General features: G+C 35.1%; 8 protein-coding genes across 18 annotated transcripts; 1 reads left to right on the top strand and 7 right to left on the bottom strand.

Moving 5' to 3' along the window:
• Positions 1-2,395: 2,395 nt before the first annotated feature.
• Positions 2,396-78,733, bottom strand: LOC128995055 (uncharacterized). Of its 4 annotated transcripts, none has more exons than XM_054419933.1 (7): positions 78,577-78,733; positions 13,039-13,202; positions 11,220-11,433; positions 9,860-10,014; positions 8,173-8,374; positions 6,257-7,422; positions 2,396-3,242 (listed from the first exon to the last, which is right to left on the bottom strand). In XM_054419933.1, exons 2-7 carry the CDS (start codon positions 13,192-13,194, stop codon positions 3,180-3,182), a joined length of 1,956 nt encoding a protein of 651 aa, XP_054275908.1. In that variant the 5' UTR covers positions 13,195-13,202; positions 78,577-78,733; the 3' UTR covers positions 2,396-3,179. The 4 variants fall into 4 exon arrangements, with proteins under 4 accessions (XP_054275908.1, XP_054275907.1, XP_054275906.1 ...); XM_054419932.1 differs by lacking the exon at positions 78,577-78,733 and adding an exon at positions 63,725-63,815; XM_054419931.1 differs by lacking the exon at positions 78,577-78,733 and adding an exon at positions 57,925-58,035.
• Positions 78,734-81,047: 2,314 nt separating this feature from the next.
• On the bottom strand, positions 81,048-108,196 carry LOC128994920 (hippocampus abundant transcript 1 protein-like). Of its 3 annotated transcripts, XM_054419754.1 has the most exons (15): positions 108,006-108,196; positions 102,264-102,359; positions 100,455-100,517; positions 98,885-99,012; positions 97,548-97,662; positions 96,169-96,239; positions 95,440-95,587; positions 94,482-94,595; positions 93,291-93,472; positions 91,580-91,677; positions 89,648-89,820; positions 88,807-88,833; positions 86,888-87,014; positions 86,331-86,430; positions 81,048-85,072 (listed from the first exon to the last, which is right to left on the bottom strand). In XM_054419754.1, the coding sequence occupies exons 1-14, from the start codon at positions 108,084-108,086 to the stop codon at positions 86,369-86,371; spliced, it is 1,485 nt and encodes a 494-aa protein (XP_054275729.1). In that variant the 5' UTR covers positions 108,087-108,196; the 3' UTR covers positions 81,048-85,072; positions 86,331-86,368. The 3 variants fall into 3 exon arrangements, with proteins under 3 accessions (XP_054275729.1, XP_054275727.1, XP_054275728.1); XM_054419752.1 differs by lacking the exon at positions 86,331-86,430; XM_054419753.1 differs by lacking the exons at positions 86,331-86,430; positions 88,807-88,833.
• Positions 108,197-114,258: 6,062 nt separating this feature from the next.
• Positions 114,259-127,191, top strand: LOC128993921 (negative elongation factor E-like). The gene is made up of 6 exons (XM_054418041.1): positions 114,259-114,516; positions 118,935-119,228; positions 120,752-120,954; positions 122,822-122,876; positions 126,469-126,580; positions 127,022-127,191. The coding sequence occupies exons 1-6, from the start codon at positions 114,436-114,438 to the stop codon at positions 127,093-127,095; spliced, it is 819 nt and encodes a 272-aa protein (XP_054274016.1). The 5' UTR covers positions 114,259-114,435; the 3' UTR covers positions 127,096-127,191.
• Positions 127,185-153,367, bottom strand: LOC128993919 (titin-like). 5 transcript variants are annotated; one of them, XM_054418038.1, is made up of 4 exons: positions 153,340-153,367; positions 145,331-145,463; positions 131,491-133,423; positions 127,185-129,500 (listed from the first exon to the last, which is right to left on the bottom strand). In XM_054418038.1, the coding sequence occupies exons 1-4, from the start codon at positions 153,350-153,352 to the stop codon at positions 127,314-127,316; spliced, it is 4,266 nt and encodes a 1,421-aa protein (XP_054274013.1). In that variant the 5' UTR covers positions 153,353-153,367; the 3' UTR covers positions 127,185-127,313. The 5 variants fall into 5 exon arrangements, with proteins under 5 accessions (XP_054274013.1, XP_054274010.1, XP_054274011.1 ...); XM_054418035.1 differs by lacking the exon at positions 153,340-153,367 and adding an exon at positions 151,313-151,431; XM_054418036.1 differs by lacking the exon at positions 153,340-153,367 and adding an exon at positions 151,313-151,431 and having other exon boundaries at positions 127,185-129,497.
• Positions 153,368-155,360: 1,993 nt separating this feature from the next.
• Positions 155,361-227,287, bottom strand: LOC128994846 (protein SCAI-like). 2 transcript variants are annotated; one of them, XM_054419659.1, is made up of 16 exons: positions 227,024-227,287; positions 209,175-209,270; positions 195,434-195,520; positions 193,898-194,017; positions 188,523-188,619; positions 186,978-187,135; positions 185,048-185,141; positions 184,137-184,256; positions 182,444-182,603; positions 179,749-179,835; positions 178,890-178,980; positions 178,256-178,410; positions 177,336-177,506; positions 170,324-170,424; positions 169,170-169,274; positions 155,361-159,586 (listed from the first exon to the last, which is right to left on the bottom strand). In XM_054419659.1, the coding sequence occupies exons 1-16, from the start codon at positions 227,122-227,124 to the stop codon at positions 159,548-159,550; spliced, it is 1,782 nt and encodes a 593-aa protein (XP_054275634.1). In that variant the 5' UTR covers positions 227,125-227,287; the 3' UTR covers positions 155,361-159,547. The 2 variants fall into 2 exon arrangements, with proteins under 2 accessions (XP_054275634.1, XP_054275635.1); XM_054419660.1 differs by having other exon boundaries at positions 193,919-194,017.
• A 929-nt stretch (positions 227,288-228,216) lies between these two features.
• LOC128995400 (uncharacterized) lies at positions 228,217-233,703 on the bottom strand. Its single transcript, XM_054420408.1, has 2 exons — positions 233,627-233,703; positions 228,217-228,924 (listed from the first exon to the last, which is right to left on the bottom strand). Exons 1-2 carry the CDS (start codon positions 233,642-233,644, stop codon positions 228,259-228,261), a joined length of 684 nt encoding a protein of 227 aa, XP_054276383.1. The 5' UTR covers positions 233,645-233,703; the 3' UTR covers positions 228,217-228,258.
• Positions 233,704-237,451: 3,748 nt separating this feature from the next.
• Positions 237,452-239,023, bottom strand: LOC128995600 (uncharacterized protein K02A2.6-like). Its single transcript, XM_054420617.1, has one exon. The coding sequence runs from the start codon at positions 239,021-239,023 to the stop codon at positions 237,452-237,454; it is 1,572 nt and encodes a 523-aa protein (XP_054276592.1).
• A 1,332-nt stretch (positions 239,024-240,355) lies between these two features.
• LOC128995599 (uncharacterized protein K02A2.6-like) lies at positions 240,356-243,160 on the bottom strand. The gene has a single exon (XM_054420616.1). It carries the CDS (start codon positions 243,158-243,160, stop codon positions 240,356-240,358), a length of 2,805 nt encoding a protein of 934 aa, XP_054276591.1.
• Between the last annotated feature and the right edge of the window lie 17,283 nt (positions 243,161-260,443).

Genomic DNA, 260,443 nt, shown 5'->3' with positions numbered 1-260,443 from the left:
ATATATTAATCTAATTGCCACAAACAGTTCCCACACTCTGCAATGCTAGTCTTTACTACTTCCTTCACCATTTCCTACGCCGTGGATCTGTTTCCTCTCTTTCCATAACATTTTTTTGTATTTTAGATACATTAATCTAATTTCCACAAACAATCCCCACACTCCGCACTGCTTGCTTTTTACTACTTCCTTCACCATTTCCTATGTCGTGGGCCTGTTTCCTTCCTTCTCATAGCATTTAAGTATTTCAGATACATTAATCTAACTGCCACAAACAGTTCCCACACTCTGCACTGCTAGCCTTTATTACTTCCTTCACCATTTCCTACGTCATGGACCTGTTTCCCTCCCTTCCCATAGTATTTTAGGATTGCAGATACATCAATCTAATTGCCACAAACAGTTCCCACACTCTGCACTGCTAGCCTTTACTACTTCCTTCACCATTTCCTACGCCATGGACCTGTTTCCCTCCCTTCCCATAGCATTTTAGGATTGTAGATACATTAATCTAAATAAATGCCACAAACAGTTCCCACACCCTGCACTGCAAGCCTTCCTTCACCATTTCCTACGTCGTGGATCTTAGCATTTAAGTATTGCAGATACATTTCTCTGAGTGCTACAAACGGTACTCTGAACTGCCAGCCTTTACTACTACTTCCTTCACCACTCCCTACGTGGACCTGTTACTCTCCCTTCCCATAGCATTTTAGTATTTTAGATACATTAATCCAACTGCCACAGACGCTTCCCCAACTCCGCACTGCTAGCCTTTACTACAATGTATCGAGTAATCTTAATCTTCAGTGTAATCTTTGCTCAATAGTTACAACTGATGTTTTTCCCTTTGTACTGTATTTTGTGATTTACTATTATACTGTGGATGGCTTATTATACTACACATGTTACAAGTCTTTTGTTTACCTTGTCCTTGTTATTTTGTTCAACCAACATGGTTACTTAGCACATGAGGCCAATGTTAAAAAATTTAGACTTTGTTTATTTCAGCGTAATTAGATTTTTGTTGGCAGTTCTAACTGCAGTTTTTAGGCCAGAAATAAACTATTTACAACATTTGAAGAAAACCGTCGAAGCCGAAGATCTTTGTGCAAGCAAGTATACAAGCAAACTCTGCTCATATTAGAGTATAGGATTTGTAATATTTATTTGTTAAAAACTCACTTTATTTTGCGTTAATAAACTCTAGATTACAATATGGTTTAATTTATTGGGTGGAACTTATAAATATTTGATAAACTGAGAACCACCCAAAACCTTTTACTTACAATGTTAAAAAAATTCAACAAAGAAAGTTCTTTCCTTCTTTATAAGCAATTATAGTTATTTGTGCAACTAGTGAGAAAAGTGAGCAATTGACTCACTCGAGAGAAATCCTTACTCACGAGCCGTAGGCGAGTGAGGAATGGTTTCTCGAGTGAGGCAATTGTACTTTGAACTCGAGTTGCACATTATACTTTTCCTACAGTTACCATAAAACAAATAAATTGGCGAAGAAACATAACCTATTTTTACACAGAAGTGAACTTTTAATATAACATTTAATGTGAAGTGATAAATACAACAGTACAACAGCTGACCAGCTGATTTACAGCCAGTGCTGCCAAAGTATTTCGCGCGCATACGACGTTGCCTGCATGTTACGCGCTCACTATTTCGTGCCTTCACGTTGCAAATCTGGAGTGAGACAAAGTAATTAGAGTGAGACAATGTTAACATTGTCTCACTGATGAGCGAATTGGCCACTTTGCTTTCTCAAATCAGTGAGAGAACATGTGCATTGTTAGGTAACTGTAGGAAAAATATTAAACCTATTCAACATCTTTTTGTTTTTAAGGTCCAGAGATTAATTTTTATAAGCAGTGTTTTCAATTCTGCTAATGTAGGCCTATATAAGCAGCTGTTTAGTAAGTGATTCATTAATTTTGTCTATTAAGATTGTGTTAAAGTACATTATACCATCGATATGTCGAGCGATCTACAAAAATAGGTTAAAACCTTACCTAGTATAAATCAATCGATAAATAATTTCAATCGATACAAAATAGCCACAATCAAAATTTACAACTGATTACAACAGCCGATTTTTACTCCCTAGGGACTAAAAATTATTTTTTACTATTAGAGAGTAACAATTATACTTTAGACCTGCAACACATGCATTAAAAATGGCTGTTTTTGAATATGAACAAAAATATTTTATTTACCTAATAAATGTCTCAAACAAACATAATCTTTTCGAGAAATAACAGGATTTTGATTGCATTATTCGTTTTGCTTCGGAATTGAACCTGCAATGTGCACACAGGTCCCTTTGTTAGTTCAATTTAAGATAAGGGTTAAGGAAGGAAAAATCGAGTACAAAATTATGGCTTTAATGTAACACTTTGGCATCCAACTTAATTGTATAAATATATGGATATGTACAGTAATAAACTTTCAAAAGCATGCATAACACATGTATAAAAATACTTGTAGAATTTCAAGTTTCAATGAATAAACTACAATGTTATTAACAAAGTTGTCTCAATTGAAATGATGTAGTAACTTGAGTCACTAAGAATGTCAAGGAATTAACAAGTAATTTACATTTTTTGGATAAAAACCCTTGTCATGTTAATTATCGGTTGAAAAACCACCAGATTAACGATGTTTCAAAGAACGGTAAAAGTGTATTTCAATACAAACTTTAGTTTTTTTAACAAAAGCGTATGGCAATTTGAAATATCTAGAATACAGAAATAACGAAAGACATCAATTAATAAACAAAACATATGAAAAATGAAACCCTTGGGTTTTGTAAATAGTTTTACTTTCAAATTTTTTTCAAATATAGATATTGACACACATTTGCTTACACAACCATAACAATTATTCAACAAGTCTAAATTATCACAACTTTATACTTAACTTTGGTTACTCTTAACTGTATTACATAAAGATCCAATCAAAATGTCCATTTTGAATTAACTATCATTACACGGCTTTCTAAAGAACTTTTTGACATTTGGTCATATTGTGATGTTCAAGATACTCTTAATGACTCGTTAAAATTCAAATTACATACAAATAAATAACAAGTAAGATCTATCGTAGTGGAGGCGGTGTGACGCGCGTCTGCCGCTGGTAACTAACGTAATGTTACGTCTGTCATGGACTCAGCAAGAAGAGTCGGTCAGAGAATTTCCAGTGATCTTCTGCCAAGCTTTCTCTTCAATTTGCTGGACAAAATGGAAAAAGATTTTAACAAATATTCGAAAGAGAAAACAAAATTAGACTGCATTGTTTGTACTAAAGTTGTATATTTTGAATATGTTTCGAATTTGTTATTAAATTGGAGTTGGATTGGAACATAATCTTGTACCATACCGTACTGAATTTAATTTTAATTCCACACTTTAGTGTGTTTGTCGTAAACACACAAAAGTGTGGAATTAAAATTAAATTCATTTGCAGAACACTCGATACAACAATGAAAACATGTTAGTTAGTTTATCTGTGTTTACTATAATCTAATTTAAATTAAAATTTTTTGTTTTATGTTAAATTTGTAGTTGTAATAATTGTACACCCACCACATGGGGCTTCTAAAAGGATACAGGGGGGGGGGGGGCGATACAGAATATTGGATCAAGCAGCTCTCTTGAGGTTAAGGATAAAGAAATATTAATTGTCGTTAAAGGGCTCTTTACCGAAATCCAGTCAGTTTACTTTGAGATTGTACAGTCATTAACTTGTGATTAAATTATAATTGACTATTTAGATAACATAATAACCAATAAGTGATCAACAATCAGGAATTGGTATAAATTAAAATAGGAGAACATCACTATTAAATGTATGACAACAGTTAACTCTGTTAAAAAAAAAACAACCTTCTACCCCGCTATCTCAACATAAACTTGACACTGAAAAAACACACTAACAACCTACACCCACAAATTAACTGTTAAAATAACCATAATTTATAACCACGCTGATAAAAGTATTGGAAAATTGTATCATTTAGAAAATAATTTTGCTGCAAAACACAACACCAAATAACTACTAAAAAAACCTACATGTAAAAGAAGGCAAGTTTCATATTCAACAAGATGTTTAGGGAGCCTATTTAAATTTTTTATGTCCCAACAATTTATAGGGTTTCACATTAGATAACACCAAAAACCCTGATTTACCTTATAATAGGAGATACATATGTTTTATAATACAATTACAAACATTACATCATGCAAGTTAGAAGGAAAGATTTCCGGTTTTCACAATTGTTTAAAGGGCAATTAAGTTATGTTCTGGTCATCATTATTATTTTTGGAAGTGGAATATTATCGTTACCTCAAAAGTAGAAGTTTGATAAGTGGGGTAAACGATAACTTGATCAATAAAGACAATGTCTTTAGAGGCTGCGTCTATTTTAGGTACTGTATTTAAAATATTAACTTTTTGATCTTTCTTAACTACTTGTAAAATTATAGACCCAATCAAAAATGACGCTTTTTGAAAAAAAAAATCAAATGTGAAGTTACCTTTTGAAAATAAGTAGAGAAGAGCTCAGACACTGCCAGGTGGATTTTAAATTAACATCCATAGAACTTAAATGGTGAGGTTGATGTCTTGCTTGAACGTAAACTATAAATTATTTTCTCACCCTCATAACTTTCTTGTAATTCTTTTTTTATGGCTGAATTGGAAAAAGTGAGTAGCTGTACGTATCACATGAGTACATATATAGAATTGAACACTAATAACACCTTTACATTAATCATCACAGTTATTGTGATTTTGGTCGGGGCTTTAAAAGTTCTTAGAGTAGTGTAAGCTATGAAAAGCCTACAATAATTTCATGAGTGCTGGGTGAGTTGTTATACTACTCAATTGCAATCGGTTCTATATGTCAATCTAATTCATTACACATCTATAGTGATCTGAAAGCGATATAAATTAAATTGTGTAAGAGAATAAGAAAATGCATCAAGTATAAAATGCCTGTGCTAAGTTCTATTGTGGGTAACTAATTCAGTTAATGTTTGAAATCATAAAAGAATCCTACTGTTATTTAAGAGAACACTAAAACTTAAATTTTGGAATGAAAAACATGTTGAAGCAAAAAAAGCAATAATGTACGAAACAAATCATTAATTTTTTAAATCTTAGGGGCTTATTATATTAGAGATTTATAACCTTTTGAAGCTAAAGATGAATATAGTTAGTATTTTACTTTAAAATTTGCAATATATAGGATGGGAAAGTAGAACATTTTTACATTCAGCTTTAGTTGCAACCCAGCCAGATGATGGTGGAGATCCTTAAGACGGTCTTTGATAGGTAAAATCAGACTTAAGGACAAAATTCAAGAATGAGGTCTCATCTTCCTATAAAAGTGTTAACTATATTCAAACCATGTGACAACAGGTAACAATTCAATTATACTTCTCAAGAATTTTGCTTGATTAAGAGTGTAAGTATTTTAATACTGTATCTGTCCTGTTGTAAATTTTCCTCGATTTAAGGCACAGATTGATGTCTTTGTTAAACCACCTCTAGAGGTTTTACATTCAATTTCTTTTTTAATAATGATTCTTTTTTCATTAATGTGTAGGGGTAGTAACTATTAAAACTCAACCTCTGTAAGAATCGATGAAGCAACATCAAAAGTCAAAAGTTATCCCAAAAAGATGATTTGTGATTTCACAGAACTTGTCAAATTTATATTTTACTAACAATGAAACGTATTCAATCAATAAAATAAATGTTATAACTCTACTTTGCTGAAGTTAAAATGCCATGAAAATGTCATGCACTGCTAGAAACTCAACTGCCACTAGACCGTTTATCTCCAAACACCAACAGCATTCGCAGATTTGGTTGTAATTCAGAACAGTTTAAAAAATTTAAATTCTATATGTAACTGATCGTTTCACAAAATCATTGTTTTGAAAAGATATACCAATAGCAAAAAGTGATCGCATAGAGTAATTGTTTTGCCATATTCACAATAAATGTCTAATGTAATTTTGGTAAAGAGTGTGAGAACTTATGAATAATCATGAGTGATTTTAAGTGTAAGTAATGATTTATGTGATGAGACAAAACATTTATTGATAGCAAGATCACAAGGGACACAAATGACTGAGAGACACTGAGACAATCATTGTTAAATCACGAGGGTTAGTGACAATCGAATACAACCATCACCAAAAGCAGCCACCACCTTTCACCACAACTAGCTTCTTACCCGTTCCACCAACTTTCTCTGGTTGTAGCGAGCTATCAACTCTAACTCAGTGAGGTGAGCTAGGCTCTCTTGTTTAAAAATGGCACTTTCCAATTCCGGAGTCAGTTTCAATTGAGAAGGTTTTCTCTTGAGCAGGGTCTTGAGGGACCTCAGCCGGTTGGGGATGAGGCTGTTGGTGTCTTTCTCCGTTAGACTGACAGATCGTGCTACAACATTCCTAGAATCTCGGTAAATATCATTATTGTTAAACTCTACTTGCGAGTAATCCTTGAAGGATTTGTGCTTGATCAACCGAGATGCCCTCCCGTTTGTCGGAGGAAGAGAATTCATATCGGCTAGACTGCTACACCTCTTACTAGGGATTATTATTCTAGAATCTATTGTACTGTGACCTAAACCGTTGTTGAGAACGACCGTTCTATCTACATCTTTGGTTTTTTGTGCACTTCTGTATGTGTCGCTATTCGATTCTTTGGTAGTGTCTCGGACACGTGGTTCATTATTTTCAGGAGGTAAGATAGTAACGATGGAAGTGTACTTCTTTTGCGGGGAGAGAGAGATTATGGTTTTATTCCCTTCGTTATGAATTACACATTGCTTACCAACCGAGACGGATTCGTTCGGCTCGTTATCACAGAACGCCCTCAACTCGCTGGGCGTATCTGGCGCGTTGACACTCGTGTTTGGCGACTCGAGGTCTTGGATCAGCTGGAGCGCCGCTTCTAGCTCTTTCGAAAATTCCGCGTCACTCGTTGAGTTCTTGTGTTGAGATGCTTCATCCCTCGAGGAAGCTCTGCGACTGTGGCGTTGTGACGGAGGGAACTTGGTCTCAATAGTCTTGTTGAGCTCCATCATGAGGCTCGCGTACTGAACCTGCTCAGACATGACGGTGGAATGTGGTCGAGGGGAGACGGAGGGGGATGTGCGGTCTACGTTGGTGCCGATGGCAGTGTTGAGTCGTGCTCTGTACACAGACGGCTCTGTCAGTCGCTCCAGACACTCATATATCGCAGGGTTGGAACTGTGAGAGGAGGTGTCACCGTTGTCTCCGGGCACAGGCGAGGGTGTGCGGGAGAAGCTGGTCATGAACGGCAGCTGTCGTTTTGTGTCACTGGTTGTGTCCTCCACCAGCACTACAGGCTGCACCGCGACCTCCGGCGCGACACCTGCAACCGTTTCTAGGTTAAAGTATACTAACATACAACTAAACATTCCTCTCCACTAGCAAACAAAGAAAATTAAGGTAGAAAGCTTTCCCTGTTCCAGATCCATAATTAAGGTGCTTGGGACATCAGGCCTCTGAAGACATCAAAACAAAAAGTAAAAGTAAATCGGTCGCGGGTCCAGGTCTTACCAAGAGACCTACGGTAATAACTTATTCCCTATATGGGAAATTCACTAAAAGAACATAGTTGAATTCAACATCTGACAGCATATGGTGCTTGACTTCTGTCGTATACATATACTTTTAACCCAAGCCAAAATGGGAAGAGAACGTATTGTGAATTATAGAATTTTTTATATCAGTTTCAAAATTAACAAAGAAAGTATACATTTTACAGTACAGCATTCATTCTGTATTCACTCTACTCTGTGACAGGTTTCTTTTTTATTTTTTTTTCAACGCCAGTGGCATTTTACAAGAGAGGTCACAAGAGATTAAAATGTTCTGTGGATATGCCGGTAATTGAACCCGTCCCTCCTGCACCAAAGTCTGAGACGCTAACCACTAGGCTAGCCAACACACCCGCATTCAACCGCAGCTAACTTTACTTGAAGAAATAGCACGACTATAAAGTTCCAAAACTAATAATTTAATAATAGATTGATGACAAAAAGTGCATAAAGCTATATTTTTAAAAATTATGTTTCACTCTAAATTACGCCAAGAAATAATGAATTCAACGGATAATCACCGTCACACATGTTGGTGGAGGGGCGCGCCTTCCGCTTGAGTACAACTGTCTTGCTTCCGGTGAACTGCGGAGCCGAGGGCAGCTTGTTGTACGGAGAGTCGGACTGCGATGAGCCGACCGTGTCCGTGTCGAACACCCACATATGTGCGTACTGATTCAACATGTTGTGCGCATTGTTCTTACCCATCGACCCAGAATTCACCTGTGAGTGGAAAACATACAGGTGGTCATACAATTATATAATGATCCAAAGACTAATGAGGCTAAGGTAAGATGTGACTGTAGACTAATGAGTTTATCTTTATCTTTACTTTGATACAGAAACACATATATCTATTCGAATTACATTAATTGCTAAATACAGATTATCGGTATTCAATAAGAATGGTGCAAATCTAAACGTAAACGGTAGGTACGTCTGTTTCAGTGATTTCGAACATCTGATTGTTACAACAATGGAATGGGCGTGTTTACAAGTTTGTTTTGACACGCGGTTGGTTTGCTCAGCTGCTTAGTTAGTGCTTAGTTGAGTACCATGAAGCCTGTCAACTAATGGCTACTACAAAACGAGAAAAAAATGTTTTGTGTTTTAGAGTTTGCTTGTACTAATGCAAACTAGTTAGTTAGTTAGTGTCCAGCAGAACTTTCAGACCAAATTTAGGAAGCAGGCACCTCATCGAAACTGCAATGCTCGTTGGGTGAGGCAATTCAAGACAACTGGATATTTGTGTGCCGGGGAGAGTTTGGCAGTCCTCAGAATCCGTCAGACGCTGTTGAGAGAATCTAAGCTAAATTTCGTCGTAGCCTCAACTGAGACAAAATATAACTTTAATCAAAACAAACTTATAAACACACCCTTTATTGTTGTAACAATAAGCTTTTTGAAATCACGGAAACAATTGTACCGACCATTTAGTTTTGCACCATTCTTATTGAATAACCGTGTATTCAATAACCCTGCAAGGTGAATGTAGAACCTTTGACAATAGGTAGGACTAGACATTCCATTCCCATATTAAATTTGTTACTATTTTTAGAACAAATCTGGAAATAGTTTGAGCCACCGACAGATAACGCTGATCTAGCAGTGCACTGAACCAAGCCAAATTGAAGAACAACTTATGGTAGATAGAGCATCTTTTATGTCACATCAAATATCAGTAACAAAAACTAAATGAGGAAATAGAGTGTTAAACCATAGCACATTCTGTGAGTGGCTCAGACAACTATTTTCTTATAGAATAAGAAAATTATTGGCAATTGAACAAAACCCTTATTTGAACTATAAAGAAAGTCCAAACTATCCGAAGTTACTTCACAAATATTCGGATACGCCTTAAAACCACAAATAATTGTAACGAATTTGTAAACCAGATTACAAATTTTTATAAGATAATGCAAAAATAATAGCATTCCAAACAATGTGAATTGAATAAAATGTTGAGTGATTGAATAAAATGTTGAGTGATTGAATAAAATGTTGAGTGAGTGAATAAAATGTTGAGGCCACCTTAAAGTATGTTCAAAACAAACAAATTCAAAAGCAGAGAGAGAATCTACTAAATTAATATTTTTGTGTGAATTCGATTAACACAACATTTTCTACCCTCAATCAATACACACTTCTATTGTAAAATCGACAAATTAAAATTTCAAATAAGTAACTGAAGCCTAATGCACTTGTTACCCTTGGGATGATGTACTCGATGTCTGTGACTGTGTCGTCGTGTTGCTGTAACGGCTGCGCCGGACGACATCTCTCCAGCCACCAGAACATGAGTTGTGCGTCGATAAAGGACGTCACTGCGGCAATCACAGTGCTGATGCTGGTAGTGGTGCGCGCTGTTACAGAACAAACAGCATGATTTGACATCTCGGCATAAAAAGATCCTCTCTGCCTCTAGATATACAGGGTGGTAAAAAAGTCCCTGGACAGTTGAATATTTTAAAAAATAATGCAGATAGAGCTATAATACTTGGTACAAAGTTACAGGGCATAAAACTCTATTTTAACACATATTCAGTGATCCAATAACCCTTCAGGGGGACGGCCCACAAGGAGTCAGAAGAAAATCTTAAAAGGAAGCATAGGTCAATATGCACATCAAATTAAAGGTCTTTTTTTGTAGAATACAATGCCGCAAACCGCACTTCAAAAGGTTGATCCTGCGCAAAATGACAGTTGTTCAAAGATTCATTTAATTTACATTGCTATTATACGCTTACTCCTCAGGGGCACAGCCCTAAGAATCGGAAGAAAATTGTTAACGTAAGCATAGGTCGATATGCACATCAAATTAAAGGTCTTCACTAGTAGATTACGATGCCGTAAATTCAAGCTCAAAAGAATGCCTGAGTAAAAAATGGCAGTCGTTCAAAGATTCAAAATGGCGGATTCAAGAAATCTTTGAACATCTGCCATTTTGCGCAGGATCAACCTTTTGAAGTGCGGTTTGCGGCATTGTATTCTACAAAAAAAGACCTTTAATTTGATGTACATATTGACCTATGCTTCCGTTTAAGATTTTCTTCTGACTCCTTGTGGGCCGTCCCCCTGAAGGGTTATTGGATCACTGAATATGTGTTAAAATAGAGTTTTATGCCCTGTAACTTTGTACCAAGTATTATAGCTCTATCTGCATTATTTTTTAAAATATTCAACTGTCCAGGGACTTTTTTACCACCCTGTATAATTAACATCTAACGTCTAAATTGTTGCAATCTCCCAAATAAAAAAGCTGGCTGAGGATTTTTCAACTTTGCCACAAAGTACATAAAAACTGGCTTGAAGTTCTAAAAATAGTTTTAATTCAGTTTCTTATCAACATCAAAAAACTTCAAGGAAGCAAACAAAACTTGTTTATTGATTGATTTAGTAAGGTATCAAACACATTATTAATCAGAAATTCTGTCAGTGGTGATACAAAATGACAACTTTAGTGGTATGACCCATATGGGATTGTAGAAAAAGATAAATTTACAACAACCTGTTGTATGTCCTTTGAAATTACAGCTAAATTAAATTAGTTTCAAATCAGAACGGTTACCATAAAAGACTAAAGTCTTGAGGTGTTGCTGCTGGATTAGCTTCTTGACAGAGTCTGGCATGAGCAGTCGCCACTCCCCGAGCTCCAGCACTAACAAGTTGACAATGTTGACGACAGTGACCGAGATGGTGAGGTACAGTAGCACATGGTGCTTGGTGGGGGTGATATCTCCTACACAGGAGAACACAGCCCCGCCAACACCCACCAGTACATTCTGTACAACACAGAGAACAAGAGTTATTGTGAGGTATTGTGGCACTTGGTGGTGGAGAAGACAACCTCGCCCATACCAACTTATACTGATACCATAAAACAGATAATTGCATTAAATAATCCTAGAAGCTGCTTATAACTTTTCTCATTAGTTATCATTAGTTGCTTTTACAGCTTGCTCTAGAATTAGACCTGCACCTGAGTTGACAATATTTCTTAATGATCATGTGTTGGAAGAGGTGGATAATTCTAGATTCTTGGGCCTAATAATTGACAAAAACTTAAATTGGAATAATCATGTTTTATCAATTTCTAAAAAGTTAGCTTCTGGTTTATTTGCATTAAGGAAGGTTTCTAAATTTAGCACTTTGGTTACAATGAAAACCCTTTATCATGCCCTTGTACAGTCTCATATCGCTTTTGGTATTGTTTTATATGGTAATACCTCAAATGAAAATTTAGATGAACTTCTTATCCTTCAAAAACAAGCAATAAGAATAATTTTAAAGCTAAATTGGGATGATTCTGTTAAACACCTATTTACTGAATTGGAATTTTTGACTGTATATAGTCTATACATTTTTGAACTTATTTTGTTTATAAAAAAGAATTCTCATAGAATAGAAACGTTAGGACAAAACCATAGTTATAATACTAGAAACAATAGAGTATTTGCTTATACAAGCCACAATCTTAAATTATATGAAAATAAACCTTCCTATGCATAGGTATTAGATTCTATAATGCTCTTCCGGTGGATTTAAAATCCACAGAAGATTTTAATGTTTTTAAGAAAAAACTGAAAAATGTAATGCTATCCAAACCGTTGTACTCTCTAGATGAGTTTTTTTTATTAATGTAATGATATAAACTCATCTCTAGGTCTATTTCATGTATATTGCAGTGAAATCATTAACATCTAATATTTTTGTATAATGTAGTAAGTTAGAAAAATGTTTAAATTGACGCTATTCTATGTACACATGTATGAAAAATGAATAAAGTTATTTTGAATCTTGAATCTTGAATCTTGAATCATTACCCGTTAACTTTTTTTTATTTGAAAATAATGAACTACGTACCTACGTTTTATTTAATCATTATAGTATATTCAGCTGAATAGTATAACAAAGATAAAACGTCATAGTAGCAATTTGGTGTTGTGTTAATGTAAGATCTGAATTAGACAAAGCTCTAGGGATGTCTTGTTGTTCCATGCAGACTGTACACACATCCTCACTTAGACTAACAACAGATAATTTAGGTTACCTTCTCAGTAAAGGCAAAACATGCTCTTGAATAATTGGTCCTATATTTATAAGAGTTATTAGCTAAAAAAAATAGCATTTGTTCCATAAGCACTATTAGCAATCAGTATTGAACTTGTAAAAACAATCAAAATCAAAATATATTTTATTGAATAAGATACTATGTACAAGCAAAGCACAAAAAAAGGCATAGTACAAGTTTTCAATTAATTACTGTATATTTTAATAGATTTGAATAAATTATCACTAAGTAAGTGTAATACAATAAATAAACTGGAGTGTTTGTTCATACTTTTGAATACCACTTCTATGATAATTTAATAATGTATACTTCTTACCCATCCTCCTGTCCATAAGTTAGACCCGATTTTGAAAACCGGAAGAGAAATCAGGAAAAAAATCCCTGCGATGAGTTGTACAGCTCCGGCACAAATGTACAGCACACTGCAGACGACATGACTAGCCACGCACAGTCTGGGCCAACACCCACACATCAGTCCTCCTGTAACATCATACATCATTTATATTATAGATCGGGAAATATACTTGAAGCCCAGCAACACTGCATCTACTCTCCACCTATGGTCGTGGAGGAGACCATATGGAGAGGATATTCAAGTCTCTTTACGTTACTCATCACTGCATCTATTGCGGCAGTTTGGAAAGGTGGACAAAGTCCCTTTCTTCAGTCACGAGGAGTTGGTAACTACGGTCATTTGAAGAACAACAAGGCTCCTGGACTGTTTATCCTTATGTTTATTAAATTAAAAATTGTTACTGATATTATTAACCTTTATGTTTTAGAACTTGAATGAAGATGTCCATCCCAACAATACTCGTGGTAGAGATCAAAAGCTATCAGCACCTCCTTTGAGTAAAACTTTAAACAGTCATGTTGTTATGTGTAAGAAAGTATATACAGTATAATAAGGTAGTAAAATGTAAATATAAAAAAATCAATGACTGACTTTCTTTAATACAAATGGCTCTTAAGAAATCCTTTTTACAGTACTGAAGAGTTTCTGGAACAACCTGTGATAAGTGTGTAACTGAACATCTAAATCTGTTAATCTATAAGTATAAAAGAGGATGTTTTGTATATATATATTTGTTTGTTTGTTTGGCAGTGATAAACTCAGACACCGCTGAACCGATTGCCACGAAACTTGGTACATACGTGTAGAATGTCATGGAATAGGTTTATACACCATCAATTTCGTGATCCGTCCAATCGGCTCCGCCCCAGTGGCTCTGGAGTTTCCCATGTTAACCTTATGAGAAATGGAATTAATGAATCTTAACAGCTGTTTCAATTAAACAAGTTGGTTCTGTTCTATGATGATCAATAGCGTTAAAGTTACAAGGATTACCAACAGGGTGCAGCACTATTATTTCTTTTACATTTATGACAACAGCTAATTTGCAGCCAAAAGGTGATTGAGCGTAGCGAACGAACTTCAACCTGGAGGCGAGTTAGCGTAGCGAACGAGCTAACCTGAAGGCAAGTGAGCGCAGCGAACGAGCTCCAACCTAAAGGTGAGTGAGCGTAGCGAAAGAACTTCAACCAGGACGTGATTGAGCCATGCGAACGAGATCATCTTGAAAATTAAGAAGTTAAACGGGGCAAAGCTCGCGGGATTATAAATAGTCAAAGGCAAGACAACGTCTGCCGGGTTCAGCTAGTTACTTTCTAAATAGGTATTCTATTTTTGTTTTTTTCAATATTGTTAAAATTACTCATTTGTTAGTTGTTTATAGTCTACTAGCTGTGTGCCCGTTCTACGCACGGGGATCTTATAGTAGTCAGTTGAAACCTTCTTATATTAAGATTAAGAACAGCAATTAGTTTGCATATTTGCAGATATGCTGGCAAAACTATTATATATAAACCTTCGCAAATACAGTATCTGACAGTTCAAGCCAAAATAAATGCTTCGCAATTAAATGTCACCAGGATCGTGTTGGCCCATATGTCCAATGATTAAACTTAAAAATATTTTATAGATCCATGAAGCGTAGCCCTAAAGTAGGCCTATAATTGAAAGTTACTTTCCACATCGGTTAACTTAAACGTATTTAAAGTACTACCTCAACCTCACCATTTAACACTTTATTCCGGTTGACATTTTCAGTATCAAAGGTGCTCTTGTCCATTCCGCGAAACACTGAGAAATAAGGACATTAATGCGTTACCAACATACAACAAAACAACACAATACAACAATCCAACAAAGGCCACGAACTATTGATACATAAACAATATAAAGGCGTAAACAATTCATGATGGTTTGCCCAACAAATGTTTTACTCAAATAGGTTATCATTTTCTTAGCATACCGGGTAAGCTAAGATTTGGAATCCAGGCAGAAAAAGCAAAACTTATACAGAGTTAAGACATCACTTAAATTGAATACGGACGGCTCTAATAAATAAGGTGCAACACCAACGATATCTAATTTGTAAACTACCGGTTCTAAGGAAAAGAACCAGTACCTACGTAAGAACCTACCTAAGAATTACAGTAAATCGGACCAATTAAATACATTAATATCTAGTCCCGAGGTTATTGATCTCTTGCTTTTGGATTTTCTCGTAAAAAGTTATAGCGTAAACTTATCGGTGTCAGTTTGAAAAAGAAGCAACCTTACTCAAACAACTTTTTGTTATTTAATAGATTACGCATTCTCTAAACAATGATTAGTATATCTATTAACATTAGAAGGAAATGTGACGAAAATCACACAATGTTGGGGGTTTGGTCATTTGTAATTTTATTTTTTAAGTAGGTAGGCCATGTATTCTATGGAAAAGTACCGGTATCAAGGATCGTCGTCAAAAAGGTTGTTATGAATAAATATGTAGGCTTACGTACCCAAGATATGAGCTATGGGCCTATTGGCTGTATGGTCCAGCGATTGCATCACACGGTGAGTAGAAACAGAAAGTGACACTGGAAAAGCGAGTTTTAGCACTACCTCTGTTACAATCACCCACTGCAGTTGTGATTTTTTACTTTACACTTTACACAATCGCCATTGAAGCGCCGTCAATGAGTGGAAACCTTTTTTGTAAGCTATTGGCGACGATCATTTCAGTGTCACAGCCCTATACAACACTGATTCAAGGTCTTCTTCTTTCTGGTTGTCAAAACTCAAGAAACATTTTATACTCAAAGAATTTCTGGTTCCGATTTGGACGATGTCTAGTTATTTAATTTCATTTACGGTTACACTATTAGACTATATTATTGCACTTGCGATTAATTAAATCCGTTCTGTAAGAAAAACGTTTTTAATCTCACTTGGTTGGGATTTGCTTTCAAAACGTGATTCGAAATAGTTGCGGTATTTGTAAACAACATTTGTAAACATGTCATTGACAGCTAGAAAAAATAATCTTGATCCGAACAGCTGTTCGTTATTTCATAGACGATTATGTGATAAAAATTGAACGAAAATTTGACAAAAATCGCACAAAACTGCAATTTTGAACGTCCATAATTTTATTTACAAAGTAGTGAGGCTATATTTAAATCACTAAAGACACTCTCGCCAATCCAGTGAATACATTAAAATGACTTGGATCTTGATAGGTACTCTGGTTTTCACGGAGAAGATTGCGTAAAATGCCATCTTGAGTGTTACAGACAAAGGGACAGACAGACAGACAGACAGAAATTGAGATAAGACTCGTTTCTGCTTCTTTAATGGATAAAACGTAAAAATAACCTAAAAGTATATAATTCTGAGCAATGTACAGACAAAACTCTAATTTTATTTATATAGATTGTGATTGTTAACCCTGTAGTTGAAAGGAATTTGTACAACAGATTCATAAGCTAACTCTGAATACAAGACAAGGAACATTTAGACAAGGAACATTGAAATTTTATGTTCTGATCCACTGACAATGTCAATGCATGTAAATGTCCATCATAATAAATGATTTGATTTGATTTGATTATCGATCTCCTCAGTACTCAATTTGTAAACAAACGAGGTGCCGGCACTGTAGCCTATTTAATGTAATTAGTACCAATTTATGCCAATATTTTATCTTTCCGAAAAAGAGGTACCGGAACTCCGTTCCACTGTGTTCCCCCGCAAATCAGGCACTGGATCTCCTGATCCTGTTGAGCAAATAATACCTCACATTGTGTCACATTTTGACCAGGGTATTATCGGAGTCAAGACCTTGACCTGGATGCAATATAGGTCATAAAATAACTAAATGTCAGAAACTGTGAGAGTCCTGTGGGCTTAGGTCCCATGACCTGAAGAAATGTGACAAACAATCCCAGGTCTGTGTCGTCCAAACATAATAGAGGGGTTTTATTAATGAGTTTGTCTGATCAATTTAGGAGTCTCACACTACACTACAGGCTGGCCTACACTGGCCAACTGAAAGCATTTCTTTTTTCTCTCTGGAAAAAATTCATTTATATTACAATAAGAGTAATCATCAAAAAATAAGAAGAAAAAACTATTAAAAATATCTTATTTAAATAACTTCTGAATCGTTTATACTGGGTATTATTTGCTGAGCTCTTGACTTTCTTTCACAAGCAAACAATTCTTGAAAAGTACCGGTACCTATGAAAAAGGTTGAGAAAAAGGATGGTATACAGTAATGTCAATATAGTGACATGTCAAAGGATGGTCTTTGACCTATCTCCACCCTCCCTCTAACCTACCACACCCTTGTGGCGAGGTTAGTGTTAATGACAACAGGAGCCCTTAAACATAAGCTTCACCATTAACAACTCCTTTCTAGTCAGTATTTGCTAGTTTCAGATATTCAGACCCCAGAACTGTGTCAGCCTATAACTTCCTGTATTTTGTTAAAATTTACGCAACTGTGTATACGCTTTTACACACGGTACTTATAAGGTATAGAAAGTCAGAAAAGCTCAAAGAGAGAAAATAAAAGAAGAAAATGAAACAGATTTTAAATCTACTAATAGGTATATTACTAGACAGCTAGCAAATAAGTATTTCTATTAGTTTGTTTTCATTAAATTACTAAATTATTTTAAAAACGCTTTATAAATTTGTATTGTATTGTCTGATTGAGGCCAAAATCAAAGTCAGGTACAGTCACGTCAACATTCTTGTAGACTGAGGAAAGGAAACTAGGGAACAGCTCACATTTTTCACTTGGAGTTGAAGAAATCTTCTGATTAAAGAACATTCTATCAGGAGCCGATGAACTTGATTTTCTTGAATTAACATGTTACCAAAAAGCCTTGATATTGTGAGGGATGTTCAACTCAACATTCCCAATGTAATCAGAGTAGCAGATGCTCGTAACAGCCTTGCATTCTCGTCTCAGATTCTTAAATACTTCATAAGCAGTGACTCCTCGAGTACGTTTATAACGGACATGTTGTTGTTTTTTGGTGATGGTGAGCGCTTTGAGTTCAGTTGAAAACCACGAAGGAAAGTTGGAGCCACCAATTGTCTCAGTAGGTGTATAACATTTGACTAGTTGCATTAGCCATTCGTGGAACTCCTCAAAGTCTTTCAGTGGGTTTACGACATCATTGGGGATAGGTGTGTTAAGATTTTTTTTTATTATTAAACCAGAATAGCTTTGCTAAATGTTGTCGCCTAAATGAGCAATTAAAACATATAAACATGCTTCGATGCTCTCCTTCTCTACTAAGTCATAAAGTTATAATAAAACTCGCAGACGGATTGATGTCCTAGCGGGCGAACATAGACTCAACACTATAGTCACTATAGCCTTTGGGGAGTGAGCTGGTCTAGTGTTTAGAGCGCGGGACTCCGGTTCCTGGGGTCCCGGGTTCAAATCCCGTCAAATCACCAATGGATTTTATCTAAGTGATATTGTCGTAACCCCTAGGTCTAGCCTGAAGTAATGTGAAAAACATTTCCGGGCTCGTGCCTAGCGTCCTAGGACAAAAAAAGAAAAACTGCGACGTGTGACTTGGCGTGGGTTTTACTACACTAACTTTGCCTTGTTATGACCATCGATATCGATTTTTGCGACATTGTGGATGTACTCTCACTACACATGCATATTGTGGTTTTGATTGTTGATTTAATTTATCAATCCATTTGTATCGATTCTTTATTTTTTAAGAGTTTCACCACCATACCAAACATACATTAAGCTTATTTACACATTTTATTCATTTTTCAAAAACCGGTACGGTACATAAATACCCCCGCCGCAGCAAACCTGCCGTCTAAGCGAATTTCCATTTGGCCGAATTGATTTTCAATTGATCTATTTAAATAACATTAGGTTTAACGAGTACCTAGGTTTGCTGCTACAAGGAAACTAATAAAGTAGTGTGTTTTTAGTAAAATATTGATAGCTTACTATAAAATAAATAAATTTGCCAAGTTTGATCAAAATATATCCATAAACAAGCAAACTACAACATTTTACAATATTCTCCATAAGAATAACATGGGAATTTTAAATTTACCATTTTTTTAGTTTTCTCCGTAACCAATAGCCGTAAAAAACACTTTGATATACTGAATTGTTTGTTTTTTTAAGCTCTTTAAGAAGGTTTAGAGAAAATTTGGGAAATTTTGTGTTTTGAGGGTAAAAAGTGAGAAAAACCAATTTTTACCCCATAAAACCCCCCATAAAACCCTGTTCCCATGGTCCGATCATGCTGGATCGCGAACTCATTCAAGTTTATCCCGCCTTACACCTTCAAACCAAATTTCATCAAAATCGGATAAAAATTACTCAAGTTATCGTGTTCACGGACACATATATATATATATAAATCTATATATATATATATATATCTAAATATATATATATAATATATAGATATATATATACATATATAAAAATTTGAACGAATGGTGTTTTTGGCCTCTGGGGACATTAAAATGAAAAAGTAAATCGGTCCCGGGCCTAAGTCTTACCATGAGACCTACGGTAAAACTACGTCAACATTTATATAATAACATTTACTTATTTCGAATTTATCTAATCTTTGCTACTATTTCAGGTACACTTTTCGAAGGAATGTATAAAACCGCCTTGAGAACCAATCACCTTATACAGAGGTCGGGACGGAAATAATCACGTGGGGGTTTTCATTCCAGGGGATAAAGCAAACCCGTATACCAATTTGGTAATTAGCTAGTATTTTAAAATTAAAATCTGTTCTATGTATCATCTAAAATGTGTTCAAATTGATTACCGTACATAATAAAAATCTTTTATGTAGCTAATTAACTTGTTTAATGTTTAATTCGTTCCGAGCAAAGCTCAGTCTCGTGGTACTCAACTTTAAATTGAAGTCGTAACAAAAGTCGGTAGGTACTTATGAAAGAAATGTACAATAATTGTTTATTATTACAAAGAAAGTCTATATTCACTTGCATATATAAGATGTGCGCCTGCAAAACAAGCCCGCAACTTGACTTCTGTGATGTAGTGGTAAAACTGCATTCCCAAAATTGAAGGCGCAATCGGCTGAGCTCAAATCTTTTTGTTGTCGTTGGTAATGTTTTCAGAGTTACTTTAATTTTTTTTTCTAAACAAATTACTTCCGCTAGAGCAAACATGCAAATTGAATTTTTTTTTAATTGGATTTTAACTTAAATTTGTCCGTAAACATGTCAGATTTATTAGTTAAGATTTAATTTAAGTAAATAATTTCAATAATTGGTATTATTTATCAATTGAGATGGGGACGTATTTGCTAGGGGCGCATTTCAACTCAAATATGAGTGAAGAATGAAGTGTTATGATCTTTCGTAGCTTTGTTACTGACTAAGATCAGCTGTTTCATTAGCCAGGATCATTTATTTAAAGCCCAAGGATCAGGAACAGCTGGGTCCAGTTTCTAACCATCAAAAAATAATAATTTTTCTCAGGATCGAACCGGTGGCCTTTTGATTAGTAGGCGAGCTCTATAACCACTGAGCTACCAAGCCCGTATTTACATTAAATTTACATTAAAATTGTAAATTAATACATCTAAGATATTTCATATTCTGTTTTTGATGTGGTATGTAATTGACTCACAACATCATAGAAGTAATATCATTGCCTTTTTAAAACCTAGTGTTTATATAGTCAATGGTAATATCTAGCTGTGGTGACTCAGGTATGTGTCACAATTTTATTTTATTTTGTTTTTTGCCATAACTGCATGGTTTGCTGCTTTGTTTGCTGTGTGAGATTAACCAATTTCAGCATGGATTGTAATGGTGAACAATGAACATTTCATTTATTTATATAAATTGGTTTGATTTATTTTTAGCATAGTTTTGACGTTATTGTATTTATTACTGAATCTTACTATCTTATCTTACTAATATTATAAATGTGAAAGTTTGTGTGTTTGTTTGTTTGTTTGTTTGAAGTTCAATCACGCATAAACCACACGACGGATTGGGCTGAAATTTGGCATGAAGATAGCTCACATTCCCGATTAACATATAGGCATATTCTTATCTCAAAAATCCTTTCGGGCTCCGCCCCAGTGGCTCTGTAGTTCCCCATGTTAACCTTATGAGTATTCATATTTAAAGGGAATTAAAGAATTTAGTCAGCTGTTTCAACTAAAAGCTGGTTCTATGATATGCAAAATCATTAAAAAGTTATAAGATTTACCAACAGGGTGCAGCACTATAATTTCCTTTACATTTATGTAAAAAGCTAATTTGAACTAAGCAGCAACTAAAAACTGTGATATGCAATGAAAACTGTCAAAGTAGGATTGTTTCCAGTTATGTTTATGTTTTAATTTCATGAATAATTTGTGATATTTTGGGAATTTTTAATAATTTATTTTTCTTTATTATTTAGGTGAAGTGGTAGAACATTATGGCTATGGTAGACGTGTAATACCATAGTATACCGTAAATTTAAAGAAGCAAATTTATCAAACTATGTCCTCCCCCATTGCAAACGTAAAGCTTGAGTATAACTGCAATAAGCATTTTCAACTTATATGCCAACCCCGTACGAAGGACGGGTACTCTGCTAGTGGTATAATAAATATCTTGAATCTCTCTCTCTTGGACATGACCTGCCTACAGAACAGATGTTGAGGCAGAACAAACAGCTGTTTTGCGACAATCACGCCTGTTATACCACCAATGAAAGGCAGTTGTGATATCTTAATGGCGAATAAATGCGGCGTTACCGGACCAAATGGCGTTTGGATGACTTGAATGAATCGTGTTGAAATCGTATGATTAATGGCCTAAAGTGAGTTTTCGACACGGGCTCAAGATTCAGAAACTTAGGTAAAAATTTATACAAAATATCATGCTTCTAGGTACTTTGGTTAGGAATTTCGCATAAAGATTGAATTCAAGTGATTGATTTAGTAAAAATTATAAAATAATTTAATTTAATTTTTAACGGAGAAAGAATTCCGTGTTCAATTTTTAGGGTATGCAATATTGAGATTAAACCTTGAAATTAACTCCTCGGCGGGACCGACAATTTCCGCCCCAATATAATCCATTTACAGAGCACTTATAATGATCAACCAGGCACAACCATTAAACCTTTCATCCCCTAGGAATACCCATAGTAATGGCTATGACATTCAGTTCAACAGTTGCTATGTTTTATGTACAGTAGATTAATATACTTCTTATGGACTTTGAAGCTGAAGACAACTTTAGGCAAATACCACCACCATTTTGGTAGTTTTAGCTGGTCTTGAAACACCACAACTTTATTAAGGTTAGGGTTGGTTCTTTTCTGTTTATTTAGAAGGTGTTTTTTATATTTAGTATTTCTTATTATTAAAGAAATTTCAAGCAAACGAATCTGTATCTATGTATACACTAGTATTGATAGTCTTGTGGTATTGGAACCAAAAAAAGCAATGAATACCTCGTAAAATACACCATATAACAAACAAAACGGTTAGTCACCAAAACCGCACTCAAAAGTTTTTTTTTAATTTCCAAAATTCTTTCCTCCTGAGAACAATGGTTTTGTTATTTAGCGTATTGTGCAAAGATTGTACAGATGGATCACCAACCACATTCAAATGCATGTCCAGGAGGACTTAATTTCATGTTATTTCATTTTAATAAAGCGAAACGAAACGATTGACAAAAACATCGGCACTATACAGAGCTAAATAACATTATCTAGTCCAAGCTTCAATAATAGAACCGACAAGTTAATCAAAATGGGTTTTAAAACTCGTAAAAGTATACTACCAAAAGATTACAAATTGGTTTCGTTTTATTAGTTCACTTTTAAAAAAAAATGCATGGCATAAAAGGTTTAGATTTTTTTAAATAAAATTATTTTATTAGGCCTACTTATACTTTAAAATTTCATTATCCTTCCATTTACCGTCAAACTTGTACAATAATTGTTTTATAATATTTGATAATTTTTTGTAAAACCTTATAAAATCATCACGACGTCACAAATATGTCTCTAACTTATTAAAAACTACTTTTAAGAAAACTACTATTTAGTGTAGATAAGACTCAGTATGGAAATGAATCACTAAATAAAACCACTTGAAACAGCAGCAATGTGAAATGCACCTGGCGGGTCTAAAGTGCACGGTTCTTCATAAAGGAAATGTAAAATGCATAAAGCTTGAGTCAAGTGTGCAGTGCAATACGACTCCAGCTTTGTGTGTGTTTTCTTGCATGAACACTTTGCTGCTTTGGTAAAGAATAAGAATAAGAGCTGGCCCCATTTGTGCATGTTTGCAATCATCCAAACATACTTTTTTCTAGTATATAAACATAGTTCAAATGTGAGCAGCTATCTCTCCTGTATTTATGTGATTTTTACCAAAATATTGAATTTTTGCTCCGTACAACTAACAATATCGTAAAATTATACAGATAACAACGTTACTTTCTGAAAATGTGTTTATTGTAAAAGATGTACCTGGGATTGTAAATAAATATGAAACAATAAAGATTTTCTGATTTCTGATTTCTGATTCAAGAAAAAAATTTCACAACAGAAAAAAAGTAGTTTTGGAACAACCTGTACATTGAAACGTAAACCAAATCAATTTAGGACGAAAATGCATTGCAATCACTAACATTTCATCAAAATTCTTTTCTACCGTTGTAGCGTAACTAGTAACTGCTAGTGCCTAACTGCATTGTTTCAGTTTCCGAGGGAACGGTCCAAACCCTCGGCTAGTCCACGGCGTTGGAAGGTCGTCTGCTAGCGTCTGTCTGGGGTCGAAGGTATAATTGCAGGGTAGTGAAGCACGTATACTTTCTTTGAAGAAGAACCAAATTTTTTAATAGACGCGCCTCCTAGACGCGCAGGAATTTGATATTGCGTAATAACTAACTAGCAGGTGTCGAACTAGGAGACGCTGGGAAACAACTCTTCGAAGAGAATCAGTGAAACATTGTCTTTTATTGAACGTCTCTTGATAATCCGATACGTTAGTTTGTCACACTCGGTTAAATCAGGTTAAATCCAACGCCGCGATGAATGAGTCACATCGACCGATTCTGTACAATGTACAATACAGTACTGGAATTTGATTCGTAGGAATCTTGCGTATTTCCAATCGCGGCGGCAAATCCGATTCCACAGTCTTTACAGTAAATATTTCATAGTAACATTGACTATTAACATACACCATAATAGTTTATGACAACAGTGATTTGATTATTGTCAAGTTTCTCTCTTTTGTTTGATTATTTGTCATTTTTAGAACCTGAATGGTTTAGCATTAAAACTTCTATAATACAGGTAGGTCTGCTATACTTTTAGATTATAAGTATAGACTATATGTTTTTGTAAAAATGTACCAGTTAATTTGAAAGACCGATATTTGAGAAGTTTATTTTAAGTCACACGTTTCATTTTAATTGATTATAGGTTAAAATATAGCTTTATTAATTGGTAATAACGGATTATTAATTTTTATTTGGCCGATTAAGTTATATATTATTTATAAATACCAAACAAAATTGTTCGTCGAGTCGAGACTTAAACTCATTCTCCTGATTATACGATAACCATGTTTCTTCACATCAGAAAGTTGTTGACAAAATACCAACGGACAATAGGATGAAAATAACGATAATTGTTGTTGTGTAGAGGTACAATGATCGTGTAAATTACCTAAACGTCAAATCACTCAGAAGGAAGTGAGTTACCTCATGTGTAGGCAGCGGCCTTCGCAAGGCTACAAATCCAGCATTAATTAAGCAATTCCCACCTCGGCGATGCAAAACACCAAACAATTGCAAAGAATACTAAATCACAACAACCAATTAAAGAGTAAAGTGAAAATTGGCGATGCAAAACGACATTGAACTACGATATTCGCCTTCCTGTTGGCGCCTCGTGAGTGAAAACACGTGATGTTTGTGGATGTGGAAATATTATACATGAAGAATTCACGCGTTGTTTAAACACAATACAAACGTAAATATGAAGATTTTGACAGATCCTGTAAGATGAACTTGTAAAGTTAGTACATATTTGAGATTGGGAAGTTAGTTGACACATAACCCATTTGAAATATTATTGGGGAATGGGTGGTGCTTGTGTACATAGGTTTGATAATAATTTAATCACCTTTGAAGGCAAAGAGGTACTTTGAATACGTACGTATTTAAAGTTGAATACAAAAATGCAATTCATTGTAGAAAGGAGTGACTATATAGTGAGATTAAATGTGTAGCTCTGTTTGTTACCGACCATCAGCTGTTTGCCAGAACCATTTTAATAACATATCAATAACCAACGATAGCTGGAATCAGTTTAAATATCCCCGCCGCAGCAAACCTGTAGACTAAGCGAATTTCCAATTGCCTGATTGGATTTACACTAAATTGTCTCCTTAAAAATGTCGCATTTATTCCCTATTTAAATAGAATATAAGTTTAACACATAATTAGGTTTGCTGCAACAGGGGGGTAAAAGTGTTTTTTATGTAAAATGTCAATAGTTAGTAAGAAATAAAAACATTTTCCAAATTTGGGCAAAATATGTTAATAAACAAGCAAACTACAACAGTTTACTTATTCTCCATAAGAATAACATGGGAATTTTAAATTTACAATTTTTTGGAATTTTCTCCGTAACCATTAGGCGCATTATAACGCTTCAATATACTAAATTATTTGTTTTTTTAAGCTCTACAAAATGGTTTAGAAAGAATTTGCAAAATTCTATGTTTTTTGGGTCAAAAATGGGAAAAACCCATTTTTACCCCATAAAAGCCCCCATAAACCCCCGTTCCCATGGTCCGATCATGCTGGTTCGCGAACTCGTTCGAATAAACGTAGGTTTACACGTTTGTACCAAATTTCATCGAAATCGGACCATTTTTGCTCGAGTTATCGCGCTAACGGACACACACACACACATATATATATATATATATATATATATATATATATATATATATATATGAATTTGAACGGATGGTATTTTTGGCCTCTAGGGACCTCAAAACAAAAAAAAATTGGTCCCGGGTCCAGGTCTTACCATGAGTACTACGGTAATAGCTTATTCCCTATATGGGAAATTCGCTAATAAAAACCATCAACAATCGACTTGCTTTTCTCAGGATCGTAACGACAACCTTCTGACTTACTATGGCGGTTCCTTTAGCCAGGCATCATAACTCTAAATCCATGACTTTCATGAACGGATTTTTCTGTCTTGCCTTTGAGCGAAAGTACTAAACTAGAACTTTCAGTGAAACCCCCTTTAAAGGTGACAATATTGAAGAAAACTGCGGAATCACTTTTAGCATGATATTTCACCTTCCGTATCCTATTTCACCTCCTCACCCTTGTCACATTCCGGGTGTGATGGTCCGTGGAACACCCGACCCACCCGTGGCTTCAAGGACGCGAAGCGCCGTTTTCCATATTTGATCAAGAACAAGTTAGTGTTAATTATAGACATCCGGCGTGTGGTGCAAGGTTACATGTAACACGAGCCTCTGGACCGGACTGGACTCAGGTGTGGCGTGGAGGGAGTCGCCGGCAGTGCAATCTTGGACGATGAACTTTTGATAACGGGATCATTTAAAATGTTGGCAATAGAGGAATAAAAATTTTCAAAAACCTAATTGTTGGAATCCTGATAGCAAACAGTGCAGTGGAAATATTGAAAATTAACCAACTTGACATTGAAGACCGCCTAAACAGAGTTTCAATGTGTCCTGGTTTTCGGAATGTTCACTGATTAAGCTAGCTGCTGTCTAAAAAGGACTCTTCATGACTCTTCTTACGAACATTTCCCAGGGTTCGGAAGAAATTTATGAAATCTTTTTATAAATACATTTTTCCGAAGATCGAAAGAATTAAATTCTAAATTTAAGTTTGTCAAACTGTATGCACCTACAGAAATGTGACCTTTGTTCCCAAAAAGTGGTTTTGTATTGCCTATTACAAATTCTCAGTAGATAGAATAACTTCAGTCACTTCAGTCGAGAAGTAGAAACTTTTAATGTAGGCCTAACTATTAGACCAAAATACGAGTCAATTGAGCACATTCTTCTGAATGCTGAAAGAGTCAAAAGACCAAATTTAAAGGGACATTCAAACAAGATAGCCAAATGCAGATAGCCAATGTGATGAACGCCAAATGCAGGCTTATATTGCCCGTTACGAACGCCTTGATAATCTATTAAGGCCAGCAGAGTGGTGTAGAACGCATAGTCCCATAGTCGGCAGCTGGTGTACATTCAGTGCTCTACCGAGGACCATAGCAATGCAACACCAGATCTGGTCTCACCTTATGCGGACTATCGCAGTCATTGAACCCGTCAACCTGTCAACCCGTCAACCGACCTGTCATCTGTCAACCCTTCAATTCTGTGGGAAAACTTATAACCACAAGGGATTGCAAAGGAACTTCTTGCAATGGTTGTACAGCTGGGTTGTGTGGCTGTAGTGCTGGCTCGCTAATGAAAAGGTCGCCAGTTCGAATCTGAGATATGTCGGTAGCTTTTGGATGGTTCCAAACTGACCCCAGCTGTCTTAGGTAATTGGGCGTGTATTGAATTATCCTATCCTGGCTAAAGAACCAGCTGAAAAGCTATACAGATAATCTTACCACTTTCTTCACTAATTTAGGCACTCACCAATGGTAGGTAACATAGATATTACCCTGGTAACTGGGTCAAGGGTGGATAACAACATTCATTGTACACGTTGAACAACGCGGAATTTCACTGGACACTGGAGCTAGTATTGTATTCTTCTATAGAATCAAACAATACTGGTAAAGAGGGTCGTTCATATCAAATGCAATACATAGGATTTTAGACAGTTAATTAAGAGTATTTACGACAGAAGTGTTAGACAGTAAATATTTACACTTGATATTCAATACGATTTTCCTATTTTGAAATAACAAAATCTTTGATGAAACCACAAGTTGCTTTATTATGGTTGGTGAGTCGGTGGCCCAGTCGACGGTCTACGAACCCAAGGCTAGCTCACTTAGATGTCGTAGGTTCTCATCCCAGTTCCGACACTAAAATATATCAGTATTTAATTTTGCACTGAACCGGCGGCGCACCCTTTGTTCCCGTCGATTGATACTTTCACGCACGGGTTTTTGTGACCCACGTAGACGGGCAAATGCAATTAAAGGAGATTTCCAGCTTTTTAAAATCAAAACAGCATTGATTAAGAAACCAGCCGTCGTCGTATTTTTATTTGTTTGCTCCTATAACCTGGAGAAGAGGTGAAAGTTGTACAAGCAGATAAATTTAACTAAATCAGTCAAAACCTTGCTGTTCGAATTATAAAATCCTCCCAAAGAGAAAAATAAGACGTCGAGATCAGAAGACAAGACAGAATACATCATCACTCCGGGAGGGAAGAGCCAGATTCCCGCTAATTATGTTGGACGCGAAAACGGCGGGAAGTACAAGAAAAAATGGTAAGATTTACGACCTTATCTTTTAGGCGAGAAGACAAGCTTTCCAACCGCGGTCGTGAAAGATAAAAAGAGGACGACTCACGCCCATGATGCCGATGGTGATTCTGATCTATGAAGAAGCACGAGCCCGGCTGGCGGCGAAGAGGCGAATCAAACTTGACAAATGCTGATATTATACAGTAGCCTACAAGGATCTGGCCGATACATCATCAAGTTTCCACAGGCCGATACATGGAGATTACATGCAAAATAAAAGATCCAAGGATTAGAGCAATCTATTTGTAAAGCTTCTTTTTGCCAGGTTATAAAACGTGGTTTGGCTCGTAAAACAGAGTTGCATGGAAAAATTGTGTAGATTCAGGATTATGTAAATGAGATAATATTTGTAAACGTTACAATTGCGGAGTGGTTAAAGTGTTCTCGTAAAACCTGAAAGTTGCTGGTTCGGTCATAGACTAAGCAGGATTGATTTTGGACTCAAATAAATGTAATTTATCCGGGCTAGTAATGGCATTATCCAACAAAAAGTCTAAGTAAGATGAGGGCGATTGTATAGGGTGTAAATAATGCCTATACGATCCACTAATAAAAGTACAAAAGCCAACGCCATAAAAAATAAAAAAGAAAAATAAGATCAGTAGGCAAACATGAACAAATTACATGAGTTCACGTTAAAAATATACGATTGGAACATCAATAGACCAAGATGTCTGCTGAATTTGTATTTGAATTGTTTGTCTCAAACTGATGTTCTACAACGATGCTACAAAGTATCCAAAGAAAATAGGAGAAAAATATAAATATATATTTTTATGTGTTAGAATTTTCGATCATAATACATGACATGTTATGAAACGCCCAAATTTACTTAAAGAAACAAAAAAAGTAAAAGAAGAATAACCTTAGGACAGGCATAATCCTATGGGTTTTGAAATTCATTTTATTCCCGCGCATGACTTTCGACTGTTACTTAACTTACGTAGTCAAGAGTGCGTCAGAAAATGACCTTAATGAAGCAAATTAATGCGCTCCCACGAGTAGCCTTCAAACTATAAGAACATACAAAACATCGAAACCTGCTGATGAGGCTGAGGTTGTAAAAGCTAGTGGACTACCAACTTATGTGTGTTTAGCGGAGCGAAGCGAAGCTCATTGGGATCTGCTTCAATTCAAACACTCTTAATACTTTTTTTCAATAGCGGATGAACACATTTCAGCCAAACTTACCAAGGTTGTTTCGACAAAATGTTTAGAAAACTTAGGACGAAACAATTTCAATTTTTTATAATGCCCATTTAAAGTAACTCAGCTTTTAAATTTTAACATTGGACTTATGGGTTGCCATGATGGTTACGAAATAACGACGTAAATGTCAACAAAACAATGAATAATAGCATATGTTTAAAAGCCCATTACGACCAAAACACAGTACAAAGGATTAACTTTTGGATGATAGCCACTGATCATACAATACAAGTATGGCACGCCATTTGGAAACTACCACTGATCTAATAGGTACAGTATTTTACAGATTTTATTTATGTAATCTAAATAAGGTTATAACAAATAATATTAATCTTATGTGATTGGGAACTATGCATTCTCAAAAACTGCCTGTTATTTGTAAAAAATGAAGACTAGTAATAAACGCCCGAAATGCATGAACAGTTACTTGTGGCAGTTTTGAGAACACTTGCTTGAAAACAATGCTTTTCATATGTTAAATGTACAAAATAATAAAACAGACCGAACATGTTATGGTGAAAACTATTGGTGAAATTCTGTCAAAGCAGGCGAGTCTTTAAACAATTACATGTGATAATCATATGGATACATGAAAGATCATTTCTGCCTGAATTGCCAAATCTCCAAGATTGAGAAAATGTCGAATGGTCGGTTTCAACCAGAACTGTTGGTTCACCAGATGATATTACCAAGCAAACATAGAAAAAATACCGATACAGAAGATAATATTGTGTATATAATGTCCATATCTTTGTTTATGAAACTTTTTATATATGTTGATAATTCTGAGACAATACGATAAGTTATACAGGGTGTTGAAAATGTCTGGAACCAACATTATATCTGGTGAGTGGTTAAAGAAAAACAACTGATATTTTGTGTACGGATATACTATGGTTTTACCTATCTTTTGGTGCCTTATGCAATTTGTTACCACTTATAGGGAACGTCCTGTGGAGGATGCAGTAAAAAGTTTTAATGGAAGCCTATGGTAAATGATACATCATTTTAAAGGCCGTTTTTTTCTGAGTAAGGAGCCACAAGTTTCATCTCAAAAGGACCACCATAGCAAAAATGGCGACTGTTTAAAATTTAAACCATTGCTATTTAATTATAGCAACTTCTTTCAATTATTTTCAAAAACTTCAAACAGTCGCCATTTTTGCTTGGGGGGTCCTTTTGAGATGAAACTTGTGGCTCCTTACTCAGAAAAAAATGGCCTTTAAAATGATGTATCATTTACCATAGGCTTCCATTAAAACCTTTTACTGCATCCTCCAAAGGACGTTCCCTATAAGTGGGTTTTTTAAATTTCAAACGGTCGCCATTTTTGCTAGGGTGGTCCTTTTGAAATGAAACTTGTGGCTCCTTACTCAGAAAAAAATGGCCTTTAAAATGATGTATCATTTACCATAGGCTTCCATTAAAACTTTTTACTGCATCCTCCACAGGACGTTCCCTATAAGTGGTAAAAAATTGCATAAGGCACCAAAAGATAGGTAAAACTATAGTATATCCGTACACAAAATATCAGTTGTTTTTCTTTAACCACTCACCAGATATAATGTTGGTTCCAGACATTTTCAACACCCTGTATTGATGAAATGGATTTACTACCTGTAAACATTGCAATCATTTATTGCATTATTAAAAACCTTATTAACCATTATTAAACCATTATTAAAAACCTGAAATGAAACATGATCGCTCCGCTCAACTAGCTTTCGCAGCTATGAAAGCAATCCTAGTGTATGTAAACACCGAGCGTTTCGATGAGTATCAACGATGTAAAGAGCGATGCCGCAACTGTTGTTAAGCGGTTATACGTGTCAATAATAGTGAAATAATTATAATAAGCAAATGACTTATGAACAACAGTCTCTTATTCGTTGTTTACATAGCATTATTGGATCTTGCCCATTGTTGACTTTTTGTATCAAAGTCACTTGTTAGTTATTGTCGATTTGAAGTGAAACAGCTGATATCACATAATCTGTCAATGACTCATTTATACCAATTTTGTCTAGGCCTACATATGTTGTTCATATAAGGCAACAACGATTAACCTGTAGCCGTGAGTTTGACTGACGCGGTCGTGAATGACCTTGACGTTATCAGAGGCCAAAGAATGACCACTTATCCTACTGATAAGATGACTAACCTATTGTTGTGCGAGGACTATGTTAACTAAATGGTTGCTAGTATTATCGACAAAAGTCAGACTTCCATTGTGTGATTTTTGTATTGACTGAAAAAAAAACGATGCGTCTTGTAGGACCGTTGACAATCATCTCTAAAGAAGTTACAATAAACCATATTCCATTTTCGGAGAAAGAATTGGACGAACACTTTAAATACAAAAAATATCCAAAATTAAATTTCGTCAATAAGCCTACATTATTTTCAAATCGCTCAAGTTAGTTTATTCAAATAATCAATCATAATTAATAATTAATTAATTGAGTCATAATTAATTGAGATAGGTACGCCGCCTAGGTGCGTAAAAAACAGGCCATGCTGCAGGATTCATGACGTCACACTAGTGGATGGATTTCATTGATAAATTCATTGCCATCACCATTCCCATATGTTTTTAGTAAATAAACAAGCTGACTGTTTGTAAGATTTTAATGGCAAGAGTTTAGTACAACCTCAGAGTAATAAAACAAAAGTACAACTATCCACCACTGTGACGTAGTGTTGCGCTGCCCGTGCTGCAGCATGGCCTGTTTTTTCTAGTGGGGCCTTGTTCTAACCCAAATTATGAGTGAAGGATGAGAGTAGAATTTTGTCTGTGTGTATCTTTGTTACCGACTAAGACCAGCTGTTTGATTAGTCAGGACAATTTATTTAAAGCCCAATGGTCAATGACTGCAAGGTGGTCGTGGTTGTCTTTGGTAAACGAATTTAAGCAAACTTCTTAAATAATTAAATATATTTTTAGCTTATATTTGAAAGTTCTTAGAACACACATTTGAAGCGCTTTACCGTATAATTAATATAAGGAGACGCCATCAAATGTTATAGTTTGTATGCCAACAATTAGACACTTTTTACAAATTTAATCTTCTCCAAAAAGCCATGATTAATTATAAAAAAATATATTTACTTAGGATTGACCAAGTGAGCTCATAATAATTAATCCTCATAATAGTATTCTATTACAAATTGATTACTAAGTATTATTGACATTGATTACCGGTACTCATCTCTTAACAGAATACAGAACGTTGATTCATTTGCATTCCTCACTTGAGGATCATCTGTACTCCGTAATTAAATAGCTAACTGATATCTATGATCTAGATCTAAGTTAAAACAGTGAATGATATAAGACGCGCTTGTCCAGTTTCCCAGAAAACACATGAATGAGATCGTAGGGTTGAGTCATTCAATGAGTGTGTGAGAGTGAGGTTAGGTTCAGGGGTCAAGCGGCAAGGTCGCCATCTTGCCACGGCCTCGCGATATCGTCGATGATCACACTTTTACACTGCCTGCTAATATTGCGTCACTCAAGATTACCTATACTATAAAACATGATCATGACTCGTGACTCAAACTCGTTACAGGTAGAAGCCACCAGGCGACCTCGAAAAGATGTCTGTTTTAATTTAGCCATATTATTGAGCATCCGCGTCCGTGTGGAGTCTTGAAGGTTAATTAAGAAGGACATGGAAATATTAAAAATAAATACGTGTTATTAAACCATTAAATGTAAACGATAGGCTATAAATAAATAAGAAATTGTGATTTGAGTAAAAATGTTAATAACGTAAGACACGAACTTATTTCAACGAAGATTTATCTTTGAACGGTACATATAGAATGTGCAACATTGTTTAAATGAAGCAAAAATATTTTGAAATAAACAACATTGATTGACAACTCATTATACTAGATTAGTGAAGCCGCACAGTAGTAAATGACTGTTGCAAATTATAGTCAATGGCAGTGTCACATAGTTTAATCAAATTGATAAAAATCGTATTACGTACAGTCTCTTAGGATTTCTACAATGACCTACTTGGAGCTAAGGGCTGCTCAATAAATCAAATCGTAATGTTGTGCGGTGGTAATCGGACGAATTCTTCCTAATTACATTACAAGTATCGGTTAAAATGGTTATTCCTTTACCACGTAGGTAGCTTATAGGCAGTATATCGGTCCCGGGCTCAAGTCTTACCATGAGACCTACGGTAATAGCTACTTCCCTATAGGGAAATTCGCTATAATCAATGTGGATAGTAATGATAAACAATATAAACAAACTAAGACAAAAAGTGTTACATATTTTGGATTCTGGGGACAACACGATGCGATGGTTCGATAGAAAGTGGATCCTGTCAATACATCACTGTCTACCTCAACACAGACACAAAAGACTCAATGACTGATGTTTATCCAAACTGCTCAAGGAAGAGGAAGCATTTATTGCTAACCTCACGAGGCACGATCTTGGACCATGAGAACATCGGAGTGTTGGTTATTTTCAGCTTTATTTCAAGGTATAATATTTTGTTTTTATTTATCGTAGCAGCTTTTATTCAATAGCCACATACACATGATAATATTGCGGGACTAAAGCGGATTTTTACCACCAGTGTAAAAATAATCAGCTGGAAGTTTAGGAAATTGGTACATTTTTCTGACTTTACGATTTGTCAGCTGATTTTGCCGATAAAAAAGCCACAACTCACAAACAATATCATCGTGTCGTTATTCATTCGTGTTTGTGTTATTGCCATAATAACAACAACAAAACGGGAAGCAAAAAATAGGAAGACGTTTTGGAAGTTATTTTATAAAGGAAAACCAAGTACGAAATTTACGTTTCGTAAATTATTTAGCTTTAATAATCGTGCAGTATTGCATGACGAAGATATAGTTCATCACACGGACCGAAAGTATATTATATTGTTTATTTCTTTCTCTCTCAATGGTGACACCATTTTGCAATAATATACATGGGTATAAAGGCATGTTTAATATCTAATGCTTCACAACAGTGCTAATGTAACAATAAATATAGCAATTAATAAAACAATAGATATAACAGCAATAGGAGTATAAAGAGATTTGAACGTAATAACAGTAATAAAAAGCAACAATTTTGACTAGATACAAATAAATTGCGAGTTTTTATAACCACATAGTAATGGTTTACTTTATAGTCTGTGGTTTAAAGTTACTATCTCAGATAATATTAACAATGGAGAACTGAGACAATCTGAATATTGTAGACCCTCGCTGATTATCCGCATGATCGTGTTGCATTGAGTCACATTAGGGCCCAGTCATGAAGTAAAATGTTATAAAAATATTATTCGGGCGAGCATTTTAGCGATGACACGTTTATAATGTATCTAAAAAAGATTATGTTGTTTATACTGATGTAAGGGAAATGTTAATTAAATTTAAATTATTTTAATTCACAGAATATATAATGTACATATAATATCATGATCAATGGCTAACTAGTTTGACTGTTATTACACTTCACCTTGTTGGCAGAACTGGAGAACAGCTGCTAATTAACTAAAGTCATTTTTGTAATGAGCTGTTTCTTCAAATCTTTCTTAGTTGGCTGATTCCCTTAAAAATTGTACAAACTCGTGAAAATGTAAGTAGAAAACATTTTAAAAATAAGAAAATTGATTTATGTGGTATTGTATTGTTAATAATCTTGTTTACCATGTTTTTACCTATGATTATATATATTCTTTTGATTGTCTGTCAGTTAATAACTTTATAAATGTCAAATATTAAATACTCAACTTTCATGTTACATTTGGATTGAAAAAGCACATGTTCTGAGAATATTTTATAAATTGTAAAATCACCTTAAATTAATTATGTTTGCCTCAATTATGTGAAACTAGTATTACTTTAGTTTACCTGTTATTATTTCTTTTGAAATTGTTACAGACGAGTTCAAGCATTAGGCCTACTGTACTCGAAACAGTCATAGTCCGTAGGAACTGGGAATCACAGCCTATTTAAGCCAGTCAAATCGTAGGAATTTTACCAAGTAAGACTGTTGCCATTTAATTACTGATATAGTAATATTAGATATCATTTATAAGGAAGATTATAAAGGATTTTTGTTTATTTAGAAGAATTAAATTATAATTTGTTATTACCATGCATTGAAGTAATTTGTGCAGCATCCTAACATCTGAGGGGAATCACCTAATGATAGGTTATCACAGCAAACCTCATCTTAGCTGTTAGCTTGGTGTTGAAGAATAATAAGTCCAAATTAAATCTAGCCTACCTACTCTCCGGTGATTGGCCATACAGGGGTACTGGGTAGCATATGTTGAATAAAATTTAATTGTATCACCTGAGTTGCAGAAAGTGCCAAGTCGAGTTCTGACTCGGATATGGGCATTGATTTAACATTTAGTTTGATCCTATGGGTTTCAATAGCTTTGACCTGTTTTTCAATTGGTTTGAGCACTTTTCTGAACATTTAGAACGGATTCATTACAACTTTAATGAGTATTGAAAAGTAATGAACGGATAATAAATCTAGAAAAAACATATTTGTGGATGTATTTTTAAGTAAAACTAATTAACTATAAAAACTGAACGTCTACACTGAAGTTATAAAGTCAAGATTCAATTATGAATGTTATTCCATTAAAGATCATAGTTTGTAGTAATCAACGAAAACTCACTTTTGATTTATTAAAGACTTATTTATTAAATATATTCCCATGTACAAAAGGGGTTCAGATTTTAAAATAGTATGAGAAGTCTACTTGCACAATTCAATGTCAACGATGCCATCAAATAACTTGCAGCTTAAACTAAAGACCGCTGCATTGATTGGTTGATTTGTAGGCCTACTCTATAACATCAATATTGCTTTCCAAAGATTGCAGCTTATTTTTCAAATACAGCTGCATTGATGGTTGATTTTTACTCGATAACGTCATTATTGCTTTCCACAGCTTGCAACATATTTTCCGAAGACAGCTACATTGATGGTTGATTTTTACTCTATAACATCATTATTGCTTTTCACAGTTTGCAACTTATTTTCCAAAGACAGCTGCATTGGTTTTTCAGCAATGTTGAAGTAGTTTTTACTCTACATGAACATTGCTTTCCACAACTTGCAACTTATTTTCCAAAGACATCTGCATTGATGGTTGATTTTTACTCTATTACATCAATATTGCTTCCCACGACCTGACGGCCCTCACCTCTCACCATCTCCGTCACGATCATGTGACTGGAATGATAAGACGAAGGAGAAGATAAACCAAGCAGATAGAATAAGACAAATGAACACAACTGGTTGACAAGTATAGTGTAAAGCGGCTGTCATGGCATAGATCAAGTGGAGAGTTAAATTCCAAGAAAGTTCTTGCTTAAAGGAACGTATCTTTTTCTTTTCTAAATAGTTGGATTCACAGCTGGGCTCTGAACCACCTGGATAGGGGAAGGAGACCATTACATATAGCTGAAGCTAAACACCATTGGTGATTGGTCTAATGGTTGTATCGTGGGACTTCGGTTCAGGAGGACCACCAGACCAGCATAAGTGAATCTAAAAATAATTAGATGAAACCCGTTCAAGCTTTTATGCATTGGGATGCAATGTTAATGGATTATGTTGTTATGTCAATTTATTTCAATTCATTTAACAGTGGTAGAATAAACTGTTAACTTCAATAATTTAATTTGTGAAAGGGGAAAATTGATCATTTCCCGTTAATTCACTACCATTACTTTTTATTGCAGTTCCGTTTATTCACTACCAGAGGTTTTTCGTTATCAGCAAGTTTGGTAGGTTAGGTTGGTTTAGAATAGTTCCATTTTATAATTGCATACTCATAGACTAGGCTAACTGTTTAAAATATCGGCATTGTGATAAAAAAAGTAGTAATAGTGAACTGGAAAGAATCGAAAAATTACGTTGACCATGTTCGCGTTATAGAATAGCTTGAATATTTTCCTTCTCGTGTTCGCTATTATATAAGAACAGCTGTTGCCGTTAATTACATGCGACAGGTTTTGCAGCCTACTCCGCAAATTCAATAATGAATTCAAATTCAAGGCAATGATAGTTTACAAGTCAAATGAGTATAAATGTTGATAATTGGTTATTTATTGCAGATTAATAGGCTATATAGAATGCAACATGATGATAAATAGAACAATGTAAAGTGTATTTATTAAGAAAAGCTAAATAAACGGACGAATTGTAAAACCGTATTGATTTAAGTGATGCATTCAACTTCAGCTGATTCATTTTCAATGGATGATGAATTACTTTAGTCACTAACTCTAACGAATGTATTTAAAACTAACCTTTCGCTTTAGGATGACGTTAGAAAGTATCCTTACAAGACCACGGTTGGACCCCCTTATAACAAACGTCAACAAACAATGATAATGGGGTTTAACTTTACATGTAGCTCACTATAGATAGGATTCGATTACAAACTAGACTAACGAATTGTTGACAAAGTCGTTGAAACTGGGTAATGTTTGTTATTGGGTAAGAGGAATAACAACGGACCCATCGATCGCCTTGGTACGTCCGTGTCTCTGTCTCATCTGGTGTTTACTTCAGGGGAACATTCACCTCGGTATTTTATGCACTTGGTATCCAGACTAAAAATATCCATGATGTATGAGTTGAAACACGGTAATGAAATTTACAAATTAACTAAACTCAGCAGTTTTGGAAAGGTCAATGCTTTGAAACAAATCCTTGTCATTTATATGATATCGCAATTGAACCAAGCCACTTAAAACACAAACAAAAGAAAATATTGCAAACAGCTAAACAGGAACATCAATAAATAATTAGGTGACACTGTTAAAAAGGTGTCAAACAATCTCGATAAAGATGTTAGAGACAGGGACAAGTCAAGTATGCGTTTTTAACGGGGGGTTTAGGTTTTGGACAACCTGAAAATGTGTTTAAAGGCGTTACGTTTTGTATTCAAATTGTTTGCGAAGAAGGACATTTCCCTTCACCCCTGGAACAACATACAATGGTTTCCTCACAGAAGAAATTCTTGCGGACCCCTTAATTCTTCACACCGACTTTTATTCCTCAAGATGTGTCAAATGATTTATTTATAAAACTATATCCCCCTATCCCCCTTAAAGTGCTCGCCTAGTAATAAAAAAAGACAAGTATACAAATTAACTATTACTTGTTTAAAAAAAACACAACATAAAAGTTAGGCTATTGCTTAATCCACTCCACCCATGTAGGTTTTAGTGGGCAATATGTATGCATGCTCTTCTAATTTAACACCCCACGCAATGAAGGGTGAGTTGCCGCAGGTAGACTGTCTAAACTACCGAGTGTCAAGTTTAAGAATGAACGAGTAACAAAACTGCGGAGGCGTGCGAACCGTGGGTGAGAGCAAATTGATTCGCAATATCAAGGTCCAAGGTCTTCCCCCGCAGCTTCTGAGTGTAGTGGCCCGAGCGTAGCACCACAGAATAAATAGGTATACCTGTAAGTTCGCTTGGGATGTTATACAATGAATAATAGCTCCCGTTATTCTGCGGATTTATACTTTTTTTGAAAGTAGAGAGACCCATACGTCCTCTTTAGAGAGGTAAACATAATAGAGTAAACTCTTTATTCTCTTTGGAGGTTATGAAACAAAGGGATAAACCTCTTTTAATTTATTTAGAGAGTTCATAGCATGAAAATACAATTAATAAAGTGAGAGTTACCTCTTTATTAAAGGTGGTAATAAAACAAAGGACTATAAAGACTGCATTAGACTGCAAGAGAGATGCCCCTTCAATATCTCTAGAGAGATTAAATTGTAGAGAGACTCAGAGACATCTTTATTTTCCCTAGCGAAGTTATACAAGAGAGGTTATAAAATAAACAGAGCTTAGTCCATTAGTCTCAGGTAATGGAATTAATGGTCATAGAATATAGAGATAGACCACTTTCCCTGTTTCAATGTGAAACTTACAGGAACAGTGAAACATTAATGAAAAACGCTCCAAGAAAATTATGAATACAACTGTTTGCATAATCAAGTGTTTTTCGTCACATTCCAGCTAAAAGTTGCCCGGTTAATTTACATCATGTGGGACATTACAATGTTTTGGATTGCGTTAATAGAAAACAAACTATGAGGTTGAGTGAACGGCTGAGTAGTTCATCAGGAAGTCAGTGCAATATTAATTTAGTTTACTGGGTCAACAGGCCATGCATGACTCTACCAATATTAACTATGCATAATGTTCTGGGCAATTATTTCAATTTATGCACGAAACAATGTTTCAAACAAAGTGTGGGGACGTTTTTATAAGCAAAGTCAAAAATACCACTTATATTTTATATTTTATTTTTTATATTTTATATTTTGTTGTCATGAGAGCCGAAGCCCCCTGACTGCTTACCCGGTACCTATCCTTCAGGACATACCCGGGCCCCATGATGTAGGCCGAAGCTTACGCATCAACCTTTATCACATCATGGGCGGATGACTTAAGGTCATCAGGCTCGCCGGCTGCCGAAGCAGACCCTTCGGAAAGAGGGTTGCCCCTCAATCCTAACCAGGGCAAAAATACCACTGATAGAATGTGATATTTTCACCACACTATGATGTTTTTAGCTGTTTTACAGACGTTAATTGGTGGCTGAAAGTTACGTTTTGCTGGCCATGTGTACGTTACCTTGTCTGGTTGTAATAAAAATGATTTACATTATTTTTGTGTTTTAAGTATTAAATAAATAAAATAAATAAATAAGGTCTTTATTCATGAGCGAATTTCAGTTACAAAACTGTTTTACAAATTGACTCAAGTCAGGACTTAAACTAAATAAAACCTCTTATAACTACGAAACAAAATCAGATTAAATCTTAATACAGCAAAGTAAATGAGTGCTGGAATCACCTATAAATTGGTTCAAATTTTTTTTATTGTAAAGTAGTTTATTTTTATCATGGAAGACAATAGAAGCAAATGTTTGTACATTCTTGCACGGTCAAACATGTGGAGGCGGACATGCTACGGACCCATTGTTGACCAAAGCAAACCGATTATTGGCGGAAAAGGTGGAAACCCGCGGCAAAAACCTCGGCCAACACCTTGACTGGCACATGAGGAACCCGGGACTGGGAAACACGGCAAAAAACATGATTTGGGGTCAAAGAGCAAGGATCTTTGATAATAGTTTGCCCTAGGAATCTTCTCGTCTCAATGCAAAACAGAGGAAGGTCCCATAACCATTACGTTTCAGTGTTTACCTTTGTCGCAATATGTATTTATAGGGTTTGAGATTTATCTTATAATCATACGTAGTCAGAACTCCCACAATTAGTCCATAGTATTGAAACGTTCGTATGTAGAAAATGGCGATAGGCCTATTTATATTGACGATAAGCATTATTGAATGTAATCAGCTGTTTCGCCAGTAGTTAAGACAAATTAATTTACAATGCTTATCTTATTTACAAGCTTAAACCATTCTTAAACTCAGCGTGGGAACAGGGCAGGCTTCCTGTTAGCATAGAATAGCCATATTCCCTACTGACAGATACTTCTTGTAGACTTACCATACTTTTGGATCAACCAACGGATCAACCGATCACGTTTTTATGAAGTTTTCTTGTCTGAATACGTAGAGTGCGTTCTGATGCTTATTATTAATCATTTCTTATAGATTTACCAACTTTTAAAGTTATATCTTGACTACTTCCTTGTTTAATATTACTCTCCTTAAAAGCTGTTGACAAAATACACCCACTTTATATAGTTGCTGCATGTTCTCTAATTTTGTATCCAAGGTTTAAAGCAAATGGAAAAATTACATGGATTAAAAGAACAATAATTCCAAATGACGCTGTCGAGTGCGCCTATGTGTGATCTTCCAACAAACATAACCGAACATGAAAAATATGCAAAAGCAAGCTTGAAATGTTACACTAGGATGAACATTCTACTTTCAGAATCCAAAGTCAATGCTGTTAGAATGGGATTTGTCAGATGTGTGCATCTACTTCACATTTAGTCAGTGCATTGCACAGTTACCATTACACACGGCGGGTGTAACCAACTAGTTTTCACGTTTACACGACATCGCCTGGAATTAACAAGCCTATTTTGCACTTTTATGTAGCAAATCTGGAGTGTTGCAAAGCATAAGTGCGGGAAAGAAAAACCTCGAGTTAAAAAGTAAATGATTTATGAATCCGCTTTTATGGATTGTATTAGTGCTAAACTATCTGTGCTTTAGGCAAAGCTACTTTTAGAAAACCACTATTGCGTTAAATAAGTAGAGAAACATTGTATTGCAATGTATTTTTGATTTTCCTCCTGTTACTGTCGTCTCAGTTACATAGACTCTAATTAGCTTGTTTGGGAAACCAGCTTTAATAAATTAACCAAACAAAATTAAATGTTGTGTCGGGGAGCTGATAAGAAAGATAACCTGATACTGCTGAGTCAAGGCGAGGTAGTGTCAACCTTGGTTATAGTTCCCAGGCTACTTATGTAACTTTCAGTATGCGACACATATGAGAAAGCGCACAGTTTTGTGTTGTTTGGTTGGAAAACTGTAGTGCGGCAAAGTAAAATTAGTGCGAAAAAGTAAGTAAATGCAGGAATTAGCTAATTCCGTTCTATAATCAGTGCAAGCAAGTCCGCTTTGTCAGGTAACTGCAGGAAAAAATGTTATATGTATATATTCAAACAAATCATTGGCAACGTAATTCTGAGGGAATTCATGCACACTTGTAAATACAGCAAAATGACGAATGACACCATTACAGCACGCGCCAGGGGACGCTGGTTCACACCTAGCTGGAGGCTAGATTTATCATCTGATTATGCACGGAGCGGGTCTCCATACTTCCGCTCGGGTACACAGACTGATTGTAGCTGGACTATGGACAGCCGTGCAATAAATTATAATTTGCATGAGCGACACGGGTATTCGCCACAGCCAGTTGCAGCAGACCTGGGTGCTCTCGTTTGTAAATGTCAACTGAGGTGGAAGAAATTTCTTTGTATAGTGTATTATCTTCTCCTAGATTGAGGTTGAAGAACGGCGGTTTCCTATTGAGGAAAGTGAGGTAGTTTGTTTAAAATCGATGAAAATTTCGATCGGTGTTTTATGATAGCAGTTTAGGTAACTGTCAATAAAACTGCGTTTGTTTTTTTTAGATCATCGTCATTATTTTGTCAGGATGTTTTTATAGTGAATTTTATAATTGCCTGCGTTTCTTGTTAGTTTACTCTAAATAACTTTAAAATGCCATTGGCGTAAAAAGTGCACAAGTTATTCTAATTAAATAGCAAAATATTCATGGTGTTTCGATCCTTAATCAACCCGTTAAACCCCAAACCACATATCTTCAGAAAACAGTAAGAAACAGAAAACAACAATGAAGCCCGACACAAACATGGATGGACAAAGCATCCCTGTTGCGAAACCGCTCAAAGGTCATTTCGTGATGGTGGATTCTTGAGGTAAAAAGGAGAAATCCCGTGATTGTGACGATTGTGTCACGGTGCGGACACTTAACACTAGTCCTAGTGTTGCGGTAACACTTACACTAGTAATTACACTTACAATAGTAGTCCATTACTATAGCTGGACTGGTGCTCCATAAACGGCGGTGGTGTTCGTGTTGGACCATCTCATCCATAACAGGATAAAGAGACATTCTTGTCTCCGATATTGATCCGATTTGTTTGGTAATTACGTTTGAGGGAACAGGCTTAACCCTTGACAATGATTCTGTCTCCTGTGGGCCTTTTGTTAGGTATGATCATTAATTAATAGGCCAATGAGAATTGTCATATGGGTCCAGAAGAAAATTCACACGAAATGAAAGCAGCAACCCTACAGAAGCTTTATAGTTGGATGGCTGAGTGGTTAGATCGCTCGCCCAATTCTGAGAAGTCAGTAGCTTTTTTGATTGTTAGAAAAATAACCCAGCTCCCCTTCATAACTGGGCTTTTTAATATTTGTCCTAAAAACTAGCCGTAGCCCTTACAACCTCAGTCAGTAATAAAGCTAAACACATATTCTAACTCCAATTTGCACTCGCCTTGTAATCATGTTCAACTTAAAATACATTATAATACTCTATGCACCTTCGTTCTTGGTTTGCGTTACTGTGTAATAAACGAAAAGAATGCATGCATAAATGAGGCGTATATCAAATAATACATTTAAATGCAACATGACTTAAAACTTGCATCCAGATATTCAGAACAAACTGATTATCTCATGTGCACCAATGCTTATTCATATCCATGCGTCATATTCACTATTATCGGTTAGTCTGTGGTTCTATTCAGGAGAATTAACAGTGGTCTAAGCTCATGTGGGAGCCTCAGATCTCGAGGTGCAGCAGCGCAGGAGCAGTATCACAGGATCACAGGACACAAGGCCTTTCCTTTCCTGGAGGACGCGTGTCCTGCATGCCGCATCCTCATCAGGACATCTAGACTTCCGTCGGGCGTGTCCTGCCGGCGGGGTGGCGGAATTGTACCCCCCTGGAATTGTACCCCCTGCAGGTTAGTGACGTCACGATGACGTCTCATTTTCTCGACCAAAACGGCATGTACGGGCTGGAATTGTACTCCCCTCATAACACTTTGATATTGTTATGCACGAGTGGTTTGATTAAATCCACTGGCATCTAAAAAACTGTACGGACCGGAATTGTACCCCCCTGGAATTGTACCCCCTCAGTTAGAACTCACTTTTATTTGGCCAGTGTACGGGGTGGAATTGTACCCCCCTGGAATTGTACCCCCCGGCAGTCTAGCTCTTCTTCTAGGACCGGAATTGTACCCCCCTGGAATTGTACCCCCTGGTGACCGCAGAAGAAGATGTACGGCCCGGAATTGTACCCCCTGGAATTGTACCCCCCCCCCCATTTCACCCAGGAGCTTGTCTATTATGATTACCAAGTAAAATCAAAACAATAGTTATGTTGGATATTAGAGGTGAATCACACGAAAGTGAACTGAACCAAGTTACCCGACACCTAATGAATTGCTTGTTGTGAAAGGATATTCTAAGAAACTGCAAATTAAGGCCATTCCAAGTGCGAGAGGCCTAACAGACTTCTTTGTACGTTATTCATTAATATTGTTTAACCTTCCCAAGTAGGCTACTAACTGTTCATGGGTTAGCTTAAATTCACAAAGGTTAAAACTTTGACAAACCGTGAAATACTTTGTACCAGTGATACCTACAACTAAATTTTACAACAGGTATTTTGTCCACCATAGCCAGTAATAGCTGTTCATAATTTGTTACCGAATGAACAATAATGCATATTATGTTTGAATGAACAAAAATGAAATACATTAACTTATTTTCATGGTCATATTAAATTACGTTGAAAAGAGTGACGTGAATAAATAACCATTCCATTCTTATAGCATAGTTATTGTATACAAACTAGTTTAGCTTAGTTATTAGGCCTATGTGCAGTAATTAAAAGGTAAGTATTTCAAATTTATAAAACTAAGCCGAAATTCGCTGCTTGCGACTCCTCTTGAAAACAAAGTTTGTTAGGATTAACAGTAACAGCTGTTTTGTTTGGAAGCAGCTAATGGTATTTTTGTTTTTACGAAATATTGATTACTGGACTATGACAATATTGACTCTGCTTAAAATGTACAAATATGAATTTTTTATTCATATTGTTTCGGTTATCAATTCTATATGTTTTATTTTCAATATTTTGATAACTGTATGTTCTTAAATTTAAATCTATAAATCGCGAATTAATGAGCTTGATGTTACCTGTTTGCCATGTTATCTTATGGGACGTCTGTCACTAAACAACACCACTTGCGACGTTGCCAATTCTACCAATTCTTGCCTGTAGTTAATGGTGGCCGTGGTACGTGCCGGGCCCTGTTTCTTTTTACTCAAGTTTTTTTTTGGCTTTGCTGGGTGCAATTTTTCAGTGAAAACTATGTCTGTATAATAGCAAAGCCATTAAAAAAACGTATATGACCATATTGTTTAAAACACAGTCTTGAAAGAGGCTCTGTAAACATGTAAAAACGTAGCTTAACATTATATTTTGAATAAGTTAATTATCCAAAATGTAAACCCACGCGTCTATTCCTGAAGTAAGGACGCTGCGTTTACTACCTAGTATTAACTGTAAGATGTGTACTTGGACGAAAGCCAGGATAATAAATCAAAAACTCCTAACTTGAAGAAGACATTCTGTACAATAACGGCTACGTTAAAACTATATTATTCAGAGATAATTATTTCTTAAGTATTTCTGTAGTTCACTTGAGAAACAACCTATAACTCCAAGATTACATACTATATGAAAGTATCTAAAGACAGGGGTTGGTGTAGTAGTCATTACAGAAAATTTGGTAAAATAGAAATGATCAGTATTAAGAATCTATTTTTCAGGTGTCTGTACAGAGATTCAAATAATTTGTGTACATCGAAATATCACTATTTCTAAGAAGTTATTGATAAATTGCAGGTTTAAGCATTAGTTTTTAATTTTCGGATGATTTAATCAGTAATATATAAAAATTGAATACTTGTGTCAGGCAATATTACAATAATCATAAATGTTGTTTCTTTAACTGAGAAAGCTCTTTCCGAGGACTAAAATAGCGAGCTGTGTTAGCACTAAAACAGCAATGCGAGAGTTGGTGCAGAACACATTGGAAATTTTAGTTTGAAAAGTACGAACTGAACTACCGGTACTGGATTTTTTTACTCATGAATTACTCCAGATTTTTTTTTGTTGGCCTGGTGGACACCCTGTCTGGATATAACGGCTTTCTCGGTATGGTGATAGATTCACTTTTCCTTTATGGCAGTAGGATCAAAATCCTTCGCCTCGTCCTCTTTTTTCTTCTTTCAAATATAGCGCACCACATTTCTGACATTTTAATGCCATCTCGCCAAGTGAATGCTGCTGAATTCTTGTATTAGTCAGTGCAATTTTGTAAGTACACGTTGCCACTAACTGTTCCAGCTCCTCGTCTGGGGCCCTATTTTTGAAATGGTTGACAGTTGACTCTACAGTCAACACTCAACTCAACCAACAACAGGATTTGGTATTTTTGAAATCCAACAGTTTGGAAGTGAGTTGGAAATCACTAGTTGAGTGACTCGTTTTGGAAATTTAGAGCATACGACCGCCCGCAATTCAGATGACGTCATTTTAAACCAATCACAATGCAGAGTTTTTGTGATCTTCGATTTTACCTCTTCTTACTCTAAAATCTGGATCAGCTAATCTCAATCTACCATATTTCGAGATACTGAGGTAAACTGTCAACTCCGTTCTTGAGAAATTGAGGTTATGTCTTGCTTAATCTTAGTGATTGCAAAAGTACCTTATATAAACTTATAAGTATTAACAATAAAATTTACTATGGATGTTTGTTTGTTTTACGGTGTAGCTCATTATAAGTTTAGGCATATCCTAAATACATTATTATTTGCTTTCTTCGTATCTATTTCAGAACACATCACCTTATTTTAGTTTTCTTCATCGTTTTGTTTCATGTTATTTTTAATTGTGTTTTTATTTAGGTTAAAGCTTATGGCTATTTGCCATTGCACTGAAAGCTTATCGTAACTTAAATTAATTTGATCCCTTTATTAGGTGAATGGTATTGAAACAAACTATGATATTGTTTCTCTCTACCACAATCTGTAATACCTTTAATCATAGGTCTAATAACAATAATTATCTTTTAATAAGTTCAATTAGAATGCCTAGTGTATTTCAAACAAATTAAATAGTCTTATAACTAAGTAAATAGATTAAATAGTCTAGTATTGACACAGTAAATAAAATTAACAATCGCATAAAGTATTGGGTGCTAAAGACATTGACAACAAATACATAACCTCTAAATCGCAATTAGGAAATTAAAGCAATACAAAACAATATGGCGTCGACTCAAAAAGAGTAATTTTTTGCCGAAAGAGAGGAAGAAGAAAGTGCAGTCAACCTCCACTCAACAGCTCGATAGGTGTTGAGTAGTTTTGGTTGTATAAGTCCAAGTATAAGTCCACCGTCAATCGTTTCAAAAATACGAAACGATTGGAAATAGAATGACTCGACACTCAACTCAACAGTCAACCATTTCAAAAATAGGGCCCCTGGGCTCCTTACGTTTTGCATTGCTATGTTGACTCGCCGTGTCCGACCGGCAATATTTCTCTTCCGTTGGGTCCTTGGCATGTATAATAGAAACTATAATATAAAACATTTCTCCCGTTATGTCCTATATAGGTAAAATTTCTTTGCAGGGTTTATAATAATTATTTTTTAAAACATGCAAACTGTTTACATTTCAAAACCATACATAACGGCTGGGATTTATTTTTCTTTAAACTAATTTATTGACATCTGTTTCAGAATATAATAACATTCAAATCAATCAAAATGTTATCCTTATGGAAGGAACTTTGAGGGCAGCCCATGCCCTTAAAAAGATATATTTCGAAAATCTAAAGCTTGTTTGCACATCTACACACCTAGACGAACATTTTGGTATATAATATGTGGGGTTAAATCTTAAAACAACAAAGCCTTATTGTTCACAAAGTTTCATGTCGCGTATTAAATATATAGATAGATAGATGTAATTAGGTTGTTCATGGTTTAAAGAAAATTAATAATATATGCATATGACCCGAGGCGAAGTAAAGTGGCGAAGCCAGATTTTTGGATAATCTCTCCACAATTATAGTTCCTTAGTACAATCACTATATTCTGTACAGGTTTGAAAATCCAACATATGTCACCGTAGAAGGCATTCTCTAGTACTTCATTTTCATAATACCAATTAAGTTTATCGAGTGGATGGGGGGTACAATTCCAGCCCGTACACAAGCCAAGCTAGCTGTCCAAGAGGGGGGTACAATTCCGGGGGGTACAATTCCACCCCGTACACATTTGGCTTTCTGATGGGGGGTACAATTCCACCCCGTACGTAAATATTTTGATGTTGGCAGGGGGTACAATTCCGGGGGGTACAATTCCAGGGGGGTACAATTCCGGGCCGTACATCTCCTGCTCTTTTTAATATATAATATAATTTTCCGGTTCACTGACCACATTAAATAGATTAGATTTCGTTCAAATCAAAGTGTACGGGGTGGAATTGTACCCCCCTAGGCGTGACGTCGAAATGACGTCAACGATCACCGGGGGGTACAATTCCAGGGGGGTACAATTCCGGCGACCCCTGCCGGCGACCGAGGGCTTTACTGGAGCCACAATCCGATCTGGGAAAGTGAAACGATTGATGTAGTGTTCCCGATGCCCTAAAACCTTAGCTGGATAAAACAACTTAACCTCACACTAATAATCACGTTCTTTTAGTTTCGCACATTGAGGGGTAAACGAGTTTAGTTTTGTTGAAAATATACTATCGTGACGTTCTATTCACTGTCAAATATTCAACATAGAATGGCAAATAATAACATAATAACTACACTGCAAGTAAGGAAACCATTATGCTCGTCGCTTGTCCAATGTCCACGTGGGTTATTGTGATGAACCAAGCATGTAGCAAATGCTACAAAAGCTTCCAAAAATCATATTTTCCATTGTCAGTAATTTTATCTACAAAAATCCACAATGTAAATGTTAATTATTAAAGTAATTTTCAGTTGTCAACAGTCATATAATACAAGCATTGAAATGGATATAAACAACAACCTAAAACTTATAGCCTACCTTACTCGTCTACTACATTCTAATAGCCTGTATAAATGGTCTGGACTGTCTCGTCTTTTCTATAAGGCGTGTATAGTTATGTAAATGGTATTTCTTGTCACATACACCATAGGAGCCTACATCGAAGGAGGTCTCACTTCGTATACCTAGGACCCTATATAATTGGTCTCATTACGTATACTACATTCTAGTAGCCTATATAATTGGTCTCATTACGTCTTTGACTATACGTATACTACATTCTAGTAGACTGTATAATTGGTCTCATTACGTATACTACATTCTAGGAACCTGTAAATTGTCTCAATTCGTATACTGTATTCTAGGATCCTCTATAAATGGTCTCATTACGTATACTACATTCTAGGAACCTGTAAATGGTCTCAATTCGTATACTGTATTCTAGTAGCCTGTATAATTGGTCTCATTACGTATACTACATTCTAGGAACCTGTAAATTGTCTCAATTCGTATACTGTATTCTAGAAGCCTGTATAAATGGTCTCATTACGTATACTACATTCTAGGAACCTGTAAATTGTCTCAATTCGTATACTGTATTCTAGGAGCCTGTATGAATGGTCTCGTTCCGTATTCTACATCCTAGGAACCTGTTTATATGATCTCAATTCTTATACTATATTCTAGGAGCCTGTATAATTAGCATTTTGCTTCGTATACTAGGATATTATTCTTAAACACATCCTAGTCAAGGTGACCTTTGGAAGGAAGAATTTGAATTGTCAAACCGTTACTTTAAACTACATATTAGAGTCCTATTTTCGCTTTACAAGGTTTTTCTTTCACAATGTAAATATTTGTTGCGATCGGTTCATTAACCGCAATCTTGATGTTTGCTAAATACCTCGTTACGTTTGGCGGAGTTCGTATGGAAGCATATGTAGGTCTCGTTCGATGTTGTGTGCATGTATGACGATGTATCGTCAGAAGCACGCAGAAAGTGCGAGTGTTACGGATCCTTAACCGCATTACCATCTACATCGATTCCCCAATCAGGCTTTCTCGAGTAAAAACTAGGTTAATTGGCCTTTAATAGTCAACATCTATCGATTGTTTATAAACGCTTTCTGATCGCTATCCACATTCAGCGAAAGTAATAACAGACGCCTTTCGCTCTATATGTGGAAATACGCGGCTATCCAGCTCTGGCCACTTTATAATTTTGTGATTAATCAAGAATTTAATTGCAAGAAACTAGATCATACTGGGTTTATTTAAATTTAATCTAGTGATAATTACAACAGCTTGTTAGTGCAGTAAATCGTCAACTATCCGGACTGCTCGGAAACCCATGTCGTCCTGATTAATGTAAGTCCGGATTAAATTAAGTACATTTTATGTTAAAAAACGAAACAGTTAATCGGTCCCAGGTCTAGGTCTTACCATGAGACCTACGGTAATAGCTTATCCTCCATATGGGAAATTCGCTAAAAGGGAGGAGTAGTCCAAGATCGATTATTATCAATTATCAATGATTGAGATGGAGACGCCACCTGGGTGCGTACCTAGTGTTCTGTGGGTGCGTTTTCGGCGTATTTTAACCCAAATATGAGTAAAGGTGTTGCCTTGTTAGAATTGTGTGTAGAATATGTGTAGCTTTCTTATTGGCTAAGATCAGCTGTTTCAATATCCAGGATCATTAGTTTAGCCCAATGAACAGGAACAGCTGGGTCCAGTTTTGAGTAACCAATAAGTTACTGAATTCTTTCAGGATCGAACTGACGACCTTATTATCGCTAGGCGAACACTAAAAACTCGGCTACCCAGCCAGTCCACCCTTGTTTAAAAACTAACACCATTTATAGAAATAGATTTTGCATAGAACATTCTAATTAACAAACTTAAACTACTAAAAAAATGTAAACATTGCAAAAAACTGAGCACTTACACATTTATAACTTAACTGTGTACTTGTTTACAAACCGCAGTTAAATAGCTGTCTGGATTACGCGTCTGCATCTGTATTAATTGTGTCCATATTAGCCAGGGTTTACTCCATGAATTCTCCTAAAACCTAATGGTCTTTTTGTGCGCTGTTATGCAAATAATTGGTCAGGTTTATTTTAAAGAAAACGGCTTAAACTGTGGTCTTTAAACTAAAAAGCAAACTTTTTTACATATCATCTTTATGACATAAATTATGGCAACTACCTTCCAGAATCGGATCTGCTTGAGATTGAATTAGCAACATCAGATTTGAAGGCGAGAGCTATACAACTCTTGTCTGAAATACCCAAATACAAAATAACATATTAGAAACATTAGGAGAATGAATGCGTCTACAGTAAATGTATTAATATTGCGTGTTGATCTTTAACTTTTAAAACAGTAGCTGACATTTACCACAACTCAAACTGGTTTCCCTAGATAATTTTGGATCAAAAATAGTTGTAAAGGAGCAAAACACGCCTCACGCCCTCGTGGCAAAACAGGAAACAAAAAGGAAGAGCTCGGTCCTTGGCGGTTTTGCCGGAACCATAATTTGCCGACGCTCTGTTTTAATTCACTGGGAACTCCGAGTCCTTGCAAGGCTCAGGGTCGACTGATAACTCCCAGCATTGTCTTGTGTGTTATATAATATCAGGAGAACCCGAGTGGAACGTGGTGATAAAAACAACTATAGACCCATCGCACTACTGACGGATTTTGAAAAAGAATTTGCTGTAAATTTAAATGGTTTTGTATCGATGGGTAGCTGAATGGTTCGAGTGCTCGCCTGGCAATGAAAAGGTCACCGGTTCGATCATGAGAAAGACAATATTTGTTTATGTTTTTTACGACACGAAATGTATTATATGGAGGATGTGCATTATCATCGTTGTAAATAATGGATGAGTTAAATCTAAATCCCTTTGTCCTTTCATTTCTCAAATATATCTGTTTGCCATTATCTTGTACGGACATCGCTGTGCACGTATTGTCCACCTGCAAAACTATATTCGATTTCACACAACCTAGGGACGTACAGCTGGGTCCCTGTCATGCGTGTAATTAATATTTCGTCAGCCGGTATTAAATAACACATCAGCGAATTTCGCGGCGAATTAGCCACCAGTGGTTCTGGAACGTGCGCCGCGCTCGTGGCCGTCCGTGCGCGTGCGTGTGCTGAAAGTGATTGCACTTTCCCTGTATGGAATTTTCAGTTAGATTTTAGAGGATTCATATTTATTACCACTGTTGATAACAATTTGAGAGAGAAGGGATTTTTAAGGGAACGATCAACAATATTTGAAAGACTGAAACACCGCTTGGGAGCAAGGCCCCACTAGAAAAAAATTCTAGTGGGGCCTTGTTGGTAGTAAGGATAACTATTATAGTAGCCATGTGAACTGTCTCTATGAGTATCAACTGTAACCAAAGTGTCTTTTGTAACTAGCCACGAGAAGAGCATCTTTTTCAATATTGTTAGAGAGGATCTCAAGGAAATAAAGCAAAAGCACTTTATAATGTATGTCAAATGTTATTTTTAATTCTACATACTATTTTATACAGACGACCAGAGCACTTCAAACTTGTGATCACTGCTGTTTTATGCTCAGAAATGCAATAGCGAACACAAGTCATGGTGAATAGTGAATAGTAGAATAGAGTTATAAATTGTATGGTAAGAAAATCGCAAGGACTTGTATTTAAGTGAAGGTGAATTTCCTGTTTAAGTTAATTATCCTTTTGTAATACATACATTTTGTCTACAACACTAGAGAAACCAGAATCCTCTTTAAAAACCTATTACTCGGAGTAAACAAAACCAAGTTTCCTTGGAGGGGATCGTCGGATGAAATTATAAAACACTAAATCCCAAAATTAACTCTAAAACATTCCAAATTATTGTAAATTGAAGGACAAACAAAACTCTTGCAATTGTGACGACAAAGCAAACAATTGCGCTCTTAGATTTGCTCGGCGATTACCACGCTTGGCTTTTGTTAGTCAGGGGGGGAGAGGGGGGGGGGGTCAAAGTACCCTCTCATTTGTGAGGGAGGTTGTCAGGAGCCACTTCACTCTTAAAACCACCGCAACATTATTCGAGTCGCACCTCTTTTTCACCTCACTGGTTCGAATAAAGCAATATCCTTTCTGTTTTTTAAACTTTTCCCAAGCTTTCATCTGGTTCCAGTTCAATGGCCAGCGGCCCACACACACGGTGCACCGCTCTTGCCATTTCATTAGTTTTTGTTTGATATGAGTTTTTATACATTAGTTTTTTTGTTTGTAGAAAACTCATTTCTATTTGAAAGTTGGTAAAGTATAGCAATAATGTATACTACCCGATACAGCCTTCGAGTTGTTGCTCATAAGGTTATTAGCCCCGATTAAAATCTTTTGTTTTCAACTAAAGTAAGAGATTTAGAATAAGTAATATGCGTGTAGAAAATTAAGTCCAATAAAATAGAATAAGTAATGACATTTTGATGGGAGGAATTAAATGTCTAAATCTACCTGATTCAGAATCGGATAATTAAAATGAACAATCTATACTACTATAAAATTAAGGTGGTGTCTTTCTAGGTGGCTGTCGACTAAAATACTGAACCAATATAGCCAAAAATTAAGCACAAAGATAGTCCACATACCTAGGAACGTCATAGGCCTATTCACTTCCTTAAGTTCCTCTCGGGCGTTAAAACCAAAGTTTTGAGGTGAAGTTTTCATAAGTAAACATCGATTGGTCTCCATGGCAGAATGAGAAATTATCTATACTTATTTAATACGCAAGCAGGTTTTTTGTGACAATTACTCCTCCGAAACTACTGAACCGATTGACATGTTTTTGGTGTCATTGGAAAGAGCGTAACGTGAAGTTGTGCAGGAAACTTTCTTTTTAGGGAAATAATTAGAGGGTGAGGCCCTGCAGCCCTTTAAAGTTTCGTATTTATCCATAAGGATATCATGGGAGATAATTTTTACTTTCTCCCCCTATACCATAGTATATGGAGAAAGTATTGTTTTCGTCAAAATTTTCGAGTTTGAGTTTTGAGTGGATATATTCGTTTTGGGTCCCCCTGGACCCAAAAAAGTGGTTTTCGAAGTGATGTCTGTGTGTGTGTGTGTGTGTGTGTGTGTGTGTGTGTGTGTGTGTGTGTGTCTGTGTGTCTGGATGTGTACAGAGCTAGGGACTACACCTGTGGTCCGATTTCGATGAAATTTGGTATGTAGGTTCTAATCCATGGTATCTCCAGGCGTTTTTTTCATTTTTTTGAAATTTTGATTTTTAATGGGGATTTTCCCATAAAAACCCATAAAAACCAGGAAAAATCGGATTTTCTCAAAAATGGCCCGAACGATTTTAATAAAAATTTAGTATGTTGTAGCCCTTTAAATTCTGAACAAAATGGTACAAATCCCATTTCTGTAAAAATTACGGTTCAAAAGTTATGGTAAATTATGTTATTTCCCCATAAAAACCCCATAAAATAACGAAAAATTGGATTTTGGACAAAAATCCGGTTTTGATTTAACATAGTATGTTATGGTCCTTACAATTTTGATAGTTTTTTTTTCATTTTTTAGAAATTTTTATTTTTAATGTTGATTTTCCCATAAAATCCCATAAAATAACGGGAAAATAGGATTTTCCAAAAAATGGCCCGAACGATTTTGATAAAAATTTAGTATGTTATATTCCTTTATATTCTGAACAAAATGGTACAAATCCCATTTCTGTAAATATTACGGTTCAAAAGTTATTGTAAATGATGTTCTTTTCCCATAAAAAAAACCACATAAAATAACGGAAAATCAGATTTTCCTAAAATTGGCTCGAACATTTTGATAAAAATGTTGTATGTTATAGTCCTTTAAATTCTGAATAAAATTGTACAAATCCCATTTCCGTATATTCACTCTCACCGCTTACACATGATAAAGGTTGTTGACAAACTTATGGGAGAAAGTATGTGTCAGAATGCTGATACCGTTTATTATTTACAGAAACATATGTTTTTTACTTGAACATATAGTCAAAGTCTATTACATAATAATTGGTGTGTATTATGACTGTTAATGTATACCAAATTTCAATCAATCATTGTATACCTTAAAAGTTTACTCATAATGGATCTTACTACTTTATATTAATACTGGGAATGGTAAGATTTAGTTAAGAATAAGTTACCAAGATTTAGAAAACTTTACTATAATAATTTATGTATTTAAAATCACAAATCTTTGACATTATTAATTCGTTAGAAACAAAACAGCTGATTGACAAATCAAACAAATCATCTTATTCATGTGAGTAATGTTGTTAGTTGTTACACAAACATAGGTTACACTGTTACACAACCAATAACTTGATTCTTTTTTACTTGTGGGTGTATTTTGAATTTGCAGTTATGAAAGCACAAAGCCAAGTAAATTAAGCACTTTAATTTAAAGATTAGCACTGTTCTTACCCAGACCAATTTCGTTCATGGGCAACTATATTTTAATAGGTTACACATATTCATTATGAGAAATTTTGAGGGTAATCTTCCTGAAGGTAACTTTAAGACTAAAATCGTAGTATTCATGGAAGTGCTTTTGTAGCCTACACCTTATTGTCTACAAATTGGTACATTATAAAAGCTGACAGCTTTTTTACGTTGACTTAAATTTTAAGCTTGCCCTTCCCCGTACATGGGCAGTTTGATAGTTAAAATTTAATCCTTTAAACTGGAATAGGACTGTTATGTAAATTGTGAGTATTTCCATTAGTTAATAATCTTTTAGTCGACTCTTTTAAAATCATCGAAAATGATTAATGTTATTAGTTTTTAAACGTTTATAAATAACTCCTGTACTGATTTGCAATTGCTCGATTTCGAGCAACATGTACACTAGTTATGTTTATCTTTGCTTTGACATTTCAATGTAAACAAGAAACACTGCAAAATGCTCAATTCACAATATCAGACAGCTGATCCAAAGAAATTAAATAAATTTTACACAGCTATGTTGTAGGATTATTTAATCTAAAAGTTTATGATAGATTATTTTATTCTAAATGTCAATGATTATGAAACTGATTTTTATTCCCCTTGCGAAGCACGGGTACAGCAGCTAGTCAATTTTAATGGAAATAAAATATCAAAATAAAAAGTTTTGGTAGAAGGAAGCTGATAAAACATGCGTTATAATATCATTAACTGCGAGCGTCGTATTGAGTGTGCAATAATAACTCTATCAAAAGATCTAACATGTGACCAACCGAAATTATGTAGGGCCTACAATTAAATAAAAAAAATACGTAGGTTCGATTCTTATCCATATTTTAGTAGATGGTGCCAGTTTAGCGACAGACAATATTGCTCTGAATTGGTGGCGCATACAATTTGTGTATTCTTAACTGTAATAATATATATTATGTCCTTAAATTATTAATCATTCTGTTGAAATTCTTATGAAGTTTTGCAATGAGAAAAATTAGATTTTTGATGGCTCGAAACTGGACCCAGCTGTTCCTGATCATTGGGCTTTAAATAAATGATCCTGGCTAATTAAACAGCTGATCTTAGTCAGTAACAAAGCTACACAGATCTTCTAACGCCATTCTACACTCATCCTTCACACATGGTTCAAATACGCACCTAGGTGGCGTCCCCATCTCAATGATTGATAATTGATAATTGGTAAGACAACTAAAGGTTATTTATCAATCTGTTGAAATAATTCGTACTGTTTTGTAAGGTAAATTCTGGATTTAAAAACGATTCCCGAATGTTTTCTTTGAGATTTCCTTTGGACAGTAAATGTTCTTAGGCTAATGTTTATGGCTGATGATTTGTTAGTGATTAGTGGCTTTCGTCACACAAACAAGTGAGTAAAATCCGGATTTTATTATATTCTAGACCTTGTATGAGAGAGAAACAGCTCAAAAATATGTTTCGTCCTATAAATATTTGCCAAAAATGAAATAAACTGAATCAAAGAACCTAAAACACACGTTCTACTAATTATTATAAACCCCTCTGTCTAAACGGAATTTTCCGCAATTATTGGCAAACATTGTTTGCTTAAAACACTACACAAAACAAAGGAATAAAACTAGTAGCCTTAACTAGATAGAAATCCCGGATGTGTACCAGATGTGGTCAATTTGTAAAGAGGAGTCATTCATATTTTGCAAACGTTTAGATCTGAAATATGAAACCATGCCATGCAAACATTTAGAATAAAGGAATGCATAAATATTTTCACATTTAGGTAAACATAAGACACTATTTTTATCACACTCGAACTATAAAAAAAATCATTATTTTCAGAGCCGTTGCTATAACAAATGTGAAAACATATTATGCAACTGTTTAGAATATAAAAAACCTTCGTTGTTTCAGAGTTGTGCACGTAAACAATATGTTGTGCATATATTTAAAAATAACTACTCACTCGCAAGTACACGTCGCCATGCTGACAAATATTTAGATATTGAATGCAGCATCAATTACAATGGCCCATGGGGCCTGTCACCACACACATGCACCACTGTACACACTATCACTGTACACTGTAGACTGTACTGTACACACACTACACACTAACACAGGTGTACTGACTAACACTGACTAGGCACACTAGTGGGGGAGTAGGGGGGCCGAGGATACAGCCTTGACTTTGCTACTACACTCTCACTTAAGGAACATCTTCTTTCGTTACTAGTTCTTTGTTTTCTTTTCTGTACTGTAGTTTATTTCAACGGTGTAATAGTTCGGTTTTGATGTGTGAAGAGGTTTGGTGTGTGTTTGAGGTTTGTGCAAATAGAATTAAAGAGTCGATACACTATGTAGTAACAGGACATGAGTTTGAATCGTTCACTAACTAAATTTGTAAACATGCAAGGGACGTAAATGACAAACAGTAAGGATAAAACAATTAAAATAGGAATATTTAACCTGATTAATGATACGTAAGTCAAAATGATCGTAATCCACCCTAGAGGAGGTAAAGGAGTCACAAGACGAAATTAAGGTAAATTAATTTCTTATTTATATGTTAAGTAACTCGAGACTACACACAAATGAAAGATACAAAAAGGGTAATAAAATAAATATACAAACATAAAACAGAGAATATATGATACGGAGTCCAGACGGAAATCCATCAAACGTATGTTTAAATTAGCAATTTCAAACTACACTTAAATATTATGAAATGAAATGAAAAATAATTTATTTACACAGGCAAAGTTTATATTATTATAATTAAAGGTTTGTTCTGAAATAGCGAACTAAAAATAAACAGTGACATCACACGTACATACATATATGCATTGAAATCACCATGAGAGTATTATGATGATGCGTAGTGATGGCATGCAAAAGAAAAATAATAAAAGCATATATTAAATGCCATAACAATAGAAATGCTATATGTGGTCATTTTTTGCAAACCATTGAGTTATTGCGACACGGGTCGGATAGGATCATTGTTGTCTGGCGTCCAATGAGAAGCCGGTATTTGGCGCGTCAGCCAATCAGAAGGCAGCGGAGACTATTCTTTGATTTCGCTTGTCGTTTTATCGGGTTCAAAACGTTATCATAAACATATCATATTAAAAACATATTATATTATCATGAATGATATATTGCTGCTCAATGAATTATTATTTGCTTAAATCGGCTAAACGAATTTAATCGACGACATTATTTCTACACTTTTATTTTTCTTCAATAATTACATATTAACACTTTAAGTAAACATATTTCAAACACTAATCAACAATGATCTCCCTTTGGACCTAAAACAGCTGTGGGTCCTATATTTGAAAAGATTTATAAAAAAATCAAAATTATATAAATAATTGTATTCAATCATAAGCATTGTTTTTATCATAATTATTGTATACTAGCTGTGTACCCGTTCTACGCACGGGGATCTTATAATATTCAGTTGAAACCTTCTTATATAAAGAACAGCAGTTGGTTTGCATATTTTAAGATATGCTGGCCAAACTATTATACATAGCTTCATTTTATGTTGTTTTTTGTTGTTCCGGATCGGTATGACAATCAATAAAAGGTTAAATTACCTCTGTGTCTGCCGGTCGATCCTATAACGGTAGGCTTACTTTTATTTTTACTATCTGATCTCGTTTGCATGGCTCAATCACGTCCTGGTTGAAGTTCGTTCGCTACGCTCACTCACCTGTATGTTGGAGCTCGTTCGCTGCGCTCACTTTCCTTCAGGTTAGCTCGTTCGCTACGCTCACTTGCCTTCAGGTTAGCTCGTTCGCTACGCTCACTCGCCTCCAGGTTGCAAATTAGCTGTTGTCATAAATGTAAAAGAAATAATAGTGCTAGTGCTGCACCCTGTTGGTAATCCTTGTAACTTTAATGCTATTGAACATCACAGAACAGAACCAACTTGTTTAATTGAAACAGCTGTTAAAATTCAATAATTTCATTTCTCATAAGGTTAACATGGGCTTCCAGAAATTCCACGTCAAAAATCGACAAAAACTTGATTTTCAAGGGTTTACTGTTAAATATCTAACTGTCTCATATTCGATGAAATACGTCTAAAACCATCTCATATATGTATAGTATTTGGAAAATAAGTTTCAGGCGGGACAGTGCTATAGTTATTGAGGAGTAGTTGTAATAAAGTGCGTATTTTAGCGTTACCAAGAGAATGACAGATAGACAGACAGACAGACAGACAGACAGACAGACAGAAATTGAGATAAGGTTTGATTCGGTTTCTCTGACCTATGAAATGTAAAAATAACCAAAAAGTTCATTATTCTAAGCAATGTACAGACAAAACTCTAATTTTATTTATATAGATTTTATGTGAGTATAAAACCAGAATTATTCTGTAAAGTAATGATTGTACTAAGAGCTGCTCGATAGTAAAGGCATTTTAATATATTATTTATATATTTTTAAATAACATTAACAAATTATAATAGATAGGGGGGTTTTCTCTGTTCCTGCTATGCAAGTTAGCCATACTTAAATTTCAAATTTGTTATATCTTAGCTTTATTATTTTACTTCTATTTTTATAGCTCATTTCCTTCGTTCCAAGAATATTTCGATATGAATAAACAAACACACAATTAATTCGCTATATCGTAGGAGAAAAACAACAATTCGAGTGACAATTAAGGGCCGATGAAAGTGACTTCTCCGCCTGTCGCCTTGGGGCAAACAATTATGATTTTAATTTGTCATGACAAACACTTCAATCGATTGTTGTTAATAATACAGGGAAATTTGGCATTAAAGATTTTAAACTGCAGCCATATTAAAACAGCTTGAGATATTGGAACAACATTTTCACAGTTCTTTTTACTTTCAGAACTACACATTCATACCAAATTTTAAATCTCTATCTTGAAAAATGCCCAAGATATAAAATCATTTATAAAAATCACAAACAGACCGACAGACAGAAATCTAGGCACTTTAGACCCATACTTATATGGTGTTTTATGTTTGCCTTAGCCCAGGGAACAAGTCCACAAAATATGTCCAGACAATTCGGAAACACTCTGTATAGACGTGACTACAAGGAGTCTTCTCACAATCTATATATCTTGAGGACCTTTTTTGAACACCTTGTATAACCGAAAAAGTTGAGTTTTAGCATGGATTATACACATGTATATATAATCGATGGTTTTTAATCGAACACATTATTCATATTTAAGGATAGAAGAACTTTAATTATATTCTAATAATGTTTTTGAATTATCATTTCTGGAGAGCCCATGTGAATTAGTAGTAAAACAGGTGACCGTTTTGGAAAACCTGGAACTTCTGACACCTGTCTTAAACTCAACGAAATAAATTGTTGAAAGATTTGACAAAGGGTACAGTACTATAATTTTTAGATGTACATCAACTTCAATTTTCTCCGTTTCCCTTCAATTTTCTCCCACGGCCACAACCCTCCCATCTCCCCGGCGGCCAGGTAAGTAGGATCTGTTGATATGTGACAAGCTGCACTTCCGCCGGGTACAGCTCCTAAGGTGTCAGTAGAGCGGAACTAGCTGTGGTTTCCGGTACGTGCACGCGCATATCGCGGGTAACGGTGACCGGAAGTGATTTAAGTGACGTCACTCGTCACCTGATTAGTAGTCAGCTGACAGTGTGACAAACTAAGATCAAGAAGCCATAGGCGAAGATGACAAAGTATTACCATAGACTAACCAACACAAGTAGACTTCTATTGTAAATTTTGCAAAAATTTGTAAATTTTGTAAATTGCTTCCATTGTAAATTTTGAAGCTCGTTTTTTGTGTCTAGTTCATGTCCGATGACACTGATCGCTAGTGTCAACGAAATCGTGTTCCTATTATTTTAAGGTTTCATGATTTGTACTTTACTAGTGTTTGGTTATATAACTAGGGGCCAAGTCATTTTTATAATTAGATCGTTTTATTTAGTTGAACGTTGTTTAATGACTGAAATTACAAGACACAAATTGTAAACAAAACACGACCTCTACAGTGCACCGGCTAGAGCTACCAATAAAATTGGCATCAGCTGTTCCATAAGGATGAGGAATCTACTAAGGGAGTATGTTTTATCTATGGTATTAGAACAGAGCCTTAGACTTCTCATCCAACTGTAAAACCTGATGCCGGTTTTGTGTGTACTTCATGTTGGTGGTGTTTCAGTACACTGGAGTTGACTCAGTTTCTCTATCTTATTTCAGCTGTTTATTTTAAAATCAAGCAATTGTTTACATATTTTACAAGGCAGGACCATATACTAACCAACACGAGGAAGTATATTTCATCTCTAGGCAGGACTAACCTTAAAAGAAGTGGCGTAGGGACATAAGGCCCTAAAAAGCTCAAATTTAAAACATATTATTGTAATATTTAAACAAACTATGAATCAAATAATCTTTCAGGCAGCAGCTCTGAAAATTGTAAGTTAATCATTTTTATATAACTTTACTAAAAGCAGAATTTACCTAGCCTAAATTATTCATAAATAGTAAACAAACTGCATGCACTCTATCAACAGAATTAAAATTAAAATAAAAATGATAATACATTTGTATTACATGTATGTACATGAGAAAAAGCAGACGTTTTTCAATGCCAATGAATTTTAAATGGAAGATATTTGTAGTATTTTCTATTATTTTCTGGTGAAGAATTGGAGTTCATCTGCTATTTTTCCCGTTACCCTGGGACCAAGACCTTTAATTCGAGCCCTCTCCCTCTAATATTAATTTGCAAGCTGTCAAACTCTCACAATTTTGATTTTAAAACACCCCGCTTACACAATTGATAATATAGAGGCTTATTCCATCATCTTAACTAAAACAAGATAACAGAGATTAATATTGACGTAATCCTTTAGTACTAAATGACAATAACAAAACTAAAATCGTACATTAAAAGTGTGTAAATCAGCAAGGTAAAAATCATAGTAGATCAACCAACCGTAAAAGTAATAGACACGTTTCTTTCCATAAATCTAAATTTAACTTAACTAAAATGAAGAAAGCCCACAGAGTTAGAAGACTGAACGGCCAGTAAACAAAACAACAAGATCTTAACCAAACAAAGAGATAGACAATGTCATGAACAGGGAGTTATCAATAGTATGTAGAGATTAACAACATCATGACAGTGTAGACTTAGATTACAAATCTACAGCTTTGTCTAACTTTCTATTATAATAAACGTTTTGATTTTCATCGGTACAAGAACAATGTTAGTAACTTATTGGTAAAGGGTTCACGCTCAAAAGTTCAATCTTGTAACGCGATAAAAATTATACTTGACAACATTCAGTTTTGAAAAAAAGTTAATCCTAAAATTTACCAGTTTGTCAGTCATTAATCTCATGAAAAGGAAATTAGATTGCACACCTAAAGCTTGTCATTTAAAATCATCTTTGATAGTTTCAAAGATGATTCATACAATGAATCTAACCTTAAAATAAGGTCCTGTATTCGATGATTCATATGAACGGCTAAATTGATCAAGCGCTTGTTGCTTTTAATAACTGTTTAAATTCAATTTTGTTTGTATTCTTAATTTTCAGAAAAAATATTTCTTAGATATCAATAGGCGATATGCCTTGCTAACATATTATATGTGTTTAACCTAAAAATATTAGATACACCATTATTCCTGCTAAGCGACCATAGGTAGTTGAATAGAATTAAAATAAAGTAAGTATATACGGTAATCATTATAAAATCTTACTATAACTACTTACGGGTTTTCATTGTTTTCCCCATTGCACAAGAAACTTACACTGAAAAGGACATCTTTATCACTTCCGAACACGAAAACTACTGAACCCCTCCATGAGTCAGAGACCGTCAGAAGTCCATCTCCAGCGGTTTATCCTGATAAGCGATCAGCTGATAAGGAGAGAAGAAACAAAACATGACCAAGTTGTCTCCATAGTTTCCGGTCACTTGAACCTTTGTTTATGGATTAAATTTGATATTTCATATAAATAAACCGTCTGTAGCCAGTATAGTATGAAAATGAAGTAATTATTTTGACACTATAACACAATAGTATCTTTTACATAAGAATCAGAGATTAAAATACTAAGAGGGACAATATTATTTTTATATTAGCTCACTCTGAGAGCAGCTCGTTAAGCTATGTTCTGTTAAACAAAGAATTGGCAAAAGCTAATGTATGTAATAGGGTGTCCACGCTACTATCTACAAGTCAGTAACATAACAAGTTCAACAATATGAAATTAACGTACTGAACTTTAATCAAAACTATTAATTGTTAAGATGTGCCTGCCTAAATAAAATTCTTTAAGGTACAGTATTTGATCTTAAACAGAAATTTAAGTGGTTTTTCTTTTGCCTTAAGTCTTTAAGTAAACTCTTTTAAATTGCTCTAGCGTTGAAAATAACTAATGTTAGAATGTATTGCTGCAATTAGACCCTTTGAAAATTAAAGGGTAAATTTCCCCATTGTAATATTTCTCCCATATTTACAACGAATCAGTCTATTAAGATATTTGTGTTAATTTGAAGGATACACTTATAATTCAAACTGTTATATACCTCTTGATTTACAATACTGTTAAACCCAATTATACTTATCATGCACAATATGACACCATACTTGGCTTAGATTTCTCAGCCAATCCGACTGCGAAATACAATTCCCATTACGATATGTTATCTGCAGAATGAATAATGTTAATTTGCATTTTTTTTATTGAAATTTCTTTACTCTGAAATAAGGTTTATGTTATCATAAATTCGTCGATTTTTTAAGATTAATTTATCATGAAATAGTAGTATTTTATAATTTCATCACTAGGCCCAAAATTGACTCTTTTGGACTCTAGCTTAACTTGGGGAAATTATCAACGACCTAAAAGGCATTTTAAGTGCATGTGCTGAACCATATTTTGTGTCACACGTCACCATTCTTTAGAATATATTTTTTACAAAATCATTTAGTATATTGTTTGCTTTGTATAGCTATACAGTATTTCAAATTTTGCTTACATCTTGTGATGTTAATAAGGGGCAACTGTTACGAAGTTATTAAACGCTATATTCTACATATTTTGGCTTTAAGAAGAATAACATGAAAGTATGCAACATGCATTACACCGTGAAATATAGAATTAAAATGTTGCATACAAAAAGTACATTAAATATTTTAATTCATATAAATATGGAAATTTGATACTTTTTGTTTTTAAACATAAAATCCAACCCTATGAAAGACACTCATAATGTTTTATGATATTTTGCCGTATTTTTCCATCGGAACTATTCCTTTAGTGATATTAGCGAACATGTTAACAAATACGAAAAATGTACATTTAATGTTCTCGACTAAAGCTGATTGCCGAGAGTTATTTTTGTTTTAGTACGAACAATCTAATATAGGTATCATTAAAGTATTTGTGTACGAAGTTTATATTAAATTTAAAGTATTACCTTTACACATAGAAGGCGAAAACGTCAAATAATACTTGACAGTTTACACTTCCACTATGATTACATACAAGGTGGTAAATATGTTGAAGACGGTGAAAAATAATCTATTGCGATAGAACACTAGAATCTACTGAGTTTTATCTGGCGAGTTCTCACGATCGAGTTGCTAGATCTTACAGCGATCGTGCCGAAACTATCATTAGACGATCCTATGATCGAAATTATAGAAATTATAGCCCTAGGTTAGACGGGAGCAATTTTCCCAGAGTCGATTCATTTTCTACGCAGGACGGAATTCAATTTCGGGGATAAACAACAAAATCAGAAAGTTTCTCTTTGAAAATCAGTCCTTTCTCTGCATTTTTTGTGATCGTGCATGAGTGTTGATGTAATAAAAAGTGAACTGTCCAAAACCGGGTTACTATCTAACCTCGACCTTTTGTTCTCATCATCATTAATTGGTAGTAATCCAAATGACAAATGGCACATTATTCCAGTATTTATCATGAGATCGGACCTCCAACCATCAGATTTGAAGGCGAACACTACCCAGCTACTCGGACGATTCAATTACTAGTACAAATTCAGACTTTATTATCTTTCTAAAGAGACGTGTGTACCATGTACAAACCAAACCAAATCCAACTACAAATTCCTCCTGGCAGAGTTCATTGCGTGTCAGAAAGCGTGGGTCATTTTGGGGCTTCATAGTCCAAACTTGGCCCGGGGTCAGTAGGCCTACTACTATAGTAGGTCCCCGTTATCTGTGGTGATAAGAATGCTGACCACGCTCGGCTATCATTAGGCCTCATTGTCCAAGGCGGGCTTTTTGGTGGGTAAACATGGCGGGAATAGCATAGAGTAAACATACACTTAAACATCTGGTCAAGAAATAGCCGACGGTCAAGTAATAGTATCAAAGCAGTGAAATCGCCCGAAATCGGTGGCTAAGATACTTTTATCTACCGATTTTATACTTGAGAGAAAAGATTTAAACTGTGCTTTGTTCACAATATTTAGGCTGTTTTAGGGGGGGGAAATATATCCCCTTCATTCAAGGTAACACTAAATAAATTGTTATTTATTTAATATTTATTATTTATTAAATAAATAAATAAATTTTTATTTGTTTAGCGTTGCCTTGCTCCACTTGGCCCTTACCTTTGAAAATAATAGCCCAACAGCTGAAAGCAACATACATTAAATACAAAACAAGTTGTTTGGGGAAATTCCCTTCAAACCGCCTAAATATTGTGAACGAAGTATGAAACATGCAACAATTCAGTGAACTACTGTGGTGATGTAACAATGTACAGTAGTATAGCCAAAAAATTGGAAGGGCGTATTAAATTGAATTTTGAAGAGTGAAATCCCTCCAAAGTATAGAATTTGAAATTGGATCTAGGAGTCTACAACCAGCCAACTTGGACGACAAATCACAGGAACAGACATTCAAACATTCAACATGTAACTTGTAACATTACAGGCATGTTCAATGCGTTACTTATAAAACATATTCATGATCAAGATGGCAATAGTAAGCAAGTAGGCATGCTACCAACGGAACAGCATTTATTTTTCGTCTAATTAATTTATCAACACGATTTAACACTTAAAAATGTACAGCATAAACGATACTCTGCAAGAAAATTTATCTCAAAACGTTTTCAAGGTGCAAGTCTGCAATCACCGTTTGGAATCTCCGACATCCACTCGGATCAACCAGGACAGTATCAACAAACGCCTCGAGAATCTTGTGACGGCAGGCAGTCATGTGATCGTGTTCACGTTTTGTCGTTTGGCGAGGAACATGTTTATGTCTTGCTACAAACATTCACGCGACCGCAGTAAAGCTTGTGCAGTGAGGGCGACCACCATCAGATTTAGTATTCTGTGGTTTATGACTGATTCCTCCCAAGACATCCGATCAAGTTTAAGCATCCATTTTTGGATTGTTTACTTCTGGCGTTGTTTGTCGTAGATTGGACTTGACTGATCACACCAATTCCAAAGTCACATATTATGTATAGTGTTGTGTGTCATATTTTGGCAGTCAGGACATACACCTTTAATGACTATTGCGCTATCTTTTTGTTTATCTGTTTAAGCTATGTATTATCAAGTTATGTCAAGATTTGCCGTAGCCTATGTGTGCATCATAAAACAAAATGAAGTAGATATAGGGATATTTAAAAATATACGAAAAGTCATAGGGATTTTCTATGTCATTGTATTTACTACACATCTTATTAAATTCACTTTTGTATGTAGGTTTTTGAATATTGGATTAGAACATGTAACCATTATTTATAACGTATATTCCAATGATGAGATGTTATAACTACTCGGGACTTTTCATGGTTTTGCGGTGACGGTGTGGGGAGGTGCAATGGAATTAATTGAAAACTTTTAGATTAAAAGCAATTAAGTGTTAGTTATTTCATCACACGTCATTTAACATTAAACATTACCTTCGGTGAGACCGATGGTTTTATTCCGTTCCGGATACAGTTATTCTCTCTAATATCCAGAATGTGAAAGACTTTTCGATTAAGAATTGATCTTAGAGCTGTACTGCCATAAGATATTTTTGAAAACACATTTTCATAACATTATCTCGACAAAGATACAAACATCAGCGATATAGGCTCACAAAAAATTTTAATTTACTGAATATTCTTTAATAAAAATAATATTAAGCCTATTTTAAAATCTAGAAAATTTTCAAATTTAATAATTATTTTTACCGAAAAAAATGAGAAAATACATTTTAGCAGTGAACGTCTCTTAAATCTGAACCATCAATAAAGTCGGTGAAATCTCTCCAACATAACAGTAAAGCAAGAACTGTTTGAGCTTGACAATAGTGACAATCATTGGCGACAAATGTTAAACTGGAAAACAATTTTCTTGATTGTCAAGAAAATAGCACTACAACACTGGATGAAAATAACACTGGATCGTAGTAGGAATCTTTGAAACTTTTACGTAGGTGGTCTATGAACATAGGTGGTCGATGAAGAGTTCCTAGAATCATTACGTTCATTTAAAAACTGACAGAAAACTTAATCTGCAAGCATTTCATTCGTAGAAGTGTAACCTAGACCACATACCAAGCAATGCATATTTACTTGTCTATTCGTCAACGGTGGTGCTAGTGCAGTCATTGACTACAGCAACATCAGCACATAGAGCGAAGACCAGCAAGTGATGAGTCATACGCAATATTGTGAGCACTAGGTGTGAAATGCTCTCACGTACATCGCCAAATCCAATAACTATATGACGCAGTGTTTTTGTGGGGCTTGCGATAAAGTAGGTTTTGTAAAAATAATTTACGTCATGCTAAGCAAATATTTAGATTGTAATACATGCACTAAGGGGCTTATGTCTAGTTTCATCCCTAGGTAAAAAAATAATAGAGCAGTTGGAATACTGAAAAATCCACTATCTCACACTTATTTATTTAACTAAAAAACGCACATCATTAACATCACTATAGCAGCAGATGTTATTAAAGGAAACATTCTAGTAAAAATATAATCAGGCAAATGGAAATTCACGTAGTCTAGTAGGTCTGCTGGGACAGGGGAATTTTTATACTACTGTATTTAGGACTACTTCTTCGGCTCTAAACTTGAAAAATAACATACATTGGTCGGAATTGTCAACAGAAATATTTTACTTAAAACACTTCTTCATTACTCTGTAATAAGAAATATCCGCAATAATGTTGTAAGCCGATTATTATATTAGCACATTAGGCGCGATGTCGGAGCGCAGTAATAGCTACAGGCGGCGGCTGACGATTCAAGATGAGAATTTCGTGAAATGATCCGCCCATGGATCGAAAAAGTGGTTTTTGGAATGCAACCCGGCAGCCGAGCACAAGGGATTGCCCATTGTATGGCACAACTCTGGCACGGAAACAAAAGCTGTAGTAAATACACACACAACTTTATAAAGTATACCTTATCGTACATTAAGTATACGGATTGATATTGCAAATATTTTTGATTGGAATGATTATTGGTTCGATTTAAAGAAATTCGAAGGCTGTTTCGTATGTTTCATGTTGGTAACTTTTCAGTGCAATAGTGTCGACTAAATGTTTGTGTTATTTTAAAATTGATTTTATGTTTTTGGCGATAATCTTTTTAGCAATAGTTTGCATATAGTTTGTTAAATTTATTGCACATTTAAAAACTCCCTATAAATTGATTAGACAGAAATAGTCAGAAAAGTGTCTTCGACTAATCCACAAGAATTATAAATGTTTAAGGGATCTTTAAGGTTAATCGTGCCAATCGGGATGTAAAAATAATGTAATAAATTGAATTGTTTGTATTTCAAAGGATACTTTAATATTAATAGTAAGATAATTATAATTATAAAATTTTGTAAAAAGGCATATTTTGAAATTACTATTTTCATTGAACCCAAACCATAATATTCAGCTTATAATCATAACGTCGTTTTAGTAGGTAACTAATAACATGTATACGTACGTTTGTTAGCATACAGTTCTAAATAAACGCCATCACAAGATCCTGACAAAAACAATGTAATCTATTCGAATGAAAATGGGGTTTAGTCGAATAAACATTTCTGCATTTGAATAACGATTCAACGCTGAGTGCAGATGCAGTCTTGCATAGAACTATGATGAATACACGGGACTGAATGGAGAACTAGGTCAGTGGTAGAATCTACCCTTAATAATCACAGCCCGGGCATCTATCTACTTTATAATTAAATTTCCAACTTCCTAAGCTCAAAGGTTTTGATTACAATTCAGTTATAATGAATCTTTAATATTGCATTGCTAACAATAGAAGATCATTAGAGTTTTGCATTCAATTTCATCTGTTTAGGTAATTTTTAATCTTTTAAATTGCGTGTTTTTAACCTATAATTACCAATTTTTAATATTTTATGTCCGATTAGAACCAACACATTATGTGGGATGGCGAACATAATAAAAAAAGTAAAAATATACTAAATTATATTATTTTATTGCGTATGAGTGTGCTGATGCAAAAAAAAAAAACGTTTTCATTTTTAGGGAGAGTTTTGCAATCTAAGCTTTACTCTTTCAATAGGACACTAGAGGTAAAGCAATACTTTTTCACCACACTATGATGTTTTTGGCTGTATTACATACGTTAATTGGTGGTTGAAAGTTACGTTTTGCTGGCCATGCCAGCTGTCATCGTAATTTGGGGACCGAGCAGGTTTTTACAGGCCGGGGCCGCAAAATCAGCTGTCCGCTTACTTACTTAAAACATGCATTTTAAATACACAATCAAAATCCATAGAATTGCAATAGAATTGTGTTTTTGTCACCGTTGCCTAGCAACTATTTATTTTTATTTTTGCTGATTCCTCAAATGATTTCTTCACATAACCTTAAGTTGTATTGTGTTGACTATCAGTGTGCATTATTATAGTGGTGAATAGTGGTAATAGGGTATAGTGTGGTGAAAAATAGCGTTCGTACTACGGACCGAAATGGTTTTGCAGCTCTCGATCGATTTAAGTTCTCGACTTCGTCTCGAACTTAAAAACTATCTCGAGCCGGCAAAACCTTATTTTCGGCCCTAGGTACGGAATATACTATAATATAGATTAATTATTAAGGTGAAACATTTTTTTTATTTGTAAAATAATAATTATAAGTGACGAAACGCTATTTGGCAGGAAACTTATTAAAACCGTCTTCATCTGACCCACAAGGATGACAAATTAATATATTTATGGAATTATGTTTATTACAGTCAACATTTCCGAACATGTGGTCACCCAACTTCAAGTTGTTAACAACTTACAAACATACGCCAAAACTTAATAGTATATTTCGTACCTAGGGCCGAAAACCATTTTGGTCCGTGGTACGAACGCTATTTTTCACCACACTATACCCTATTACCACTATTCAGTACAATAATAATGCACACTGATGATAGTCAACACAACTACAACTTTAAGGTTATGTGAAGAAATTATTGGAGGAATCAGCAAAAATAATAATAAATAGTTGCTAGGCAGCGGTGACAATAAAACAATTCTATTGCAATGCTATGGATATTGATTGTGTATTTAATATGCATTCATGTATTAACAAAGTAAGCGCGGGCAGCTGATTTTGCGGCCCTAGGGATGTAAAGACCTGCTCGGTCCCCAAATGACGATGACAGCTGGCATGGCCAGCAAAACGTATCTTTCAGCCACCAATTAACGTATGTAAAACAGCTAAAAACATCATAGTGTGGTGAACAATAGATTAACTTCCAACTGGGGACGAAATATCATTAACAAAACCCCTATTTTTAAATCATTATTAGACAAGAGTATACAAAGAACTTCAATAAGTTGTGACGACCTTTTCGTCCAATCAGTAGTAAACATTGACCTAGACGTTAGGTTGAGGTTGTTGTTTTCTGGAACGACTCTCTCATTCGGCAAAGTCCTTGTTTTGTTTGTATAACTGTGGAAACATTCGCTGGCTTCCGTACTGATTAGATATAGCTATACAAATTAAAAAATCGTGTGAACATCTGTAACTGGAGTAAGCTTTAATGTTTAAACGAGTAAATGGAAAAAAAATATTATGCAAAGATTTTAGGTGTGTGAGAGAAAAGAGACCTTCAGATTATAAGAACTTCTAGCTCTATATTTTGGCCCTTAAACGAAGGTTTAGCATAGTAACTAGTGCGCCAAGCAGAACTTCAGCAGATTATTTGTAAGATTAATTTTTAAATTTGTACGACCTCTCCAGGCGTTTACATGCGTATTATTTCACGTATAGGCATATAGAGCGCGGGAAGTAAACCCATCGATATAAGTGCCTAAAATTGAAAGAGAGCAGGAATCGGCTTTTTTTGCGCCTATAATCAGATAGTAAAGAAATTACCGATTTTAAAGTAATAGGAGAATAATATTATTTCTGCAAGTCAGGTTTAACATTTTTACAATTTACTAGTAGTTGGGTTTTAAGAATGCAGGTAAGGTGCCGTACATTCCCCGTTGAGCGAGGAAAGCTCGGCGTAGTGCAGCCAGAATACAGAACTGTTCTTTAACATGTAAATGTAAACATGGAAAGAACATTCAAGTCTGTGAGCCGTGTGACTCCAGTCACTACCATTTTCTTTGCTGTATTACAACATCTGCGGATGTCATCAGGTCATGAAAAGAATTATCGCATATCGTTGATGAGGGAACATGTGATGAAAAAGGACAACGTAAAGCCAAATGGTTACTAGATCCTTGGATTTATAAGTAACATTAGCTTAGAAATGAAAGAATGACATAGGTTTGTGGATGTAAATAATCCACGCATTCTTTGTTTTCTGGTCAAATGTTTAAACCTTTTGAAATACAAATTTAAAAATTGTATGAATATATGTCTGTAAGAAATAGTCCACAGCAATTAATTTATTTTTCGTAAGGATAACATACGAGATGGTGTGAGTTTATAACATTTTCATAACTTGTAACGGATAAAAAAAGTTACTTCGGTAGTACAATAAGAGTTCTTGTCCTATTGTAGTTGTGGAATTTGAAACCTGATGAGAACTACGGCATTATCTATTTCGCAACAGGGATAAATCATAAAGATAAAACGCCACCAAATGTATTGTAAAATCAATCCGATATTACAACAAGTTGACGGTTTACTATCTAGAAGTATAATTACCGATCAATTATATTCACATGACCATCTTCGTAAGCCGAAACTGTTACATTTGAATGAGTCACCCGATGGCGCCGTTTGTACAAGTGGTGCGCTAAAACAGCTGTTTCAACAAACAGATCAGGTGCACAAGGTCTCTCAGTCCAACATCGCACTCTTGGATTTATAACATTAGACAATGTAGGACGATAGATCATTCATATTACTGTATAGATTCATCGACCTTTTTGATCCAATGAAGATATTTTAGGGTTGTCTGTGCTCTTATGTTGCCTAAAGGAGTTTTGTTGTTTACTACAGGGGAACCTCGATAACAAGAACCTCGATGACAAATGTCATTTTTAATTCCCTAGAATTTATTTTAGCCCTAAACTTGGCAGTGGGCATTTTAATCGTTATCGCAGACCTTGATAAGAAGTAAACCTTGATAATATTTGGTATTTAATAATCCCCATGTGAGTCTTGTTATCATGGTTCTACCGTATTGATTTTGTTTCTGAATACAACAATTATTCGTGAACCATTACCTTTCTTCTAGTGTTCAAACCCGAACTACTTGCAAAGACTACATAAAATAAAAGAGATGGTAGAAAAGAGAAAAACAATTTTTTATTAAAAGCGCGATGGTCATTGAAACTGCATCAAGTTGAGGCTAGTTTCGAACTATTGAAAACCTATGGTCTCTTCTCAGGATCGAACGGGTGACCTTTTGATTGTCAGGCGAGCACAATTGATAGTAAACAAAAGCTTTAACAGAACATTTACTGTTCAATTGCATGAAGTAAACTGTACAGTTGATATTTTATGGCCTAAACAAAGGACGCAACGCAACAGAGAGTTTGTATCTCAGGTCGGGCATCTCGCAGTAAAATGTAGCTGTAAGTACGAAATGATGTCGTGGTGTCCTGGGAACACCACTAAAGTCGCGTTCTTATTACCTACCTGGCGCTGGACACCCATCCTACCCATCACTGGTCAACCGAGGCGTTAAGTATCAATAATTATACTGTAGAAGTAACGTAATGTGCACAAGCCAATGGTGCGAGTTATTACTGAACTGTACTGACCGCTCCACTAAATAGTCAATTATTTCTCACTAAATAGTCCCAGCAATCATAGAGCACATAAGTTACCTGTATTAAGATTTTGACTAGGCCTATCGTTAGAGGTAGACACCCATTTCTTCATTCTGAAAATAAACGCTTGTATTTTGAAATCACCGATATTTATATTTAAGCCGGACTAACTAGTAGTCTGGATTATGCAACTTTCTTTGCAAACAACATAACTTTACGTAAATATTTGTTGAATAAACAGACGAGGAACCAATAATACATTATTCTAACCTAATTGTGTTTTAGCTGAATCTTTTAGATGTCGATGCAATATCTTGAAATAGATATGCCTTTCCAATCCAAGCTGTTGCGAGTTTTTGTTTTTCTTTTTTTTAAAGGTCTCAGTTAAATTAAGCCGCCGTCGGAACGTGCTGGCGTTTTATATCCTATACGAAACTTCTAACGATCGCAAACTGAAAGAAGAACTTATTGATCCCTACTTATATAGTATATTTTATACTTACACCAACTACCATCTTTTGAAAAAATAGTTTCAGCAGTAGTAGGTACACTCTACGAGACTCAATCGACCATGTTCTCTCACGGCTAAAATCTCGCAACAGTAGGTAAATACAGATGTCAGACGACTCTTAGAGTATCTAAAATCAATGGTTGAAATAAGAATCAAGCAATACAGATGTCCTTATACGCTATTGGCAGGGAAAGTGTTTGACAACATTGGAGTAGAGCGTTGACCGTTGACGACCTTCGCAACGATATCCGATGTTGTGGATCTCATCTGACCAGCTGATGCTGACACAGCTGTTGTGACAATATCGTGGTTTGATGGTTAAAAAATTATTTTAAATTGTTAGTACCAGGGGACCGATCCATGGCTTGTTATAGTTTATTTCCATTGAACTATGTAATATTAGCTCAATAGTAACAGCTGATGTTTTTTCCGATGTACTGTATTTTGTAATTTGCTAGTATACTGTGAATGGCTTTTTAAACACATGTTATAAGTCTATGTTTACTTTTTCCTTGTTATTTTTTTCAACCAACATGGTTACTTAGCAACTCAGAAAGCCAATGTTAACAAGTTTTGACTTTCAATTTCATTTTTTTATGTAATTATATTTTTCTTAACAGTTTATTTTTAATTGCATGAAACACGTTTGTAGGTCAGGAATAAATTATTTGCAACATTTGAGGGAAATCGTTGAAGCCATTTTCGAGATCTTTGTGCAAGCAAGCTTACAAGCATGCATACATACAAGCAAGCATTGCCCATGTAAGAGTAAAAGGTTCGAATTCTAGAGTTTGTGCTACGGGGCAGTTGACGCATAAAGTCATGGACAAAACATATTCCCTTAAAAAGTAATCATCCTTGTGAACACAGGACTGGATTCATGATGTGAAAATATGCATTAGGAAATCTTTTAATTTTACGTAGGTTCAGCGAGGAGTTAAAAATATATATTTAATTTAAATGATAAGATACTTGAACACATATAGTTCATGCTTGGGTGACAAACTATGGCACATAATCACTTGCTTTACATGCAATCATACAATCCACAGGCACGCAAACTACCATGCATTTTATTCGTAACTGGAGCAACTCTATGTCAAATGACAGCACATCTATGATTTAACATCGATGACATAGCATTACGTCATTTCGTTATGTTGACATCGATTTAGTTGCATGTTCTATCCGGTGATCGGAGCTACCGATTCCCGTTCTTTCACAATATCGAGAACTTTTGACATGACTTGCAATAACTTCGATGCAATAAGATTGGATTACTTGATCTAAAATATAAACATAATATGTCAGAACACGATAAACGTCAAAGTTTCATTCTGTACATAAAATGGACAGAATAATAGGTTTGTTCTCTTTTACATTAATTATACACTTTACAGTTCTACCAACGTTCTACAAGCAACCAATGGCGTTTTGCCCAGACTATATAGCTAATGGAATTGACCTTTAGATACAACTACATGAGAGACAAACCAATTTTTATGCAAGGAAAATCTGTAGGAAATTTCCTCTCTCAAATTGAACATAACTTTGGAACTGAAAAAAAACAATCTCAATTTCATTCTTAACTAACCATGCATCAGTTTATAATTAACATTGAATAACAATTAATAATATAAGCGTATACCGTCAATTGTAAATTTAATCCAGAATCTCAATGCCCTGTTTAAAATCTACATTTAACCATTGATCACAAACCATGATCCATGTCTACCGCATGGTAGACAATAGACATGTGTGATTCCAATGTTTCTAGTGTTTAAAACATATTCGGACCTCGATCATTACATCACTATTTGTACAGAGAAAAGGCTAATATAAGACCAATCTGTGTCTGTCTTTATCATGTGTTATACATCTCTCCTGGTTGACGGTCACCTGTCATCATCGCGATTTGACGTATTCATTGGTGTTATTATTCGCATGCGGGTACGTATTACTAAGTCAACAGTGATCTAAATATTAGGCACTCATTTTGGTGATTAAACCCCAATTTTAAGCCTTAAAAACGTATCCTAGTATTTCGCTAGTAGTGGGCCCTTTTTTGTTTGGCTGGACTTTTTTAGTGTAATCCATTCACACGCTATTTATTTATTTATGGCAATGCACCATTTTATATTTAATCTGTTCAGTGAGTATATAATTTGTAAGAACTATTTTCGCAGTGTAATAATACATTTAAACAATAAATTTTGCAAAGTTTTTCCTTTTGCCTTACAACGAACATTTATCATTGGTAGGTAGGCCTACTACTTAACTGTTGCTAAATATAAGATGTTCGCCAAGGTTAGCAAATTACAGTATTAAGATTATCGTGAACTTTCACTTAGAACTTCAAAACTGATGAACAACAGTTTAACTGAGAATTTGGGAACATCGGAGCTTATAATATTACTCTACAGTATATTGTTTTTCATTATAAAATATAGGTTCAATATATATTTCCTGTATTGTATATCTTCATATTTTTACACAGCCTCTTAGGATGTTCCAGCCCCTGGCCCAGGCAGCGACGACACCCTACACAATTTATCACCACCTTATAAATTCCTTAAGATACAAATTACTTGAATTAATTGTTTCTAACATTTGCTACATCAACGGGGCTCTAAACACTCAAACCACGCCGTCAACTTTGCCCTACCTAACTTTTATTTTATTTACATGTCAACGGCTCAAGTCAATACATTTTGATTGTTGTTAAAATTTAATGAAGTTAAATCTGTATCGGGAGTTTTTACAGCCCCCCCCCTCGAATAAATTTATAATCTTCTATATAATTATTACGCCAACTCAAAATTTGACCTTTGAACTCCTCCGCCATTTCTTAACCGATTTTGATCATTGGCGGCTCAATGGAAAGAGCGTGTCACGAAGATTTTAAAACCGACCTCACATTTTTTATAAAGTCGCTTGGGTTTAAAATCTCTCATGTTACCCTTTATTGTTTACATTATGATCAGCTGAATAATTTAATTGTTGTTAATATTAAACCAACATACAAAAAATCTCTAAAAAACAATTCTGTTGAGAGTTTGTTTAAGGAAATGTGTCCTACACAAATTAAAATTTACCGACCTGGTTGAAATTAAATATTTACTCTTTGAATTTGGGTTTGCGTCCATATTACAATGGTGAAAAAGTGAGAAAGCCTGGAAATGAATTAGCGAGAAATCATGGTTAACATGTTATTTATGTTTGTTCATTCATGTTTATGTGTATTGTTGCACTACACACAAAGACGATTTTTAAGTTTATCCTCCTGGCTTGAAGTTGGACTGTTGTCAATCATCAGTTTGGCGTACTTTAACCAAAATATGAATGGAAGACGAGTGAACCCCCCTTTTGACTATTTTGATCAGTCTTCCAAATTATTCCAACAAACAAATTGTAGCAATACAGGTCAACAAATATCCAAAGTGTCAATTTCGGCAGAGACAACCCTTATGAGGGTGGGGTGTATGTCAGTCACAGCTGAACTGGGTGATTCCATTACGTCCCTTCCTACCCTTAGATACAGTCATACACAGTAAGCAAACCATTGTACATTCACGCTTGTTATCTAGAGTAAATATTGACCCAGTGATAGCACAGGGCGATGAGTTTTACACAGAGCATGTTTGTCATGTTTAAAGTACAATTTGAGATATTTTGAACAATTTCATAATTATTTCAGTAAAATACAATTAGGGCCTGGTTAAAATTTGTCAAAAAGGATTTTAAAGTTTGTCGTATACAAAACATTGTATTTCTACACAAATATATATGTAGTATAAGCGTATACAAATTAATTCATAAATAATGTTATAAATATAAAACAATAAGTTGTAAACTTACCGCGTTAGTTCACCTTCCAGCGTAGTTGTAGGGTGTTGTAAATTTTCCTAAACATTCAGCACTGTACATAATCCTGGGGTAGTCCATACTTCCATAGATGTAAACACAAACACAATACAGGACGCACCACGAGACAGACAGCGACACAACGTACCTCGACGACGGCGCGGGAGATACTGCGGTAGTTACTAGGATCACCGCTGGTCCAACCGCAGCGCTAGTGTCGCGTTATCGACCGTCTCAAGGTAGGTGAAGGTCGCTCCTGAGTCCTGAGCGCAGGTCTTCAATACTGATAAGAGGGTCGGGTGGGCGCGGGAGTTTTGGGGTGTTTTAGGATTTCGAAATTTTGGATTTAGGTAATTTATAGGATAAGACGGGTGTGTTTGTAAATAAAATATCCAGTTGGGATTGCTGGTGTATTTGGTAGAAATGTAGACTTAGTCCTGTAGGTTTCTGCTCAAAACCCATCACCATTAGGTATAAGATGATGCAATATAAGAACCCTCTATGGCCAGTAGGTACCGATAATGCTCTTCAATTATGAAATCTGTCTCCGTAAAGAAGATCTCACTCCTGGAAAGGATAGTAAAAATAATAATTTAATTACCAGAAGTAATACTGTAATATTTTTTTTGTGGCTACCCAAGTTAAATTGGCTTAAATATACCAAACAATTTTAAAAACAAAAACACTTTCAAGGAACAACCATCTTATCTCTCAATTTTTGTGTGAAATGCTAGGAATCGAACAGATCCCTCCTGCACCAAATTCTGAGACTCCACCACTGGGCTTGCAGCGCACCCTTTTTACCTCCTTGTTTTTTTTTATATCAAAACAAAATATTTTCTCCCTCAAATTCTATACTTGCAACTAAATAAAATGTTAAAAATTGAGCCAAATCTAAATAGAGTAGCGTAGCGTGGACACACACAAAGGTGATGCAAAGTAATAAATACCTGATCCAAGATCCTACAATAGATGGATTCTGTATGGTGTGCTTCAAATATATAAACCTAAACACCCATCCCTTCTTTCAAGTAGCCTCCTTGAACCCTCCGAATCTCATGAAAAGATTTAAATTCCAGATTTACTGGCTTGATTCTAGAGTAGAATTCCAAATCTCATATGTCTTTTAGCGAATTTCCCTATAGGGAAGTAGCTATTACCGTAGGTGGCACGGGAAGACCTAGACCCGGGACTGATATAATTTTTTTTATTTTGATGTCCCTAGTGTCCAAAAACACTATTCGATCAAATTTCTAATGTAAATAAATAGGTCTGTGAACGCGATAACTTAAGTAATTTTTTCCAATTTTGATGAAATTTGGCTTGAATGTGTAGGGCAGGATAAAATTTTGAATGAGTTCGTGATCCAGCATGATCCATGGAGGTTTATGGGGTAAAAATTGGGTTTTATCTTGTTTGACCCTCAAAACATAAAATTTCCCAATCTATCTTTAAACCATTTTAAAAAAGCTTAAAAACAAAACAAAAATTGTATATTGAAGGTTCTTTTAGGGTTTTTGGTTATGGAGAAAATTCAAAAATTTAAAATTCCAATGTTATTTTTATAGAGGATAAGTTAACTGTTGTCAGTTTGCTTGTTTATGGATATATTTTAATCAAAATTGGCAAATTAGTTTATTTTATATATATATATATATTGCTAAAAAACACACTTTATTACCCTCCCAATAGCAGCAAACCTAGGTACTTGTCAAACATAATGTTATTTAAACAGATTTAATTTAAATTCCAATCAGGTAAATGGAAATTTGCTTAGACTGCAGGTTTGCTGTGGCAGGGTTATTTATAGTTACATTACAACCATTGTTTTCCTTGTCCGTTTAATATAGCAAACATAACTGGAATCTGAATAAGGATGGAGGTTGTTCAAATTCCTAATCTATATATTTCCTTTTCCTATTTCCTTTGGCGCTGCCTACGATTGACAGGCAAAGCTCTCTCAAAACACTTAATGCTTTTTACCATAAGGTTGGCATTCTGGGTTATAGTAGTATGTTTTCTGTGCTTTCGCACAGCAAGGTTTTTTGTTGAATGGGAGACAACCAGCCAGTGCAAATAGATCAGCTGTTGACAATCTAGCTTGTCAATTGACAATGATCATGTTTATTGCTGAAAACACATCCATCTCTTCGTACAGTCAGAAACTGTATAATGTGAAAGAAACATAGACACAACATAAAACCGTAGGGTTTGTAATCAGACAGCAAAAACAGTATAATGTGAAAGAAACTATGGTCAAAAAGGCCCAAGCGAAGTGATTATAAACCTGACTCCCAGGTTTTATGTCAAGTATAGCTTTCAGCCTTTTTTTGTTGATTTATACTTGCTTAAATAGTTGAAAACGGAATGCTTGTTGTTACTCTAGCCTAGATGGCCATCATACTGGCCTTTGGAGCCCCAATGGTTAAATGTGGGTAGAGGAGATGTTTAGATAAAACCAATCATTATTTAAAATAAATTTATTAAACTCTATCAGTAATATTCGTGATCACAAGTGCTAACAGCTAATTAGTCAGCTGTAGAGAAGAAACGTGGCTCCAAGCCAAGTGAACAAGAAGTAATGGTATTTCGATTTTCAAACAAACTACAGTACACAACAATCCCATAAATCTGACGGTTCATTTTGTAACATTACTCTGTATTGTTTTCAATATGATTTTACAATAAATCTTTCATTGTTAACACACGTAAAACTATTCTAAAGACACTTCAACAGTTGTGTTTATTTATGTCAAGATATAGTATTGTTGAACATTAAGAACCTTGATCACAGGAAACAATGTTAGGTCATTGTTGTGACAAAGAAGTAAGCCTATTAGGTAGAAAACATAATAAAATGTCTGTTAAAATAATCAGTCTTAAGCTGAAAATCACAATTATGTGTTTAAGATTTTACCAGATTTTAACACCATAATGTTTGGTTGATGATAAAAATTAGGTATACTACAAAATTATGTATTCATTTCATTGATTTCTGTAGATTCGTAGTGATACCAAAAAGGATCTTCAACTTAATTATCAGCTAAACTTAACCGTGTTAATATTTGAATGCCATTAAAAATGCTAGCTAGTGCTGAGGTATAGAGATAGTAAAGCCCAGAATATGATACCAATACTGAATAAGACAGTTATCAATAAGGGCATGATAGATATCTCAGTGATGTATAAACTTTTTAATTCGCTGAATCTTGAGATACTTTGAACCAAATTAACACCAAAGGGGTTTTTTGCATCCATCATAATCTAAAACAATTTTATGTACTGATTTAATTTTCTCCATATTCTGAAATTCATAAAAACAGATTACTAATGTAATTTTATTCATTTGCTGATGTATTATCTTCTTAGGCAAATTTAATAGGTACCGGTACTGTATGTAATAGAACTCATTAGTAATTATATATGGGTCACACTCTGATATTGAGCAAGATTTTATTGACAGAGTTATTGTTCTTACTCAATTTTGTGATTCTGGAGGCAATATAATTTTGATTACTAACATCCAACCATAACTTATTTTAGAAATGTGATAAGACTTGTTTATACTCTAAATGGCTGTATCAGCTAAAGGAGCACTTTGTTTTTATTTATATATAACAAAGATTTTAAGTGAAAGACACAAACAACTAATTTGGTAGGTCAAAACTAAGGAAAGCTACCTAGTTAATATTTCATAATTTACTAAAACAGGTATTTGATTTTGAAGAAGTTAATATACAAAAATCCCTCACATACATCATATAGTATAAATACTCTATACTGTAGAATGCAATATCTCAATGACCTCAATAAATTACACGGATTACGACTAATGTGTTAGAATTTAATGGATACCTGGTGTATCATCAACTATATACCAAACTGTTTCTGAATCCTAGTATCATTAGTTACCACAGTGTGCATTCCTAGTTCAAAAAATATCAATATGACAGTAGAGTCTCAATTATTCAACCTAAATTGGCCGCTGCAAAGTCCGGAAGGCTCAAATAATAATAAAAAACCAATATATCACCATGTTAAATACCATCAAATAAATTAATAGTTTCTCCACCATCAAACCTGTATAGGCTTAAAGATAATCTTCCATTGAAAAACCAATTTTTTTAATTTTTTTTAAGCCACCACAATAAGCAAAGAAAATAAGGAAACCGTCAAAATAACAACAACACTTTTCTAACAGTAAAAATATGACAAAACAATACACACAATAATAGTTGAGACTCTAATGTATATTGTTTAAGCTACTTATAATGGATCTTTAGAATGGAATTATGGAATTTCAAAACGTATAAGGCCAGACTCAGACTGCAGCTAATAAAATTTGAAAGGGAATATTGACTCCTGTCATCTATTTACTCAAATAAATTAAGTAACATTAAAGTGTAAGGGTAGTTCCACATTTCAAACATAAATACTATAACATTGTATATACATAATATTACAATTTAATTTACATATTTTACAATTATTGATTTCACATAAGGAAATGTAGTTAACTCCATAATACAGAAACTGTTAAGCTTACAAATATAAAAATTCTAGTTAAAAGAATTACAATTTTGTAAACACGCATTAGGCCTTACAATGACAGTTCAGACTTAATATTGTCGTTACAGAATATGTGCATTCATTGAAACCCAAGATTTAACAAACAAAAACACTATTTTACACCAAAGGAATGAATGGATACCTACTGCAAGTAGACTTATCACACAATTGTAAAAACTGAAGTCTTTTTGTGTGTGTTTCAAGAAAGTCTGATTTCTTTTAAATAGTTTGTTGTTGAATATACGTTTTTTTTTACTGTAGGATGAATTTTACACCTCCAATTATTGGTTATTTGTTTTGACCAGACAACAAGAAATAGTTTGAAAATAATCTGTTTTTTTCAGGTAAAAACCAATTAAAAATTGATGAGAAATAAATAGTCCACACCAAAAATACACACAACAAATCATATAGAAACATACTTAGTAATTCTTTTCAGCTGATCCATAAGGATGACAAATTAATTGTTAATCACTCATCAATTGGATTACAATTACTCGTCGCTTCATTAAGATGATTTTTTTTGTAGGCCTACACATTTTAAGGTGAATATGAATGATGGACGAGTGTAGAATGGAGTGGGTATCTCATTTGGTAGCGTTGTTACTGATCCATAGCAAGGATCATTAAAGCCTAATAATGAAGGACAGCTGGGCCCAGTTTCAAACCACCAAAAAGATACCGATTTTTCCCTAGATCGAACTTGGTTCAAACCAATAATCTGTGCTTGGGATACACAATAATATCAAAAGCTAAAATGCTATTATATTACAGTAATCTGAATTAAACCTTTATAGAATGAAGTATAAAGTTACCGATTGGTGATTTCAAAGACAAAAGGAAGTAAAATTTAGTTTTTAACAATTTTGTACTAATGTGCTATATAAAATTGTTGTACTGATACTTAGATTTTTCACTAACGTTTAGGAATTCTCCCTAGCTCAAGCTAAGTTGAGATTATCATATCTGGAAAATAATTTCTACTACGATATTACATAGGAAGGATTGAAAATCATGTATTTGGTGCTACTTAATGATGAATAAAAAATTTAAAATATGTGATTGCAGAAATTACTTTTTCTAGACAATACAACATATCTTCTAATTTATGAGGTAAAAGCGTACAAAATGACTATACAGTAGATGTTTTGGAATGTCCACAAATAACAAGTTAACAAACTATACTCTACAACATAACAATCTTATAGTACAATCATTCACAGGACAACTGATATTGATTTTCAAATCAAAATACTCAACTAAATACTTTACTGGATCTCATTAAAACAAAGAAATATTTACCCAACAGTAAACAGCAAATATACTGCAAGGAAAAATATGCAAACTAAACCTAAAGCCTGTATAAACTTTTCAATATTGTTACAATTTGACCAAGTCAAGGTATAAAAAAGATGTATATAAATGTAAATTAGATACATTATAATAAAACAGTACAGTACTGTTGATGATCATAGTAAAACAAACCTAAATGGAAACATGAGAGATCAAGTTGCCAAGTGACTAAATGTAAATACATCCCAAAACTGACAACTTCAACAATAACAATAATGAAAAAAACAACGGAGAAATGCTCATTTACACACCACACAGACAAACTTGCAGCTAAGTTCAAGACTCGTTTATTCCTTAGCCTACTTTGTACACTGTTAAGTCCACACAACCTTAGCTGAGGAAATCTATCTACAACTAAATTAACGCTTTGGTATCGCAGCAATAGCAGCAGTGGTGGGATGATCAGCCGCATATCTTACAATTAATACTAACGTAACGTATGTAACACTAGATCACATGGTAACAGAAGGAGGTTAGAGCAGGCTGTTGTCTACTAAAGGTGACATCTGACTCATACCATCGTGCTTCTTGCTCCTCTCCATCTCATAATGCACCTCCATGGACAGACCTAAACAATTTATGGCTAAGTTGTTAGTTGTAAAAAGTCAAGTAAAATTAAAAACAAAAGTGGCTCAATAAAGTTTTGCTTGACGGTAAATCAATAAAACTAAGGTTACAAAATATATTTAAAAAAAACACTATACAATGCCAATGTAGGTACAGTAGAACTCTAATCATCCGAATCAATTAGGATCGTACAACACAACATTAGGATGGTAAAAATTTCAGACAGTTACGTTTTTACCGAAATTAAGAGTATTTAGTAGAAAAAACTTCTTATGCACCAATTAGAAAAATTCAAGCTTCATCCGAGATTTTACTATTGAGATAATTGCAGTAGGCGTCTACAAAGACTTCTCTACAAAAAAATTCACACTCGCAAAGGACTAGGATTACGTTTTCGTGACTGCAGGAGATGATGATTTTACTTGACCGCCACAGAGATAATGATGTCTGGAAAAAGATGATGATGTCAACACGACCACGGGAGATATTAAAGATTTTGCCGCAATCAAGGAGGACAATGAGGATGTTTTCTTGACTGCGGGTGGGAAGACGATGATGATGTTTTCTTGACTGCGGGTGGGAAGACGATGATGATGACTACTTGACGGTGGGAGATGTTTAGGATTTTCCCCACAGTCAAGGAAGACAATGAATATGTTTCTGTGACCATGGAGCACAGCGATGATTTATACACGAGTGCAGGGGATTTTCAGGATTTTTTACAATCATGGAAGACAAATGATGTTTAAGACTGCAGGAGACAACAACGATGACTACAGGACTACAGAAGATGAACAGGATTTGGCCGTGATCATGGCTTCTGCGGTAGTAACAATTCTTTGAACGTTATTTTTTGTTTTGGGTATTTTAAATTCTTTATGTTAATAATCGGTGATTTGGATAGTTGGAGTTTGGATAACTAGTAATCCTACTGTACTAAATAAAAATAATTTTGTAATCAATTTTTTGTCCAATCACATCATTACAAAATAGTGTGTCAACTAAATATCGGAAATTCAGAAGTGACATATTCCGATGGAAGTATTCTTTCCAATGTCCCTTTTATGCCTAGTTGAAATATTTTAGAATTCTTTGAATGAAAGCTAAGTTATGATATCAATTTTTGAGCGTTGGATAAAATTAATCAAGCTTACTGGCCAAAAACAACAAACAAAATTAACAAAAATAAAGTTGTTAAATAATAAATCGAAAACCAGTTTTAATTTTCACACCAAATAAAAATAAAATAAAATAATCACCTGCAACTTAGTACAGTACCCCCTGAAATCTGCCTGGGTTAGTCTGAAACCTCCACCAAGAGTCTGGCATTTTCTGGTGGCCGACTTAGAAGAGAATAGTCTAGAGGAGATATGTAAAGATTAGAGAAACAGCAAAATAAAATAAAATAGGAATGGGCCAATTTCAAAAGTAAACCTTTGATCCCTAATCGTAAGTCATAAAAGTCATAAAATCTATTAAATTCGACTCTACTTTTGTTTTTTAACAGATTTTCCTATTATTTGCTGAAATTTTTTACTCATCGCAAAACAATAAGACTCCCAGTTTTTAGTTAGTTTTTATTATTACTTTTTTTAAGTTTTGGTTTTAATGATGAATTTTCCATTAAAAAAACAACAGAAAATAGGATTTAAAAAGCCTTGAATAATTTTGATTGAAGTCAAATACGTTAGCCTACGTTCCTTTTAACCTTAGACAAATTGGTACATCCCCTAATGCTGTAAAAATTAAGGTTTAAAAGTAATTTCAATTTTGTGATTTTACCAATAACATATTAGCTTGAACAAGATGCACTTACCAGACTGTCTCCTGGAGGTGGTTCGTAAGCTTGTCCCCACTCCTGCACCTTCTGGTATGAAGGCAGCGACTAGAAGAGCACAGATGACCAGTAGTGCGCCAAACACAAACGGCGGCCCTGGTACCAGCTGTGGACACCACCAGGAATAATGAAGTCTACTTCATACTCAGTGGGTTGTACCATTGACTATTTTGTTAGAAATATACATTCCATTCCCATCTTAAAGTTGTATAGCCGGTTTAAGATTAAATTGAATGTTTTTTGATTGAGCCACCGACAGAGTAAGCTGCTGTAAATTACATATTGATTTCTGTTGAATAAGCTAATTTTTTTACTAAGCCAAACCATAGACTAAGCAACACAAGTAGACTCCTCATCCCATTGTACATTTTGAAGCTTGTTTTTTGTGTCTAGTTCAAGTACGTCCACACAGATCGCTTGTGTAGACAACATTTTGTTTCTATTATTTTAGGGTTATTTTCACGATTTGTGCTTTACTATTTGGTTATATAACTAGGAGACCAGTTATTGTTTATGATTATATCGTTTTATTGGGTTAAACGAGGTTTTAAATGACTGCAATAACAAGAAACAAATTGTAAACAAAACATAACCTCTATAGTTGGACGTACAGAACTAACAATAAAATTGGCTTCAGCTGTTCCATTAGGATGAGTAATCTACTAAGGAAGTATGTTTTATCTATGGCCAAACTGAAAAAATTGCTTATAGCAACATCATTGTAAATGTTAGCCTCCGGATTGGCAAATTATATTAATAAAGGTTTAAATACCTGCTATTAGGCACTCCATTCATATTGAAAATCAGCGCGGTACAACATTAATAGCAATATGACATTTTCCAGAGACAGATATAAATTAACACCTTGGAAGAGTTTAAGATATACAAGGCAGTAAGACTACCGAAATGTGTTACACGACCAACTCTTTTTCTCGTCTAATTTTATGTATGTCTGCCATCAGGATACTGGAGGGGGGAAGTGTGACTGACAAGACAGGATCCAATCTGAAGTCATAAGATATTGGTCTTACACCTACTGCACTGACCCCCCACAGTCTGGACTCTAACCAAGTAACTCCACCAAGTAAGAGTCACCTGTTGTCATAACTGATCAGTTAACATAAATGTTTTGTATCTGTGTTTGTGTCATGTGTAAATATTTAATAATTTTTAAGTGTAAAAATATGAAACTTTTCATGTTAAGAAAGAAAAAAGTTCTTGTGCCCTCCTGGTGATGCCACATTGAAGTTGAAATTAGTACTGTTTATGAATATGTAGAATATGATTGTATTGCCTAATAGCAGGTATTTAAACCTTTTTTTAATGCTTATAGCAAATTATAGCATCTTTTAAGTTACAATTCTTACAGTAACAAAATCACTATTATGAGCGCATAGTCTACTGTCAGCATACTCTATGAGTGGCTCATTCAAATAAGGTATTAACAAGTAGAAAACTGACCGCAGCTTGTACATATAAAAAACCAGATGGGATGAAAACTTTCTTATCCAAAAGTCACGGTCGCAACATCCTTGGTTAATCAGGAGAGTACTGTAATGTCAAACACTGAAAAAATTATCAGAACACTTTTTTAACTGTAATGCTGATAAATAAAAATTTATGTTAGAGATAAGTTTCTTCACTTACAAAATGATGATAGGCCTACTTAATAAAAAAGTTAGTTAAAAAATCAAAAGTACCACCTAATTAAAGTGTACTCAGTGTAAGAAAAAAACACAGGTAGAAATATTAAGGGTAGCATGAAATTACGAAGTTTTTTCCCTTAAAAGTATTTAAAATAGAATAAGGTTCAATACGAAAGCTGTAAAAGCATCATTCTATATTTGCCTGTTGAAAGCTAAAATTGTACTTGTGCACAGGCTTTTAATGGGGCTTACCTGTTTGGCAATTTCTCCTTTAGGCCACTGATTGCATGCACAAGTAATATCACAGTGAAGGTATTCAAAGTTAAATCGTATCCAAGAGAGACTTGGATGCTACAGTGATAAAGTCAAGGATTGGACAAATTGTACAATCAAAAAGTTGTCATGTAAAAATAGTTTTATGAATACAGAGCAAAACTAATGGCTTTTACGGAGAGTTTACACTGTAAACTCTTAATTCTCCATAAAAATACATGCTAGATCATCTTTAAAAAAATACAAAACAATTTTGTTATTATAATGGATGGAAATATGTATTTCAACAATAATTGAAACAGAGATTATTTATAAAAAAAATACTTGTTGATGGCTTGAATGGTCTTTTTATTGTTGGTCTAGGGATGCAGATACACAACTCCTTGGCATATGTATGACAAATACTTAAAACATTACTTGTGAAAGGTCAAACCCTTAAGAAAGCCTGCCCTTAAACTTACATCTTCCTTGAGTTGTTATTTAAAAAATGTATTTTTATTTGATATTAAAAATAAAACATAAAAATGTTGTTAGGATAGCAGGATTATCTAAATGGGAAATAGTCCAATTTGGCTTCTAAAGCCCTTCCTGATCAAAAAGGTTGAACAATGAAAATGCTGTAAATGAAAGTGAAATATTTTAGTTTTACAGTGTAACTTTTTTGTGTTTACTCTTTCCCATTCTGGTAATCTTGTAACTAAAAGTTTAATAGTAACAACAATTGTTTGCATAACACTGATATCATTTAACAGCGACCTATTAAACAATATTTTCAAAAGTAGTCAAGAAAGGTGAAACAGAAGAGACAGGTGGGTCTCACCTGAGGCATGGCGTCCGGATGTCCGAAGGTGTTGTTATCCCCTCGGTCATCCCTACTCTGTCTCGGGTCCTCGTTGAGGTCCACGTGGAACAGGTAGAAGATAACACCAAACATGGCAGGGCCCAGACCATTACACAGACCTCTCATACCTGTCACCATGCCTTGCACCAGCCCTGTACACAACACAGGGTAAAATTTGATTCTATCGCTTGACTGCTTGTCATTAAAGAAATAACTGTAGTATCAAGTTGTGAATCTTTGTATGGATTGTTCACTGTACTGGATACTTATATAATGCCATACAAAATTTTTTTTTATTACCGGTAATCAAACGAGTTGTGGTACGACAGTGAGTGGGCAAACAACAGGCGAAACATCTTGCGCAGACGACTATATGGAGTTCGCCTACACTCTGTTGTACACATTCACTTTTGTTTGTTTATTGGATTGACTATTATACATTCCTTTAACTGTTTTTTCTTTGGTGATTTTTCTGCTTTGACTGGTTTTGTGTAGCCTACTATTCTTGTACAGTAGACTCCTTCTAGTTGGACTTTGGTTGGATCGGCTGCCGGATGATCTCAGGGGGATGAGAAAATTACCTTCGACAGGATTCAACTTGAATGTTTAGTTTCCGGCTGTAGAAGTAAACAATTCATGTCAGTTTAGTTGATAAGTGCTTCTTTACCTGATTGTTGCACTTTACCTACCGTTTATGGTAAACGGTCAAGTTATATAATGTTTTTTGATCTTGTATGTGTATTCTTTTTTCACTGCACAGTATTAAATTGTTTTGGGGGTGAACATTGTGAGTTCTGTATGCAGGGTTACTGTTAGAAAAAAGTCTCCTAAAATGAGTGAAAAACATAAAAACATGAAAAACATTTGTTTGTAACAATAGAACAAAGACTCGACATTCTAGAGTGTACACTCGATAGAGGATTTGGTTGTGTTGCTAGCCTAGTGGTTAGCGTCTCGGACTTCGGTGCGGGAGGGACGGGTTCAATCCCCGGCACATCCACCAAACATTTATCTCGTAACTCTCACAAAAATGCCACTGGCGTTGAAAAAAAAAGAGGAAATCAGTAGCGTACAGTGTTGCAAAAACATATCTTTAAGTGGAAACACTGGAAACAACAAGACAATTCAAGAAAGAGGTGTCAAATTCTTAATTTTGGTAGGGAAGTAATGTTGCAAAAGATTACCAAAATGTTATTTGTTGATTTTTAAGCGTTAATAATTAATTTAATAGAGTTATTTTAACATTTGATAATACATCCCATTGGTCCAGCCATTTTGTAGTCCAACCAGTGATCTAGGACTGAGATGGCCAAACTAGAGGGAGCTCCTACTGTAATGCTTTAGGTAATGTCTAGTATGAGGACAGGGTCAGATCTCAGATTCCAAAAACATCTTGAAAACTAGTATTTTACTAGTTGTGATGGAAAATGTCTGCAACAATCCCTCAAATGTCAAGTCTAAATAAAATATGCACATCAATTTCCGAATCCTGCCATTGAAATCTCTAATCCAAATTTAATGAGATTGAATAAAGTTGAGATTTACCTGAGGTAAGTAAACCACTAATTTGAGCAAATTAAAATAAAATATACAGCTTAGTCCTTAAATCTACATTTTATGTGGTGTTTTAAAGGGTATGACTATTAAACCAGTACTCTGTTCCTATAGAGATGCGATTCCTAGAATGTTAAGTGGGGACTGGTTCTAGACTGGTTTACTCTAGTTACTGTTGGAGTGAGACTCAGACAGTGAATCACATATTGAACAACTGCCTTATTCTATTAGCTTTTCCAACTTAGATGAAGTAGCATTGGCTTTGATAATAGTGCTAGATCGTGCCAGATACATTTGTGATGTTGTCAAATGTGGCAGGTTGATGGTTTCGCAAGTTAATTGTTATAATATACCAACCCTGTTTGTCAGCATCAGAATGCATGGACACGAATGCACTGATGGCTGGATACGTGATGCTGGAAATTGACGCTAGCAGTCCTGCGGCCCACATCATCCTGCAGCAAACATAACATTTACATTACTTCTTTTCAGAATTAGAAAACAATGCATATAACTGCTATTAACTTCCAAACAACCGAGTACCAGTATGAATGTCATTACCTTAGGAATCAAAATATACAACTTTGATACAGCAGACTCTCAAAAATAAAAACAAGTAAACTGTTGTAGTTTGCTTGTTTATAGATATATTTGGATCAAACTTGGCAAATCTATTTATTTTATACTAAGCTATTAACATTTTATTAAAAAACACACTTTATTACCCTCCTTGTAGGCAGCAACCTAGGTACTCGTTAAACCTAATGTTATTTGAATAGGTTTAATTGAAAATCAAATCAGGCAAATTGAAATTCGCTTAGTCTGCAGGTTTGCTGCGGTGGGGGTATTAATATATTACTAATTACAATTTTAAAAAGTAATATAATGTATTTTGTTGTGAAAAACTGACGTGTCATATGTTTACTGGTTATGATCACAATTATGTAAATTCTATGTGACAAATAAACATTTCATTTAATTTCATTTATTTTTTTGCATCATTATTAATTGTTTTCAACAATTTTTCACATTATCTGGTAGCAATATAGCAAACTGGTCACCGTTAACAGTAATACAACAAGTAAATTGTATTCTGAACTTCAAAAGGCATCTTAAATATTATAACTGAAACAACATACAATTAAGTTTCATAACGATATTTACTAAACACAAAGAAATTACCACTAAATGTCCTAATTAATCTAGTATTCATGTGTATGTTGGTGTCAGGAGTTTAATTTATTTGATGTTGGTTGTTTCCGGATTCAATTTTTTAGTCTTGATTTCGGTTTCTTTCGAGATTCAAAATTTCTGGTTTTGTTTTGAACATCACTAATGTACACTAGACCGTTCTGCAACTTTGCGCATATTAATTTGAGAGTAAATGGCCACTACCTCACGAGTCATAAAACACTAAATAGTAAAAACTGGTACAGGATTGATTTTGGACTTGGAAGCCATTCGTAATTAGTCTATTAGAGTCTCGGTTATCCAACCTTCCTGCGCAGTGCAACACTCAACAGGGATCGGAGGACCACGCAAAGATCTCCTTCCATCACAGCTCCATTGTCAACATATTCCATGGTCACAGCACTATCTTCAACATGCCTTGTGGTCACGGCACCATCTTAAGAACATTTTCTGCGATCTCCACACATTTGCCAACATGTGCAACACTAGCGCGGTCATCAATTCATCCCACGGTCACAGCCCGAACATTAAACTTATCATTTTCCATTTTATCTGATCTTTTCGGAGCTCCAACCTAGCCGCGGCCAAATGAGGTCAGATAATCAAGATTCTACTGTGATTAACAATAAAAACTAACTAAATGGTCAACATTTAGAGAGCATCAGGCCCAGAGTTAGAATCAATTGTCGTAAAAAATGACAATGGCGTAGAAAACACACAACAAAAATGTGTGGTTTGCTCAATGCAGAGAAAATAAATTAATTTTTAACAAAAAATATCACACATGGTACACAAATTTTAGCTCTCTCTTATATACTTATATGCTCTAAATGATAGACATACATGATAACATTATGCATATGATAAACTGACTTACCATGTTTGTGAGCCAAAGCCGTACCACATGAGTTGTAGCATTTCAAACAGTAGTCCCACCATGATGGTGTGTTTGCTGCCCAGTGAGCGCATCAGTATACCCAGCACTATCTGGGCACATACTGAGAGAATGCCTACCACGGCAATGAACACTGCCACCATCACAACACTGAACCCCATCACCTGTCCCAACAAGGATGATTTGAATCTGGATTGGGATACAGTAAACTCTCGCTCATCCGGATCGGCCTTGTCCGGACTCCCGCTAGTCCGGATCGGCAATCTTGATTTTTTTAGCGGCATAGTACAGTAGAAGTCCGATTATCCGAGCTAAACAGGACCGAGACTACCTCGGATAATCATTAACTCGGATAATACAGCGGTAAATATTATTACCGGTGGAACTGCATTTGCCCGGCTATCAATACTGTGGACCTGGAACAAAATTGAAAAAAAACTGCTATATACAGTACTGTATTTGCTCGACTCTCGATAGTCCGGATTTTTCGTAATCCAGACCGGACGTCCGCCCCATTAGTCCGGATGAGCGAGAGTTTATTGTATTTTGAAAGATTATGTGTACCAGAGAAAAATTATGAAAACTATCTACAGTAACCAACTGTATAGTATCTAACTGTCCAAACTCCAACTATGTGAATCCCCTTTTACCCAAATCTCTTCAAAAAGAATATTAAATACCTAAAAGTACAGCATCAGGATACTTTTTTATCTGCGAAATATTAGCAGACACGTTCTACGAACTAGAAGTATTAGGACAGTAAAAGCTTTGCTTGAACTCCATTTTTATCTTGGTGTTTAGTAACTCGAGCTTATACTAGACTTTTCTTAGTGTATTTCATGTACTACCCATGAGGTATTTTCTATAAAATGTCCAAATTTAGGAGTATTTCACATGATTCAAAATCGGATGGTTGGATTTAGATAATCGGAGTTCTACTGTAATGTTGAATTATATCCTGATTTACTGGAAGAATGAATAGAGAGATTCCTGAACAAAGTTTTTGGAAGAGAATTTAAACTATGATTTTAAGTTTAACTAGCTTTTTCCTACTACACATTCTATAGCACTGAGATTCAGGCAGGTAACTTAGTTCAAATTGTATATTTTATTTTATACTGTTATACTTAGTTAAGCTAACCTAAACAACACCTTAGTATTAGTCCGACTTACCAGTTTGAGATATACGAAGATGCAAGAATACTGACCAGCTTCAGGTAAGTAAGACAGGAACACAGTAACACACAACATGAGGATTGTGTGATCCTTGCCAACCTTTCTGAGGGACTGTAACACACCACGAGTACATCAATAAGGAATCTAACAAAATCAAATGAAATTCCCTTCATTCATGATAAATAAGGATTGTTTACTCCTGATATTTTGCAAGAATAATTGTGTCAAAACCTGTGGAGGAGAGAGGCAATAGTTGATTGAAAAATTACTTTGTAAGGCTGCATGGCCTTCTCTTTAAAATGTAGATAAATAAATATAAAAACCCTCTTTGTACACTTTTACGGTCTACACTGTTGTCGGCAAAGGTGATTATTGTAGTTAATAATTTAATTTTACAAGACAACCAACACAAAACACAGCTTACGATAAAATAACGTTTTGACGAAGAGGGTTTTCATATTTATACCAGGGGTCTGCGGTGCACCGAAAAAGTTGGTACGGTACGGTATTGGTCGAATTACCGCCATTGGTTCAGTACAGCATTATAATTGGTACAAATTCAGTTTGTACAGCCTATAGTAAATTTACTACTTTCAATTCCCTATTGTAGTCATAATGTAATTTTTCTCAAGTCAGAAATACTAGTAGTCGCATACCGAGCTGAATTTGTAACGAGAACCGAAGTACTACAAAATATTGTACCGTATCGACCTTTTATGTTTTCTGTACTGCAGACCCCTAATTTATAGGCCTACATTTAATTTAAAACGATGGTAGGTGAAAAAGGTTGGAAATCTAAGCACTAAAACCCTCTGGTGCACAACAAGGCTAAACAGGATAAAGTTACAGTACATGATAAAGTATTGTTTTAAAAGTCATGGTTGTTCTATGCTGTTACTATAGTATTTAAACAAAAAAATAAATAATCATGATTTAATTAATTATTGTAACTCACAGCAAACGGGTCTGCCTGCTCCCAGGATATCGGGGCCCCCCAAGAGTGTGGTCTGATTTTCTCCGGAAGACTCTCCGGTACTGCGACTAGAATGAAGAAAACATCGAGAAGAGCAATGGCTGTTGCCAGTGCGACCACCACGTTCTCACTGCAACATGTCACTTGGTGAGAAACTGACTATGGATATTGAAATGGTTATTACATTCTCATCAAAAATATACACTCATGCCACATATGAAAAATAAAAATCAACTAGCTACAGATAACAAGCATCATAGAATAGGCTACATTAGAATTACAAATATCTGAGGTCTGCAGCAGGGTCGGATTAGCGGCATAGTTTCATAGCACGGAATGTAATAAAAAAACCATTGTATATGTTAAAACCCATTAAATGAATAGTTTCTCTGTTGACTGGAGCTTCTCGGTTTGACCAAATTTCTCACACACTTCTAGAGTACAATCATACCGCAAATAAATAGGCCCCAGTTGTGTAGTACTGGATCATTACCATGGAGAGTTGGATAACACAAAATCAGAAAACTATAGATTGAAAGCCTTGTATTTTGGCTACAACCTCTGATGTACTCAGGCTTAAAATTGTGCACTTGTAAATGTGTTCAGACTCAAACATACAAATCTTCTTTATTAAAAAAAAAAATCAGAAAGCTAAGAATTGTAATAGTTTACAGTAAACTTTACTCAGTACACTAAAAAGTATGAACTCACCTATAGGCATCCATGAGATAGGCCCCTAGAGCAGGACTGATTACCATACTGGCTGCAAAGGTGGCAGATACCTGAAAAATGACAAGAAAAGTAAAAAAATACAGTCTTAGGCCTACAGGCTTTAATGTGAGTTATTGCATATTTTAACAGATTTAATGAACTTTTGTGTTTTGAACATGGAATCAATTAGATTGAATGCACCCAGGGCCGGCCTGAGGGGTGTGCGACTTATGCAGCCCCACACTCGAGCCTTTTGGAGGGGCAAAAAATTGACCATTCTTGATAAAAAATTTTTTAATTGAAATTGATTTAAATGTTGGACAGCAATATTTAAAATAGGAATTGACCATAAACTGTTACAGTTCAATTTCAAAGTTAAAACCAAAGATCTACCTCTCCCCTTCCCCACCTTAGTAGCCTGATGCCCATGACTAACGTCCAAGGTCAGTAGAGCGGCCGTCTACGTCTGTGTGGCGGGACGCGGGAAGGGTTGTGGTTGTGACATATTTCTACCTCCCCTTTCACGGGTGTTTTCTTTTTTTAGCCAGTAGCCACTGATATTTTTATTTCACCCATGAGATATGCAATTTATCGGTCTGGCTTACGGTGATTCCAGCTCCAGCATTACCTATTTATTCAGAGAGTACTTGCAATATAAAAATAAAAATAATTTAAAAGTGACTACGAAGCTTAACATCGTAATAGTGGTTTGAGATACAAAAAAGTATATAAACCTATCAAGTCAATCAATATTAAATCGAGAGAAAAAGATTTAATGTTCTAAAAGAGGCTCAAAAGTGAACAAAAAAAAATGTTTTTAGACCTTAAATTTCATAAATATTTCCCTAAAATTTCAAAATTACCCCCCTTTGACCTGCCGGTGGGGGCATGATATGTGAGTCTTGCACACTTGCAGTTCTTTTCATAGGCCGGCCCTGTTGCACCAATTATTACCGGACTGCATTTTAATCTAATTTAAGTTTATTTTTTAAAAGTGTCCCAAACTTTGTTCCGCAGTACATATTTAAGGCTATGCATGTAACTGTGAAGAATTCACTCCAAATTATCCAAATCTATTTGTTCAGATAAAAATTTAAAAAATATCTTATACTACCAAAATCACTTCCTTCAAAGCTATTTCTTCAGCTGTATTTAAAAGTTCACAAAATTAAAAGACAAAATAAAGCTGATTCATTCACAACTTTTTCTAGCAAACATAAAAATTGTATGTATGTTTACAAGTCAATACCTTTATTTAATGAACATCATATATTATTTTGTTTCAACAAAACATATTTTATGATTAAGTTCTTATTCTGTCCAATAGAGGCTGAACTATGATGTAGGCCTAGTTTCATACTTAAACCAATTACACTTACCAGTCCGTAGGCTAAGCTTCGTTCGTGTTCTTCCGTAACATCAGCAACGTACGCAAACACAACAGAAAATGTGACAGCAAAAACACCAGAGATGCTGATCATGGCAAAGAACCACCTGGAAAATGTTGGAAATCAAGATAAGATGATGTTTTTGTTACAAAACAGACAAACTACAGACAACCCATGAGTATACAACTCTGCAATAAAATTCTTTATAAATTTGATTTAGTCAAAAACAAAAAATCCCTCCACGATCGGACAGTTATCTTATCTCACTACCCTACCACCTTATGCTGCAGTAGGAAATAACTGTCCTGGAACAACATTAAAATAAACATAAATGCAAACCAATCAAATAGCCTACAGTTTAAGAAACATTTTAACTAATTGGAACATTGTCAACAGTATGTTTCAAACATAACAAGGGTCGTTTTGACAATAACTTGTGTAAAATTGTGACCAAATCCTCATAAACTTTCACAAACCTATCTAAAGTAATACATATTTTTTAACTAAGGGTAAAAACATAGTGGAGCGGCGAGGCTAGACGGTAGTGGAGAGCGTAGCCAAGCGGGTTTTGACCCCCGATGGTAGCGGCGCTTCACATGCACATAGTGGAGCGGCGAGCTTAGCGTGGCGAGCCATGAGGCTTGACTCTTCAGTCTGCAAAATGTCGTCACCCAGTGATGACGATTATTTGTTATTTGACAGCAGTGCGCTCAAAATGATTACTGTTTTGGGCGGTATAAGAAGTTGCGCGGTTCATCCAGTAAATAGGGAGCGTAAAGAGTTTGGAGAGTACCACCACCTGTTTCCACAATTGAAGCAATATCCGGATCGCTTTTTTCCAATACACTAGGATAGATTACAGCACTTTTGAATATATATTGAACCCGATCTCTCCTCATATATCGGTGAAATATCGGTACAACCAGCGCTGCTCGACTGAACCCTCGAGGTAAAGAAATCGGGGGGTGAATTCACGAGCGGAGAGGCTAGCGTGTTGACGCGGGAACCAGCGCCGCTCCCCGCTCCACTATGCTTTAGCGCGTCCAACTACGTGTATTGTTTTAAACCCGCTCGGCTACGCTCTCCGCTACCGTCTAGCTCGCCGCTCCACTATGTTTTTACCCTAAGAAAAACTTGGGTATCATACTCTATTTAAAATTCACTACATGTAGTAAAGGCTTGGCAAAACAAATCACAGTAGTGGCAGTTAAGGAGTAAATTTAAGTCGTTCAGACTATTTACTCTCTACTGTATGAAATATGTACACGTGCAACTTATTTTAAGGATGATACTAGAATCCTATGCTGTGTACACAAAAGATGGCTTACCAAGTGTTAATAGTCATAAGAGGTATAGGTGCACAGGTGAAGAAGACGGTGATGAGTAGAAAAAACTTGCGACCCCAGACATCTGAGAGGGCTCCAATCAGAGGAGCGCTCAGGAATGATAATAGTCCCTACAAGACATTTACTGTATAAGAATAACAAAGAGACAGACGGCTTGAAAATTGCCAGTGAAAAAAAAAATACTAAACATATTCAGCAGATTTTTATACAAACACACAAGTACTTGATATTAATTGTATCTCTATTCACAGAAGTGGTTTTGTGCGTAGCCAAAATACAGTGTTTTTCTTTTTTGGAGGTTAGTAGCTTCCTTTAACTTGCAGTTTCCCATTCACACATGCATCCACACATTGGGCCTGTGCGTAGATAGTACTCAGTAAAGCAAGGAGTGAGCAGATAAAGTTCAAGAATGAGCTGTACCATGGCATCTTCTAATACAGGGCTGCGGCGAGACAAAAGTGGTAACACCGATGTCCCAACACACCAAAACAGCTGTTATACTAATCTATATATAAAAGGAGAGTGTGTGTGGGTATGTACCTCGTTTTCTCCATGACCACTCACTCATGTTGTAGTAGCATAGACTATTGAAGCTCGTTTTCGTGTCTAATTCATATCCGGTGACACTATTGGCTAGTGTCGACGAAATTTTGGTTTCTATTATTTTAGAGTTAAATTTCATGATTTGTGCTTTACTGTTTAATTATATAACTAGAGTATGAGTTATTGTTTATGATTAGATTGTATAATTTGGTTAAACGAGGTTTAAAATGTGTGAAATAACAAGAAACAAATTGTTAACAAAACACAAAACCTAAAGTGCACTGGACAGAACTAAGGATAAAATTAGCTTCAGTTGTTCCAAAAGGATGAGAAATCTACTAAGAGAATATGTTTTAACTATGGTAGTAGTAGACTGCCACTGAGATGCACTCCAAAGTAAGACGATTTCCACTTTGATCATTAATTTGGGCTCTGCCCCACGGGCTTTCAAAGATCCGAGGTGAGGTTTTTCAAATGTAAAATTGATTGGATTTCATGGTTGGTAACCATGACAACACTCAAAATGTTTGAAGAGTATAGGCAATGTTTATGTTTGCACTTTTCTTATTACCATGGCAATATGTATGACACTGCGACGTTGTCACACACCAACGCTGTGGCCTTGTATTAGAAGAGGCTATGGTTGTAATGATAAATTTTAATGGTTACACGAGGTTGCACAACTTTTTCATTGTTGCTAAGGATTTGTCTGTAATGGTACCAACTGAGCCACAGAATCAACTAAAAAATATATATATGTAATTTAACTCTACAACCTGGTCTAAAGGCAATGGCACAAACTTTAACTTTTTCTTCCACCAGTGCTGAAAGGCTGGACAGAACAAACCCATGTCGGAGACTTACAAAATGTCAGAAGACCTCTTACTTTTCATTAAACCACCGACTAAAAAAATACTTAAAAGTGACACTTAATCTAAATCAGTGTCTACGTTTATATACCATAAACGTCTAAGATATTAAACTCAGGCTTAAATATTAGGCTACTTACTTTGATTCCCATTATGAGTCCGTTCATCAGGAATGTATGGTCAGGAAATGTGTCATTGAGGGTCTGAAAAAAGTCAATTAACAACTTAATATGTTTGAAGGCTCAAAATAAAATTGGCTGTTGTGTATCACAACTCTTGAGATAATTTACAGAGTAAATGTTTAAAAGGGAAGACAACTCAGTATTCATATATGCAAGAATGAATTTGTGTAATAGCCTCTCTTTAAAACTTTCAACTTGAATATTTGTTAAAAGTATCATGATTATGATAAGAAAAGTTGTTAGGTTAAATTTACGATAAAATCTGTGGCGGAACTTTGACATCCGAACTTGAAGTCATCCTTATGCACTAAAAGCTGTTTTAAATTTGTTTTTAAAACTTAAAGGAAACAGGTGCTCTAATGCAATAGTAGTACTAGTGACAATCGGCGCATGTAATTACCATCAAACTAAACAAACAATGACAACTGGCGTCACCGAGCATCTGATTTGCGCAAGAACAGTCTTAACTAAAACCACCTCCAGTTTTACAATCAAGATGGTACCTATTGCTCTTGTATTTTGGTTGTTACTTGTGCACTGGCATTTGGACAGGGAAGTTGAAATCCCATCTATATGGACCAGCCGCAGCCGCAGCCACTAATTTAGTCAAATAGAACATGGTTGAATAAGCTTCTTACGCTGTGCTACTATCAAAATTATTTTCTCTCTTAGGTTATTGTCATTATGACAATTGATGTGAAATTAAAGAAGCTGTATTTTACAATATGTTTCAGTTTAGCTTGGTTATGAGTGGATATATAAAAAAAACATTATTATTATTAGCAATCAATTGGCAAAACCCAAATAACAAATTTAAAAATCCATTTTAATTAATAATTTTACAACCTTCAACCCCTCAAAACATATGTCAGTACATCCACATACTATTAAATTTATATTTTACCAGACCAAAAAGTTGAGAAATTTTAATTTAGTCTAACATGTTTTTGTAACCTTTGCGATCACAGGTCATTTATTTTATAATTTCATGTAGGAAACATAAATTATTGACAAACTGATTTTAAAAAAAATCTCTGGTGGACACAATCCTTTTAAATATTAGTTAGGCCTACTACAACAAAAAAGTGTGTATTGGGCTCAAAAGAACCGTGGACTAGATTAAGCACTAACTAAATAAAGCACCCAATGGATTTTCTACAGTAGGCCTGTGACTAAAGTGTTTAGTGAATAGAGAAGACAAAGGAATGTTTGTCAAGTCTGTTGAAAATGACTTTGTGCAGGTGGTACTCTACACTGATCATATCAACTGTTCAAATTTGACAAATGAAAAGATTAAAAATATAGGCCTTCAGGTCTGCCTGACTTGATGGTGGTTCTAGGTGCAATAAATTTACTTTTTTAATCAGTATTACAAGATGGCCTTATTGTGTTTGACCAAAATTTTTTTTGAAAATGTTTATTGAACGTGTGTATTACAACTTTCCTTTGAAAATTATATACACAGATAAGGTTTGTTCATTACAGTTACCCTATACAGATTTTCAGCAAGGAAAATAGTATTTCAACTGAAAGATAACTAAAAATAATGTAAAACCCATGTAAGTAACTATACATACTTCAGGCCAAAATTCAACTCATCACTATTAAAACCATCAATTTCTATCCCTTGCAATAAAAGCAAAGTTTTTAGCACAGAACAGTGTTGTGGCAAGTGATATCTATACAGTAGTCCCATGTTGTAATAAAAAAATTTGTTTATGTTAATGTTAAAAAATGTTTATGTGGTACTCGGTAGATTTGACTTACGGAAATAATGGGCATTGTCAAGAGGCCCCAGGCGAAGAACTCCAGGAAAATAACCACCAAAGCATGGTACACACTTGGTTCTCCAATCCCAGAGCTCTAGAATTAAAGGAATGTAAAATCAGTATTTATTGACGATACAGGATATACAATCTAAGGACAAACCTATTCATCGCCGGAAGAAATTTACTTATTTCAACCGTTGAAAGTTTTGGTTATATGAGGGTTAAGTTCAGCAAACTCCCATTGCGACACAAATCTAAGCTGATTCTCTAACTTAACCCTATCACATTACTTCCTTGACTACTACTAACTGATCCCCACCACCATGCAGCATTCAGTATCATAGAAGTAGCCGTAAACGATCACAGAGAAAATACAATCATTGCTTGTGAATTAAAATCTCCAACAAGCTCGAGATGCAGCCAAGCAAGCTAGTCCAAATCTGAAAAAAGTTTTGAGTAATTTATTTACCTTTAATTTTATCATGTCATCAACAAATATACAGGGTAACTTAACCTTAGACTAACCAACACAACAGACTTCTCATCCCATTGTAAAATTTGAAGCTGGTTTTTCGTATCTAGTTCATGTTTGTGACACTGATTGTAGTGTCAGCTCTTCCCCTTTTCAGCTCTTCCCCTTGTTTTTATCATTAGCAAATAGCAATAAATAATCTTATGAAACATAATTCTGTACTACTTAGGACAGACACGATAACTTAAGTAATTTTTATCCAATTTTGATGATATTTGGTTTTTCTAATTTTTGACCAGCTCAAAATAGGTTTTACTAATTTTTGACCCTCCAAACATAAAATTTCCCAATTTCTCTCTAGACTTTCTTAAAGAGCTTAAAAAAACTATTAATTCAGTATATCAAAATGTTTTTATACGGTTATTGGTTACGGAGAAAACTCAAAAAATTGTAAATTTAAAATTCCCATGTTATTCTTATGGAGAATAGGCCTATTATAAAATATTGTAGTTTGCTTGTTTATGGATATACTAGCTGTACCCACGGGCTTTGCCCCGTTTTACTTAATAAGTGAGCTCGTTCGCATGGCTCAATTACGTCCTGGTTGAAGTTCGTTCGCTACGCTCACTCACCTATTGGTTGGAGCTCGTTCGCTGCGCTCACTTGCCTTCAGGTTAGCTCGTTCGCTACGCTCACTCACCTTTCGGTTGCAAATTAGCTGTAGTCGTAAATTTAAAAAAATAGTGCTGCACCCTGTTGGTAATCCTTGTAACTTAAATGCTATTGCACATCATAGAAAAGAACCAACTTGTTTAATTGAAACAGCTGTTAATATTCATTAATTCCATTTAAATATGAGTACTCATAAGGTTAACATGGGAAACTCCAGAGCCACTGGGGCGGAGCCCGAGAGTCCGATCAGAATAAAAATAGCTTAGTTTTCCTATTTAATGCCTAAAGAATCAGTGTACCAAATTTCAGCGTCCTAGGTAAATGGGAAGTGGGAGAATTAGTGATGAGTGAGTGAGTGAGTGTGTCAGTGAGGGCTTTGCCTTTTATATATTTAGATTTTGATCAAACTTGGCAAATTTATTGATTTTATTTTAAGCTATAATTATTTTACTAAAAACACACTTTATTGAAAGTTATTTCAGGCAAATTGAAATTCGCTTAGACGGCAGGATTGCTGTGGCGGGTGTATTTGATATATAATGATATTGAATTTTTCAAGCCCATATACCGATATTAACGAATTGAAACATCAGCTGAAAACTATGATAAATAAATATTGTTTAATATCAACAAACAATAATTAACAAAATATATATTATTGAAATGAAATTGTTCTAAAGTAACCTTATCTAACTAAACTTACTGTATAACATTTCAAAATTCCGTTTGATATTCCCCATATGCCTTTTCTGTTATTGAACAGACTTTAGGGTAAAACTGAACTTATACTAGGCCTACTTACCTATGTTATACTGAATTTTTTTTATCTTATCCACCAAAATTAGGCTTGTTCAATATCAAACGATTACAAAATATATATATTGAAATGAAATTCTAAAGTAACCTAACTTAACTAGGCCTAACTAAACTTGCTGTAACATTTCAAAATTCCGTTTTATATTCCCCATATGCCTTTTCTGTTATTAAAAAGAATTTTTGGCAACTTACTGTAACCTACTTTTTCTACCTTATCTCCCTACTTATCTACCTTATCCTTATCTATCTACTTAAAGGTACAATGTTCAGGTCATTGTCTCTAACCTGCCTGTTTTGCAGACGGACCCTCTGGCCTCGATTAAAGACATACAACCAGCACTCACACTAACAACTTTGAAATGAAATGAAATGGAAAATGTCTTTATTTAAGAGGCGAAGTTAGGACTAGCAAGTCCTCTCTACCACTTAACCTCTAAAACATAAATAAACTATCCACTTTATAAATAAAATTAAATAATCTAAGGTACCATATTATAAGGAAATAGGTGAGTACTCATGATATCATATCAATACAACAATTCTAGAAGCCAAGATATTTACGGAGTGTCCTGCGTGGCCCTAAAGGCTCTTATTGATTCTTTAGTTGTACCCCTCACTAGGTTAGTGAACCTATGTCTCAGTAAAGGTTCATTCCAGATTTTTTTTTTAAACGGCTAGAACCCTACCCGTCCATAAGAAGGGTGATGTTTCCACTTTGTCTAATTTTAGGCCTTTCCATTCTACCTGTGTTTTCAAAGATACTCGAAACCATAATGAAGAACCAACTCATGTCGTTTTTTGATGACAATAGCCTGTTTATAGATGCTCAACATGGATTCAGAAAAGGCCGCTCTACCACCACCGCCCTTCTGAGCCTAGTCAACACCAACTCTGAAGCATTTGAGCAAAATGAGTCTGTGCAGCCTCTGCAACTTAAGCAAGGCTTTTGATGTAGTAGCCTACCTAACGATATCCTCGTGCTAAAACTAGGCAAGTATGGCGTTGGCGGTGTTGTTCTCAAGAGCCTCTCAAACTGTCTGAGGGACCGTTTAAGCAAGTTGTGACTCTGCGAGGAGCCCTTTCCAGAATAGGCCATCTCTCACACGGTGTGCCACAAGGATCTGTCTTAGGCCCTCTCCTCTTTACTATAATGATTAACGACCTTCATCTGAATGGGAGAACATTATTATTTGCAGTCGATACAAGGCTGCTGACCAGAGGTGTCAATATTCACCAACTGCCAACAGAGGCTGAAGACCTACTCGAGAGAGCCAAGGATTGGTTTGTTGTAAACCGCTTGAAAATCAATTATGACAAAACCCAGTCCCTGTTACATTAGGAAATTCTACTCTAAATTATGTGTTATTGTGTCCTAAGTTTGTACATATTAACTTTTAAATTAGCCTATGTTTTTTTTTTTATTTAATATAGGTATAATTATTTTTAAGGAATAGTCACCCTTTATATTGTAATACATGTTTTAATTAGACAAGTAATAATTATTGTATATCCACAATGTAACAGATAGGTATGGTTTATAGCAGATTTATAACTCTTTCCGCACACGGGCTTTTAAATTCTGAAATGGTTATTTGAATATGCTGTCATCCTACATAGCTTTAAATAGAAAATAGTATTAGCTTTAAAGCCTGACACTTGTTTAGACTAATTTGACGAGATCTATTGTAAACAATGTAGGCTATTTACTTAATGGTCAATAAATTTTGTATTCTTATTCTTCTTATTCTTATGCATATGCGGAAAATATATTTCTTTATAATTTATATCTGTGTAGGTATTGTATTGTCTAATTCTGGAAATAAACGATTTGACTTTGACCCTGGTCTGTACGCTGAAGCGGAGAGTAGAGGAAGATGGCACTGTAAAGCTTCTGGGATTCACATTAGATACCAGGTTAAGTTGGAGCGAACCCATCGCGTGGATATGTGTCAAGTTATCTCGTGTACTCCATCTTCTAAGAAAACTTACGCCCCGAAATTCCTAAATCATCTCTTCTATCTGTGTACTACGCCTTATTTCACAGTCATGTGACTTATGGGCTGGTACTGTGGGAGCACTCCACTGCAGCTGAGGATGTAGGCCTACTGCTTTTACAAAAAATGGCCTTGAGGATTATCACATCTGCTGAGTATTTGGACCATTGCCGGCCAATCTTCAAGGAACTAGGGGTGCTCACAGTAGGCCTATATAGTAAGTAGGCCTATGTTCTTGATATCCTGATCCTACTATAGAAGAATAACTTAAGGGTTTACAGTAAGAGAGAGGAGGTGCACGAGTAGGGTACTGTACTAGGAAGGCCCAAAATATCGACTTCCCCCGCTGCCGTCTCAGTCGCACCTCGAGTTGCTATCCTTGTTCAGCGATTAAAATCTATAATACTCTACCTAACCAGAGATAGCGGGAGATGGATGCACCCTCCTTCAAGAGGGCACTAAAAGGGATACTTGTAAATAGACCGCTCTACTCCCTTAAAGAACTTGAGGATGAGCCCCTCGCAAGATAGTGTATGTTCGCCATGCCATCCAATTGACGGCCAAGTTTTTTTTATAGTAGCCTAATTTATGGTTTTGTAATTTATTGTACAATATAGTTTTATTATAACTTATTATAAATTATGACATAATCTATCAGACTAGATCTGTCAAAGAGGCAGGATTCAAGTATGCAAGTAAGTACCTAAGTTAAGAAAAATTAGGCTATTTTAAGCAGGCTTTTTACCTTAGGCACTTTTGGGGGAAACGACGATTTTACCCTGAAAATCGCGTTTGAACATCGCCAAAAACGCTTGAAATCAATGATTTTAAAGGTTTGAAAATTGTCTAATGAAGGTAGCCTAAATTAATTCTGTTCATAAAATAAAATTATAAATGCCAAAAATTCTAACAAAATATGGACAGACATGGCATTCAAAGCAAAATATTTTACAAAAAGTTTAAGTACCAATTGGGATTCGAACCAGGAACCTGTTGCATATCAGCCGAACACTCTATCCACTACACCACAAACACCGATGGCTGTAATTCATATGATTGTGGTACTGGTGTTCCGGGCCCCCACAACCAAGTGACGTCACTGCCGGACGCCTGGATTCTATGTCCAGTTACCGGACGTGTATCCTCTGTGAATTATTTTAGCCTACGTAGGCCTGTAAGCTACCAAATTTATAAAAAATCTATGAGGTTGGCTGCCCGATTTAACTTAAAACTGTATGAAAGAAATACAGTATGCTAGCTTAGTCTAGGCCGACTCAGGAAACAATTAATTAGCCTAAGTAGGCTAAGTTAAGTAGAAACACAATAAAAATCGGCTGCACTTTACTTTAGGTCCTACACTCATTCGAATGAAAGAATCGAATAGTAGATATTTTCATTCGGTTGTTTGTGTAGGACCTAAAGTAAAGTGCAGCCTAAAAATCAAGTCTTTATAGAATAAAGCATTGTAAAACTAACAGGTAGGCTTAGGCCTAAAAAACCATGGATAACGAATTTCAAGGTAACTTAATCTGAAATGTATGGAATAAAAGGATAATACTGAAATTTGTTTTCTAGTAACTAACTTAAGCTTCTGCTCGCAATTAAAACATTTTGAATGTTTTGAAACTATTAGATCTAAGCTATTACTTTAAATTAATAAAAGATTGATCATAAAAGAGGTTACAATTCTTTTTATGCATATATTTCGGCATGCTTATTTCAAGGTTGACAGATTAGCAGATTAGGCCTGCTTTACGGTGAAATAGTAAATGAATCAGGAACATACCGTCATAACACTGTCTTTTAAAATTGGTTTCCTGCTTCTTATGATCATCCCGACGACCTTCTTAGGTGTCTTCGAAGGCATATTTAATTGACTTAACAGCTCAATGTCAGTATACAATAAAAAATAAAATAATATCCCATAGTTTAAGAATTTTCAATCGCATTAGCATTTTACACCACTTCGTAGGCAAGTAGCAGACATAGACGCTTTTTGCTTTTTACATTCAGTCAGATTCAGACAGAAGACAGCGATACAGGTGACAATAGAGAATGAAAAAAATAACAATCGATTGGATAAGTCAAAGCCTGTAGAATTTTATTTCATAAACCTGTAAAATCCTTTAAGCTACATACATCACTGAGCTATAATTCTAACTGGAGGTAGCACTGAATGTCAAAGATGCGTGTCGCCAGCCGCCATGTTTGCGTGAGTCTGGTGTCATAAGAAGCCATATTATTGCTATAACTATTATTATACTTGGCTTAAAATACCTACTTTGTATGGTCGCCATTTCAAAGAAAATTGTTAAAGTATTAAAAGTATTCAAGTATGACAAAAATACTCACTGCTATACCAACCTAGTTATAAGAAGCCATGTCATTGCTATGATAAGAAAACTTACTTCTATACCAACCTAACAAAATCAGCGACACGCTTTTGGCAGACTTCTGCCATGGCAGTGCTACCTCCAGTTATAATTTTAGCTCAGTGACATACACGTATATAGACGGTATATGTAGCTCACTTAGCATAAACCTAAGGGAGTAAGTTTTATATGGTTTTATCTATGCATAAACTAAGTGGCGTTTGAAGACGCGTCCACAAAATTGAGCGGAGTCATTACATCATATTGACAATGACCCTCACCATCAAGATTCATAATTATTTTTATCTACAGTATCAAATACTGTAGAGAACAATTTGTGAAGGGATACAAATTAAGGGCGATCAAAAGAGCTGCATACTATATCCATAGATAAAACATACTCCCTTAGTAGATTTCTCATCCTTATGGAACAGCTGAAGACAATTTTATTGTTAGTTCTGTACGGTTTTCTGTAGAGGTCGTGTTTTGTTTACAATTTGTTTCCCGTTATTACAGCCATTTAAAACCTCGTTTAACCAAATAATACGATCTAATCATAAACAATAACCTGTCCCCTAGTTATATAACCACACAGTAAAGCACAAATCAAGAAATTCACCCTAAAATAATAGAAACAAAATTTCGTCGACACTAGTGCCCAGTGTGGCGTACATGAACTAGACATGAAAAACGAGCTTCAAAATTTACAATGGGATGAGAAGTCTACTTGTGTTGGTTAGTCTATGCTATATCTCAGAGAAAAGAAGCAATTTTTTAACACATTTTTTATCTACATCCGGTATTAAGCAATATAACCAATAGAGTCTTAAGACCAATACAAAGTATAGTTGTGAACACAACACAAAGTATAGTCACTAGCCAACACAAGTAGACTTCTCATCCCATTGTAAATTTTGAAGCACATTTTTCGTGTCTAGTTCATGTACGTGACACATGGGCGCTAGTGTCGATGAAACTTTGTTTCTATTATTTTAGGGTTAATTTCTTGATTTGTGCTTTACTGTTTGGTTATATAACTAGGGGACAAGTTATTGTTTATGATTAGATCGTATTATTTGGTTAAACGAGGTTTTAAATGGCTGTAATAACGGGAAACAAATTGTAAACAAAACACGACCTCTACATAAACCGTACAGAACTAACAATAAAATTGTCTTCAGCTGTTCCATAAGGATGAGAAATCTACTAAGGGAGTATAGTATATTTTATCTATGGTCTTGTACTTAACAAACACATGGGAACAAAATAGCCTTATGATATCAGTGAAAATATTTGGAGCAGAAGGAATAAAAAACCCACTAAAAAACCTTAATCTGTTGCTACATGGTTAGCAAACCAAGCTAGCTGTACACGCAAACTAGAAAAGAAGAAGGAGAAGAAGAAGACTCAATGTTTTGGGATAGCGCTGGGTTCACAACGATATGGTAGGCATTCGGTTAAATATCGAGCTTGTTTTCTACCGGATGACAGACATCGACTTTTAGTATCGGCAATCGGCATCGGCTCTCTGGCTCACCGCACCGGCTGTCTCATACTCATGGTGGAATAGTAATAGTAAACTATTGCCTTGGTGCCTTCTGCTGCAGCTGCTCCTATAGCTCCTATGTCTGTCGTCAAACGTCATAATGTGGCCTTGACGACGGAAGGCCATAATTTTATTCACAATATTACAGTGAGAGTGAATGCAAATAAATAAGTACAACATAATATCTGAACCTGGCATAAAATTTAGGTCCGTGAAGTTGGCGTACCCATATTAGCGTATCCACTTTTGATCATTCCAATCGTTAGTTCATCGTTAGTTCTCGATAGTTCCCAAATTTTGTCGTTAGTTCTCAAAAAATAAAAAAGTTATAGCCGATAATAAGTGGGTACGCTAACTTCACACTTCCGGGTTCTAGCGCACGCCGTTTCCTGATGAGAAATGTTTACATCTATATATCAATCGTTAGTTCTTCGTTAGTTCTCGATAGTTCTCCAATATTAACGTTCGTTCTAAAAAAAAAAGTTATACATACAAAGTGGGTACGCAAACTTTACAATCATACAATTTCCAGCGGGCACAGTTTTCTGACTATAAATGCTTATATCTATATCTACATGTGTCTACACACATGTGTTGTTTTCCCACCAACTGTTCGTTTCGAAAATGGCAAAAATATTCCTTCACTTTGTTGTGTGCAAAAATACCGGCAATGAACGGAAAACACGAGCACGAGCATTTGCTGTCATACTACTCGCGATTCGGCGAGTTGCTGTTCTGTACTTTGCGTGGGTACAGTCTGGAGCCGGCTAAAGGCGTGGGACTTGAATAAAATCCCCTTTTTTCAAATCATTAAACTAAATTTCAATTAATATTTTATTATAACTAATTTATCATAAAATAACAATATTTATTCTCGGTATATATTAATAACCTAACACTTTTAATTTTGAACGTATTTTGAAACTGTTAAATAACGATGCTGTGAATGTTTGAAAGAATAGTTGAGGGTACGTTTTTGAGAAAGATCGAGAACTAACGAAGAACTAACGATTGGTATATAGATATTAGCATTTATAGTCAGAAAACTGTGCCCGCTGGAAATTGTATGATTGTGAAGTTTGCGTACCCACTTTGTATGACTCGTAACTTTTTTTATTTTTGAGAACTAACGTAAATATTGAAAAACTATCGAGAACTAACAAAGAACTAACGATTGGTATATAGATATAAGCATTTTATTCAAAAAACTGTGCCCGCTGGAAATTGTATAACTGTGAAGTTAGCGTACCCACTTTGTATGCCTCGTAACTTTTTTTATTATTTGATAACTAACGTTAATATTGGAGAACTATCGAGAACTAACGAAGAACTAACGATTGGTATATAGATATAAACATTTTTAGTCAGAAAACGGTGCCCGCTGGAAATTCTATAATTGTGAAGTTAGCGTACACTTTGTATGTCTCGTAACTTTTTTATTTTTTGAGAACTAACGTTAATATTGGAGAACTATCGAGAACTAACGAAGAACTAACGATTGGTATATAGATGTAAGCATTTTTATTCAAAAAAGTGTGCCCGCTGGAAATTCTATAATTGTAAAGTACCCACTTTGTATGCCTCGTAACTTTTTTATTTTTTGAGAACTAACGTTAATATTGGAGAACAATCGAGAACTAACGAAGAACTAACGATTGGTATATAGATGTAAGCATTTTTATTAAAAAAAGTCTGCCCGCTGGAAATTCTATAATTGTGAAGTTGGCGTACCCACTTTGTATGCCTCGTAACTTTTTTATTTTTTGAGAACTAACGTTAATATTGGAGAACTATCGAGAACTAACGAAGAACTAACGATTGGTATATAGATGTAAGCATTTTTATTAAAAAAAGTGTGCCCGCTGGAAATTCTATAATTGTGAAGTTGGCGTACCCACTTTGTATGCCTCGTAACTTTTTTATTTTTTGAGAACTAACGTTAATATTGGAGAACTATCGAGAACTAACGAAGAACTAACGATTGGTATATAGATGTAAGCATTTTTATTCAAAAAAGTGTGCCCGCTGGAAATTCTATAATTGTGAAGTTGGCGTACCCACTTTGTATGTCTCGTAACTTTTTTATTTTTTGAGAACTAACGTTAATATTGGAGAACTATCGAGAACTAACGAAGAACTAACGATTGGTATATAGATGTAAGCATTTTTATTCAAAAAAGTGTGCCCGCTGGAAATTCTATAATTGTGAAGTTGGCGTACCCACTTTGTATGCCTCGTAACTTTTTTATTTTTTGAGAACTAACGTTAATATTGGAGAACTATCGAGAACTAACGAAGAACTAACGATTGGTATATAGATGTAAGCATTTTTATTAAAAAAAGTGTGCCCGCTGGAAATTCTATAATTGTGAAGTTGGCGTACCCACTTTGTATGTCTCGTAACTTTTTTATTTTTTGAGAACTAACGTTAATATTGGAGAACTATCGAGAACTAACGAAGAACTAACGATTGGTATATAGATGTAAGCATTTTTATTCAAAAAAAGTGCGCCCGCTGGAAATTCTATAATTGTGAAGTTGGCGTACCCACTTTGTATGCCTCGTAACTTATTTATTTTTTGAGAACTAACGTTAATATTGGAGAACTATCGAGAACTAACGAAGAACTAACGATTGGTATATAGATGTAAGCATTTTTATTCAAAAAAGTGTGCCCGCTGGAAGTTCTATAATTGTGAAGTTGGCGTACCCACTTTGTATGCCTCGTAACTTTTTTATTTTTTGAGAACTAACGTTAATATTGGAGAACTATTGAGAACTAACGAAGAACTAACGATTGGTATATAGATGTAAGCATTTTTATTCAAAAAAGTGTGCCCGCTGGAAGTTCTATAATTGTGAAGTTGGCGTACCCACTTTGTATGTCTCGTAACTTTTTTATTTTTTGAGAACTAACGTTAATATTGGAGAACTATCGAGAACTAACGAAGAACTAACGATTGGTATATAGATGTAAGCATTTTTATTCAAAAAAAGTGTGCCCGCTGGAAATTCTATAATTGTGAAGTTGGCGTACCCACTTTGTATGCCTCGTAACTTATTTATTTTTTGAGAACTAACGTTAATATTGGAGAACTATCGAGAACTAACGAAGAACTAACGATTGGTATATAGATGTAAGCATTTTTATTCAAAAAAGTGTGCCCGCTGGAAGTTCTATAATTGTGAAGTTGGCGTACCCACTTTGTATGCCTCGTAACTTTTTTATTTTTTGAGAACTAACGTTAATATTGGAGAACTATTGAGAACTAACGAAGAACTAACGATTGATATATAGATGTAAACATTTCTCATCAGGAAACGGCGTGCGCTAGAACCCGGAAGTGTGAAGTTAGCGTACCCACTTATTATCGGCTATAACTTTTTTATTTTTTGAGAACTAACGACAAAATTTGGGAACTATCAAGAACTAACGATGAACTAACGATTGGTATGATCAAAAGTGGATACGCTAATATGGGTACGCCAACTTCACGGACCTATAAAATTTGCCAATGAAAATGTTTATTATCCAATTACAGTAAGGCTGATAACCAGCATGATAAATATATAAGAACTTTAATTACGGAGGAATTTTAAAATTAATATTCCAGTAACTTGCGCAATTAACGCCAGATAAATTACCACCCCCTTACTTTTAAAAGCGTTTAGATGACCTTTGCATATTTCCTCCATAATAATGCACTATGCACCATGAAACTGATCAAAAGGAACAATGTTGGAATAAATTTAATCAAATATTTTCCTCTCCTTTTAGGCTAGTGCTAGTAGTTTTTGTAATCTCTTGTCTTCTCTCTTCTGTCTGTCGAGTGTCGGTGTTGGTTGGTTTGGTTTTTTTTAACAAAGTTTATTTACAATCTGTTTTACATTAAACAATTAAAAATTAAATACGATGACATTTTTATTAGGCCTAATAAAATAAAAATTGGAAAACATGAGTTAGCAGCTAAACTGGTTTGTTTACGTTTTGGTTGGTTGGTTGGCGATATGGAAGCCAATCGATTTACGATATTCGATAGTAGCTGTTTTCATACTACGACGATCGATACTTAACCGTATGCCTACCATATCGTTGTGAACCCAGCGCTATCCAATGTTTTGCTGTAGCAGCTGTCAGTTTTGTTTTGTTTACTATACTATTTAGTATTTACTGTACTATTAACCAACTTAGTAAATTAATGTGAGTACAGTACCAACAAGTAAAGTTAGCACAGTTTTCGAAGAATAAACTTTCAATAATAGTAGTGTTATAACTTCCTGTCTTCAAATTCAGAACAATGGTGTACCTACACTTCCCGACCAATTTAACAGAAGAAGAACTCATGTTACAGGCTAAATACCAGAAGCTTAAAAGAAAGGTAGGTAATGTTTTTGTAGTTGTGTAGGCACATATTCATCGACTAAGTTATGATCGCTGAAACTACATCGTATCAAATTCACTAAAATGCAGGTAGATGGGCATTTTCTTCAATCTGAGCAAACCCTTTGAATCACACGTTACTCTTGATGAGCTTTCTTGTTTTGGAATTATGGGGCTGTAACTCAAATAGTTCAGGTGCATGCAGTTTGAACCGGGCACACTGCATGAAAAACTATGTGCACTATTATTTCGGTACCGAGCTACACCACTAAGTAGGCCTACCCCCAGCACAATTAATGTTTGGCAGGAACTTGAGAACAAAGCTAGATCTCTTAACCCTCCAAGTGTCCATAGTTTAGGCCTTAATGTCCACCTATTTTTGGCGCATTTGCAAGGTTTTATTAAAACGGATCTGAGAAGCTTAAAACAATGTTAATTCTAATTTTCTATATACCATTTTATTTGGAAAATCATGGGCTTCAATATCATACATAAAACATAAGGAATATTTGTTTCAAAAAATTTATTTAGGTAAAAATAAAATTATTTTGGAAAAATTGAAAAAAAATAAGTTTGCGCTCAATGAAATTGTTTAAATTATAGGCCTATAAATATTTGAAAATAGCCACTTTGTTCTAAATTTTATGAGGATTACAAATATATAATTATATAAGGAAGTAGATTTGCAAATAAATAAGTTATGGGCAAAAAACAGATTTCAGTACATAGCGTTTAGCTAAGAATGCATAGCCTAACCATAGCTAGGAATCTGGCTGATAATTTACATCAATATCACTACCTACTTCTTCAGGATCATCAACCAGCACTTCAAAACCACTTAAATCTTCTTATAATGCACCACGTATATCACTACTTTTGATTTTTAACACTAAAACAATGATAAACGTAATAAAACACATCAGTCATCGGTCGGAGGGTAACCTAGCTGTTTACAAATACACGCACGTCAGCTGTCTGCTACAATTATGATCGGCTCAGAGATCATACAGCGCTGAGACAGACCTCTGGAGAAAGCTTAGAATATTACGGAAAGAACGATACCTAACTCGATCCAGTTCAATCCGATTCAGTCAGTCATAGAGCCTTCGCCGTAAACGATGTCTGCGTGTCGAAAAATCGACAAGTAACACTACACAAGGTGTGCTGCTTGTCGAATTTTCGTCAAGTAACACTGGGAGGGTTAAGGCCTAGTGAAGATGACAAAAATGAGGCTCAACAACCAATATATTTAACAAGCATTACAATATTGGCGAGAGAGTACAGTCAAGAAATTATGCAGGATAAAATCTGTGGAAATTTGGAACTGTGGTGGAAAGACTAGGGCGACCTCACTACCTTGTAGAACTTGATGAAGGGTATGTAATCAAACGGCACCTCAATCAACTTCGAGCTTGTGAAGTGCCAAAAGATTCTACTTCTTACAAAAGCCCTCTACTTAGCTCATTGCAACAAACAAGGCAAGGAAGTCCAAACAGCCGATGTGACCCAATAGCCAAAGTTCCTCCTAAGCAAACACATCAAACTTTCATATTCCGAAACACCAATCAAAGATGCTCAAGACAACTGCCATTCATGGGAAAATCAAGATAGCCTCCGGCATGTTAAGTAAATTGTTGTGCAAAATTCAGAAAGTTCACATGATACTGAAAATTTGTTAAGTAGCACTTCAAGCGGGGAAGGTACTGCAGTCTCTGGAACATCGAGTCCTACAGTGAACTTTATGCTTAATGAGGGAAGGTGTTGTACTTTGGACCTATATGTACCTTGGACCTATACTCATTTTAGCACTATCTGTTGAGTAAAGGGAGAAAAGGGAAGTAAGGGGAACATTTAAATGTGTTTCTACATTTATTTCCTCTACTTTAAAATCAGTGGTCCAAGGTACAACATAGGTAGCCTATTGTACCTTGGTCCTAATGTTATAATTTTTTAATAATTGAAAATATATTTTTTGGGTGAAAATAAAGGGTTAAATAAAATATATGCATTGTGTTAAAGAACAATGATTACTTTTCACTAACATTTATTGTGTTTTAATGTGTCATATCAGAATAAAAAAATAAAAAGGTAAAATAGGTCCATGGTACAACACCTTCCCTACTGAGAAAAAAAAAACCAGCAGACAACAAGAGGCCCAGGAGCCGAGTTCCAGCAGACAACAAAACGCCGCATAGGCCTACTCACAACCAGATGCTCCCAAGATTCGGCTATCAACGAAAATCAGGAAACCCATCAAAAGGATGGATTTGTAAATGAGTTTTCTCTCAAATAAGTGGGGAGGAATTGTTATATATTTAAAACTCTCTCGTTTATTTTTAATATAATGACTGGATTAATTTTATATTGTAAATAATTCAATGTTTACTTTTCATTATAAACAAATAAACATGATTCAATAGTTGTGTTCATGTATTTGTACGAATTTATACTTAATACTTAACGAATTGGCTTAGCTGCAAAGTCCTGTAGCATTCATTTGTGCCATAAACAAACCTTCGATAGCCGCAATAGTGAGTTCCAATGAATGTCAATCTCTTGAAAACATCCTCAGTTTAGCCAAAAGATGTAGAGTCATGTTATGCCACAATTTATCGACCAATGCAGGATTAGTCAAAGGTGCTGTTGGCACCGTCCGCGATATTTTATACGAACGTGAAGAAGTCTTATCACATTTGGAAATGCAGCTTTTATGTTTATTAGTTGAATTATGATGACCCAACATTATGCAATACAGTGGTTCCGATTGTCCCTATTGTAACTAAATTTTGTAAACGTGACATTAATTGAATTCCCGAAAACAATTTCCATTGGCACCTGCCTATTCTCTCACAATTCACAAATTCCAAAAGGCAAGACCCTGAACCAAGCAGTTGTTGATATTGGACCAAGACAAATCAGTGCTGGGTTGACGTATTGCAGTGAGCCGCATCCGAACAATAGATGGACTGATTTTTGACCCAGGATTTCCAAAAGAAAATCTGATAAACATTAACTAAAATTTGATCTGAAAAATAAACTAGTAGATGATAAATGTTTAGTATGACAATGAAAACTAAAATGATTTTTTAGTTTTAGCACAGACTATTGACCAATTTGTCCATGGTTTAGTTAGAAATTTTCTCAGTCTTTAAAATTAATTTCCCAATTAATATATTTTTTATTTGATTTTTTTAGTTCTATAGGTTTTGGATATAAGAGAATGCTATTTCTTTTGTGTTTTCATTTGTATACTTATCATCATATAAAGTTAAACTGTTATGCAGTTATCCGTAGGTAAGCAAAATGGGTAGAAGCCGAAACTGTTTGGGTTGAATGTAATCACTAGCTGAAACTGTACCGCTCTGTTTGAGAAAAAAAGTAAATATACCATCCCAGAGGTTTTAAGCTTAAAATGCAAATGCAGGTTAAAAAAAACATATAATAACATCTCAGTAACAAGTTTTCCTCTTCACTAGGAAATAACTTTTAACTTTTTTAATCGCCAAAAAAAATTTTGCAAATCAATTTTTTCTCTATTTGAAATTATAGGTAAGGCCCCGGCCACACGAGGCGGTTTAACCGCGCGAAGTTAAGCCGCGCGAAGTTAAGGGGTTCGACAACACATTGAATCAAATGAGAGTGGCCACACGAGGCGAAGTTTAGCCGCATGTGCGTTTGAGCCGCAGTATGTCGTCCCCCGACCGCGCGAAGTTAAGCCGCGTTGGAGGGGATGACACACGTAGTCTTATGAGAGTGGCCACACGATACGGTTCGACCGCGCGGCAGCCGCGCTTATTGGAGATATTCTTCGGACATTTCCAGTGGTTTTTGAGTTTGTTTTGTGTATTTTTTACCGGTTGTGTGGTGTTCAAACAATGTTTGATACATATGAACTCCGAACTATGGTTTCGCATGTGCTCGTAAAAGGTTTGGAACACAAAAAAATTTTTTTTTCCGTTATGAAGGGATGGACCCAATGATTTATGTTAACGTTCCAGATCACCACACGCTTTTAATGCACAAACTAACATAAGTGTTTTGCCCATGACTAAAAAGAGTGAACTGAACTATGTTTTAATTAATAGAGTACTCATACTGGGAAACCCCAACAGGAAGCGGTTCATCCGCCCCGTGTGGCCAGGCACTTCGCGCGAAGATAAGCCGCCCGGCTTAAATTCGCCTCGTGTGGCCGGGGCCTAAAAATCATTTTGAAGCTTAATAGAATCCGCTAATGACTCCGCTCAATTTTGTGGACGCGGCTGTGAACGCCACCTAGTTAATTTAGTTTCTGAAATTCTTAACTTTAGAAATTTTTGAAGCATGGAGCCTCTGAACAAATCAAATATTAAATATAAATATTATAATAAATCTTTATTAAACATCAACTTGCTTACATTTGACATGTAATTGTTGCAGAAAAAGGCTTTACAAGCCTTAAAAGCTCCAAGACCTGAACCAGAGAGAACTCCAACTCCCAAAAGGCCGATGGAAGCACAAAATGCAAAAGAAGTTGCGAAAAAGTTGTTGAAATCTGGTGCCATCACTGCCATTCCCCGCACTCCGAAGCGTCCGGAACAGGCTGGGTTCAAGAGACCTAGAGGATTGGAAAGAAAATTGTCAGGGGCCGATAGAACTGTGAGCGGCTACCAACCATTCTCCGCGACTCAAATGGATGATCAGGATTCAGAGACTATGCGCCCAAGAGTTAACGTAAGTATTTTGTAAGGATATTTTAAATATAAGTTAAACTACTTTTAGTTGTGTTTTTATGAGTCTTTTATGTTTTCTCTGGCCTATTTGTACTTCTTCTAAGGTAAGCTAGTTGCTATCCTCATTATTCCACAATTCAAAATCCTGGCCTTGCATACAGTAACACAATTCTACAGTAACATAATTCTGAAACCTAGACTTGAATTTTCCAATCTTCAGCTGTCCAATCTTGTGTCGTCAACCCTACCTGCAGACGATAGAGTTTTGTGAAAATGTGTGTCGTTTCAATGTGGGATGACTTTACACTAAAGCAATTAAGTACATGAAACCTTCCTGTCTGTTATCCGAAGGTACACGTCACTTGACCTTTCTTATTGTATTACTGTACTGTATATAGCACACAGTTTGTCAACTCCTCATATACGGTACCTGTAGGCCTACTTCTGTCATATCTTTACCTCAGTGCAAATGGAGACCCATGGCTGAGAGGGACAAATGCTCTGGAAATTCACTTAATCTGCAGGTTTGCTGTGGCGGGGATATTTACCTTGTTAGCAGACATTTTGCTTATCTGACCTTCCAGCGACCAGTTGAGGTTAGATATTAAGCCTATTTCAACTTATTTTATTCTAGTAAGCCTATTTCCTTTTTTCGTTTCTCTCGTGTCAATGTAACTCCAAATATGACTCTTCTCGTATTACTGTATTAATCTCATTTGATTAATTACTTATTAGGTTTCAGAGTGTATTTATTCTATTTTAACTCATTGTATTTCTCCTCTCCTCCCCTCTGTTTACTTAAGAATCAACCCTTTAATTTTCACATAACATTACTTACATAAAATTCAGCAAAGCTGATGCAACAACAGGTGAAATTATTATCATGAAATACAAAAAATAAAACTTTTTCCTACAGTTACCTAACAATGTACATGTTCTCTCACTGATTTGAGAAAGCAAAGTCCAATTCACTCATCAGTGAGACAATGTTTACATTGTCTCACTATAGCCTAATTACTTTGTCTCACTCCAGATTTGCAACGTGAAGGCACGAAATAGTGAGCGCGTAACATGCAGACAAGGTCGTATGCGCGCGAAATACGTTGGCAGCACTGGCTGTAAATCAGGTGGTCAGCTGTTGTACTGTTGCATCATTAAATGTCATATTAAAAGTTCACTTCTGTGTAAAAATATGTTATGTTTCTTTACCAATTTATTTGTTTTATGGTAACTGTAGGAAAAATATAATGTGCAACTCGAGTGCAAAGTGCAATTGCTCACTTTGCTCACTAGTTGCACAAATAACTATTTACATTAAATTTTTAAAATTAAGTCAACACATAATTCATAAAAGAGTTCACATAGAAAATAAATATATGCCTTTGTCGATTAACTGAATTGCTATTTGAATTGTTCTATCGTTTCTACAGTTTTAATACGTTTTGGTAATTTGTTATAATTTTTTTTTTTTAATACTGTGGAATATATTCAAGTGCAGTAAAATTGAACATGCATTGATTGCAGGACTTGTATGAAAGTTTTGTCAGTGCTCGGGACAGAGAAGAACGAGGATTAACAGACAAACCAAGAGAAGAAGGTAGACCTGAGAAACCTCGGTCTGGGAACACAATTTTCGTTCATGGTATGAAAATTACTGAGGACTTCCTACGTAAAACTTTCCAGTCATATGGCAACATTGTAAACATATCAATGGAAATTGAAAAGAAGTAAGTTTTGTTCGTTGGAACATTAATTATTAACTGAAAGAAATCCTAAATAAGCCTAAATTTCTGTGTTACTAGAGAAATAGTATAGATAGACTCATTTAGCGTTTTGCTGTAGTGTAGGCTAGATCCTCACTCATCTTCCAATTATATCTGGGTGAAAGCCTTAGTTGCATCCCAATCCCATAATGCAGGGTCGTATTTAGAACCGATGAGGCCCCGGCGGCTCTCACCAGAGAGGCCCCTCTATATTCTGATTCTTCGGACAGGTTAGAACGTGGTATTATTGCTTCAACTCGACGAATTGACCTTTTGTTTCGAACAATCCGATAAGCAAAAAGATCTAGGAGACTAAACTAATAAATAAGTCTATTATTTTTTTAAATAATAATATTAGGCATCTTAGGTCGGGCCCCCGTGGAGGAATTAGTGAACATCTTTCGCGATCGTGGAGACATCACCTTCGTCCTTTGCAATCGCGGCAAAATCTCCTGTGGCCGTGGAGAAATAGTTAACCTCTTGCGCGAGCGCTGAGACATAATCTTCGTCCCCGTTGATCAAGACGAAATCGTGAGGATCTTCCGAGTTTTTGTTGACATGATCTTCGACACCCGCGGTCGCGATAAAATCCTAGATTGATATCTTCCGCGATCGCGGATAAATAGTGACAAACTCATATGTTAACGGCGAAATAATGAAGATCTTCCTCTGTCGCGCAGATTTTATTAATATCTCCCACAATCACGGGGAAAAAGTAATAAATTGGTTGAAATAAATTATCAATAAAATAAATTTTAACGCCCCAAGTGAGGCCTCCCTCCGAGGTCGAGGCCCCCGGCAACCCCCTGGCCCTGCCCATATGCCAATGAAAGATATAATAACAAAGAAAGATTGGCCAGGTGTTCCTTTCAAAAATAATCTTGCAAGCAAATTGCAAATTGTGCACCCTAGATGTAAGAGGTGTGTCATTGCATTCAGTTGTTTCATTTGTTTGAACTAATATTGTCACAACAGCACATCTGTGTTAAAACACATTAAACGTGTGTGTAACTAGTTATGTTATTATATTTAAATAGTTGAGGAGATTTGTAAATAAAAGTCATTAAATTACTAATGTTATAGGAGATTACTTTTTTAATCAAATTTTTACATCATGTTATTTTGGATATTGGAAATTTATTTGGTAAGCAGTTTTTCTAACCTGGATTATATTTTATCGAAGCTAACGATTAGTTAAGTGCTTCTTGATATATAAAGTATAGACACCAAGACACCTCTATTTAATAATGTCAAGTGCCAAATTTTCATTTGTATTCACTTTCCTAATGGCTTTAATGCCCCTTTTATGTAATAGGCCTAGTTATTAAAACACTTGTGTAAGAAAGTATTTTTAACCTTTAAAACCTCAAAGGCCCACATATCAATAAATCAAAGTACAACTCAACAAAACAGCTGAAAATTATATCTGGTAATGTGACACGTCAAGCTTAAAACTGCTAGCTTTAGTGTTTGGGTGACCAGTACTTTTGTCTGGTCAGAGGCCAAGTCTCCCTGGCCAAGAGACTGCACTTTAGATTGAGGATTTTAAAACCATCTCTGTCAGGCTGGTGTGCAACTTATGAAAAGTTAGCCTATCTGTAGCAGAGCTTGATGGGAGTGGCCCAACTAATATAAATAGTGAATGGCTAAAGTTGACAAGATGGGTGGATTCTCTGTGAATTAAATGGAATAAGAACAACAATTAAACATCTACCTGGAGATTTAAGAGTTAAGTGATAAAAATATGTGTTTCAATCAAGGAATGGAACCATGTTACCAAATAAGCAAATGATGAACGCATATATTTTCTTATTATGGCATACATTTTCAGCCGTGGGTTCGTGACATTTGACAAAACTGAAGCAGCTGATACGGCAATTACTGAGGTAAGACTAATTTTACTGTTCACTGTAGGTTTTTAAATAGGTTCATAATACTGGTGTAACTTATAATAATGGCTGTTTTGTGTTTTCCCGCAGTAACATGTGCTACCATACTTGGGAATAACGAATAGAAATTTTAACGATTAGCAATATTCGTTAGTTTTTTCGGTTAACTTCTATCATATTGGTTGGTTTTTAAAAAGTACTGAAAATAACTTCTACTCAGTTAGATCCTATCTAACGAATGGATAATATTATACTTTTTAGTAGTTTTGGAGTTTAAATAGTTAGTTAGTTAGTTTAAAAAACAAGTTTTTTTGCTTGATCGGTGAAGGCTGCGTGCGGCCGTGAGTGTCAGCACCCTTGTTGACAAACAACGCGTGGGGGGGGGGGGGGGGGAGGGAAAGTCCAGTTGCTTTGGAATTTGGTATGCTTTTGACCATGGGGAGTGGAGGCAGTGGCAGCCACTAAAAAAACCGAGGGGTGGGAAGAGGGAAAGTTTGTTTGGTGATTTGTCATCTCAAAACATTGTCTTCAGTTGTTCATTCTCTGACAAGTAATTTTTTCTGTGGTAGCAACCTTAGCCTGTGATACTCAACTCCCGATTAACTGGGGTTGAGTAAGGTTGAGGCTTCCTGCATAAGTAAAATTGTGGTTAAATCAACAAAATACTATAGAGTGTATTGAAATACATTAACTTATAAAATTATGGTAGGCTAATTAACAAGTTTATATTGTTAATTAATCCACAAGATGGATAGTTTATATTGCACTAAAACATAACTGAATGTTATATTTGACAGAAATCACAATGAATAACACTCATATTTGATCCCAATGACACTCGTAAATACAACGAAGATCTAGTCTTTAAGATCAAATAAAATATTTACAAGACCCAAACTACCGTGAATTAAATTCTTTGAAAATAATCTGTAACAGTTTTCTGTTTTTGAACAAAGAAATATATTTTTCCTGCAGTCACCCGACGAAGTTGATTTCCTTGCACTGATTATAGTACAGAAAGCTGCTAATTGTAGCATTTACTTACTTTGTTGCACCGTTTATACTTTGTCGCACGATTTATACTTTGGCGCTAACCAGAATTCCAACCAAACAACACAAATTGGTTTTATTATGCACATAATCCGACTTGGAAATAGGTTGGCAACACTTAAAAATACTATTAATATGATCAGCTGATTGACTATTGATACTATGATTTAACCTGTCCTTTCGTGTTTATATTCTATTTTTCGTTCAACGCTTGGTTTGAACATAACCAAAAGTGTAGTATTTTAAAGAATAATTATAAGTGGGCCTAACATGTTTGAGAACAATAATCTCAGTGATTGTGAATATATGTGTACACCAGAAGAAATATGTAGCAGAAACTGCAAAGCATGTTTCATTAAACCTGTTATCTGAAAAATCAAGAAAGAAGTATGAACGAGCATATGAACTGATGACCGAGCTGATACCAACTGATGATTGAGTGAGCCTAGGCCTGGCTGGTGATAGTGATTTATTATTTATTGGTATGTTTACATCCTAACTGCCCTTCCTACCCAGACAACGACAACACTGCGGTTTCAAAAACATTGACTTGTGTTGGTTTAGTTACCACATTAATTAAAACATCGGGATTAGTAAACAAATCCAGCTAAAGCTGGAAAATGCCTTAGATTAACCACACAGACAACTGTATAGTAGTAGAAATAACAAGCAAAAACAAAATTAAATCTGAAACAACACAATAGGTTGGAACAAAGGTGAATACGAACAAAATGGACAAGTCTGCACAAGATGGTGGCCTCGCTTGTGTTGATGTTATTTCATTGTTAATCTTGTGCAGATGTACCCTTTTTGTTGTGATTTTCTAGCGTTAGCTGGGCCATTTTTACTAATCTTGTTAAGTTTTAGGTACTTTCTCACCCAAGGATGGATAAGGTTCCAGATCCTGAAACGTTGTAAAATCTTGCTAATTGTTTTTAAATTTATTAAAAATTTTAAAATACTTTTACTGACGTTTTTAAAGTTTACTAATTATTGTGATGAATTGAAATGTCTGGAATAATGCATTTTTAAAAGTTAACTTCAAACAAAGAAAAAAAAATTAGTTTCAGACTAGCACAACAACAGATTTAGTGTTTTCTTCATTGAAAAAGATGTAGAAAGATACATAACATAGCTGTAAGCCTAGCTATAGTTTGGGATAAAATATTTTTTGTTTAACATTGAGTACCTAGATAATTACTAGGTAAGTAGATTTTGTATCCTGTTTTATGGGGCATGTTTTGGTGAGTATTTGATTTGCAAGTATAGAGTGTGCTGATGGCAATTAAATGTTTTTTACCATTATGTTTTACTGATAGGGATTGACAATCCAAACCAATAATCTCCAGTTGTAATTGTAGTATGACCAAATAAAAGGAATGAAGGAAGGGGGGGAAAAAGGTTAGGCCTAATAGAAAAGAGTTTAATTTAAGTTAGGGCGAGTGCAATATACAGGGTGGTAAAAAAGTCCCTGGACAGTTAAATATTATAAAAAAAAAATGCAGATAGAGCTACAATACTTGGTACAAAGTTACAGGGCATAAAACTCTATTTTAACACATATTCAATGATCCAATAACTCTTCAGGGGGACGGCCCACAAGGAGTTGGAAGAAAATCTTAAATGGAAGCATAGGTCAATATGCACATCAAATTAAAGGTCTTTTTTAGTAAAATACAATGCCGCAAACCGCACTTCAAAAGGTTGATCCTGCGCAAAATGACAGTTGTTCAAAGATTCATTTAATTAACATTGCTATTATACGCTTACTCCTCAGGGGGCACAACCCTAGGAATCGGAAGAAAATTGTTAACGTAAGCATAGGTCGGTATGCACATCAAATTAAAGGTCTTCACTTTAGTAGATTGCGATGCCGTAAGTTCAAGCTCAAAAGAATGCCTGAGTAAAAAATGGCAGTCGTTCAAAGATTCAAAATGGCGGATTCAAGAAATCTTTGAACATCTGCCATTTTGCGCAGGATCAACCTTTTAAAGTGCGGTTTGCGGCATTGTATTCTACTAAAAAAGACCTTTAATTTGATGTGCATATTGACCTATGCTTCCATTTAAGATTTTCTTCCGACTCCTTGTGGGCCGTCCCCCTGAAGAGTTATTGGATCACTGAATATGTGTTAAAATAGAGTTTTATGCCCTGTAACTTTGTACCAAGTATTGTAGCTCTATCTACATTATTTTTTAAAATATTTAACTGTCCAGGGACTTTTTTACCACCCTGTATGTATATTACAATGCTAGAAGAATCTATTTATTTCTTGTGTTGTTGGCTAAACTACTGAGTGATGTTATGCTTCTACACAAAGGGAACGGAACAGCAGTTTGGAGTTATCGCCATGAAAATTGTATCGTCCCAATACCGGGGTTTCAAAACTTATTTAATAGTAATTATTTACAATTACAAATAGCCTGAAAATCCTAACTCTTATGTACAGACAATTGAGATAAAGAAACATATTTTGTAAAGAGGCATGTTTTGTGAGTTGGAATCCTAGTAGTCTAATATGGTATGATGACTGTTACAGATCAATGGCAGCATTGTGTCAAATATACAACTGAAGGTTACCTTGGCTCGGAGACAACCAATAATCAGTCCCATCAATGATGCCTCCTCATCCACTGCTTGGTCCTCTCTTGGTAAGTGCCTCAATGACTGGTTACCTGCCTGGCTATGGCTGGTACTTGCCTTGTTTTTATGCTCTTAGTATTCTGTAATACTAAATTAAATAGCTTATGATGGTATTGAAACCATATTTTTGACTATCAAACGTCATTGGAATAGACAAGTTCAAGTTACACTATCAAACTCTTTGAGATTGAAATGATTTAAATCTCCCCGTTTTGAAAAAAAAAAATCAACAAACATAAATAGTCCCTATTGGATTTCAATGAAACAGTCAGAAAATATAACTTGTCACAAGATCAGTGAAAAAATGAATTCAGTTCCTTGGTCAATCATCTTACTGTGTCTTTCATATTTTTTTCAAGCAAATTTTCCTATTTTCTGTCTTGTTTGGATCCAAAATATAAACTGATGCTCCAAAACTTTGTCATAACTTTGTTTGTGTTATGTTTCAGCTTCCAACCGATCTCAAAAAGGAAGCCACAAGGACAAAAGAGAACAAGTAATATACGATGATATATTTGACTAACTTTATATGATTTAGTCTTCTTAAGTTAGTGTCTTAAGTTGAAACTATCAATGTGATAGGGAGTTTATTGTAAATAAAAATTAAAATCATTTAAAAAACCACTCAAAACAGTGTTTATTTACAAACTTTATCATTAGAATTGTAAAAAGAGCATTGTTCAATGTTCTCGGTCTAAAAATAAATAACGACTTAAAACAAATGAAATAAATAACAAAAGTTCAAGGGTGAGGCGGGAGGAAGTCCCAGTGATGATGGTGAACGGTTCTATCTTGCCCAAAACCCAGGAGCAATAGCCCGGCAATGAGAACAAGAACGATACAAGCTGCTGTCTGGGCGTCTTTTCGCTTCTCACCCTCTGGAAATGCAGCATTGAGGACCTCGATGGCTTGGTTCATCCCACGAGATGCAGAGTTGTGCCAGATGCCAAGGAGCTGTCTGATTAACTCTATCGCAGTCGCCTCTCTCTGGTGAGGTCTCCGAGCTATTGGGTAACTAGGGAACTCGTCTTCTTCCTCCTCGTCAGTTGACAGCTGAGTCGGCTGTTTGTGAGAGTGATGTCTTCGTCTTCGAGGAACCATCCTCAACTCCTCCTCTGAGTCTTGTGATCTCGTTCTGGGAGGAGACCTCGGTGGAGGGGATGATGGGACGTAACCAGGAACATGCTGGCCTTGCGGACTGTGGATGACTATGGTAGGTGGTGGGGATGGCCTCCGTGGGGGTGAGGGTGGGGCTGGCAGTGGGGAGGCAGGAGGCACTTGTGTTAGAGGTTGTACGGACGAAGATGAAGGGAGAGATTCTTGTTGGTTCATAGGTTGTATAACGGATGGTGGTGCCACTTCCTGTTGAGGTGTAGTGTTTGTTTGCGAGTCTGTCATCTCCGGAGGAGTCTGAGTCGATGACTGAATGTGAATAACTGGTGCGGGTGGTGGTTGCGGAGTTATTGCTTCTAGAAACGAAGAAGGAAGCTCAAATCCACTTACTACTAAATGACCTGATTTACTTGTCAGTTCTGCAACTTGCATTGATACACCGTCAATGTCGGAAACTGTAATCTTATGTGCTTGTAGTTCAGTAACATTGAGTTTGTCTACATCCAATTCTGCTACATGTATTTTTTTAGCTTTAAGAATTTCAGTCTCAGGAGTTGGTATAACTACTACTTTGTGCTCGATAATTGTTTCAACTTTTTTCTCCACCTCAGGCTCCTTAGCAGGGCGTGGTGTTTCTGATGATGATTCCTCATATCTGCTATAATCAGCTGAAGTTTGTTGTTCTTCTTCCACATAAAACCCATCTGGTAATGTATCAGTCTGAGTTGATACATTAGCTTCAACAGGTGCTGGTAAGGGTGTTTTCCTTGTTTGGCTTAGTGACTTTTTTCTCCGCTCTGTTTTGACTGGAGGCTCACTCAATATTTCTGGTTGTGCATGTCCAGTGTGTGGCACTGTTTGTCTCTCAAAAACCTCTTCTACAGGTTCAATATTGGGAGATTTTTCTCTTTTTGTCTCATGATCATGATGTGGGTGACCTACAAGAATATCAATTCTCTCTGAGACTACTACATCTTGTTCATCCAAATCTGTTGTTTCCACCTCTTCCTCAGTAAATTCTCTCACATCTTCTTCGTCTCTCATTTCCTCTTCCCTGGTTTTCCTCGGGGGACGTGGTGGGGGAGGTAAAGGACGATCTTTCATTTTTTCGATCACATCTTCGCTTTGGAGATCCCTCATTTCTTGAACTTCTTCTTGTTCATATTTAATAGTAGATTTTTCATTATCTAATGAATCTAATATTACACTGTTGACAATTTCATTGTCTATGTATTCCAGGGTTTCTTTTTCTTTTGCCTCTTGAGTCTCATTTTCATCTTTCAAAGGTATAAATTCACCTTCGTAAACAGGCTCTCTGAACACTCTGTTTCCTCTCGGAGGTCTCGTTGGTCCTATTGTACTATAATTTCTCACAGGTCTAATAGGTGGAGGAGATGACATGTGCAGTTTTTTCTTAATTGCTCTTCTAGGATATGTAAAAAAGAAGTTTATACTCTGATTTTTCAAAGCTGCTAGTTGTGCCGCTGTTTTTCTTCGCCGACTAGGAGGAGGAGGTCGTTTTGGTTTTTCCGTTAGTTGTTTTTGTTTTCCTTCCATTACCGTCTTCTCTATAACAGCATAACCTGGTGAGTCTATGATGACAGGCAAAATGTCAGGCTTAGTTTCCAAATCCTCTGTCATGTGTGTCCTAGATTCTGAGATGAGAGATTCGGCTCCTCTAGAAGTTCGATCGTCTTCAGCCAGTGATGTTCCTTGTGATCGAGATTTTCTCATTGGGGGAGGAGGAGGAGAGTCGTAGTGACCATTCTGAATTGCCCTGCTTTGATCTGTATCCCTTTGAAGTGCGATCACCTGCTAGAAAAACATACTTTCTATTACAACATGATAAAGATAAATAAGGCGCACTATTATCATTAAACAATCTTGGGTACCTATATCTGGGGAGCTGGGTAGTTGAGTATTTAATGTGCTCACCTAACAAACAAAAGGTTGATCCTGGGAAAAGTCAGAAGCAGTCGGTCTTAGAAAATATATTGATTGCTAGAGGAGCACTATAACCATTAATCTAAATAAATAAAAGTACTGAGAGAGTAAAATATTTATTAGACAAGTTGAGCTAAATAAAAAAATATTTATGATGTAAATAGTAAACACATTTTGATGGTTCAAATAAAAAATTTTAATACACCTTTATTAATACATTGCAATCCGAATCCACATAATGTTTTACGTTTCAACTTCCATATCGGTCGAGTTGTCGTATGATGGGATTGGAGGAGCATTTGAATGATTGTTTATAACTTCTTTCCATACTACGCTGCGGGTGTAAGTAGGATTTGTTGGTGGTAAGACAATTTTTAAGTCATTTCGGTTCTTAACCCAAGAGTAGGCTACGTAAAGCTACCATGCATGAAAACCCCGGTGAGCAGGATCAAACCTACAAATTTCAGTGTTTGTCATTGGCTCTTGTGTATGGTCATAGCAAATGCTTGGCTTATGGAAAACTGATGGCGCTTCATTGTATTTCCAAGATGGGACTTGCTTGAATATAACGTGATTTGTGGAAAAATTTTCCAGAATGCTCTCCAGTGATTATTTTGGCCTTAATAATTACTAGTGTACCTGTTGCTCGAAATCGAGCAATTGTCAAGTACCAATATTATACAGAAGTTATTTTAAAACTACAGTAATAACAGTCATAATTTTCGATGAGTTTAAAAGACCCGACAAAATGCTTGTGTAACTAATTGTAATACTCACACTATTTAATAGCGCTTTGAAATAATAAACGCTTCTTGTAAAAATAGTTAGCCTTTTTTTTACCCGGCCTTATTTTTTAGTGTTTTCTACAAATGTTTCCCGACTTAAAGCTGTTACCAGTAAACATTTCTTGCATGTATTTATTTGATCTGACTTGAGGTAGGTTTACTTTACCACTGTGACAACATGATGTGTATATTCTTTAATGTTTTTTTTACTTACAAAATAAGTTGCTTAGCATAACTGGCAAAAATGATTCATCTCCCCAAGTGATTGTGTACCTGGATTCCCGGACTGTGAGACCAGAGTTTCGTTACGATTAATCGATTTCTAATGCACATTCCTTCAGTAACGTCCAGGTTTCACAATAGCATTATGATGGTGTACTCAGTGAGATTTAGTTCATGAGCAGTGGCGGTTCTGGACCTGGTCAAGGGGGGGCTATGGGGGTGTTCCACACCTGGAGTTGGATATTTTTAGTCTTTCATGAAATAAATTTAACCAAGATTTCGAAGATTTAGTTTATTGAATTTTAACAATCAGCAATGGCTTTAACACGTTCGCTGCGGGCCATCAAATGACAGGTGTAGCCTCAGTGCGGCGCAGCCCGCAGCGTCGAACAAACCCGATTGCCGGGTGATTGGCTCTCATATTTCTGTATGACGAATAGCAAATAACAAGCGGTGACGTCCTGTTTTATAACAAGAGTCGACTTAGTTCGCTAAACACTCACAGATAGCAGCACTGCTTGGAACGTAGGCGGTCCCATCGTATTGCCAATTGGAGGGAGAAAGACGGGACAACAAGTTGATTTTTAAGTTTGCCAGATGGGGATTTTATGGGGAAATTTTACTACCAACCTACAACACAACAAAAAGCAAGTCACCCACTACACGCTAATGTGGAATAGGTCTGCCTTCGACCGACGCTAGAACAAAAACGATGATATACGAAAGGCATTGCCGAGCGTTTTCGATCGGTTACGGCAGCACCTGAACAGCGCTCGGCCCGTATCCGATCGGATACGCCCGCAGTGAACGTGTTAAAATGGATATAAAAGTGTATTGAAAGTTTTGCTACTTACATTATCTAGCACCATGTCATCAGCCTGGGCGTCTTCGTCCATCCATTGCTCCCTCTGGAACTGCCGCAAAGATTCTTTGTCCTGACTGGAGTCTCGAGTGCTCTTCCTTCTCTTTGGAGGTAGAGGAGGTTGAGGCTCTTCTACCCAAGGTTTATCTAGAGCTTCTGAGGACTCGTCGATGTACCGAGTAGGTGACATTTCCTTTGTAGTATCTGTCACATGTAGACTTGGAATTGACGGTGGTCTAATATCTTGCACATTTTCCTTCTCATCTTCATCATAGTCTACTGGAATTGATTGTTTACTCTGAGAACTTTGTTTACGTACCCGAGTAGGTCTGTTGGGTGGAAAGGTGTTAAACTGACTGTCAATTTCCTGTTTCGGCTCTTCAGATTTGCTCCTGGTTGAACGTTTCTTCAGCGACCTGGTGCGTTCTGGTCTCACTGGTTCTTCCTCTTCGATTTCCTCATCTTCAGTGTATTCAATATCTCGTTCGGGTGTCATCCGCATTTGTTCTGATGACTGATTTCTCATGGCTTCCATTGACATGCGTACAGGCTCACCGGTAGGCCTTGGTTTACTATCATAACCTTCATTGTCGTCATCATATTCTTCCCTGCCTAGACTTGCGAGGGCATTTTTGGGTGATCGGAAGGCATCTCGGATTTCAAGAGAAAGGTACCTACTGACATCTACATCTTCTCTACTCAAACCTTTTTCCCGAAGAAAAAATTCATCTGAATCAATTTCTTCAATGACTCCAGCTCTGTGTCTTTCTGATGAACTTCCTGATGATTGTTGTTCCCTGTCTGAGCCTGGAATGCTGATTGAACTCTCTGCCTTTTGTTTGCTTTCATTATCAAAAGTCACTGCTGCTTTGAAGTCTGGATCTTGGAAAGCTGCACTGTCATCCTCTGCATCATCCTCAAAAGACGGTTTTTTCAGATCTGACTGATTGTCCCCATCGGCAAACTTGATGTCTCTGAACCGCTGTGTCCATCGTTGGTTGAAAGGCCCTGTTCTACTGCCGGGGGTGGAGGGAGGTGTACTCTGTGTCTCCATTCGAGGGGGAGGAGTTAATGCTCGTCGACCTTGAGCAGCTTTCTTTTTTTTACTAAAAATTCTTGGGTAGGTTCTGAAATTAATGGAATCAAATATATTTTTCTTAGACCCTACCGTCGATTGATTTGATGGAATTTGTGCTTTATCTCTCAAGGGTCGTCTCAAACTACTAGTTTTTGTTTTCCCAAAATTGAAATTTGGCATTTTCAAATCAGGACGTTTAATGTTAAATTTTGGTCTTTCTGGGAAGTTAAATTTTGGTCTTTCAAAATTCATCTTTGGCCTATCTGGAAGGTTAAACTTTGGTCTTTCGGGGAAGTTAATTTTAGGCCTGGAAATGTTGCGAATTCTCGTTCTCAGTCTTCCAGCTTGGGAGGAGATCCTCTGTTGAAATCCCCTGGCATTGAATCCTCTTCTCGCTTCTCTTTTGAGAGGCAGCTCGTCCAGGCCAGATGAGTCCATCTGACTTGTGTTGAACTCTCCGTCTGTTCTGGATATCGTTGTAGCAGGAGTCGCTGCAAAGTTACGAGCTTCCTCGTGGTCTTGCACATCTTCCATTGTTATTCCTTGCATTTTATTGGTTTCTTCTTCCTCTTCATCATCGTACCTTAAACTTTCTATCTCTGCTTTGTCAATTGGAATAACCATGTCCCTATCAAGGGGAATTCGTAAATATTTGTGGTGACGATCTTCGAATATCGATCTGAAGTCGACTCTTTCCGGTTCACTTTCCTTCTCCTCCCCCTCCTGATCCGTCACTTTCAGGAGGGGTGGAGAAGGAGGGGATGTAGGAGGAGGGGATGTAGGAGGAGGGGATGTAGGAGGAGGATGGCTTGTCGCTGGTGGGTTGATTGGCTCGTATTCATGATCCCTGAAAAATTGTACAAAAATTAGTAACATAAAAATCTTATTTGCTATACTTTTTAATACTTTTTTCTACTCTAATTTAAAAATGGTCAAAGCCAAACAGCAGACTAAGTCATACAAATCCATATCATTCCTAACTGAAAAGATTTTCTTTCATTCTATGGTATCCACTTTTGAGGTGTAAGGCGGGATAAACTTGAATGACGAGGGGGGGGGGGGGTTTATGGGGTAAAATCGGTTTTCTCATTTTCGACCCTCAAGACATAAAATGTTTCCAACTTCTCTGTAGACCATTTTTAAGTGCAAATAGAACCAAAAATTTAGTATATCATCGTGTTCTTGTACATATTGGTTATGAAGAAAATTTAAAAAGTTTAAAATTTAAAGTGTCCATGTTATTCTTATGGAGAATATTGTGAAATATTGTATGTAGTTTGCTTGTTATGGATATATTTTGATTAATCTTGGCAAATTTATTTACTTAATACTAAGCTATTAATAATAAAAAACACTTTATTACCCTCCCTTAGCAGCAAACATAGGTACATGTTAAACCAAATATTATTTAAATCCACTCAGGCAAATGGAAAATCGCTTAGTCTGCAGGTTTGCTGCGTCGGGGATGTTTTTTTTTTCTCTAGACATGATAATTTTCCTGAATGACTCTTTTATATATTTCAGACCAAGTAGGTAGAGAATTTTACATCAAATCATTTGAACTCAGTTTAACTTGTTATCAGAACCCTCCATACATCCAGAACTCTACAGAGAGCTGTGTCTAGTATTTTTAGCTGTTGCGGCATCTCTTGGCACTTACTGCAGGGTCCAGACTCGTCCGTGGTCTCGTATTTCTCTTGGTTCTCAACTTTGGTTTCAAAAATGTGTAAAGCTAATTGCATTTTTTAAATCCCAAATTTTTTATTGGGAAAACACATTTTAGTTATGTATAACTGTGTCAAATATTTTGCTCGGTATTGAATCATCTGTAAGATGTCTGATTTATCTGGGAGGAGTAAATGCAGTTTAAAGGGCTTTTCCTTATTTCATGTAATAGTTTCAATGTAATTTTGACTGACCTGTTCATAATTTTAATTTTTTATCTAATATTATTTTAATAATAAATATCATTTATAGAAGTATAATGAATACTAAAGTTTTCGTACATATGTATATAAATGTTAGCTAAACATGTTTTCAAATTTGCCCTCCTACTCATACACTTTTTAAAAGGTTTGAAAATGAAATGATTAATTAACTTTTGCTAAAACAGGACAATTTTAATTATGATCTTTGATTGGTAAGTCAATAGTTCAATGGACTTAAGATCCATGACAGCGTCAGCAATGAGGTTGATTCTGATGTTGGTACATGTCACTTTATGACAGTTAAACTCTAGTATTGTACGGCTCACCCCTTGTTTTGCTGAATACATTCCTTGCACAGGCCAGGCCTAAGACTAAGGCCAATGTGGACGGGTAAATGTAAAGTTAAAAGAGGCTGCCAACATCTTTTATATTAAATAAATTATCTTAACTTGTAAAAACAAAACTTATTGACAATTTCCTGGTAAAATAAAATCACTAAAGTGAGTATCACAGTGATCACAAAAAAAAAAAAAAAAATCACAGTGATGATAATGAAAACAATTAATTGAGCGGAGCGAAGCTCATATACTACACTCCTGCTTTTGTTTTACAAATACTCCTCCTGAACGGCTGAAGCGATCTGCACGAAATTTAGCTACACCATAGTAACCAACCATGCAGTGCCGGATTTACCACTAGGCCGATTAGGCCGCGGCCTAGGGCCGCAAGCAAGAGGGGCCGCAGAGGATTGGAAAAAAACATTTTTTTTAGATAAAATTTGTAAAAAATAATTTATTTTAAACCACCAGTTTGCCGCGATCACAGGTGACCATAATGATGTCTCCGTGGACCGAGGGAGATGTTCACGATTTTGCCGCGGCCTCGGGTGCCTGTGATGATGTCCCGTGAATGCGGCCCGCGGGAGACGTTCATGATTTAGCCGCGGCCGCGGGTGACGTTCACGAATTAGATGCTGTATCGAGTTGTCAATGATGATGTCCCCGTGATTGCGGCCCGCGGCAGATGTTCATGATTTCACCACGGCCGCGAGTGTTGACGATGCATCCCCATGATTGCGGCCCACGGGAGATGTTAACGATTTCGCCGCGGCTGGGGGTGTCAATGTGGATGTCCCCGTGGTGGCTTACCGAGGAGGATGTTTACGATTTCGGCACGGCCGCGGGTGACAGTGATGAAGTCCTCAAGATCGCAGTCCACGGGAGAGGTTTTTAACACGACTTTGCCGCGATCGCAAGTTTCGATGATGATGTCCCCGTGATTGCGGCCTGCGGGAGATGTTCACGATTTTACTGCGGTCCCGGATAGTTATGATCACTAAGCCATCATAGTTATGATGGCTTTGACTTGGTTTAGGAGAGATGTCCACGATTTCATCCAGGATCACGGGTGTCGATGATGATGTCCCCTTGATGTATAGGAGATAGTCACTATTACTTCCGCGATCGCAAGGAATTTTCACCACAGGGGGAGGGCCGCTCAAGTAATTTGGCCTAGGGCCGCAAGTACCCTAAATCCGGCACTGATGGGAAGGTATAAATCTGAAATGGTAAAAATCGGACCACAGGGCTTTTTCCTACGCGAATTTAAAGTTTGTGCAACATATGTTAGTGAACGAACGTAAACAACAACAAATACCGTAACGATAAAAAGGCAAGAACAATCTGATTCATATCATTGATCATAATTTTCTACAAAATGAATAAGCAATAATTAATTATGTTCGCCAGAATAAGGCTTATTAACCTTTGACTTTAAATAATTCTAATAGCCATTCCATTTATGTGAACCAAATATAGGCCTACAATTGAGTTTGGATACTGCAAGTAGACTTCCCATTTATGTGAAGCAGGTATACCATTGATTTAGGATACTGCAAGTAGAAAATTCATTTACGTGAACGAACAAAATAAGTTTGGATACTGCAAGTAAACAATTCTTTTACGTGAAACAGACGTACCATTCACTTTAGAATCTGTAAACAGACATTCCATTTAAGTAAACCAGGTGTACCATTGAATTTAATACAGCAAATAGGTTAATACAGCTGATATGATGTTTTTTATACAAATCGGTCATTCACTGGAGGGTGGTCATTCACTGGTGCACTCACCCTAGGCATTTTACTTATGAGAACAAAATGTATCATTGACATTTGATAGGTACTGCAATCAGACATTTAATTCAGATGAAACATAGACTTTGGTTCCTGCATTTACGCAAACCAGACTTATAATTAATTGACTTTGAATACTGCAAATAGACATTCCATTGTTATTTGGTTCATTGTGAACCAAATATATAATTGACATTGGAAACTGCAAGATGCTAGCTCCGCTCAATATTGCAAGCAGACAACTATAGAAAAATATCAAATTAATGTTTTTACAAAATCTACTGTGATAAGTAAAAACAAATTCATTGTTCTTATTTATGTTCTTTTTACTAGTTTTTATAACAATTACCAAATCAATATTTGTCAATAAATAATCTGTCATGTGTTATTGATGGAACAAAAACTTAACTGATGACTGATTTGTTTACTCCTCATGTCAAAACCTCAGCCAAACATTTTGTTGGCACTAATCAGTATATGGATTAACAATCATATACTTGGTCACTGAATCACTTAATGACAGTAAGTCATACAGCCATCATAAAAGAGGTTTTCTACAAAAGGAATCGTTCTCCATTCTTCTCTCATCCTCCACTCATCATAGGGTTAAAATTTGTGCAGTTGCATTCCCATATTATTTTTGCATTTCACGTCAAATTTTGGATTTTACGATGTGAAAAAATTGATATTTCAGGGGGAAACTATTCAGCTCTACATAGAACATGTCTTATAATTTTAAGTTAAAAAACTGTCCCACTTCAAGCAATGAATATTTACAGCCATACTCAATAAAAAATAAAAAAAACACTCCCTTAGTATAATTTTCAAAGAGTGGTTTTAACCTCCGGATTACAGTATACTTAAAGTGGTTTACGATACCTGAATAAAGTAGGTTGTGCTTGGTATTGTAAACCATTCAAAGTATTTCCTTAGTAAATCAGCTAGAAGTGTGTGTCAACAGTAGCTGCTTTTGAAAAGAAAAAAAAAAGAAAAAGTAAAACAGTTAATTAAGAAAACTAGAGATTTAAAAGACCAGAGAAAAGTATGTCAAAACCTGACCTTCATGGTCTTATAAAATGTAATGTTATCATTGTATTATTTTTTTCATCTTGTATCTTGAAACTATAAAACTGCAGAATATATCTATTTACATTTTGCTGTAAAATGAAAAGAAAACCATCAAACATGAATGTGTTTTGGGGAAAATCTTGTTGTCAGTAAAGCAGATTAATAAAAATAACTAAAGAGTTCTGTGTGGGGCAATAAAATTACTTGACCGATATTACTGATCAAAGCCATTTTCAACTAATTCTAAAACTAGACTACAAAAAAACCCCTGAAGTTCAGTTTTTGTTTTTATAACTGAACTTCAGGGATTATTCCTCAGATTCAAGCTAACATTTCTCCCTAACCAACCAACCAAGAAAAATAAGCTGTTAGTCAATAGGCTAGTTGGGTATTAGCATTGTGAGTCAACCCTATCATTGACTGATTTAAATCAAAGAAGTCATATCACATCTATATGGACTAGCTGTAGCCAACTTTTAATTCAAATTAAACATACTTAATGAGCCAGACTCAGAGTGCTACTGCCAAAATCCCAATTGCTCCCTTAGGTGTAGGATGATATTATAATAATTCATGGAGCATAGGAATGCTATAGTTTACTAAAAGTTGCCCCTTAATTCATTTGGCTTGGTTAAAAAGTAGGATTATTTGACGAAAACCAGTATTTACAGCAGAACACTCTATCAGAGACTTGATTTAGACTTAATTCAATTTTATTCATAATATAGCTAAGCTCTTACATGGGAATGTTTTGCCTACTTCTATCAGAAGTTTTATGTACAATGTGGTTTGAGTATTTTGACAGTTTTTAAATACTGATTGTATTATAAACTTAAAACAAAAAATCTATTTCCACGCACAGTTGTATGTCTACTGGACGAATCTTTCCAAAGTTTTTGATTGTGTTGCAATGAGACAGGAGACGGAGGTGAAAGTTTATACAAGTTTACAAATAAATTTTTCAATTTTAAATAACTTGCATGGTAAAAATCCTCAGAGAAACCTTACTTTAGATCAATGTTTACTCACATATTGTTGCTTAAAGCTCACTTCTCAGCACAGTCACTTAAAATCATAAATAATGACTTTTTCATTACTGTCAAAGATTGACATTAATTAGCACAAACGAGGGTAATTTGAAGAGATGTAGACGAGCTTCTAGATTCACTGTCGGTCAGAAACAGAAATAGTTCCCTCAGTCAGTGGTTCGTACGTGATCCTCGGCTATTTCAGTCTTCAACTTCAACTGAGTGCTAACATTTTATTAATAACCGCCTAACCATTCCTGTATTGTCTTAAGCAAGTGAAGAGTCACTGAAAAGGGTTATCTTAAATTAGGGATACATTATTTGTACTATTCAGTACTAATGAGAGCTTTTGAGAATGTTGTTTTTGCTGGTTTAAACCTTTTTTATATAAATGTCATGGGTACAAAGCTTTTACATTTTAGAGTGTAAAAGTTTATAAAAGCTTGACTAAAATACACTATTGGTAAATGGACATTCCAATCCTCATTTTAAAGCTATGTCGAGTTTTATAAAAAACATAACAAATGTTTTATTGAATGGCCAACAGAATTTCCTGCTGCAAAATATTTTTTTCTTCCCACCAATCTTTTAACACCTCATTATAAACATTAGCCCTGACAACTATTGCAAAATATAGCATATTTTATGTCATTTTTTAGGTTCTTTTTTAGTTTGGAATACTATATGTGCGCCAAAGTAAAAACTGTGCACCAAAGTAATGCTTTCTGTACTATAATCTCTGCAAGGAAGCCCACTTTGTCGGGTGACTGTAGGAATTAATTATTTGCTTTAGGTTTTAAGTTTTGTTTTTGTTTTCAACTACTGTAAAGTAATAACTCAACAAGATGTTTACTTATGTCATTTAGTTTGTAATTGCAATTTTAATTTTTGAAAAGTTGTTACATGTTTAAGCTAGTGATTGCTCACTAAGACTAATTATATCATTGACAGGGAAATACACTGTGTGTGAGTGTAGGTGAGAAGCTACACAGGTACACTACTGGCAGGTATCTGCTCTGTAACCTCCATGTCTACTCGTGCAAATGTGGCTTATGGACCAGCTGCCAATTTTTACTTTTTCCCCCTATACATAATAATGGAAAAGTATTGTTTTTGTAAAAAATTTCAAGTTTGGGTTTTGGGTGATATCGAACCCAAAGAAGTGGTTTTCAATGTCATATCTCTATCTGTCTTTGTGTGTCTACAGAGATACAGGCTACCAGCTGTATTTTGTTGAACATTTTATTTTTAATGCAGATTTCCCCATAAAACCATACAAAATAAAATATAAATCAAATGACCTTGATTAAAATTTTGTATATTACAGTCCTTTTGACTCTAAACAAAATATGTCACCACCCCCAGTGCTGTTCAAAGTCCCTAAGTTTTGTGATTTTTGAGAATAACCCTCTCGTTTACCCACTAGGCTACACGTTTAGTTTTAATGCCAAGCTAATGGGAGAAAGATTATGTCAGTTTGCTGATACTGTTTGATGATTAAATCCATATTATAAAATTGAGATGGTGTCTGTCTGGGCTGACTAAAATACTAAACCAATATAGCCAAAATTAACCACAAAGATGGTCCATATATCTAGGACCGTCATAGACCTATTTATTTCCTTGGGTTCCCGTGGATGTCCAAAGTTTTGAGGTGAGGTTTGCAAAAGTAAAATATATAAAATAGGCAAGCACTAACTCCAAACACAAGAATGGTGCAACTCCCATTGCTTTAAAAATTATGGTTTAAAAGTCATTAATAATTATGTAAAACCAAAATATAATTGCAAATCTTTCCATAATAACAACAACAAAAATTGGATTGAATGAGCTCGACACATTTTGACTAAAATTTAGTATGTCTATTTTACTGTAAACAAATGTGTACAACCCCAATTGCTCTAAAAATGAATGATCAAAAGTATTGCAACTTTTGTGATTTTCGCCATAAAACTGCATAGTAGTTACTCAACCGCTACCAACAAGTTCTCCACAATCTAAGGGGAGAAAGTATGTGCCAGATTGCTAATACATTTATTTTATTCAAATAGGAAATAAGGGTATACAGAGTCGTTAAATGTGTCATTCATAGAGTTTGCTCCCTATAGATAAAATCTGTATTCCCTCTATAATTTGACTTATGTATTTTCTCTGAGATCTTGGTACCACAATATAGTAAGGCATGTTATGAAAGATTTTATAGTTTACAAGTTTTTAGTGAAAAAGTTGTGTACAATAAAAACAGTACTCATCGTCAGCAGCACATTCTATCAATCAAAGGTCCAATTCAAATAAGTAGGCTACTTTTTTATTCTGAAACTTGCGACAAGCAATGACACGCATCCCATCCAGAGTGAAAGATATATATATATAAGAAAACAGAAGGTTCTACGTGTTTGTAAATTCGGTAATTATGAGTGTAAAAATGTATTGGCAGGTATTTTTCAAGTACTATTTAACAACTTGTCAAATCTTGACAGGAGTTGTAAAAGTCGCAGTGGTTTGCAAATGCAGTAGTGTACAACTAGGTGCGCCAAGGACGTTCGTTAATTATGTACCTATTGTCCGTCTGTGTGTCCGCGCGTGTACGTGTGTGTCTGTGTGTGTGGTAGTGCCCGCCCTCCCGTCGCTGATAACACTACACCACAACTGATAACAACGTTGTAGACTAGCTCAAACATAGTAAAGATAACAAATAACCCGAAATGTGTCTGCATTCCCGCGACTTCACTCCAAACACCAGCTCTCTTTAGCAAAATCGACCAACGAAAATACAAAATATAATACCATAATAGACAATCTACACATATTACTGTAGAAAATATGCTAATGCCTAGAAAAAGTAGTGTAGTTTATAGTTTTATAGGTTTAAGTATGAAAAGTATATTTTCTGACTAAGAGTTTTTCGTAGCATGACAAACTAAATTAGTAGTTGCTGTTATCTTCATAAATTACCAATCTCATCAAAACGCCCTTCAACAATAAACAAATTTGAGGGATTTTAATCTTCAGGCTGGATAGGCTACTTATAAGAACGATATTACTATAAATTAATTATTCGAAACATATATTTTATGGCGTACTTCACAAGGTTGTACTAATTGGTTCTATAGTCTGCGGTTGTACTAATCAATTAAATATCAAATCAGGAACTATAGGAACTACTTCTTCCCTAAACAAAACAAATTACAGGACCTACTGAATTAACGTATGGGGTTATGCTGTAATTAAAACAAAATTTATTTCCAAAATTGCTTCTTAGGCTATTTTTGTAGTCTTACACAAGGTGTAGAAAGTATTATTGTGAGCTAACTGTAATATTATTATTTGTATTATCTACGAACTCAGTGCAATTCAACTCATATTTAAATGTTCATGTTGTGGTTTTTTTCATACAGTGAATAGGTTTTGTCATATTTTATCTTTGAAAGCTGCCTTCTTTAAAAAGTAATTCAAGTTGAGTTTGTGTAGACTACGTTGTCTGAGTTATCTGTAATAAACAAATAGTTGGTCTAATGCCAGATTTTAACTTGCTCAGGCTTGAACCATCGCCTGCATAACGTATTGTAATTGAAATTAAGCCAATTACTTGATTCTTACCAAAGTGACAACATATAGTTAACAGTAACACTTTTATTTTCAACTTTTATTCATTCAAAAAATGTTCTTCAATTTAACTCCCATTTAAATGTACCAAATGTGTCAGTTAATTGTGGTCGTGGTGTAAGGGAGTTTCATATCACAGTACGGTAAACATCGTGTTTACTGCTCTTTCTCAGGGTTTTACAAACACGATTGTAGTCTTGAACCAGCACGCGCAGTATGATAATTGCAATCAGGTCAATCAACTCATGCAGTGCGGCGTGAGGCGTGACACAGCTGGTTCTATATTTAGCAAGCAGGTCAGAGTTCACCCCGTCACCGTGTCTACTACTCACCCCATGTTGCGGCTAGGGGGGCGAGTACCCACCAGGGCTTGTCTCTCCGGCAGCAGACTATCACTCTGGAAGTACTGACAGCCGCAACGCACCTCCCTACTTGTGCTGGAGACACTCGAGTCACGTGACCCCTTACTGTCCTGACGTCGCCCTAGCTTCCTTCCCCGCGGCTCCATAGACCTCAGCCCATCATCCTCCGCCGTACCTCCGCCTGTGCCTGCGGTGTCTCCCCGGAGAGTGCCCCCCTCCCTAGCACCCGCCGCCCCGGCCGTGTATAAATACATCGGTTACAGGTGCCAAACAATCGCACTACCACACCACCACACGCTCGACGCTTTTGGAATACCGAGACTTAACGTGGCGTGTTTATGCGGGAAATTAAATTACGTTTTTGTTTGCATTATGTTTATTTTAGTACTTGTGATGTCTTTTTGGGAAAAATAACAGGTCCTAGTTTTTGTTGTAGGTGTTTGATGTGAAATAAACCATGGCAAAACTCTATTGCATTTCTATATCTGAATTTGAAATTAGTAATTCGTTTCTAGCAAAACTTGTGATATTTGATCTTATGAACCTAAGGTGCAAAGGTAAAATTTTGTTGGGGGACATTAATGATAACACTTTTAAATTCATGAATTTCAACACTTATGATGTATTGATTGTTTATTGTTACTATTCAGGAACAGTCAAATAGTGATGTGATGTTAGAAAACATTAATAGGCAATAATGAAGAAAATGACTAAATTCAGAATTAATCGTTCTCAATTTCAAACTGGCGATTTTCACAGAATCAGAAGCAGTTTGTTACTCCTGCAAATATAGCCAAGAAGCCTAGTTATATTTAGGTTTCCAGATCAAGGATAACGATTTACTTATTTCAAAGTTCCATCATTCATACCCTACTTCCAAGTTTTAAGGGATACAATTTTTTCTCGTATGACTGAAATACTTAGAAATTATTTATACATGGAAGTTGACAAACCATCCCATGTCCAAAACTATGTAAGCCAGTTTTAGATTAAATATTTGAATTAAACCCACTAATAGAGTGTGTTCTGCAATCAATTGGTAGGTAATGATTCTTTCGAAAAACAGGAACTTTACATCAAAGTAAAACTTAAGGTAAAATAATGTATCGTTTATTGCTGTTTTATGGACCAGAAAAGTTTTATTTTTTATTAGTTACTAGCCACCATACCCGTGCTTCGCAACGGGAAGAGAATGCTTAAGACAATAATTACTATAGTTCGGCCGCTTAGAAAGCGACCTCCTCCAGCATTGGTTTAGCATTAGCGCGCAGGTCGTTTTCTAAGCGGCCGAACTATAAATTACTATTCCATATAGATCTGCTGTATGTAGATAAACTTTTTGTAATCCACTAAAAGTATTAACTTAAAATATTAACTGGCTACTTTTGTTTCCCAGACATTATTTTCTGGGAAATAAACCATACAAATACAAAATAGGTTTTTGTAAACATTTTGGTAAAAAGATATTTGATAAGAATTACGCACCTAAAAAATAAAACTCCCTATTCACACACTATAAAAAATTATTTATTAAATTAAAAACATAAACATAACTGTAAACAATCCTACTTTACAGTTCTAATTTTGTATCACAACTGCTTGGTTTAAATAAGCAACTGTTGTCATAAATTTAGACAAATAATAGTGCTGCACCCTTTTGGTACATTTTGTAACCTTTTAATGCTATTGTTCATCACAGAATCAAATTGTTTAGTTGAAACAGCTGATAAGATTCTTTAATTCCACTTTAATATGAATACTACTAAGGTTAACATTGCAAACTCCAGAGGCACTGGGGCGGAGCCCTTTTGACGGATCTTCACCAAACTACACACAAACCTTTTTTGAATAATGCTTAATATGCCTGAAAGTTTCATTTCAATCTGTTGAGCGGTTTCGGAATCCATAACGTTCAAATATATATATACAAACTTCCTCTTTTATAAAAATATAGATGTACAAGAAAAATTAATAATTACATTTTATATTTTTTTCTGCATCTGTCAACTTATAATATAAAATTAATCAATGTATCACAGTTTAATGTATTTTAATTTCAATAGTGTTGAATTGTTACTAGAAAAAAATGTTTAGATCTCCTTTTTTCCGATCAACACTCCATCAGAGTTGGACCAAGGCCCCACTAGAAAGGTTGGACAGACCTACAATCGACAAATGCCAAAATAATTATCTAACCTAATCCCAAGATTATCCTTTAACTAATTGAGCTTTCTGTTTATACTCATATTATTTTTCCTATTTTTTTTCTAAATGTTTTATTCATTCAATCAAACAATTAGTTTATACTTAATTGAAAATTATGAAATTGGGTCTGTTTACTCATAAAGGATTGATAATTATAGCCTACGATTTTGAAAGCCTTAGCTTTACACCTTTTGAACATAAGTGTACCTAAAGATGGCAAATTTAAGATTGGCAAAATGGGTCGTTCCCGCTCCCCATAATTTCCTTTATAAACACCCTGTATCATTAATAACAGAGTGTAGCACTGTTAAAGGGTCATTCTATATTTTCTTTTAGGATAAAAAAAATTGGCTTTAGCCTGCCCATAAAAAGAAGTCTACTTTGGTATTTGATAGTCAATACATGCATAGTTCTTTATCGTACCTTTGTTCTTCAAACTCTTGTTCATCGTAGGGCCCCTTGAAGATGTGAGTCCAAGGGTACACTCCAGCCTCCTTATCCCTCCTTACCTCTTCCCACAGGTATGTCTTGATAGGAACTGGTGGAGGCAGATGCTCTAGAGCAAAAATAAAATAACAACAGTTGCCTAACTAGTACCTAATGTTATAAAGCGTTAACTATAGTAACAAAACAAATAAACGGATAAACAATCTGACACATACTTTCTCCCATTAGATTTTAAAACCCCCTTATCATGGGCAAGTGGTTTGGAGTAACTATAATATTTTACAAGAAAAATTACAAAAGCTCTTTTGCAATAACTTTTTAACTGTAATTTTTACAAAATTAGGAGTTGTATTATTCTGTTTGGGCGTAAAAAGTACCATAATATACTAAGAATTAATCAACATCGTTTGAGCGGTTTTTGTAAGTACAACTTTTTTGTTATTTAATGGATTTTACAGGGAAATTACCAAAAAGATTATAAAAAAAAACCTGGAGATACCATGGCAGTTCCTACGTACGGAATGTCATTGAAATCGGACTACATGTGTAGTCTGTACACATCCACACACACACATACAGTGTTAAACAACCTAAGGGTGTGGAGAGTTAGAGGAAAGGGTTGATCATGAAAACAAATAATGCCTTTCCAAAACATTGGTTTTGCCAGTTACCCAAGACTTACCCTCCTCACACCTCTGACAGTAACCTGTGCTCAGTTTCAGTACCAGGTAAATGGTCGAGTATAAGGAAGACCCAACGTGTTCGAGGATGGTACAGCATTTTCACCCCATCTGCATATTTTTTGTCTTCTTAGCATAATTTGAATGTACAGGCATACAGGCACCTACACAGACATCACTTCGAAAACAACTTTTTTGGGTTCAGGGGAACCCAAAACGGCTATTTACACTCAAAACTCAATATAAGGCGAAAACAATACTTTTTCATTGTTCTGGGGAGAAAGTATAAAACAAGCTTGCCTGATTTGGGAAAGCAGATTTTTACAAGAGGGTAAGTATGGGTTACTTTCTGATCCCCTTATAGATAGTGTCTGGAGGAATTATTGTTTTTTGTCAAAACTTTTGAGCTCGAGTTTTAGGTCTTCCTGAACCAAAAAAATGTGCTATACGAAAAGTGTCTGTATGTGTTTGTGTGGAGAGCTATGCAGACCACATCATTCTGTGGTCTGATTTTTATGACATTTGTGAAATTTAATAAATGTTATAGTCATTTTAACTCTAAACAAAATGGTACAACCCCCATTGCTGTAAAAAATGGTTCAAATTAAGATATTTCAACGTTGTGATTTCCCCCTTCAAAATTCATAGTTAAGTTCATATTTAAGTAAACACACTCCCACTGCTTACCTTAACAAAATTTAAACACTTTCTATTGCATATTAGGAACATTTGTCCCTATCAGACTATTAGCTCATTATTGATGGAAACATGATATTGACAAGATTATATTGTTGCCAAGTCATATTGGCCATTTATTTATAAAGTAAATCATCCTTTGTTTGATCCTTTACTTTGCTGGCATTGCTGGCAAAGTCATCACCAAAAGAAACACATTCCGGTGTGCTTTCCACTCCCAGAATAACTTTTCCTCTTTCGCTTAACTTTTTTGGTTTCATTGAAATCGAACCAATAGATTAAGAAGGCCAGGATACATAATTCCACTACAACAAATCTATGGGAAAATGAACTATAGTCCTATATGGGGAATCCCTAGAATGTCTCTAATTTTTTGTGAAGTATGGCGGACGATGAGATAATAAAATTATTGTTGAATATTTAGGTTTGCGTACACCCTGTTTCTTTCATTACCATTTCTTCCAGGACTATTCATTAAAAGCCCAGTAACATTTTATGGCTTTCAAAGATATTAGATATAACACTTGATTTTCCAAATTGAATTTCTTACAGAATTGCTGGACTTGTTTAGGAATTGTTCTTCTTGAACAACTTTATATCTTCACTTTTTCTTCATGAACTTCCTTTAGCTTACTTTCGTTTATGTCTATCCTTATGTCTATAACAATAATGTCACTCCGCCTCACAGAGCCCTCTTCTTCTATAGCTGTGACCTCTTCATAGACCTTGTAACTTTTTTTCTGAATTGATCAGCTATGATTTTTCTTATCGTATGGTGGCGGGTATTCCATAGAAGACTACTAAATGGGCACTTTCCAAGGAGGTGGACAAGAGTTTCAAGAATAAATTTCTCAGATACAGGACAGAGTGCCAGCACTGGTTCCCGTCCCTGGATCTCCCTTGAATACTTCTAAGGGAATAACATCTATGACCATTTTCAAGTATTGTTTGAACTCAGCTTTTGTCAGGCCAAACCTCTAACAAAGTTCTTATTGATCTTATTACATTCTTTAAAAAGAACCACCCCATTCTCTTTGTATGGAAGCTTACACCAATTTTGATACCTTCATTTAATCTCGTAAGATTTCTCACAGTATCTTGGATTTTCAGGCAAACCCTATAACTTCTTTGGGGGCCACCTGTAGATTGGCAATTTACTTCGTCGTCAGGCCACTAGACCGTATTTTTTAATTAAATAGATAAATACGGAAAACCTCTTCGTCAACAAGTTATTTCATCGTCAGTCCCATTGACCGCGGCCTGTAAAACTAAATTATTAAACACGAAAATCCCCTTGATTGACAATTGACCTAACCGACAGCTTACGTGGTCGTCTTTTTGGTGGAGATGTGTGAAGCGGCAGCGTGTGCAGCTGTGAAGGCCGTTGCAGGCGTATCAACTACTGTATCTTGAAGCGGCGGTTATAATTCCGATGATTTTCAGCTATAACAATGCAGCGGACTAGTGAGGAGTGCTCATCTTTTATTATTGTAATTGTTTGTTCCTCAATCGATATTATTTTATATACAGTTCAGTGAATATTAATTTGCGTATTGATTCTGCGGAATATGAGAACAAAGAAGACGCAACTGAGAGTAAAAAAATACGAAACATATTAGGTCTATATTCATTTCCTGCAATTTTGGTTTCTAAACAGGGGATTGTGAAGGTTGGGAGGAGGGATAAGATGGGATTATGGTCTCTATTTCACCTTTTCAGATCATTTACGACCATGAACAACTTACCTAATTGTTACCAAGACCTTAAATGCTTGAATAAGTCACACTTTATTCTCCGCACGCTTTTTTCCCAAGGACACAACAATCAAACTGGGGTTTTGAGGAGGTTGGAGTGAAGATAGGTGGAAGGCGTAATCGAGCAAAATGAACACTGTAAAAAGTTGTATACAAAATATTAGTTTGATTTAGTATAATCTTCTAATAGAATCTCCAAAATCGGGATTTTTATTTCAACTAAAATCGACCCCCCTATTTTGAGGGTAAAGTAGGGTGAGTAAAAACCCCCAATTTGGCTAAGAATTAACTTTAGATAAATGCTAAGAGAAATATAAAGTCAAACATGCCAAAAACATGTTTTAATTTACTCCAGGGCAGCCAAAACCATTAAAAACAGGGAAAATAAGGTCAAGTTTCAAGTTCAAACCTGAATTTGGGGATGAATAAGTTAAGGTGGAGAAAAATGTTTAGAAACAAAGTTGTAGATTGTACGAAGTAGTGACGGCAGGGACTCTTCTTTTTTTGATCAGACATACAGTTGAGCCATTACGGACGTTTAAAGAAAGAAAATGAGGTAAAATTCCCAAAATTTGGAAAATCGAGTGCATCTAAGGGTGAAGGGGTGGAAATGGGGAAAAATGCTGAATTACAAAGCTTTAGCTCATTTAAAATAAAGGGCAATAGTCTCTCCGTTTTTCAATCAGGCCACTCGTTGAGCCCCGACGTAAAAAAAACACAAAATAAAAAATGTTTTACAATTAATTTTTTTGGGGGGGGGCTGAAATATGAAATTGTCACTTTTCAGAATTTTCCTGGAGGTTTGGGGTCGAGATCCATCATCGTGCCAAATCTCAACTCCCAAGCCCGTCTAGAAGTGCCCAAACATTTGTATACCTGATCAGTGAGTGAGTTACACATCGGAATTAATAGTTTTTAAAGAATTGTTTATTGGTATCAGTCTATATATAGCTTTAAAAAATAAGTACGTATTATTATAACCATTTGAGATGAGGACTCCATCCACCCATCTATGTGCGTATTTTAACCCAAATATGAATAATGCACAACTCCTAAGGGCAGAAGCGCCATTTGGGGATGTTGAGGGTTGAAGTATCAAACTGAAGGGAGGTCATAATCTGCAAGATAATTTGACCTCCATGTCACTGATAAGTATACACAAACAAGGCCTATATAAATATCAGGATTTACATATATTTAAGTTAATTTAAAAAGACGGTCTAGTGGCCTAACGATGAAGTAAATTGTTCATCTACTTGTAGGATCCCAACTTCTTCATCAAATTGTCGAATATTAAGAAAGTATGGGTTTATGTTGGATTGATGATTCCCATATTCAATTACATATATACAGGGTGTCCCGTAAGTAAACAGCCAAACTCCGGGAAATGCTTCTATGGGTCCAAATAAAGAGAAAATCAAGAATAACATTTTTTCCAAAATCGCTTTATTAACCAGATATCTGCCATTTTGTATTTTTTACATAAACATTTTTATTTATGCATTTTTTCAACCGATCTTTATTAAACTTGGTATGTACCTAAGGTAGAAAAGACCCATGTTAGAAAAAAATTCATCTTGATTCAACTTACAATTTCAAAATGGCGGCCATTTTAATAAACGGCTAATTATATGAAAAAATGTCTGGAATACTTTTATTTAGAATTTTTAATTCCCTATCAAACAAAACCAAGTTCAAAATAGCTGAAATATTACGATTTTTAGTTGTAAAATGGGGCAAACCTGACTATAATATATGACGAAGGGGATTCTTGTAATTAATAATTTAATTTTACAGGCTGATCAACGGGGCTGACGACGAAATAACTTGCCAACGAAGAGGTTTTTTGTATTTATACATTTATGTTAATTTAAAAAGACGGTCTCTAGTGGCCTGCCGATGAAGTAAATTATCGATCTACTGGTAGGCTCCCAACTTCTTCATCAAATTTTCCAATTTTAAGTAAGTAGGGGTTTTCCGTTTGTTTTAATACACAACATATGATTATATGTTGGATTGATGATTTCCACATTGAATAATTACACATATATATGGGAAGTTCGCTAAAAGGATGGCAATACCTTTCTTTATATTTTTAACTTTTGTTCTATACCCACACAATCTAACATAAATTATTAAGTGAATAATAACCGTGCGTGCTATCTCAGGTATTCAAATGCCTCCCAATTTGTCACTAACCCACCACATTACAGGCATTAAAAGAATGAACTCCAATAATACTAATGCAAAACTTAAATCCATCCAAGCTTTGCAACGGAACCAGATTGACGATTAAAAAAATGACACCAAACTCGATCGAAACAACAATCATCAGTGGTAAGTTTAAAGGAGAAATAGTCCCAAGAATACCGATGATTTCATCCGAATTACCCGTTAAATTCAAGTGACTACAATTTCCTTTGCGTCTTGCTTTCGCATTCACTATTAAGGTACAAGGGCAATCCCTGATTATCACAGTTTAAATTTAGGAAATGCATGCTTTTCACACGAACAGCTGTGTTGCGTGCTCACGTGGTGGTAGGTACGCCTAAAAACTTATATGTTTATACACCTAATGAAAAACAAAAAACATAGTTTATCCACTATGGCAATTAAGTAAAATAGTAATCTATTTTTTTTTGTATATTTACATTTTTAATTATTTATTGTAAAGAACAAATTACCAATTAAAATAATAGATGTTAGTGCAGCAACGCGCGCCGGGTAGCTGCTAATTTAATTAAAAATAAATAAAACTATATTTTTTGTTGTCCTAGGATTTGACTTAAAACATGAAATATACCAATTTCAAAATAAACAAAACTTACGTCCTGGTAGGTAGTTTGTCCGAAAAGCTTGCCAGGAAGGGAATGGTGTCATTTTCATAAACATAACCCCAGGACACTACATCATAGCAGTAAGAGTAAGAACAACGCAGGGCTGCATGAACCAGTACACTGCCGGCCTCTGAGTGACACAGCAGGTAAGTTCAGGTGTGATAACATGATGACCTTGTCTCCTGGCTTCTCACATGATAATTGGCCCATTCACAATCAGCTGACTTGTTAATACACCTGCTAGTGTATACTTAGTTAGTGCTTAGTCCCAGTAAACCTCACACGAGGCAGCTATGTCCTATTACATAGATGTTTATCTTACCAGATTATAGTGAGGTTTTTAGAAAAATGATAATATTTTAGTATAAAATAAATAAATTTGCCAAAAGTTCGATAAAATATATTCATAAACAAGCAAACTACAACATTTACAATATTCTTTCTAAGAATAACAATGGAATTTTAAATTTACTTTTTGAATTTTCTCCGTAACCAAAACCTCACAAAAACACTTCAATATACTAAATTATTTATATTTTTAAACTCTTTAAAGTGGTCTAGAGAGAAATTGAAATTGAGTGGGGAATTTTGTGTTTTGATGGTCAAAAATGAGAAAAACTAATATTTATCCCACAAAACCCCATTCCCATCGTTCGATCATGCTGGTTCACGGACTCATTCAAGTTTATCCCACCTTACACCTTCAAACCAAATTTCATCAAAATCAAACAAAAATTACTCAAGTTATTGCGTTCACAGACACACATACATACATACACATAACAATTTGAACGAATAGTGTTTTTGGCCTCTGGGGACATCAAAAGGGCTCAAGTCTTACCATTAAATACATAGTCTACAGTAAATAGCTATGGGGAATTCTGCTAAAATTTAACAATAAGAATCATAACTGCAAAAACCATTAAGTTTGTTATTAAAAAGTTGAGAATATGCAGAAAACAAGAAAAAATAACACTCAGCTTATTTTTTAGTTCTAATAAAAGAGGAAAGCACAATTTTACAAGTAGATGATTAATTGTATTCAGTTAAATACAATTGTTTTAAGCTGATGCATAAGGACATAAGGATGAAAAACCTATAAAGAGTATGGTACCACCGTCCTACCAGGTGGTTTGTAACAATTAACTTTCTTAGAATAAATATTTAATTTTGAAGATTCTACACACATTTTATTTATAGTATGAGAAGGTCTTTACAGCTGAATAAAGAAATGAAATCGAGTGTTATGAACAAAACCGAAACTCAATTATCGCACATGTTTTCTTAGACTGTTGATATTTGATGTTTTTGAGACAACGGACATTAAAAAAACATATTTTAACTATGATTTTGACTTGAAAAAGCAATTTATTAATATACATAGGCTTTACCATTAAGACTGAATTAGCTGCTATTCTATTTAAAAAAGTTCCCAAAACCAAAACTTTTATTTTGAAATCAATATCAGACAGAACATACAAGAAATATTAAATTCCATTTTGTAGCCCCTGAACTGCTTAGTATAAACTAAATTAAAACATACATCGTCTTGCAGTTCAAATAAATAGTGTCTTTTTCAATCCACTACATGTTTCGCCATGTTGGCATTTTCAAGTGGTTTCAAGTCTCAATGTTTCTGTGTACCACTTGAAAATGCCAACATGGCGAAACATGTAGTGGATTGAAAAAGACACTATTTATTTGAACTGCAAGACGAGGTATGTTTTAATTAAGAAATATTACTAAGACATAATTTGGCTAGCACTATGAATATAGCTGACTAACCAATCACAGAATGAAGTTCAACTGTATTGAAATCAGATGTTGAGTCAGGACACATGTCCGAGATTGGCAACATTCCCAAACAGTAAACGGTGAATAGAACCTGAGTTTTCTGTTGCATAACATTATAATGAGATATTGTACACAGCAGCCTGTTGCTACTACGGACAGACGGACGTTGCCAGACCACTCGTGATGATTGTTATAAATACTCAGTAATGTCAGAGCCTACGAACCTTGATCCTCCATCTGCGCTGTGACGCTCCTCTCCGGACACTCGACTCTGCCGTACTTCCGTTACCTCCGCTAAACTGCAAAATGTTATTTTTAAGCTAAAAAAATGTGCCGAAGTGATGAACAAGCCTCGGACACTTGGCCAGACTCCAGTGACACTGACTGCGACTCTTCAACGGAGGCTATTTATAATCAGGGCGGGGGAAACAAAACACACTCCATTAGCTCATTATTTTTATTATATCGTGGTATTAATTTAATATCTCATTTACATTTGTTAAAACCCTCAGGTTTCAGCAGTGTAAATGTTTGTACACGTCACATGAATTCGCCGAACCGAGGAGCGGGTGGGGTAAAAAACAACATTACCTACGTATATCGGTGACTTATAAAGAAATACCGTACGGTAACAATAAATAAATATATTTTATCGCTATAAAACTCTCGTAAGTACAACCTCAGAAGTATGTTTTATAAAAACAATTAATTATCACATCCGAGTCTAGCGACGTTATTAAATGATATGAAAGTTTACTTACAGAACTTAAAATACTAAGATGCATCTCGGCCATGAAACAGTCGAGGGAACGGAGAATGAGGTTTATAATATCGTATCTACAGAACGACTAATACGTAGCTTTCGTGTCGGTTCGTACATAAAAATTGCCTGATAAGAACACTTGATTCATAAAAATGCTAAAAATTTAAGAAATTTGTCAAGGTCAGTTGATATTTTACATGAAGACATGGAACCTTGATTCTAAATGTAATGTATATACAAACGAGTGTAGAGTGTAGTACAACAAACATGAAAATATACTAAATAAACGTAAATATTAAATTAATGTTTTCATATTTGCAGTGTTCAGTAAATTTAAGTGTCCTAAAACTAAAATCATCAATCGTTCAAAGCATATATTGATTAAAAATTTATGTGAAATATTTATTTCGCCTGATTTACTGATACCTTAAAGAAAACTAATTTTAAATGATTAACGACTGAAAATAATTGGAAACTATAAACATTAACTTTATATATTATTTATCAGTTTAATTGTTTCAAAATATATAACTGTAGCCAATGACATCGTATAACATATAAATAAATGAATAATGAAATATTTAAACGTGAGGTGAAATCATTTTTAGACAATTGTGATTTGTATGTTATTGGCTCAAATTGAGAATTTAAAAACTGTTGTATAAGTTTTGCAAACTTTAATTAGAGTTTTTTAAGAGTAGTATATTGAATGTATAGAATTTTCTTTTAGAAAAAGAATAATCAATATGATTAGCTTTTAAACACTTAAAACAATGTTACAACAACTTTTAGGAGACACCAAATATAACAATCACTGTAAACAACTAATAAAAGTAACAGTATTTGGATTGGAAGTTGTTACAATTTTGTGGCATATAGAGTTTTTGCCAGTTTGAGCGTTTTGGGAATTTATTTTAAAACAATTCTTTAGTAAAACACAATCATAACATCAAGCGGATAAAGGCGGTGTTTTGGAGGATGATTATTTTCCATAATTTAAAAAACCATATTATGTTATATTTTTAAAATAAAATATCCAATACAAGTTCAACTAAATAAGACTAACAATACATATAACCAAGCCTTTAACAAAAATTTAATGAACAGTAAAAGCCAAATTTAAAAAAAGATTGATAGTTCTCAGGCAACTTACAAATTTTTAAAATACATGTTAAATAACAAAATAATCATCCAAAACTATGTCTAAATTATAAAAAAATTACAAATATAACCTTACTTTGGTGTTACAAACAATATTAATGGAGATATCACTTTATTGTTCATTGTTAAACAAGGAATGTCAAAAAACTAGTGAGTCTAGAATACACTAATAAATGAAATATTTACATTAGTGAAACTATCTGAAACGCACCACAAAGATTTCAATGATTACTGATATTAAAACACACAAAATCCTCAACATTAAACGATACAGATGAATTCACCAAATATAAAAATTCTAAGATTCAAAAATAATGTTCAATAACATTTTGAGTGAAATTAAGTATTAGTCAAAATCAATTATAATTTTACATTATGATATATACATGGGAGATTTCATGCTCGAAATCATTGTGAAACTTTATAATACAAATTGAGAATGTTCAGACAGTAGATCTTGTAAGAGAACTTGGGCATCAGTGTATGTCTCCAAGGGAACTGATATAGGATTAGCATGATTACATAAATGAAGCCGTTTTGTTTAGGTTACATTTCAACACAATAAAACGTATAGATCAATAGGAAAAGAGACATGTATCGTTTCCAATACATCAACATTAGAGGTTATTAGAGGTACTGTATCAGTATTGAGAATTCTGTAGCTTAACATATTCAAGAGACGGACACTGAAGTGAGATGATAAACCCAAGTTCACTCTCTAGCAATTAATTATAGCTCGGCTGATGGAGAACTAATGCTACACTCTTCATTGTTAAAAGATGGCACAAAGTGTACCCTAAAAACTGACTAAATTTGGATGTTTAATATTTTAGTTATGATAAATAATTGATATGTTGTAAATCAAAAGATGTAACAATCCATCCTGGGAATAATTAGTTAACAGAATATTAATTAGCCTATATAATGACCTTTTTACAAATAATCTTCAATAGTATGATGCGCATCAAAACAATTTTCCACAGTTATACCGAGACTCGACGAATGTAGCAGTAATTCTCTCCAAACAGATATTGGCAGTGGTTTGACAAAATGTTTTCCGACCTTTCAACAAGCAAAGACTTGGCCAGCTTAGGAGAAACACCACACAGAAAGCTTCGATATATTATTTATAAATATTTATATATGTATATATTTATATATTATGTATATTGTATAAATATAGTATCGATAATTTGAACCCTAGCATTCATTTTACAACCTGTTAGTATAATATTTGTACAGTATTATAGTAGTGTCGAAAAATTAAAGCTTTAAAGAAGTCAATTTTTTATTTAAATATTGACTCGATTGAGGCCGAAAACACCTCTATACCTCTCTCCAGACGAGCTGAAGTTTAAGTTTGATCTCGTTCTAGACTTGTTCTTTGTCAACAGACGATGCTGACCATGTATGTACACTTCCTATTCTCCCTTTTATAACTAGAACTATTTACTATTATGTGAAAAATTATGCACAGGGATATGAATTTAAAGCAGTTTCGCTATATAGAATAAGTTTCAACGCTAAAAAAACCTAAATGTGAAGTATTTTACATTAACATGAGCGTAAACACTTGATGACTTTATTCACATGACATAACGTTCTAGAGTTGTCTTAGTTATAAAATATTCTGTATTGGATTTACTACAGATCTCTTTCTTGTAAGGCTTTCAGTAGTAACCTTGTTATAAACTACAAACCCTACTAAATTAACTCAAACTTAGCCTTAACATGTTTGTTGTGACATGTGCCAATCCTCATACCCCAAAAGAGCTGTTTTTACACAGACTATTGATCCCCATGAGAAGAAGAACGTCTGTGTTTGTTAGAATAAAGGAGTCAAAATACTTGTAAAACGTTTGACAAGATCTTAATAGTTAAAGACTACATTGAAGGATAATAATTGATACCAATATATAAAGACAGTAAGGATCAGAAACTTGTAGGAAAACCATAAGCCACACTCCTATCAACTGTATACTTCAATGAGGTCTTCCCTGAAAAATATTTTTCTACAAAGAGTCTCCTAAAGGCACAAACCATAGTTAAAGGGTCAACAAATATTAATATATTATTAGTTATGGTCAACAAATATAAAGTTGTTTGATTACTTTTCCCTGAGTTAACCTTTTGATTCTTATCTTGGATGCTACACAACTTTAAGTTTTTCATATGGCATGGAGTATTTGTTTTTAGTGTTAACACATTTTAATTATTTATGTATAAGTGTTTCAGTCGGTTGCATATTAGTTCTAGTCTGTAAAAACACAATGATCTATGTAGTCAAAAAATGTTTTTATACTTGCTTGAATGAGAATAAATAAATATTAAAAACAAAGCACTCTCTGACAAAACCGAAAAAACCCTAAAATTGTCTTCAACAGATCCATAAGGTTGGGTTGGATAATCAGCCTCTACTGTGGTTAAGTTTAAATTTAATAATTTAGGAGCAACAATTTTTATACCTGAAAATCTAAAGAAAAAGTTAAGTAAGTAAAATGTACACTATAAAGGTGAATTTGAATCAATTGGGGTATGATTTGGTAGACTGTCACACCTTTCCCCAAAATAAAATCCATTATTTTACTGGTTTTGATAATATTGTAGTTTGATAATAGACACAATAATTAAACTATAAAGTATACAATTCTTTAAGTAACATAGGTACATATATTGTCTAAATTGTTTTACCTAACCCGCCATGTTAAACTTCCCTATCCCAAGCGTGATGTATATAACTTCGTTACTTCTCGAGTGATGTAAAGTTGAGAAAAACTCACTCGGTGATGTAATGAAACCCATTTAAATAACATTGAGTGGATAACTTAAAAATATAGGCCTATACCTCTATGGAGCCAACGACGTTCAACGCTAGAAATCAGCTGTGCGCTTGAATTTTATTGTTATAGTAATACCAGAAACAAAAGAACCCTGGGCCGTTTCGAGCCGCGCAGGTTTGAATGCTACGCCACACCTACCTGCGCGAACCACGTGATCTTTTCGTTTCTGCGCAGGTTGTTTTGTTCTTGGGATATCTATATGTTTTTAAGAAATTTCCTAACCTAGCTTTTGTTTGTAAATGAACGTTACTGTTAGAAGATAAGTGAAATGGATAATGAAAAATATTGTTCGTAACATCCTGTATATTGTCGGGTCAGGTAAAATCTTGTACGTTACACGTTACGCAAGAGCGTGTTTACATCACTTCGGTAAATTATGCAACTCGCTTCCGCTCGTTGCACAACATTCACCTGCGTGATGTAAAAACGCTCTTACTACACTTGTAAGGTAAATAGCTATTAAAGTACTTTTTTTACTTAAATAAATGTTTTGCTTTGTAAAGTAATGCATTTACATTTTGCACAGTTAATAAAAGTAAAACGTTTCAAGTTGTGTTACTAATAAAAATCATAGATCATAATTTGAGGCTTTTAAGTTACAGCTTAGTAAAATATTAAGAGTCGAGAGTGATATTTTAAAGATATGTTCAAACAAAGCAGATTATACAGCATTTTGCACAAGATTTCTATGGTTTCGAAACTGTAGCTAAACAATTTTTAAGGAAGGAAATCTGGAATGTACAGACTGCTTATAATTCTCTAGCATTTTAAGTCATAACAAGTTTTTGTTTTTGTCTTTTGTTACTAAGACTAAACAGTTTACGGGCATGACAGACCGACTTCATGTTAAGGACAAATGAGCAAAGAGATCTTCAAAATATTTTACTTATTCAAGTGCCATCCATCACCCATCACCATTTAGAAAAAAATGATTACCCAAATTCAACAAAGAATAAAGTACAAATATAATTTTTATAAAAGCTATATTGCTAGATATATTTTACAGATTATGTTTATTGTAGGGTTTAAACCAAATTGTGGAGCATTTGTCGAAATACTCAAAATTCTATGTTTTTATCAACTCTTTCATGTTTTTGTTTCAAATTAGTAATAGGTAACAAACATTATCTGGTAATCGTGATTGAAGAAGATTAAATTTAGTCAGGATTAAGTTTTTTTGCCATTATTAGATGTATACACTGTTTAAAAAGTTTTTGTAAGTATAAATTATTTTTCAATATTATTCTTGTCTAGAGTCTAGTTATCAGAAAAAATTTATTTTCTAAGCTATAAATTTTCAGTTATATTAAAAGGCATACAATACCACACTTACTAAACAAATTTATAGAAACATAAAATTTGGAAACATTATTAATCAGCTTATGTTTCTGAATTTGTTTTTGTTTTGTAATTGTTTAACCTCATCCACAAACAAAATAGACATTTCAAGCCAATTCCTTTCTCTCATTATTTTACTATCTAGACTTATTATGATCAAGAAAATCTTACGCCAGCAAGGTTACATAGGTGAATCATCTCAATGTCATGTTTTCGCTTTGTTACATCAACTGAAAAGGTACAAAAAAGCGTAATCTCCATTAGCCAAATACTAGATAAAGTAACAATGAGAACATCGGAGGTATGGACAAACTGCGTGATATCTGTGAGTCAATCCATCATCTCGTTGCCTTCAAAGTGACTCCGCACCTACAACAAGCAGGAGGATCTATAAGTATAAAAAAATTTGAAGAATGTGAGGTGAAGCAGTTCACTTTACTAAGACAATGTCATACTTAAGGCCGGCGCACACAGAGACAGATGACTCACGCAAACGGGCAGACTAATATTCGCTCCCCAAGTTTTCAAATGGGGCAACGCACACAAAAGTTTGTCCGTCTGCCGGAATCCACTTGAGTTCGAGGACAGATTTTCGGGAAACACCTCTCGGGCGATTTTTAAAAATCCTCCTGCAGACTTTTCTGCTGCACATGAGCATAGAGGTGTTTTCAACGTTGTTTTATCCCTCTGCAATACCACTATGTGCACTGTGGTTGGTTTACACCTACTTTTGAGGGACTGTCATCCTGTTCCACACGTGGTTCCGTTTCTTTGGTTAGTTTTTGCATAATTATAAGCATTACATAAAAAAAAATTTGATTGAAGCTTTCAGACCTCATCGTGTCCTTTGGGATCCACGTTTACCAATGGAGATATTAATAATAAAAAACATGTTTTTCCAATGTTTCTTATTTTAGGTACTGAGTACAACAGCACTAAATATAAATCATCATCACTGAAAACTTCATCTTCCCCTAACCACAGAATGCATTTATGAAAATCACATAGGAAAAAAAATCATCAAGTAGGGAATGCACGAGGTGGAGGAGGGAAGGGATAGTCCGCCTGCTTGCAGACTTCTGAGGCTGTGTGTATGTTACAAAATAATCCACCCTGTTCTCATGAGTCCGTCTGTCTCTTGCCTTTAGTTTTTGTTTTTAGCCTGGATACGAATGCAGGGTGAGTGTTAAACAATCTTAAAACAACTAACTATGTTGTACTATGTTGTATATGTTGAACTATGTTCTTTTTGCTTTTGCTACTTCAAGCATGTTAATTGCTTCATTAAACGAAAAAGTCTGTCCAGCACCTTGTGAGAGCATTGTTAGGGATTGGATTTCACAGAAGAGAACCTCGTAATTACCATAATATATTGTTTAGAAGTACACAGTAAACATACATAAACCTACTCCCCTCTACTCCAAAACGCGCGTTACAACGCTCACATGTGTACGGTTCCATTAGAACCTTCGTAACTCGAAGCGCGCTGCTAGCACGCGTTGCTCGATGAACCTCCCAGGTGCGCGTAGGAACGCATGTTGGCCAAAGCACTGGCGCTGTATGTGTACATTTGATTGCTGTGTTTCTAAGACGCGTGTTGCAACACGCGACACGTAACGCACGTTGCAAGATTCAAGATTCAAGATTCAAAGAGTCTTTATTCACACAGTACAAATTTTCGTACATGAACAGTGTCTATTGTTACTTACTACCTAAATTAGCAATAAGAAACATTTAAACAAAATACTATAGGCTACATTATTTTAAATTTAAATTACTATAATCTTCTATTTTGTAAGGTGCAAGGTCAAGTAAGAATGCCTTCAGTTTTTTCATATAAATTTAGATTTGTCTTTTTCGTTTTTTAAAAAACTAGGAAGTTTTCTAAAAAAATAGTTTCCAATATAAGAAGGTTTATTTTTAAAAAGTTCCAGTCTTGGTTTTTCTTTAGCTAAATAATTTTTACCCCTTGTATTATAATTATGCACAGGCAATTCTTGAATCTCAGCAATATTTAAAAAATATTTAATTGTTTCAAAAATATATAAGGCGTGAACTGTAAAAATGCCCATCCCTTTAAAATAAGATTTGACGGACTGGTTATATTTTAATTTATGTATTATCCTGATTGCTTTTTTTTGTATTTTCAAAATCTTTTTTAAATTCTTTTTCTTTGTCCCACCATAAATACTAATTCCATAGTTAATATGTGATTCAATATGAGCATGATATATCATTTTAAGGACTGATCCTTCACAGAGATATGACATTGTTCTTAGGACGAATATACCAGAATTTAGTTTTTTTATTAAATACTCAATATGTTTATTCCAGCTTAAATCCTCATCTATTATCAAACCCAATAGTTTTGAGGTTTGAACTTGAGCAATGGAATTTGTATCTATATCTAACTTTATACTTATATCATTTTTGTCTCTTTTTGTTTTGAAAAGAATGAAATTAGTTTTACTAGTATTAAGTACTAAATTATGGTCTTTTAAAAACTGATTCAGACTTTTTAATTCTAATTTAGCAGACACTTCTAAATCAGTTAGGGATTTCCCAGTTGTGTTAAGATTAATATCATCTGCATATATACTTATCTTACTACCTGCGTCTTTTAGAGAATTTGGAAGATTTTTAAGGTAACATATGAATAAAAGAGGACCAAGAATCGATCCCTGTGGGACACCAGATGATATCTTTGATAAATTAGATCTTGTTTTTTGGATGATGTTATTTTTTGACAAAGTTGATATTTCCACAAATTGGTAACGTTCCTCTAAGTATGATTTAAACCATTTGAGAGTGACTCCTTTAATACCCAAATTATCAAGTTTAGCTAGATGGTGGTCTACATTATCAAATGCCTGGGACATGTCCATGAAGATGCCAGCTGAATTTAAACCCTTATCTAGTGAATTTATCACGGCTTCAATGAAACTAACCACTGATGTAACAGTTGATCTACCAGCACGGAAACCATGTTGTTCATTATCAATTAGATCATTCTGGCTCAAGAAACTGTTCAACCTGTTGTACACTGCCTTCTCATATACCTTTGATATTGCCGGGAGAATTGACACTGGCCTGTAGTTTGAAATATCTTTATTAGAGTTTTTCTTATAAACGGGTACCACTCTAGCAATTTTAAGCTCATTTGGAAAAATTCCTGTTACAAATGATGAGTTAATTAGATGCATTAAAATGAATTTAATCTCCTCTTTCACCTATTTTAACATTATTACTGATAAATCGTCATAGCCAGATGTTGTTTTATTTTTTAAAGATTGTATAATAGTTATTATTTCGGTATCAGTTACTGGTTCGAAATACAATTTTGTATGCCATATATTTTTTGAAGAGGTGTCTGATGTAGTATTACAAAATTTTGTATGTAACGTTGAGGATTTTGTAAAAAATGAGTTAAAATTATTTGTTATTTCTTTTGGATTGTTAACTATCTTATTGTTAACTTTTAATGACATATTTTCCTGTTCTTTTTGTTTTTTGCCGTTAAAGACTTCCTTGTTAATAATTGACCACGTTGTTTTTGAAATGTTTGATGAACATTTAATTTTTTTGTTATAATATTCTTTTTTTATTTTTAAAAGATCAAATTTAAATTTTCTTTGACGAGTTTTAAGCTCTTTGCACTCTTTATCTTGATCTCTTGCACACTTATTTAGCCTAACAATAGTTTCCCTCTCTTCTCTTAACCTAGTATTCATCCAGCAATTCTTTTTGGAGCCTGTTCTAACAGTAATTTGTGGAAAGCACTCATTAAAATAATAAAAAAAATTCTGATGGAACTTAGAGTACTTAAATTCAATAGGAGACATGTAAATTTCCATCCAATTCTCATCTTTCAGTTTTGATTTAAACAAATTGATGTTTTCTTGGCCAAGATTTCTACAAGTTTTTACTATGGATTTTTTTTGTCATGATCAAGGGTAATATTCATCTCAAGTACCTGACCATCATGGTCTGACAAACAAGTAATTAAACCATATACATACATCTGTACATCAGTAATATTAGTTAAAAAATTATCAATAGAGGATTTGGAATTTTTAACAACTCTTGTGGGAAAGTCCACCAAATATCTCATGCTGTGGCTTTTTAGCATGTTTGAAAACTGTTTAGGCTATAGGTGTGTTTTTTATCCAATACATTTATATTAATGTCCCCAGCTACAATTATATTTTTACAAATTCCTAAGAGCCTGTCAATCACAAAACTAAGTTTATCTAAAAATAGTTTACTGCTTGCGCTTGGGGAACGATAAACTCCTAATAGTACAAACTGATAATTGTTGGTACAACAATTGGTACAACAATTGTTGGTGGCAACACTCCCATGTGTACAGGGTCTAAGACTGGATACGTTTGACTTGTTTATTTAAGGATGGACAAAGTTAGTCTCCATAGACAATAGACAATAGACAATAGACAAAATCTTTATTGAAATATTCCTAGAGAACATTCATGCGTCAGGTACATAAAATGTACAGTATGTACGTAAACTATTACAGTAATTTGCAATTACAATTAGAATTTTTTTCTTCTTTTTCTTATTTTTTTCATGGTAGCTTATTGTTTAAGAATTCATCCTCAGAGTAGAACGGCCAGTCCATAAGCCATGTTGTCAGGTGCTTCTTGAACAGATTGGGTTGTTCTCTCTTGAGGTGCTCTGGTAGGTTGTTAAAGTACAGAGCATCTTTGTAGGATGGTTTCTTCTCGTACAGACTCAGATGGTGTTGTGGGAGGGAAAAATTGGCGGCATGTCGTGTGTTGTGCTGGTGTATGTCTCTGTGTCTTGGCTGGGCTGTTTTAGTGGTGTGGATAAGACTAACTTTGTCAATATACAAGACTGTCAGTGTCCATAAAAGAATATCTGTGTTCATGAACAAGACTATCAGTGTCCATATACAAGACTGTCTGTGTCCATACAGGGTGAATAACAAGTCAAGACCCCCCCATTTCATATTTTTCTGAGTAAATACACAGATGTTTTTGATGGTGGGCAGTTGGTAATTGGAAGGCTGTGGTAATGGTGAAAGGCGAAGTTGAGAGCAAGTGCCCGGTGTGTTCTAAATTGTGTTTAGATAACGAAAAAACCCTTCTCTGCGATGGTTATTGCGTTTCGTGGCACCACGCTAGATGTGTGAATATATCTGCGAAAATATTTAACGATATCAGGAAGATTGAAGAGCATGTTAAGTGGTTTTGCAGTCCCTGCACTAAAAGGATCAAGGACCACATTGTGCATGACGAACCTCCGCTGACAAACTTGATTGGTGAACTTAACGACATGAAAAGTAAGGTAGCAGCTTTCCATAAAATAGGACTAAACCTTGAGAAGAAAATTAATATTCTTATAACGAATAGCATTAAGACTAAGGTTGGACTAAATCAAATTATGGATTTACACAAAGTTGAGGTTAGTTCTATGCAGGAAACAGACATGTTAGATTCAAGTCAGAGAATAGAAGTTACGATGACGTCACCAGCAGACATCGACAACATGACAGCTACAAATTTGCCATTGGTGGATGCAAACGAAGATGAAATTCAAGTACCAGTGAATCTACAAATAGACTCTGGACGGGAACTGAAGGAAAAAAGGAACCGAAACGGACTCATGTTTTCGGAACGGAGTGAAGCTGAAGCTGTAGTTGAAACCGATGTTGGACAGATAAAAAGTGGAAATGAACCTTTACCAGGAATTGAAACTGAAACTGCAAGTCATCGTCATGAAATTGAGATGTACGAAAACAGTGGAATGAGGAATATCAATGGTAATAAATCAATATCGACCAATTCTCGAGTCTCCTATTCTAATGTGGTGAAAAATCATTTTAAATCAAGACCAACTGATTCAGAAAGAACTAGGCCTACGCAGAACCTCAACCACGGGAACAAGCAGAAGCTAAACTCTGTAATAATAGGGACGAGCGGCGCTGCTGATAACCTCAAGTCTGTGCGTCAGAAATCATTTTTCTTTGTTTCAAGAGTTTCACCAGATGTGTCATGTGACTCAGCACTTGAACTTCTTGGCTTCTAAAGGTGTTTCAGACAGTGAGTGCATCCAATGAAAAACTCGCCACAACTCCTATTGCTCGTTCAAAGTGGGAGTTCCTTTAGATGTAGCTGGTGAGATATTGGACCCTAGCTTTTGGCCTAGGGGAGTGTTGGTGAGAGCATTTCTGCCATCGAGTCGGGAGCCTAGGGGGGAACGAGTAACTAGGAATTATCCTTTTTTAGGACGAACATTTCACCGAACTGTGACAACATAAGTCTAAGCCAGAGAGGTCTAGGCTTAGGCATTAAGCAACCTAATGAAAATTCTCGTGTAAGCCTAGGTACACACACAGACAATATTGACTCTAACCTACACCAACATTCTGTGACCATTGCAAATCTGAATGTCCAGTGTCTTAGGACTAAGTCTGCCCTAGTTTCCTTATTTGTCAATGAAGTGGATTGCGATTTTTTGTGCATAACTGAACATTGGTTAGATAGAGTTGAATGTGACTTCTACAATTGCCTTGATAAACTTCAATTAGTAAGTGCCTACTGCCGTACAGAACACAAAAATGGGGGAGTGGAAATTTTTGCGACTGCTGCTTTCACTTATAAGAATATCGATCTGACCAGATTTTGTGTTGAGCTAGTTCTCGAACTGACGGCTATTGAGATAGTGGATATTTCCACCATCCTAATATGTGTATATAGGTCTCCTGACGGAGCTTTTGAATCTTTTATCTACCAGCTCGAACTCTGCCTCGACTATCTTAGCAGACTCTGTCCGAGGAAACTTGTTATCTGTGGGGACTTTAATGTTCACCTTGAGCGCCCAATCTAGGGAGGAAGCTACTTTTGTCAACTTATTGCGAAGCTACGGCCTCTATGTAACTTCGAGACTTCCAACCCGTGGACTGGCTTGTTTGGATGCAACAGCCACTAACATAGACTCCTGGGACTACGAGGTAAAGGTGGTGAGTTCTGTGGTTGCCGACCATGATGGAGCAGTTCTCTTGAAGATCAAGGCTGATGAGGTAAGGTCAAATACTTCCTATGCAGATAAGAACGTAGCCACTAAGAGATTTATTGATAAGGATAACCTGCCTTTGCTCATAGACGAATTAAATATCGTGGACTGGAACTGTTTAGGCCTACAACTCACTACAGAGCCTAATACTGCATTCAGGTTATTTCTCGACTTGATCCAGGATAAGTTTGATGTAGTGTATCCGGTGAAAATCTATAAACTTGGTAGTAAAAAGACTAAATGTACAGCCATTGACAAATCCTGGTACTCCTCAGACCTTAGGAAATTGCGTTCCTTAGTGATCTTAGTGCACGATCATTACAAACTTGCTGTTGACCTAAATCAAAAAGTTAAATTCTTTGCTCTATATTCTAAACTAAAGAAAGACTACAGTGCTAAAGTTAAGGAATCAAAGAAAGTCAGCAATGTAAACAAAATATTGAAGGCGTCCAATACTTGTAAGGCTGCGTGGGATGTCGTAAATGAGCACAGGAGGTCCAGCCCTAGCCCTAAGATAACTGCGTCCCCTGATGTTTTCAATGACTATTTTGTCAGGATAGCTGATGATATCATCAACAACCTCTCCTTGTTGCAGCATGAAGATCCGGTTGCTGCAGTCACTGATTATGCCACTAACCACACACTAACAAGTTGGACTGAGGTGAGTGAACGTTATATTATAAGTTTAGTGAAGGGCTTCAAAAACTCTGACAGCCAAGATGTAAATGGTATCTCCTGTTCTATACTTAAAGGTATTATACATCTGACATGTACACCGCTAACTAAGCTAGTTAACTTGTGCTTACTAAAAGGGTCCTTTCCAGATGTCCTAAAAGTTGCTAGGACCATTCCAATCTTTAAAAAGGGAGATCCCTCAGATCCGTCTAACTCCCGCCCCATATCTATCTTTCCGGTGCTCTCTAAGGTACTTGAGACTGTGATGAAGAGGCAGCTAATTAAATATTTTGAAAGTAACAACTTGCTTTCGGATGCCCAGCACGGCTTCCGAAGTGGGCGCTCAACTACTACAGCCCTAATGAATCTGACTGATCTCTTCTCAGATGCCTTTGAGTGCAATGACTCAGTCATGCTGAGGTTATGCGATCTGAGTAAGGCGTTCGATGTTGTTTCCCACAACATCCTTTTAGGGAAACTGAAAAAATATGGTATTGGTGGTACAGTGTTGTGCTCTTTGCAGAATTATTTAGAAAATCGTAGGCAATTTGTATCAGTGAACGGAGTGTCCTCAAATGTCCAGGTTGTTCCCCATGGCGTTCCTCAAGGTTCGGTGTTAGGCCCTCTACTGTTTAGCATCATGATAAACGACCTTTGGCTAAACGGCTGCACCCTCCTCTTTGCAGACGACACCACCCTGGTGACTAGAGGGAAGGACATTAACCTGTTGAGGGATACAGCGGACGAGTTGTTTGTTGAGGCTAAGTCCTGGTTTATTGCTAATCGCTTCAAAATAAATGAAGAAAAGACTCAATCTTTGATGTGCACCCTCAAGTCGAGGACTGATCATGAGGAAGCTGTGAAGTTGCTTGGGTTTTGGCTGGACTCTAGGCTAAACTGGTTTAACCACATTGATAAGGTATGCGTTAGGTTATCCAGAGTTCTCTATCTGCTAAGGAAACTCCGAGATGAAATCACTAAGACCTATCTGGTAACCATATACCATGCCTTATTTCATAGCCATTTGATGTACGGAATAGTGCTCTGGGGACACTCCCCTGCATGCCATGAAATACTTCTGCTACAAAAAAAAGCTGTGAGGGTGATAACATCTAAAGGCCCAAGAGAACATTGCCGACCCATCTTCAAAGAATTGGGAATCCTCACAGTGGTGAGCCAGTACGTACTTAATAGTCTGGTCTTGCTAAAGGAAAACCTAAGTGATTTTGTGACCCGAGGTGATAGGCATGAGTATGGAATAAGAAGGGCCCATGACCTGGATATGCCTCGCTGCCGCTTGAGCCATACCTTAAGGAGATACCCCCGATCGGCTATCAAAATCTACAACTCCCTTCCAAACCACCTAAGGAACCTTGACGGTACAGCGTTTAAGTCCGAGCTGAAGAACTTGCTCACAAATAGGCCCCTGTATAGTCTTGACGAGTTGTCAAATGATCCTTTGATGCCAGGTTGAGAAATAGACACGCTTACCACAGCTTAAGTTTCAAGTTTTAAGTTTTACGATACTTTGTAAAACAAGTTTTGTATATAATAATTTTGTAAATATTAGTATAACGACGCAATCTATCCGATATACTTCGGTCAAAGATTAAGACAACAAGTATTCAAGTAAGATGGTTGTGCAAACTTAGCAGGAAGTTTAATTTTATAATAAGAAGATTATGATAAAAATGTAATCTTGGTAATATTGGCTACTACTTTGTATAGAGAAGAGATAGGGAACTCCGGTTTTCACCATTCTTTAGCCAGCCAAAGAATTTTTAGACGTCGACATGTTCTGATACATTGCATCGCTATATAAGCTATATTATTCTTATATCTTATTATATCAACCTTTAAACATTACCAACTTCATTTTAAACAGTATGATTTAAATTAGATTTCTATAAATATTAAGTTAAAAAAAAAAAAAAAAAAAACTGTCTTTATGACAGTACGTATCTATCATGTTCTTGATCCGGATCCGAATTTTTCACGATCCGGATCCGGTACCGACATTTTCTTGGATCCGTCCATCACTAATGTATATGAATGTTAAGTGGCACCAATGAGACCCAAACCTACAAAATCACTGTAGTTACACAGTTTCCGTCTTGCTACCGACCGAGCCACCCACTCACCAAATAAAACTACACTTGCAATATCCTCATGAAACATAATTTAGAGACAGTTACATTAATAAAGTTGTTGAGTTTTCATTTACCTCAAGGTGTGACGCCAGATCCAGCACCAGATGTTGCAGGGCCGGATGTTCTAGCAGGTCGGCGTCTGGCAATGGTGGCTGACACCGCGGTCTCAGCTGCCTTCCCTGCACAACACATGCCATTCTGATTAATGATCTTTAGTTAGTTTGGTCATTTATCCATTAACTTAGCTTATTTTTTATGCCTTCCCCTCTTATAATGAATACAAATGTCCAAATAATTTGAAAAAGTTTTTGGTGGACACAAAGATCGAGGGTGTGCAAAAAGTAGGTAAATGTCTGACTTGAGGTGCAACTCACAAAGAGACCACCCATCCGACAACTTCCACCAGACCTGTCCAACGTTAATTTTATATGTCTTTTCCTATCAATCTCTGCCAGAGACCTGCTCAAGAGTTGCACATCAGACCTGATTGAGACAGGACTTAAAGCTTAAATCTACTGTGTTGTCTTCTGGCAAAAAAAAAAAAAAAAAAAACACCAAGTAGTAGTCTAGGCCGTTGATCAGACCTAACAGTCTACTGTGCTATACTCTGTTCGCAAAATTTAGGCGGTTTGAGGGGAAGTTCCACACCACTTTTTTCTGCTTAATGTATGTTGCAGCTGATTGAAAGTATACCTTTTAGCAGAGTTTTTGTTGAGTCACACTCTCATAGATAGTTAGGTAAGTGGAAGTCTGTAATATTAACCTTTAAGGCTTAAATAGTCAAAACCAAATCCATATATTAATAGGCAAGCAGGTTTCATTAAAACCTTTTTTCTCAGCTCGTGTGCATCGTATGGAAAACCTATGCATACTGTTAGAAAGATATTTTCCTGTAGAAGTGCAGTAAAATAGGCTCAAAAATAGACACAAAAAATGAGTTTGAAATTTAAAAAAAATTAACATGGGTTTTCACATGGGATGTCATGCTGGTGACGAAATAACAACAAAATATAAACAGAAAATCAAAACAAATAGAAGCAATTCCAATCACATATTTTATTTACAGCGTGGGGTGAAAATATAGAGGTTTGCACAATATACATATAATTTGGTCGAGTTGTCGACCACGAGGCGACCACTAGTATGTATAAAAACACACTTCTTTGGTAGACTTATGAAATAAAAAAAATGTTCCATCAAGTATTAAAATAGTTTGAGTGATTCTGACCTTGAACGATCTATGAAGATGTAGGACGACGTGACAGAAGACAAATCTCAATAGCAGTAATCTTAAGAAATCGTCTCCAAAGAATTGAAGATATGCTGGGTCTGAAATGTTCAAAACATGCTATAAAAACCTGTTTAGTTTTACTATCATTATTCAACTGAAATATTTATTAGATTTCATAATTTAATACTGTGTTTGACTGGACCTATATCCATAAAAAACAAACTACAACAGTTAAGTAATTCTCCATAAGAATAACATAGGAATTTTAAACTTATTTTTTTTTTCATTTTCTCTGTGACCATTAATTTGTAAAAGAACACTTCAAGTTAGGGCCTACTAATTTTTTTTTTTTAGCCCTACAAAATGGATTGAAGAGAAATTAGGAAATGGTATGTTTTTAATGAACAAAAATGAGAAAACCCAATTTAAAAAAAAAAAAAAAAACATACGATTAGAGATTTATTTGGATTAAATTATTATTTAACTCTATCGCTCTTTTTGTTCCATACAGGATTCCATTCTAAATTTGAAGACTAAATTTACATAACAGTATAACTCTAACCATCCGAATCATTTGGGACTTGGGACCATGGGACTGTATCCCAGTTGATCGCAAAAATCGATTACGATGTTTACGGCACCACGGGAGATGGTGATGATGTCTACATGACCAAGAGAGATTTTCAATTTTGCCGCGATCACGGCTTCTGTACGATTTGTATTGCTGTGGTTTTAAATGATTTCTGAAAGGGATTCTGATAATCGGTGATTACGTTAGTTAGAGTTTGGATAGTTGGAGTTCTACTGTACTAATAATTAGAGGTGTGCGGATATCCGAAAAATCGGGTCGGATTCGGTTCGGTTCCGATATCCGTATCCAAACCGAGCCCAAATTCGATATCCGACACTATCCGTTATATATCCGACTTTTTCGGATAGACAATATATTTTGACGTTTTGGACAGAAAACTAAATCTCCATAACCACCATTAGTTTCCCAGGACAAAATTACAGCAATATGTTTCCAACGACCTCACAGCAAACGGCAAAGAAGCCGTATGATGCAATATCAATAACTAGTTTAGTCGTTATCGGCTGTTTTGCTTTACGATTAGATTCATCTGGACGAACAGACAGACATAAAGCAGAAAAGAACTACCATGGTCAAATGAAAGTCAACTCGTGCTTGTCTCCCTCCTGATACTAGGGGCACTGCGTAATAGTTTTTTTTACAGTACTGTTTCAAAGTAGAAAAATCTAGCCTACTACTGTGATGTTACGTAAACAATAGATTTAATGACGCGGGTATTTACGCGCGGGTAGTGAGTCAAGTAGGACCAGAGGGGGAAGGGGTGGGTAAGACCTTGAAGCTATAGACTTGCACTTGCACTACTTCCCTAAACCTAAAGGACTGGCCGGCGAGTGGTATTCCAATTACAGGATAAGATACGTTGTTTTTTGGGTATTCATTGCCCGGTTTGACTTTGGATTGTCTTACTGTGTAGACACTTTGAATAATAAAAAATAAAGTTAGAACTAACCACGATTATTTAGCATTGATTGTGTACATATTAAATGATTAAACGATAGGGACCATGGATATATACACACTTTTGTCGTGATTTTAATTTCAACATCAAAATACAATTATGCATCCGGTATTGCTGTTTCAGAAGAGAAGCCCGTTGATAAATTATAAATTGATATTCCCGTAGTTAAAAAGAATTATTTTATAAACCTATAAAACAAAATCATAAAATTTTACATAAAGATAACAAATAACAGAAATTGTAAAAAGGGTATAAAGATAACAACGTCATTATTCTTTCTCTTTGTTCTTCTTTTTTGGGTTTCCCTTCATCACGCATTCAACAAGTTGCCATGGTTACTAATCACCCATGTCGTTATCAGCTATTGTGACATAGCATACAGCAGGGGGTAAAACTTTACGAAAATCGGTTAATTTTTACCTATTATTTAATTACCAATGAATGTACTTTATTGGTATTTGGTACTGTATTAATAATCTGTCAAAATGGCCGATTTTTGTCAAATTTTACACCAAATTTATTGAAATTTCAAGGTGAATATTAACATAACAATTATTACCAAATATTTTTATTCATTTTTAAAAGATTGATTTGTGGTATTGGGTTCCCCACTGAGTGCAGCCGAGCGGCACTAATGAGGGTCGAACCTTCTTGGGGGTGAACAATAGACGGCTTATCAGACACCACCCTCCCCGGTTACCTCCCGCTATCTCCGCGTCCCGCCACCTCCGTGTACCGCTATCTCCGAATTTCAGAGTGACACCTATAATCCTCGGTTACTTCCTGCGTTAAGACTTTCCGTCCAAACCTAACCTAACCTAACTTAACCTAACCTAACCTAACCTGACCTAACCTAACCTAACCCACGGGTTAAATTTTCATTAAATCTTCCATCCACGGGGCTTCGCAGCCGTGGATGCAATGACAGCTAATAACGCAGGCAGTGACGGGTTTATAAGGGTCACTCAAGAATTCGGAGGTGGCGGGACAGATTTGGGTTCGAAGATGGCGGAACGCGGAGATAGCGGGAGCACACGCCCTCCCCAGTGGTCTGGAGAAAGCTTGTAAACAAACTATTGCACAAGCGTGACTTGACATTGGGCTGCTTCAACTATAATTTTGACAAATGAACTGTGATGTTTCAAAATCATAAACAATAATTTGGGACCATACTGCTTAACAATAATGGACTGCAATTAATTGTTGAACATACAATCCATTTTTAACAAACTAAGATTATACGATTCAAATACAATTATAAAAATTATCTTGGTATTTTACTTGGGGTAATGAAGTTAGGTATGTAGGCTAGTGTAATTCTCGGTTCATCAAGGTTCTACTGAATTATGTTTGGCAGTGAATAAGTGTAGAATGCAATTTATAAATTCAGGGATACACACCTTTTGCAGAGTTATAAAGCCTAATTGCCCAACATCAAATCGTGAGCTAGAGCCCAGCTTAGTGCATTAGTGATGTTTTCTAAACTTGGCAAACCCGCAAAATGCCACTTAAGGCCAATAATCCGTTCCAAAAACGTAAGGAAATGCAATGTGAAAATAAACTTGAGATCGAACTCCTTGTCTTGTGAGAACCAGGAAACAACATAAAACATAACCTCAATAGCCCAGGCAAATTAGACATATGCTCCCCAAAAAATCGTCTAAAGCTGGAAAGTGTTTTAATACCTTTTGGGGGTCCCAAATGAGAGTCCTGTGAGTTTGCGACGGATTCTGACGTCTGCTTAAGTTTTGGGAGTCGAAAAACTATGAAAATTGTGCACTTTTTTCAGTTTTTCGCTTATAACTCCTAAATAACGAATCCTACAAAAAATGTTGTTCAAAGGTCTCTTTTAGTACATTACATTCTGCGTCGATTGGTGTTAAATACGTCAAAATCGGCCATGCCGTTTAGCCACTGTAGCTTTTTAAAGTTGGATCATTTTCATCAACATGGCCAAAAAGTTGATTATTTGACCAGTTTTCGGCTTACAACTCCTAATCGACGCTTGCTATACAAAAATGCACCTGTAGTTAGTTTGGAAAACACAAAATTCTGCGTAATATGTTTTTTTACCAATCAATAATGGTAATTGATTGCTACCTACTTTGTATGGTCGCCATTTCTATGAAAAAAATATTAAAGTTAAAGTTGGAAAATTTTACTAAAATTAATATTCAATATTAATATTTTTTTCAATGAAATGGCGACCATACAAAGTAGGTAGCAATCAATTGCCATTATAGATTAGTAAAAAAAAACATATTACGCAGAATGTTGTCTTTTCCAAACTAACTACAGGTGCATTTTTGTATAGCAAGCGTCGATTAGGAGTTGTAAGCCGAAAACTGGTCAAATAATCAACTTTTGGCCATGTTGATGAAAATGATCTAACTTTAAAAAGCTACAGCGGCTAAACGGCTCGGCCGATTTTGATGTATTTAACACCAATCGACGCAGAATTTAATGTACTAAAAGAGACCTTTGAACAACATTTTCCGTAGGATTCGTTATTTAGGAGTTATAAGCGAAAAACTGAAAAAAGTGCAAAGTTTTCATAGTTTGTCGACTCTCAAAACTTAAGCAGACGTCAGAATCCGTCGCAAACTCACAGGACTCTTATTTGGGACTCCCAAAGGTATTAAAACACTTTCCAGCTTTAGACGATTTTTTGTGGAGCACTCCCTATATTTGATCTAATTTGCCTGGACTACAAGTAAACAAGCCCAAACGTTTGACATCAGTCCTGCTGAGCTAAGGTGTTGTGTGAAGATTTTGGCTGCTAGTGTACTTAATTCAAGCAACCTACTTTTGAAAATAAATGTTGTGAATTGTGATTTTCCTTGTCTTGTGAGAACCAGGAAACAGCATAAAACATTACCTCAAGTAAACAAGCCCAAACGTTTGACATCAGTCCTGCTGAGCTATGGGGTTGTGTGAAGATTTTGGCTGCTAGTGTACTTAATTCAAGCAACCAACTTTTGAAAATAAATGTTGTGAATTGTGATTTTCAAGAGAGAGAAAACTGTGGACTTGGCTAATTTTAAATTCTATAATTCAAAATTGTCATTTAAGTTTATTTACACAGCTTTACATTGTTTTATAGGTTGAAAATACATATGCAGCTTATTATTAACCGCGCCGAACTATCCGAATCCGAACCTCCCAATATCCGATCCGATCCGAACCGAGCCTCAACTATCCGATCAGAAATGAAATTTCACTATCCGCACACCTCTACTAATAATTAATCAAATTTCCTTTATTTATCTATAAGATAAATTTTAGTACACTGAATGGTACATAAGTAATCTATCCTAACAGAATGTGAATGGAACGTTGCTTATCAATCCTAGCAGAATGTGTACATATACAAACTACTTGCTGGACAAACAAATTGCCAAGGAGGTTAAAAATACATTTTCAGGGCAAAACTCTCTCTATCTAATGTCAACATGAATTTAATTGGAGAAGGCGCCGAAAGATCTACCCTGCTCAATCTGCTGAAGTCCTTTTCTTCACGACAACACAACCAACGAGGGGCCACTCCTGCGTCGACAATATAGCTGTAAGTAAACCTGAACACTTGGGATTATGAGGCCAGAGTCATTGAACATTTTGTCCCAGATCACTCTGCAGCGGTAATGTGATAGATGAATTCAAATGTGGTGAGTCCTCCTTTGAATTCTTGGCTTAGTAGTTATGTTTTTAACATTAGGAAACTTGACCTAAGCATGATAGACCTATTTTTAGTAGCTCTAGGTGAGATCAAATGATTTATCGTCCTAAAAGACGATGTAAATGATTTTTATGTGTTTTTTTTAAATAGGGAAATTATTTAATGTTTTTTCCCATCCAAGTCCAAGGTATATAGGCCCAGGGTGCCGAGGTCAAAATCTTGCCTCAACTGGTATACCCTTGAGTTGTTTAAGCTAAAGCAGAACATGCTTGCACTGAAGTACATGTTTATTGAGAACAACCAAGAGGTGGACAAAGCAGCCTACTTGGCCTCTAAAAATGTCTACAAACAAAAATTTTTTGATGCCAAGAAAGAGACAAAATGTAAATAAATATGGTTTCAAGAACTCAAACAGCCCCTTCTACGGACTTCTACGGTATGTCCACTACTTGGTTGAAACGGGTGATAGGACAAATCTCTCAACCGCTATTGCTAGTTCTGAACAACATCTTGAAGAGAGGACGTTTTTCCCCACAGCATCAAAATTTGAAAATTGCCAGAAATGTCCCCATTTACAAGAAGGTAGAGCGAGAAATATTAGACAGCATAGGCCCATTTCTATCTTACCAATCTTCGGTAAAGTCTTAGAGGCTCTAACGGCCAAACAGCTTTGTGAACACCTAGAGTCCAACAACCTACTGACGAAAGGTCAATTTGGATTCCGTAAAGGCCGGTCCACAATTCAGTCATGAGGCTTAATTGCAGGTTTGGTTGGCGAGGCATTTGAGGGGAGCATTAAGAAATAATCACCTTCAGCGATTGTCTGGCTCACTGAGAGCCTATCTTTGCCTGGCTGGGAATACTAACAGTGTTTGGTCACTATATCCTCACCTGCATAAAATACAACCTACTAAAATTACGTAATATTGAGGAGTTTCCTACCAGAGCAGCAACACATCATCGCAATTACCTTACAAAGCATCACAACCAACTGTCTTAGAGTTAGACTGTCAAGGACTCAGATGGCCTTTAGTAATGGAACCCCAACAATATATAATAAGTTGCCAAACTCCATCCTATTCCTCGACAAAAGGGTTCTCCTTAAGATACTCACTGCGTACTTTAAAAAAAAAGCCTACTACTCGCTGAAGGAGTATTTTGATGACCTTCTATTAGGCCTAGGCTGAACTACGCCTGTCCAGCATAGCTATTACAGTGGGTGGAACGGTAAGACCTGGACTCGGGACCAGTTTACTTTTTCATTTTGATGTCTCCAGGGCCAAAACCACTATTCCTTCAAATTTTAATGTATGTATATTTACATCTGTTAATGGGAAAACTGATATTACAGCCATTGTTTAGAGCTTAATAAAACAAACAATTTTGTATGATCAAGTGTTGTCGTACAATTGTTAAAGGTAACGGAGATTATGTCAGAAAAACTGTACATTTGAATACTCCTATGTTAATATTATGGAGAAAAAGAAAACTGTTGTACTAGATTACTTGTTTTAGGATGTTATTAAAATTTGCCAAATTATTTATTTCATCCTATAGTATAAACGTTTGGTGAAGAAAACACCTTTTACCTTTCCCGTAGCGGCAAACCTAAGCACTCGTTAAATCTAATGCTATTTAAATGGGGAATAAAGTATTTCTTGTTTATGGAAATATTGTAGTAAAAATTCAAAACAGACAAATTGAAATTCGCTTAGTCTGCGATTAGCTGCGGCGGGGTATGATCGAAATGAGTGAGCGTATTTCCAAGCGATGAGTACAATACCTATTCTACTACGTCCAAACAGTCTGCTGGCTTCGGTGACGAATCTGTCTATGAAGGACTGGCAGCGCTCCCAGTGGTGGATCGGCACAGTCAGGATATTGCAGATGAAACAGAACGCTGTCAGCGGACTGTGCAGGAACAATGTGAACAGGCTGCCGTTGTGCTGATGGTCTGTGGGGAAACACACAAAAATAATCTTAGAACACATTGGACATGTTTTGGGAGGGAATAGTTATTGATTTGAAGTTTTCTATTATTAAATTTTTTTAAACTAATTGTTTACTTTGGCCAAATTTTGATTAGCTAAGTTATATAGGTAGAAAAACTTAATGAAGGCAATCTGTAAGCAAATACAAAAATATTAAACAATACAAAATAAATATATGAGATTGTATAAGCCTGAAATACTTAGTGGTCTGACTACACCCATCCACCTAGAGATGGGCCTAGAGATGGGGGTTGTAGAGGGTCTTTGAGCTGTAAAACCTTATCATAAAATCTGTATTCAAAAGATTATATTTTAAAATCGATTACATCTTGAACAACCTTATCTATCTCAACTTAAATTGGATCCATAGAACTACATTGTATAAAACATTTAAAATCAAATAAAAAAAAATTAAACCACATTTTCATTTTCACATAAAATTTAACTAGTAGGCTACAAGTTAGACAACAAATCAGGTTAATATTACAATAACTTCATTTGAAAAGTAAATAAATCCCACTGTAAGACGTCTAGTTGTTAGCAATCTTATTGTGAAATGTTAACAAAAGTATTGTGAATAGTCTTCAATGCTTAAAGCATCTTTAATTAGGAGTTAAGAGCAAACAAAATCATAGAAGACTGATGAATCAACATAATCATTCCAGCTGACAACAAAATGTGCATGAAGCAAAACTCATACACATGAAATCACCTTGATAGTTTGGCGGAACATCTTGAGGCGACATGAGCACAACCATCGGCTGTCCAAAGTATCTGGGGATGTTTTGGAATACAAAGCTATTGTCCGAGTCTACGATTATGAAAAATGGCTTTCTTGTGAACGGGTACAGATCTCCTGGATACAGACTGTAAAAGAAACATGCTTCAGTGTTGATGTTCTAGTGTTTTGTTAAGAGGTGTGGGAACCTCATCATCATCTGGATTGAGGTCTGAGACACAATTTGCAAGAGCTCCAGCACTACCACTCTTCCAATTTTTTTTTTTTCAACTAAAATTGAATTTGTTTGTCATTTTACTACGGAGAAATTTTAGGAGTGATTGCAAATTGCAATTGCATTTTTATTTTCTCAATATGATTTTCAAGCACTTTTGAGACATTGAAATTGTGTATAAAGTAAAAGTGTGTTTAAGTGTACTGGTTAGTTATTCATGTCTAATTTAAAAATCCTCATTTTCACCATCCCTGCTGAGGAATAATGAACAAAATTCAAAATTGATATATAATATGTTTTTATTAAAGGGCAAAGATAATAATTTGTTACCACAAAAATGCAATCCATTCTGTCTATACAGAGGTAACCTAGTATTTCAATCAATTTACTGACCAATGCATTTCCTTGAGATGCATCCCTTTCTTGTTCGCATGGTCACTCTCCCTTTTACTGCTAGTGATTACTCCACCCAGGTCGTAGCCCACTGTAACAGACAAGTAAAATTACATCTGTACGTATGTCGCTTGAGTCAGTATATGAGCAAGACAGGTTCAGGAAACAGTGTAATCTGAAAGTCTACTGGGAGGACCTCCTTTATCCAACCTCGGTATAACCAACTCCACAGAGTGTCTGACCACTTCTTACTGTTCATTGTGCTTCCACTCGAGATGTCTCAGCATGATTACTAGTATTTCCATATTTCATTTAATTTTAAACATCATAAACATAAACTAGTTTTCAGGTACGTTTTAATAAGTATAAAAAATCTATTTAACAGAGTAAAGTATTTTATTTCTCTGGCCCCTGTTTTACGTTTATCTGACAATAGTGACAATTAAATGATCCTGTACCTGATGGCTTTGGTAAGAGTGATCTAGTGTAATAGGTTACTGATTCTAAAAAAAATTCGAAAAATGGTTAAATTAGTTTTTTTTCTAGACAAGTGAAATTGTGATTCAAGACATTAATTTAAAATCATATACTATAAATGAATAGTATGCCCTCACCAAGAACTAAATATGTCCTTACTACTTTGTCAATGTAATTTTTATAGAAGAATCTCAAACACATTTAAAGGAAAGTGGTCCAAACCTTACGAATTTTGTGGAGATAGAGCTTCTCGTATAAAATTCCGTTACACTTATCACTGTGCTAGCTACACACCCAAAAAAGGAACAAATTATCTAAATTTTATCATAATGTCATCCGATTTAAGAGAATCCCAAGAGGTATTAGAGTCTGTCCTACTCACTGTCCTCCGCATGTTTGTTGGACGAGAAGCAGCCGTCTGCAGAGATGTACAGCAACAGTGCTCCATTGGCAGGCAGCTCTTTGAACCCTGAAACATGAGTCCAGAATAAAATAAAATGTTTAATTAATAAAAAGACATAAAAGACATTGCTGTTAAGTAAAAAAAAACATTTTCAATTTCTTTCAACTTTTATTCCATTGATGAGAAGGCAGGCAAGATAGGATATCCTACACTGGTGGAAACAGGTACAGTAGGCCTATATGTATATTTAAATTCCTCTATGTTCTGGCTCGGAATTGTTTAGGTCTAGAGGGGGTCGCAGCATTATCACTTAAATAAAATCCATTAATGATTGGCGGTATTTGAACCCAGGACCAAAGTCCCACAAGCTATACCACAAGACCAGCTCGCTCCCCGAGTAGAAACATATATTAGGAATGTTAGGAGTACAATAGTTTTTTCATCACTTGGGTCCTTCAGTGAATCTTCTCTGTTCTCTTTTGCCCATTTCATTTCATTTCATTTATTTAGCCAAATCAACCAATTACAATTAGTGTTAGCTATGTCAAAATAAACTAAAAATGAACTGGAGTAAAACTAAAATACACAACTTCTTAGGTATTTAAAATTTGTAAGACTAAGTACAAATCTGTAAGACTAAGTTACAAAAGTTGTAATTGGTAGTACAAGTTGTGACTACCAGCCAAAAAATCCAAAAAATCCCGGACACTGTAAAATACTTTATTTAAGAGCAATCTCTTCACCACCCTCTTAAAAGTCTGGTGATCCTGCTCGGTCTTCAACGCCAGAGGGAGGCTGTTGTACAGCTGTGTAGCGTTGTACTGGAAATGATGTTGGAAGAATGAAATGGAGTGTTTGGGGATGGGAATGTTGTGAGTATTTCGGATTATGAGATGAATTATATTTTTTGTCATACTACGCACTTCTTTAAGCTAATTGAACCAGAAAATAATAGGCTAGTTTTTTTTTCATTTATTGTTTACCTTTAGAAATTAGCTCCCGAAATGGTTTCCATCAGGTTTTGCTATTATAATAAATAAAATAATAAATTCAAAATGTAAACAATTGAAATATTTAATATTTTTTGTTTTTGATGCGTCTAATGTTGATAATGGAGTGTTAGTTGAAAAAAAACAAATGAACAATGTAACACAATCTTAAACGCAAAAAAGTGTTATAACAATACAACAATTTATGTATTTAAAAAATTTGGTTTATCATTTCCGAGTTCGTTTGGCTTTTCTACCCTGGGGACTGATTTTCATGATTGAGGTCTCAAATTGAAGGTATGCATGCACGTACAGATTTCAGATCAAGCATTGTCATATATTCGTCATAAGTTCGTTGAAACTTTTGGTTTTAAAATAATTTTATCTATTATTTTAATTTTGATATTTTCATGTTTAAACTTTTATATCGCACTGCTTGTTTTACTTTATTTGAGCTGAAAGACTGTTCATATTGATGGTATGTTGTTACGCCATGCTTGATAATTTTGAGTATTTTAGTTAAGTTAGATTTGTTAAATTACTCTTGACGCCATTTCTGTATCTATGTATTATACTTTAATGAATAAAGTTATATGAAATGAAATTAAATATTTATCTACAGTCCCACTCTGCTTATACATAAACAAAATTTGCTCCCCATGTATTTCTTACAGAAGTCAAATTTGGTTTTTCTAATATTCTTTTCCGAGTTTGTTTGGCTCTTCTACGTCACTGATTTTCATGATTGAGATCTCAAATTGAAGAAGAAGGTATGCACAAACAGATTTCACATCAAGCATCAGCATGTATTTATCAACAGTTCCACTCGGCTTATACGTAAACAAAATTTGCTCCCCACGTATTTCTTATGGGAGTTCAATTTGGTTTTTTCTTTTCCGAGTTCGTTAGCCTCTTCTACCTCACCGATTTTCATGATTTAGTTCTCAAATTAAAATTATGCACGCACAGATTTCACATCAAGTATCGGTATTTATTTATCTACTGTGTTACTTGATCAAAAACATAAATTTGATTTATTTTCAAATTCTTACTTCAATTTAAGATATATTTCACAAAGTTATAATAGTATAATCCTATATATTTTGGTCTAAGAACCTTCATTGAAATACTGGCTTTAATTTAAGCTATTAGTTATACAAATTGGACGAGTGTCAAGCAAACGCAAGGTGAACAACCAACATAAAAACTATTTTTTTAAAGGTTTTCTATGATTTAAATCCTATAGCTTCAGTATTCTTTATCTTTTTTATATGTTTTGGACTCAAAAATAGGCCTAATTAGTAAATTATAGGCTTTCATTTGAACTACTGATCGTTTGAATCAGTTAAGTTCAAGATACTGTATTATTCAATCAAAAATCATAAATTTGATTATTTCTCGGATATGATATTTATTTTAACGCTGCGTAGCAGCAAGGGTCCTCTAGTATTTTTATTATTAGGGCTATTTTCATACACATTGTCTGCGAACAATCTTTAATCTCAGAAAATGTACAGCTGATGTCCTTGGAGCCAGCTGTTTATTTTTTAAACTGGGATAAAAAGAACTGCTTTAGTCAAGCAACCCATGGATTGAAGACTTCTGTTTTTGCAGTAGTATGGACAAATATTATAATTTTACATAGTTCCTAGCTGGTATATATGGGATAGTACATGTAGACTAACCTGAGGCCAAGAACACCATGACCTGACTGAAGGTAGGCTTGTAGAGCAAGTACTTGTGAGGATTCTCCCTCTTGAGAGGACGGTCTCCGTTCTCCTGACACCCCGTCACTACAGGATAGCCGACCCCTCCTTTCGTACTAGTCACTGAATAGCTTTTTTCCTGAAAACAAAAATTGGTTGGAAAATTATAATTATCACTATGAAGACAAAGTAAGGAAAAAGTCAAATATTTTTAAGAGTATGAGAAACAACAACGAGCTACTTTTATCAACAATAACGTTGTGTAGCGATTGCTACCAATTTGAAACGATTGAACTGGTGGGGTGTGTCTGTGGAATAATGGAAGAGTCGGGCACATATGTATAAAACTGTGACGCTCACGGCACAGTTGTACAATGATTAGCAATCAATTATCCAACGCTTGATAGGCCATCAGCTGCCCAAGATCACCTGATTTACCGCCAGGACTAATTTTGTAAGCCCAAAAGATTAAGGACAAGATGGGTCCAGTTTTATACCACCAACTTTGAGGGTTACTTTAGAGTAATTTGAGCTATTGACTTTCTTATCATTACTAGACAGGCTATATTCACAATCCACCATTTTCTCTATTGTGATTGGAGTTGTCTTGCTAAAAGTACACTGATAAACTACACTACGGTATAAATGTTAATCTGCGGCATGATCGAGGGCCACGTTTACCTCGGGGTGGGTCGCCGGAATTCTACCACTGGTAATTTACCGCCATGAAAAAAGTCTACGTCATTTTGATGTCAGAGGTCTGGGGGTAGATATCTGGCCACGAACTTTTAGGATGGATAAATTATTATTTATTTCAATCAACTCACATTTCACGGTTTACTTAACGGCTGTAATTAATAAAAATCTAAATAAACTTGACACCCGAATTTTACTAACGGAAAACTACCCCCGGAAATCCACCCCCAGTGGTCAAATCAGAAATGTCCAACCTCGGAATTCTACCCCTGAAATCAACCCCCCGTGGTCAGCTACGCTTCGTATCAGCCAAGATTCATTGTTGTAGTTGATTTTATTAATTGGTAACCTAACCTAATACTGGATACTAGAAGGTAATAATGATTAACCGAAGAGCAGTTGATTTACATAAACCAATTACAGAATATCAAGTAAAACAATTAATCTTGACCAATACGTAGAGTAGCCGACCACGGGGGGGGAAATTCCGGTGTCGGACTTGTCTCATTTGACCACAGGGATAGATTTCTGGGGGTAAATTTCTGGGGATAAATTTCCGGGGGTAAAATTCTGTGGTATGGCAAATTACTTTATAAGCAAACAAATACATGTTGATTATTTAATAATATTTTGGGGATAAATTTCCAGTCGCGGGTTGTTTCTCGACCGTGTATAAGCCCCGCCCCTCGTGACGTCAAAATTACGTAGGCATTTTTTTATTGGGGTTATTTCCGGGGGTATAATTCTGTTACCCCCTCGGCGCTAAACTAAACTGCTAGTGGAGCCACGTTGCATTTGAGGACGCTGCAGATTGTAGTTTGTATTCTGCTGCTAGTAGAGCCACCAACTGTTGCGTTTAGTGTGCTACAATTTGTTGCAGCGCGACAATCTACTGCAAGTGGAGTTGCAGGCTTATTGAGGATATTCAATACACTTTATTTGTATCTTGTGATTGATAAAGATTGTTTATTCTTACAAAAGGCACTCTTCCCGGGGCAGGCGACGCATCATAGATGTGGTTGAACTCGTCCTGAGGCTCTCTCTCCAGGGTTTGTAGCATTCTAAACATGTCCATGGTGAGCTCACTGAACTTGACCTGTCAAACACAAGCGTCAATAGAACCTTTCTCACTTCTCCCTAAGGCACTATGGTAAATTAATTACCATAGCCATTGATTTTTGATAGTAGTACACAACCCATTTATTGACCAGCTCTAACCATTAAAAAAATATATCTACAACATAGTTGAATGAGCCACTCAAAGAAAAAGCTACTGTCACAACTAATTTATGCTTTCAATACTTTGATAGTTGGATGTGACATAAAACATAAAAGATGCAATGGTTTATGAAAAATTGTATTTTCAGTTTGGCCTAGTTACAAAAGTTGGCCAAAGGACAGAAATTGGCAATTGATATTAGTGTACTTTGTCGTTGGCTGACTTGGCTATATTAAATTGTTATCATTTTTATTTTAACCCAGGCTAAACTGTGACTAGATATTTCAGTTTGTCTCCGTAAAACAAGAAACATAATCAAATCAATAAAAATCAGTAATTGATCAGTTGGTGGCTAGACATCCATCTTTATTCTTTAATCTTATACAAAATTGCTGACGTTTTTTGAATCCTCACTTAAAAACCACCCAAAGAACATCTTAGGCAGTGAGACAAGACAAGAGTAGTACAGAATCTAAACAAAAAGATGAGGTGATAAACATCAAATGAAGGCTACAGAAGAAGAAGAGATATAGATTTTAAACAGATAAATTCATTGATTATATCAAAATCAAAATTATAGTTAAATATTATAAATATCAAATTACAAACGAATAAGTATTAGGAAAAAATACTTTCTAGGCAAAGAGAGCAAGTAGATATCAAATTACCTGATCATTGCAGTTTCCAATGATTAATATTTCTTGTAGAGTCAAGTTCATCATAGTTGTTCGTTCTACAGGTGGAGTTGTTAATGGACTTAACCTAGAAACAAATCAATCAATGTGTAACATCATGTACACTGAATAGTTTTTGAGAAAAAAAACAAATGTAATAGAACATGCAATAGTAAAATACTACAAAAATCTACCCATTATATTAGACAATAATCATGAAGAATTACTCTACAAGTTTATAGCTTAGTTGGGATTATTATGATGTTAACAAAATCACAGGATATTATCATTGTGGATGATTGAATCCAGAATAACGAGAAATGATCACTCTTTGATACTCACCGGTATTGAAGGATTTGAGGAATTAAGAATCTGAACCATCCCTTCCTTATCTTCATGCTAAATAATGGTGTAAATACCTGCATTTATGTGATCAATTTGTTGCTAAATTGCAACCAGTTTCGACTCACAAAGGAGTCATCGCCGGGCCAGTACAGATGTCTTCTTGCTTCATTTGAAGGTCGTCAATTCATAATAAATAAATACATTTAACACGCACACGTACACGAACATAAAAACAAACATTTAGGGCTAAAAACAAAGAATAATACAATACGGTAACGGGACACGACGTGATCGGGCGGGGGTTATGTCTAGACTGCCAGTCAGGGTCAGCGTGGTCAGTGATGACGTCGTGCCTGGATTTCCCGATCAGCTGATAACTTCATTCACAACTGTCCCTTGCGCTAGTATCTTGATTGCAGTGTCGTAAATGTAATTTGATTGAAATGAAATCTTATCATTGATGATGTTTTCGCTGTCAAATTTGACGGCCCTATAAATTTCAAATTCTTCCAAGGTGTTTGTATTAAATCGGCCATTTGAGAGGTGTAGGATTTTCATGTTATTATCAATATTAGTGTAATTGTGGTTGTGAGAAATCAGATGTTCTGCGAAGGTCGAGGTCTGTGCCGCTGTAGTTCTTTTCGGTAGATGTTCTTTAAACCTTTTGTTGAAAGAACGGGATGTTTGGCCTATATAATATTTTGGGCAGTCATTACAATTGATTTGGTAAACTCCTGTTTTCTCAAAGGTTGCAGTAGGTGTCTGGGGACGATTTTTTAATAAAGAACCAAGTTTATTATCAGTTTTGAACGAAACTGTGATTTTATTGCTGTTCATTATATTTTTAAATTTAGTGCTGAGGAACGAACCATACTTCGCAGAAACATAGAAGACATCTGTACTGGCCCGACAATGACTCCTTTGTGAGTCGAAACCGGTTGCAATTTAGCAACAAATTGATCGCATAAATGCAGGTATTTACACCATTATTTAGTATTTAATTGTGATCAGGAGGCTAAAATTCAATATAATTATCTTCATGGTTTAGCCACAAAATTCACAGTTCAATACAGGTGTTTAAGGATTTTGGGTGGATCCACTCAATAAACAATTCTAACAATACCATCACCATCACAATCCTTTTTGAGGTCTAAGGCAGGTTAATACAGATCAAGTTACTTGAGACTGGTAACCTGAGAGCCAACTGGCTTCTGGTAAACTTGGCTTACGAGAATAGAGGATGTAAACTACAGTTATATCCTATACAGTCCTCCAACTATCCGGATCATCAAAAGGAGAAAAGGAATTTGGCTAGAAAAATTAAGTTCATCACAGTTGGCGGCAATCCCTTACAAAATGTTTAAATGTATGCTATAGTGTCCATCATGTAGTCTAATGTAGTGTTGTATCAATCAACGTGTAATGCCAATCATCTGCTTAGTGCCACTGACATATATTTGTTTTCTTAAACAAGTTAACTATCTGGAATTTAGATTATTCAAATGGAGTTCGGTGCCAATTGATCCTGATAATTGGAGTTATACTGTAGTTATAACTGAGCAATGAGACTTCAGAGTACCTGTGAGACAAGACAATGGTGTTAGAGTCCGCGTGGAGGACTTGTACGATCCCATCCGCCTTGATGAAGCTCTTGATTTCCTCCAGAACTAGCGACCACTCCAGCTGATCATCCGGCTCGTAAGTACTCGTGTAGTCTACAATTTGTTTGTCTAATTCCTACACCAAACCAGATAAAATATAATAAAGGTAACGTACATTTCCTACAAATCAATGTTGTTATTATTAAATTTGTTACAGGTTTTGGAAATAATCATGTATTCATAATAATGATCACTTTCTAGATAGAAAGACAGCTAGGTATTTCAACCAAAATATGAAAGAAAGATGAGTGTAGAGTCGAGTGTGATGTGACATGAGGCTTTCAGAGTGAGTAACATTAGCTATTTCTTTAGCTAGTTATTGTGTGTAAGGTTTTCTCATTTATTAAACCCCCAATCAAACAACTAAAAGCTACTGACTTTTATGCGAAGGATTAAACCAGCTACCTTTTCATTATCAGGTGGGAACTATAACAGGGTGTGTAGACACCCTACAGCCCTGTAGCCCCACCATCACGATTTCCCCGCGAAACATCTGTTTTCTGTAGAGTTTTGAGGTTAGTTCAGTACTCAATGGTTCAGTTGAACAGTTGCTCGGTCCTGCCATAGATTAAGCATACGTATGCTTAATCTATGTTCCTGCTCTGCGTTGCATTGTTTTGCCTTGTATCATTTGACGACCAATAAAGATTGATGATTTATGCTGTGGGTCAATCTACTCAGTTCAAAATTCAGTTTTGAAAATGTTTGTACAACTAAATCTACAGTTCTACTGGACCGATTTTATCAACTAATGGATTGTAAAAAAAGAAAGCTCACTCTCCCTGTACATTTGCAAATAGTCATGAAAGTTTTTTTTTTTTTTTTAGAATTCATGGTGAAATTAAAAATACATGTTTTCAATAAGAATTACATTTAAAACTGGGGGTTTTAAAATTTTTTATTTGGGGGAAAATTTTGGCTAAATTTGTTGAGTATTTTCAAGAAATGCATATTAGTAATTTGTAGCACTCTTTATCCTCTTTCAGAATATAACCTTCCACTTTGGTCGATTTCTTCTCCATTTGAAAGTTATTTGCCAAAAAGCTAGCAAACCCCTGAATTTAAGTGGTGATTCAGTTATTTTAATAGCCTAATCTAATTCAGTGATTTAAGTTCTAAATTCAGCATTAGACTCTTGGCGTGTCATTTAAAACTCAAACAACATTTAACATGAAAGCTATGGTATCTGTCTAGGGAGAAATACTCTACACCACAGAGAAGTAATAAAAATTACTTCTCTGTGCCTACACTGTCCCTAGACAGAAATAGGGATGCGTGTGGACAGTCTAGTCAAGTACTGGGCAATTTGAACAAATCAACAACTGGGCCGAACAACTCGCCTGACATAAACGACCCGTGTAAACCAGGCTTATCATAGGAATAGAATTTCTACTTCACAATAATTTATCTAAGGCCATACGTATCATACAGTATATACTAACAAATTAGATGTAGACTCTTACCATAACAAGATCTCTCACTAATTTCATCTTCTTGAGCAACAAACAGACGACAATAAACCTAGCGTAATATCGCAGCTTCTTGACCATCAAGTCAGACCTACAACAAACAATTAGTAGTTCCACAAAATAGCACAACCCCCATAAATCTGAACCCCCTCAATGCAGCTCTGCCTGATCTGGACAGTTACCGGTACTTAATTTTAATGAACTACACAGTTTTGTCGAGTAGAAAACTATTTAAAGGCCCACAGTGATGTTTAGTGAGTTAGGTACGCAGTTTTGTTAAGTAGGAAACTATTTAAAGGCCCACAGTGATGTTTAGTGAGTTAGGTACGCAGTTTTGTTAAGTAGGAAACTATTTAAAGGCCCACAGTGATGTTTAGTGAGCTATGCAGTTTTGTTGAGAAGGAAACTATTTAAAGGCGCACAGTGATGGAACGGTGCTGAAGGTCTGATTCCCTGTTCATCACACCAAGGAGTTTTTGGATTTATAACTCTATGGCTGCATTTGATTGGTGGGTTAGAAATGTTTGGTCTCTGATACCAATATGCCCCACGTTATGACGGCAAAGTAGCGTCCTCACTGTTTCGGACAGTCGTCCCTCATTCATCATTATATTGCATCTGTGTAGTTGTACTAACATAAAATAATTCTAGTAGTTGATAATTTGAAGAATTCATATTCAATTTATGCTAGTTCCATCAAATCATTTAGTAAGGGATAACTGTAGGCCTACAGCCTCAGCGTAGGATATCAAACATTTAGTTTTTTCTCGACAACTTGGTGATCATATTAGTCTATATTAATGAGAGTTTACTGAATACTGCTGGAATATTCAGAGATACTTACATACTTATTTCCCCCTTAGAATTAATATCTTATCTATCTAACTATGCCAAGGACATACTATATTTGATTCTGAAGTAGCTTCCAACACTATGTAATAGAAATCTTATGGTTCGTATTTTATGCTTTTTCCATCATTTCACGGAACTACAACCTTGGCCCAGACTTTAGTTATGATATGAAATACTGAATAATAGAGAATACCTAAGTCAATTAAAGACACACTCAAATCGTCCAAAAGTAAGATTCTATTCAGAACTAACACTTAATTACTAAGAGGTAGGCCCTCACAAACAATTCATATTTGAACTACCCAAAAGAAAGTAGATTGATTCATGTGTATACAAGTAAAAACACAAGAATCATAGTATGTGGAAAGGAAAATTACAAGGAGTTCCACTTTAAATCCACATTACACCACACCCAGAATGTGTTGGTTTGACAATCTGAGAACGCTTGGTATAGCTGGGGAAGTAGCAGAAGAATAAATGAGTTGGAGGCAATATGTTGGGAAAACAAATGTCTTTCCAATTACCACAGGAGTAAGTCAGTAATTATGTTTTACTTTTGGGCAACTTTTTTGTGGGACACTCTTGCACAGAAGTAGCATTAAATAGTGAACTCCTAGTTTCAATCTTCATGTGTAAACATTGATCTACACATGGTTAAACTGAGCTAGGTACATCAAGTGTTCCAGCTCATAGCAATGTCTGATTAATTGATCATACCGATATTTCAGAAACTGTTTCAGATATTTTTTTATCACAGTAGACAATAAAATATATCTCCAAGTCTTAAATTAAATCAAACTCACAAAAGTCAACTGTAAATTTAAAAAAAAAACTGCTTACAACAGTTTACAAGTAGAGAAAATTCTCAATACGTAGAGTCTATGATTTGTCTGTTATGAACTCAACACATTTATGGATATCACATTGTGCATGCTGTATTTTACTATATACAAGTAGTATGGATACCATTGAAAAAATTAACTCTGTCATTATGATGGTATAATTAGGTTACCTAAAAGTTAACTCGGAAAGATGATTCAACACACAGATCATTTTGCAAGTGAAAACTAAGGGTAATGTGTCGGAGAACAGGGACGAGTAGTACATTTCATCAGCTGTACAATTCTCTCACTAGTAAATTCTCCTACTGATGTTTCTGAAGAATGAAGTAGCCTACCAAGGAATGGATATTGAATTTTTTTGTATTCTCTTGGTTTTATCATGGCATGACATTCTATTATATTTTCACTGCAATAAATACCCCCCTTTTCAACATTTAGACTTATTAAAACCATACTTCAATGACTTTTTTTGTGTTGACAGAGAATTATATTACTGTACCTTCATCTATGTGTCTTCAAAGGTAAAAGCTGTTTCTAAATTAGCAAAACACGGTCACTGGGAGCTAACTTATTGGGGAAATCAGTGTACGTAATTTTGTTTGTGAATTGGTTAGCATTAAGAGTGGTGGAAATTGATTAGGCCTACATATAGATCAAAAGCTAAAAATATCTTATTTACTAGCAAGTAATCCTGGTTTTATCTGTTAGGCAACCGCTGGTTGGTAACCTTTAGTTAATTTTTAAGTGAATACCAAATTATTCAAAAACCTTTATTCATCCCTAGGGATATGAAGAGTTGTAATAAACACATATACAAAAAGTCTTTGAGCACATTGAACTAAAATGTTGCCAAATGAATATAATCAGGGTGTCCACAAAAAATTTGTCATTAATTTCCATGACTTTCCATGACTATCCATGACCATTTACCATTGACTTCCATGACTCACAAACTTTACACGCAAATTTATAATATAACATACACACACAAATAATACTGCCTGGACATGTTATTTTGCAGAAAATACTGAAATGTGTAATAACAGATAACAATGGAGTACAATAGGTACAACAATGAACTAAAACAAACAGAAAACTCATAAAATAATACAACTGTAATAAATTGAATTGTCAAACATTTGTGAAAAATCCTGAAAAATGCTACAACAGTCCGGGTTACGGCTGACTAGAACATTGAATGGTCCCCTCAAATCCATCCATAATTGGAAATTTCCATGACTTTCCATGACTTCTTGCCTATTTCCCTGACTTTCAATGTCCAAATTTTTTTTCCATGACTTTCCATGACTATCCCTGACTTTCCAGAATGTGGACACCCTGATAATGATAGCAGACACCTGGTGTTAGTGGCAGATATAAAGTCATGATTAATCATCATGCTTTATAAATAACGTCATGTTCAGCTAGAAATTGAACTTTCAGGTACTTACGGCTAGGTTTAAAATTAAGCGGTGGTCTTGTAAGGATTACTTGACATGGCTACCGGAATTTTTAACCTTTTATTTTCTCTTGGAATCCTAAGTCCTCGAAACCTATCTGTGTGAACACATTGTTATGTTCACAAACTTGATCAATGTCCCAGAATCATGTGTATTAAATAATATATTTATACCTCTCTTAACTAAAATATTATAGGCCACCGTACCCTAGTACAAACAGAACTCTTTTAAGCAGAATCCTAATAAAACAAAAACATGTTTCATTTGAAGTACAGGTTACTAATTGATTTATATGAGAGAAATTTAGAATTGAAATTGAAAACTATTGGATACCTAGCATATCTTATAAGTTGGTATGCTAGGATAGGTTCCAGAATATATACAATTACGGAATTTCCAATTCCATTTAAAATTGTTTTAAGCAAATCTAAAATTTATAATTCTATTACTAAATTATGTTTTAAAGAGTTATTTGTTATCAAAGATAGATACACAAAAATATCTTATTTAGTCAAAGTTTTTAACACGTTCGTTACCCTAGGGTACCGCATTAGTACAAAAGTTTTCATTCATAAGGACGAGCGACACACATGCGACGGCCGGTTTCTACCCATAGACTGCCGTGATGTGACGGCTAGTCACATTAAAATAGACTGACGTCGCATATTTGCTTCGGTGTTCCAATGTTATCAAAATGCTTATATCTTTTTAACGGTCTATTTGAAACCCTTGAATTCTCTGCAGTGGTCTACAGGGGTGTCTGTCACACTACTGTGTCACTTGGTCTGATGATGATTGGTGACGTCCTATGATAGTTGGAAAAACTGTTTTTTACTTTGCTGCATCACTGTATGCAGCATGTATGTATGCTGTATGTATGCTGCATAATCCTATGTAGCTTTTATATTTGTTCAATTACAGTAGAGTCCCGTTAGTCCGAAATGGTTGGGACCGGGCCCATTTCGGATTACTGAATATTTCGGATTAAACGTTTTTTTTTGTTTTTTTTTACTTTTTTAAAATTTTTGAAATTTTTTTTACTTTTTTGAAATTTTTGAAATTTTTTTTTATTTTTTGAAATTTTTTGGGATTGTTTTTTAGATTACTTAGACCTAGTGGCTGAAGCATTATCACTTCATAAAATCCATTTGTGATTTGGGGGGATTGGAACCTTGGACGAAAATAAAAAATGTTAACAAAAATTGTGAAATATTTACTAAAATACTCAACAAAAAAGTCTATCTTTCCCGGCCGCTACAGAATACTTTGACGAGGTACAGCTAACTGTGTTAAAAGTTTAATAAACAAAAATTTTAAAAAAAATCCTAAAAAATTTCAAAAGTTTTCAAAAAAATTTCAAAAGTTTTAAAACAAATTTCAAAAGTTTTCAAAAAAATTTCAAAAGTTAAAAAAAAATCAAAAAATTTTCAAAAAAATTTTAAAAAATTCAAAAAAAATTTTAAAATTTATTTTTTGGTTTCGGATTAAGCGGACTTTCGGATTACCGAAGTTCGGATTATCGGGACTCCACTGTATAAACTGTTCTTAAAAATATGTTTCTTTTTACTTACTTTAACCTAAAAACATTAAAAAATGAACTGTAGCATATATGCAGCGTTTGGGCTATTTCAAGAAAAAATAATAATTTTAACTATTGTCTTTGCTATAGACTGGGTGTTGCAAGTATGGGACATTACAAAAGGTTATCAAAAATAAAAAAAAAAAACAAGATTAGGCTATATTATTTACAAAGACGATTGCGGCTGTTTTACAGGTTTTTGCCTGTGGCCTGCATGTACTGTTAACCAAGTGACAGCCGGTCTATGTGTAAGATTAAATTGTATACCTCGGTCCATAGCAATGACCGCAGCGTCGCATGACGCTCGGTAGCGAACGTGTTAAAACACATTTTGCAGTTTGATCTGAAAATAGTTTTTAACCTAAACCAATTTGAAATAACCAATCTTTTAAAGCTATTCAATTAAGTAGACTGAAAATAAAAAATACAATTACCTTTCATTTTTATAAAATTTTTTTCTGTCACTATGTTCAGGAAATATTAGGATTATGATTGTTTACTTTTTGCCTAGAATGAAACTAAAAGAGAACAGACGTAGGCCTACAGTAATGATTAACTTTGAATAGGCCCTATTTTTAATCAGAATGATGATATTATATGCGATGACATAAATCAACTGTAAGTTTATAGTTTCACCTTTGTTTTCTCTTGTCATACCTATCTTCTTTTGAAGCTCTTGAGTAGTATGCCCGCCCCCGGATTGCTGCATAGAATGAATAAGCTTCATTCAGATAGTTTGTTTCACTTGTTCTTAAACTGAAAAGAAAAAAACAGAACAAAGGATTAGTCATGGTATAACTCATGGATATCATTTCATTATAAAGTTTCAATGAAAAAAATCATTAAAGTGATGGACTTCCTGCCCACTATCTGTATTCTCAGGTACAATACCTGCAATACTCTAGATGATTGTTTGGCACCTAGTAATGCTAAAACAGTGGTTACCGGTATCCAATTTTTGTCATAAAGGTAAAATATTATTATAATGAAGGCAATAATCTAATGAGACATACACACCTTTACAATGAAGAGACAATATTTAGTGCAAAAAACACTTTCACTTCAGAAAACTAAAATTAAATAAATATGTGAAGCTGAAGCTCAAGACACGCTTTATTATATCTAAATTGAAAGTTGACAATATTATGCGCAGGTAATTTTCCAAACAAAGCATTTTTCTGTATTTGTTTTGTATAAACATCAAGGTTGGCCTAGAACATTTTTTTCTAACACATGTTGTAAATCCTACCAGCTCTATATTATGCTATTCCTATTACTGAATTGAAATGTAGAGAATCTGTATATAACTTTATTTTAAAACTGTTTGGTAATTACGAGGTTAGAAGTTAAAATAAAACATAAGTTACGTCTTGAAATATGTTACACTTGCTGTTTATTTTGGTGGATAAAACATTTTGAAGGAGATGAGTGTTTAATCTATTCCCACCCAAATAACTCGTACCGCCCACGAGTTGGTCGCAACCTATAGTTTGAGAACCGATGAACTATATCATTGCCATATGTACGTAACCTTAGAACACTAAGACGGTAATGTAAGACGCTTAAAATCTATGTTAAAATCTCTGATACAATTTAACACAGTTAAGTTGTTGTTTAAAAATGTTTCAGGATGAAAGTTCTTCTGATGAGAGATAAGTTAATGAACCACATGATTCAATCATGGTAACACGGACAAAGGTGAGATGAGCAATGAGCATCTGCTTACCATCTTACACAAGAGTGGTCATAAGTCTGATAAAGAGATTTTCTCTTGAGAGATTCTCAGCTGATGGCCTATTAACTGAGCATTGAAAGGGGCATGCTAGTATACAGTAATAGCATGTCTAGGATTACAAAATTTGAAATTTGCAACTGTGACTACAGTATATATGGTTTGTTAAGGATGATCCACTAGCCAGCATTATCTTGCAGTTTAATGGGGGTTTTTCAGTGTCACAAAGTATTTGATATATTCATTGACTAGCCTACATCAAGTTCAAGGATTTGGTCGTAACATGGAGTGTGTGGCCTGGTTGTTCTGCGGACAAAAAGTATCAACTTTCCGAGTGGTATTCATTCAAAAGGTATCAATTCAATCCGATAGTATATCACAGGTTCTCTGCGGAACTGTACCCAAAAGACAACTGGTATTAATTAGTCAATGTTACTTACTAGTAATGGTAGTAGAGTTGGCCTATTTTTGAAGCAATTTCACCTATCTGCCATCTCTTGAGACCATATTTTGTATCAAGTATTTGTCTGGAAAAAAAGAAAATACATAACAGATGATTAATTGAATGGTGAAAGCCAAAAATTAGCTGGCCTTTTTGATGCTGCTGGCCTCAGACAAGAAGCTTTTTTTCTCTAGTTGTTACACTTTACCATGGTAAGTGTTTAACTTTTTGAGACAATATGGATATACAAAATGTTAGTCTATAAATAATTATAAATATAATGTACCCGAGACCTGAGAACCTGTAGCCTAACCTTGCTTGATCTTAGCCTATTCCTAAATTAGTCTTAATTTTATTTTTAATTTTGATACCTTATTTTATAGTTTTTTGCCTCCCGAATTCAAGATATCCTATTCTCTAATATGAGCTACCTATGTCTGTTTGTCAGTAATATATATCTGAAAATGCAGCGGAAGGATTTTGACTAAATTTTGGAATTAGGGACTTTAACTTAAGTCCTAAAAACGTGATTGGTGATCAGCTATACCTCAGGAAAATTTGTATTTCTCTACTTAACTCATTTGAAAAAGTAAAAATTTTACATTGGCCTTATGGGTTTCCAAGTAACTATGTTGGTCGAACAAAATAACAAGAAAAAAGTAAACAAAAGAATTGTCACATATGTGTTCATAACAAGCGACCCACAGTACACTAGCAAACAAAATACAGTAGATACCTACAAAGGAAAAATCATCAGTTGCAACTATTGAGCAAGATTACACTGAAGATTACTCGGATAAAGGGGAAAATTGTCGATCAAATATTGATTATTTTACTTGAAGCCGTATCCCACCAAAACTTAATCCCCGAAGTACTGAGGCATTCCAAAGTAAACTATTGGTGGCATAAAACTCTCACCATATAAGTACCGTATGCTAAATCCCAATGAAAAAACAGACACAACGTTTTTGATTTAGAAATAGTATTGGAAATGTAAAAAATAGTTGTCACAAGCCATTTTGAAAATAATATGATTTTGTTTACCTATAAGTTACTGTACCATATTTTTACCTGCTGTCATTGGTGAGCGTAAAAGTCCAACCACAGGTTTTAATTACTAAGTTAGAGAGGAGAAAATTTCTGTGCAAGTATCTGTATTTATATTATTTTTGTTTTAAGTCAAGTTTACAAACCAAAACCATGATCTCAACATTTCACTGATTAAATGTCCATGGTTTGTAATAGTTTTTTGTCAATTATAAAATGTCTTATTAAGACACAAGACAGCAAGGCTCGGTCCCCCGACTACTAGCGGTTTAAATATAGGTACAACTTTTGAATGAGTTAAACAAGGTACGGTAGCACAGATGACATTTAGAAGAGAAATGAACCAATTACATGTAACCTTTAACTAGTCAATGATGTAACTTAAACTTAGTTCTTATTTAGGCATGCTAATTCGGGGCTGTAAGTAGGCCTAACTTAAATAAGTATCAAGTTAGGCCTACATAGGCTAAGTGTTTTGAAGTTAGCCTAGAGGTAAAGTTTAGGTTAAAATGAATCGAGATTGTGGTTTATGTTACCTAAAGACTGTTTTAGTATGATTAAAACCCAAGAAAAACAATTCAAAATAGAAGCCTACTATTAAAAAAAAATGCTTGCAATGATGGACCACCCTGACATCAAAGGCTTTGCTGATGCTGACGTTCTAAGTTTGGTTTAGTTAGTTTATGTTAGAACATAGCCCCATTTTAGCAAATTTCCTATTAGGATTCACTTGTTAGGGATTCTGATTCCACCTTGTAAATGTCATTTGTCTTACCTTGTACTATCAAACATTGTACATTTTTACAGCTATATCTTTAGTAATATGATTCATTTGCTGGGAAAATAATGGTAGGCTATATTTGGATTCAGGAGATAAAAAATATAAAGATATAAAAATTTGTTTGGAGGCACCTATAGTAAATAAGTTCTTAACCGTATAACTTAATCAAGTACCTTTGCTTTATTTTTTTTTTGCTGGATAAACTAATAACACAAATTTATGTCACTCAGCAAGTTTGAATTGAATTCTCAAACCAAACCAATACAAACATCAAAACAACAAACAGCAATATTTTTACAGTCCACTCTTGGTAATTCAAACACTTGATAATTCAAAACTTTCGATAATTCAAAATGAAGGCTCAGTCCCTAGAGAATCTCTCAATATTTCAAATTTTTACCATGCATTTTGATACACTCGGTATTTCAAAGTCCAAATAGAGGGCAGGTCAATTTGTAACACGCAGTAATTCGAAATTTTGTCGGAAAACACTCTATAATTCGAAGTAACTCAGTAATTCGAAGTTTCGTCGGTTAACACTCTATAATTCGAAGTCATGCTGTAATTCGAAGTTTCGTCACAAAAAACACTCCATAAATCAAAGTCACGCAGTAATTCGAAGTTAAGTCGGCAAAACACTCTATAATTCGAAGTGATCTCTTCCTGTTATAACAGGAAACTATACAGTACAGTACATCCTGTTCCCATGGTAGGCTAGTGTTGGACGTTTTGATGTTTGTTTAGTTAGAGCAGTAGTCTGAGTTAGTTCACTGACTTGTTTTTCTAAGTTGGCAATCTGATCTCTAGATTGCGCGACATCTCCTTGAGCACAAAAGTAGTTGTCGACAGCGGATAGTTCAGCTATTGACGAAATATATAGCGCTAAGTAACAGATTTCTTTGCAACTACAGTAACTGAAAAATAAGCCGTTGATTGTTTAAAAGTGTACTAAAATACGGTATGATGTTTTATTGTAACGTGCTGTACCTTTGTATGTATTAAACAAATGAACTCTCTGTAATTCGAATGGTTTGTTTTTCTCCCGATAAATCGAACTCTTGATAATTCAAAACTCTTGATAATTCAAATTTATATGTTTGGCCCACCAATTTCGATTTATCAAGAGTCTACTGTGTACTTGAACAATTATCAGCGTGAAACTGGCAATAGAACAGCAATAACCCATTCCACTTCTCCTACCGCCCCTCCGACGAATATACGTCACAGTAAAACGTCACAACAATGATGGCGTCACAGCAGGATTCGTCACAAAGCAGCTGACATAACCTCCAAAATATCAAGTGGCGGGAACTTTTTTTGGCGAAACACGGCAAAGATGGTGTTTGGCGGTACACGCACAGCGTTGATTATGAAGGTTGACTAATATGTATGTATAAAACTGTACAATACGCTGAATGAAATTAAATTACTATTTCATTATTTAGAGAATAAAGGACAATATTAAAGACGTTTGAGGTTATTTAAAGTAGTAACCACCCTCAATGTTTTCCAAATAATAAAATTATTAACTGACTACCATAAAAACCTATTGCTGGCATCTCCCCTTAAGTTTTTCTCTCGTTTTTCTTTTGATACATGTTAAACACATGGTTATGAACAAAAAATGACGTATTCAAGGTTAGCCCACTCTTTACTAGTGTAGCTATGTAGCCTGGAATGCACTTCATGTGACCTTGATTGCACGACGACGCTATTACTAAAATTCATGTTTTATATGTCTATTTACATTATGTAGAGCATATTGCACAACACTAAGCACTTTTTAGCTAATTAAGTAGTTACCGCATCGATTTGAATCCAAATGAAAAATTACCTAAAATTACTATTTGACTACCATAAAAACCTATTGCTGGCAATTCCCCTTAAATTTTTCTTCAGTTTTTCTTTTGATACGCGTTAAATACATGGTTATGAACAAAAAATTACCTCTTCTAGGTTAGCCCACTCTTTAATAGTGTAGCTATGTATCCTGGAATGCACTTCGTGTGACCTCGGTTGCACGCCGATGCTATTACAAAAATGTATGTTCTAAATGTCTATTTACATTATTTATCTGGTATTGAACAATACTGGGCACTTTTAAGCTTATTAATGTAGAAATCACCTTGATATTAATACAAACTAATAAACTACCTAAAATTACTAACTAATTATCGTAAAAACCTATTGCTGGCATCTCCTCTTAAATTTTTTTCTCGTTTTTCTTTTGATATGTGTTAAACAAATTGTTATGAACATAAAATGACGTAGTATAGGTTAGCCCACTTTTTTGTAGTGTAGCTATGCAGCCTGGAATGGACCTCATAATAGAATAATAAATTACCATAAATTTCTATTGCTGGCCTATCCCTTTGGCACGATTTTCTTTATTCTTTCAAAATATGTTTATTACATCATTACGAACTAGAAAACACGTCGCTTATGTTAGCCCACTCCTTTATAGTTGAGATAGGCCATTTTGATTGTAGCTGGTGTGACCTCGGTTCCATAAGAACCTAATTTACTAAAACTCAACTTTTTTCGTTTATACATGTTAGTTACACCTTAATAAACAATACCTAACACCATTTCGATAAAAAATATTATTATTTATCAATTTAATGCATTATTTAAAATCTGCCTCAATAGAACAATAAATTACCATAAATTTCTATTGCTGGCCTATCCCTTTGGCACGATTTTCTTTATTCTTTCAAAATATGTTTATTACATCATTACGAACTAGAAAACACGTCGCTTATGTTAGCCCACTCCTTTATAGTTGAGATAGGCCATTTTGATTGTAGCTGGTGTGACCTCGGTTCCATAAGAACCTAATTTACTAAAACTCAACTTTTTTCGTTTATACATGTTAGTTACACCTTAATAAACAATACCTAACACCATTTCGATAAAAAATATTATTATTTATCAATTTAATGCATTATTTAAAATCTGCCTCAATAGAACAATAAATTACCATAAATTTCTATTGCTGGCCTATCCCTTTGGCACGATTTTCTTTATTCTTTCAAAATATGTTTATTACATCATTACGAACTAGAAAACACGTCGCCTAGGTTAGCCCACTCCTTTATAGCTGAGATAGGCCATTTTGATTGTAGCTGGTGTGACCTCGGTTCCATAAGAACCTAATGTACTAAAAATCAACTTTTTCGTTTATACATGTTAGTTACACCTTAATAAACAATCCCTAACACCATTTCGATAAAAAATATTATTTTTTATCAATTTAATGCATTATTTAAAATCTGCCTCAATAGAACAATAAATTACCATAAATTTCTATTGCTGGCCTATCCCTTTGGCACGATTTTCTTTATTCTTTCAAAATATGTTTATTACATCATTACGAACTAGAAAACACGTCGCTTATGTTAGCCCACTCCTTTATAGTTGAGATAGGCCATTTTGATTGTAGCTGGTGTGACCTCGGTTCCATAAGAACCTAATTTACTAAAACTCAACTTTTTTCGTTTATACATGTTAGTTACACCTTAATAAACAATACCTAACACCATTTCGATAAAAAATATTATTATTTATCAATTTAATGCATTATTTAAAATCTGCCTCAATAGAACAATAAATTACCATAAATTTCTATTGCTGGCCTATCCCTTTGGCACGATTTTCTTTATTCTTTCAAAATATGTTTATTACATCATTACGAACTAGAAAACACGTCGCCTAGGTTAGCCCACTCCTTTATAGCTGAGATAGGCCATTTTGATTGTAGCTGGTGTGACCTCGGTTCCATAAGAACCTAATGTACTAAAAATCAACTTTTTCGTTTATACATGTTAGTTACACCTTAATAAACAATCCCTAACACCATTTCGATAAAAAATATTATTTTTTATCAATTTAATGCATTATTTAAAATCTGCCTCAATAGAACAATAAATTACCATAAATTTCTATTGCTGGCCTATCCCTTTGGCACGATTTTCTTTATTCTTTCAAAATATGTTTATTACATCATTACGAACTAGAAAACACGTCGCTTATGTTAGCCCACTCCTTTATAGTTGAGATAGGCCATTTTGATTGTAGCTGGTGTGACCTCGGTTCCATAAGAACCTAATTTACTAAAACTCAACTTTTTTCGTTTATACATGTTAGTTACACCTTAATAAACAATCCCTAACACCATTTCGATAAAAAATATTATTATTTATCAATTTAATGCATTATATAAAATCTGCCTCAATAGAACAATAAATTACCATAAATTTCTATTGCTGGCCTATCCCTTTGGCACGATTTTCTTTATTCTTTCAAAATATGTTTATTACATCATTACGAACTAGAAAACATGTCGCTTATGTTAGCCCACTCCTTTATAGTTGAGATCGGCCATTTTGATTGTAGCTGGTGTGACCTCGGTTCCATAACGACCTAATTTACTAAAACTCAACTTTTTTCGTTTATGAACATAAACTCTATGAACATAAAATGACGTAGCCTAGGTTAGCCCACTCTTTAGTAGTGTTGCTATGTAGCCTGGAATTGACCTCATGTGGCCTCGGTTGCACGACGACGCTAATTTACACGTCAATAGGTAATTCAAAAAATTAATTAATTTTTTAGGTAATTTTTTAGGTAATTAAAAAATTACCTAAAATTACTAAATCTGACTACAATAAAAACCTATTGCTGGCATCTCCTCTTAAATTTTTTTCTCGTGTTTCTTTTGATATGTGTTAAACACATTGTTATGAACAACAAATGACGTAGCCTAGGTTAGCCCACTCCTTAGTAGTGTTGCTATACAGCCTGGAATGGACCTCATGTGACCTCGGTTGCACGACGATGCTATTACTCAAATTTTTGTTTTATATGTCTATTTACATTATTTAGAGGGTAATGAACAATACTAAGTAGTTTTTAGCTAATTAAAGTGGTAACAACCTTAATTTTAACCTAAATTAAAAAATTACCTAAAATTACTAAATCTGACTACAATAAAAACCTATTGCTGGCATCTCCTCTTAAATTTTTTTCTCGTGTTTCTTTTGATATGTGTTAAACACATTGTTATGAACAACAAATGACGTAGCCTAGGTTAGCCCACTCCTTAGTAGTGTTGCTATACAGCCTGGAATGGACCTCATGTGACCTCGGTTGCACGACGATGCTATTACTCAAATTTTTGTTTTATATGTCTATTTACATTATTTAGAGGGTAATGAACAATACTAAGCAGTTTTTAGCTAATTAAAGTGGTAACAACCTTAATTTTAACCTAAATTAAAAAATTACCTAAAATTACTAAATCTGACTACAATAAAAACCTATTGCTGGCATATCCTCTTAAATGTTTTTCTCGTGTTTCTTTTGATATGTGTTAAACACATTGTTATGAACAACAAATGACGTTAGGTTCTTATGGAACCGAGGTCACACCAGCTACAATCAAAATGGCCTATCTCAACTATAAAGGAGTGGGCTAACCTAGGCGACGTGTTTTCTTGTTCATAATGATGTAATAAACATATTTTGAAAGAATAAAGAAAATCGTGCCAAAGGGATAGGCCAGCAATAGAAATTTATGGTAATTTATTGTTCTATTGAGGCAGATTTTAAATAATGCATTAAATTGATAAATAATAATATTTTTTATCGAAATGGTGTTAGGTATTGTTTATTAAGGTGTAACTAACATGTATAAACGAAAAAAGTTGAGTTTTAGTAAATTAGGTTCTTATGGAACCGAGGTCACACCAGCTACAATCAAAATGGCCTATCTCAACTATAAAGGAGTGGGCTAACATAAGCGACGTGTTTTCTAGTTCGTAATGATGTAATAAACATATTTTGAAAGAATAAAGAAAATCGTGCCAAAGGGATAGGCCAGCAATAGAAATTTATGGTAATTTATTGTTCTATTGAGGCAGATTTTAAATAATGTATTAAATTGATAAATAATAATATTTTTATCGAAATGGTGTTAGGTATTGTTTATTAAGGCGTAACTAACATGTATAAACGAAAAAGTAGATTTTTCGTACATTAGGTTCTTATGGAACCGAGGTCACACCAGCTACAATCAAAATGGCCTATCTCAGCTATAAAGGAGTGGGCTAACCTAGGCGACGTGTTTTCTAGTTCGTAATGATGTAATAAACATATTTTGAAAGAATAAAGAAAATCGTGCCAAAGGGATAGGCCAGCAATAGAAATTTATGGTAATTTATTGTTCTATTGAGGCAGATTTTAAATAATGAATTAAATTGATAAATAATAATATTTTTTATCGAAATGGTGTTAGGTATTGTTTATTAAGGTGTAACTAACATGTATAAACGAAAAAAGTTGAGTTTTAGTAAATTAGGTTCTTATGGAACCGAGGTCACACCAGCTACAATCAAAATGGCCTATCTCAACTATAAAGGAGTGGGCTAACATAAGCGACGTGTTTTCTAGTTCGTAATGATGTAATAAACATATTTTGAAAGAATAAAGAAAATCGTGCCAAAGGGATAGGCCAGCAATAGAAATTTATGGTAATTTATTATTCTATTATGAGGTCCAATCCAGGCTGCATAGCTACACTACAAAAAAGTGGGCTAACCTATACTACGTCATTTTATGTTCATAACAATTTGTTTAACACATATCAAAAGAAAAACGAGAAAAAAATTTAAGAGGAGATGCCAGCAATAGGTTTTTACGATAATTAGTTAGTAATTTTAGGTAGTTTATTAGTTTGTATTAATATCAAGGTGATTTCTACATTAATAAGCTTAAAAGTGCCCAGTATTGTTCAATACCAGATAAATAATGTAAATAGACATTTAGAACATACATTTTTGTAATAGCATCGGCGTGCAACCGAGGTCACACGAAGTGCATTCCAGGATACATAGCTACACTATTAAAGAGTGGGCTAACCTAGAAGAGGTAATTTTTTGTTCATAACCATGTATTTAACGCGTATCAAAAGAAAAACTGAAGAAAAATTTAAGGGGAATTGCCAGCAATAGGTTTTTATGGTAGTCAAATAGTAATTTTAGGTAATTTTTCATTTGGATTCAAATCGATGCGGTAACTACTTAATTAGCTAAAAAGTGCTTAGTGTTGTGCAATATGCTCTACATAATGTAAATAGACATATAAAACATGAATTTTAGTAATAGCGTCGTCGTGCAATCAAGGTCACATGAAGTGCATTCCAGGCTACATAGCTACACTAGTAAAGAGTGGGCTAACCTTGAATACGTCATTTTTTGTTCATAACCATGTGTTTAACATGTATCAAAAGAAAAACGAGAGAAAAACTTAAGGGGAGATGCCAGCAATAGGTTTTTATGGTAGTCAGTTAATAATTTTATTATTTGGAAAACATTGAGGGTGGTTACTACTTTAAATAACCTCAAACGTCTTTAATATTGTCCTTTATTCTCTAAATAATGAAATAGTAGTTTAATTTCATTCAGCGTATTGTACAGTTTTATACATACATATTAGTCAACCTTCATAATCAACGCTGTGCGTGTACCGCCAAACACCATCTTTGCCGTGTTTCGCCAAAAAAAGTTCCCGCCACTTGATATTTTGGAGGTTATGTCAGCTGCTTTGTGACGAATCCTGCTGTGACGCCATCATTGTTGTGACGTTTTACTGTGACGTATATTCGTCGGAGGGGCGGTAGGAGAAGTGGAATGGGTTATTGCTGTTCTATTGCCAGTTTCACGCTGATTGAACAATTAGGCTACCAGCTGATCCAACTATTGACAGACAATTAGGACAATCACTCAATCAGTTGCCTGCCTGTGTATTTTATGGTATGCCTTTTTCTAAGACTAGGGACAGGGCGTAAGCAATACTTACTTCCATAGTTTGCCATCGTAAGAACAAATGTAGCATTGATTATAAATAGGACTAATTTTGACGATAATTATTACTTAATTAATCAGTAGATATGTGTCCAGTAAACATTTAGAACTAGGTGTAATAGGCCAAATAAAACAGAAATCAAGGATATATTTTAAACACTTCATTAGCGAGATTTTTACCAATTTAAAACATGTTATATCTTAAACCCATTGTAAATCATTATCATTATGAAATTTAGATAATTTTCATCTAAATTTATCTTTTTTGCTTTATGAGTCAAAAGAGTGTTGGTGAGTTAAGAAAGAAATCCCCACGAAAAACGTTTTTGTTTTTAACTTCTCAAAATGGCAACACTTTCCATTTCATTTCATTTAATTTATTTCAACGGCAAAATTGCCAATTTTTACATGGACAATTCAAATAACATGATGCTGTGCATCAAGTTTAACAAGCAAAGGCAAAGAACAATAATTTAACAATCAACAAAGGAAACAATAACAGATGATCAGTCAAGGAGAAATATCAATTACAACAATATAACAATAACAATGCAAAAAATGTAACAAGAACAAAAATAGAACAATAAATACAATAAATTAATTTACAATGCGATAACAAACACTATAGTGGAAGAATATTGGGAAAATCGACCTAACAAATTCGGACTAAGTGGAAACTTTGCACAGTTGTTTAGTAAGCCTAAATAAATAAAATTTCAAAAGTCCCCATAAATCCCTGCTGTGCTTCAGCCGCCATCTTGGAAAATAGCGGCCAATTTTCACTTTTTTTGACAATGTTTCACAAACTATTTGTATTAGAGAATTTTTGTAAATACAAAAGTTAAAGAACGTCTAAAAATACATCTTTTTTATATTACAAGGTTTGCTCTATCTCTAATGGTTATTGAGATAAATAATAAAAGTTAATATTAAATAAAAAATTCCCATGTTATTCTTATGGAGGAAAATAAAATTGTTGCAGTTTGGTTATTTATGGTTATATTTTTATCAAACTTGGCAAATTTCTTTATTTTGTACTAAGCTTTTAATATTAAACATAAATATACACTTTAGTACCCTCCCTATAGCGGTAAACCTAGTACTCGTTAAATTTCAAGTTATTTAAATAGGGAATCCATCTTACATTTTTATGATATATTTTTAGTAAAAATCCAGTCAGGCAACCTACTATTTAATATGTAGTAGTAAGTACATATTATGATAACAACCTAACGTTATCATAAGCCAAACACATATTTTTTTTTAGACATATTAACAATAGTTTCCCTTATTAATATTAGTAAGTTTAAAGCTCACTAAACTATATTTTCACTACTATGTAACTACTTACATGGTAGGCCTGACTTATTACTCCCGGTATAATTATTTAGTCGGTAAATATTAGGAAATTCGACCTTAAAATCCGGACTTAATGCGGCTGAGGCACAGCCGGTATTTTTGGGAACTTTTGCCATTTTCATCAACTAGTCTCAATTTAGTCCGGATTTTAAGGTTCAATTTCCTAATATTTACCGACAAACAATTATACCTACCGGGAGTAATTAATAACGTAGGTACCACTTAAGTTTTTAGTAGTTACTTGGTAGTGACAAAATAGTAAGTGGACTTTAAATCATAATACTAATAAGAAAAAATGATTGTTAATATGATTGAAAAATGAATATCCATTTGCTTGACTGGATTTTTACTAAAAATATATCCTAAAAATGTAAGATAGATTCCCTATTTAAATAACTTGAAATTTAACGAGTACTAGGTTTACTGCTATAGGGAGGGTACTAAAGTGTATATTTATGTTAAATATTAATAGCATAGTATAAAATAAATAAATTTGCCAAGTTTGATAAAAATATATCTATAAATAACCAAACTGCAACAATTTTATTTTCCTCCATAAGAATAACATGGGAATTTTTTATTTAATACTAACTTTTATTATTTATCTCAATAACCATTAGAGATAGAGCAAACCTTGTAATATAAAAAAGATGTATTTTTAGACGTTCTTTAACTTTTGTAGGCCTATTTACAAAAATTCTCTAATACCAATAGTTTGTGAAATATTGTCAAAAAAGTGAAAATTGGCCACCATTTTCCAAGATGGCGGCTGAAGCACAGCAGGGATTTATGGGGACTTTTGAAATTTTATTTAATTAGGCTTACTAAACAACTGTGAAAAGTTTCCACTTAGTCCGAATTTGTTAGGTCGAATGGCTTTATTATTCCTAAAATTCTTGGACTACTAGCAAGATCTAAGCAAACAGTAAACAGTGTGTTTTTCCATTCTAGGCAGAAACAATATGTAGTATGGACAGGTATAAACATAGGAGAGAAATTGCAAGTTTTGACTAGAAATATACTTAAGCTACAAGGAAACAGATATGGCACTAGCAAACAATGCCTTATAATTTATGATCAATTATTTAACAAAGAAAACCATTACATCCAGAAGAGAAAACAGAAAAAAATTAGAGAAAGACATAATTGAACATTAACCCGGGGCGATGATACCTATCACACATCACTGAGGGCCACCGATCACTGAACACCACCACTAACTTGCGCCTTGAGCAGATTTCTTTTAAAGATGGATGAGCTGCAGCAGATGTCGAGGTTTCCAGGTATTAGGTTCCCGTGCCTTTGAAGTCTCACAAATGGACTGTTCCTACCGTAATTTGAGGAGGCTGCTGCCCTGGTGAAGAGGTCAGTGGAGCGAGTACCAGTGGGAACCCTGAAGTTGACCTTCTGGAGTAGTTCTGGGCAATCAAGTTCAGAGGTGACCAGACGCTGGAGGAATAGTACGTCGTGGGTGAAGCGTCGGGATTCCAGTGAAGGCAGCTTCAGGAGGGATTGAAGATCATTAATATGAGCCTCAAGGAACCTGTATCCCAGGCGAGTACTCACGAGGCGCACAAATATTCTTTGCACACTCTCCAGCTCGTCCTTCAGATATTGTTGGTGAGGGGACCAGATAATGTCACAATATTCCAGGTGGGGTCTCACTAGGGAATGAAATAGCAGCTTTGGCGAGTTGATGCTATTGAAGGGTGGTGAGATTCGGTGAATTAGTCCGAGGTTGCGCAAGGCTTTGTTGCAGACAGAGTGGACATGACGATCCCAGCTGAGGTTTGGGGTGAACAACACGCCGAGGTCCACAATCTCCGAGCATCTAACAAGCTCTTTGCCATCAATTGTATAGTTCCTTCGGACGGGGTTTGGTATACGATGAAAGGTGATATAATTGCATTTGTTGACATCTTAAGTACTTGTTTGGTATTTCACATTTCTCAACAAACATCAAGTTCAATCAAGTCGATTAAATAAACATCTGATAAACTAAGAATTTAAATTGTACTAGCCATGCAAAATAAGGCCAAGCTGTCAGGGTTTGCCTCATTTTGCGCCTAAAAAGTGTGATATCAAAGCTGTTTATTATTCGATCTTTTTGTCTTGGCGTTGTTTGATGAGCAATTTGAAATGCCAAACAAAAGTGTTGTTGGTGTTGTGTTACAAAATCTGTCATTTTTAGAAATTTAAGGTTTTAAAAATTGAAATAGTTAAATGGCCGAAATTTAAAAACAAAGATATTTTTAATGACCTTTTTTTCAAGCACATTTTGGCTCTTTAATTATATTAAATATAGATAATACGAGACACCCTGATAAATTATTTATTCTTATATATTAAACATTGTAATGTGTAGAGTATTAATAGTAAAAAAGTACCGTACCTATTTAAAAATAACAGTTAATTGTTTAATAATAATAATACGTAACACAAGTACTTTCAGTTTCATCCAATAGTCAATGGTTTCAGTGACTATTTTTGTCAGATTAGATTATATTGTGGAATACAAGATTTATTAAGGGTACAAAAAAAACTCTTTTTACTTAATCAAACGGATTAAATTCTCGAACGAGTGGTCCAATACAATGTCCTGGCGGGGATTGTAAAATACCACTTTTATTTGTAAAGAAGTAAAAGTAATAATGCAAAAATAAGTTTGTAGAACACAAGCTGGGACTCACCTGTGCTGTTGTTGAAATTTCCAAAGTTTTGTGTAGATATCAAATGTCCGACCAAAGTAGGCTTGCCACTGCTTATGACCATACTGCGGCAAGTCTCTGCAATATGTAAATATAATCAGAACCAATCTAGATACAAACTGAAACCCAAATAATTCTCCTATAATAAAGTGTCAGCATGGATTAAACGAAATTTAAAGCTAATATGGTTGTAGCCAGATTTAAAACGGAAATGAACGTTACATGGAGTCCCCAGTAGAATGTATGGCAGTGCCTTTGACTATAATTCAACCTCTGTATCTAATAGTCAATGGCTGTACATTACTAATGTCTATCGGATAGGCATACGCAATATTTTTAAACTGAAAGAAAAACTTGCTGCAATTAACGATAACATCGCCTGTGCCACATTTACTAATAGAATATCAACATGTAAGAGATAAAAATACATCATTGTGAGAACAGCACACTCGATGACTCGATGAATGGCTCATAAAACTATGTTGTATTTTAATGAAAGTTTGGCACCTGCAGGTTCATATGGTATGGTATGTCTACTTCAGTAAACAAAATCAACGGTTTTCGTACACTGGCCGCATTGTTAACTATAGTGCAAGCAATTTGAGCAGTTGTATTGAAAGTTATATTTGTTTGTAGGTTGAACAAAATATGTAGATAAGTTTCTTAACACAAGACAAAACAGTCCAAACTACTAATTTTGTCAAACTAGTGTACCTGTTGCTCGAAATCGAGCAATTGTCAAGTACCGGTATTATACAAAAGTTAATACATTTCTTGCATGTATTTATTCGATCTGACTTTAGGTAGGTTTACTTTACCACTGTAACAACATGATGTGTATATTCGTCATGTTTTTTTTTTTACTTCCAAAATAAGTTGCTTAGCATAACTGGCAAAAATGATTCATCTTCCTAAGTTATTATGTGTACCTGGATTCCTTACTGTGAGATCAGGCCTCTCCTCTACTCTTTCCATCGTATACGATTTCCTAATAATTGTCTCCTCCTCCTGTTTTAAATATTTCTCCTTTAAACTAAATAAATTTTCTATTCTTCCAACGAAACTGATTAATTGTTAAGATTTGTCTGTAACCTCCTAAATATTACAAACATCAATATTTACTCCAAAAAAGCTGGCGAGCTTCTTTTTATATACAGCTGTTTTTGTTTTTAAGTTTGTTTTCAATGTAATTCTTATGGAGGAAAATGTGACCTTTGAGAGCGTCTCGTGCCCTTAAAGGTAAGAGTTTTTAAATTCTAAAACCTTTATGCAAAACTACGCATTGAGACGAATTATTTGACACCTCAAACGTTAAAATCGGTCCAGAAATAACGGGGAAGTTTTGTTCACAAAAAACTGCCCTCACGTATTAATAGAATAGATTGTAAATAAATACTTGTTAAAAAAAAAACAAAAAAAAAAGGAATTAATATAAGAGATTATGACAACTAGCAGCCAGCACCTCTTCTTGACTTCAAAATCCGTGATATATTTGAATTACTCGTAATTTACAATTGTATATTTCTTTGAATTAAATTCAAAATTATCTGTTTTTTACTCGATAATCATTAACTTATCACTCACTTGACGTTGTGTATTGTTTTTTTTACAATCGTGATGGTAAATGTCCGCAATAAACACTTGAACAACATTAACTCACCATCACCAACAATGAACTTCAAACAAAGAACTTATCACTGACTTGCAATTTGTTTAAGCAAACCCCAAACATAACTTTGTAATTAATTTTCTCAATACAATATGAAATCATGCATAAAATACCCCCAACGCAGCAAACCTGCCGTCTAAGCGAATTTCCATTTGCCTAAATTGATTTTCAATTAAATCTATTATTGAATTTGCCGTTGGGAATAAATAAATAAATTTCACTGGCATGAAAGTAAACATTATTTAACAATAGTTAAGTGTAACTGTAAAACCCATAATATCGGTTAACTATAGTAATTGCACCAATATTTTAGTACACTAAGTTAGAAAATTAAAACACTTTTCGTGTAAAAATAACCTCTCAAAACGGCTTCCAACTTTTAAATTCGACATATACGTATATCTTAAGCACGTGTCAATAAGATTAACTTATGTTTTTTATGATGAAATACACAAGTAATTCTAGCTCCTCGCGATCGTTTCCCCGACCCTTGCAGTGATTTACCTATGACAGTTGTAAACTGGGAGACACGATGTTTACTGTTTCGACGCCAGATGCGAGGGGCTTAAAGTATTTATGTCAGGCTTTGGTGTAAAATATACCTCATTATCCCTCTACTTTTCATAACAAAATACCCCCAATCAACCAGTTTAGCAGTCCATTTAATTTTACAATTGTATACAATACAAGCTGCTATACCCGTGCTTTGCAACGGGAAGAAAATGTGACCTAGAGAGTTATTAAAGTAATTCTGATGTCTGTTTTAAAACACAACTCTATGATTTAGTTTGAAAATATAAACTGATTTTTAAGTGTAAACCTTCTTACTTTCAAACCCCTACTTTTGATGTTAATAGATCCAAAAGAATATGACAACATACCTTTTAGTGTAGCAATAGCATCAATTGCTTCATATTGATGCTTCACGAATGACATGTTTTACCATAATTCTTCAACTTTAGTCAAGCCTCTTTACATATAGCTTACTATATAAATTATAATTGAAACTTTGAGCAATTCCTTACAAAACGTATACAAACTTTCTTTAAAACCAAACATAACCCTCCTAAATCTACATAAACATCACAATAGTTATTTGTGTAACTAGTGGTGAAAGTGGCACTTTGCTGCACACGAGAGCAATGTTTACGCACGAGCCGCAGGCGAGTGCGGAATGATCTCGAGTGCAGCAAAGGCCTTTTTCACTCGTGTTACACATTATATTTTTCCTACAGTCACTATAAAACATAAATAATTAGTCTTTCAAACACTATACAACACGTTTTTAGGTTCAGCTAGCATTACACAAATGGTGCCCTGGAGAAAGTAGTACCCGTGGTCCGTATCACTCCGCTATTTTTCCTCGGCAAGAAATGTGCTCCGTCTTTTGAGAATATAGTTCCGTATGTTTTTGTAATTTGAAGTGGTTTCCGCGCCTAAAAAAAATGCTTTAAAGGTATTTTCTTGTTTATTAAGACCGTAGGAATGTTTTAAAAACGTTTAAAAGAAAAGTCCAGAAAGTTCAGAAATACCAAAACTATAAACACGAAATGACAGGTTAAATCGTAGTTATAATAGTCAATCAGCTGTTCATAGTATTATTATCTTTAAGTGTTGCCAACCTATTTCCAAGCGTACACGGATTACGTGCATAATAAAACCACGCTGTTTTGTGTTGTTTGGTTGGAATCCTGATGTGCGGCAAAGTATAAACCGTGCGGCAAAGTATAAACCGTACGGCAAAGTATAAATATGCAGCAATTAGCAGCTTTCTGTACTATAAACAGTACAGGGAAGCCAACTTTGTCGGGTGACTGTAGGAAAACATATTTTTCGAGTAAATAAACAAACACCAGTTCATTGTACTGACCAGCTGTTTCAACTAAATTAAATTAAATCATGTAAACTTAGGAAGCATGCCAGGCGTAGCCCTTTGGAAAACAGCCTGTGGGGCAGAGCCCTTAGGACATTCGTCCATATCAATACTTTTCGGCAAATCTACACACTCTAAGCTTCATTTTCATGTGCCATAAGTCTATATTTTTATTTGGTAAATTGCCTTCACCGTTTACATAAAATTTGATTAAATCGCTTTAATAATATAATAGATTCCTCCACAAATACAAATGAATTAGGATAAATATAATACTCGTATATTTCTTATTGTGGGCTATTTCCTTCGTAAATAAGCATGGAAAGTTAACAAAGAGGAAAATGTACCACTAATATCATCGATTTGGAACTATACTCTTAACTCTTACTTGAGCCACTCAAAGAATGTTTTGACACCGGTGCCGGTTTTCATTAAAACCCTAAGTTGATGTGTCATGGTAGGGTGTCAAATTGATGTGTCAAAGTGGCACTTTTTAAGGGGAGCATGTAACTGCCATGTCTTCAATGTTATTTAAATGGGGAGACATGACACTAGTAAGGTACTATTATCTTTTCCTACAGTCACCCGACAAAGTTGGCTTCCTTGTACTGTTTATAGTACAGAAAGCTGCTAATTGCTGCATATTTATACTTTGCCGTACGGTTTATACTTTGCCGTACGGTTTATACTTTGCCGCACATCAGGATTCCAACGAAACAACACAAAACAGCGTGGTTCCATTATGCACGTAATCCGTGTACGCTTGGAAATAGGTTGGTAACACTTAAAGATAATTATACTATGAGCAGCTGATTGACTATTATAACTACGATTTAACCTGTCATTTCGTGTTTATAGTTTCGGTATTTCTGAACTTTCTGGACTTTTCTTTTAAACGTTTTTAAAACCTTCCTATACGATCTTAATAAACAAGAAAATACCTTTTAAGCATTTTTTTTAGGCGCGGAAACCACTTCAAATTACAAAAACATACGGAACTATATTCTCAAAACGCGGAGCACATTTCTTGCCGAGGAAAAATAGCGGAGTGATATGAACCGCGGGTACTACTTTCTCTAGGGCACCATTTCCATTTGTGTTGCCAGCTGAACCTAAAAACGTGTTGCATAGTGTTTGAAATACTAATTATTTATGCTTTATAGTGACTGTAGGAAAAATATAATGTGTAACACGAGTGAAAAAGGCCTTTGCTGCACTCGAGATCATTCCACACTCGCCTGCGGCTCGTGCGTAAACATTGCTCTCGTGTGCAGCAAAGTGCCACTTTCACCACTAGTTACACAAATAACTATTTCATATAGACTTACAAAACTTAAATTCCTAATATAGTGAGTACTGCTACTATCCGCAGTACTATCCTGAAACTTAGACCAATACGTAGCCTATACAAAAAATTTTGTAGTAGCATCGATGTAGTCATAAATAATTCTGTTTTTCTATTGGTTCGGAGTGGGCAAAGTACAATGTTGAGAAATCAGCTGTTTTGCAAACTAATTCGAGTGAACAAAATGCAAATTTTTATAACAACTTTCGACAAAAATGCTTAGCACACAAAAAAAGTAGTTATCTTAAAGAAGCAAATGAATAAATAATGTGCAATAACAGTATGTGGTGACGCCTGCGCCTACTCAGTAGGTGGGTGGATACTGGATACCCACGCTGCGAGAGACGCCGGCGTGGGAATAATCTAGCACTTTTATCGGTTTATTATTGTTCGCCTTGGACTATACACTGTTAAAAATTCAACTAAAATTTTCCTCTTACATATTTTTATTTGGAAATGGCCCACAAATTGTGTTTTCTGGCTCACACCATCTGTTGGCGTAAGGTTAAGGCCACCACTACTACTAGGGACATCTACTGGCGAGGGGCCATATCTACTGGGGGGGGGGGGGGGCATACCTTAGTGGGACGAAAAAGTACGAAATATAAACGGATAATTAAGGTTAAAAAATGATTGATCAGGGATAGAAAACAGATTGTAGACCTGCCTAGCCAGGGGAATTCATATATCTGATAGCGAACGTTAAGAATAAATTGACTAAACACATTAGAAAATAAGACTAATTATAATATGTAAGTTTACCTCTTGGTTGCCAGGTTCTTGGTGTTATTGGATTTTCAGCTCGGTGCACATTTCGTGACCAAGCGTGGTATAATTGGAAGCACAGTTTAATAAAACATAATTATCTACATTACACCAAACAACTCTATTTACACTCAGAAGCCAGACGGTGTAAATAGTGAAGTTTAGTGTAATGTAAATAAATATATTTGAAATAAACTGTGCTCCTGATGACGCCAAACATAGTGGTGAAATGTGCATCGAGCTGAAATTTCAATAAAATGGTCCCAGAAATCTGGCAACCAAAAGGTAAACTTAACATTATTTATTGTTCTTGAAACTGGGAATGCTTCAAAATATAGTCATTTGTTCACACAAACATTGATTTTTGGATAATAGCATAATAGTGTAGACACCCCATTCCATTTTTTCCATTCCATTTCGTTTTGTCATGAGAGCCGAAGCCCCCTGACTGCATACCCGGTACCTATCCTTTAGGACATACCCGGGCCCCATGATGTAGGCCGAAGCTTACGCATCAACCTTTAGCACATCATGGGCGGATGACTTAAGGTCATCAGGCTCGCCGGCTGCCGAAGCAGACCCTTCGGAGAGAGGGTTGCCCCTCAATCCTAACCAGGGATTCCGGCTGCTTGTTTAAGCGTCACTCCACCTGGGTTCCACTAGGTCGAGACCTAGAGGTCCATGGTAGAGCGCCCCGACGCATTTAGTGCAAGCAACACTCGGGACCTATCTAATCCCTGACAGGCAGTACCCGCCATCAATAGCCAGGAGGAAGGGGACCATCAGCACGCTGACGGGGGGAACCCCAACCTCCCATTTACACCGCTGCCCGATCGAGGCCTTACCCATTGCTGGGAAACCAGAGATAACCAGAGCGGTAGATCCCCAGATACCCCTGGCGGGCTCGGACCCATCTACATGAATCATCTGTAGCTAATTTATAATCCACCAAATGGTTGAATTAATCACACGCACCTAGGATTCTCTGCGGGACAACGCCACATTTTATCTCATAGTTTTTTTTACTATTTTATAATTAACGTGACTCAAAAGATGCTGTAGATGACAGTGGCTTACAAAAAACTCATCATTTCAGTTTAGCTTACTCAACAAGTTGGCGTATTTGACAAAACCTGTTACATCAGCGCACTCTGTCCTGCTCAATTCAACTAGGTTAACAAAAACTCAAAACAAATCCATATAAATGGGATTACTACTACTTATCATTGTCAACGATTCAGTTTAAAGAGCTTACACAAATATTTACGTGTGAAATTCCTATCACAGCTAAAAAGAATCTTAATTTGATGTTAGAGGAAACTTTATCGTTTCCTTCAGATTCTGTACTCATCCACACTTCATGAGGCGTTGGATAAGTAGTTTACTGAATTTGTCTGATGTTGTCATTCTTGTAGTGTGTTTCACCAATTGCTACTTTCGCCCAAGTTTTAGATTTGCCTTTCAGCCCCTTCCCCCCCCCCACTCTGCTCACGCACCACGCAGAGCTTCTTGTGACACGCAATGCACCATTTCTTCCGATACAATAATTTAAAATTAATACAATGTCAAGTTTTATGTAGTTTAAAAATAATGTTAGTGCAAACACAAGCTGCTTGTGGTATAAAACGAACAAGGGTATAATATCTCATCACTAGGGCCTATAGTGTCTCATATCGACTGGTATCTTTGGACTAATGTTGAGAACGGGTTGTAGTACAATCATTCTCATGTCCTAATTGTCAAGGGACAGTCAAAGATATTTTGGCTGCGTTGGACATCCAGTCCCGCACTGATCTACATCAACCCTGGAACTGGTTGTCCACATTGGAACGGTTAAAAGTGAGATACCGTTCCTAATCTGCACATCGCATAATGTGGATATACAAATTTAGTATTAACATGTGTTTAATGGGGTTCAGACATAAACTAATCACAGCATAACCTAACCAAACAATAATGCTTCTAACATTTTCAGATGCTCTACAAAGTTTATTTTTGTGAAATCAGGCCCAGGAAAATGCAGGGCAAACAGTCCCACTCTGACATCTTTTTAGTGCTAGGACTGACCGTCCACTCTGAACTCTTTTTAGTGCTAGGACTGACCGTCCACTCTGACATATTTTTAGTGCTAGGACTGACCGTCCACTCTGAACTCTTTTTAGTGCTAGGACTGACCGTCCACTCTGACATCTTTTTAGTGCTAGGACTGACCGTCCACTCTGAACTCTTTTTAGTGCTAGGACTGACCGTCCACTCTGAACTCTTTTTAGTGCTAGGACTGACCGTCCACTCTGACATCTTTTTAGTGCTAGGACTGACCGTCCACTCTGAACTCTTTTTAGTGCTAGGACTGACCGTCCACTCTGACATCTTTTTAGTGCTAGGACTGACCGTCCACTCTGAACTCTTTTTAGTGCTAGGACTTACCGTCCACTCTGAACTCTTTTTAGTGCTAGGACTGACCGTCCAGCTAAGTGAAAACAGAAAGCAAATCTCAGGTCAATTTTACCGAGAGACTGAATGTCCTTGACCCAGTTTAACGGCCGAGACGAGGCCTAGGTGTGATAATATACGATTTTGGAGGGTTAAGTTTTAAACTTGTTTTAGTGCTTTGACTGAATAATTTATTTTATCCGACATTTATTTAACCAAAGGCGTGCCCCTGACGTGATACCGATGTACTGTAACTTGATACTTCCGATTCTCCAAGTGGGTGAGGGGAGTTTGAGAGAAGCCTTTGCTCTTCGACAAAAGTGACAATCACAGTGTGGTCTAGAGTCATAATGTTAATATCAGCAATGATGTATACTATTAAAATAGAGGAGGTTTATGTCAGTGTTTGTCCGATGTGATAAAAAAACTAACGAACTGACTGTGCTGAAATCACCCAACATGGGTGCCATTAATAAGGGCAGCACACGAATCTATTTTTTGATTAAAATTCTTTTGAATACGCCCGCGACCCATACAAATTGATGTTTCAAGCAGAATGTTTTGGAAGTAAAATCACAACGTTTTAACTTGCGCTATAATACATTTATTTTTTGTTTTTATTTTGATAAATTGATTAATTTCACCCGATAAAAATGGATTCAAACAAACCAAAGACAAGTTTGTAGAAACATTCTATTACTGTTGTTCAGATACTCTCAAAGTGATATAAATCATTACTGAAACAAAGTTGAACAACTCTCAAAATACTTTGCTTAACTGGAATCGTATTCTTAGGAACCATATTTTCAAAAGTTTTCTCGACCAATGAGAAATTGATTGCTTTGTTCGAATTTTATAAATGATACTATTCATACAGTTTCCTAATTCATAGGCTGAGATAATTTGAGCCTGAGACGTCTTTATACCATTCAATCACAAGTGCAGAACCGTTTCCGAATTCGAACAAGATTCAAAAGCGTTATGTTCTTTGAATAAACTGTACTTATGAAAAATATAACGTTTCTTTAACTGATTTACTCATCACTAAGTAATCTGACAGTCTAGTAGGGACCGTAGTATTACAGAAAAGTGGCAAATTATCAATACTGTGTAGGCAGCCACAAACGGTTGGCAACGATTCGGTTCATTGTCGTTCAGAATGTCAACAGAACAATTTAAGTACAAATAAAGTATCCTCTCCCCTGAATTCCTCAACCTCGGCTAAAAATGACCATTCCCGAATTTCTGAGGTTTTATGATGAATATGGAGGGATGGCGAGACTTGGAGTCCCTGGATCTGAGGCGAAAAAGATTACATAAGAGGAGTTGATTGTATGGTCTCAATAAAAAAAAAAAAAAAAATATATATATATATATAAAAGAAACTATTAAAACGAAATATAACATTTTATCCTAGGATATGTGCCTTGTGATTTGGTTGGATAGAGTATATAAAAGTTGTACAAGAACACGTGAAATAATTTATCCATATTTTGAATACGCTGAATGGAAAGTTTATTCCCACAATTCAACCTGTAAAAGAAACATGACTTGAAAAATCATGTGTTCTATTCGGTTGATGAGGTCTCTGCGCACCGTTGGAGTTGAGGGCACAGAATGATATTCCCCAGGGGTTAAGTGTTAAATGTTTTAAGGCTTTCGTGTTAAATGTATAATGCTTTGTAGTTTTCTTCCGTTTATTTTACGTATTGATTTATTTGTCAAAAGTTAACTTTTATATTGTCATTTGATAAAATCTTCTATGCAACTTATTGTGCTGTAAATATTAGAATAACTATACTACACAATTTAATAACTGTCAAAATCAATGAATAAAATAAAATAAAAATAAAAATATAATAAGTATTCTATGGTTTATTTTTCTTCTAGTCTGCCTCCAACACGTGTTTTTGGGATTTTCAATATTTACATGTGATTACTGTTGTTTTTTTTTTTAAATTGTGTACTCAATCATTTTTACTTTCATTTTTTTGTGATTTTTCTCTACAGTATTTAAGTATGTTAACTAGTTATACGGATTTTCTGTCTCTTCAATACTAATACATTTTTTCTAACCTCAAGATTAGAAAGGATTAATTCAAGGTAAATCTGTATTCCTATTCCATTACTCAAGCCTAAAGGTAAATTATCTCCTCTCTAAATTCCCTAATCATTTCATTGGTCCTTTGAGCCGGATCAAAGAATCAAGAATATGGAAATTCAAAATCACTAATATTGTACATTATTATTTGTACTATTATTATTGTAACAGTTATATATTATTGTATTATTGTAGTATTGTAACATTCACTTGTAACTAGGGCCTTTGGCTGCCTCAACTTAGGGTGGCGAGGACGGTAGGCATACCCGATAGTTAAACATTTTTTCATGTCCGAGAGGGGGGGGTACTCCCGCACCTCTTGACTGGATCCACCACTAACGTGTTCTTGTAAAAATTTTTAAATACAATCACAAGGCACATATCAAGGATAAAAATTCTATATTTCGTTTTAATAGTTTCTGAGATTATGCTTTTTTTGTATTGAGACCATACAATTAACTCCTAAGCATAAATTATTAAATCCTTAGTGACAAATGGTTCAATTCCAAAATTTCTTACAATGTTTCAAGTTTGGTTTATTGGGTCTGCACTTGTAATTGAAAGACAAGTACCTTAAACATTCGTATAAGTCATGATCAAATTGATAGCCCTTTTCACTATGTATTTTATACAACGTGTCGGAGTTGTAAATGCTACATATAGCTAGCCAAAGTTTGAAGTTGCCCCCATTGGCTGCCTGCCTAATTCGACCAGTAGAATAGCGGCGACAGATGCACGCATAGTCGGCCACATACTACGGGTTCTCGTGATACTAGATCAATATGGCGATATGTCAGAGAGGTCGTGGTTTAAGTGTCAAAATTAAATCGACTTTATGTGGTAAATAATATCTTGTCATCTTCATGTTCATAGGTTTTGACCATTGTTGACTTTCTGGTGCTATGATAGGATGAGTGTTAAATGAAATTAATGTTATGTTAATCAATTAGATAAGCTTATTTATCCAGGGCCATTTAATAAAATGATCTGAGATCTAGGATAGCCGGGTCCAGCCTGGAACAAAAAAGCTGTGTATTCCCGTAATGATCAAACCGGCTAAACTGCTAATACAACTTCAAACTTCCAACTCTACAAACGAACTTAATGAAAAACGCCCTGATACAATGTTCGATAAATGTACACTTGTACAAGACGGTAGATATAATGTGACACGAGAATGACTCATCTAAAAGGGATAGCAAAATACTTTAAATAAACTCAAAAGCATAGAGCTAGCAAATTCTTCCAATTTTAATCAAACATAACTATTCAAGGACAACTATAACAATCAAATCAAAACCCCCTTCGCAGCAAACCTGCAGACTAAGCGAATTTTAACTTGTCCGATTTTTACTAAAATCTTTCCATAAATAAGACATATTTATTAAAAAAAAATTTAAAAATAAATTTAAGAAATTTCTCATTATCAGGGCTATTTATTCATTTGATGAACTGTAATTGACTTTTCTTTCCCTACTAATCAAAGTATGTTTTAACTGTTAGTTTTATGTTCTTTTACAATTTTTCCCATTTACTATAAGCATGTATGTTTTATTATAACTTATAAGAAATGAGACACTATTCATGTATATATTTCTAATGTACTTGATGAATAAAGATAATTTGAATTGAACCGAATTTAATTGAATTATTCCTGATTATTTACATAACATTAGATTTTACGAGTGCTTAGGTTTGCTGCAACAGGGAGGGTAAAAAAGTGTTTTGTGTTGTAAAATGTTAATTCAGTAGTATAGTAAAAAATTAATGTTTTGTTCCAAATTTGATCAAAATATGTTCATAAACAAGCAAACTACAACAGTTGACTTATTCCCCATAAGAATAACATGGGGATTTTAAATTTAATTTTTTTTAATTTCTCCGTAACCATTAGGCGCATAACGCTTCAATATACTAAATTATTTGTTTTTTATAAGCTCTACAAAATTATTCTACTCAACTAGTTCTATTTAAATATGGCATAAATGTGATATTTTTAAGGCAAATGGAAATTCGCTTAGTCTGCAGTTTTATGCGGCGGGGGTATTTAAATGAAAATATTATTCTGTTCTGGGTGTCCCTGAAACCAAAAAAAGTGGGTTTCAAAAGTGATGCGTGGATTTGTACAGAGCTACGGACTACGGACTATACAGGTGGTTTTAATTTAAGTTAGAATGTGGGTCCTACTAAATAGTATATTCAGGATTTTTCATTGTTTTGGAATTTTGATTTTGAATGGGGAATGTTTCAATAAAAACCTATATGGTCCGATCATGCTGGTACGCAAATAATTGTAGGTTTACACGTTAATACCAGATTTTGGATCAGTTTTGCTTGAGTTGTCGTGCTAAAGGACACATAATGCATTTGAACGCATGGTGTTCTTGGCCTCTGGGGACCTCAAAACGTAAAAGTAAATCGGCCCCGGGTCCGGGTCTTACCATGAGACCTACGGTAAAAGCTTATTCCCAATGTGGGAAATTTGCTAAAACAGTATAGTCCCTAGCGCTGTACGAATTATGGTTCAAAATCCATTTCTACTTATATGATTTTCCCAAACCCATATAAAATAACGGAACAATTGGATTTAAACAAACGAAAAACTGGTTCAACCAATACTGATACCTATTTACTACTAGCAGAGCACCCGTCCTTCGTACGGGGTTGGCATATAAGTATGGGGGGAGGACACAGTTTGATAAAATTTGGTTCTATAAATTTACGGAATGATATAGTATAACACATCTACCATAGCCATGTTCTACCATTGCACATAAATAATAGAAAAAAATAATTATCAAACAGTCACACAATATCACAAATTTTTTATTAAATTAAAACCATAAACGTAACTGTAAACAATCCTACTTTGACAGTTCTCATTGTGTATCCCAACTTTTTGTTGCTGCTTAGTAAATATTAATAGTGCTGCAGCCTGTCGGGAAACCTTATAACTTTTTAATGCTATTGCATATTATTATGGAACCAACTTGTAAAGTTGAAACAGCTGACAAAATTCTATAATTCCTTTTTAACCGACTTCCCCACTACCAACAAAAGGAGGAGGTTCTCAATTTGTCTGTGGCGATGTTTTTTTTTTTCTATGTATGTTCACCAATTTCTCTGGGATTCTTTTACCGATCAGTGTGGTTCCACCACCAAAATAACCAGGAGAGTTTCTATTTGGTACCTTATATATTATGTTTAAGTATAATATTTGTTTCGGTGAAAGATTCTGGAAACCTTAAATATTCAACATTTATTTTGTTTACATTTGTGCAGATTGTTTACATTTGTGCAGAGAAGGCAATAAATAATAATAACATTCCTACAGCTGTTAGTTGAAACCATTTAAATGAAGCTACAGACAATTCTTCATGAAACAGTTTCTTCATATTGATCAATAAACTATTTCTTGCCATGGAGCCTAAATGAATTACATAGAGAAAAATGCATTTTGTTTTGGTTACTATAAAAAATGTATTTTAACGTTTGACCTGATTTGTGTATACAGTAATTCTGTTTTTAGTATTGAATATTCTGAGTTACAAAAACATATATGTTTCAGTGAATAGCTGTATGATATTGGCAAATAAAGGTGTATTGTGAAAACCAAAGCATTCGTTAAACAGGTCTAAATATAAATTTAATGCAATTATTCCTTACACGACCTAAGAAGTGTGACAGTGCATAATCGTCAATTGTCTTAAAAGTGTTAAATATTTTAATTACTAAACATGCATTTGCAGATGTGAAATGTTTATTGATATTCTCTACCCAGTTACTATATCATATCAATACTATTATGCCTGCTTCGGAAGGTCCTAGAGGAAGATGATTTGCAATTTTGACTAGGCTATATCTTGATCAAACAAAACCACCTACATGGCTTGCACCACTTTCAGCTGAACCAATCTTTCATATACATATTTCATTTGCAGATGTGGAATGTTTATTAATATTCTCTACACCCAGTTACTATAACATATCAATACTATTATGCCTGCTTCGGAAAGTCCTAGAGGAAGATGATTTGCAATTTCGACTAGGCTATAGGGAGTATGTTTTATCTATGGCTATATCTTAAGCAAACAAAGCCCCCTACATGACTTACACCACTTTTAGCTGAACCAATCTTTCATATAATATTTTCCAAAGGTACTATACGTGTTAACGACCAATTTTCCACTTTTGAGAGATTTTTTAGTGCTGGTAGCTGAGGAATAACTTTCATAATGTTCAAAAGGCTTGAGACGTTACTGTATTTCTTTTTATAATGTAGAAGTACACCGATTGCAGGAAACGATTATGTCTGACATTTCAATGTATCTAGAAAAGACAATTAGTTTTTCACTAGGCCTAATGTAATGGACAACTCTTTCTTTCTTAAGGAATATCTAAAAATGTTTATTTTCATACCCATTGATTATGTAACCTGAACAGGTGACTCAAGCAGTTTTAAAATAATGATTGTTCTGTGGAACTTTTGATTGTGTCAAACAGTTTTGCTTATCAAAAATCCTCAAATAATTAATATATAAAAAATTATACAGTCACTAAAAATCATAAAATAATTTATTTTTGTAAAAAAATACAACCGACTTCAAACGCTCTAAAAAGAATGAAATAATTTCAATAAAGTAAACTTTTGTATTAGGCAAGCTCACGTATTTTAAGTCGGAGCGGCTCCATGATGATTTTTGATACAAAATTGAAAGAGGGTGTCCATATTGCTGGTGACTATCTATAACTAAAGGTGTTAATCTGCATGTCTTTTTCATAGTTATGCGTTAAGAGTTATTTTATTACCGTAATCAGAGATCGGCATTATAGTGGTATTAACGAGTATCTTTAAAAAGATTATAACGCATTTAAATGTTTCTAACTTGGAAAAGTAACGTTTTAATACTAAACTAGCTTCTTTTCCCTATCATAATATCAAACTAAATTATTTTCCTATTCATATAGAACATTTGTGTGTGTTATTTTCATAATGCATTTATTCTGAAGTAAACATAAAATACAAGAAAATATTTCCTTTAATATATAAACAAAACAGTTCAGTATGTTTTTTATATATTTATGTTATCCAGCTACAATTTATTGATTTTCAAAATACACACACAATATTTAATTTCAATCATATTTGCAGTTTGAGCCGCGCCGACTTGAAATACGTGAGCTTGCCTAATACAAAAGTTTACTTTATTGAAATTATTTCATTCTTTTTAGAGCGTTTGAAGTCGGTTGTATTTTTTTACAAAAATAAATTATAAATATGAGTACTCATAAGGTTAACGTGGAGAACTGCAGAGCCACTGGGGTGGAGTCCGGAAGGAATTTTGAGATAAGAATAGGCCTTTATGTTAATCGGGAATGTTAGCTATCATCATGCCAAATTTCAGCCAAATCCGTCCAGTAGTTATTGCCTGATTGAGCAACACACAAACTCACAAGCTTTCAGATTTATAATACTTCTAAGATGTTATGATCCTTGTAAATTTTGACAAAACTGTACTACCCCTCAATACTGTGTAAATTACAGATCAAAAGCTGTTGCGCGTTTATTGTTTTACACATGAGATACCATATTTACTCCCAGCGCTTGTTCATGATAAGGGTTGTTGACAAGCTAGTGGGAGAATGCATGTGTTAGATTGCTGATAACGTTTATTTTTACTTTTTCCTACAGTCACCCGACAAAGTTGGCTTCCTTGTATTGTTTATAGTACAGAAAGCTGCTAATTGCTGCATATTTATACTTCGTCGTACGGTTTATACTTTGTCGTACGGTTTATACCTTGGTGCACATCAGGATTCCAACGAAACAACACAAAAGAGCGTGGTTCTATTATGCACGTAATCCGTGTACGCTTGGAAATAGGTTGGCAACACTTAAGGTGACAACACTCATTGCTTGCCGAGGAAAAAATAGCGGATTGATACGGACCGGTAACTACTTCCTCTTGGGCATTTGTGTTGCAAGCTGAAGCTAAAAACGTGCTGTATAGTGTTTGAAAGACTAATTATTTATATGCTTTATAGTGACTGTAGGAAAACTATAATGTGTAACACGAGTGCAAAAGGCCTTTGCCCACTAGTTACACAAATAACTATTTCTCCTTTGCCAGCTGGGATATGTTTTTATTGTTGGGTTTGATTAACAGTATTTGCCATCCGTTCTTCACGGAAACAAAACATATCAAACACTAACCGAACAAAAGCTGCAATTTAGTAGTCATTTCAGGTCTCACTTTCATTATACTTCATCACAATCAATAAAAGTTTGTGTAAAAGTTGTATAACTAACGATATTGAATTACGGTGAATATTTTTATTTGAGACTAACGAATTTCATGTATTAATATTAAATTAAAATCCATTAAGATACAATTAGTGACAATGTACTAATGTTTGCATATTAAAAGAATTCTGGTAGCCAAATTCCGTAGACCAACTAATGTTTTTAAGCAAATAGTTTATCTTTATACAAACAAACTAAATAGCAATTATCATTTATGAAAAAAACGGTGTTAAAAGTGCGTTCAGAATGTTGTCTTCAAGCCTTCGTTCACAGAATTCCCATTTACGTGATCAGGTATGTACACATTTGTTGTACATTTGTATTGTGAACACGTGTTTACAAGATAAAATCATAGAATCTAAAACCAGAACTGCGAGTTTCTATAAACTGTCGAATTTTTGTTAATGGGAGATGAACGACTCGTCAAACTTCCAACAGGTCAAAAATGATTATGATGATATTACTAATAATGATCAATAATGTTATCAATCGTGAGCTCATGGATTGCTTTATTGTGATGAGTCTTTATTTTAATTTAGTTAGCAATTGGGTTATTTAGTTATGGGGCAACCAGGCACCAGGAAAATTGATTAATGAAAATAACATTACTATAGCTAGTTCTACTCATTGGACTTAAATTAAATGGCTGTGAAGAATCAACCAATCTTAGTTGATAAGAAGGCTATCATTTCAATCAATGAACTCCCATCCTTTACTTATCATTGTTTGAAATACACACCTCATGTATAGACTATATATCTAGGCTCTATGTGTTGCATTATGTATTTATCTGTCACTCAGACATTAAAAGACTGGGTAACTAAAATAACTGTATTGTTGTAGGCCATTTCCGTCCTTAATTCTGCAGGTTTATGGATGAATTATGTGCCTGTTCTTGTATTGTAGAAAATTGTGTTACAATTAAGCCAGACAAACAGACAAACATAGTAGTTTGAAACACTTAATGAAAGTTTAATATAGATAATAAATGTCATTTAAGATATCTAACTAACATGGGAGTAGTGTCAAGTGTGAGGGTTATATCCACTCTCACACACAAGTGTAAGGTAACTGGTGACTCCCTTAACTTACATCCCCTGTAGCATTGTGCTTTTACAGCAGAATAATCCTTAAGTCCCTTAGTAGATCGTACCTGTGTAGTAGGACTGAATGGGTTAGTTACAGCATTGGTGGGCAAACAACAACACGATACTAATAACTTCGGTACTTCGTCTCAAAGAGATCCCAATTGCACGAAAACAAAACATTCCGAAAGGCTTTTGATAGAAACCCACACACTACTTTCACACAGATTACGATCATAGGGAGCGTGGTAGCTACCTCAGCCCGTTGAATAGCTGTTTGGACTTCTCCAGCAAGTGACAAAATTCTATGACGATTTTCCTGTCGTGATCATCCATTCCTGCCATTCTGACCACCATCGCTGAGCGGCATCTGGACGGGGTCGGGTTGCCTCCTGAATGGTCGGCGTTAGAGGGCACAGGAGAGACGACGTCGGTGATCTCTGGGACCCCCAGGACGATGCATTACCAATAACACTCTCACAAGATATGATTATCATACACGACACCACCTTACACAAACCGCGGATTCCACACACGACTGCTCGACTAAGGGTGTACAAAAAGTGCTGGGGAGGTAGTTATTGATTGGCATTTTGAATGGGCTAAGTAAAGCAGACGACACGAGGGTGGTTAGAGACGTGGCCGTCGCGGCGCCACCAGTCGGGGGTGGCACAGCGAGGTCTGCCGGGGGCGGTGGCAACTAGGAGAGGGTGCTACATCGGCCCGCCGCTAGAGTGGCGGGAATCTGTTACACACTTAAATTGTGTAAAATTTTAGTTATAAAAGAAGTATTATCTTGTACCCTTTGTAAAAATGTCTATACACTACTTCATGCGACCAGTTAATCTGTTACCTTTTTTAAGCAATTCCTAAGTCTAACATTTTTTCATTTATTTCACCCTACGCAGTAAATAAAACATGTGATTGGAATTTCTTCCATTTGCTTTGATATTCTGTTTATATTTTGTTGTTATTTCGTGACGAACATAGCAACCCATAAGAACCATGTTAATCTTTTAGATTTTAAATCAGTTTTTGTGCTTATTTTGAGCCTATTTTAATTTATAAAGGGATTCTTCACATTTATAGGAAAATATCTTTCATTTGGTACCAACCGCATGCAATTCGGTCCAGTAGTTTGGCCAAGCTAGCTGTCTTAAATTTTGAAAAGGTTTTTTATTATATACGTAAGATGATAGTTATAATTATATATATATGCAATCATGTTGTATCATATGCATGAGTAACCGATGTATGGTTTCTTTTTATTCAGCCTTGCAAGTGTAATAAGCCTATCTTATTTTTACAAACTACTTGACATTTTTAGATTTTAATATTTGCATTTAGTTAAAATTTTACGTTGGTTTGGATTATCATCTCCTTGCTAATCCTAGTCATATACGTATTTGGGATTGATTGCAACAAAATTAAACTCGAGTTATTCAGTTGTATCCATTATAATTTAAGGACAACATGTATAAGTACACTGTCTCAATGTTTGTCTACCTCTTTTAACTCGTTCACTTTTCCAGATATGATGCCATCCAAGAACTTCTGAGCTCCCGTGGCAGTCAAGACTGCCTGGCCGAGAGGAGTTTTAAAAAACAAAAAGGCCCCTCGAGTTGTTGGATGGGCTAGGGCTCCAGCTTGAATGAGCACTTGACCTTCTTTACTATTTAAAAACTTAATCAGGTTTTCGACAGTAATGGTTTCAGAAACTGCTCCAACTACTTTCTCGCCTGTGTCTTTTATACCTGAAGCTAGTTTCTCGCCTTGTTCTTTTATATCTGAAGCTAGTTTCTCGCCTGTATTTTTTACATCTGAAGCTATGTTCTCGCCTTGTTCTTTTATATCTGAAGCAAATTTCTCTCCTCTATCCTTAAGACTGGACGCGGTTGCACTTCCTATGTCCACGGCACTAGAGAGAGACGAAACGCATTTTCCAATCGTACATCCAGCATTATCCAACGCATTAACTAAAGCCTTTTTTAGAGCAGGATTTTTATCCAATTCGGCTAACAATGCTCCATCTTTGACGTTGGGAAACTTGTCTAAAGCAGCTTTAGAGAATGTTGTAGCGGCATTCTTCAAATTCGTCAATCCCCATCCTGCACCGTGGGAACAATGGATCATCAACACGAACAGTGCCACCCGAACCTGAAAAATATAGGGGGAGTCCATCAGAGTAAGAACCGTTATAAGTTAAACATGATAACAAAAACAGCCAACATTAACATTTAAGTACATCTATTAACTTACAAGACCTTGACCTGGGACTGATTTACTTTACTTTCCCCCCTGGTAAGAGCTAGAGTTATTGGCACTACTATAGTTATTGGCACCTTTTTTTTCAAAGACTCGTACATCTAAATGCAAAAGTTGGTGGAAGAGGGAAGTTAGTTGCTGAGATGCCCACATGAGTTCTCTGTACTTCAGTGTGTGTTTGGTTATTTCAGAGGCCATGCTACCCTGCACAGAATTTTTTTTTCAAATGCTTAGCCGATTTTTATTGATTCTTCACATTTCCTTAAGAATCTGACAAGGACTTAAATACCTGTTTATTGTTTCCTATTAAAACTGAACGTTAAAAATTACGTTTTCATTATTTCATTAGTATTAGGAAGGACTCATTTGTCTATTCCCGCCACCCATTTACCCATATACTTAAAATTACCTAATATATGAGGATGCCAACAACTGTGTCTAAAATATGCAGTGATTTAGTTATTGGCACTACCTTGGCACTGCCAATAACTGTGGTAACTGGCATGCCAATAACTGTGGTAACTGGCATGCCAATAACTATGGTAAATACACTAATGCCGATTGGCACTGGTAATTATTGTGGTTATTGGCATGCCAATGACTGTAGTCACTGGTAACAGGTGACACTGCCAGTAACAGCATTTACTGTCATGGAAGTCTTAAAGTTATCGTTACATGGTTACACGATTATATGCTATAAAAAATCATTTATTTAGGCCAATATACTTAATTTATATATATAAAGATACAAAGCTTTACATAACTAATTTTTACAATATTAAAAAAAGGGTAAACCAAAAACCGATCCATCATATTATGTTTAAAACCATTAAAATTCCGTCGAAAAGCACCAATCAGAATCAAATACGTAACAAAGACAATAAAAAAATGGGCTTACAAAAGGTAAAATGTGAACGTTGTAATGAAATATTTCACAGGAAATATTTTGATGGCATTGATTACGACGAACCAATACCAATTAATATGTATAAAGACGGTATTAAGTTCGGTAAAGGTGTTGCCAAAGAACTAAACTGAAACTAAGCCTACCATGAGCAATTTTAAGGATTTTAATTTTACTTACTGTATAATTTTAATTTTTTTTTCTATATACTATGATATGATTAGGCATACATCACGTAAGACAACAAAGACCACCTTAGGACGCTTAAAATGTAATATTTTTAGACTTTTTTATAGGTGCCAATAACTGTGCCAAGATGTGACAATAGCTATGGTTGATGGTGCCAATAACTATGGTTTTTGTATCTTTTAACATTTTCATTTTTTAATAAACTTAAGTAATGATATATATATTTTCTTTATACATCCCAGTATTCTCAGTACATTCTGCTACATGATTAAAAAAACGTAGATATTAAAACAGTATTGCAAAGGAGCTGTGGTAGATTTCTCCGAAGCTTACCGTTAAGGTGCCAATAACTGTAGCATTTACCTTACCATAGTATAGCATAATGGGGATTATTGTTTTCGTCAACATTTTTGATTTTGCGTTTTGAGTGGATATATCAGTTTTGGGTGCCCCTAAACCTTTTAATTTTTTTTAAATGGTGATTTTTCCCATGAAAATCATAAACTATTGGAAAATTGGATTTAAAAACTAGGTGTGAAATGCAGTTGTCTGCTTATAATATTGAGTGGAGCTAGCATATAATCCTACTAATATTATAAATGAGAAAGTTTGGATGTATGGATATATGGATGTATGGATGTATGTTTGTGACAAGTGAACGCGAAAAATACTGGTCGGATTGGGCTGAAATTTGGCATGATGATAGCTCACATTCCCGATTAACATATAGGCATATTCTTATTTCAAAAATCCTTTCGGGCTCCGCCCCAGTGGCTCTGGAGTTTCCCATGTTAACCTTATGAGAAATGAAATTATTGAATCTTAACAGCTGTTTCAATTAAACAAGTTGGTTCTGTTCTGTGATGTTCAATAGCATTAAAGTTACAAAAAATTACCAACAGGGTGCAGTACTATTATTTCTTTTACATTTATGACAACAGCTAATTTGCAACCAAAAGGTGAGTGAGCGTAGCGAACGAACTTCAACCTGGAGGCGAGTTAGCGTAGCGAACGAGCTAACCTGAAGGCAAGTGAGCGCAGCGAACGAGCTCCAACCTAAAGGTGAGTGAGAGTAGCGAACGAGCTCCAACCTAAAGGTGAGTGAGCGTAGCGAACAAACTTCAACCAGGACGTGATTGAGCCATGCGAACGAGATAATCTTGAAAATTGAGAAGTTAAACGGGGCAAAGCCCGCGGGTTACAGCTAGTATAACATAATTTACAATTACTTTTGAACTGTCATTTTGACAGAAAATGGAGTTCTACCATTTTGTTCAGAATTTTAAGGGCTACAACATACTAAATTTTTATCAAAATTGTATTTATCAAATCAGATTTTTCCGTTATTTTATGGGGTTTTATGGGAAAATCACCATTAAAAATCAAAATTTCATAAAAATAAACATAGATATATCCACTCAAACTTGAACATATTAACGAAAACAATACTTTCTCCATATACTATAGGGGGAGAAAGTAAATCTATTCCAATTTTAACTACTTCTCGTTTATGGAACGTAGCCTTATTGTCAATTCCTACACAAATTTCATTAATGTAAATATGCCATCAAGAAATAAAATTTTTGTTTGTAAATTAATTGTCTATTTAGCAGATTGGTTAGACTTAATAGTAATAATTGACTTCAAATATTGGTATTTAATTAAAAGTGAATAGATACACATAAATCAAGCATATCTTTCATATTATACGGGTATATGCCTAATACAATATCGTTCACCACTTTTATTTCTTCCAAAGGAGCTAAATGTTTTTAATAGGCCTAAGTTTTCATCACCCTAGTCTGCATATACAAATGGGTGAGGTTCATTTGTTCGAGTTTTCAGTTTTCCGAGTTTGTTATAAATTACAAAATATTAGAGAAATCAGTTGTCCGAGTTTCATTTGTCCGAGGTTTGATATATAACTAATAATATTTAGATAAATCCACTGTCCGAGTTTTTATTTGTCCGAGGATGGTTTAAATAATAATAATATTTGGTTAACTCAACTGTCCGAGCATTCATTTGTCCGAGATTTAATTATAAAAATATCGAAATATCTAGTGTCCGAGTTTTCAACTGTCCGAGTAGCGTCAACATCAAAAGTGACACCGGGCGCCGAGAATAGCATCCGAGGCGCCTGTCTATCCTTAAGATACATTTAATAAATAAATTGCAGCTATAATCAGGAAATTGTTATTAATTTTTCTTCCTTATCCTTCAGCGTATAGGCTATATAATATTTTGCTAAATTATAATAGTCTAAGTTCTAATATAGTGCTAAGTCATTATTAGCTATGCTAAGTAACTATTAAAAAAAATAGTTATACAATTAAAAAACCCTTTTTTTATTACAAAACTTTTTTATTAGCATTAATTTATAATTTTTAATTTAATATTTTCTTTCTTTATTTATTTAGAAACAAATCAAAAAGTCTGGACTAAAACTACGACGGGTTACTTAACTAGTTACCATAAATGTCTCGTGTTCGTGTTTGTGTCGTTCTTAAATGTATATTTATTTTCTTGTTAAACAATGTGACGCTCTTCGTATGAAGAAAGAAATCAGTCCTTGTACAAGGTATCCAGATCAAATCCCTCCGTGACGTTAACTTTTTGTCAAATATTTTACTTAGAACTCCATTACTTCTTAAGTGTACATCTTTTGTTAGAATTTGAGGCATTTATAATTTTATTTTATAAACAGGACTATTTTTTTATTCATTAGTAAACCTTCATTCGATTTTTATCTTATATCTTTTTTATATTATCAGCACGTTTGGTTGGTTGTGATAGGTGATTACAGTTTAGTTTTATAATTACAAATTGTAAAATTAGACTTATGATAAAATATATTTTTGTAATATAACAATAATATAATTAATGTTATAATTTTTCTTAAGTCGACGTGAGGGACTCTCGCACAATGCCCGACTTCTTCGCAGAAGAGGTACATCGACTCCTGACCAGGCGCCTGAGACGCTAGTTTTGATGTTGACGTACTTGGACAGTTGAAAACTCGGACAATTGATATTTCGAGATTTTTTTCATAATTTAAAACCTCGGACAGTTGATTTAACCAAATATTATTATTATTTAAACCATCCTCGGACAAATAAAAACTCGGACAAATGAAAACTCGGACAACTAATTTCTCTAATATTTTGTAATTTTTCAAACTCGAACAACTGAAAACTGGGACCAATGATGTGATCCCATACAAATGTTTATCAAAATAAGTGGTACAATTGTCTTTGTAGTGATATGAAACCATTTGAAACGGCAAGTTTGAAGAACCAAATTTTCTCTTATGCATCCTCATCCTGTTGCAAAACACGGGTATAGTGGTTAATTTAAATAGTACTCAAATGTTAGTGTTTAATTTAATTTGGATCCCTTTATTACTCGCATCAAGAGGGCTAACTTTTTACTAAGCTACAAAAAAATATATAAATTTAACATATCCGTACACTTTCTAAGATACAGCAAACACATACTTACAATCGAATAGCCTTCCATGTTGATAAAGGGTTGAAAAAAATACTTTCACAAAATAAAATGAAACATGTAGAGCTCGGTCTGTGGTGAAATGCGTCAGTTTCACTACAACAGCTGGCATTTAATTGATTGGCAATGACTATGAAACTTCGATCACATAAATCACCATTACTTATTGGCAGGTTTACGTAGGTTGGTTACTGCGTGGATAGTTTTTTCCAACTGTTTTATAACTGAACTTTGGCTTACCAGTGCTTGGAAATTATGGATATAAAATATACAGTGTGCACATTTTACAAAGGAGTCAAAATAGTAGGGATGGCTAAAAAATTACGACCGTATTTCCAGTGAGATCTTGCACAAACTTTTATTGTAAATATTATAACTACATATTATTTATAACTTGGAGTTCAAAAAACAGTTGTTAAAGACAATTCTCATTGGGATTTTACCATTTACTATATAAACACTGGTATTTATATAGTCAAAGCTTTTAATATAATTAAGTGTGTCTGTGGAATTCAAATTATATACAGGGTGGCTGAAAAGTAACTTACGCCCCCCCCTTAACTTTTCAGCTATTTGAGATATTTTAAATCTGTTTGTGGCAACCTTCTTAGATATGTGGGGCTACAGTAATTATGGTTATTTTTGAAAATTTTGCCCTGTGGGGGTAGATGGTAGCTCAACATTTTCAAATGACAAGTATAGTCGACTTTTGTATCATTTGACAGGTCTTGACGAAATATAAAAATTGACATAAAGAAACCCAAAATCGGCCCACTAATAACAAAATGGTGCCCTAAAACGTTTCAAATCCAAATAACCATGAGGGTGGCAAAATAATTAACTTGCACCCCCTTTAACTTTTTAACTATTTAAGATATTTGAAATCGGTTTGCAGCAACTTGTTTGGATATGATGGGCTACAATAATTATTGTCTGTTTTGAAAATTTTCCCCTTGGGGAGGTGTAGGTGGTATCCCGAAGTTTTCAAATATCAAGTATAGTCGAGTTTGGTATCAGTTTGCAGGTCTTGACGAAACATAACAATTAACATAAAGGAAATAGAAATAATCGGACCATTAATAACAAAATGGCAGTTCAAAATTACTTTTAATAACCATTGTCTTAATCATTTTTAGCTGCCTTTTTGTTATTAATGGTCCGATTTCTATTTTATTTATGTTAATTCTTATGTTTTGCAAGACCTGTAAAATGATACCAAACTCGGCTATACTTGCTATTTAAAAATTTTGAGCTACCCCCTACCCCCGCTACCCCTAAAGGCAAAATCTTCAATACTGACCATAATTATTGCATCCCTTCATACCCAAACAAGTTGCCACAAACTGATTTCAAATAGCTCAAATAGTTAAAAAGTTAAAGGGGGTGCAAGTTTATTTTCAGTCACCCTCATGGTTATATGGGGTTGAAACGTTTTATGGCGCTATTTTGTTATTAGTGGTCAGATTTTGGTTTTCTTTATGTACATTTTTTTATGTTTCGTCAAGACCTGTAAAATGATACCAAAATTCACTATACTTGTCATTTAAAAATGTTGAGCTACTCCCTACCCCCACTACCCCTAAGAGCAAAATTTTCAAAATTGACCATAATTATTGTAGCCTCTCATTCTTAAAAAGGTTGCCACAAACAGATTTCAAATATTTCACAAATCGTTGAAAAGTTAAGGGGGGGGGGGGGTGTAAGTTACTTGTTCATTTATTAAAACTATTTTAATTAAATAATCAATTCCAAACAAGATAGTGTTTATTCTAAGAAATCATAACATAATATATTTAACAACTAGAGATCAGCTGGTTATAGCAATACCAACATCTCCCTCTTTAACTTTTGAATGGACGAATAAATCTTCTATTGCGTCTGAATAGTCTTCCTTCAATTGATACAAGGTAAGTTCTCAACCCATCTAGTGACACTATTACGCCAGGCGTCCATGGTTCTGCTTTCATGTCTGGTGTTAAATATGTAAGAAATTAGTAAATTCAGAATAAAGCACAATCATAAAAGTCTATTTTAATACAAAATCTAAACAAAACAATCCATTGTAAATAAAGTGTTTTTAACATGTGATTTCATACATTAAGCAATATTAATTATAAACATATGATGTTAGACAGTTAATATCTATCAATCCTCCCCCTTTAATCGGCAAGGTAGCATCTGGTTGACATGTCTTCTCCAGTTGCAGCCATCATCCATTCGCAAAACATACATCACTTTTCCTTCTTTAGCTGTTACTCTTCCAAAACTCCACTTTTTCCCTTTTTGGTTGTAGCATAAAGCTTGAACCCTTTCTCCAATGTTAAAATTGCGATGTCTTTTATTTGAAGTTTCATTCTCATTTGCTGTTTCTAGTTTGTTTGTTTCCAGCATGAAGTCAAGACGAGTTCTTATATTTCGACCAAACATAAGGGAGTACGCATCTTTACCCGTTGAGTTTACAGACTTTCGTAGTTGCGTTAGAAACATTGGTAGTTTTTTACTTGTGTCTCCTCCCTCACTTTTCATTGCACTTAAGCCCTTCTTTATCGTCTGAACAAATCTTTCTGCTTGCCCATTTGACGAAGGGTTAAATGGAGCACACGTCTTGTGGATGACTCTGTTTAACTTTAAGAAACTTTTGAAAGTAAATGATGTGAATTGTGGTCCATTGTCAGATACTAGTACGGGAGGAATACCAAAAGTCGAAAACAAATTCCGAAGTGTCTTTATGCACCATTCCGAGGTTGTTATCTTTGTTGGAATAACTTCAACCCATTTAGAAAATGAATCAACAATAATGAAAAAGTATTGATTTCCAGCGTATGGTCCAGCAAAATCGATGTGAATTCTCTGCCATGGCTGTTCAGCACTTTCCCAAGGGTGTAGAGTCACTGAGCTTGGTCGATTCTGTTTTTGACAACACTCTTTGCATGTTTTTGCCAAATTCTCTATGTCTTTATCTATGCCCTCCCAGTAACAATAACTTCTAGCTAACCCCTTCATCTTTACAATGCCTAAATGTCCAATGTGAAGTTCCTGTAGGACTTTACTCTGCAAACTAGTGGGAATAACTATTCTGTTTCCTTTAAACAAGCAATCATTCTGTAGAGTAAATTCATGATCATGTAAACCAATTCTTTTGATACTCTTTCCTTCTTTAAGTAATTTAATAATTTCTTTTGTAGTGCTGTCGTTGTAAGACTCTCTTGCAATCTCTTCTTTAGTGACTGGCATTGTTTCCAACTGACTTAATTGAAACACAGCATTATCATCCATGAAATCATCAGGTGTACTCTCAACTGGAAATCGGGAAAGGAAATCAGCATTCGAATGGTCTTGTGTTCTGCGAAATTCAACAGTGTAGTTAAATCCTGAAAGGAAGTGTGCATAGTTAAAGATTCTTGTAGCGGTCATTGTCGGTAAAGTTCTATGTGGATCGAAAATAGATACTAAAGGCTTGTGATCTGTAATCAGTACAAACTTACGACCATAACAGTAAGATAAGAATCTTTTCAATCCCCAGTATATTGCAGTTGCTTCCTTATCTATTTGGCTGTATTTTTGTTCACTCCTTGTCAATGTTCGGGAGGCAAAAGCTATTGGTCTTTCACTGCCATCTTTCATTCGATGTGATAGGACAGCCCCAAGTCCTACTGGAGAAGCATCGAAAATAAGCAAGAACCAAGGGTAGCGAAGGATCAAAATGAGCTAATGTCCGTTCATTTGCAATTTCTTCTTTCACTTTCTTGAAGCTTTGTTCACAAGGTGATGTCCACTTAAATGGTTTGTTCTTCTTTAGCAAATTGTTCAAAGGATAAACTATATCAGAAAAGCATGTAGTTTATTGGTCTTTTGGTCTAGTTGGTCTATTGGTCTTTCACTGCCATCTTTCATTCGATGTGATAGGACAGCCCCAAGTCCTACTGGAGAAGCATCTGTAGCAAGAACCAAGGGTAGCGAAGGATCAAAATGAGCTAATGTCCGTTCATTTGCAATTTCTTCTTTCACTTTCTTGAAGCTTTGTTCACAAGGTGATGTCCACTTAAATGGTTTGTTCTTCTTTAGCAAATTGTTCAAAGGATAAACTATATCAGAAAAGCATGAAATAAACTTACTGTAGTAAGTCACCAAACCCAGGAATGATCGTAGTTCATTGATGTTCGAAGGTCGTTTTGCATTAGTTATTGCTTCAACTTTTTCAGTACTCTTGTGTAAACCATTGTTATCAATCACGTGTCCCAAATATTTTATGCTCTTCTGGAAGAATTTGCATTTCTCTCTGTTCAATCGTAGATTCTTGCTACGTAACACATTCAGTACTTGTTTTAATCTTTGTAAAGTTTCATCAAACGTAGATCCTTGTACGAGTATGTCGTCAAAGAAACACTGTACTCCATCCAGACCTTGTAATGTTGAGTCCATGAATCTTTGCCAGAGAGATGGAGCGACCTTCACTCCAAACATAAGGCGATTTACCTTAAAAAGTCCTTTGTGTGTGCTTAAGGTTTGCATTTTAGCACTTTCATCGTCCATTACCATATGTAAGTACGCATTACTTATGTCAAGTGTACAAAAGTATTTCCCTCCACTCATGTTTGAGAAAATGTCTTCTATTCTTGGTATGGGATAGTTTACCTCTTCAATTACTTTATTGAGTGTAACCTTGTAGTCGGCACATAATCTCACATTGCCATTTGGTTTTATTACTGGAACCACAGGGGTTCCCCAAGCAGAGTTTTCTACCTTAGTAATGATGTGTTCACGTTCCAATCGTTCAATCTCCCTCTCGACCTTACATTTTATTGCGTACGGTACTTGTCTAGGCTTTATGTAAATAGGTATAGTGTTTTCCATCACCTGAAATTTAGCTTTGAAGTCAGGAATCTCTCCAATCTCTGTCTTGAAAATATCTTCATATTCTTCAAGTAAGGATGTCAGCTGAGATCCATTTGTTTCTTCAACTGCCCTCATGTCTGCCCAATCAAGTTTCACCTCTCTCATCCACTCTCGTCCAAATATAGCATCAACTTGGTGATCTATTACGTATAGCTTCCCAATGAATCTTTGTCCCTTGTAGTTGCATTTCACAAAAGCTACGCCACACGGTTTTATTATTTCTCCTGTGTATGTGCGTAGTTCAACTGCAGTTGATAGAAGCTTTTTGTTCGGAAAATTGTGTTGAAAGTCTTTTAGGGAAATGGAGCTCAATGATGCGCCTGTGTCTAATTCGAATAACATCTCCTTGCCATCCACTGATAATTTTGCATTGAATTTACCTCTGTCTTTTGAATTTGAAAGTAAATGTATGTTATGTAAGTCGTTTCCATCCTCTTCTTCAAAAGCTTCTTCTTCAGCATAGTGAACTGATTTTTGTAATTTACCTTTACTCATGCATACACGAGCAATATGACCAATTTTATTGCAAGAATGACATGTTTCTTCTTTGAATTTACATTTATTAGCCGTATGTGATTCATTACCACAACGATAACATTTTCCTCTTAAAGAATCAAAACTCAAGGTAGTTTTATCAAGTTTCGCAGTAGATTTCATGGAATACCTTGTACTTCTTACATCTTTATTTGTTGGTACTGGTACTTGCTGACTTTTGTATTTGATTTGATTCACATGTCTAGCAAAATGTTGCTCAGTAATCATTGCAATTTCTGTTTTTGATAGCTCTATTCCGGTTGCTGTCCTAACTCAGGAAATGTTCTCAATTCACGTTCTTGTAAGAGTCTTGTTCTTATTTCTGGGTCATTTAGTCCTCTGACAAACTGTAATCGCAAAAATATATCACAAACAGACTTTCCACATGCACAGTTGAACTCACAGTTTGTAGATAACCTTTTAAGGTCTGTTGAAAAATCTGTTACTGATTCTCCATTCTGTTGTTCTCTAAGTACAAATTTGTGTTGTAACGCTAGTGTACTTGCTTGAGGATCTAAGTACTGTTGTAATAAATGTACTAGTTCTTCGTATGTTTTGTTACTTGGATCATCTGGTGAGCAAATGTCGTATAGCTTTTGATGAATTAATGGTGTGAGAGCATGTAAGAAAGTCAATGTTTTCTGATTTTGGTCCTTTATGCATTTTAGTTCCATAAAAGTATCCAAACGTTTTGTAAAATTTCGGAAACTTTCCCTTTCATCGTAGGGCACAAAGTTTAGATTCGAGGTTGTCACATTTGTTGTAGTAGCATGCTGAATCTGATCATTTGAACAATCGACACCTGATGTATCAATTAGGTTTTGTAACATTACCTTGGTAGCAACTAGCAATTGTGGTATTTTCAAATTCTTGTCTGTAAGCGAGTTCATCTTCAATATCATCTTCATTAATCATTAATTCAATGTGGTCCTGTATTATACCAAATTTTGTGTGCAATTCATTTAAATGATGTAGTCTAACAGAAGCATCTGTAGACACTTTGTGCTCTTTCAATAGTTTTGTGATATTTGTAAGCTGAGCTTTCAATGATCTTCTGAGGTTTTTGTACTTGATTATCCTCTCATTCTTGTCTTTTATTTGTTCAATTGTTTCTATTATCCTCGTCGCCATTGTTAAATATGTAAGAAATTAGTAAATTCAGAATAAAGCACAATCATAAAAGTCTATTTTAATACAAAATCTAAACAAAACAATCCATTGTAAATAAAGTGTTTTTAACATGTGATTTCATACATTAAGCAATATTAATTATAAACATATGATGTTAGACAGTTAATATCTATCATCTGGTCTCTTCTGTATCAATACCTTTTGTCCAACTTTAAGTGGGTCCAATGCCTGAGTGCCTTTATCATAGTGCTTCTTGTATTTTTCTTGTTTTTCCTTCAACTTGTCTGTGACTCCTATGTGTATCTTTGGATTTAGTTTCATTTCTGTTATGGGCAAACGAGTCTTTGTTGATCTTGACATTAGCAACTGCACAGGACTTGCACCCACGTAAGCCAGTGGTGTATTTCTCCACTCTAATAGAGCTGCTTGAAAGTCTTCTTTACTTTCTTTTACCTTCTTTAGCATTCTCTTTGCAATTTTAACTGCTGATTCTGCCTTACCATTGGATTGGTGATTATGTGGTGAAGAAACAACAATTTTAAACATCCAAGTCTGGGCAAAAAGCTTGAAGTCTTGGCTAACAAGTTGAGTACCACTGTCAGAAACAACAACGTCTGGTATTCCGTAACGAGCAAACTGTTCTTTACAAAACTGTATCAGGCCTTCTGTTTTTAGTGAATTCACTTTCTTCAGTTCAAAAAATGATGAAAAGTAATCTGTCATTATAAGAAAGTGGTCACTGCCCAGCTGGAAAAAGTCAATTCCAACTCTTTGCCATGCTCTTGTTGGAGTATTATGAGGCTGAAAGGGTTCCGATTTCTGAGCTGGAGCGTACTTTTGGCAAGGCCAACATGTTTCAACAGTTCTTTGAACATCTCCAGCCATTCCCGGCCAAAATAACACTTCTCTTGCTCTTCTTAAACAAGACTCGACTCCTTGGTGAGAAGAATGTAGAATTTTAAGCATGGCAGGTCTCAAAGAACGTGGAACTACTATACGGTCTCCTTTTATTACGATTCCATCTACCGCTGATAATTCATCTCTAACACTCCAGTATTCCTGTAGATCTTGAGGAACATGAGTACGTTTCTCAGGCCACCCTTTTTTAATCGTGTCCACAAGATTATTCATAACAGGGCATTTACTTGACTCTTCTTTTATCTCCTTGATCCTCTCATCAGTAATATTTATGTTGTCTAAATCGTTAATGTTCTCTAACTCTGCTTGAAAAATTAGGTCGTCAACTGTTTCTCTGCCAGTTTCTTTAAGAGGCGATCTAGACAGAAAATCTGCTACATGCATTGATGTGCCTGGTTTGTATTGTACACAAAAGCTGTATTTTTGAAGTCGTAAAAGCATCCTTTGCAGTCTCTTAGGAGCTGAAATCAAGGGCTTCTTGAATATTGCCTCCAAGGGCTTGTGATCAGATTCAACTATAACATCTCTATGTCCCATCAAATACTGTTCAAAGCGTTCAAGACCAAACACAATAGCTAGACACTCTTTTTCAATTTGTGCGTAGGCAACTTCAGTCTTAGTCAATGTTCTTGAAGCATAAGCAACGGGCTTACCTCGCTGCATGAGGCAAGCTCCTAGGCCATATTGACTAGCATCACATTGCACAACACAACTCTGTGTCTGGTCAAAGTACTTTAATGTTGGAGCTTCTTGGACCATCTTGAGCAACTTTTGAAAAGCATCTTTCTGTGGGCTGTCCCATACCCACTCACTATCATCTTTCAACAAATTTCTAAGCGGTGTTGCTACTTCTGATAGTATTGGTAGAAACTTTGATAAATACACAACGTAGCCTAAAAATCTCTTGACTTCTTCTTTTGAAGTAGGAGCTGAAAGTTTTCTTATAGCTTCTACTTTGCTAGGGTCAGGACACAACCCATCTGCTGTAATGAGATGTCCCATGTATGGAATTTTTTCTACACCTATTTTACACTTATCCTTGTTAAACTTTAACCCTTTAAGCTGAGCTTGTTGCAGAAGGGCATTCAGCTTCTTGTCATGGTCAATCTTAGCTTCTTGAACGGTGTTTCCTTTTCCAAATACCATAACATCATCAGCTATTGCCACAACTCCTTCAAGACCCTCAAGGTTTTCGTGAACTCTTCGTTGAAACTCTTCAGGAGCATTAGCAACACCAAAAGGTAGTCTAGTCCAACGAAATCTCCCTTTGGGGGTCCAAAACGTAGTTAGCCTGCTTGATTCCTCATTTAGCTTTACATGCCAAAACCCATCCTTAAGGTCCAGAACACTAAAGAACTTTGCTCCATATAGCTGTGGGGCTATTTCCTCAATAGTTGGTGCTTGATAATGAGATCTTTTAATGGCTTTATTCATGTGAAAAGGATCTATACAAAGTCGTATCTTGTTAGGTTTCTTCACTACTACCAAACTACTGACCCAATCAGTAGGCTCTGTTACCTTGACGATGACTCCAAGCTGTTCAAGTCTATCTAATTCAGCACATATTTCTTTCTTCAATGCTAGAGGTTGTCGCCTGGGTGCTGCTATTGAAGGTGGTACCGACGGGTCAGTTCTTATGCTGCAAAGACCTTCAAAACACCCTAATCCTTCAAATACAGTAGGAAATTGATCAAATATCGTATGTTGATGTGTGGCTGTTTGGTTAGATGCTGTGAGAGCCTGGAAAACCTCTTCATCTGTCGTAATCAAACCTAGTCGAAGACAATCTGCTGCTCCTATAAGAGGATTTCTCTCAGAATTCAGAATTTCAAACTTTAAATCAAAAATATTCTTTTTGAATTTTGCTTTCAGCACAATGCTGCCTAGTGAGTTTTGGGATGACCCGCCATAGAAACACAAAGTAGTGGAGCTACTATTAAGTTTAGGATTCTCATTGTCAAGAATAGTTTTTAGATCTCGTAGCCCCATAACGTTACAAGTTGCACCTGAGTCAAGCTGGAACTTTCTGAGCTTTTTGTTGACCATCATTTTCACAAAAAGTCGTTTTTTATAATGGATATCGTTAAGTTCCATCACTTCCTCTTCACCTTGGCTATCTTGATTTGATTCACTGTATTATCTTGGACCAGATTAATTTTACCGGAACTTCGACACACGCTGCTAAAATGGTTCTTCCTTTTACAGGTGGTGCAAACTTTGCCAAACGCAGGGCAGTTTTTTGCTCCCTTAATATGTTTTTTACCACAAAAACGACACTTCCATTTGTTATCTAAGTGTCTACTCTTTGCTTGAAATAACGCATCTTCTGATTTCACTGTCATTTTTGTAACCAACCTTTCAGTTGTTTCATGATGCATACATATTTCTATAGCCTCATCAAGTTTTAGGTCTTTTCTACGCAAAAGTGTTCTTTTTAATTCAGTATTGGTTATACCTACTACAAGTTGGTCGCAAATTAGAGTATCTTCAAGGCCTGTCTTGTCGAGATTTGCTAAAGAATCAATGTCACACAATCGTATTTGCTCTTTTAGACGACCTATAAAGTCTTTAATCGTTTCATCAGTCTTTTGAACAATGCCATTAAAAATAAATCTCTCATACAAAGAATTGTTTGTCCCTAAAAAATACTTATCCAAAGCTTCAATTACCTGATCCAGGGTCGATTCATTGGAGCCAAGTATTCTTTCAATCAAACATAGTCCATCACGGCCAATTACAGTTGAAAACATGGCCATCTTCAGTTTAGGTGTACTTAACCTTGTACCACCTAATGCTCCTGCTTCAGCTAATATCAAATAGTTCTTCCATTGTTTCTTGAACACTTCCCAGTTTTCTCGTACTCGCGTTGGGTCACTTAAGTCCAGTGGATTCGGTACTACTGACACCATGTTCATTTATTAAAACTATTTTAATTAAATAATCAATTCGAAACAAGATAGTGTTTATTCTAAGAAATCATAACATAATATATTTAACAACTAGAGATCAGCTGGTTATAGCAATACCAACATTACTTTTCAGCCACCCTGTATAAATATTGATTTTTGTTGTGTGTTTTTACGCCAATGGCATTTTTTACGTTTTGAAAGGGAAAGGTCCAAACGGTTTTGAGTATTTTAGTACAGTAATACAATTTGACTTAAAACCTAGTTATATCATACATTATGTTATTTTATCTATCTATAACCTAGTTAATTCATACAGAAAAACTATATTCAATCATATATTATGTATCACGACCGTCGATAGTTTTCTTGGCAATAATAATTAGGAATGAACTAAATTAATAACATTTTATATTAAACATGTCTTTTGTAAGAAGTCTCTAACAACAATAATATTTGTTTACATCCTATTATCATAGACTAACCAACACAAGTAGACTTCTCATCCCATTGTAAATTTTGAAGCACGTTTTTCGTGTCTAGTTCATGTACGTGACACATGGGCGTTAGTGTCGACGAAACTTTGTTTCTATTATTTTAGGGTTAATTTCTTGATTTGTGCTTTACTGTTTGGTTATATAACTAGGGGACAAGTTATTGTTTATGATTATATCGTATTATTTGGTTAAACGAGGTTTTAAATGGCTGTAATAACGGGAAACAAATTGTAAACAAAACACGACCTCTTACATAAACCGTACAGAACTAACAATAAAATTGTCTTCAGCTGTTCCATAAGGATGAGAAATCTACTAAGGGAGTATGTTTTGTTTTATCTATGCTATTATAAATCTAAATAAAACACATGTTTTATTTTGCAGTCTTTATGAAACATAATATTATAATTTGAAAAACACTTAGAAACTAAAAGTATTCAATTATCTTTTATGGGTTTTAATCATCTGTACATGATCTAGTAAATCCTTGTAAAACCTTAAAAATCACACCCCCTTTCCCACAGGGGATGAAAACAAATTCCAACCCATTTTTTGTTTCTATAGTTAAAGGTAATATTTAGAAAAAGTTTATACTTTTTGGCTGATATTTGAAGATATGAATTTTTTTCATGAACTCCCACCTTCAACTGTTGATTTAACTTGCATATTCAACTCCCATGTACATCACGTTAATACTAATTTTGCTAACAAAATATTACACTTTAAACACGCATCTAAAAAGTGTTCAGATTTTTATTTTACAACAGAAAGAAGAAGTCTAGTTGCACTATATGAGTCAATAATAAAATGTTACGTTAATAATAGCCTTAAATATATTTTCATTTCATTATTGCTGTTTAGTTCAAATAGTTGATTCAAGACGTTTGTTCATGAATCATGCTTCAAAACTAGTTACTATTTTAGGTGAATAGTAAAACAACGTTTTTCTAATACACTATACAGTATACATTAGGTTTGGATAAACATTGACTTGACTGCTAGTAAGTTATAATAGCTGTTTTACATAATTTCTTTTAATTCCAATTTAGATTAAATAAAGGAAATCAGTAAAATACTACACCAATATAATCAGTGATTATTTTTCTTATGCCCTGTAATACTTTCTGTATATTTTTGATCAGCTGTTTCCAAGCAAATGTTTTTCCTTTGTACTTTATTTAGATAGCATATTAGTTTGCTAATAAGCATGATTTTTCGTTAAAATCTACGTTGTTGTTTCGTGAATATCATAGCAACCCATAAGGCTAATGTTAAAATAGCAAATCTTACATTTGTTTTAGATTCTACAAGCATTATCTAATTTAAATTTGTCTGTTAAATAAAATGTTCACTGTTTTTAAAAATAACCCTGGTAAGTTTGGCGCCAATGTGTTCAGCCGTTATTGAGTGATTCAATTACAGTTCAAAGTTGGCATAAGGTCCGATCTCAAAGAGCTTCCCACTTTCCGCTCAAATGTAACTTTAACTCTAAACATCACTTTCAAGTCTAGGGTTAGGATGACGAAGCTCTGTACAGGGCGTTTTCAAATTGTGTGGAAATATTTTGTGGTTCCTTGGGCTAAGACAAACATAAAATGCCATAGAAGTATGGGTCTAAAATACATAGATCAGATTTGCATTCTAGTCTGTCGGTCTGTTAGGGATTTTTATTTTTTTTATATCTTGGGAATTTTTTAAGATAGACATTTCAACATTATTATAAATGTGTGGTTTAAAAGGTAAAAAGAGCTTTAACAAATCGTTCCAATATCTCAAGTTATTTGAATGTAGTGGCCATTTAAAACCGTTAATGCCCAATTCCATGAAAATCGTAAATATTGAGAAAGTTATTTTCATGCTTAAAAAGATAGAGAATTTAAATCCAAATCGAATGATACCTTGTTTGTTAAAATCGGATGACAAACAACGAGTTATCAGTTTTTTTTCTAAATTCGGCTATGACATTTAAAAGGACTACCATGATACTATTCTTAAGTTAGGTCCTATGCCTTTTTTACGCAGCTGTTATGCTGACCTCAAATTTGCGGCATTGTATTCTATTAATAAATACCTTAAATGTGATGTGCATATCGACCTGTTCTTACGTTTATAATTTTCTTCCGTCTTCTTGCGGGCATAACCATTGCAAATTCAAGAAATCTTTAAACAGCTGCCATTTCTTTCTCCAGTGTCCGTTTGAGTTCGGGTTTGTGACATTGTGTTTTAATAAGGGCTATTAACTTAACACAAACATCAACCTATGCTGTCTGACTCCTCGTGGGCCGCCCCTCTTAAGGGATAAAATAGTATATTTCGTACCGAGGGCCGATAATTAGGTTTGCCGGCTCGAGATTGTTTTTAAGTTCAAGACGAAGTCGAGAACTTGAAACGGTCGAGAGCTGCAAAAGCATTTCTGTCCGTGGTACGAACGCTATTTTTCACCACACTATACCCTATTGCCACTATTCACCACAATAAAAATGTACATGTACACTGATAGTCAACACAACTACAACTTTAAGGTTATGTGAAGAAATAGTTTGAGAAATCAGATAAAGTAATAATAAATAGTTGCTAGGCAGCGGTGACAATAAAACAATTCTATTGCAATGCTATGGATACTGATTGTGTATTTAATATGCATTCATGTTTTAAAAAAGTAAGCGGGCAGCTGATTTTGCGGCCCTAGGGATGTAAAAACCTGCTCGGTCCCCAAATGACGATGACAGCTGGCATGGCCAGCAAAACGTAACTTTCAGTCACCAATTAACGTATGTAAAACAGCTAAAAACATCATAGCGTGGTGAAAAAGTAATAATAGATAAAAAGAGTAGACATTTACGGCAATGATTAATTTACCAAGTTTAATTCCTTTATCTACAAGTACCTGGGCACAGAGCTTTGCTCGGGGAAAATCATTAGTTTACTCAGAAAACCGTTTAGTATTGCAGTTAGATTAATCCATTCCCAAACTCCACACTGCTCGCCTTTCCTACTTCCTTCACCACTCCCTACGTCGTGGATTTGTTTGCCCTCCTACCCTATACCATTTTAGAATTGCAGATACATAATTGCCACAGACAGTTCCCACACTCTGCACTGTTGGCCTTACTACCACTTTCACCATTTCCTACGTCTCATACCTGTTTTCCTCCCTTCCCATAGCATTTTAGGATTGCAGATAACTTAATCTTATCGTCACAAACAGTTCACACACTCCGGGCTGCTCGCCTTTACTACTTCCTTCATCTCTTCCTACGTCACGGACCTGTTTCCCTCGCTTCCCATAGCATTTTTGATGCAGATATCTTAATCTAAGCATCATAAACAGTTCCCACACTCCGGACTCCTCGCTTTTATTACTTCATTCATCACTTCCTACGTAACGGACCTGTTTCCCTCCCTTCCCATAGCATTTTGGGATTGTAGATACCTTAATCTAATCGTCATAAACAGTTCCCACACTCCAGACTGCTCACATTTACTATTTCCTTCATCACTTCCTACGTCGCAGAAGCATTTTAGGATTGCAGATACATTCATAAACAGTTCCCACACTCCGGACTGCTAGCATTTATTACTTCCTTCATCACTTCCTACGTAGCGGACCTGCATCCCTCCCTTCTTATAGCATTTCAGGTTTGCAGATACCTTAATCTAATCATCATAAACTGTTCCCACACTCCACACTGCTACCCTTGACTACAATGTATCGAGTAATCTTTAGTATAATCTTTGCTCAATCGTAATAATTGATGTTTTTCAATTGTACTGTATTTTTAATTTGCTAGTATACTGTGGACTGACAACTTACAAGTCTTTTGTATACTTTTTCCTTGTTATTTAGTTCAGCCAAGATGGTTACTTAGCAACCCATAAGACTAATGTTTAAAAAAACGTGATTTTCAGTTTCATTTTTCTACATATTAGATTTTTGTTGGCAGTTCTAACTGCAGTAAACTCGTTTTTAGGCCAGGAATAAACTATTTACAACATTTGAAGAAAATTGTCGGAGCCGTTTTCGAGATATTTGTGCAAGCAAGCAAGCATACATACAAGCAAACATTGCTCGCATTAGAGTATATAGAATTGTATAAACTATATTACACTGTTTCGGGACTTTTCAATCACACTGTATATATATTGTTTAGTAAGCCAAACCTAGGCATAGGCCTTCGGGTGATCGTGCTATTCGCAGTGTATGTGTGGTCGGTCTATTGTGTCTGATTATCCAAGAAAATCTTTCTCCTGCTTATTTTTGTCTTGTATCATAGCTCTAGTCTATATAAGCTTAGAGTTCTGCCAGCTGTCATCGTCATTTGGGGACCGAGCAGGTTTTTACATCCCTAGGACAGCAAAATCAGCTGCCTGCTCACTTTCTTAAAACATGAATGCATATTAAATACACAATCAGTATCCATAGCATTGTAATAGAATTTTTTTACTCTCATCGCTGCGTAGCAACTATTTATTATTATTTTTGCTGATTCCTCAAATTATTTCTTCACATAACCTAAAGTTAAAGTTGTGTTGACTATCAGTGTTCATTATTATTGTGGCGAATAGTGGTAATAGGGTATAGTGTGGTGAAAAATGGCGTTCGTACCACGGACCGAAATGGTTTTGCAGCTCTCAATCGTTTTAAGATCTCAACTTCGTCTCGAACTTAAAAACTATCTACAGCCTTCAAGGCCTCATTTTCGGCCTTAGGTACGAAATATACTATTTTATTACATTATTACGATACTATACTTTCTATGGCGAAATCGTTTACTTATGTAAGAGGTTACGAAAAACTATCCACGCAATAACCAACGTCAATAAGTATTGTTGAACGAAGTTTCAGAGTCATTACCAATCAATTAAATGGCAGCTGTAGTGAAACTGACGCATTTTACCATAGACACAGACAGAGCTCTACACGTTTCATTTTATTGTGTAAAGTTCTTTTACCTAACCCGCCATGTTAAACTTCCCTATCCCATGCGTGATGTATACAACTTCCTTACTTCTCGAGTGATGTAAAGTATCAAAAACTCACTCGGTGATGTAAAGAAACCCATTTAAATAACATTGAGTGCTTAACTTAAAAAATATACCTCTATGGAGCCAACGACATTCAACGCTAGAAATCAGCTGTGCGCTTGAATGTTATTGTTATGCTTTAAAGTAATTTCCTAACCTAGCTTTTGTTTGTAAAAGAACGTTACTGTTAGGGCCGCTTTCCCCAAATCAAGTTTAACTCTGATCGCGGTTTAAACTCTAGTTTAACCTCAGATTCACTTTCCCCAAAATAATTTCTCCGTTTAAACTAGGTTTAAGTTAACCCTAGGGGTGAGGCTGGTTTAACTGGCGATCCGTGGGTTAACCCAGGAGAGAAGAATAATAGCTTGATTTTGATTGGCTCTTGGCTGACTTGTTACGTTCGGCAGACGGCAATGGCAAATCTCCTTGTTTGACATTTGTTAAACATAACCTAAAATAAATTGAACTGGAAATAAATTAAAAAATAACAAACCAGAACCTATGTAGACAATTAATTCATGACTATTTCAAATTTAAAGATATAAGGCTACAGATATACAGTAATGGTTTTAAGGTTTTTAAATGCGTAGAGTAGGCCTAAATTATTATATTTTCGGTAGGTAGTATCGTAGTTGTGTACAATCGATAGGTTACCTTGTCCACAGCAACGCAACAGTGGTTGGAAAGTTTGCTCATAAGAAGCCTTTTGGCCCTTTTGGTTTAATTTTATTTTAACACGAGTCTTACATTACACAAAAGTAAATATTAAACATTCGGGCCTAACCACTAGTCTATTATTATCATGTGTAAATTAACAACTACTGCAGTACGCCTAAAATTAAATTTAGTTTAGAAACATCGAACGTGTCTAATGCTGAGTAGCCTAGGCCTGCGATTACAAAGGATAGGCTCTAGTTTTTAATCCACAAACATTAATTTTGCGTCTTTCCCAACATTTTATTTTCCCATGAATGTAAATGCTTTTATTTGATGCGTACAGTAGGCCTACTGTTTAATTAAGTTTGGGCTTAAATAAACACAATAAATGAAATGCTTATAAATTAGCATCAGTACAATTTATTAGCCTGCAAATAAAAATGTTTCTTTTTAATATCAACAATTGGAGACAGTGGCACGAAACCTAATACAAATAACCAAAACACGAGAAAATTAATGGCAGATATGTCATAGTGGGGAGCTAAACAGCTAATATTGCAGACAAAATTGCATAACAGTGTTGCCAACATTGTTGCTTGCAAAGAAAAGCTAGGTTAAACTAAACTTTCATGACAAAATAGTGGGGAAAGCCATCCTAAGTTTAACCCACAGATTAAAGTTAACCGAGATTAAGTTAAACTTGATTTGGGGAAAGCGGCCCTCAGAAGATGAGTGAAATGGATAATGAAAAATATTGTACGTAAACCCATGTATATTGTCGGGTCAGGTAAAATCTTGTACGTTACACGTTACGCAAGAGCGTGTAAAACATCACATAGGTGAATTATGCAACTCGCTTCCGCTCGTTGCACAACATTCCCCTCGTGATGTAAAAACGCTCTTACTACACTTGTAATGTAAATAGCTATTACGCCCTCTACCAACATGAAAGGCTATTCGATTGTAAGTATGCATTTGTTGTATCTTAGAAAGTGTATGGATATTTTAAATTTATATCTATATTGTAACTTAGTAAACAGTTAGCCTTCTTTTAAGTCCATAAAGCATTCTTAAGTTCATTAAGCATTCTTGATGCGAGTTTCTAAAGGGATCCAAATAAAATCAATTGCTAACCCATTAGAAACCCCTGAGTATTATCGCTAGCCTGTATACCCGTGTTTTGCAACGAGGTGAGGAAGCAGAAGAGAAAATTTGGATTATTGAACATGCCGTTTCAAATGGTTTCCATATCAGACATTTAATTTAGATGCTAAATACAATAATTATTGTACTACTTATTAAAAATATATATATATATATATATATATTTTATGTCGACTAAGGTGGTGAAAACGTAGGACTATTTAGCTCCATTGGACGATAAAAAAGTGATGCTGAATGCTGATGTATACATGCAAATATTGCATTTAGGCCATACCCGTATATAAAAGATACGCTTGATTTAACCTATTCACTTTTACTTAAATACCAACATTTTAAGTTAATTATTAGGTCAAACCACTCTGCTACCCAGACAATTAATTTATGAACAACAGTGTTATTTGTTGATGACATATTTACATTAATAAAAATTTGTGTAGTAATTGACAATAAGGCTATGTTCCTTTAACAAAAAGCAGTTAAATTTAGAGTATGTGTTTTTATTTTTGCTTACAGTAAAATCTACTTAATGAGCTGCAAGTAAAGAGCAGCCTTCTATACTTATTTAATACGCAAGCAGGATTTTTGTGACAATTACTCCTCCGAAACTACTGAACCGATTGACATGTTTTTGGTCAAATTGAAAAAAAAAACGTAACGTGAAGTTGTGCAGGAAACTTTCTTTTTAGGGAAATAATTAGAGAGTGAGGCCCTGGCACCCTTTAAAGTTTCGTATTTCTCCATAAGATTAACATGGGAAACAAACATTGTTATGAAACTCCAGCTGTTGTCAGAAATTGAAAGTGAGAAGAAGAACATATGTTAATTGTAAAATTGTGACAGATAGGTTATGCAGAAAACCAGTAGTCAATTGTTATTTGGTGCTATTAAAATAAAGACTGAAATTTGTAAACGTACTGGAGACAATGGGTGATACCATGCAGACTACATTATAATTGACAAAGACCAACATGGACAACCTATTGCGGCTAATAGTGGGAAACATTTCTACAATACCGTACACTAAAAGCCAGATCAGCTTTTGAAAAATTATAAAATATTTACAAGAAATATTGATTATATTGATCTGTTAAGTTCATTGTGAGTATTATCATTAGTTACGTAATCTTTGAGTTTACTCTTTTAAACTCATCGGAATTAGTGACTTTTTTATTCTTAAATAAGTTATTCGTTTTTAAATAACTCCTTTACTTCTTTGCGATTGCTCGATTTCGAGCAACATGTACGTACACTAGTAATCATAAAAACGTTGCAAATGACCTATTCAACGTCCACTTTAGTTCTTGCAAACCAACCTAAAGTAAAATAGTGATAGTTTTCGTTAACACAATTAATAAAGTGTGAAATTAAAGCAATCATGCGTACCGTACTCGCCCGATAAGAGATTAAATCATGACAGCAGGATTAAATGTCACGTTTAAATGTTTGGTCCTGTCAAAACAAACTTTTCTATCTATTTATCTTTGTAACATTTAGCTATACAGGGTGTCCCAGAACTCTCTGCCAATATTTTAGGGCATTGCTCCTGGGTAAGAAACGTACCTAAATATCATATTTAAATTGTCCGGATGTCCTTAGTTACTCACACAGCCGCCATTTGGGTTTTTTCAGTTATTATTTTTTTTCTGAAGAATAGTTAAACATACGAAATGGAAACTTTGCACAAACATTATAGACAACTAGACAAAGCTACAAAAAAATTATGACGATTTTTCAAATTCATAAAACAAAATGGCGGCCATTTAAAATTTTGTTTCTTAATTAACTCAAAAACCGTTGATTTTATAAAAATCTTTAATGGCCGGCATTTTGTTTTGTGAATTTGAAAAATCGTCATAATTTTTTTGTAGCTTTGTCTAGTTGTCATAAATGTTTGTGCGAAGTTTCCATTTCGTATGTTTAACCATTCTTTAGAAAAAAATTAATAACTGAAAAAACAAAATGGTGGCTGTGTGAGTAAATAAGGACTTCCGGACAATTTAAATATGATATTTAGGTATGTTTCTTACCCAGGAGCAATGCCCTAAAATATTGGTAGAGAGTTCCGGGACACCCTGTATATCAACTGGGATGTTACTGCAATGAGATAGAACAGTAGTAATTTTGTAAAAAACATTACGATTTTGTTCCTGTGAGAGTTGTTCGAAGCTTTTGGGAGAAATGCAGTAATTTTTTTAAAATGAAGACTTTCTCCCTTTGTTTGACTTAAGTAGTTCCATATTCAACCCCTTATGGAACCTACTAAGGATTCAATCCCTAACAGAAAAATAATGTAAAAGGTCATGTTAGCCCGTAGTGAAGTCACAACTTCAGCCGGTTCATAATAACACTGAAAATTATGTCGGGCGATGCCGACAGGCAATAGCTAGTATAATAAAAAAAAAAAACTTAAAGACAAACAATTTTGAAAACGGACATTTTTTTTCCTTGCAATGAGTGTTGGTGTCAAGGATATTTAAGCTAAAAATGTTTAACCTAATAGTAAATTCTGTACGGTTTCTGATCTAGGGAAAATCAGACGTGAAGTTGTATTTATTTTATGCGCCACGTAATATCACAAACAAAGCGATAATTTATTTATGCCTACACGTTCAAACCAAAATGTTTTAGTTAGACAATCTAAAAATAATCGTAGAAAGTATATTCTTCTAATAATAGCCCATGCACAACAACCAACCAATAATCTCTTGAATCCATTGTTGAAAATCATGTTTGAAATAATTGCACTTTAGGATTGCTTATGGAAGCAAGTTTAACTTTGTAGTTAACAATTTCTATGATATTATTTAACGGCTACTTACACAGTGAGCGTACAATGATGTAGCAAGTCCATGTGTCTACCGGATCCACGGTCAAGTAACCTGAGACTGGACATTTAATTTCCTCCTCTTCCTCAGTTAGTGGTCACCATAAAATGTTGTCCAAATACCCGATTCAATGTCTATGCATTTCCCCATGACGCGATATCATTGACGCGAAATATTGTTGCAACTACTTCGGTAAAACCTATTTTGAAAGAAAATTGTTAAACGATTTTTTTATGGTAGGAGGTTTGAGCCTAAAATCTGCAATTATGAACTAGCTAGAGACTTTAGTCGTGGTTGTTTGTGGTGTTCAAATAAACTTACGACCAATTAAGTAAGAGAGAAAAATAATTTATTAAAGAGTTATAATTTGTATACCTTCCTCTAAACCCGATAACAAGAATAATAAGACAACACAGCTGTCGTTGTCGCTACACCAGCCCCCCCCCCCTGGGAGAAAAGGAAACTATAAATTTTGAAAGACACCTTTGGTCAGATTATTTGTCTCCAGATCAAGTTTGATACGGCTTCGCAGTTGGAGTTTGAAAAGGTTTGACAAAGGTTTAAAGTGTCCTCCACTTTAAGTCTAGGTGGCACCAAACGTTTCGTAGGCTCAGGAATACGATTCTTGTCTGTGATAATATAGGCTGGCTTGACCCTGTCCATAGATACTTAATAAATAATGGTTTAAATACCTTATACTGTCAAAAGTGATCCTTTGTAGTCTATGTAGGCTACTGCAGTTTCAGACCTGCCCTCCGTGCGTAACGTGCTTCCCGGTACCGTGTTTCGTAATGTTTATGTGTTATGTTCGCGTGTTCGTCCGTGTTTTATGTATATATGACCTTTATGGATTTTTACCATAACGACTTCCTATGGAATGAAATTTTGATGTCATTACAAGCCTGATGAAGTTCCCCCGGGAATGAAACTGCAGTAGCCTACATAGACTACAAAGGATCACTTTTGACAGTATAAGGTATTTAAACCATTATTTATTACTTTACCAGTGATCCGGAGGCTAACAACATGATAGATACTTAAGCTTCTTGGCCTCTTACAATGATTCTGGATGTCTTTTCATCACGGCATATGACTTTGCAGGGACCAAAATATGGGGCCTGTAAGTATTTTACTAAACAGTCTTGTCGAAGGAGTACAAAATAACAAGTGATGAGGTTCTTGAACACAAAAGATCCTGGTTTGTTGTAGCGTGACGCGTTCGTAGGTCTTAAGAGATTCACCTGCCTACGCAGCCCGGACACCAATCCTTGCGGTTCATTGTTCTCGTGGGAAGATAGTACGAAAAACTCACCCGGAAGACGCAGTAATTCTCCTTACACCAGTTCTGCCGATAAAGCAGAGATGTCCTCCTTGAAAGCAGATCTTATTCCGAGAAGGACTAGGGGCAGTACTTTGGTCAAGTCTGATTTGCTGTGAGCCATTATAGCAGCTTTCAACTGGCGGTGGAGTCTTTCAACCATACCGTTGGCTTGTGGATGCCAACTGGTAGTGAACTGGAGCTTTACTCCCAACTGTCAAGCAGGGTCTTTGAACAAGGTCGATGTGAATTGGGATCCGCGATCACATGCCAACTTTTTTGGGCATCCAAATCGACTTATCCAATTATAAAAAATCGCTCGAGTAACAGATTCGGCAGTTATTTGATCAATAGGACAAACTTCAGGCGTTGCTTAGATTTACTCGTAGATTTACTCGTTGGAGTAAATCTATCTATGTTAGTTAGACAGTACCTGCAAGACTTTGATAAAGGAAATGGACAAATTATGTCAATGTGGACATGAGAGAAACGTTCTGTATGTGTTTGAAAATTACCAAGGGGAGTAAAAACATGTCTAGTTATCTTAGATTCTTGGCAGGAGAAGCACTATTGAGTCCATTTGTGGCAATCCTTACGAATGGAAGGCCAGAAAAAACCCTCGCAGATAAGTTTTGTTGTGGCACGTATTCCAGGATGACTCAAATTGTGGAACCAAACTGGTCAAAAACTCTACGTCGCAGTTCTGATGGCACAAATTTCTTTGGTCTACTAGGAGTTCCTATTGAGGTGTCACAGATCAGGCTCAAACGGGTTCCACGAATTGGAACTTTCTCTAATCTAAGAGGTGTAGTACTTTTGAAGTTCTTCGTCAGACTCTTGCGACTTGGCTAAGGATTCGTGATCCAAAACAGTTGAAATGGCTTCAACACGTGACGAAGCAACAGCAACTATATTTTGGGAGCCAGTGATGTGCTTTATGACCGTTGAAAACTCAGAAATAAACGAAAGTTGGCGTAAATGAGCTGGAGGCAACTTGTCACGGTACTGTTGAAATGCATAAATAAGTGGATTATGATCTACGAATATTGTGAAAGAAGTTGTTTCCAAGAGATGACAAAAATCCTATCCAGCTTCATAAATAGCAAGGAGTTCTGTGTAGTATGCAGGGCAGATGAACTGTTTGGGTGAACTTTTTTTTTTTTTTTTTAGAAAATCCCTAAAGGTTGCCAAGCGTCATCAACAAACTGTTGGAGGCAAGCACCTACACTTACTCCAGAGGTTTCTGTAAAGAGACCAAGAGAAAATCTGGTTTAGGATGAAACAATAAAGTTTCTGATGATAAGCTAGCCTTGCATACTTGGAAAGCTTCTTCTGTCTCTGGAGTCCACGACACAGGTAGGGGACCTTTTCAGCGCCACTAAGTAAGGAGTGCAGAGGTACTTGAAGTGTTGCATGCACTGTGGATGCGATACTCCCTGGTGTGGATTAACGTCCGCACGAGTGAGTACTATGACTACCGCAGTACTATCCTGATAATTAGAACAATTCGTATATACCAAGCCATAAACGTGGTTCGGATTCCACTATAAACTGTAGGTCCTTTAGAATTGTCATTAGCTGTATGTGCTATTAATTAACAGCTGTGTCTAAGGAATATGTCGGCATTAGTCACTAACAAGACTACATAAAGATCGAACCACTCATCCTACACTCATCTCCATTCATACTTGGCTTAAAATACCTAAATGTATGGTCGCAATTTCATTGAAAAGTATTAAAGTGTTAAAGCGCTTCAATTTTGTAGACTGGCTGGTCCATCATAAAGTACAGTATAGGTATCTCGTAGATAGTGTATTCTTTATCACATGTTTACGAAGCGTTTATTCTTTGTGAAATCGCCTTGTATAATAATTCCGGGTGGTTTTGTGCTTTCAAAGTAAAACAGTACTTAACAGCCTTAAGTCCTTTCCGAAATTATGGTATGCTTCGATCATGGTATCTGCGATGCCAATCACCACATCCAAGCAAGGCTCGGTCTCTCGGTACTGTCAGTTAATTTTAAATATCACTGATTCACTTGTGGACTCACTCTGTATGTTTCAGGTTCGAATAGCTCTGCTCGTATTCATGGTCCATTACTCTCTCGGGGATGATACCAAACCTGCTCCAACTACAAACGGTGGGGTGGGAGATTCTACAAGTCATTCAAAAATACAGTTACCAATGTCAAGGTAGGAGAAATGTTAGCCATAATTAATCAACATAAGAGTGAACTGCAAACAACTCTCTGTGCTTGAAGTTCATTGTTGGTGATGGTGAGTTAATGTCCGCAATAAACCTTTGAACAACTCTCTGTGATATTAAGGATACTGCTGGAACTATCTCTGGAGCAATGCTAGCCCATACGGCGAGTCTCAAGGAAACAGGTGGGAAATTAGCTTCTCAACTGAGTGAATCGAGTGGAAAAGCAGTTTCAGGCATGAAGGAAAAGGGCTAGACAATAGTTAACAGTTTGCCAAAAGACTTGACCGTTGAAAAAGTGATGGAGCTATTGTCAACTGAAGCTGGGCAGTGTGTTCTAATTCAAATTGTTTCACGAGTATCCACCCTCAACCCTAACTTAGTTCAACTAAAACCTAACTTCATCCCAGACGTTGTGCGGATAGCCGACGACGCCATAGTGAAAATTAAAAGTTGCCAAAGTAGTGTATGAAAACAATCAGAAAAGTAATTGTCACTGAGCTACTGTCGCTCCTGACTGGTCGTGGAGCAGTACCCTGCGACTCGGAGCCAAACAGGACTATGCAAAACCCCTAAGAACACTGTCGCACCTGTCGCTCCAAGCAAAACGTACCTTACTGTTACTGTAAGACCACAATAGGATCACTGACGGACAGGTAATATAAACCATTTCATTCAATAAGTAATCCTGGGCCACTAAGCATAATGTTGTAATGTTTGAATTTCATTCATTGTGTATAAGTAGCAAAACACAGAATATTGAATTTAGTTTATCAAGTACCTGTTCAGACCTGTTATGTTTTTGGAAGTATTGGTACAGCCTAACATTAAGTGGGATTCTCAGATTGATATACAGTAATTTGTAAAAAAAGTTGCCAAGGGTACATTTATGATTAGAAAACTTTGACCTTTTGTTAGTATAGACTAGCTGTGTACCCGTTCTACGCACGGGGATCTTACAGTATTCAGTTAAAACCTTCTTATATAAAGAACAGCAGTTGGTTTGCATATTTTCAGATATTCTGGCCAAACTATTATACATAACTTCATTTTATGTTGTATGTTGTTCCAGATCGGTATGACAATCAATAAAAGGTTAAATTAACTGTGTCCGCCGGTCGATCCTAATGTATCTTTTTACAGGAGATGCATTTCGGCGAAATTAAATAGCCATCATCAGTCCTAATATAAGGTCTTGAGCTTCCCCATTAGGTGCGTCTTGAATTTTTTCACATACACGAACTGTACACTTATACACATGACGAATAAAACATAAATACACGGTAGGCCTACTTTTATTTTTACTATGGACATGTAGGCGCGCGTCGGTCGTGTGCCGAGTCTTGACTGAAAACGCTCATTTAAAAAATGTAAGTTTCCCAGCAGTGTACAACACTAATTCAAGGTCTTTTTCCCGGTTATCAAAACTCAAGAACAATTTTATACACAAAGAATCTCTATTTTAATTTACGGTTGCCCTACAAATTATTGCACTTGTGATTAATTAAATCCGTTATGTAAGTAAACACGTTTTTAATCTTACTTGGTTTGGATTTGCTTTCAAAACGTGATAGGAAATGGTTGCGGTATTTATAAACAACATTCAATGTAAACATATCAGTGACAGCTAGAAGAAATAATCTTGCTTCGAACAGCTGTTCATCATTTCATAGATGAATATGTGATACACATTGGGAGAAAACTTTACAAAAAATCGCATATAATTGTGTTTTTAAACGTCCGTCATTTTATTTAGAAAGTAGTGACGCCATATTTTAACGGCTAAAGAAAATCTCGCCAATCCAGTAAATACATTAAAATCATTTGGAACTGGATAGGTACTCTCGGGTTTCAGGAGAAGGCCGCGTAAAATGGCTCTTGGGCCGTGACAGACAGGAAGACAGACAGAAATTTAGATGAGACATTGTTCGGTTTCTTTAATGTATACAACGTAAAAATATCCTTAAAGTTTATGATTCTGAGCAATGTACAGACAAAACTCTAATTTTATTTAAATAGATGTGTTGAAATCCATTTATTTTGCTCACATTCAAAGTCATATGTCCAATAGTATTGTTGTGTGGGGTCATTCTGGTAGTATTAAAAAGCTGCGATTGTCGCAAAAGAAAGCTGTTAGAGCAATATTCAATGTTGGCAGTGAAACACTACAATGTGCCATTATTGTAGAAACTTTGAATTTTAACTGTAACTTCTCTGTACATTTTAGATTGTTTATTCTATTTAAAAAATAATATTAGAGAGTTCCCTACAAATGATTCAGTTCATAACCATTTTACCAGACAATTTCCGCCCAAACCAATGTAATTTTATAACCACAACCAATAACTTTAGTGAATTTGGCAAAAGATTGTATAATATTTTACCTGCTCATATTAAATGTCTTGAAATAAAACAATTTAAATTTACTATTAGAAAGATTTTGTGTGATTTATGTTTGTATAAGGTCAAAGAATTTGTAGAACATATTAAGTAGGTTAATGGAAATATTGTTATGAAACCCGTATGACGTTGCTATACATATATTTATAATGTTAATGGCAATAAATGGATTTGATTTGATTTTATGTTGAAAATTAAATTAATAAAATAATTATCTTTATGTGAGTTTAAATACTACAATTATTACTTGCCGTAAGTGTAAACGTGTTTCTTTGTGCCGAATCCGAGATCGCAGTAACAAATATTCGAACTTTACTCATATTATAATAGCCTATAGG

This window comes from Macrosteles quadrilineatus, unplaced genomic scaffold (genome assembly GCF_028750875.1).
Source record: "Macrosteles quadrilineatus isolate MER2022 unplaced genomic scaffold, UCM_ALF_1.0 Scaffold_5__1_contigs__length_97177068, whole genome shotgun sequence".
NCBI lineage: Eukaryota > Metazoa > Arthropoda > Insecta > Hemiptera > Cicadellidae > Macrosteles > Macrosteles quadrilineatus.
The sequence above is the reverse complement of the archived record's forward strand: the minus strand, read 5'-3'. Positions and strand labels throughout refer to the sequence as shown.

Coding starts and splice junctions, on each gene's coding strand:
- LOC128995055 (XM_054419931.1), bottom strand. CDS start 57,976: ATGCTGCATTCAATATCTAAATATTTGTCAGCATGGCGACGTGTACTT. Junction 10,015..11,219: donor CAAGACTTTAGTCTTTTATG/GTAACCGTTCTG, acceptor GTTCTGTAACAG/CGCGCACCACTACCAGCATC. Junction 8,375..9,859: donor TCGAGTACATCATCCCAAGG/GTAACAAGTGCA, acceptor TTCCACTCACAG/GTGAATTCTGGGTCGATGGG.
- LOC128994920 (XM_054419752.1), bottom strand. CDS start 108,086: ATGCCTTCGAAGACACCTAAGAAGGTCGTCGGGATGATCATAAGAAGC. Junction 95,588..96,168: donor TATCTCATGGATGCCTATAG/GTGAGTTCATAC, acceptor GACATGTTGCAG/TGAGAACGTGGTGGTCGCAC. Junction 93,473..94,481: donor TCTTCGTATATCTCAAACTG/GTAAGTCGGACT, acceptor TTGTTGGGACAG/GTGATGGGGTTCAGTGTTGT.
- LOC128993921 (XM_054418041.1), top strand. CDS start 114,436: ATGGTGTACCTACACTTCCCGACCAATTTAACAGAAGAAGAACTCATG. Junction 114,517..118,934: donor ACCAGAAGCTTAAAAGAAAG/GTAGGTAATGTT, acceptor TAATTGTTGCAG/AAAAAGGCTTTACAAGCCTT. Junction 126,581..127,021: donor CACTGCTTGGTCCTCTCTTG/GTAAGTGCCTCA, acceptor GTTATGTTTCAG/CTTCCAACCGATCTCAAAAA.
- LOC128993919 (XM_054418035.1), bottom strand. CDS start 151,376: ATGTTTATGAAAATGACACCATTCCCTTCCTGGCAAGCTTTTCGGACA. Junction 133,424..145,330: donor CAAGAGTTTGAAGAACAAAG/GTACGATAAAGA, acceptor ACAATTTTTCAG/GGATCATGAATACGAGCCAA. Junction 129,501..131,490: donor ATGACATGGTGCTAGATAAT/GTAAGTAGCAAA, acceptor ATGTTTTTCTAG/CAGGTGATCGCACTTCAAAG.
- LOC128994846 (XM_054419659.1), bottom strand. CDS start 227,124: ATGGTGGTCAGAATGGCAGGAATGGATGATCACGACAGGAAAATCGTC. Junction 187,136..188,522: donor TAGTGAGAGATCTTGTTATG/GTAAGAGTCTAC, acceptor GGTTTGGTGTAG/GAATTAGACAAACAAATTGT. Junction 177,507..178,255: donor TGTTCCGCCAAACTATCAAG/GTGATTTCATGT, acceptor GTTTCCCCACAG/ACCATCAGCACAACGGCAGC.
- LOC128995600 (XM_054420617.1), bottom strand. CDS start 239,023: ATGAGTAAAGGTAAATTACAAAAATCAGTTCACTATGCTGAAGAAGAA.
- LOC128995599 (XM_054420616.1), bottom strand. CDS start 243,160: ATGATGGTCAACAAAAAGCTCAGAAAGTTCCAGCTTGACTCAGGTGCA.